This window comes from Melanaphis sacchari, unplaced genomic scaffold, assembly GCF_002803265.2.
Source record: "Melanaphis sacchari strain LSU unplaced genomic scaffold, SCAv2.0 Contig0_pilon_pilon, whole genome shotgun sequence".
NCBI lineage: Eukaryota > Metazoa > Arthropoda > Insecta > Hemiptera > Aphididae > Melanaphis > Melanaphis sacchari.
In genome coordinates, this window is record NW_020270366.1 from 11122801 (window position 1) to 11357098 (window position 234298).

The 234298-nt window shown below is 24.7% G+C and overlaps 5 protein-coding genes across 7 annotated transcripts; 2 read left to right on the forward strand and 3 right to left on the reverse strand.

Moving 5' to 3' along the window:
- Window positions 1-980: 980 nt before the first annotated feature.
- LOC112594236 lies at window positions 981-18676 on the reverse strand. Its single transcript, XM_025338927.1, has 12 exons — window positions 18521-18676; window positions 7310-7514; window positions 6391-6502; window positions 6231-6332; window positions 6043-6159; window positions 5831-5975; window positions 3582-3701; window positions 3357-3512; window positions 3073-3278; window positions 2905-2994; window positions 2609-2828; window positions 981-1474 (listed from the first exon to the last, which is right to left on the reverse strand). The coding sequence occupies exons 1-12, from the start codon at window positions 18555-18557 to the stop codon at window positions 1296-1298; spliced, it is 1689 nt and encodes a 562-aa protein (XP_025194712.1). The 5' UTR covers window positions 18558-18676; the 3' UTR covers window positions 981-1295.
- Window positions 18677-28706: 10030 nt separating this feature from the next.
- Window positions 28707-39997, forward strand: LOC112596503 (PDF receptor). 2 transcript variants are annotated; one of them, XM_025342221.1, is made up of 10 exons: window positions 28707-28759; window positions 33348-33446; window positions 33909-34016; window positions 34511-34650; window positions 34709-34812; window positions 36973-37183; window positions 37258-37554; window positions 37649-37740; window positions 38605-38791; window positions 39785-39997. In XM_025342221.1, exons 2-10 carry the CDS (start codon window positions 33374-33376, stop codon window positions 39854-39856), a joined length of 1284 nt encoding a protein of 427 aa, XP_025198006.1. In that variant the 5' UTR covers window positions 28707-28759; window positions 33348-33373; the 3' UTR covers window positions 39857-39997. The 2 variants fall into 2 exon arrangements, with proteins under 2 accessions (XP_025198006.1, XP_025198013.1); XM_025342228.1 differs by lacking the exon at window positions 39785-39997 and having other exon boundaries at window positions 38609-38723.
- Window positions 39998-52532: 12535 nt separating this feature from the next.
- LOC112593506 (ras-related protein Rab-3) lies at window positions 52533-58093 on the reverse strand. The gene is made up of 5 exons (XM_025337916.1): window positions 57403-58093; window positions 57044-57301; window positions 56775-56893; window positions 56318-56489; window positions 52533-52799 (listed from the first exon to the last, which is right to left on the reverse strand). The coding sequence occupies exons 2-5, from the start codon at window positions 57263-57265 to the stop codon at window positions 52656-52658; spliced, it is 657 nt and encodes a 218-aa protein (XP_025193701.1). The 5' UTR covers window positions 57266-57301; window positions 57403-58093; the 3' UTR covers window positions 52533-52655.
- A 1736-nt stretch (window positions 58094-59829) lies between these two features.
- Window positions 59830-190944, reverse strand: LOC112603364 (glutamate receptor ionotropic, NMDA 3A-like). The gene is made up of 18 exons (XM_025351895.1): window positions 190839-190944; window positions 146478-146546; window positions 145959-146244; window positions 132990-133204; window positions 129469-129867; window positions 105922-106064; window positions 66468-66765; window positions 65583-65792; window positions 65271-65504; window positions 64992-65199; window positions 64756-64889; window positions 63632-63779; window positions 63256-63558; window positions 62899-63054; window positions 62767-62828; window positions 62542-62658; window positions 62118-62444; window positions 59830-60348 (listed from the first exon to the last, which is right to left on the reverse strand). The coding sequence occupies exons 2-18, from the start codon at window positions 146540-146542 to the stop codon at window positions 60000-60002; spliced, it is 3654 nt and encodes a 1217-aa protein (XP_025207680.1). The 5' UTR covers window positions 146543-146546; window positions 190839-190944; the 3' UTR covers window positions 59830-59999.
- Window positions 190945-217205: 26261 nt separating this feature from the next.
- Window positions 217206-227536, forward strand: LOC112596359. 2 transcript variants are annotated; one of them, XM_025342011.1, is made up of 12 exons: window positions 217206-217272; window positions 221329-221461; window positions 221547-221689; window positions 221786-222061; window positions 222136-222230; window positions 222305-222482; window positions 222780-223158; window positions 223839-224011; window positions 224085-224314; window positions 224427-224631; window positions 225026-225260; window positions 227517-227536. In XM_025342011.1, exons 1-11 carry the CDS (start codon window positions 217206-217208, stop codon window positions 225220-225222), a joined length of 2076 nt encoding a protein of 691 aa, XP_025197796.1. In that variant the 3' UTR covers window positions 225223-225260; window positions 227517-227536. The 2 variants fall into 2 exon arrangements, with proteins under 2 accessions (XP_025197796.1, XP_025197789.1); XM_025342004.1 differs by lacking the exon at window positions 227517-227536 and having other exon boundaries at window positions 225026-225288.
- Window positions 227537-234298: the final 6762 nt, after the last annotated feature.

Here is a 234298-nt window from a genome sequence, read left to right on the forward strand (position 1 = left end):
TATAATTTATTATTCTACTACGCGTAGGATAATGAACCTAATATCTATATATAGGCATATTATATATTACATACTATACTTTTTAAGGCAAAAGTAAAAATTTATAAACAATAAATTATTTTTAAAAGAAATATTATTTTTATTATTATTTATATCAATAATTATTCGTACTTTACTAATACCCAATCTATTTTTATAGTTTATTCTGTATAGAGTATAATAATAATTCATTAAGAAAATTTATTTTAACGTAGTGATGGTTTTGAAGAGTGGGGCATTTATCAGGGACAGGACCGGATAACATTCAGGTGTGTTCTCCTAGCTTTTTTTTTTAACAATTATTTATACTTCGTATTTTTATATAATTTAATTACAATTATGTATTGTTAGTTCTAACATGTTTATGATAAACAGTTAATGCTACTTTTAATTATATGGTACCGTAATGAACTCTTTATCCATACAACCAGAAATTAATTTAAGATTTAACGTCGTTATTACAGCGAAAAGGTTTTGTAAAAGGTTAGGTACCTATGGGACGACTCACGAATAATATTTGCACTACTACATAAGGCCATTACTATATATTTATTATTTATGGACTATAATTTTATTGATTCAATTTTAAATGCGCCACAGCATACAATAAAATAATACGTATGCTCAGTAAATCCTAATCGCCTATCATACACACGTACGATTTATAACATACATTGATATAGGTAACATACATTTATAATAGGTAACATAAAATATTTTTGGTAACTCAGATTTCTTTTCCGAATGCATTTGTTTATACTTAATAATAGTGTAAAATAAAGTATTTAAACTTTTGAGTAATGATACTCGAATTTCTAAAAATATACCTAAAATGCTAGTGAAATATTATATTTATGTATATATTTATTATATATTTAATATTTATAAAGATATTTGTGTGTATAGGTGGTAGATACCTATATAATATGTGTAAGGTGAGATAAAAGGAAATTAGGTTATTAAAAATAAGATCGATTGCATGTTTTCTTAAGGAATACTACGCAAATAATGTTAAAAACAATCAAGTGAATAATAAAGAAAATAATATCATCTCAAGTAAATGACTCATAAAGGTAATATAAAATTTATATTATATATTAATATAAACTCTGTTTTTTTAAAATCTGTATTGCACGTTTGAAATAATGGTCCCGATCTCATTTGCGTAGTACTCCCGTCAGACTTAAGATTAACTCAGTGATTGCATTATTTTTTAAGTCATAAAATTAACCCTTTAAATTTTTGATTTTCAGGCCCTAAATGAAAAATGACCCTCGAAGTTTCGCTCTCAATGGATGCGTGTATTGAGTGTGGTGTATAACGTTCACTGGTTGTTTTGTTAGGTTTGCTAACATGCAGGCTAATGACAATTCCAAAATTCGTACTACACTTTGCAATAAAAGCCAGCACCATGGTTTATCATGCGAGTAAATTCCTTAAAAATAATAAAATAATTATATATTATTGTCAAACAAATTATTTTTTGATACTAAATCTAAAGTGTAAAATTTACTACCTAATGATAATTTATGTTTTATCTGATAAGATAATAAAATATAATTTTGGTACTTACCTAAATTTATTTATCAATTTAAAAAAAAATAACTTAACAGTATTTTATGAATTTATATAAATTGAAACAAAAAATTGGTAATTGTCGGTTTAAAGAGATGTGTAGGTTAGGTTATGTCTATATCATTTTTTATTGTGATATTAAATCTGATTAATGAAACAAAAAAAAAACTTAATGTTCAAAGTGAAAGTATTAAGTAGGGGAGATTATATATTATAACTGAAAAACTTGACGTCCCTTGAATTGATTAAACTTACTTTCTCTAGGCTTCCCCCCTAAAAATACCTTAAAATTTTTAACTTCCAACCAATGATTATCCAACAAATAATTAAAATATAAAAATATCTCAGAAATGGTAACTTATGCACAATTAAACTATATTATAATTTTGAATAAAAGTATTTTTTTATTTTTTTTTTTTTGTAGTTAATTAAATGTACATTAAATTAATTTTTAAAATCGTAATTTAATTAAATTTTATAGCTTTTATGTAGTAGTATTAATAATAAGAAGTATAATCCTCAAATTTAATTCGACTTCTTGTTCAATAGAATTTAGCGAATTGAAAATTGGTAAAATAAAGTAGATACCCCCACTTATGATAAAAATATTTTATAGCAAAAATTATATATCATTTCCTGGTTTTAATGTACCTAAATAATTACTAGAGATATATTTTCAAAATATAAACAATAGTAGAAACCCCCTTTTCCTAATCTATATTTAATACATAATTTATAATACATATTTTTAATTAATTTGGTGAATTATCAAAATAGAAAAAATAAGGCTAATTTACTATACTCAATTTTTAGTTTATTTTTTATCTATGGTAGCTATGTTTAAAATTCTATTATTATGACTTATTTTAAAAATTGTATTTATTTATCTTTTAAAATAAAAAAAATAATTAGCTACTTTAAGTAGGTGTTGTAAATAATTTTAAATATACAGGTTAGTTTAGTATGTTATTTATTAATATAATCTAATACTCACCAATCAAATTAATATCTGTAGCAAAGTTAAAAAAACATAATAACATTGCCAGTCCTGCACAGACATGTACGGTTTTTATCACTAAAACGATTTCTGATTTAGTTACAGCAACTTTAGAAGTACGTCTTCGAACGTTATCCATCTTAGCATCTCCTGTTACATTTCCTCGATTTACAAATGCTATATGATTTAATATCGTACTCAAGGTCATTTCAGAACTCTAAAATAAAGTAAGCAATGTTACATTTCAATGTTAGTGTAAGATTTACATTTTACGCGTATAATTGAATACTAACTAAATCTGAAAAACTGCTCGAATGTCTGGTTGTAGGCCTGGTTTCCTGATCAGCTTGGCCGGTAGACTTGAGTCTGAAACTTCTTTGTGGCTGAAAATAATGATTATATTGTAATCATAAGCAAGTTATATAGTATACTTATAATATTGTGTTGCGTGTTAATTTTACTTGTAATGGCGTGAGTAATGACGATGAAGTTGTTGGTGAAGTATCATTTGTGGTGCCAGATTCTCCAGTTTTTGGGAATTGCCATGATATTGATTTGGCGAAACTCTTACGCCATGAACTTTCTTCTGGTTCTGTACTGTCGTTAGTATTGTTATTGGGGCTTAATACTAGAAATTGCTTACTTCCTTCCACACAACTCAGCCGTTCTATGATGAATATATATTGTGTTTGCAAAATAGATTGTAGTTTTTAAATAAAAAATAATATATTAAGTAGTTATTTACTTTGAATGATACTTTGAACTTCACTCGATCTTCTCGAAGGAGTAGTTGGGCTTAACAATGATCCAGATCTTTTTTGTCTTTGCACAAAACTACTCGCTCTTCGATTCATTCTATTAAAACTATTAGCAACTTCTGATGGTGCCGTTATCTTGACAGCTTAATTTCATAAGTTTATATTAATATAAGATTATTAATTAAGACTAATTTTATTTTTATCAAACTTACTTGGTTTATCTTTGGAATCTGTTTTTGATTGATGTGGAACTAGTAGTGCCGGTACCAATGCGGCTGCCATTGAGGTAGCCAAGTTATTATATGGAGCTAATATTCCTAATTGCATTATACCTATTTGAAATAATACCACACAATTAATATTCGATGTAATGTAATATGATAAATTCAACTAATTATTGTGTTAATTAATTATTATAATTGATATCCTATTTTTTTATATATATATATTTTATTGTGTATTACAATTATTTTTAAGCTTATTCAAGTCAATTTTATGTTCTATTTATTTAAAAAAAAAATAAATATCATTTTATTAAATATTTTTATTATTTTTTAAAATTAATTTTATACTCTTCTTTTATTTATTGAAACATTAAATTTTAAATTTTAAAGACTATAGGAAAATTAAATACAAGTATCTACTTATGATTAATTTCATGACTCACAAAATCCAAAATACTGGAAAATTGTAATTCAAGAAATAAAGACAATTTGATACAAATATTACTTGGTTCATTTCCATGAATGTATTGTGGTAACAGAGAGGTTTTAATTTTGATACCATTATTTTTGTGTAAACCTCAGAGATTTTTAGATTTTGTGTGACAAAGTGAATATTGTAATTAAGTATTATAAATATTATTTGTAGGAGTTAAGTGAGTTGTTTTGAATTAATAAATATGTCATTTTTAATTTTCTATAAGTCAGTTTAAAGTACTCTTAAATATTTAGGAAAATATACTATTATCTATAAACAATGAAGTTTTAAGAGTTCCGTTGTCAGCATCAAGTTTTATAATATGTAAATAATATGATCTTTTTTTTTTTTTACAAGTTTTTAAGTATACATTACGAAGACCTTTTTTAATTTTATAACGATATTTTTTGATTGTTGACACTTATACGTAGGCTGTCCGATAAATAAGGTACAAAAATATACCGAATAATGAAAAATGAATTTATTACTTTAAAACTTCTACACAATAAATTAGACATATTTTGCTATTTTTCGATATAGTCACCATTTAAATTGATGCATTTTTCCCAACGATGGAATAATTTGAAAATGCTATCTCGGAATTATGCAGCACATTTTTCATCGAAGTACTCTGTAACTGAGTTCATTACCTCCTCTTCATTTTGAAAATGAGTTCCTCCTAAGTGTTTTTTTTTAACGGACCGAACAAAAAAAAATCTGAAGGTGCCAGATCAGGATTATATGGTGGATGTTGCAATAATTCCCACTTGTACTTTTCCAGCCAAGCTTTAGTCTTTTCCGCTGAATGTGGGGTCTGGTGTAAGCATTTTCGGAACCCAACGTGAACAAACCTTACGAAAATTTAATTTCTCATGGACAATTTCATGTACAGTGGTCTTTGGTAGATCAAGTTGTGTAGCCATTTCCCTAATTTTAAGTCGTCTATCCGATCGTAACAATTTTTCGACCGCCTCAATGGTTTCGGCAGTGGACGTGCTTATTGGTCAACCATTTCTTGTTTCATCTTCAACACTTTCTCGACCTGAATTAAATTTTGTACACCAAACCGATACACTTTTTCGAGACATTACGTGCGGGCCATAAACTTCGGTTAATTTTCTATGAATTTCAGTCGGAGAAACATTTTGAAAATTAAAAAACTGAATGACGGCACGAACTTCTTCTTTTGTGAAACTTAAATATTGGTTTTCCATGTTTAAACTTACGTATTCGACGGAACACTAAAGTAAAATAGTCATGATGCATAGAATACGTTGTTTGTTACATATATTATCAATGCTGGGAATTTCAAGCCGATATCGTCTATTGTTTACGCCAAAAAAACTTTGTACCTTATTTATCGGACAGCCTACGTAATAACAAATAAAATTTGTAACTTTTTCAGGTATTATGATTTGATATTTCTATATGAGGTAAATTATTATAGATTCATATTGTAATGACACTTAAAGATATATTTTAATTTTTTTAGTTTGCATGAAGAGGGTAGAATAATTAAAGTTTCATCAAAATTTTGAAAGAAATATTGTAATAATTTAAAAAAAACTTAAGAAGTAAAATTTATTTGAATAATAATAATAATTACCTACATAATTATACAATATTCTAATAATTATTATAGTACTACAGAGTCCAATAATAGTCGATTTAAGTAGTTTTATATTTATCTTATAACTAATAAGTTTATAAGAGTATATGTAATATATTTTATATTATAGCACACAGCGTGACTCACACTTACCCTTGTGTCTTGAATCGAAGTTTTGTAAGACCGACTTCGGCATGCGCTTAACAAGTGTCATTACTTGAACACCTAAGTAAAGAAAGAAACAGCAAAGCCAAATTCCCCAAATATGCAAAAGAATACGCACAGCATTACCTAAGACCTGTTATTACAGTAATTTTTGATGTTATAGATTATTCATAATTATTTTTTTATAGATATTAAAATACCCATAATTTATAATCGATGGATGCAACTATATCTGCTGGAACAAGAACTCCAACGATTAATACAGTTGCTGTCACTACGACTGATTTACGTCTCATATTTGAAGGTCCTGCTTGCAACTATTTATAAAAACATAATTTGAAAATCTGATTTGATTTGTAAAATTATATATTATTTAAATTTAACGTACTTGAGTTAGTTGTAAGTAGGCTAATTGTAATAAGGACAGGGCTGTCACTAAGCTGCATAAACCAAGATCCCATGTCAAATGAGTGACAACGGATGAAATGTTCTAAAACATAGATAATGAATTAAGTATATTTTCATACAGTTAATTGACATCGACTTACTCGTCTTGTATTATATGGGTCGACGAATAACACAAACGCCCTACAAATACCTGTAGCCAGTAATAACGCATTAATTGCTGCCATGTATGGTTTTTTGTTAGATGTTTGTGATCTTAAATTAAAACGAATATAACATATTAACATATAATAATATAGTTAAAAATATGTTTTTTACAATTTTATGCAAATAGATGATAAATATATGAACATATTATATTCATATAATATACAACTATACTTTCATGATGTACCTAATATCTACCTATCTATATTGTAAATAAATGTATTGTGATTAAGATTTAAAAAATTTTAAATTTAGTAATATATTATTGATACTTATTTACTAACTTAATAAAGTTAACTAACGCTTAAACGGTCTATGTAGTATAGGGCAAGTCACTTTTTATACATTGTACAGAAGAGCAAAAACAATATTTATTTTTAGTGCTTTCAAGTGGATCGAGGTAGCTATTATAGTTTATTTACATATGACGTTTTTCATTTTTTTGTTTTATGAAGAAAAGTTTTTGAGATAGTAAACGACAAACGTGCTCTAATAGTTAAATATATAGGTAGCTCCTCTACACATTTTTAAATTGATACAAGTGGAAGGTATTTTAAAGAAATAATTATCATAATTTTTTATTATTTATTAAACAAGAGTTTCAAAACAAGTATTAATATAATATTTAATTACATTAGTTAACTCCTTAATCAAAGATTTTTTTTTGTATTGATAGAAGGAATTTAAGATTTATTGTTAAAAATTTTAGTTTTAATTTCTTAGTTTTCTATATAAAATGATGTTTACGTGTTAAATATGATGACTAGATGAATAACTAAGCTTAAAGTTAAGTTTTTAAGTATAACATTGTGGTATATAAAATGTAAAAGACAAATATATCTAGAATAGACTTACCTGATGTTTAAGATTGAAAAAACGGCATAAAACGATAAAATGAAAAAAAGGCATGCAAAGCCGTATGCATGTATATTAAATGTCCATATAAGTTGTTCAACACACACATTATCCCACGAAGGGTGTGGTGAATGGTCTGCTGAACTGGTATAATTACATTTTTTCCATATTTTATCTTTGCAGTCTTCCAGATTCTTATTACAGTCTAAAATTAGAATAAAAAACATTTTAATGACGTACGTACTTGTTGGTATTAATTGTAAATTAAGACACTAAAAAACTACTTATTTAGTTAGGATACTTTCTCTACTTAATTTATTCATTTGTAATTTTAAAACAGACGTGTATATACTATATAGTTATAATTATTAGTAAAAATGAAAACAATTTTTTATTAGATTGAATATCAACTTGAAGTAAAAATTCGTGTGACATATTTTTGCTCATTTTGATAAAGATAAAAATTACATTGGAATATTAAATTATCATTTTATATGAACTTAAAAATAATGATAAATGGTTATTGGATTTGATTGAAAGAACGTTGCTCAGAGGGAAATTCGTCCCGGTTTTAACGGAATGAACTGGTGTTTCGGCCGGTCATTAAGATTGTTACGGTTAATAAAAGCTGGCAGAAAAACTTTGATATTGTATTATTTAATAAGAAAATCTAAAATAATATTGTATACAGTGTCATTATATGATTATCTTTTTATCTAAATTTGTTATTATAAATATTAACTAATTTATAGGCTAAACCTAATCGGCATGGTTTTAGGTTGTCTGTCTTTATTTCTCTATAAGATTAAGTATATAGAATATAAATACAACTATTGTCACTTGTCAGTATTGATTAATACATATTTAAATAATAAAATATAAATATAATCAGTTCCAAATTATATAAGCAAAAAAAGGTTATTCAATATGATGTCCCGGTTTGGTAATTTTAAAATCTGGCAACCCTAATTATATAACTTATAATACCTATGTTATGTTTAAAAATTTTAATAATTTTTAAAAAGCTGTGAGTGAAGGTTTTAATAATATATTAAAATATTTTTATGGATGATGTTTAATATTACAATCTCGTGTCAAAATAATTTATAAATTATGTTATACAAGTAGCTATAATGTAAAGGCTATGATTAATAGTTTTTAATAATTTTCTTTAAATATTATTTGGTAATAGATAATGTTAAAATGTTAAATTCTTATACATTTAATTGAATTGTTAAAAATTAAAATGTACCTAGTTATTAAAAATTCATACACAATGTCTATCAATGAGTATTAATCTTAGAATGTAATAAATAAAATTAATAAACAGTGGTACAACATCATAACTTATACTAAACCGCATAGTAATATAAAACGTTTATTGAGAAACCATATGAAAATGCATAAATTAATTGTATATACTGATTACATAAAGGAATTTATTTTGTCACGTGTATTTAGTATTTGCATTGTTCTTTTTTTGATTGACGTGGGATAATTATTTGGGTTTACCGGGTTTGAAAATGAAAATATAGAACACAGTTACGTAATCGATTCTGTGTAAGTATTTGACATTTATAATGGAAAACATTTTCTTCAAACTTATTTTTGTAGGGAAGCTGTACTTAAACTAATGGGTACATAATACATGCAAATATATATTTTTTATAGTATATATTATATAATATATACCTTTACCATTTATAGTTAATATAAGTTTACAAGAAATCCTATTTACAAACTTTCTAAATATGACAATAAAATGCATGGAACGTTATTAGGTACAGGTCTGAAACAATATGAAACCAACCATTTAATAGTGTACGCTATAGTTATTTTATTGAATAAAGACTGTAAAATGTACGCTAGATTGGCTTATTATTATGTAATTTGTGACTGAATTATATATATATATATATAAAATATTATATACTCTAAGGATAATATTACAAGTTTTTTTAAAGTTTCAATGTAGAGATATATTTCTGTATTATTTTTTTTTATTTGTAAATGATACCGAGGATTGAAAGTTTTATAAATCTATTACATGAAAATGTATTTATATACTTAAAAGTTCTAAGAATACAACAAAATAGTACTATGATTCAAAACTCAGTTGAGCTCATTTTTAGAATGAATTAGTTATTTTTCAGAAAATGTAGAAATCTTAAAAAAGTTGATTTCTTTATTGAAAAACATGAAAGAGAAAAAAATATTAAAATTATCAATTATTAATTATTGTTTGTAACTTTTATGTAATTAAAATTTTTTTTGAGCCATAGAAAATAGTTTAGATTATTAGACCTAGGATTCTTCTAAAATTTATTTTTTTCGATTTTCTGAGTTGATTAAAAGAAAAAAAAATAGAAAATAGTTGTTTAAAAATTAAACAAAAACAAACACTTTACTTATTCATTTGGATGTATGTTACTTTTTCGTTAATTAACACAAAAAGTTCAATATATTAAAAACTTGATTTCAAAACATCTTAGGCAGCGTTAGTTTAAGTATTTTAAAAGTTTTAAAATTATAAAATACGAATAATATAAACGTAAAATAAATCATTATTTAAATATTAAAATCTGATATTAAACAAAAAATGTATTCATTGTTTCTCATTTTAATATATTAAATTATCAAGTATTTCAATTTATAATGGTTTTCATTAAAATATAATTAATTAAAAGTTACAGTTGTGGTAAAAATTATATTTTTTTTTTAATACCTAAGCAATTATATTTGTTTTATTCTAATTATTTTATTTTTTATTTTTTAAAGTACTATAAAAATATTAAAATCTATCCAAAACTATTAAATAATATAGACTTTAATTATAGCTACCTATTGGTTGTAAATATGTAATCAATCCAATTACACTTTTTTTTATTAAACAATCATTTATTTTTATTGGTGTTGAGTTAACAGACAGAGAGAAAACACTTGTTTAAACTAATGTTTTGTCAATAGCTATTAGGGCTCAATTTTATTATTATTTATATCTATCTAATTTTTTTTTAGTTTTCTATCATGTTCTAAATAGAAAGATCTTAGAATTTTCGATTATGAGGAAAATCGTTATTTTTTTCTAGAATTGATCCAATTAAATATCTGGTATATATTTTGGCATTTTGATTTATGTATATTGTTTATATGAATAACGCGTTTTATAAAATACATTTTATGTAAGACCTTAATGAACTCAAGATTATTATAATTTTTAACACTAGGTATTTTTTATTTATTAATATTAATTGATTAAAAAGACAACACGTTTTTTTTTAAATTTATGAATTCATAATTATTATTTTAAATTGTATGTACATTTTTGAGATAAATAAAGTGTTTATTTAAAAATTTATGTATATTTGGGATTTTGAGGTATAAAATATAAATATTTTTGTACCATAAATTATAATACGTAAGTGGGGTATAAAGTATAAGGAATATACTAGGTACTTAAAAAGTTTGGATGTTCTTAATTACTATATGCATATTTCTTTACCTCTATAGACTAATAAAACTGCTGTATATTATATAAAATATTTAATAATATCATTAATTATATCATAATATCATACAATTGTTTATCAGTTCCAATTAGTTTAATGATTGTTTTCAAACTTTTTATATGCCCTTTATATGAATTCAAGAATGAACAACTTTAAAAATATCTCTTATTTTGGGAGGATATAAAAAAATAAAAAAATAAAGTTTAAAATATCATTTAAATCTTTATTTATGTTTAAAAATAAAATTATCTTAATACGTGATAGTCATTTTATGTTTATAAAGAGACAACGCTTTTCACACGGGCATGCATCCCTAATGAATTATTCAACATGAAATTTAAAATAAATCTTATTAATTAAGATTATAAATTATAGAGAATAATTGATCTCACTGAACTCGCTAAGAAAATTGATTTATTTAATTTTAATTTTAATTTTTATATATTATATTATTATTTATTTTAAAGAGAAATATTTGATAGCTATGTTTTGGATTTTATGATGTTAGAGTTTAATTTTGTACATTATTTTAAAAATTCATTGTTTTAAACTTTGATTAGGTTTTATGTATTTTAATAAAATAAATATGTATTCAATTCTTCTATTTATAGGTGAGCAGTTAGATTTTCAGGCTCTAATTGAAATCAAACTTTTGTAATGTTCACAATAGGTAATATTTAAAATTCATAATTATTATTAAATTGGACATGATTTTTTGTAACTTGTCATTAGTTTAATTATGAATATCATTGAATAATTAGTTATTGAATATAGTATATATAAAATATATATTTATGTGTTTATTATACTATCAACTAACATGGATACTATAGGTTGGTAGTTAATTTATTTATTGAATAAGATAAATAAAAATAGTATATTTATAACTTATGAAGTATAATTTTAAGTCGAAAGGTCATGAATTCATGAGTAAAAATAATTTTGGATTTAGTGATGATGAAATTTTTCAGCTTTCTTTGTAGAATATTAAAAAAACAAAGACACAAAGAATATATTTTTAATGAAAAATTATGCATAGATATTGTATGCGCGCAATTTACATTGTATTAGTTTCAAAACTTGAAATTGAAATGTTTAAAAGAAAATAACGACTTGTATACTTGACCTACCTATATAATTCTAATTCAATTACTTTTAGTGTGATAAAATAAAATAATATAATTATAGTTGAAATTGAAAGTCAATCTTTACATTATAAAATATTGCATTATTGAAAAATAAATATTTCATTTTAATTTTTAAATATTGAGTATTAATTTTTAATTTACCTAATATAAATATGTGAACTGTGTATGAATAATAAATATTCAAGTTTTTATTGAATTAAATAATAATATACATTTTTAATTTCATATTCTGAATTTTTTTTTTTTGTTATTTTGATATATAAATTGTTATTTTATTATGTTTATTTTGAAGTTTTTATAATAAGTATTTAATGTCTAGATGAGTAGAGCTTAACAGAGACATCACGTAAAATGTTGGTCCAACACTCCATTTATTTAAACTTTAAATAATCAGAATATAAAATAGTTAAATAACGCATCATTAAAAAATAAAAGTAAAATGGTTATGATTAAATTTGTAAGAAGTATAATTTTTTTTTTAAATATTGTTTTGGAATGACAAAAAACTAAATAAAAAAAATTTCAAAACAGCGGAAACTTTTATAATTAATGCATACAATTAAATGGATTATCATGTATATAGATTATAGAATATATATATATGTATGTATATATTAATAGAATAAAAAATAGAGGGATTGTTTATTATATCATTAGGTACTTAAGTAGTTAGTGCTAATATAAATTATAAGTTATGTATTCCATTTATTTTTAATGTATATTTTATTGGATTATGTCATATATATTATAAATATATTAAAGTGGTCAAAATAACAAGTTATAATACGTTAGCATATTACGCAGGATATTAAATTTAAAATACCGATTGTGGTAAATGTATAATTTGTAAACAATTTAGTTTCAGTACAGAACAATTTTTTTTGAATAAAGAGTTATTATATTAATATAACAGTTGATGTATTTTTTTAACAAGAAAATTATTTAAATTGTTTTATTTATTAATTTCATACCATATTTTTACGTTTTAACTTCTTTTCTTTTTTAGAAAAAAGTAATGGTCCAAATATTAATGAAGGTTCAAAAATGTATCTCCAGTCAAAATATGTTTTATGGTATATTTGTAAAATATTTTTCATTTTATTAAAAATATTTACTTCAATAATAATAATGATGTTAATGATTGCATGTAAAATATATTTTTAAATTTTTTTTCATCATTAATATGACTACCTTTATATTTTATTATTATTTATTAGTACATGTTACGTATAATTAAATTACTCATTAAGAGACTAATATTATATAAACTATATATTTAGACTAATTGCCGAATGAAACTTTGAGTTCTTCGGTGTTCAGAAAACAATACAAACTATTATAAATTACGTAAATTATTACACTATTCACGATTTAGCCAGACTTAGTTGTATATTTAAATTGTTTTTACTGTGCTTATAATGGGTTTGAATTATAATCAGTAGTGAAATTATAGATTTTTTGATATGATTTCAGAAAGTAATTGATTTATACTTACTTAGTCTAAAAAAGAAAAGAAAATAATTTAAATTATAAAATGAGTGTCCTTAAAAAAAAATCTGTTACATCTTTTATTCAAAGAAAATTATAACTGAAGTCATTAGGTATTCATACATTTGTATTATTTTATCTATTGTTAGTTGCCTAATTAAAAAGTAAGTAGATAGCAACATTATATATTTATCAGTATTTTAATTTTGTTAAATAATTATTGTTTTAAAGATAGATCCTTTTTAATGGATTATCTATTTAATATTTTAACAGGATATTTTATCATGAAAAATTTTGAATTACAGAATTCCATGTAGGTATGTATGACGGAATTCACACAATAATATTATGATATTTAAATTTAATTATTTTATTTCAATTATATTATGACTTAGTTATTTAAACTATATGCATTTGAATTTAATTGAATTTATTTTAATTGAAAATAAGAAACTGTGCTAGACACTTTATTAGTGTACATATAGTGCTTAATATAATAGTTAAAAATTGGCATACATTATGTAAACTGTCACTTCAGTTTTTATATAACACCATTAATTATGGATGATACAATATAGACTAAATTTATAGTTATAGTAATTATAAATAATGATAATACGCACGCTAGTTTATAAACTCATTGTTGTAATTATTTAAAGTGATACAATATTTTTAAATTACATAGTTATCTTTAAATTTTAATCTAATGGTTATTCCACTCATTTAAAATATAATATATATTGTTATTCTAAGAATGAGCAATAAAGCTATTAGTGGCAAGACACTCGAAGTATTTTTTGACGTAGTGTATTATGTACGAGTATACAATATACTATTGTACGTCAACAAATATTAAAACGGAAGTAACAAATAGTTTTTGATACATTTTTTTTATGATTCAAGAAATGTAATGTATTTCTATTGATCCCTATTTCAGAAAATTCAATTTTTCAATATTATACAGAAGAGTTGATTAAACATGAATAATAACATGTATACGTTTAAGTCGTTTAACGTTTATGCAAAAATCATGCGTATTCATAATAATTAATAACTATTAAACGCAGTGTTATTAATAAATAATATAACGCAAGAAAAATGCTATTTTAAATTACTATGTTATGTTAGTATGTTACTTAAATATGCGTCGTTATAGGCGTTTTATATGTCGGACATGAATTTAATATCCCATTACACATAGGTACTTGCAGGATAGGGGTAATTAATTAAATGAGTATAATAGTTTATAGGTAACTAACTAGTAATCATTACATTTGAAACATGTAATATATTCCGCTGCAATATTTATATTTTTATTCATCAACATTGATTTTTAGATTCTTAGAATACAAAAAATACTGTTCTTAAATTAAGTATTTTTTGTTTAATATGACGTTGTTTTGATAACAAATTTATGAAATGATTGTATTTAATGTATTCACTTAGAAAATATATTGGTATAATTTTTAAATTAAATTTTAAGCTATAATTATGGTTGTAATTGAAGATCCAATGGCTGAATGGCTATAGATTAAAGGAATATAATGTATTGTTTATTATAGTTTTTGAAACATATTATGTATAAAAAAATGTTTAAAATATTTAGATTCAAATAAATTTGTTTATTAAAATAATAGAAAAATATTTTCTATTTAGTTTATAAATATATATATATATAAATTGATAACTTATTCAAATGAGTTTTAATAAGTTAATCATTTTTACATCATTGTTTTATTTAGATATGACAAAAAATATGTGTAATAACGGTAATAATGTGTAAGTAAAGAAATTTATAGTTAAACTTTCAAAAAATCCAATTAAATGATTCCGCTTTGTATTGTTTACTAAAATAGTAAAATAAAATACTAATATAATAAATAAAAAAGTTATAAAGAAAATCTAGTTAAACCACAATATCACTCGTATGTTGTATCTAATTTAAAAGTTAGCTTATAATTGTTTAAATAAATTTATGCTTCGAATGATTTTATTAAATTGATTGATAAATTAATCATATTAGTGTATATATAGTTTGAAAGTGGAAGTTTGAACAAAGGCATTTAAAAGCGCTTTTTAACCGATAAGTATTATCTAATTAATAGTTTTTAAGTGATACAAGTGTTTAAAAATTTGTATAATTAATTTATTAAATGGTATATAAATTATTATGTTTATGAATACACATATATTAAATAAAAAAATACTTTGAAATTAAGTATATTAATATAATATATTCAGCAATATATTTGTTGATATTCTAATACCTGCAGTGTCCAGTACATCATTATTAGATAAATTATTTAAGTTAAATATTCCAATAACTAGGATAAACAAAATACGAGTTTTTTTTTTATTATTTTATGAGTTTTATGATAATTTTTAAAAGTTTTTTATAGTTAGTTAAAATAGATAACCAAACTTTAAAATTTTCTGAGTTCAAAATAGATTGCCGTGTTAGATTTTACATCTTGTTTTTTAACACAATATTTTTGTAAAATGTATATTGGTTCCACAACAATCTTGTTTTTTTATTGTTAGTTTTGTTTGTTTTAGTATTTTCGAATGAATGGTGTATAATATTTTGCAGGTAGTCCAACTTTAGTATTTAAAATTTAATTTTTTTATAAAGTATTTTATCAGTAGGTATTTTAAAAATTTCGAAACAAATAAAAACGTAATAGTAATTTAGAAAGTTTTAACCTTTTATAGAGATTTAAAATGTTTATTATTTTTTTTATGTAGATACGATTTAAAAACTTGTTGTTTTATTTATTTTTTATAATACTTTAATTTTTTTATTTTGAAAACATGTATACCTAAATAATAAAAAAAAATAAGGATAGTTATATCGTATTCAAAAATTTTATTGGTACAGAAAATTTTAAATACATCACTCTTAAATTATCTAAGCAGTATAAATGTTTATTATTTTTTGCTGAAGAGGATTAAGCGAAAAGAGTATAAAATATTTGGTCTCATGCTTTAGTTGTAGTATTATTTCCAGTAATTTTATTTAGTTAACGAATAAAATGAAATAATGAAATATATAGTTCTAAATACATTTTTAAATCGTGGATATGGATAGCATTTTTCATAGTTATATTTAATTAAAAGTAATTTATATACATAATTGTGTGAGAATTTTAAATTTTAGCTAGTTAAATATTTTAGATTTATTCAATTTTTTATGAAGTTAAGTTATATTTGAAAATTAATTTGTATATTTTATGGCTTATAGTTTAAAATAAAATTAAAAGAAACTTTTCCGATTTTTATTGAATATTACAGTTTAAAATTTTAAAATTTTGCATAGCCATTTTAAAATAAAATATTTATCAAGATTCAAAGTTTTTCTGATTCTATTTAGTAAGATACATTTTTTTATTGAATTACGTTAGAGGTCAATATTACAATGTTTATTAAATTAATACGATTTTCATTAATTTATTTTTATTTCTAAACTATCATAACTGTTTATTATAAATAAAGTAATATAATAATAAAAAAAAAAATTAAATTGTGATTAATTGTAACTGGATAATGTTAATTTTATAACCTTTTTGTGGAAATATACAATTATACAAGTAATTAAAATGATTTATGATAATCTAAACATGCGTTGATTCAGGGGAGTTTAATAACATTTAACTGTTCAACAAGCTTAAATTGATGTGAGGATAAGCTTTTATAAATGAGGGGATTTGTAAGAATTACCATTATACATTTTTTAGCTATCTAGGTGTTTAATTTCAACGAATTATTAATATACATTTTTATGCTTAATTAAAAACTACGATATTTATAATTATATATATTATGCATTAGTATACATCATACATAGTTATATATAGATAAATATATAAAACATTTTTTTAATTTAAATTTTAAATTTGTGTTATTTAAATATATATTTATATAATATTATTAACTTTGGAGCTTATATTATTTATTTGCTAGAAAAAGTGTGCATACTTACATACTAAATATTTATCTATTCTAAATATGTAAAAGAAATGTTAGTAGGTTTTTGTGTTGCTATTTTTGTTTTTTTTTTTTTTAAGTACTTTATGCTGTGTAATGCACTTAAAAATGTCTTAAATCATAATCATACCTTCAATAAGTTGTACTTAGTCAACAGTTTGTATTATATAAGGAGTAATTGGTTAGACTAAAACGTACATAATATATATTATTTGTGTCAACTGGACGTGGTGTAAGCATAGTTACATGAGATTATTCATAGTTAAATGTAATGATTGTAATGTAAATAATAATGATAAAAAAATTTCTTCGATTTCTTCTATAAATGTACTGTTTGGTTGTATTACGTCTCAAGACGTGGTGCATAGATCAAGGCGTCTATAAAACAATAATTATTTTAATAGTTGATTCGTATTGCAGATAACATTAATAATTATCATGATTGTAGGCCATAAAATGATCCGTAAAAGTTAAAATGAAAAAAAAGGATAATTATATAACATATTATATTACATAGATGTTTACGTTTAATTCGGTTTACCTACGTTATACGTAATTATATCATGGATTGAATTATGGACATTCAAACGGTTTGTTTTAAAAGATGTTTCTCTCTCTCTCTCTATCTTTCTATATATATATATAAATATTAAAATATTGATGTATTTTACATTTTCACCACGTAAAGATATGAGTGAGATGAAGCAAATTCCTAGTTAGTTCATCGGTGACCTGGATTCATGTATCAGTTCCTAACGCTGGGTAATGAGAGGGATGTATTGTAAAAAAAAAAAAAAATTAAAAATTAAAAACTAATATATTTTTTAGTGTTGGATAACATTATAGACGACAGAGCAAATATCGGCGGCGGTAATTCAATGTGATGACAATATACTCTATATAATATACCTACGTTATGTGCGAACGTATATATGTATAGAGTATACATTTATATAATAAAGGGTAAATATTATTGTAACGTTATGATTTATATTGTATAATATACAAAGTTATTATTCCAACGAACCCTTGTTCATTTTGGTTAAGAGGGGGGTGGGGATTCGACGACTATTTTGGCTTACCTTGGTCGTGCTGTGTACTGTTGTAAGACCGATGCATAATGACGACGACGGCGGTGATGACGACGACGACGACGACAATGACGGGACACCGGCGATTACATAAGTGCTACTATAAATAGGCAGTAATAGTGTGCTCCGATACAGTCTACATCAATGTTTTGCAGCGGCTTTGGTCATGGTATATACCCCGAGCTCTGCCCGCGTGCAACAGATGGCCCCGCCGGGGCTCCTGGTCGCCGTGGCAACGGCTATTACAGGTGAGATGTTGCCCAGCAACCGGTGCCCAAAAATCCGGGCAAAACCAATGGCCCACATTCGTTAATCAATTGTCTCACCTTATCCGCCGACTTTTCTTCTCGCCGTTGCGCGCACCGCGCGCGCTAGCCGTTAGCCACTGTTGCTGCTGCATAAAAATATCTAATGTACGCGCGTATATTAAACATCACCTCAATAATATAAATATAGTATAATAATAAGTAGGTAGGTATTACGTATAAAATACGAACGAAATATTATAATATAATAGGTAGTTCTGTAGTGATGTGTATGCCAACAACAGCGTGAGTTATGACCTGCACACTGTTTTGATCGATTTTTAATACATATATAGGTGGGTACATCAAGTGTAAATGTGTATATATCGATTAAACATGGCGCTTGTATTTCTCGTTTGAGGGTTAAGATTATTTTCATTCCGCTTTTTCAGCATCGACGGAAGTCGCCGTAAAAACGACACTGTTGCTGCGTATAATATAATTATAAATACAAATAAATATTTATAAATAATTATGTATATATTAGTAATTAAATTAAAAATTTATTTTGTTGTTGTGTAGCTATGTAATATAATTCATAGTAAATAGGTTATAGAATAACCTTTTACAAAGTTCCTTCGGTTAATACAGGATACTCGTTTTGAATTTTGATCCAAAATTGATTTATGTTTTTGTTACTGTTAAAAATTTGTACTGTCGTCCTTTGTCTAAAAATATTTTGATTATTTTTTCTTCATTTGATGAAGATAATGTGATAATATATTTTTGTCTAATATAATAAATTGATTAATACCTCATAAATTGTTTGAACATTTGTTTTTCGTGGGATCAAAATATTTGAGAATTTTTTCATTTAGTTTTACTAATTAATTTTAATGACATGTTGAATATAAGTTATTATTATTGTTTTGTGTCACATTAAAAAATATGGAAGACATTATATCAAACGTATACTTTCTTACTCCATTTTTCTAAAATTTAACTTTGTTAAGAAATGCTTCTATTTTATTGTTTCATGTAAAAAGATTTGTATAATATGGTGCAAGAAAATTAAAATTTAGATAATAAAGAATAAAAAATATATTAGATAGATTTTTTAGGTTTACTTACCGTAAATAATTCTCAAAATAATCACCCTAGGGTGATTTTTTAAATTTACACTCAGATTTTAAGGTCAAATAAATGAGTTAGGATTTTCTGCGTGATAACTATCTGATACGTGTGTGCAGAAGTTAACTTGTGTAATCTGAATCCATTTCATCATAGATCACTTTAAAAATACGAATATTCACTGCACGTATTAACTTCTCTGAATATTTTACGTAATCGGTTATCTTATCTGTATTTGGAAGTATATCTTACGAATTTTATGTAAAAATTGTCCGTTTTAATCATCCGTTAAAAAAAACATTTATTAGCTATATCATATTACGTATTGATGACCTTCTGGTTGAAAATAACTAGGTTATACAGCATATATAAGGTGTTATGCTTTACGCTTTATCGGACAGATCTATTTAAATTATATTGTCTATATAATTATTTTGATAATTACCGTTTAATACGCTGTGGTAGTATAGATATAACACTAGTCATTACCTATTGACTTTATTGGAATATCGTAAGGAGTTGAGAAAATTAATAAGCACTTTTTTTTTAAATATTATTTTTACACAATTTGAAGTAATTTAAAATTGAATCAATAGTTAATTAATTATAACCTATAATTAAAGTATCTTAAGTTCAGATGAATATAAGTAGGGAGGAGTGGAAGCAACATTTCGGGTTTACTACACCGCTCATTACTTAAACTTTAAATACTTATAAATAAAATTTACATTAACTATTGGTTCGATATTCAATTTGTATTTACTTACAGAAATTCCGAGAAAACTAGTTTGCTTTAAATATTTTTTAATTAATAATGTATTCTTTATTAAAAAAAATAAAAAGCTTGTAAAAATGTTATCAATGAAAAATGGAAAAAATGTAGTATTACAATGACTAATAATTATATAAAATAAGTATTTTAAAAACACACGAATTTACCGATAAAATATAAACAAAATATTATAATATGATATATGATAGGTAGTCCTTTTTTTTTAGTGATAAAATATCACTATACTTTTCGTGTATATATTACAGACTCCATATTATTCAATAAAACTTTGTAATAAAGACGTATTATAAAATATTTTAAACTGTCTATGTTTACTTCATTATTAATTAATTATAATTACTATTATGTACAAATTACGAGTGTTTATCATATACTGACAAGTTGTCAAATAGATTAATTAAACGCAGTCTATTAAGTCAAAAAATTATTTCTTAAAAAATGTTTGTGAATTATGTATTCTTGACTTTATAAAATGTTGCGATTAACACAACTTAGTAATAAATCACATTAATTGCCTAACTGTATGATAGTTAATATAAAAAAAAACAAAAGGTGCCTTTAATTTCCAATTATCATTTAAGTTATAAAGTAGTGTTGGTAGATTAAGATCTTCAGAGCTTGAGTTATTTGTTTAAAGGGCATAGGCTTACAACATAAAATAAGTCAGTAAATTTTTAGTCTTGTTTTGTGACAAATTTTTGCTTCACTATAATGTCAAGACTTAAAACTGTTACAGTATTATACTAAATACTAATATTATACTAACATTACCATTTTAAATTTAGGTTTCAATATACATTATCTACTTATAATATTTAATATCGATAAATTGTTAAAAAAAAAAAAAAATAAAACTAATCAATTACGTATAAAACAATATAAACAGTATAACTGTTCTGATATTATTCGAAAATCGTAAAATTGTATTCCATTTATATAATAATTAATTAATCACGTGATATAATTTATATCAGATTAATTTTAAACTCATCGTGTCAATACAGATGTCAAAATGTTAGGACTTGCAGAAGAGGTCGGGGCCTGAGATACAATCCTGCATTTATTGTCAGTTCATCAATATTTGTAGAATATGAATAATAATTAATTTCACATGAAAAAAATTTGTTTAATATGACATAATATGTATCAATAAACTATTGATCAAATTATTTATTTTTATACGAATAAGTAAATGAAATAAATATTATTTTAAGTATTGTTTAAACTTTATAATAGTTTAAATTTTAATTAAGTAATAAATATTATTATTAATTTATTTACTTGTTAATTACTTTTTATATATTGTATGAGTATGATGCTAAGTTATAAATAAAAAATATAACTACCTCAAAGTATTCAATCGCTTTTGCTCTTAATTAAATAGCTAACAAATTCTAATAATTTTCTGATTAAATTATGTTATCATAGTTGTACTCACTTAGTGATTACAACAATTTTTTTCTTAAATATTTTCGTGAACTACTTCTATGTAGACCAATTTATTCTATTTATATTCACTATTGGTTTCATTTTTTTTTTAAATTTGTGGGGTATTTAAAAAAAAGATTAAATATATTAATTTTTATTCTATACATATAGTATTTTTAAGGTTATAATTTGCTGATAAACCATAACTTTGTTTGAAATTTTCTGATGTTAAGTTTAATTTACATATTTGATAATATAAAAATTAAAGAATTATTAATATTAAAAAAAAAATAATATATATATATATAAAAATAAATATTTTTACAAAATATATACATATAAGTACATACAAATACGTATAAGATATATATAGCACATATTATATAGCAGGGATGGGCAGTTTAAAATTATTAGAGGGTCTATCTAGCGGGCAGAACATAGAAAAGGCCATTCAAAACATGAATTTTAATTAGAATTTATTTTGTTTATATTGTAAATTTTTAACTTTAAAATTATATGATGTAATTTAAAAATGTTACGCGGGCTAGATAAAAAAGGCTTGCGGGCCGCCCATCCCTGTTATATAGCATTAATAAAGTATGCATAAGCAGTTGGGTATATACTATATCTATTATATTACACTACTCATAACAAAAAAGTACATTGTTGATTGTTTTTATACTTTGAAAGAAATACCCATTAACTATCACGTTCAAAAAAATATTTCAATCTCGGTTTACTATAGAGGATGGTAAAAATGTTGAATATTGTGTGATATTAGAATCGTAGTTGATTGATAATTTTTAACGCTTATAATATACAGGATAATATTTTTTAAATTAAAAAATCATTTCCTCAAAAAGTTTTAACATTTCTAGGATTTTTTTGTTATCAATAATTTTATATTAGTTTTTATTTCAAATTAAAATTTATAATACTTAATTGGACGTAAATTTATAATTTTATACTGTGAAATAAAATATTATTCTAAGAATTTCAATAAGCATGAAAAATTCGAATTTTAAACGAATAATATAATTAATTTATTATTACTTGTAAGTTTTAACTCAGTTAAAAGTTATAGTAAAGGGTTATTGAAAATTAATCATTCGATGCTTTATAACCTGGCTTCCTGGCTTATTTGATCGTACGCCATGCGACTATGTATTATGGAGATATGTTAAGGATACTATATACGTATACGTATCACCATTATCATCGAGCTAAAAGGAGTTAAAAATTAGCACAGTTAATTACGATGGATATATTATATAGAATAAATTAAGGTTTCTACTAGGTTTTGTTTGTGTAACTAAAGGAAGCCACGTAGAATTATACCGTTACATACATTTTAAATATTATTTTTTTTATTTAACGTATAATATGTTACTTTAAATCTTATAACTAAAAATATATAAGCATTTGAAATTGGATGAATCATTTTGAATATCTCTGTACATAAAGTTTATATAGAAAAAGTACAGTGGTAAAAGGGAACTCTAAAGAAAGCTGATTAATATGGTATAAATTAGTTATACCGCTCATCTAAACATTGAATGTTTTTAATTAATTAACTTTTTAATTATTTAATTAATCATTCAAAATTAGATTTCATACATTGAAATTTTCAGACAAATATTCTGCTTCTGATTATGAAATTAAAAAACTAAAAAATGTTCCAAAATTTAATTTTTTTATAGATATTTGAAGTTTAAATTTTAACGAAATTATTTATTTAAACAATTTAAAAAAATGTTACTTGTATTATTATACTTAATTATATGGAATGACATTTTAAAAATATTTAAATTAATTTTAAGCTTATCTAAATCGAATAACGTCTACTATATAATAGTAAAATTAATTACTATTATAGTAATTTAATATTTCATAAAATATACTTAGTAATATAGACTGACAAGCTATAGCCTCGGTCTAGAATATTTTTCATACGCAAAGAATATACAAGAGTATACACATTAAACTATGCTACAGAAGATTGAACAGTTGCCCCTTTTTGTTTTAAATTTTAAAACACCATTTATTTTTTTGTCAGGTTTTTTATAGATTTATTTGAACAGTTTATTTTGTAGTTATGAATAATAAAATTGTAATGATAATGATTGAATCATTTTGTCATGACTTTTTTTTTTTTAATTTTTTTTAGTAGTTTTTAGGTACCTTGTTAAATTTTAGTTCATAAGAAATATGAATTTGTGTCGTTGAGAACACAAATTAATAAATGAAATAACATAATTTACATTTTATAGTTGAATGAATAATTTATTTTGGAAATAATGTAAAATTGTAATCATAAATATTTATTCGACCTAAAGAGAACTTAATCAGGCGATAAGAGTATTGTACTGCAAAATTCAAATTATAAAATAAATCATACTACAAGTTAGCAATTGGTAGTTACTACTACTGATATTGTATAATCAGAAATTTAAATCTATTTAATTTTTTTTATATATATTTCATATGCTTTTATTTTTTTGTACCTATTAATGTATAACGAGTTATAGATTTACTATACAATTAATAATGAATTGTATAGAAAAGACGGCAAAGTTGTCCAAGCCCCTCACCTGTATTTCTCTAAAGACTGAAATTATTTTTTTACACAAACCGTTCACTATTTTTTGTCACGCCGTTGAAATTTCATAGGTATTATATCGGTAATTATAATGATTAAATATTAATTAGCAATATAAAAATCATTACAATAAAATGTTTTGCTTCGATAGTACATGTGTGTAATATAATATAAAATATTTTATACATTTTCATTGAGTAGTATGTGAGTATATTATATGTTCATATGCATGTTGTGTATGGACCACAATAGTTTTCCATGATATTTTAAATAATAGAAATATAAAATGTTTCATGAGATTGTCAGGTAGAATGGGCAATTTTTTATAATTTGTTTTAGTAGATCCAGATTAACTAGTTTAGCAAATACGAACGATTTTATTTTGTATTTTAATTTTAGTGTAATTATAGTGGCTTAAGTATATTTTAAGTAGCATATCTCTATACAGGTTTATTGATTTATATAAACTACAAAGATTACACAGATAATGTGTAAAAAAGAATTACACAGTTTAAAATACATCGTGATATTTGAAATATGTCAATTCTATCTTATATTATACTCAAATAATAAACCTAAATATTTTTTTTTTAGATATTCTAATTATAGAATGGTTTGGACTTTTAGTATCATTATTCACTATAGATATAAATTCTGAAATGGAAATTGTGTATAATCATACAAAGAAAAAGCTATAAAGATTGTTTTATCATAATTTATTGTTATTTTTTAGGTTTAGTTTTTGTAAAAACCAATTTAATTTAAAATATGCTTTGATTTATACTTATTTCCGTATTTTTACGAAAACCATAAACATGTATTAGCTATATAAAGTAACTATTGAACCATCTATTTCAAAATCACATAAATTAAAACTATTTAATAAACAAAATTGGCCCAAGTACGCGTTCAAGTATGTCATCATTTATTTAATATTTATTACTTATAGTCTTATTTAAAATTATCTTTAGAATTCACTAATTTAAATAAACATTTTAAACATTCATTTAAAATTCCAAAACTAAGCAGTATTTTAACTTTTTATGGTCTACATCAGTGATTGTCAACTTTTTAACAATACGGAACATCAATTCATATAATATATACTATTTTCAATCTACTCTATTAGAAGGTTAATTATTGCGAAATAAATTATTAATGTAGTGATAAAAAGATGTGCCAACAGAAATATTTATTTCATTTATATTATTGTTGTACAATGAAATAAAAATACATAGATCAATGAGATATAAGTGCTTGACATGTAGTCTACAAGTATTTAATTCGAGGACGAACTGTTGAAAAGTTTACTCTCAATTCTTCTTTTACGGATTGAAGCCGTTCTCTTTTTTTCTTTTTATTGTTGTGACTGCTGAAAATCTTTGTTCGTACAGATACGATGTGGAGAATGGTAATAAAATTGTTATTGCTTTTATAGATATTTCAGGAAATTCTACTTGAGCGCATATCGCGGCACACTTAAAGAAAGCTCACGGCACTACAGTTGAAAACTACTGAACTACACCCTACAAATGGTTTATTAAATAGATGATAATGATACTTCAATTTTAAACTTTAGTGTTAATAAATATTTTATAAATACAATTCATTATCGAACTAATTTATACAGCACGTTTCCGTTATATTAATTTTTATACTTTAAGAAATATAAATATATTTTTAAACTCATTTGAAAGTGCGTATTTTTAGATTTTTTAGTCATTTTAAATTTTTTCAATGCACTTTTTAGTTTTTGTGATTATTCTTTTTTTGTTATTTGAAACATTAAAACTTCAACCTTAATTAAACCTTAAGAACATAGTTTTATTATTTTAATAATACATTAGAAAATCATCAATAACTTTATCATCGTATTTTAATTTGATGTTTAACTATTAAATCTTTAGCAATTTACGTTATTCCCCATCAACATTTTCAAATTGTTATATGCAATTGTTTATTAATAATAGACGACTTATCCTAATGATAGATTAATATTTACTTCAATAGTATAAACTGGGTGTTTGTTCATTGTCCATCAGTAAAACCGTGTAATGTTGTGCTAAGGTGATAGTATACATGGTTATGTGATTTTATAATTCTATACAACAGCAGTTAACATTTTTTACCATCTATTAAAATGTTTTCAAATTGAAAATATCTATTTTATCAAGGATTGGTTTAAATAATTGTGTCCATCGATATATCGATGTTTTACTTCAAAATAATATATGAAATATAAGGGGACAAAAAATATAATTTACAGTATAAATATCGTGTATAAAATATAAATTTATATTTGATTTATTATCTTACTTATTGATAAGTTGCAATAACTGCAGAAAGTAGTAATAAAAATAATATGTATTGTAGTTATGGTAGACTCATAACTATGTTATAGTAAATATGAAATTTCATTTTGATTTATATTTCGTATTAACACAACATATTTTACTTTAAAAATCATAATATCTCGAATTGAAATCTTTATCGAGATAATTTATGTAACCGATAATATTATTCAATCATTGTGATTTGAAATGATGTTTGTTACTGTATTTAACATTTTAAATGTTTATTAAATAGTTTCAATATGACAAGAATATATTTTTCAAATTTTATATAACGTATGTAAGACACTTAAATAAACTAATTTCGCTAAAAATTGTGTAATTTCTGCAGGTATTTATTTTTTCTTATTTATGAAAAAAAAAAATAAAAAATTGAAAAAATTGAATCTAAAATATTTTTTTATACATATTAATAGGTGTTATTTCACATTTTATTTGTAGTTATATACCTACTAAATTAGCAGTCATAGATATATTCAACAATAATTTTTCGACAACTATTGGATAGTTTTTATAACTACACGATCTTTATTTATTGTACAACAAATTTTTCGATTTTTTTTTTTTTGTTGAATGTGATTAAAAAGTTTTATGAAATGCATCTATTATGTATGTTAGATAGTTCACATTTTTATGTATAACATTATCATATATAAATTAAAACAGATATATTTTTTTAATAATAGTTTATGATAGTATTTTTTATAATATTTTTAATACAATTAATCTATTTAATTTTTATAATGATATTACATTATACTATCGAGCGCTGAGATGGACAACGATAGGAAAATAACTAACTTTTCAGCTCAGGTGTATTCTGTCCGGCTTTTTTAATAATGAGTTCTTAATAGTTTTCATTATGATTGTTTTCTTTATTGAATTATTATTACATAAATCATCCGTATTTCTATGTTGTATATAAAATAAAAATATGTCAAAAATTAAATTTATTCTTTACTCTAAATAATTGATAAGTTTTATTAAAATTTTAAAACACATTTTGATATAAAATAATAACGTACATAACTGTAATGAAATTATATTTTGTTCTACATGACAACTATTATAATTTATTTTATAAATTATAGCTAGTTCTTACTTTCACATAGTTAAAAACCAAATAGTCATATTGATATATATATATATTTATATATAAACTGTTTTTATTGTTTTAGTAATCTTCAGTAAATTTAAATGCCAATAGTCGCGTTTTAATAGAACATTTCAAATATAATTGAAACATTTTATAATTTATTTTAAACAACAAAGTATTAAATTTAAACCTATAACTAAGAATTCAATAATAATAACAAACAAGGATTTTCCAATAATAGTTTTTACCAATTATGATTTACACCAATACGCCCTAAAAATTATATTTATTATGATATTGTCAAAGAAATTATTAATGTATATGTGTTACTGATGTACTAATAATAGTCATGGTACTAATACACAAGCAAACTTGGTTAAGAATTTCAATAGGTACTGTTTATTTCTACCCTTTTAGATAGCAAAAATAGAATTCAAATTAAATAGGTATATACACAGTTATGTAAAAAGTTTCAACCAATGAAACAACTGAAAGATGAATATGCGCATTTTAGTATTTTACTCACTATCACGCGGGACATTCAACTGTTATTGTGGAATAGTCATTCACGAACTCCGTAGTCTCAGGTAAGCACATTTTAACATATATATTTTTTACAACTTAAATTCTGATGTATAATTATTTTCGCCTACCTATTCATAATTGTTTTTATAAATTTTATTTGAGCGATAAATTTGTTTGATTTATTTAAATGTTAAATATTGTTTTGAATAATTGCGTGATTGCATTATATAATTATATATTTAAATTTTTTAGGGGAAATTTTCACGTTCATCTACATTATTTACAAATTAGATTTTTAATTAAATAAATAATATTAATGTAAATTTTTCTTTTAAACTGTTTCAATATCACTTTTAGTGTATAGCCAGGTAATAAAAAGTTATATTATTATTCGATTAAGATAATTTTGAGGTACAGAATACAATGCAACATTCTGATTCAACGTTTTTATTGTAATTAAAAATCAAAATAATTATTTTTTTAATAAAAGATAAATATAATTTAAACATATCACATTTAAACTACTCTTTTATTTTTTAATTTGTTTTTCCAAAAATAATATAGTTATTAAATTTATATTATTCATTAATTGACATATTTATTATAAATTCATTATAAAATTAAGATTTATAATTAAAGAACATATTAATTTTTTTGTTTTTTACTTTTTATAAATACGTATCAGTTTGAAAAATTAAGAATTTAAAAAAAATTATGATTTAAACCAATTTTGATTATTCTATAATTATGTAATTAATTGATTATCATTGTTTTTAGAAACACAATTATTAAATTACTATAATACGATATTAAGTATTTAAAAAAATATTGTTTGGCATATCAGTATTTGTTTAACAATAATTTTTAATTACACAATTTTGAAGTTTTATCGATTTAAAATTATATTACGTATACTGTTCTTTATTTAAATTTTCTATTTAAAATAATAGTTATTTTATGATTATTTTGATTTTTTCATTTATAAATTAAATTTAATCTTTAAAGTTTTGATTCTTAGTATTAATATATACATATTGAGTGATCCTTCTATCGAACGACACTCATTATTTCAAAATCTATAAATGTTTTTGAAAAAAAGATTGTCAACATAATTTCTTGTTGAAGAAAAAAAATATTTTTATCGTTATAATTTTTAGTTTTTTACTTTTTGAATGATAACATACATTTTAAATTTCATATTTTGGATTAATTATTTTTTTTAGTAATGCGGTACATAAAAATTTATATTCGGACGGGTAGTTTATAAGTTACAACTTATAAGTATTTAAAATTTTTGTAAGCGAAATAATAGACCAACATTTTGAAGAGTATACCTCTCCATATCGTTCACCCTAAAATTTATATACTCATAGTTCATAAACTACTTGTTTGAATTTCGAAATTATGTATCGAAATATTCCGAAAAATATTCTGCATCAAAATGTGGAATTAAAAATCTATGTCGTAATTCAAACAGTATAAGACTTAAAAAACATAACGATAGAAATTATTAAAAAAGTATTGTTTTATTTTCACTAGAAATTATGTAAAACAGTTATTTTCAGAAAACATTAATACCTACATCTTCATATATTTAATGTTGTTCGATAAAAGAATCACACAGTTTATATATTTATAATAAGAATCAAACTATCAAAATTTATATCAGTGAAGTTGAAATGTTAGTCATTAAAACCAATAGTTGATCATACAACTACCTACTTAATTCAAACAAAAGTTACGAAAAATATATGGTGTACACGTTTCTTAAAGATTTGCTAACTCATCATTAAGTACAAAAAATAACATGAGTAGACAAAGATCGTATAAAATCAACAAAGGTATATAAATCCACTACAAGAGCACTCGAAAAAGTTCAATAGGAGAAAAGAAAGTCAGGTACTCCTTGCTCCTTCCTTACCCCTCGAGTAGATTGGTATCGTGAATTTTGATTAAAAAAAGTTACCAAATTACAATATACAAGTTTATGTACAGATTATGGTCATGGATTCGCTATAAATTTAACATTTATTTGAATTGAACTGCATGTATAATATAACAATATATTCATACAATTTAATATAGTATACGAGATGATATATATGTGTATAAATTCTTAAAACTTGTTGAAGATTTAATAATGTTATAGTATAACATAGTATACCTATATTATTTGTTACCTATGTGTATTATAGGTATTATAATTAAATATTATTATGAGTCAAATTGTATGTATCAATTTGATTAAAGTTATTTAATTTTTACCATGGAGGGTAAAAATACACATACTTATTGGCTATTAGATTATTTTAATTTTATATTTGTGATACTTATGGTTTCTTGTTAATGTGTTCAAGTTTGTAGTTACAATGTTTTTGTAAACTAAATCTTAAGTAGACATAGCTATATTTATATTTAGTAGTCAGTCGACACTCAACACTATTGCTGTCTTAACAATAGTAGTTTGTGATCGTAGGAAAGTTCATATAGAGTAGAGTGATATTACATAAATTAATTTATGTTTTTTTTTTCTACTTTAAATAAAAAGTTACCAGTAAGGTACTTGCCCTATAGGTCAATTAAAAAAAGATTTTTTAGTACAGCGGTATTATTTGGGAAAGTTTAATTTACTCTGACCGTGTGTTAAATCATAAAATATTTATGACCAAACATAATATTATATTCCATGTAGGGAGTGGATTTTATTGTAAATACATAGTTTTATTGAAATGAGATATTTTATATCTGATAAAAAATGTATACGATTTAGATGATTCTAATTAAAATAAACTCAAATTTATTTTACATATTTTTACATATTATAGTAATTTTTGTTTTTTTATTAATTTTCGAAGATCATAAGCATTATCTGCTTAGTCGTCTAAATTAATAAGATTAGTAATTTTTGACGACCACCAAATATTATACATTATCTAAATGGTATTTTGATACTGAATCGGCCGCAACTATTGAAACAACAAATTCACTAATACAAAACAACTTGACATACATTCTGCAAGTTTTTGTTTTTTGATTCAGACAATTAAGCGACTGGAAACTAAAAACATGTCTTTGATAAAAAATATTAGCATTGTAAAAAAGTCTGCAGATAAATTAGAAAAAGCTCAAGGGCACACGGGAGAAATAGTCAAAAATAAATTTGCCAATATAATTGAAAAACTTCTGGATTTCAAACTATTAAAATCATCACAGATATTTTAATCAGTAAAAATCAAAAAGGATCTCTGAACATTGAATTTCACTCCTTCTGATATAGTAAAAATGAATTACGACCCAATCACATCTGTTGACGTAGAACGGTCATTTAGTGAATACAAGAGTATTCTTCGATCAAACCATCACAATTTTTAATTTTCAAACCTTCAACAATATGTTATTTATCATTGCTTTGTTCTGGAATAATACTTATAGTTTTATATATCTACATAGTTTATATTACTTTTATTTATACAATATTTTTATTTTTTTTTTGTAATTTTCAATACTAATACGTTTTTTCAATATTTACATATTTTTAATTTTTTTAACATATTTTTATAAAAATAATTACATATTTTGATTTTTTTATTACAATAATCTCCGTTCCCTAATTCCATGTCATAAATCAACTAGGTATTTATGTATAAGGTATATTAGGTAAGTAAAGAATTTAGGGTTAAAAAAAAAATATGAAAATATTATTCATACATTTTATTTGTAAGTTCTAACAGTTATGTAATAAAATTTTAGTAACTTTTATACGTCTTAAATAGTCATTCTTTAAAAATAAAAATACAAACGGTATTAACTGCGAGTATTTATGTTCACTATTATTCAAAATATTTACAGTTAATGCATAAAACAGAAATAATAATATTCAATAAAAACGCAAACCGCAGTCGTACATGTTAATAAAACGTCTATACAATATATCGTTTAAATTAAAAACAAAAATTTAATACACCTAGCTAATAATAATTTTTTTTTATTTTGTCTAACTTTTATCTTTGAATGGAATTTCTTAATTATACATCAGTTATAAATTAATTTCCAGTAAGCATTTAAACTGTTTTTTTTTTGTTTTTGGTTGATATATTATCAATGTTGAGGATAGATAATTAATAATTTATCTAGATAAAGATAAAAATGAATACATTTTTATCTAGATAAATATTAGATATCAATCTTTGAGTTAATATAACAAAAAAAAAAAAAAAAAATACTTATCAAAACAATAATATTTTTAATTTTAATTTTTTTTTTTATACCATAAAAATAAATCATCTAGATAGGTACTCATAGATAACTAGAATTTTATCTAGATGAAGATAAAGATAAATTAGTCGAGAATTATCTAGATAAGATAAATAATAAATCAATTCTATCTAGATAATTCATCTAGATATTTGCCAAAACTGATTTTATAAAATCACTTATTTTATTTTTATTACAATTTGGATAATTGGTTTAGAATGTTTAGTCAATATTATTTTAAAAGTGTTAAGTTTGAATTTCATTAAATTATTAAAAGAAATATTTTTGAAATAAATAACTCACAAGTTATTTTATCTATTAAATTATACACATACTTAAGCATTAAAAGGTATTAACAAAATATTTCTAAGCTAAATACATTATTTTTTATTACAGATTTAAATTAAAGTGATTATTCAGATATGAATAGGATGACTACCAATATTCTAAATTCATGCGATTCTAATTCATCGTATAACTTAATTACTTCCAATGGTAAGTATTATAAAATTTAATATTGTACTTTAAAACATAACACAAATAATAAAACTATACGTTAAAAAAATGTGTTTTTAAATAAATATTAAAACATTTCATAACTATATTTCATTGCTTAATTTATAAATATTTATAAACATGAATTATAAGGTACTAATAAGTTATATTTAAATTTTGGAGTAGATTTACCAGTCACTGATTCAGTGCTTATTAGTAGTTATCTTTACATGAATGTATATGTTACATTAATTAATAATTATTTTTCTGATGATTTAATTATATATAATTTAATAATTGGTATTTATTAGTATATTAATTTAAAATTTTAATATTACGTATTTAAAAACTATTAGTTATTTATTATTTACTATATTATTTAATTAATTTTTAATAGCTATTTTTTAAGCAATATTATATTTGATTAGTATTGAGTATTTAGCATCTTAAATTTTGTTTCAGATAAATTTTGTAATTGGTTCTATGATGAAAAAACATGTTGGCCAATTGCAAAAGCCAATACCAATGTATCACAACCATGTCCAAAAGAACAAGGATTTGACAAAATGAGTAACTTATTATTATTATACTAATTTTTTAATTTTAAGTTTATAAAATATCGGCTTTATAATATGTCAGAATTAATAATCAGTTCGAGTTTTTAAATTTATATTCTGATTTTAATCGTAATAAAACTATTAAAATTATTAAATAAGATACCTATATATTGAATTATGTTAGGATATGCTATGCGATTTGATTAAAATATTATTAAAATTAATCAAATCCAAATTATATTCTAAAAAATTGTCAGATAATAGCAGTAAAAATTACTAATTAATAATAAAGTATTTTTAGTAAAAAAACAGTAATACATTTATGAATAAGTAATAAACATATATACTACAACATTAGAAATAAAAAACGAGACATTTTTTTCTGTCAACTTATTTATACAAATATAAATTTTTTATAATTATTAATTTACCATTGCTTTTGTTTAGTATAAGTCATTAAAATTAAAATTATATAATTGTGTTAATTACCATTTTATATTATTTTAGAGATGGCCTATAAATATTGTACAGAAGATGGAAGTTGGGAAAATGTAACAAATTTGTTTGGATCAACTGATTATAGTAGTTGTTATACTCCAGAACTAACGGAAATGCTAGAAAAACTTGGATCAGACTACGATACAAAAGTAGAGTCAGATAATTTATAGTTGATAACAGTTATTTCAAGTTTTTTTTTTTTTTAAGCGAAAACTTAATATTGCTATTAATACTGGAGTAATTGAAGTAGTCGGATGCCTAGTATCTATTGTTTCACTGATTATATCATTATGTATTTTTATCAGGCACAAGTAAGTATATATAAGTTGCTTTTAAAATATACGCATATTTATTGTAGTGTACATTGAAATTATATTGTAATATAATTAGCTAATCCTGCATAACATTGCCCGTCATAAATTGAACGCTCGTGAATTTAACCCTTTTTAAATTTCGTTAATTAAAAAAAAAAAATAAAACGTAAGTTATAAAAAGTAGTCGATGAAACTACGGATTTTGCTGAATGTATTGATGAAAATTCCATGAAAATCGGTCGAAAAATTTTACATAAGGGTCATTCATTTAAGACATTTGATTGTATATTATGCATGATAGATCCTACGCGGTATTGCCTGCGATAAATCAAATAATACAAGTGGATTTATCTTCCTTAATCTAGTAATAGCATATAGCATAAATATAAAGTAAATAATAGGTTCATTTAATGTTGTCTTTTGAAATTACTTAAAAATGTAATTTAATAATACACATGTATACTTATACATATTGCAAATGAAAGAGTGGTATACATATAGGTAGATTATACGATTAAAATGTTATTGGAAAATATGTATTAAAAATTCTATGCCTATTTGTTTTAAAGTTTAAATCGCCATTCTAAGGAATGTAATAAATATACGAGTTTCTGTCATAACGAGGGATTAGGAAGCTTAGGTCTTAGAAATCTTAGAGTACCTTTCACATAATACAATAGCAAATCATTAAAAATAATACCTATATAATCCAAAGTTGATTACAAATTGCAATAACGTAGAAATTTGACATTATTTACTTTGCAACAAGTTTCATGTTTTCAATTCGTTAAAAACACGGTCAAGTTACTGTGAAATAATATGAAAGTGTACAAAATATGTATATATACAATACATTTGTCACATGTATATTTACTCAGATTTTAAGAACATTTTAACTGGTTAAATTTGAAGAAAGGTTATAAGACACGTAATAATCACAGTGTTTAATTATCTATTGGTATACTACTAAGATTTACCTTCAAACGTTGTTGCTTGATTTCTATTCACACAATTAAAACGGTAGATTTAATAATATTAAGGTCCATAGTATTTATTTACTAATCTATCAATGTAGTACTCAAACTTTTCGAACTATTCAGCTGTTCTAATACGTGTTAACCTAAAAAATGCATTAAAAAAAAAAAAAAAAATTATAAAACTAATAATAAGGTTTTTACTTGCACTTTAATTTCAATGTTGTAAACTTTGAATTATTCACAACATAAAGTGAATAATATGGTGTAATGGTGTAAGGTTTTAACATTTGTATTAAATTTTGAAAATTGTTAAATATTTTTAAATAATATTAGATATGGTTATTGATTAGAAGTTGTATACCAATGTAGGTAGTATTGAGTTTAATAGGTATTTTTAATTATGTTTATAATTAAATATTAAGCATAATTTTATCATTATTATTTTAAACATATTTGGTAGTCAATTGTTTGTATTAATAAAATTATTTATATCTTCATATTTTAATACTTGTGTATTATAGTGATGCATCTTTAGGAATATTTCTCAGGAAATGTTTCCGAGAATAAGAAATATTCTCCTAATTTTTGGAAAGTTTCTTTAGAAAAAAAAAAATAAAAAATTTTACGTGTATAAGTATAATAACAAGTATTAGAGCAAAAATAACTGATTAATATATTTTATTATGCATCAATTTGCTAAATTGCTTTACTAACTAACATATTAATCAGCAATATATTAGATCATAATTGATTATAGAATTATAAAACTATTGTTATTTGTTATTTTATTTTTTATAATTAAAATATGTATGTTTGTTGTTCATATTTCACGGACTTATAAACATTTCTAACAAAATTTGCTACATAAATGACTGGTAATAAAAAAAATAAATAACGTGTTGATTAAATTATTTAGTAAAAAATATAAATAGAAAGAAAAATTTGAGCCTTTATTTTTCAAATTATAATATTTTTTTTTTTAAATGACCGTAGATTTAAATAAAAATTGAAAATGCAAACAAATGAAAAATATTTATAAAAAATTAAAATATTCTTGATAAATTACCGGTTTAGGAAATATTTCCGGAAATTTCTCTGAGGATTTTTTTCTGGAAATTGACATATCATTAATTACATATAAATTAAAAATACAAAAATATTTATTTTTATCTTATTACAGGGGTTTATTGGAACAGAGGTTCAAGATACACATGAATTTATTTGTTGCTTTATCACTACAAATGTTTATCAAATTAATTTTAAATATTGATAAACTGGATTTATTTAAAACAAAAAAATACCGTTCAAATGTAACTTGTCTTGTGGATTGTAATAACCAGATCCGTTTAGTGAAAGATGACGATAATTGGTTTTTTGGAATTATGTATACAGTAAGTATAAACATATTGATTTTTGATTTTTATTAATCAATCAAAATTATTTTATTAGTGTCTTTTTTTTTTAGCCAATTATTTGTGAAGGTAGTCAAGTCATATTGGAATGGTCGAAAACTGCTAGTTTTATGTGGATGTACAACGAAGGAGTATATCTGTATAGAATTATCAAATCTAGAGTCTTAAGAATAAATTCAATAAATTTCCGTATGTATTTATTTGGTTGGGGTTTACCAGCTTTAATGACGTCTGTATGGTTGTTGGTAACAATGGTTTATTACAAAAAATCGTCTAGTGTCTGTTGGTGGGGCTACAGTTTGTTACCCTTTTTTTGGATCCTTGAAGGACCCCGTATGATAATTATTATAGTAAGTTTAGGTTAATTAGTCATCAGTGGCTCATCTCTCAATATTTATTATTAATTCGATTAAAATTTATTTTATTTTATATTTTTAATCCTAGGTAAATTTCATAATATTAATCATTGTACTGAGAGAGTTGCTAAAGAAAATTAAATCAAAATTATCACCATCAAATGAGTTGGATATCATAAGGTACTAATATATTTTTACGCGTCACATTAAATATGAAGTAATCAAACAAACAACCAATTTTTAAATGTTCAAAGTATTTAGCATATGTTTTTATAACTATACAATTATGTAATTAAATTATTGTTTTAATGAGTTACATAGAATACACTTATTCAATAAAATGAGAAAACTTTTTACTTAAGTTTATATTATTATTATTTTTTTTTTAGTTGGCTATATAATTAATTGAAAATTATTTAATAACCATTTTATGCTTCAAATTATATTATTAAATTCAACAGTTCTACTTACTGATAAATGGATGGATTTTAAATAAAGAAATTTCGAGTTTTATGATACCTCGTTTAAAAATGTAACATTTAATGAAATTTAGAATCATATTATTTTGGCAATATATTTAATATATGTATAAGTAATTAAGTTTTGCAAGAAATAACAAAAGGGATTCTTAATTTGTACTTATTGAATTAAATTAATTATTAAATAACTTAAATTTTTTTTAAAAAAAATACCTAGTTTTTCAAGAAATAATGTTCTCTCAAAAATAATCATAATTTATAATTATAACTTATAAATGGGTAGCGTTACTATTAAATACGTTTTAATTTACCTAATTACCTTATAATTTATACTTTACAATTATATTATTATTAATATTTTTAATGATTCAAGTTAATAGTAAATAATCATCATGTAAATAGAATATTTAATGTTTACTTATTACTTAAATAATAGATTAATAAAGCCATATTAAGTATACGAGTAATTTTAAAGACAAAATTATGAGGACATTTAAAAAAAAAAATCATGTCGTAAGATTTTTTTATTATTGTGTACTAATATTGATTTTATTTTTTATCCTAGAAAGGTATCCAAAGCAGCTATAGCTCTTGTTCCTTTACTTGGGATTACAAACTTTATATTAGTTATATTACCTGAACCACATTCGAAAAGTCCTGAATTATTTGCTTTTTGGTCATATTCTGCACATATATTACACTCATTCCAGGGCTTAATGGTGTCAATATTATATTGTTTTATGAATAAAGAAGTAAGTATTCTAAAATGCAAAAAAAATAATAGCTATCTAAATAGTTTGAATGTAAGTTATATTTTGATAATATTTTTTTTTATATCTCAATTACAATAGTCGAGATTCATGAATAAAATATTTTTTAAACATATTTAAGTGTAAATAAACAATTTATCGATTTGACTGTTCAATTTATTTTAAAAAATATGTGAAGTTGTGTTGTAATTTATAATGTAGAAAATAATTTAAAATAATTTTTGTTTAATGTAAACTGTATCGTTGTACAGAGAGGATAAATAAAAAAAAGGTATAATATTTATAAACCTTAAATTATAATCTTATGACTGTCATGTTATATATTATGAATTTCAGAACAAGTAATTTATTCAGGGGGAAATTGAGATAATCTTTAGTTGTGTCTTGTGGTGGTCATATGAAAAAAAAAAATAACTTAAACTATTTAAAAGATTAATAATAAAATAATTAAAATAGTCTAATTCTTATAATATTTAATTTAATTTAAAGAAGAAAAACTTTATTTAGGTTATATTGGTTTTTGATCTTTGAAATAACTTTAAATAATATCAGATAAATAAATTTCAAAATCTTAAAAAAATAGGAGCGTGTGCCGAGCATTAAAACTATTGAAATTTGGGTAATAGATAATGCTATATAATAAATTTAATATTATTCGTAAATCATTATCTATTGGTCCTATAGTATTTATTATACCTACAAAGAATTACAAGTATATTATAAAAAAATTTGGAAAAAAGTGATAGGCCAGGGATTATTCGGGCTACGTTACTTTAATATATAATTAAGGTAATGATAATAATATAAATCCTGATCGAAACAGATTTTTATCATGATTATAAGTTATATCGTGTTTAATTAATATGTTCATAACAATATCTTTGTTATTATCGTTTATGAATTTATTTATTATTATGAATATAATATTATTTACTATTTATTAATTAATTATCTAAATAATGATCATTGTTACAGATTAAAAAGTCGTTTGATAAACGAATGATGCTCCAAAAATCACGACGAAATTTTGAAATGGAAATGACATAATATATTTAAAACTTAGAAGATAATATAATCTTTTTTTATAAATATAATTTTTTTTTTATGAACAACAATATAATATACTTGGTTTCTGGTATTTAATTAACCGTTATTTAATATTTTGCACTGTACAAACTTACTATTAATTTAATGTAATAAAAATATGGTTTATGATAAATAGAGTATAGGCAATGAAAAGTAAAATAATTGCTTTAAGTATATAGATTGTACATAATATATGGGTTTTAAATTATTTCGATAATAAAAGTATTTTATTTATAATCTTAAATATTTTTTTTAAAGAACATAATCAATAAATTGTAATATTGTACTAAAATCAAGTATAATTAAAAAAATATATATAATGAATAAAATGTAATTTAAATTTCATTATGAAATAAAATCAAATTGATGGAGTTATCAGCTATTGCAAATATGTGAGTATAATACATTCAATAGATTTTTAATGAGTAATTATAACATTTATATTAAATTCTGAGTGAAGCCGTGGATGTTTTAATTTAATAATGAAGTGTATTTTTTTATGTATATCATGAAACATTTTGATGTATAAATAGGTGCTAGAATTTTTAATTAAGGTAAAACTTATTTATATTTTATATGATTATCTAAAAATGATATTGACAAAGAAACTGATTTAGTTATTTATTTCTTAACTAGTTCATACCATTAAGTATTAATTAGAACTATTACATTTACTCAACACTTTGATAAATAAATATATGTATATTGTTTAATTAGCATAATATTTTTTTAATACTGTATTGTATATGATATTAAAAAAAACAATAACCACACCAGTGTAAATTTCAATATAATTTTCATATGATATTTAATAAATAAATCCAATCATTTTTCTCCCACATTGTATTTTTTAACTTGCTAATTTTGAGAAAACTAATTCTGGAAATGAACTTGATACAAGTAAAGTTCAAACTACTACATTACAGTATTACACAGTATATCCCGCTATATGTAGCTGGAAAAAATTAATTTATTTCGTGATATGTTTTATACAATATGTTAATTGTTTCACAAATTTAAATGTCTGGCTTTTCAAATTGAAATTTATCCTACCACAGAATTATTATTTCAAATTTAAATATTACTAAAAAATTACTTTATCTTGGTATGTTGCGGCTTATCCACTACTTCACTAAAAATTAATTAATGCACGCAGGTGTCCTTCAAGGTGTAGTTTTTTATTTAAAATTTTTATAACTGATTAATTTATGTTTTACACTAGTATTATTGATGACTTAACTCATAAAAAAGCTCTTAAAGACAAAAGTAGCCCTATTATTATTGCTTCCTTATACGTCAAAATGAATCTTTCCTTCCTTAAAAACTGGTACAAAGAGTGAGGAGCGAAAATAAACAAATCTAAATTTATACACTGTATCTTTTTATTTTTTTTTAGGAAAGAAAAATGCCCACTTATTATCAACAACAAACACATTTTGCTAACTGTGCAATACATTAATCATTTAGGCATTATAATTGATCAAAGTTATCTCCACATCTATAAACAAACGTTAATCTTTAAATTATCGTTTTCGTCTTTTCTTCTCTCCTAACCCGCAGTCACATAAAATTACCAACTAAACTATTAATTTATAAATTCTTTCTTGAACCTTTATGCATAAAATCAAATTATGGGATTCTAAACAAAATGTCAAGCATAAACTGTACGTAGCGCTCCCAATTTAAAACCCTTAGAATTATAATTAAAGCACCTTTTTACATTTCCAATCAGTCCTTACATAATGATCTTGGTATTTCTCTAGCTTATGATGAAGTTTTTACAAACGATTCAACTTAAATGTTTAAAACCATACAAATTATTTAATTAAAAAACTTGTGTTATTTAATAAATATATTTGATAATCCCAGAAAAAGATTATAAAAGCAATGGTGTTGAGACCTACTAACTTTGCTAACATTAATATTTTACTAATGATATTATAAATGTATATATGTTACGGGAAATGTAGGAAGTTGGAAATTATACTTAGTGCCTGATTTTCGAGCGCAGTTAGAATAAGTTTAGATTGTTCTGGAATTGTATACAATGCCCAATTAGATTTAGTTGAATATTAAAAATTAGATAAAACATCTTATTGGGTACTTTTTTAAACATAATAAAACCTTCAATTGAGAGCTCAAATATTAGTTGCCTGTTAATAGTCTTTAAAACTATTATCTATTGAATCATTTTTAGGTATTTATTATGAAGAAGTAACATTGTCATCTAAAGATGGTTTGACTGGTAAACAATAAGTTATGATTGAATCTACTGATAATATTTGGTTAGAATTCCTAAAAAAATTAAAGTAAATATGAAAACACAAAATTCAAAATTAATTTTAATATAATGTCAATCCTTGTGTGTATTCATAAATACCTAACTATGAAAAATAACAAAACATTGAAACATACCTATTTACATTATTACACTCAAACACCTTATTCATAGCTATATAATTATTAATATTTCAATAATATATTGGTACTTACCTAAAGTTGAGTTTTTTTTTATATAGATTTGAATCAATACGTGAAATTGTGTAAATTTAAAGTCCAAAACTGCAATGAATAAAAAAATACAATACGCAAATAATTTCATTACTTCATTAGCGTCTAGCAACACATTATGCATATTACAGAAGCAAATAAATGTAATTTTGACGAGTTCTTAAACTTATTTTAGTCTATTTATATAATTATATATATATAGGTTTGAGGTTTACACTGCAGGTGAGTGGCTGAAATCTGTTATGTTCTATGGTCAATAGTGTACAAAAAAAAATTCAGACCAAGGAAATAATGCTCATGTGGCTATGTACAAGTTATTTAAGTACTTAAATAATTGATACAACTATTGAAACTATTTAGTGTATTTATTATTAAGTTGATTCAACTTTTAGTTAATAACTAAAACTACGTTGTATTTTTTTATTAAATAGAAATAGTTATGGATTTATAACCAATAAATTCTGGTAATAAAATCAAAACAATTTTAAGCAAGATAAATGCATTATAAATTGTAATATCTAACGTACTAATAACTTATATTTTGTTAGCAGAGAAATAATAATTAAAACATGTGTGCGGCGAATAGAGAAGTTCCGAGTGACGGAGTGAGCCGAGTTATTTTTACGCATATTTTTTATTAAACATACCTAATAACATTGATTATAAATATGTAGTACTGTACTAGTAGTTATTTCAAATCGATGCAAATAGAGGCAAAGGTTAGTTATATTAATAAATAATAATACTAATAAACACGAGGTCATTGATGTACTCACATTGGAAAATATTTTGTAAACGGTGTGTTTGACTCGTTTGTAGCCTTTGTAATTTACAACGGATGGGCGTCATCATCAGTGTGGAATGGTGAGTTACGATAATGCTGTTTTAAATGAACTACAGCGTGTGCAGTAAACTTCGAAAAGTCCAATGTCATGATTCGTATCTCAGTCCTACTTCTACCTCGCGAGTACTTATCTGACGCGTCGTTGTGCAGAATCGCTGCAGATGGAAGATTATGCGTATGTTGTACTAGTGGAGAACTTACTAAAAAGAAAAAAAAATACAGATATTGATAGAAAAACTGCAGTGTTTACTTATAATATTTAATGCTAATATTTTGGACGTGTCTGAAGGATTTGACGATTTCAAACTAAAATGATTCGTAAACACGAAGGTACGTCACTTCTTCCAGATTGTTCTTTCTGTATGTCATTTATGTATAACTGATCGCTTACCAGTTAGCAGATACAGAGAAGAACTGATCGATTGGTTTTTGTTACGCTCGACGCACCGAGTACCGATTCGTACAGTGCAATCTGGAATGTGGATTATATAGGATACTTAGACATTTTTTTGTGCCAGTGATACGTTTTTTTACTCCGTCTTAAGAGGCCGCCACCGGATGTAAAAGTGAGACGTATAAAATGCTCCAGAGGTGATGCTGTGCGCCATAGAATCTACGTGACAGCGACGGGGTCCGCGCACCGTAGTCGTCGGAAAGATACATTATTATTTCACAGACCGTTCTTTAGAACATTTAGTGTTAATGCAGTTGACCGTTGCGTAAATTGTAGCCCATGTATTTCTTTTACAGTAGCATGCGCGTGCTCTCTTCTAGCCTATAACCTATTCATTTATTGAAGCTCTTATTTTCTTAAATATTTTTATCAATACATTAAGTACATTAACTATTTTACATCATAGCTTGATTTATATATTTATAATCTAATAACTTTTTAAACAAAAATAAATAATAGAATCATTACGATTAAATTTAATTTTTTAATAAATGTGTTGCGTTTTTACTTTATAACTTTTTGGTGACCTAAAATACTTTTTGTGCAATAGTTTTTTATTCTTTTATACACGTATGAATAATATTTTTTATATAGTTTTGATTAGAAAAAATTAATTATATTTACTTTTTTTATTTTAAATATCATAGAAGTTGTTAATTGTTGCATATATAATATATGTTAACTTTATTAAATAAAGACTAGGGAGTAATAACAATGTATTCAAATCAATTTCTTTTTTAATTATGATTATGTACCTACCTAAAACGAAAATATTATTATTAAAAAAAAAAAATAATAATAATAATAATAAGAAGAAATACACTAAAATAAAAAGACGTTAAAATCAATAGCTTTTGAAAATTATTGAATGTATTTTATACTGAGAAGTATTAATAAATGTATAAAAATACTAATATACTCGTATGTATTAATATATAAATATATATATATGGTTTTAAAAATAATAATAGCTTATAAGTTCCTATGTATTTTATTACTGTCATTTTCTCTTTTGTATTGAAAATTGTTTTCAAAGAATCTTGATAAATTTTTGATTTTATTTGGATGTCTTTAGCTATTATTAGTGTGAAATGCTTAAAAAAATACCTACCAAAAATTTGGTATTAAAGTGTGTTGTATAGAATAGTTTTATTAATTTCATTAATCACTATTTTAATATACCTATTAATTCGGAAACAAATGAATCAATAGTTGTAATATTGTGAATTATCTTCAAAGTTTTTGTAATTAATCTTTGATCGTTTTACTTGTTGTCTTAATTAATCAGATATTTAAATTTCAGACTTTAGTTAATCGTACCATAAATTATTAGTTGTCCAATTAAATTGTTAATAGTGGTATTCACCTCTTGTGTGAAGAATATATGCTGTTGAAAAGCTTTCATCGTGTTTTGTATGTATACATATAAATATATACCAGCATTCATAAAAAATTCTTAACTTTTGTACAACTATCTTCAGAATGTGACTGATTTAATGGCTAGGTTTTTACGGTTTTTTTTTTTATTTTCTATTTATTTAATACTATTTCAAACAAATAACTGTCCATATTTTAACAATATAAAAATATTTTATTGTTTATTTAACCTGATAAAAAGTTGTAAAATCAGGTTTTCCATTCATAAAATTTGCCAAGTCCGAAATACTGGAAGAAGTAAGAGTAGAATTTTATTGTAATATTTTTTGCTTTAGATCATATTGTTTTATAACTATATCATCTTATAATGATGTTTATTATAGATTTAAAAAAAATTCTCAGACAAAAACATTTTGTGTTGACATTATAGCCATAAAAATAAATCAGTATTTTGTAAAAAAAAATGGTTTTTTATTTTGTTAATCAATTTAAACGTGGGCTTTTTTTTAAAAGACGAGTAAATGGATGTATTTGGTTTGAACTAGAAGTGTTTTACATATATATTTTTTTTTTTTTTAATTTGTTTAAGAGAAAATACTATTTTATCATTCTTTATGTGTAGGGTATTTTTGTTACATTTCATTTCTACAGAACCCATGTAATAAAATATATTTTATAGATTATACTATTATCACAATTTACTTCATTAACAAATGTGTAAGTATAGAGAGTGCTAGAATATCAAAAATAAGACTGCGTTTACACTGTTATTTTATTTGTATTGTATTTTAATATATTTTATTTTATAAAAAATACAAATATGAGAATTTCTATCGAACGAGAATGATGTCGTGACGTTCTTTCAAGAAAAGAGTGTTTTATCGTAAAAGTGAGTGTGTGGGTTGGGTTACAAATAGCCATAAACTTTAATAGGTATTAATTTATTATTTTTTAAGCATAACTTTGTTGTATTTGCTATTTGGCTTATTATAGACGCAAGTGAAAATATATAGAAGATATTTTTGATTAACTTAAATTGTGAAATGTTTAGATTTTAATATTTTTTTCATTTTTGATAAAAAAAAATTGTATACAAACATATTTAATCGTTGGTATGAATAGGCTTTACTATAAAGAATTTTTTCAACTGTACACATATTATAACTGATGTAATAATGACTTTAAGGGACTTATTATCCCAATTTTACTTCCAAATATTTACTTTATTTTAAATACAAAAAAAAAAAATTGTATACAAAAATATATTTTTAAATAAATTATTTAAATTGCATACTATTCTAAATAGTAAACGATACACTATTTTCATTTTCAAGTTATGACTTATGAATATAGATTTTAAATAAACAGGCTAATGAGTTATACTTACTTTTATTAGAATAGTTTAGATTTGATATAATATTAAATAAAAATAAAAAATTGATTTTGGTTTTTAAATTTGATTTGATTTATATTGAATTGTCAATAATAATAGGTATATTCCAGTGGTGTGTGATAATATTTAATAATGGGTAAGCAAACAACAAAATACTGGAATTACGTTTCTAAAAGTATAGATAAACACTTGGCACAGTGCTATCAACCGTTATTATATAAAATAAATACATGGATATTCTCTAATACCGTAGTCCATAAGTCATAAAACTCATAACCTACTATTCATATTATAACAATATGTGTCAGACAATCTAAAATACGATCGCTTTTGTAAAGAAATTGCCAATACAAAAAGAATTTATTTAATTTATTTTTGAAAGAAATTGTTTTAAATATAATGCTTATACAAGAATTAATAAATAATAGTAATTTTAATGTGTAAATCTCACAGTCGTTTAAAGTAAGAAAAATATTAAACTTTTTATTTATTTATTTTTTTTTTTTGACCAAGCATGCCCTATATAAAATTGTAACACGATTTCGCACTTTCCACCTTTTCACTTACAATAGGCAACACGATTGTCGGCCATGTAATATAGGTGTTGTACTTTTAATTCCAGTGTATTAGGTTAGGTGTATTAACACATAGAAAATTAAACATTTGTACTCATATTTTTCATTTGTATAGATAAAATAAAGACCTAGGATATACTTATATAGGCTAACTTATCATTTTTGGTTAGAATCAATTTTTATATGCAATAATTAATCATTGAATTTAAATTTATCACATACATTAAAGTGATTTACTCAATGATTAGGTCCATTCAACAACTACTTTATAGTAGAACAGTTACCAATGTTCCCCTTCTTAATATCACTCACGAGTCACGACGTCCTGATATGAAATCAGGCTACAACCGTGGGCTCACTGACCCTGGTAAAGTTAATATCGGGGATTGCCAACTTTCGTTATTTCAACCAAATTTTAACAATCCTTTGTTAAACATACAGATGAATGTAATAATGCGATTATAAATTTTAAAACTGATTTGAATTTGTTAATGTTTGCTTAAGATCTATCAGACCATTGTTTTAAATGTCAATCTCTAACTCTTTAAAATTGAGTTAGATTATTTAAAACATTTATGAAAATTTAAATGTTATTTATTCTTTATTGGAATTCAAAATCTAAAAATACAGATTGATCGATCTCAAGTGTACATATTAAGAAATTCAAATCAGTTTTCAGGAGATTTGTCACATACTCACATCATTAGGTCCATCGGCAAGGTTGACAAAAAGTATATACAAATCAGCATATACTCTTAACTAATGGCGGATTCAAGGGGGGAGGGTAATAAGGTAAATACCCACCTTGAGCTTATTATTTACAAATGTTTTACATCGTGACTTGTGAGAAATACTAGTTATATTCAGCGTTACGTATCATTATAATACGAAAATAACGATAATAACGTACCCACTACCCAAAAGAATTACGATTAACTGTCAATCGGAGCTTGGCATGACGATTTATTACCCCCCCCCCCCCCTCCCCTTGATAAATTTCTAGATCCGCCCCTGTTCTTAACTATTCACACGCGTGTGCAGCATTCGGAAGCGTTTTTCTATTAAACCTTCATTACAAAACTTTGTTCTAATAATATACAGATATACATTGAAATGTCTATACAATTTTTTTCTATGAATAATATCATTAACAATATTTTATATTGTGTTGTCTAGTTTATGAACGATAAATAAATTGATTGGTACGTGAATCATACTTTTTTTTATGAAAAGGTAATTGTTTTTCTTTATTTTATACTTTGAATTTTGAAAAATTCTAATCATGAATTTTAGATATTTTGTGTAGATACATAATTTTATTTAATTTTATAATAGTTGAATAATTTTTATTAGCTACGTTATAAAACAATGAAAGTGTTATTATATCATTATATCACCCATATTAAAATATGTTCTCAGAACCTCCATCATCGCCGTTTCCCTTCTATGTCACAACTCTAATAATCATTTATTACGCATAAACCAACACAAACCGCATTTGGATTTTAGATCATTGACTATATTAAACTTCTTAAAAACTGTCCATTTATAATCCCCTTTAAGTAGTTATGGTATAATACAATAAGTAATTAAAATATTTAACGCCAATTCTGCATATAAAATAATATATTTTCCGTTGTTGATTTTAGCTATTTTTATATTTATTGTATTTTTATTGAGTATATTAAGTAAAAGAAAATATTAGTATAAATAAGTTAGGTAATAAATAAATATTCTAATATTCTAGTATTATGATTTATAATACACCATAATTATTATGAAAATATAGATTTTACTATTTTAGTCTTTACAAGTTAACGATCAATCATACAATTTTTTCTACTAAATAAAATAAAGGTATTTATAACAGAACTAAGCATAAATATTATTTAAATTTGTTAATATTGTTGTTTTTATGTGTTTAACATCTACCTGCACAATCTGGAGTAATGTCCATTTTGAATATACTATAATATGCTATAATACCGGCTGTCTAGAACTGGAATTAAGCCCCGTGTGTTTTAAACATATTATGCACGTATAGAAATGTTTTCTCTCGATTGTAAATTAGGTCATGGACGATGTAAAAAAAAAAAAACAGTCATTGTCTACAAAAACTCAAGGTAGTTTGCCTAATGGGTATATATTAAATTTGGAATCCCTTATCTGTCAATTTTCGTGATAACGTGGTAAAGAAAAGTGTGCCGTGATATCTGTCCAGTATACACTATAATATGAATTTTAAATAAATTAACAGTTTTCGTTTTAGTTGAAAAATATTTGTTGTTATCGATGTGCCTGCATGAATAGAATGATAATGATAATAATAATATCATTCTTAAATTATTATCATGTAGTTTATTAAAAACAAGATATAGGACAGGAGTGTGGCGTACTCGTATTATGTATTGGGTATTTTACTTTACTAACCACGAAGCAGTTTAGTCGTTTATTAATTATTATTATTCTTAGTTTTCATCATAAGGTATTAAAAATAAATGATCAACAATTATGCTATAGTCAGTAAACGAATTTGTCAGTTACATCACTCGGTGAAATTTAAAGTAAAAAAAATGTACACATTATCGATTATTGTTTTCATTCAGTTTGAAAAAAACCCATCTTTATAGAATTAGATATTTATTTTTAGTGTAGTTCTAAGATACAGGTATATTTTATTAGAATATTTTTAACACTTTTTAATTGTGATTAAAAAAAAAAAAAGTTAAGTTCACTATGTAATGTGTTATTATATTACATGAATACATTGAATATTTGTTGTGGTATTTTGAAATGTTTAACTATACGTTAAACTAATCAGTATTCAGTGCACGCAATATGTTTGTTCATTTTAATTTACAAAAGACTTGAATCTTGGTGTCATTAATTTTTTTAAGTACATTCAACAATAAAATAAAATTGTATGACCTGCAGTGACATAAATGCTTAGATAGGGTTTTATAGAACTTAAATGATATGTGATATGTACATATAAAATATCGTATAAAACTGAATTTATAAGTTAACATATTTTATTAATATTGCCGAGATATCATTTAAAATTACACTGAAGATGTCACACCCACATGTATAGTCTCCGTCTTACAATCGTTAACATAAAAAATTTTGCGCTTACAATAATTAATTTTACTTTGTTGTTTTTAAATAAATTGACTTATCATAAAATTTAAAGGCACGTAGGAGACTTATTTATATTTCAATTACAAAGCAAGTATAAACAAATACATTAAAACTATATAAATTGTGAAATTTTAAAAATTATTATAACTTGCTTCAAAATTAAAATATCAATTAAAATTTCCGAAATGTTTTTGATAATAATCTAACCTTTATATTTTATCATTAGTTAATTCATTTTAGTTTTTGTGGACGTAACATTTATTTTATTTTGTAAGATTTAAGATGAAGACAACATGCGTATGCGAATGTCTTCTGGTGCACTCTTAAAAAATAAATATTTTATTTAATAACAAAACAAAAATGTTATTGTTATTGCAATATTTTTTTAATTTATGTCGATCAAAAACAATATTACGCTTGTTAAGTTTTTTTTTAGTTTTTGATCAAACTATTTATTATAGGCACATTGTATATTTATAATTATTAAAAACGTATTGAGTAGTTGGCACAGTTTTTAATTTTTATGTCAAATAAGCATTTTTCTTATGATAGTTTATTTAGTATTATTTATATCAACAAATTTTATATGATAATAAAATGAATGTTGACCAAAAGGCAAAAATATAATAAAATGTAATTTGGTACGAGTATATTATTAACATTTAACACAGTATGACGAAATCCGCTTAAAAACGCGCTTGTGTTTGTGCTTTTAACGTGGAAAAACAAGACTAAATAAGTGTACAATGTACATTTAACTTAATTGTACATAAATACTAAATAGTAAAATTATTAATACGATTTTGGTTTGATAGTTTTTATTTCAATTTATCTATACACGAAATAATAATTACCTATATATTAATAAATTTGTAATAGTAATAATAATAATAATAATAATAATAATAATAATAATAATAATTAATAATATAATTAATAATAATGAACTGTATTTAAAAATCAAATACAATTATATAATAAAGATATTAAATATGTATATTTATAATACACATTAACGTCGTTGTTTAGCGTGTAATGCAAAATGGCATATTATAGTATATTTTTTCGTTTTCAAAAACGGTTTTCTTTTTTACGGGATAGATTTCAAACATCAAAACCAAACGATCAATCAATTGCTATGTTTAATATTATTATAGTTAATTTTGTTTATGTATAATAATAAACTACCTCCACTATATATATATGCATCACTAAAGTGTGCGTATCAACATCATTCGACTAGAAAATATTTTTAACACAAGTACCTCTATATCTTTTTAATCATTATTATTATTAGAAGTAATTACTAGTTATAGTATTTAAACTATATTATATATAATATGTATATAATTACACGCTGAGTGGTGCGGAATAAGAATAACAGTCTGCGACAATATATACTGTAATTATTATTTATGAATTCATTCGGACGCACGTAAATCCAAAATATAGTATAGAAATATAAAATATTTTATTGACAGCGATGATTGTTGACGATTTATCAATAATATTATTATTGTTGTGCAAGTGAAAAATATATATATTTACGATGAAATAACACGTAGTTGAGTTGTATCGTCAAAAGGACCCTTAAAGGATATAGCATGGCTAGGCCATAAATATTGTAAAATAATATTATATGGCGCACAATTTTTATTATCATCGAAGAATAAATCTAGATTGAGGATCACCGCTCAATTAAAACAAAAGAAAAATGTGTCAACTCGCTGTCAAGTACGTATACGATAATATCGTCGCGAACGTGATCGAAAGTCATCGTTGAACGTTAATAATTTGATTTTTTTTCATTTCTACAGCGTCATCAATTGTTACAGAAGCACTCCTTTGGTATTACGTTTTTTTTCCTATCTTTATTCCACTATTTAATTTGAACAAATTTTAATACATCTGAAAAGAAAAACACTGCAGACTTCAAGAGTTAATACACTGGTATTAATTTTTTTAATTTTATTTTATGAAAATTTGATTAAGTCCAAAGAAAACAAAGAAAATTTTATTGTCGGGCGTACAATAATAATATTATTTTATTGTGTACCAATACACTGTATTGTTATTTTTAAATTTAAATAATATGTGACGATATTTTGTGTAAATTATATACGAAGCCTGCATTGCACAACAAAATATAAAGAAAACGGACACAAATCTCTAAAACAATATCTGCAAATGAGGTAGTGGCTCTATCATAATATTATATCGTTTAAAAAACACGTATATGTGTGTTGTATGTTAGTACTCATTGCTTGGCAGCCTACGATATACGGACGACCCGCTGCTCACGGTTATTGATTTTATTAGTTTGTTTGAAAATTTTGTTTTTATTTGTTTTTTTTAAATTTTTGTTAAAATAAATGTCTTTTTGTGTTTCGGTACTGCTGTAACGGGTTTTGTTGTTTGAAGTATCTCGTTGGGCCGTGGGGTATCCGAAACCGGGTATAAGACTTTTAACAGTTGCAATTCGGATTGTTCGGACCTTGCGGCTGTTCAGTGAGCCTGGTACCTTTGGTACCGGCTACCAATGTTGGGTCCGAGTCCAAGCTTTCAGACATCTTGTCGCATATGATGTCCACGAGTCGTTCGAACACGGCCTGTAAACAAAACAGATACAATTACTATAACGTCATATCCCATGTGCCCGTCCAATACAATTAAAAATAATATTGTGTTATTATTAATAATAAACGTTTTGAATATTAAATATTATCCTTATTATTTATATTATTTTAATATATATTATGTTTTACGCTAATTGATCTACAATACACGCATTAGGTCATGTAGCCGTTTTGTGTTCAAAATAATTAACTAATGCTTTTATTCTGAATTTAAAATATCTATTGATTTTTATTATATGAATCACATTTTTATTTTTAAAACTTTGCTCGGAGACATCACAGCTTCAATATAGTTAAATTTTAACCACGTGATATTCGACTTGCAATTACGACTGCTTTCACTTACCTACTATTCGAAATTTTTTAAATTGTATTACTTTAGTCTACCATATAAATGATTAAAAAAATAATCTACTCGACTATTTAATAGTTTTGTATTCTCTATTAATGGCAAAGAGTTATTAAAAGATTGTGAAAAATGTTGATACTTAAATCATAACCACATAATAGTAACAAAAATATAAAATATTATATCCAATTGAAGTTTTTAGTAAGAAATTAAATTCGAATAAATAAAAATTCTTTTTGCCAAGTAGACTAGAATTTGTCTTTTTTCAATCATATTATAATATACTATGTACAGGAAGTATAAATATATTTTAGTATTTTACAGTTATAAAAGTTGAATATTATAATCTTGCAATTACAACTTATTATCTCAAGTGAATTAGAAAATAAATTAAGATGAATTAATAGATCAGGTTTTAGGTCATGATTATACTTATATTATGTAGGCTTAAACCTGTAGAGAAGCCAGAATTCGCAATGAGAAAAGTTTTAAGTCATACCTAGTTAACAAAACTCGTTAAATAATTCTAAACATATCTGAGTAAAGATACATATAAACGAAGTTTTTGTTGAGTAAAACAAGTAAATTTTTACAAAAATTGCGATGAACCGCAACGACCTCACTGGTCTGGATGAAAAACATTGTAATTCCAAAACATTAAATCGATAGGTGCAAAAATAAGCTTCTACGTTCATTATCGTGATCAAATTTAAAAAGTTTAAAGCTCTCCTATAGAAACAGTATTTGCAGCGATTAAAATCTTTTTGCTGTCTAACCGTAGTCTATGTATTAATATATTTTCTGCCTTTAAGATGTTTAAAAGAGCAATATTCTGAAGTGCGTCGGCAATGGATCAGTAGATATATTATAATATTAAAGTCTTTATTCTGGAAGCTTATAGCTTGTATATACAGACTCAGAGATACGAGTTCGTCATTTTTATAGGATATTAACTTCGATGTAAACAGCTCACGTAAAATTGGTTAACATTTGTTAGACTTTTATGATATTCCGTATAATACACCTTTATAATGTTTGGAAATTAAAAAAAAAATATCATACCCACCATTTACTGTAAACCACAGTCTATGTAGAATAACACATAACAGATATAGATACCTAGGTACTAATATACTATGGAGATAATAAAACTCGTAGATGATGTAATACTGGTCCTAAAAATGACGTCGTTGCGGCATTGCTGTAGAGTATTATACAAAATGTTTCCAAAATAACTCATAGGATTTAAAAAAAATAATTTCTTGTAAAATTTGTGTAAATACAATTTAAGATAAATTTTATAGGTTAGCATTTACGTTATTAAGTCTTGTCACAATGATCATAAAATAACACGTTCAATTGTTACTCTCATTACTTGCACAAAATTCATCTAAACTCTATTCAAATTTCTCATAAACCCGTTGAAGTATACCGACCTTAATCAAGTTGATGTAGTCAGTAATGTATCTTTTAAATTCATCAAAATTTCTCAGAAGGAAAGGTAAATATTTTACGAGTGCATAACCCCAAGACCAAATGGCAGAATATTTAAGTTCCGGAGAACAAGGTCGCAAAGGTAATTAAAAATAAATAAATAATATTAAGTTTAGATGTATGCCACGCAAAAAACTTTATTATTTTTAAACGTTTTAAAAAAACTTAATTTAATTGTTAACCTTTAAAACTTGTCCTAACTAATGCAATTACTTAAATTTTCCAATAAATTTAATTGGATGAATCATTTTAGAACATACTCTATTTGTAATAATGAAGGCTGTTCGTTCGGGCGCACACCCGCGACGTAATTACACCATTTACTCGGCAAGTGAAAATAATTGTATAAACACGCTGCGGGGGTCACCGGTTGATTTTCGGCGGCCTTCTCTTTTTGCTTGAGTGCTACGCGCATTGATATGCTGTACGATGTGCTCGCGTTTCTCACCGTCAGAGGCGCCATTTTATTCTTATCGTCCCAGTGATACTCACGTGAATTATTTGCTCCTTTTCTGGTTAATATACAGAAATAACGCATTTACATTTATATAAATTAATCGCGCAATGATTTTGTTTTACGATCTCTGCTTGGTAACTAATTTAGCAACATATCGAAATATTACTGACGGGTGCGCGTTGACAACGTAATTTGATCGTTATTACGATGACGATGTTGTATAATATTATTATGTTATTTCATCGACCCAGTGGCTCAGTTGACCTACAAGGAAACTAATACCCGAAAAATAGGGTTGAGTACGTGTCACACACGGACCCGTAGCATAGTCTAACTCGATTGATTACTGTGTCACACTAAGCGACAACGTCTCTTAAGCTCATATTCAAGTATGGTTTGCCAAGAAATAGTATTTTCAAATACATACATGCACATATATATATATTAATAGGTGTATATTTATTATATACTGTGGACCAAATTTATTAATGTAGAGAACCAATTAAATAGAAGAGATAGTCAACAAAAGTCAATATCATATACAGGATGATTATTTAATCACAAACCAATAGATGTTCTTTAACAAAAATTAACCATATACGATTAAACTGAGAATTTCGAGAGTTGTGTGATAGTAAAATGATTATCTTGTAATAGATATTCTATAATAAACACCGTACAATATAGTTCTTCGGCAACGGTTTACTGCCATAAAGCAAATACACACTGTATGTAACGTATTTTGATAGTAGTGGAGGCAGCTTTTGGTATGACAATTAATCATTTTCAACGATATAACTCTAAGTATACACGTATACATTCAGACACTCTGCGCTTTATACCTACGTCTATATAATCTTAGTGTAGCAAAATCGCATTAAACATGACCATGACAACCCGGGTTTCTCGGTACGAATGACTGAACTAGCGTACAATGTAAAAATAATAATATTATCCTCGCAGGATTACGCACATAATACTAAAATATATACATGGTGTTATAAATTATGTACGAATGATGTGGGTTTTGGAAAACGGATGTATAGATAGAAGGTAGTAGATACCCATATAATATAAGCATTCGCTTCAAACTGTAAATGCCACTCGTTTTATTCGATATGGCGCGCATGCACCTATTTTATAATAATATAGGTATAGTATCATTATATTATAAAAGTATATTGCACCGACCTTGACATTGTGGTTGTCTTTGGCGGAAGTTTCGAAGAATTCGATGTTTAGTTCGTCGGCCAGCGTTTTGCCTCGTTCGTACGATATCACACGTTCGTGTTCCATATCGCACTTGTTGCCCACCAGTATCACCTGCGCATTGTCCCAAGAGTACGTCTTGATCTGTGTTACCCTGCAAAAGACGCAACCAAACACGGGAGATAAGCATGGACCCATATTATAATTATTATATTTAGCACGAATTATTAACATTATATATAATATAAGTAGGTCATATGTATACGTGATAAGAATGCACGTACAAATAAGTATCTGAATGTCGTGTAACGAAATCTGAACTCAACGCCGTAGCCTCTCACTTCCCTCTACTCAGCGATTACCCTTATAATAAAATTAGACTTACCCTGCGTGGTATATTGTATATAATGTATATAGAGAAAAAATCTATAAGACTCACCAGTCTTGCACGCTGTTGAAGGATTCCTCGTTTGTGATGTCGTACATGAGTATGAACCCCATGGCGCCTCTGTAATAAGCTGTCGTGATGGTTCTGTAACGTTCCTGGCCTGCCGTGTCCTGTGGGAGGAGAAAATGTCAATATGTATTATCATGGTATTTATATATTTTAAGACGGGATACAGGGTCATTGGACCTTTGGACAACTCTGTATTACTCGTATATCAAAATATTTTTTAAGTTTGTAATTCTAATAATTATTAGACTCACCCATATCTGAAGTTTGACTCGTTTATCGTGCCTAAACACGGTTTTTACTTTGAAATCGATGCCGACAGTAGATACGAAAGCCGATGTGAAACTGTCATCGGCATAACGAAACAGAAACGAAGTCTTCCCAACGCTACTGTTGCCGATGATGAGCAACTTAAACATGTAATCAAAGTTCTGGTCAGATCCTTCCTTTTGCCATTTACCGTCTTGACCGGCCATTTTTGCTGTACACCCGATAAAAAAACGGTTATCGCGCTGTAATACAAACAGATTTAATGTACAGGTGGAAAAAATCACTTGGTAGGTATATAAAAATTACACACCACCCGAGGTAGATGTTATGCAGTGTGACTTACCTTGAGCGAAACTCAACGATGACTATACTATTGGACGAAGGGTGGAAGAGTGTTCGTAACGCCTCCCACACTATACGGCACGAAAACTTCGAAAGTCCGTTCTTCCACAAGTTCAGGCGTTTGTCATCGGCGGTAGCAGTAGCACCAGCAGCGGTGGCGGCTGTGTACGTGTAGGAAGTACGTTCCGGAAATACGCACACTCACATGAACAATACACACATACACACACACGGTATACGTATACACTCGCGCGCGGGCGAAGGTATACACACGGGCACGGCGAGCGAAAGGATCAAAAGCCCAATCGATAAACGCGACGGCAGCGACGACAAAAACGACGGGGCGCCACCTGGTGTCACGGATTCACCAGATCTGAGCGATACGAGCGCGGTGTTATGTATTTTAATTTTTCGCGCGCGTATTTGAAAACTTACCTACACGAAATCAGAAGACTTGGCGGACGTGGACCGTTTTTCTTCAAGCGACAATGTGTGGTTGTCCAGGTATAACGGCCGGTGACGACACAGTGGCGGGATTATTGATAATAATAAAGATTTAGCACGGTGTAGCGCAAATCCGTCAATGCGCGAGAACGTCGCGAGCGAAAAAAATAAACTGAAAACGAGGAGGGAAAAAGCCCGTAAGAAAAATGACAGTAGAGCCTATATTGATTTTCGGTTCATCGAGGACTCGCGCGCGCACACGCGACACCGCCCGACGACTAGCGCTACTGCTGCCGCCGCGGTCGCTGTCGCCGCCACCACCAGGCGGTGCCCTCTTCGAGCGGAAACGCGGACGCGTGTCCCGGACTTTATTATCATCATTTCCGCTAACGCACTAACCTGTTGGTCGCCGGCATATCACTATCTTGGGCCACTGATTCTGTTATTATTATCTTCGTAATAGTGTACTTTATTATTATTATTACCATTGTCATTTCCATAAGGTTATGACGTCTTTGTGAACGTTGCGTCCTCTTCTTCGCATCGCTGCTAGTCGCTAGACCCCGATGGACGATAATTAATAATAAAAATAATAACACTAAAATTATCACATTGACAGATACACTATTTCCGGAGAATAGAAACGATAAGAGTTTTTTTCCCGTTAAATGGATTACGTACGATGATATTGTTGCCTAGACGCAAAGAGGACGTTAGTGGGAACGCTGGTTTCCAAAAGCTGTGTAAATATTATGTTGTAAGTAAATACGCGAGTCCATCTACCACACACGTAGACAATTTTTTTTTTCGTTTTCATTTTTTTTTTTATTATTTATTCTGCATCGCAGCTGTTCCACTCAAGGTCATCGTCATCATAGTGACACACTTAATATTTATAAAATATACCAAACTTTGATATTATTATCGTTCGTCGTGTTGTGCACGGCGTAAAATTATTCGGTTACACGGATCACAAACAGAGGAAATTAATATAATAATTTAAGCACATTTGAAGAAAAAATAACTAATTTTTAATTTTTTAAGTGTTTTTTAATTGACTTTAAATGTTAAATAAATCAACCAAATGACAATATAATATATGATGTGCACATACAAAATTATATAAACATATACATAAATATACAACATACAATATGATTTACTGTATTCGATATTCTAACAGTATAATATTTTGATAAAAGATAATACGTATATTATTTTTTATCATTTAGTATCGTTTCGACGGAATGCATCGGCCGTGTGCTAATAAACAATGAACCTTAATCTCATCACCAACGTCTAGAACAACACTATGAACTTGCATACATACTTGTATATAATGTATATGTATATATATAGAATGTTATATGAAAATTTGATTATGAGTAACGAAAAAACGTAGAAAACAGATGAAATATTTTTTTTTAAACCAACAAGAAACCGCTATACATAGTAACGACCCTATTTCTATTAATAATATTATTTCTTATACATGAATTTATAAATTTATTATTTACATGAACAGATAATATAATATAATTTTATGATAACATTACAGTATAATATAGTATTTATATCTGAGCATAAAATATATAGTAATAGTATAAACATGATTTAAAACAATATAATAATATAATAGTATATACGACTACATTTTATGGAATAACGGTTTCGATGTAAACTTACAACAATATTATTTTAATAACGTTATTACTGAAATAGAGACGTCCCTTTATCTTGCTCGTCGTTCTGAACTAGGGCAACAGCATCAGCAGTACTTAACCTACGCACTTGAGCATCGATTTACTTAATAATCCTATAACAACAACGAGCTTGTCGTATATCTGGCCGGACAGTCTTCTTTACCACATTAATATTAAATATTTAAACGTATAATAATATAATACTATACAATCAAATATTATTCTAGGAAATAAATAAACGTAGAGGAAAACATGTAACAACAAAAACAATGAGCGTTTTTTTTTTTTTACGTTCATAATATAATAATTTAAAATAATATATTTTATGCAATCAATAATAATCATTAGACGCTGCAGTTCACGTAAACTACACTGGGATGGCATCTTCGGCGTCGTAGTCATCGTCGTCGACGTCTTCGCAGCCCCCACCATCGACACAGTCGACTTGTAATCAAGTTGGGTCCTTGTCCTTTAGTGCTTGGATTATGCATTGCTTGACCTCGTCGTCGGACATCTTGCTCAACGCTTCCAGTTCCGTTTTAGGCGCTTGCCTAAGCCATCGGAATACCTCCACAGTCTTGCGGTTCTTAGTCGGCCGGTGTCCGTCGCTAGACCGGCGAGCTCTCTTTACTTCCACGATCCTCGGCAATGTGGCTGGTGGCTCGTCATCCGATTTGCGACGGGTCGACTGCTGTTCACCGTTGATCACCACGCGGGGCGGTCCCTGAGAGTAGCTTGACTTCCGCGATTGTATACCCAAGTCAGGTCGCGATGACGAGGTGTCCGAGGAAAAACTTGACCTGAAATGTTGTGATAGAATTAGACCGTGTACTAATACATACAATTGAGCTGTCAATTCTTAACTGGTTATAGTAATTTTATAAGTCAATTATTTTATATAAAAAAGCATAACTCTTGATATTTATATAAAACTTTATCTTATTTACAACAATTAAATATAGATAATCTATTATTTATTGCAACAACCTGCGTGACTTTTTAGAAATTTTAATTCAGTTTTTCAACTACCAGAGGTTATTTAAGTCTATAAATTACTTTATATTATTATCTATACTACTATATAAAATTGTAAGTGATTTTCTACGACTGCGTTTATCGAGAAAACTACTGAACCGATTTAGCTGAAATATTTTACTGTTATACCTAATAGTTTGTTGAAGGTTTTAATATCACTTTTGTTAATAAAAAAAATAAAATAAATTAAGTAAAATGGGAATTTTTATGCATATTCAATATTATTATTAAAATTATTGTTTTATAACCATGGTTACTATTAAAACATGTTATAATTATATGTAATGACATTTTAAAAATATCTAAATTAATTTAAAATTATTATCTATCTATTTATATAATGCATTTATTCACTTTGTTTTATGGTAAGATTTAATTAACTCCAAGTTTATAATAAAGTTCTTGAAAATTTAAAAAAACAAAGCTAATTTTTAAGGTCTCTCTGCAAGGTCTGCAAGAACAGGCTTTTTTAAGTTTCCGTTTTACAACAATAATATACAACATTTTTCCATTTTTTTTTTTTTCAAAAGGTTATACCAAACACTTAATACCACATAATTAAACAATAAAATTTGAATTAAAAAATTCTACATAATATCTATATATCATCGTCTTAAGGCAAAATTAACAACCAATCACGGGCGAAGCCGTGAAGGGTCAGTTAGTTTTAAGATATTTTCGTAATATACTTGACAAAATGATATAAATAGATCTGCTTAACAAAACGTATTGTGCATATTATAAATTATTCTTTATCTTCCTTTTAACCAAATAAGTGTGTTATTTATTATTTATTATTCCTTTAAAAAATAATATATTTATATATACTTCAATATTTGTATGTCACTACATTTACTATATATTAATATATATTATTATTGCAATTATAATTTACTCTGTCAATAAAAAATAAACAAAAAATAACACATGCCAATCACAAACTAATTTCTTGAAAGTGCCTGCAACACACATATCAGGGACTTTTTTTTACGGGATTTTATACATTTTCTAATTATCTTTTTAATTGTAAATCGGATTTTTATTTTGTAGATTATAAAATTGCCTTAAAATATTATAAAAATAACACTGTATTATTGCGTGTTCATTGAAATAAAAGAATTGTGTTTATCGGAAAATCTTATAACGTTTTCGTGCTAACCAAAAATACTAACTATTTATTCTATACTTGACTTATTATCAAAGGTAGTCGTTTTATACAGATTTGTATGTTTATATATTAAAAAAAAAAATAAAAACTATGAAAGTACTTATTATTATTAACTAATAGTTCATCTGTTACATATTTGATAAGAAAATAAAATATAGATGATTATTGATAATTAAAAAAATTAGAACACTTAAAATACAACGCGTTGAGATTGCGTTTTTGTTAAAATTTACAATTTTATATTAATTACCAATTTTTACAGTTCAAACTATGTAAAACATTTTTTTTTAAAACCATGAATTATTGCAAGTATGGTCAGTTATATATTGTATTGTTCCATTTAAATATTTTATGAACGAGTTATACCTAAAAAATACACCCGGAGACAGGAGGTTGGGGCTGCGCGGTAGATCGTTTTCCACGTACAAGTTATTGTTGCTAAGTTTTGCCCCTATCAATTCAGATGCAGAAAATATGCTCATTCTGCTGGAATCCGCTGGGCTGGGATTTCCTGACGACCGTCTGATTAGTTGTTTTCGTGTGTTGAAGTCCGGTGGACTGTTGGACGCTCCTTGGCTCAGTCGTCTTCCTACGGTCTCCGAATAACTAGCTACGTCCGTGCTGTATCTTCGGATACTCAAGTTCCCAGAGCTCCGTGACCTCTGCTTGCTATAACGTCTACCAAGGCTCAATCTGGAAATGGTTTTGATCATTAGCAGTCGTTTAAATGTTTAATATTTAATACTGAAATAATAACAATAATGGTCACTATATGCAGTGTTAACTCTACCTGGCCGGTGACAAAAATTTTGTTGTCGTTCGTTTCGGAGACTGTCCGGCGGTTGGAGAGTTTGATAATGTTAACCTGACGTTTTGTTTTTTGTTGTCTCTCTCTTCCCTTTGTATTCTAAAAGTACATAAATACAAACGGGCAAATAACATATATTTAATAACAATAATAATAATAATAATAATAATAATAAAACAGACAATAGATTTATTAAAACATACAAACCTTCGGATCTCTTCGATGACTTCGAAGAATTGACCTTTTCGTTTTCTACGCTCGAATTCTTTCTGTAACAATAGAACGGGAAAAAGATAAAATTTTCAGTCAAAGATTATTATTTATAAATATATTTCTAACCTGTGCGTGTTGAGGATGCATAAAAGGCAAACTAACTCGTCGTACGCTTTTTTGAAACAGAGATGCGATTTGTCCTTGTCTTAAAGTGTGCACTAGTTCTTTAGCCGTGTGTTGGGGTGATATTAGTTCTACGCTATTTATAAACTTGTAGAGTTTCTGAAAAAAAGAAGATATTTATATATTTATTACTGTAGACTACGATTATTTTCCAGTATTGAAATTTATAGTAGTCATTTGTTAGTTGTAACATTGTAATGATTATAATATAATACAAATAGTAGTAATGTTATTATACAAATAAATAAATAAATAAATATGATGATATATTGACGTGTTTAGTAATGTTTTTCTTCGTACTTGACTAACGAACATCATATTTTGGTTTCTCCATATTGAATCTGGTGGCTTTTGTCGAAGTTTGGGTAATGCGTAGTGATAAAAAGCGTGTTCTAGACAGAGGATAACAGCGCCTGCTAGTATTCCACAACCCAACATGAGGAAAACACCTAAAAATGCATCGACGCCCAACGGTGTCGGTTGTCCAAGGTCTGACGTTTCTAGTTCGCGGTTGATACAAGGTAAATCACTGAACCATTTGTTTTGTAGGATATCCATGAAACCGTTGTTTATATACGTTGAAACTGCTGCAGACACCTTTTCCTGTTGCACAAAAAATTGATTATTAAAAGTTATTTTAATAATTATAATAAAAATACATAATACATGGACAGACCTTTAAAACAAAGTTTTTAGTCATGCCTACTCCGTAAACGTCGTCATAAAGTGGATCTCCGTGTGTTTGGAGTTTACAATCATGATCAGTTCCACTATAATAGTCCAAAATGGGTTTGTCACCGATGAATATGTCCAAACTGCCATTTCTAAGATTTAAAACAAAATTAAATAAGCAACGAAGATTTTTAATTATATTTTTAAATATTTTACACTACGTGAAAATCAAAATTACATCATTTTTTAAATTTTTAATTACCAAGTAAAATCATATCAGTATACTAAGATAGAATCTCCTGGAGATTAAAAGTGTTAATAATTATTCATTAACTTAAAAAATTTAGTCTATTAATTTGAATAATGTTCTTTTTTAATCTTAAAACCATTTTGTATCTTTTCCTGTCAGATCAATTAACCTTTTTGACTAAAAGCTTATTCTTGTTGTTAAAAAAAAAAAAAATAATAATAATAAATAAACTATCTTGCTTCTAAGATTTTTTAATATAAACACGAAATATTTTATTAATGATTTTAAAAAAAATATAAAATATGTCAACGAGTAATAATGGACTATACTCTTGCATACAAAGCATTTACGAAATAATAAATATGTATCTAACCTACAAATCCTTATTTAGACCTATATATATATATATATATTATATGTGTACGACTATATATCTTATTCAGACATATGGAACATATTTAAACCATCTAAAACAAGAAATCATCCAAGCATTTCAGTATAATATTTGTCTTAGTCAAATAACGACATCCTTTTGAAACACGTATATCTTACGAAAACCATTATAAAGACATCAAAGTTGTCACTTAACTATAACTCAAAATAATATTCCTAACTTGATCCTTGTTATAATCTGCTATAATAAATAACCCATGTTTATTAATTCTTTCCAACAGTTAGACATGTAAATTAAGTTGTATATAACCAAGATCTTATTGCAATTAATCAATAACATTTTTTAATTAGGTATGATTCATCACTGTGACTCATTCTACTAAATTATTGTTGTTGAGCAAATGGTAAATCAAGCTATACTAAAAATATTTACAAATAATATTACTTCTGGATATTATTAGTTTTTTCATTGTAAATTACTTTACCTTAACATTTGCATGCCCGACGCTGTGTCAGGAACAGAATATTTTTGAACGTGTTGCCATAGAGCGGGATTTTTGTCTTTTAAATAAACCTCTGCAGACGATGATTTAGCCGATCCAACTTTCATCAAGAACATCTAAAAATTAAATATCACGTACAAGTCGTACACGTACATTTTACTAACTGATAGTATTATAATACAATAGTATGACGGTGTTCGATACAATCGTGTATTTACATTTCGATCGTTGTAATCCACTTCAGCATTTTGAAATAGAAGTGAAGCAATTAGAGCTGCGATATTGGCAGTGTAACTGGCCACGAATATAACGCAAAATCCGCCCCAGACGTTAATTAAAAATTTGTTTGGCCACGATTTTGGTGCTTTAAAATTGACGAGAGCGCCGCAGAGCAGTCCCCACATTGCCCACAATGCTGAAGGCATACTGTGAATACGAATAATAGTTATTGACTATTGTTCAACACCATAAAACTGTCTAAAAACAAATATATTTACCCAAAATTCTTGGATCTCTGTCTGCCAGAAGGATTTAAGCCAAATGGACTGAACCATTCATACAACGCCACTGCCACTGTGGTTACGTGAAGTGACACGAATATAGCGATCCATAGGCTTGGACTAAGTGGTAACAGAAATGCGAGAAGCGGAACGTTGGTTTTTCTCTTCGGGGCAACCATCATTGAGACGCCGCTGTAGAAATAAGGGGTAGAAAAGTCCACCCACTTCGATCTAAAACATAAAATAAAAATAAAATATATCTTATAAGTTGTAATAACTGTTTTATGGCGTTGTGTATTTGACAAGAACCTTGAAGACGTGACGCTTAGCGGACAGAAAGCCATGTGTGCGGTACCGGACACGAGTTCACCGACCACTCCATTCCAATGGATCTTCTGGGATCCAAATGTACCGTCAGCCACTAAGTATAGGTGAAAATCAAATTCCAAGTCTTTTGACATTTTTTCCAGCAGGTCTATGGACAACCCAAAACAGCAATATGTCTCCGGTAGTGACGTGCTATATATAATAACGAACAATAATTATGAAATATACCATATAATTATTATAACTAAACATGTGTAGTACTAATACAGAATGTTCAATAGGTTTGTAATTGCTCATTAGACCAGCGGTTTTCAACCTTTTTTTCGTTCTGTACCCCTAAGTTTAATATTTTGCTAGGTTGTATCCCTCATTATAATTTTTAAACCTTTTTACATAACTACTTTTAAAATATTTAAATAAAAAAATAATAAAAAATTCTATGTTACATTTTGAAACTCCATATATATATTAGATAAGTTGATGGTTAAGTTTTAATTTGTGACACAAATTTTCATTTTTAATAACATATGAATATTTTTAAATAATTGTTTTAGGTAAATAAACAAATTCAACATTTTCTGCCATTAACCAATTTTTTTCACGTACCCCTTGGGGGTACGCGTACCCTAAGCTGAGAATCGCTGCATTAGACTAATTAGGACTGATAAACTATAATATGATATAATTAATGAGGTTATTAAATATTTTATGTTATACACAGTGATATTATTTGTTATTACTCCATGTAGGTATTAAAATATACATACAGTAATTGAGATTTTTCCAAATTTATTGAATACCTGGTATAGGTATAATACTACAAGTGTTTCAACCGCGTTTGCTATTGTATTGCTTCTTGTCACTCACTTTTTGTGTAAGTTCAACTCGACATCCTTGAATATCATCGTTATGTTGTCCTTGTTAGTTGTCGTCATTTGATAACATTGTATACCGCGTAAACACTGGCGATCCTGTTGCAATGGTGCGTGCATGACGAATGGTGGCCCAATGGCGGTTACCACCCTGTACACAGCCCGTCTACCTAGATTAGCAGCCGGCACCATTTTCCCGCCTGCCCACACCACCGAGTCTAAATTGACCAATTGTCTGCCAGTACTAGAAGGACTGACGGTGCCGACTTTTTTCCAAGCCCTCGTATATCCATCTAAAACAGAGAAGGAGAAATACAAGTAAGAAAAAAAACCACACACTTAGTGAAGTACACAATATTATATATATTTAGGTCTATAGTAGATGAGGCAAATAAGGGGCAAAGAAAAAACTTTTTTACTTCGTCTTTAAACTAATTTATCTCTAGTGGAAAAAGAAAAAAAAATTCAACAAAAGACGTTTAGTGTTTTTTTATCGTCAACGAAAAAAAATAGTTACACCGTTAAAATAAAAAATACACTTTATATCTGTTAGCCTGGAAGTGTTTAAATATATATATATATATATATATAGGTATATATACAAGGGTATGGCGATCTTTTCCCAAAGTTTTAATTGTATTCAGGGTCGAACGAAAATATTACGCGTAGACGTATACGCTGTTGTATGCGCAATGCATATTTTATTACATTATTTTCGGTCCGAGGAAACCCGTTTTGCACCTGACCATCCGTACCGTTTTCACGTCATACAATACGTGACCGTCAACATTTTAATAAAAAGTTTTGAATCATCTATTCAAAAGCGGTATTCCTCGGGGAACGTGAACCAATATTTAACTTCGAACGTCCCAACTTCGCGGACTGTATTGCACACGGTTTATCGATTTGGACGACTAAATACGATATATTCTGTATTGTAGAAGTAAATGACTGCAGTGGAAAATTTAAAAAATATGTCGTCATTGTCTGCGTCTTGCTGTAATAATTTTTCAGACCATCTGTTTCGTGAAAACTAAAACGGATTAAAACACCGGTGGTCCACAGCTACAATATCCTATATACTTTGTTCCATTTTCGTTTCATCATCATCAATCACGCACACGCACACTCATGATACACAATGTTACATATAATACCATGCTAGTAACACTACATGATGTAATAACATCTTAAGAACTTTCAAATAAAATGAAAACGATATATTTTATTTCATTATTATACGTTTTGTTTCATCGTAAAAGACAGCTCTGAGGTAATAATGTTACATTTTATTCTTATATATTTTGATGTGTCGACAATATTTAATATTTAACATTTAACATATTTTTTTTAAAACTTCATTGCTGAATCTAAAAAATACACCAGTGATTGATTTAAAACTGTTCTATCAACATAAATATACCGTTTTATAATGAATATAAATTTAAATTTTGTATTTAAATGATATCAGTTTATATTATACAAATGAATGTTTTTTTTGCATATTACGATAATAATTTTCATAATAATAATGTTATTATATTATGATTATGTACCTAAACATGACGCGCTGTGTGTATTTTTTAAAATTTATTTTTGAAGACTCGAAAATATTTAAAGGTATTGGGTAAAATAATTATATAGGAATAACACTCGTCGCCCAATAAAATAAATCACCAGCGCCGATGATTTTTTATACTCGATATTTCAAATTGTATGTATTGTTGTTTGAGTTTAATGACTCGTTCATCCGGTAAATCATTCGTTTAATGGACTCTGTAGGGTATCAAAATATATTATTATATTGGACACCCTAAATAAACGAATAAAGACACCGAGTGTGTTGTGAACGAATTTTTACCACAATTTTATTATTTGTAAAATGTATGACATAATTAATTTCAAAAACTGCTATCGATATTTATAGTAATAATATAGGATATTTTTATATAAAAATTAAGACGTCCTAATTGTAAAATATATTCTTTTATATACCGTGATCACGTGGTTTAACACCATGTTTCATTTTTTTGTACTTCTGTTTCAATTATTGAGTGTAAAATTAAATTGTTTTTTATCGGCTAATTATTTCCGAAATGCGATCTTCTATCTGTTTATAAGTTTTCCATCGAAAAATAGCATAAACTATGTATATATCGTGTACATCTACTGCTGCATGCGTCATAATTTTAACCAGTAGTATCTTATTTGTATACTTGTATATAAGCCAATTTTTTACCGAATTGGAAACCGTAGGATATATGACCATTTTGATTATTGCCCTTAAAGTAGAAAACACGTCAGTTAGAATATTAAGACGCGTATTTCTATTAAATTTTGCTCAGTGTCGTAATAGTGTGTCTTCAAATACACGGTACGTTCTATACGCAAATACATATATTTATGTTTGTATAATGTGCACAATTTTTTTTTTACAAATAACGCGATAAATAAACGTATTTGAGGGTTTCCATACTTGCACTCTCTTTCACATGCCAGTGGTTACTTCATATTCTATTAGTGTTGTGGGTTTAACGAAATAAACGTGGTAATAAAATTTTGTTCGGATTCTATATGATATACATGTAACTACAACAGTTTTATTTATTATTTTTGACACACCTGAAATTGAATATGTGTATTGATTTTTTCATTTAGCTATATAGTGTAAAAATATTTAAAAGATTTACATTTCTCGGTAGAATGGAAAGTTTTTGAGCAAAGTATAATAGTTTCAAAGATTGCTAAGGAATTCACTAAACAAGAATTAAGTTAACTAAAATATTTGTATTTACTCTCTTCACACCTAGAATAATTTGAATCATTAATTGGGGTTTTGTATAAAAAACTAAAATGTAATTTTTTATCGAGTCCTTTCAGTTTTGAGTTTATTATTTATAAATTATTCTACAGTATAACGACTTATTATAAACAAAAGTTATAGATTTTTTAAGAATATATTTTTTTAGTGAAAAATTATTTTAATGTTTTCATTAAAATTATAAATAAAGAAGAATACATAAGTTGTTTGTATAAAATAATATGCGCTTATAAAAACTGAATAATTTATTATTATTATTTTAAATTAAAAACAACATACATAGTTAAATACTCTTTTGACGCATATTCAATAAACAATATCAATTGCATTGATAATCTATAATACAGTTAATCAAATACAATATTTGAATTTTTTATTATTGGCTTAATATTTTTATCATTATTTAATGATGTTTTAAAACAAATAATAGATATATTAAATTTAGATAAAAAACTAACTCGCGAAATGCGTTTTAGATTTCATACAAACACTGAATTGTAAATGATTTTACATATTTAAAAACGAATAATTTTAGGATCAAGAAAATATTATTTTTAAAGTTTTAAAAAGAAACATCGGTCCATAAAAATTAGTATAATATATTTTTTTTTATTTTTATTTACAATTTATACATTCGTAATGCAAGTCCGAGATTTTAGCATAATAGAATGATAATATTTTTTCCAAAAAATGTATTGAGTAACATTTTTAAAACTAGTTATATTGTTGTAATTTGTATTGTTCTTAGTTTTGTTATTGGTATCATTATTTTATAAGTACCCGTATATGTGTGTGTGTGTGTGTGTGTGTGTATGTATGTCTGGGATTTAGAGAAGTGATATAGAACGTACAATGATTAACGATTGCACATATACATGGTGGAAGCAAATTGTTTCACACATAGTCACGCCCCTATAAAAGAATAATATATTATATTTAACGTGTGAAATGCAACTGAAAATTTTCTGTGTATATGTTTTAAACTTAAACTCGAATTCTATACTCGATAGTCTCTGGACGATTCTCTTGGCGGGAAGTTTATAGACAGTTCATGTAAGTATATAAAACACACACACGCCACGCGTCATCGATTTACAATAAATATTTTGGCGAAAATGCTTCGATGAAACATCTAAAAGTCCGACAAATATCCAGTTACTTGATCTAATTTAAAGTTTAGGAAAAAAGTTGTGCAATCGGGGATGTGTTTTTTTGTGTGTACGAGTTGGATTACTTTTTTTTAATTCAAAAAATATAAAAAAAAAAAAAAAAATGGATAAATATAATGCCCAATAATAAGTATAAATATCGAAAGTACGAGTAATTAATTAAAACTAAACAGAAACCAAATTTTTTTTTATTGAATTGGGTTAGTTACAAAATGAATAGTTGGTGGTCGGGTGTAAAATAAAAAAAATATATCTATACACCACATGACATGCGCATACAAACTGATATAATATTCATATTGAAATACTATCCAGCAGAAGTACTGTAATGTTTTATCGATATCATTTCAACCGAGGAAATTATTGAATTGCACTTTATTGTGTCTATGCATATTATTATATTATATTACGAGTATGTACGCTGTCAGCGTCTTTTAACACGTCAATTTTGTTTCAGAGTACAAGTCATTTAAAGGCGAAGAAGTAAGTTATTTATCAAAAGATAGAAATGCTGGTGATTTCTAGTAACGGCGAAAATACAACTGGCTGTAAGAAAAGAATAAAATCAAACCATTTCGATGGCCAAAACGAGCAAAAATATTTTACATGAAAAACCATCATGCTTCGTAGAATAGTTGAATATTGATTATTTTATTAATATTTGAAAGAGGAAAGTTTTATTCAAGTTTTATTGACTTTTATTATTGAATTGACTTAAAATAATACTGGAAAAATATATTTTAAAGATATGATATAGGTACTCAAAAATTTGCGATAATTTTTATTTTTATTACATCATTTGAAAATAGGTTTTATTTTTAAATTAAATTTAAATTTATTATACGATCTGCCTGCTTAAAGTAATTAAATAAATAAAAAATGGTTGAAATCTGACTAGTTTGCCATTGCAAGAAGCGTAAGTTTTTTTTTGTAAATTTTTATATTGAAAATACGTCAGTTCTGACACTCTTAAGGTAATTTCATACAGCTAACATCAAAGTTTCTAAAAAAAAAAAAAATAAACCCGTCAAGTTTATTTAGACAAATAAATTAAAATCTCGCTTTGTAGGAGTTATTCTCTTCAATGAATCATTTAGTGTTTTTAAACGATTAAATTAATGATAGGGTTTAAGGTGTTATATAACGAAGTCCGATAGAAGTTTAAAAATACAACGAGCAAAGTGGTATTAGTGTAAATATTTTAGTAATTTTTTTACTATCTTTGAAGTCTCTCGCTCACCACCACTTGGGGCGAGAAACACCACGTCTCAATTAAAGCACTTGAATTTATTTTATTTTATTTTTTTGAAAAGCGTACTAATTTGCGATAAACTAATAAATTAGAGAACATGGGGGCTCGATTTCATTTTCTGAGTAAAATGTTAAGCTCAATAGGACTGTTGTATTATGCTTCTAATATATTACCTACTTAGATACCTACCCAAGTTAAATATTTTAAGTCGGCAGCAATGTATATTATAATAGCTATAAATAAGCTATTTAGATGCGAGCGCACCACATTCCACACAAGAAAATAATAAGGCGATACATCTATAAAGGCTACACGAAAATTCTGTTTCAGGAGTGAGAAAGTTTAATAAACCGTATTAAAGTCGATGCAAAGAGCTGTTCATGTGTACACTGTTTGCTTTTGTGACTGTGTGTATTGAAACTTGAAAGCGGTACCTATACAGCGTTATATTATGAGAATTATAATAAACAACGCATGTACATTTAATAGTTTTATTTTTAAAAAATTTTCTTTTTGCTTTTATACATCCAATAAGACTTTTTCGAATAGTTTTTTATCTATAAATATTTAATAACGGGGATACATTAAGTAAGATATAACAGCTATTAGCTATGAAAATTGATTTGAGTAATCTCTGCACTTAAATTAACGTATCTGTTTACATCATTTTGGTAGTAATCATATTATTACTTAATGTAACTAATAATAAGTTTAGTGCTGTGCATTTGGAAAACAACTTTTAGGACGTATGAGGAATGCAATTAATTTGTTAATTCGGCTTTTGAAAAATCATAAGAAGGTTTTGTAAAGTTTTAATACATTTTTGTTCCTTTGATTACACGCATATACTTATAATAGGTAGATACGTATATTACGAGTATAATTTATTAGTAAAAAAAAATACATAAAAGTTGTGCATATTTTCATAAAAATATTAATTATACGTAAACCGCACTTTCGACGTACACATATTACTCTACACCCGTCAACTACCGCACGCTATGCCATTGTTATAAATAATAACATATATACTTCTAACTCGTCACTTAAAACTTTTATTAAAACAGGGTCATCCGGTGTCATAAGTGTTTCAGACTAGTTATGTTATTAATTTGCTGAAAGTGTCAAAGTTTGTGAATGGTTTAAAAGTAATTAGGTTATTTTTGAAATATAAGGAAGCAACGTGGCACATTGTTTATATAGTACCTAACATAGTAACAGGCGTAGAGTAAACAACAATGTTATATGTTTTTAGTATAATATCAGTTTCATTAAATTAAAATGGGAACACGCCATTGCACTAACGTCATCCGGTGTGAAATGTTGTCACAAAGGAAACGCAAACGAACAAAAAAAAAAAAAATTGCACGAACAATTGTGAAAAGATGAAAAGGAAATACACATTTTAACTATATAAAGTTCATAAGTATCATAAATCAGAACTAAAATGCGGGTGGTTGGGTTTTGGAGCGAGTGGTGGTGATATCTAAATTGGAACCCTTGGATTTTGTCCGAAGTATATATATTTATCAGGATAATATGTAAAGCACAAAATATAAATACGCTCAAAAAATCACATTTTTGGGCAATAATATAAATGCATATATCATAGTACCGAACATTTTACTTTTTATTGTGGAAAAAACGTTGTTATTCACGATAGTAGTAAATGTTTTATCAGTTAAACGTATGTACTACGTGAGTACGATTTGTGAGCGATTATCTAAATAAGAGCGTGAGATGGAAAGGACAGGATGGGAACAAACGATGGAGTTCCCGACGGGCGACTACTACACGTTTGATGTTAACTTGTATATGATAACAATAATTGTTATATTTTCCCCATTCGTTTTGTTTTTTTTCGATACGATAGTTTTCCAGAAAACGTTACCGCTTTTACTGCATAGTTACATTTCATATCGCGCAGCACAAGAATCGTCTCGTTTTAAAGTTAGCGTGGATAAATGAATATAATAATAATATATAGGTGTATAATATTATGTGGAGTAACGCACAAATACAATTTTAAAAGTATTTATAACGATGAATGGTGTAATAATTTCTGTTGAGACGATATTATTAAAACTTGAGTTAACGAACCGCGAAACGCGTCACAAGGCGATAACATCAACTATCATATAATATAATATATATGTACTGTATACATGAAAATGTGGTCAGAAAACTCTCGAGACAGATAAGAAAACTTGTCGCGCGTTGGACAAAAAGAAGATACTATACATAACACTATTCAATGCCGCTTAAAAACTTATTCGAATAGAATCGTTGGACGTAAAATGCGTACATTTAACATTAATAATATTTCATTAATTAATGTTTATCGTCCTTAAACATTGGGCCTACTGTACACTTACGCATACGTTCACACTACACACATGATATTATTAACATCGTTTATCATTGTGTATACAACAGTGGTGGCTTGAAAATAAGGGCAATGGGGAAATTGCTTCCCCTTTTAAAATTATCACTTATTACTACTTTATAAGTTTAATATTAAATTTTAAATTTATATTGTAGTATAATATTGTTAGAAATAAAAATTGTATTTCTTATATTCACACTAATAAATATTATGAAAACATTATCAGATAATGGGAGTTTAAAAATTAATCATTCAATACTGTAGCTACTGAGAATCGATAACCAATAGGTAATAACAATTTGCCGGGACCCGCGAGCAGCGCATGCAATGCTTGGGCGATGTTAAAAGTCACTCGTCATAACTAAGAAGGGGGAACACAATAATAATACTGCCACTGGGGCGATGATTTTAATCACCCGATGTGCACGGATTCCAAACCTGCGTGTGTTTATTTTTTACTTTTCTATAAAAAAAGTGTTAAAAATTTAAAATATATATAATAATTTATATATATTAAATGGATTTGATTAAATAACTATTATTAATATTATTTGCGTTCGATACTTTCCATATATAAACAATTTTATATTGCTTTCCCATTTTCAAAGTACACGAACCGCCACTGGTATACAAGATGTAACATGTCGTTTTTGATATGTACTTATAAATTATAGTCTTTGAACAAAATGCAAACAATTGGTATGATATAACTACAGAGTGTTTCACAACGCATGATCAGTTGCGTCTTTTAATAACGCATTTATTCAAATTCTGATTTTTAAAATTTTTAAATATACTTGATATCATCTTTTTGAATTCTCGAGAGGTTTTTCGTACTACCACAGGAGTGTCATATGACAATTATGGATTTATATAAATTATTTACATTTTAAAATTATCATAGCCTTACCTATTATTCTTAAATCATAAAATATTTATATTTATATTTTGATTTTGGTACATCAAGATTTTTAGAAAATTATCTACCAAAGAACTTATAGTAGAAAAGGGGATTGTAATTTTTGATAAACAGAATCTAGTATCTCCACTAAACAATTCTTAGTAATACAAACAATCTTAAGAATTTTTTTAGATCGTCTTTAAGTATACTTAAATACTTACTTTCTTTAATCCAAAAATTAGATTTTTTAACTGTACTATTAAATAAGAAATTAAAAGTGAGTATATTTGGTGAATCACACTGTATACCTACAGCTGTTTGGGTAGGACTCTCTCTTTGTATTCATTGTATCGTTTTCTCGGAAGCTACATACGTCACAGTAAGTCATTTCAAAATAAATTCGACTTGTTACATCATTATTTACGTCAGCTCTTATATACTTTTAGTTATTATTGTCAGGTACTACATCACAATCTTCTGTACTCAATGACGGATGCTCAAAAAATTCTTATAACATAAATAAAAATAATATCAAATAAGTTTGAAATCTACTTTTACGCTACTGTAAGTTCTATACTAGAATAATATTACAACATAAAATTAGAGGTGAACTTTCGATAAGTCACAAGACTTAGATTTACTCTCTGTTTACTACTGTCGTATAATATTATGTATACGTTTTCAAGAAAACATAATTGTTACCTACACGTCGGAAAAGAGTTTATTTTTGTCGAATTTAAACAATGCATTAATAATATTATAGCTGTATTTGATTTTAAAATTATATTAAATCAGAAATATTATTTTATTGTAGCAGGCGGGATATACCTACATTTTTAATAAATCTGTTGACTAATGACGTAACACGCCAAAGTACATTATTAAAATACGTTTTTCAGTTAGGGTTGCCAAGAGCTAACATTACTTCAACGTTAACTTTAAAGAATAATACTTTGAGTTTATAAATGTCATATTATAAAAGACAGACAGATGAATAGATGAATTGTAAATCGAGTCTTAACGATTTAAACAACTTAAGACGTATAATACAGAAATGGACAATAACGTTGAAAAATAATAGGATTTGTAAAAACAAAAATAAAACAGATTTATATATTTATATATATAATTATTATGCTTATAAGAATAAAAGGTACATTAGAACCAAAATGAGTGGACTAGAACAAAAAAGAAAATACTCGTTGGAAATACTACAAAATCAAAATAAGATTATATAGGTACTCATGATAATTAGTTCCCAATCCAAATTATATGTACTTAATTTAAAATGTCTGAGTACGATATATTATAACCGTATAAAAATAAAAATAATGAAACTAGTGAACAGAATTTGAATACTTCAATTATAATAGGTACCGTTTTAAGTGGATCGTTAATAATAATATTATTGAATCTGAAAACGAAGAATCTTAATTTTCTTGAATGCTACCGTGCGCACATTGTATTTACGGACTTACTAAATTTCAGTGTATTTTTATTTATGTATAATAATATTTACCTATACCTACAATATTGGAGTAATATCGTTTACAATCCGTTAGATAATGGAAATTTCAAGTGCATATATATTGTTCAACCGTGGGCTATGCTGTCTTATACTTAACTTAACATCGAAATGCTCAGAATACCTACTAAAATGTAATAATTTTATTTCAAATTTAATAAACGAGAAATATTGTGTATACACTATACATATATATATTATATTTATTATACGAGTATATAGCCATCTAAAGTACAATTGATTTTTTGTCAGTAAGATAAACTCATGATGCATACTTTCTACTGGTGTATTTTGAAAAAAAATATAAATAAACGTCGAAGACTGATTCTGTTCCATATAGAATAATATTTCAAAGAAAACATGAAAAAAATAGTATAGAGATAACATTTCTCTCTTAAAAATAATAATAACGAGAAGAAAAACTATAATGCTCGTATGGCTATTATTTTATAATATGATATATGACACCAAGCGTTATCAAACATATCAAACATTAAAATTGTTATTTTAATAGAAGAAAAATCTTTGTAATTAATGTTTTTTTTTCTTCTGTAATTTATTATGAAAAAGTTACAAAGAGCCAACAAAGTGTGATACTTTATAGTTAGATAGACAGCTGCTTTAAATATCAAAGTAATACTATAAATAATTGTGTTTGAAAAACGGATTTCCGCAAAACTCGGTTAACTCATAAATGATCAAGGTTTGTTTTAAACTAATGCCAGTTTATAATTCATCAAAATTTTTCTCAATTTTCTTAGTAACTATTCAGAAATTTGAAATGTGACAAATTCTAAAGTAATTCACCTGTGTTGAATTAAAATTTGATATTATATTTTAATGTAGTGTTGTAACACACTTTCCTATGTAAAATAAGAGTTAAAAAAAAAAAAACGCATATAATTGTAAAATAAATTGCTTGCTACAATCAGAATTTAAAATTGAATGAGAAGATAATTATTTCATTATTTCATTACCTACCACTATTTTATACATGATATAATTTTTTTATTATACTTATTATACAACATTATAATATTATAACGTAATACAATTAATAAATGTATAATACATCATCGTCCATCACGTCTAAAAGAAATCTTGTCAGTCTTTGACTATATATTGTAATATTATAATATACGTGTGTTGTATTTAATCATAAACGGGAAATTGACCAGTCGATGCAACATGTAAGTCAAATTCTGCCGAATCATGATCTTTATTTCTATAAATATTGGTCAACGTTAGGATTTAAAGGTAGTATTTTCGATACGAGTATGTCAAATGCATCTTAGATACAATTGAATTTGTACCCCGATAGAATTATGGAAAGTATTAAATATTTTGTGTTGCGGTAAATTTTTAGTTCACGAATCAAGAATTTTATAAAATTTTTACTGCGAAAGATACTCGTATACATTAAAAATATACTTAGCAAAATTCTATTTTTTTCTTAAAATTAATAGTTGTTATCAATGATAATAGAAGTATTTAACTTAGATATATTTTTTATCTTCCTTGTTGTTATTAAGATTTAGAGTTAATATTTTAAGTCGGTTTTACACGATTCGTATGCTATCGGAGTACTAATATTCGCCAATCCTCGTAATCTATGTTAAAATATCTTTTACACTTCATATAGTGTGATATCAGTATGTAAATAGTAAAATAAAGCAAACGATTATTTCCATTTATTGAATCATTCGTGGTTTTGCATGTAATTAAGCAATTAATTTATTATTTGGTTCATATTTAAATTAAATGAGTATACACATTCATACCCAAACACCAGTTCGGGACTTACGTACCTATAAAAAATTTCATTTTGGACGAAACATGTTTTAAAATCTTAAAACCACTGACAACTGTTAAAATAATTAAATATTAATAAAATATTGTTTATAATTTTTTTTTATTATGTTATTTGTATGTTTCACTCGTGGGATACTTATATTGGTACTTATAACATAATATAATATTTTAAATATAAATAGTTTATTATTTTATATTGTAGTTATAAGATTAACGGTTATCATCAGATGAGCTGAGTTTTCCATGAGATTATTATACGTTATACTGGTACCACCAATAAATTTAGTATGGTGGACGTACAACCATCAGTTAATATAGGACTGTAATGTGTAATAATTATTGAGCAGTGTTGTAGGTATTTAAACTTCTTTTTTTTTTGGGCGGTTTACTATATTTTTCTCTTGTATATAATGATTTACGCCTTTTCATAGAAAATATAAATAAATCATAAAATAATGATAACGAAAAAAGAGCACTTATATTAAAAATATTTAAAGGGTTAATAATCACTCATATAATTGAATAAAAAAATTCTGGAAGAGGAAATTTCTCTCTCACTCATTATTACTACAAAACTTGATTCCAATAAGATTATCAATTAAAAAGTATTTTGATAGAGATTTTATAGTTTTCTTTTTTAGTTTTCATATTTGTTACAGTTACAATGATTCGAGTGTTACAAAAATTGAAAAAAAATAAATGAAATTATATGATAATGTTATATTTTTCTTAAAAAAATTTCTAAATTTATTTTATATATTTATGAGCACTTACCAAATATATTTTTTATAAACAGCATTATTATTACATTTTTTTTTAAAAATTAATTTGTACCTGTTGTTTTGTTTTATATCTAAAGATATTTTCCAATATTTTTCGTTTTAAGAATTGAAGGTTAAATATTTTCGTTTATTTAAAAAAAATATTGTTTACAAAAGAACAAGTTGGTTCAATTTATAAAATGGGTAATTCCAGATATTGGTTGTAACATATACATATGTTAATATAACGAGTAAATATTCTAACATTTTATTTTTACCAATACTTAACGAAATTAATTTTACTTATTTATTTTACAATATATACAATTTAACATAGTTTAATTTGACGTACAATATGTATGACATTATAAAAAATTAATTTTTGAGAATAAACTTTTATTTATGTATTGCATATGTATGTTGGAATACATTTACATTATATATACTTTTTTTTTACGTAGTTGTATATAAATAAAATATAATAAATAAATATATTTATAAAACATATATATATAAAATTCAAATAGCCTATATATATATATATATAGGCTATTTGAATTTTAATTGATGAAAAGTGCCACATATTATAATACTTATATTATATCATTGTTTTATTTTGGTAAACTAAACAAATTAAAATAATATTTTTTAGTAATGGAATAAAAAAAACAAAAACACATATACATAAATAATATTTGAACCTAAATCACCACGTTGGTCCCTGACAGTACATTTCTGACGTCAAACCAAAATATCGAAAATGAACTTGCAATTACTATAGAATTTTTTTCTATTCAGCCAGATATAAGTCTGCATAGAAGTACAGAGATACTGATGACTGATGGAGTGATTGTGTGTGATTTTTTTGATTACAAACAATGTAATCTACGAGTAGAAACGAAAAATATTTTAAATACCTTTCATGTACGTAAGTTTAAGAAACTAAACCATAAAATTGAAACACCTTTTTTTTTATTTAATTTTATTTAATATGTTGAATACAATTTTAAAATAGAAAGTTTTTTTATAGAAAATTCATGGTTGAAAATAAAATGTTTGCTAAGAAAGTAATATCTATGAAACATTTTCAATCGGATAACATTGAATTGAATCTCACAAATACTTTTGGGTTATCGCAGTTAAGTCCGACCAATATTGTTAGGTTATTCAAGTTAAGTTTTTTTTTTAATTGTAATAATAATAAGTATAAAGAATCAATTAACTAAAAAATATTAAAAATTATAATAAATAAAGGTACATTTACCTAGAGAATATTTTTTTTATCGACAGTTATAGAAAAAATTAAATTAAAAATATGTCTTACCTATAAATATTTTAAAAAGAGTTAAGATTTGTTGAAAATTTTATTTTAATATAGGTATTGAAAATAATTATTTAGAAATTTCAACTACATACGTATCTTATTATTTTTTAGAATATAACAAAATATTAAAATTTGTTTGAGGAGAAATAATTATTTTACGGGTGAATATATATATATTATATATAAACATACACTCCATTTTTCACTTGTAATAATTATCAAATTAAGTATTAACCAATTGTGCGTTTATAAAGTGTTGGGTACGACTGGTTGATTTGAACAAGTATATATTATACCACCGAGCCGCTGACGATCCGTTATCGTTGCGTATCCGGTATAATATTATGATGGACAAGGTTCTAAGATGTCGTCGGCTTTATAGGTAGTTATGACATTTTATCTATACGAAATCAATTCAAAGATATTAAGATAATAAGCAATCCAAACACATAAAAGTAGCATGGACTCAATTCAATATCACCGTTTCAATCAATGATAATAAGTATTTATTTTATGTTATATTATATTCAAAAAATAAAATACGATTAATTGATAACGAATACTCAACTTAAAACAATGCACTATACCAGTGTTTCTCAATCTTTTTGTAATGGCTACTAATAAATTTATTGCTTGTTGGTTAAGTGACCCATTCCCATCAGACTAAAAAAAAAATATTTGTATTTTACTGAACTGCTTGGTGAAACTAGTTAACTGGTACCATCGGATGTGGTTTTACAAACAATACATTTATCTATTAAAAAAATTTAGACCTAATATAAATTATGCTAAATTGAGTGTTTAAAAGTAAATTAAAATGTTTTGTTTGTACCTACTCTCGTGGTCTTTATGTACAGCCTATTGCTCAACTGTATGGAAAATTGACCGATACTACATCGACAGTTATTAGCATATATAACGATAAGATAAAAATATAATTATATAATACAATCTTTATTAAAGATATATTGATATACAAACTGAAGAATCTAAAATATTAGCTAGACCTAAAATTATTATATGTAGAGGTATCAAGTAAAACATAACTTAGGAATTTAGAAATTTTCTGTTAAAACTATTTTAATGTATATTTTAATTATAGGTCATGATTGACAACCCATAAAAAATATTTCGTGACCCAATCTTGGGTCATAACCCATAAATTAGTAAACACTACATTGTAAAGTATCAATGTGTATGAAATATAAATTTAAGCAAAAATTTCTATCTATACTTATGTTATATGTATTATTAAATATACATTGCATGTATAGCTTTGATTTTTAATTATAAATGTATTGATACATACAAGTTAATATTATTGCACATAAAAATAATATTGAAATATTAATAACTGTATTTAAGTCTTAATTTTCATTAGGTATAAAATACTGATTATTATTATTATTATTTGTAATAAATATAATATACATTAAACTAAATTATTAATTTAAATAATATGTTTATACATATATATTAAAAAAAAATAGAAGCAAACAAAACAAAAGTACAGCAGTGAACCTATATTTCGTATAGCACTCGCTATATCCTCTTAGCTTTGATCACTGACTATGTATTTGCATATTTAAGAAAACCATAATTAAAATAACACTTAACAGACAACGAGTGAAAAAGTATGTTATAATATAGAAGTCAAACTTTTTTAGGTAGTGCCAAATTTTTCCAATCAAAATTTTTTTAAATTTTTCTCATGTCCAAAGGAAATTATATTTTCTAAGAATAAAAATAAAGTTACAGATTTATTTTATTATTTTATTAAATAGGTATACATTCTTTTTTAATTTCATGAACATCTTTAATGTGATTTTTGTTGCTAGTTCTTAAAAGATAAAGTTTTGATGTCAAGAGTGTATTTTGTAATTTTTAGTGAAACACAAACAGTACTTGTTTAATCGATCAAATAATATGTTTCTTTTGATTTATCCAAACTCACTATGGAGAATTAATTTTCACAAGCAAAATTTAATGAAAAAATCAAAAGTACGGAATAAGCTACTGTTTTTAAAGTAAAAAATGTGCTAGAAGCGAATTTTAGACTTTCAATATTTTGTTTTTGCTACGTTTCCCTCGAGACGATTAAATTCTGTTTGTTCTAATAGTTATCTTTTATCCATTTTTATAAAATAATCATACAATGTTATTAATTAATGAACTTAATTCATGAAACTTAACTAAATTTGTTGCAATACAAGTAAACAACTATATAAATAAACAACTTTTCTGAAAACCTATCTTTTGAAGTATGATATCATTTTCACTTTACAATGTTTTATTCGCACACTTTCTAGTAATACTATTAACGAATGAAGTTTATGATTAAAAATAAATGTTAAATAGATCCTAGAAAACAGAATTTTATTTTTATTTTAGTAAAATTGTAAATAGGTTCATTGAAGAATTAAAATTGAAAATTCTTTTGATGTTTTTTACCAGTTTTAAAATATTAGAATAATTGTAAATAAAACATAAAAATAAATTATAAAATCGTGTTTCAATTGATTGAATAATATTTGAGAAAGATCAAAGAATGTTTGAGATCGGATTCAATAAAACAAATTTTGATAAGAATAAATTTTATAATAAAATTACTTTTCTCCAACATACTGATATTTGTGTACATATTAACATATATTATATAAGAAATATTGTAAGTATTTATTAAATTTGTTAAAATGATCTCAAGTTTTATATATAATTATGTTATATTATAATAATTACATATTAAACATTATTCTTATGCATTGATTTGTCTCAATCTAGTATACAATAGGTCGCTCTTTAAACCACTATTTTTTAAATAAACAAAAAGAAAAGAAATTGTTATATATTCACTTATTATATAAGTTGGCCTTATAAGGAATTTATAAGCGATGATTAGTCAACAAATCCCAAATACGGTTCTGAGCGGATCTTTCGTTACCAAAGAAGTGATATCATATTGAAATTATAAATGTTATAAAATTAAAAATAAATAATCGTGAATAATTTCTATTAAAGTATGTGTTATGAATGAATAATTTTGAAATCAAATTTTATGTTTTATAGTTACCTAAAATCATAATAGTTTGATAGTAAAATAAATTAGAAAATGAATAAAAACATTATCGTTAAATTCACTATTTATGGATAAAATTGTAATGCTTTATAGTTTGAACGGTAAGATTGAAAATGTTTACTTACGGTTATACAAATGATAGTTTTAATTTTCGTACCATACCGCTTCATCTCGTTATGTCATCCAAGCAAGTAAAAGTATCAATTTTAAATTATTAGTGTATAATTGATGTTACAATATGCCATTATTGCGTGTTTAATAAATTGAAGTATAATTTATTATTAATTCTTGCTTATCTCGGTTCATTTGCGCACTTATCAATTAATCGCATCAGCTATAAATTTTGCTCTAATTTCCGAAATTTCTTATGTTTTACATAACTTGGGTGGTTCAGTCAATCGAATTTAGAGTTGTTGTTGTAATTACAAAAAATAATATCCTGTTGGCCTACTACAATACAATATTATATCTTCTTTTCGGCCGTTGTTCTACTAACTCACATATATATCTAATTAAAGACTTATTTCTGAACCGTCATTGAAGTTGTAGACTCGCGTGAAATCAATCACGGACCACCGACTACCACAATTACTATCGTTGTAACTTGTAATCGTGCTAACGCATGAGAGCCGTCTATCTGTTCGCACTGTCTTGACGCTTTGTAAAACGCGGTCAAAGAACCACCATCACATAGCTGGCAAACGAACAAATAATCAACGTGATCTCACCAAATATGTCCCAATACTATGGTGCGTGAAAGTTTTGAACAATTTTGCGGAGTGTCCAATTTACGAATTTCCGCTTAAGTGAAGGTTTTACGACTGGCCACAAGATGTGTAACCTTTCTCGACGTGTGGTCGCTCACTCAACCGAATCTGTTTCTTGTGTGCCTATCACGTTTGACGATCTCAGTATGCACAAATAGTGTGTGTAGAGCCCTCTCAAAAGAAATACCAAACCTTAGTTAGATTTTTGAATAATTTTAAATTTTAAACGTCATTCTGAAATCGGTTGTCGTATTTATATCCACGTAAACATAAAGAATATTGTCATTGATGAATGCTTTGATATTTTTTATTCCAGATTGTATCATTGCAGTTAATAAGTGTAATTTTTAATAGTATAATAGTTATTTAATAATATTATTTATTATACGGATATAAACAAATATAAAGCGCATAGACTATATTATTAGTATACACATATTTAGAATTCTCGACATATAAATTAACGAATTTATAGGCATTTTCATATTTGTGTTTTATTGTCGTTATTAATTAATTTGTATAGATTCCTGACGTTTTCAGATAGGTATTTAAAAAAAGTAAAATAACATTAATCATCAACTACACTTTTATTATATCAGACAACTAATAATGATTTGTGCCTTTCTAATTATGCCATGGTTCAATTTAATATCTGCAGAGATATATTATTACTATTTTAAGCCATTGCAAAGCTGGGTTTCAGTCAAATGAGTCTAGAAAGAAACAGGGAAAAAATATAATTATTAAAAACAAATTTCTTATTTTATAATATTTGGAACTAATTGATATTTTTCAAATCAATATCCTAAATGTATTCGTAGTTTAGAGGAAAATATATAAAACCATGTTAAAATACAAATGCAGAAATATAATTCAATTCACCGCTTAATTTTTCAATCCCATAAATAATGAGTGTAATTCAAATACAAACTTAGGAAGCATATACGGAGGGTTTGGGAAATTAAAAGTAATTACCTTTTTTACTTATTAAACCTTGATCTTAGTGTTGAATTTTTAATGTAAAATAGAAGTAAATACATGTTATAATTGTTTGTTCTATTAGATGCATTTGATTTAGACGTACTGTTTGATTATTTGACTTTTTTAAAAAAAAAAACCAATTCAGAGAACCCGTTTTTTCTTTTCATTTTATTTTAAAATTTTAAATACCTTTTGATTTGCCACATGTCTTCCTCATATCCACTACTAACATTGTTACTTTGGTGGTATTGTTAAAATATTAGGTAATCAATAGAATGATAATCATAAATTACAGGTATGTAAAGTAAAAACATTTTTCATTTAAATTATTAAAGTTGTTAAATATATAATTATAAATGTGATACAAGGAAGTTGACTTTAAATTTAAAAGTGTATAATAAAATACTAAGTTGCTAATATGATTTATAGAACCAATAATGTAATACTCATTTTAAATGTTTGAAATAAATCATGGGTCATTTATCAATTCGTAAAATTGTTTTGATACTCCCAAATGTATTTTATTGTAAAATTTAATAATATGTGACGTATTCATTTAGTATATTGTAAAGTACAATATTTTTGAATTCAGATTTTATTCTGTCGGTTAATGCTTTCGTTGTATCAATCGTCAAGAGACAATAAATAATTCGTTACGCTCTGGTTGTTTGATATAAAGTCTGACTGAAAGTTGTGTGGTTATAGTATTTGATTACAATGATGATATATTACGCTTAATAATTTTTAAACTTTACGAAAAGCACGGCATGATTCCTTTAAAATTTGTTTACTAACACATTTCAATTTGTGCATATAATTGATTAAATAGTTATTGAAACATATTATAATATTCTCAAAACATACATATGTCACAATAAAATACTCCCAACCTGTTTTGGATTTCATATAAGTATCTTTCATTTTTGATTTAGTAATGAATAACTTTAGTAAATTGTAAAATAGACAAATGTACAACTCTTTAAAAACATGTCTGTATATAGCTACGTTTTTATAGAAAAATAGTTAGGTAATATCATTTATCATGATGGAAAATATTATTTTTTGATATGATCTATTTTTCTGTTTCAATTTTTTTGATAAAAGCAATATCGATTAATTAAAAAAAAAAATGAAGTTTAAAATAGGTCGGTGTGACAGACGCCTTTCTATACTAAACGCAAGTATATAGACTTTTGTATTATATTTCAATGCTATTATACTAGATAAAGAGACGTGTTTACTTAATACAATGGAACTTCGATAAATCGAAATTCAAGTGAAATACAATGTTTTCGACTTATCGAGGTTTTCGAGTTATCTAGGGTTGGGGAAAAAAAAATCAATTTAAAGAATTTATTAAATTTATTATTGTATCTTATTTTTTGTTATAATTTTACAAAAAATAATCTAAGATATTACTTTGAGTTAGGTTCTTGCACGTAATATTGTCAAAAGTATTTTCTAACACATCTAAAGTAGAATATAGTTTATTATCCACATCACTAAAATGTTCAAAAAATGTCCTAAGTAATGTGAGAATATAGCTTTTACTTGTTTTACTGAAACATAAGATACTGATTCAAATAATTTTTCGAGCTGTTTTTTTTTTAAATTTTTAAGTCAACCGTTACTAACTTTAAATTTTTCGTGGCCTAATGATTTAGTGAATTTTTCTGCTTTTTTTTAGAATAAAAATGATAAATAAATACTTGGTGATATAATGATACTAACAAATAAAATTAAAATGTAATTGTAAAAAACCAACAATAATTAATCGTCTAAATTCGAAACGCGAAATATTCGAGTTATCTAAAGTTTCTTTTTCGAGTAATCGTGGTTTTCGTAAGAGAACGAAATTTACTATGACTTATCGAGGTTTTCAACTTATTAAGGTTCGGCTTATCGAGGTTCTACTGTACTAATATTACGTGTATCAGGTATTTAAAAATTATGGGGATGATACAAATTTGTTTAAGGTTCTAAGTGAAGCGATGAATCTATTGATTTTATAAGGATGTTTTTTATTTTTTTTTTTGTAGTTAAATACACGATGGGCTGTTAATAAAGTGCTTTGATTTTTAAAAATGGGGTTGTTTATAAATTGGATTTTGTTTATACTTTGTAGAGATAAAATTTAAAAAATCCTAGTATTTATTTTTATAACCGGAAAAAATAAACAAGAAATTAAGAAAAATGGAAATTTTTACACAAATCCAATTTTTGACAAAATCGATTTTGTTCTTTTGATATAACTTGAACAAAAATAACCGTAGATACTTTAAATTTTCATCAAACGTTTATATTATTGTTTTTTATTTACAGTTATATTATTTATTCATTTTACAACAAATTTATTTTAACTTTTTTACAGTATTTACAGAAAGATGTTATTCAATTTTGGGTTGTATAAGTTGATATAATGGGGTATAAATATATATTATTTTACTAATTAAATACTAGTAATATAATAAATGCAATATTTTCAAAAATATTATAATAACATACTATAATACTAAAAGTAAAACAAATGACTTTAATAGCTATATCAAAAAAAACATATCGCTTGGTTGATAGACCATTTCCGATCACAATCGTATTTCGTACACAATGATATATTATTGAATTAAAATTTTTAAAACACCTATTAAAGTGATTCCCTCAACACCTAATGTACAACAGAGGGATACCCACTTACCTACCTTTTTTAAAGGTTAGTTTGTTTGATTTAGAAGGTGATATTTTTATTACAATTAAATGTTTAGTGAATACGACTAATATGGATCTAACCCAAATACGTCTAAAATAATTATACACACCAATTTATACGAATAATACACCAAAGTGTAAATAAATGTGTATCGATTTATCATTACATAAATCGTATGACACGATGAATATTCAATGTATTTCAATGTTGACTCAGATGGTTATGTTTTTTATTTTTCATTTTGATCACATTATTTTGAAACAAAATTTCTAGTACAGCAAAATGTAGCCATAACGCGGATGTACGTATATGTACCAATAATGTTTATAATAGTACCTATATCGTGTACGATACATACCTACAATATAGTATTATAAAATAAATAATCATATAATCATTATTTTGTATTGTTTAGAGTATTTACACATGTAGTTTCGTAATTGAATCAAAGAACATAATAATTATTATAATATTTGGGATTTTTTTTCAATAAGTAATATTTGAATGTACCTGTATTATTATAATATATGTTAAGAAATTATGAACAAAAATAAATTTAAACAATAAAATAAAATTACTATTCATTTTTCGATAAAGTGAACATAATAATTTTTTTGTGTGTACTTTATTTACACAATATTATTATCGTATACAATGCTTTAAAAGTTGTACACGATACTAATGCATCATGATGGAAATTTAATGGTACTTTAAATTATATGAACGACGTGAACTTAGAATAATATTAAAATATCGAATTTGACGAATCCAGTAGGTACTTACACTTAATTGTCCATATTTTAGAAATGTATTTAAAAATCGAAAGTTCATATAATATAATTTTCATAAATAACTAAGGATATGATAAAGAGTGTGGAAATATAATAAATGGGGTGATAGGTGCAAAAAAGAAGATAATAATATGAAATGGAATACGTATAGAGTGAGAAAAATTCTTGATCAGTATCTGAAAAAGATTATTTTTTAAAGGAAAATGTTCATTATAGATAAATCAAACGAACAATAGTAACTATTACAAAACAAGTATAACGTGCCATATTTATATGTAAGAAGATATATTCGAAACGTAATTTACTGCAGTAAGGCCACAATAGTCAGCACGCAAAATAAAATATTATTTTTGCTCTCGTGTAAAAGAAAAAGTGACTTAGTGGAGTGATCGTACACAATGTATATAGTCATATAAACGATATCAAGAATACAACATAAGGAGAAGACTTCACAGATATATGAGAAATGCATTCGCTTAACTTAGTGTCTATTGCGTGGATGTGAAATATACTTTGGAGTACACCACCGCGAGTATGCGCATTAGTCGCACTTGGTGGGCAGTGATTGGGACTACGTCATTCTAAGACTTTTTTTTCATAAACGAATTTTTCATCCATCAAGATAATTTTCTTTGACAATGTCATCTCCACTTCCTCAAAAAACGTTCGTAATCGATTATATATTATGTTATATGTACCATAGTCCAAAGCTTGTAGATTATTACTAAGTTACAAAATTGAGTATCTATTTGTTACTTTAAATTATATATATATGTTTTTCTTTCGATATTTGTATAGTATGTATTGTTTAAAATACAAAAATCAATAATCTTGTCGCATTTAGTGCGTTGGTTAACTGTTTCACAGGAAATGTAAAAATCCTATTATCATAAATTATTTGATAATCACGTTAAATTTTCTTTAATATTTTGTCAATGTCCGAGTAAAGTAGATTTGCGTCCCACGATCGAGGTTTAACTTTGACCATGTATTGCTGAGTGACAATGACAATAATAAAAATGGCAAATAGTTTTCAGGGAAATTATAAGATTAACGTATTGTGTCGACGATCAAGCACTGAGTGTACGCGCTCTTTTATATAATCTGGACAGGAAAATTCGTTGATGCAAAATAGTCTCTTAGCAGTATAAATGTCGAGTATTCGGTTCTAAGAAAACCACCAAATAATTATAAAATGATCGATAAAATAAAAAAAAATCTATGAACACTGAGCATAAAATATTTGAAAATTATGTATAAATTATAATATTTTTCCAAACTTACATCATGAAAAAAATCATATTATTTACACATTAGCTATTTAAAAATGTAATATTATAATGTTTATCTTTAAATTGTTTTTGTTCGAAGTTGACGTATTTTATGTAGTCTGTATAAGTTTATTTATTTTCCGAGAAAACCCGATCTGACGACTGACGATAAATGTTTATTATTTTAATGTTGAAGTATGCTGTACGAATATACGTTACCATATTTTGTATTGTTTATTTGCTCTTATCGAGTAGTCAGTTTTATTTAAACACGACGATTTTGTTATGTAACATTCATAACAATGATTTAAATGAAAATATTTTCAATATAAAAATACATTTTTTGTTTTGTATTTTAACATTTTGTCTTATGTTGATATCCGGAACACTGCATAGTTCCAACCATGTAAGGGCGTAGAATTTTTATTAGCCCCGGATGTCAAACTTCTAGATCTGGTACTGTAGCTAAGGTATAAATGTTTAAAAATGTCTTTGAATTATAATAATAATATTTTGATATTGACACTCAAAACAATGTTATTCTTTCACTGTGGACTGTAGAAGAACACTAATTCAGTAAGGTAAAGTCACGTTTTATACAATAACCAACATGACAAGCATATGTAGTGTACACCTATTTCATATCGAACGATTCGGAGAATAATTGATAAATCGTCCCGAAAATTCAATGCCGACTTCAAACACTTAGTGAGACAAAAGGTAGAGGTATAAAAAAAAAATAATAAGTGCATGTACACACAGCGATAAACCCGAATCCATTTACTACCTCACGTCAATGTACTAAAGCTTTGATAAATAAAATTATTTACGAAGTTTTAGTCACTTTAAATTTTGTTAATCTAAAAGAAAAACTACTTTCATGCGTTTATAAAGTCATACTTAAATTGAAAATTATTTGCTACGCAGACTTCTTTCGATGAATTTTTATGTTAACTAGTGTTAAAGTTCAGAAAATTAATCCTACGTTTTAAGTTTACTCTGTGCGTACATTTTTATTTGGATAAACGCAGAATTTTTGCTGTAGTTGACGACTGCATTTAATAATTATAATTCACATTATGCACCATTTATATTATAGTATGATATCGTGTAAATGATAGTAATTTCCGTGTTCCACAGCAATTATAATATAATAGGTATGAAAACAGCTTTTTTTTTTCTTGACAGTTTTTTCCTCTATATTATTGCCTTTTAGACGTTACTACATTCTAAAATGACTACCGTGTGCGTTTAGAATCCCATAGTTAGGGTACAGTTCAAATTGTAATTCTAGAACGTTACTCAAGTATAATAATTTATGTATTAGTTTCTCGTCGACCGCGTCTCGACCTCACGCGCTAGCGAAATATAAATGGTCTAGACAGCATATATCCCCGGCGGACACATCCGTCTAAATTTAAACACCCATTATAATATTGTGTACATCACAGCAATAATAATATACAGTATTATCACACCGATAAATGTATATTTGTTCAATTGTGTTCAACCTTTGTTAGGATGGGGACGGGTAGGACGATATTGGATTATAATATTTAGGGTATTATTGTACGTCGTTGGGCTATGACGTTCAATCGCAGATATTATTTTTAGTTACCGCACTGTAGTACGAGGCCCGTGAGAATTTCTTAATTTGTAATCATGAAAATTGTATTATTATGCCCCGCAACCACTTAAAATGAGTAAATATTTGCGGGACATTTTGTATACATCATTATAATAATATGTATCTATACGTAAAGCATTTGTGTGCGCCACAAATGGTTTATAGAAAATCAGTTATACAAATTATGCATCATGAATGATACGATATTGGTAGCGACCAAGTTTAGGTGTGTGGTGTTAATATATTAGATATGGACAAATAAGTGATTACAACCGCTTGTTGGAAATTTTGCATTTTTATTTTTAAATTGGAAAAAATGTTAAAACTATATTAAAGTATTTAATACTTAACCAAATAATACATTAGGTACATAATACGAAATTAATAACAACTAAATAAACAATAATAATAATGATTCGTGTGCTGACTGACCGTTATATCACGTCACGTCAGATATTCATCTTAAAAGTTAAAATGTATAGGTAAAAAATCATTTATTAACCGAATATTTTTGTCTATCTAAAAAATATTAATGAATAAAATAATTTTGATATAACGATACCGTGTATATTTTAAAAACATTTAAAATTATACAATGTTATGGTAAGTCTTAATATTATTTTTATTAAAGATTAAATTAATGGTAATAATTAAAAGATATTATTTTCCAATAAACGTATATCTTGAAAATAAATCATACGAATATTAATTATTAATATATACTTATAATGTAATATAATATTTTGATAAAAAATATTATGTTTTTGGTATGGAGATTTTTAAAATTCAGTAAGTCGATAATGTTTAAACATAACATCTTCCTAAATGCCACTAAATTATTGTTTAATTATTTAAATACTTCAAAATAATTTTTTACCGGCTTGATAGCTTGACTGAAACATGTTTTTGATGAGTAGACCGAAATATTTCACCTACAAGCATTAAGTCATGTTTTTCAAAAATACACGTGTAATCAAGTATCCATTTATATTTAGAATTATTAATACTAGACAGTAGACACTTTATTTTTTATTAATTTATTTAAAGCATATTTTTTTGATGACATGCTAGTACAACAAATAATTATTTTTTGTTCATTTGGAATAACATCAAAAAAATATCTGGTAACTTTCGTATTTTATTGAATTGTTCGATTAATAGAACGATCCGTTTGGATGTCAATTAATTTTTATACAACTAAAATTTAATTTAATTTAATAATTTTTAAAATTACATTTATTTAAATTATTTATTAAAATTGCTTTATAAAATTCGCAATACTAATTAGTAATTATTGATTTAACAATTTATTAATGTACTTAAAATTAACTTGATATATAAACTGTAGAATAATGCCAATATGCAGTATATAATATATAAGGTTCATCAACATTTATTACAATACAGATGTGGTTTTTGAAAGTAAATCAAAATCATACGTTATGTAAATTACGTAATATTATTATAATTTATCAAATTTATTTATTTTAATATAAATATGGGCAAATAATTATTAATACAAAACATATTAAAACATATAAAACTGTCAAAGACAACACGTTCCTTATAAATATTAGCTAAAAAAGAAAAGATGGATCCCGCATTGGCGCATTAATCATCTATCAGTATAACTCCGGTAGATGGGTTTTTGTTTGTGTAAATATGGTAGAACTGTTTTAATGTTAGAATTATCAAATAATAAATATAGATATATAGATATATACTTAAATAAAAGCTGAAAATAATTATTTATTCAATAAAATGTATTTGAAGCATTCCATTTAAATAATAAATAAATTAATATTATCGCTTTTAGTGCAGTTAGAATACGCGTTAAATTCTGTACAAACGTAAATCGTAACGAAAACAAGTCAAAATAACTTGAGGATGGACGGAAGATCAAAACTAAAGAAAGAATAGCTAAGAATGGTGTTCACAAAGACGTATAATAACAAATGATAATAAAACGCTTAAACAGTTGAGACTTAAAAATAGGTAGTATACAATTAGGAATACATAATAATATAATTGTCTTTCAAAAAGCAAAATCTGAATATTAAAAATCCTCGAATTTTGTACATTGAAATATTATATACATAAAAACTACAGAATGTAACAGATGTAACTGACCAATTATGTAATGATTTATAAATGATTCCATGCATTTTTAAAATTTAATTATTTAAATAATTATTGATCACATTATATGTTTAATAAAGATAGGTAAACAAAAGTTATTACAATTTTAGTAAATTACATTTGGTAGTTATTTTCGTTACTTCTTGTATATTATACTCTTACCCCGCGGGTAGTATTATTAGAATTGTATTGATCATGTAAATCGTCATTCAAATTTATATTATTAGAATAGATTATGTATTGATTTTTTCAAAGAAATAGATAAGCAGATTTTATGGAAAATAATAAGATGTTTGTTTGAAAATATAAACCTAATTTAAATGCCCTAACTTTTTCCGACATTTGTTTTTGTTTTAACAGTCCAACTCAATTTCATTTTTACTGGTTTATATATTATTAAACATTATACGACCTACACAAGCATTATTACCAAGCGAGCTTGAAATCTAAGAACTTTATATAACGTGAATCAAATCTATATGTATGGCACGCTATTGCTAATGTTTCTTCATAAACAAACACCCTTAGTAGTTAATTACTTTTAACTATAGTGTCTAACAAAATAAATAATTTAATTTTGGAATCCCATTTAATGTCCTCGAGTTGCATTATTTTATTACTTCTAATCAAATGATATAAAGTTTATATTTTGTTTCCACATGGATTTACTTGTGTACTCACGTTAGACAATTTATATTATTTAAAAATAAATTTAACGAAATTCCACCTCAATCTGTAATAATTACACTTGTGTCTATATCAATACAAAATTAATTCGTAATCTCAGATCTCCGTTCACTGTCCTTTTAATTTGTAAAGCACGACCATAGTCCACTGAGTAAATACAATGTTTAAGTACAACAAATATAGTTGCAAAGCTGTAGAATTATAGTTAGCAAACGCATTAAGAATATTATTGTAATATTTATGTATCTAAGTCTGTAAGTGATTAGTCGATTTAAGCTCAATTTTGCGGTGACTAAAATAGTATTGTTTGATCCAATTAAAGTATCAAACATACAAATTTATAGATTTTGATAAAAAATATTCCATTTTAATTCTACTAAAGCTTTGCTCTTTCTGAAATAACCTGTATCCTTAACATCCGTAAATAAGTTTAAAAATTTTAAACTCAAAAATTCGCAGTATGTATTCCAAATTATTTCGCTAAGCAATCATTTTAGTCGAATTAACAATAAATGACGCATATATTGATGAATATTCGATAAATCAGATTTGAAAATTTCTATTACACATTATTATTACCTTTTTAAAGTGATCAAATTAGTATTATTTCGCAATATATTGAGATAATTCCATTTCCACTTTATATTTATAATTCATAAACATAGATACGTATTACTTTTGAACATGGTGAATATTATAATAGTTTCTAGTTTTTGCGTCAATGATTTATAAGTCCATAAAATTAAGTTTGGACAATACGACTATATATTATCTTATAGGACCTAATACAGATCAAATTCAATCTACTATATAGTTACTAGTTAGTTATACAATAATTTTGTATAGCATTATAACTGTTATTAAATTGAATATTGTAAATTTCAACTTATAGTGAGACAATAAATCAAATTTGTAACTATAAATTAATGCAAATTTAAATGGTTTAAAAAAGTTTAAGAATAAGAACTGATAAATTTAGTTTGATAAAAAGTTTTTTTTTTTAGAAAAAAACGTTTGGAATTTTATTTTCTAGAGCGCGTGAAACGACGTGTAACTAATTTAGGCTATATGTGTGATATTTTCAACTTTTTACATATTTTCTATTACTTTTGAAATATTATCATCACACACATATATAGTATGAAATGAAATCGTTCAGTTAAAAACTTAAAAGCTTGTCGTCGATATAGTTAACACGATTTTGAAGTTCCAAAAAAGTGTTTATACTGTGTATTTTATAAACATTTGTCAAGGTTGTAACTTTTTTAAATTTAACACTTCGAATTTCGATTAATATACCACGCATTGGGACGGACTACACGTACATTTAGATGATTCCGTCGTAATTTACTCGATTGAAGTCGAAGTACATGGAAAATCCTAAAATGATTTAATAATCTAACACGCGTTATCGTTTTAACGAAAATGGTATTTACTAGTACATAGTGTACATGACGAAAAAATAAATTGCCTCTCATAACTAATCACAATAAGATAAGTTAAGAGTATGTTGTGAATTTTTCAACACTCCAATTACAAGATTTTTTCGGAAAATATAATTTCACGCATTTGAGATTATTAAACGTCCGAGGTTGTATAATACACTATATGTATACAGCTTTTTATTGATGTGAATAATTTTTTAATATAAAATTTTCTAGGAATAGATACATTGCGAACACGGGAAAAGATAAGATGCATTTCTAGGAGACATTTTTTACTACACAATCCACATTATGTAATACGTAACGCGTACGGATCTTACTTGATCATAATTTTTTGTTGATTAAAATATTATTTTTAGAAAACCATAATAAGAAATCTGATATCTGCTTTCATCAGCTCGAGATTGAAAACCATACCACGCACAACAATGGTCTCATTACACTTCGTATTATGCATTTTTTGAACGAGCCCAGTAAACTAATAATCTTGTCGTGTCCCAGAACAATATTATAATTGAGCTTTTACTTAATAATGAATAACGATAATTATATATTATCATGCGTTATACTTAGGTTGTAAATATCTAATCAATATTAAATTACATGGCGTACAACTAAATAGGAATTAAAAACAATATTTGCTGTTGTTGACTTTCCATCATTAGATTTAGTCGTGTGTCTCTATAGGATTTTGACTACATAAAATAAAAATTACCTGTTATACACAATCAAAAAACACATTATGTATGTATTATAAAATCTGATAAGGTTACGTTTATTTTACGTCGGTACGTACTACGTATATATATCATGCATGTAAATATTACCGTATGTGCACATTCCATGATCATAATATTGACCATACCGTGTGCATAAAGTGTTCATAAGTCGATGAGTAATCAATTTTCAATAGGATAGACCACGAAATTGTTTATGATCGGTTTCATTTTACATGATTATCATACGATATCGAATTGGTTCGGAGACAGCGATTTTGGTACCACATGACATAGACGTATCTCTCAAACCTATTAATCAGTTTTAGACAAGCTCATCACGTGTAGAAGGGAATCCATTTGACCGTAAATCATTTGGTCATTATGCCGTATGTCAGTGTACAGCTTAGCTATATCTCTAACCTAAATCAATTAATTTAAAAGGTATACAAAAAAAAAAGTTTCAGGGTAAATTTTAACTGAAAAATCTCTATACGTTTTTAAAGACAATAAATAATCCGGATCATCGTGGATATTTTTTTTCAAAAAAAGCCAATACATGATTTTTGAATATTTGTTGAAAAATCATAAATAATAATCGATTTGCATATGTGATCTTCAGATAAGTGAAAAGTTTATGTCGTACACAGTTGTACTTATTGACGGGAAAGTTCATACCTACATTTTTCTATTTATAAATTATTTATTTGTTTACGTATGTATTATTATAAAGTTATTAATTTTTATATTTTTATCTTCAAATAAGATTCAAGTAATTAATAGTAATCAGTATGCTTGATTTGGTTTAAATATATCCACTGCTTTTTCTTATATAAATATAAATATAAATCAATGATACATTTGATTTAAAATTGTAATAGTAAATAATGTATTTATCCGTGGATAAGACAGCGACAATATTGATGTGGGTATAAAAAGAGAACAGCTATTAAGTAGACACATGATACAAATAGGTAGAATAAACATATTAAACGCTTAAAAATGCAAATATATTGTATTATAATATGATGTCTAACAACTAATTTTTTATATTGGCGATTTTAATAATTTAAACTTATAAGCTGATTCAATATATTATGCATATAATGGATCGAAATAAAAAAAAGTTAATAATGAATTTTAAAAATAAACCTCTAAATAACATATTATTGTTGATATATCATTTTAAGCTAATGTTTAATATTCTCTACAAATTGAACAATAATTTCTTCAAATGTTTGTTTAATATTAATTTAATGCTGGAAAATTTAATGATTCGAGTAAAAGTTTTAGGTTTTGTACCTATCGAATAATTTTAATGGTTAGTATCGTAGAATATATAATTGATTGATACATTATTATGATATGAATAAATGACTTCAAAATAATTTGCAAATAGTGTAAGAATTTTCGACTGCTTTTCTAATGTAAATGTAGACATTCCCTGGTTATTGACGACAATCCCCAGTTTAGTTAGAGAATTATGTTTAATACAGTTATGGCTATATTAAAAACAAAATATTGTAATGTGACAACGGGGGCAGTTATGGCATATTTAGGCTTATGCAGTAATTGTCTAAAACAAACAATCAAATTCAAAAAGAGGACTTGTGACAAAACTAATTCTGCATTTTGTATTTAATTCAAGGGCGTAAATTAATTTAATTGACATGCAATCGCAAAATTGTAATAATTATCGCTATATAATGAACTACCTACTAAGATCATTTAACTAAATTTGTAATTTTAAAACCTCTAAAGACAAAAAAGGCCAAAGAGATCGCTTTAAATATAATCAATATTTATACAATATTTGTCACACCCGCTAACGGATAACGGTAGTGAGTTTGTAAATTTTATAATAATAAATGTAAATTAAATGTTGGGAGACATCAAAATAATTGTGCTTGGCAAGCCACATCATGGCCAGAGTCAAGAATCAATTGAACGGGTGAATAGGGATGTTGAAGAAATGTTGGCATATTGTATACTGATAATAGATCAAAATATTGACCAATGGTATTAAAATTTGCGCGATTTCAAAAAAATCGGGCTTTGAATTCAAGTAGACTATTAATTAATAAAAAATTTAATTTTTTTAAGATTATTTTAATTTTTATTTATTAATGTTTTTAAATTTAAATATGCTTATTATGTGTATTGAAAAATCACCATATGGAGCGATGTTTGGTTGTACAGTATGGACAGGACTGGTTTCAACAGGAATCCCTTACGGTAAAATAGAAAAAAACTTAAGTCAGAAAAAGATATAAAAGCACCATTTATAATAACATCAACCATTCAGATCATGTTAATGCAGTAGAAAATAATTTAGTCTATGTTGGAAATATTGACAATGAAGTAAACTCTGAGTTTAAAAATGATTTAGTTAATGTTGGAAATCTTGAGAATGAATTAAACTTGGAGACTGAAAATTAATTAAGAAATTCTAAGAATATAGGTTATTATTAAATATTTATATTATGTTATTTACAAATTAGTAAGCAATAAAATGTAGGGAAATAACTACGTGAAATCGCAGGACAAGGAATAGCTGGTTATCAATGCTTCATTCAATACAATTACAAAACTGGTTGTAGCACTAAAAATGTGCTTGCATAGGCAGCAAAAAATGCAGTTTAAAATTTCATGGTAACCAAAACTGTGAAATAAATAATTTATAATATGCATCTATTTTATTTATTTAAATTAAGTATTTAAAATAAAAAATGAATCACTTATCAACAATAAATAATAATTAAATAGTACCTATAATAAGCAATCAATGTATTATTTGACATTTATTGATCATTTACCACAAAATTTTGTAAATAACGTCAATGACCATAGTGAAAGATGTACTTTTAAGTTTAAAATGTGTTTTTTACAATATTTATCTACATAATCGAATCATTTAGCAAATGATGTCATTTACCGGTGAATTGACGCCATTCACTAATTTTCGTCTTTCACCGTAACATAATATAATATAACATTTACATATTATGCACGCGTATGTATCATAATATTATCGAATATTTATAACCACTGGTACAACGTTGAAAATTTGATTGGATATACTAATTTAGAGAAATAGATAAACAAATAAAAAATAAGTAAAAAAAATGAAATTTAATTATTATTAATATTTTTTTTTTTTTTTTGTAACTATTTAGAATTTTGTTTTTAAAATATAGTCATAAAATGTTTTGAATTATTGATCAATTTATAAAAATATGCATATAATTCATACTTTTTAAAGGAAATATTGATAAATTAAACTTACACATAGGACGTAATAAAAGTGGTTTTATTATTGAGAATAATTCAAATACATGCATAACATGTTAAATATATTATGATATTGAATAATATGTATAAAAAGATATTTTAAAAGTATTAACTTAAAGTTTTTTATTGTTGAAATAAATTTATACTACCACGATAACATAATACCTTTGTCGGAAGATTCAATCAATTAAGACTCGTAAAAATAAATGTTCAAGAATTAGAATAAATACATTTAATATGAGTGATGGTAAAAATAAAATGTTTAATAATTAAAATCAGTGCTGTTTTTTAATACTGTGTAGTATTGCAATTTTATTTTTGTGTCCTATTATCAAATTTAAACTTCAAACTTTTTAATACAGCTTGTTATTTTATTAAATATGTTGATATTGTACGAATTCCGATAAATCATTTTAATTTCCGTTTTAAAGAGCATTTAAAAATTAAAATTAATTTTGAAAATTCTATTGTATTAGAAATGTAGTTTGGACAAATTATAATTATTAAAACCAAATGCTATTATTGGAAAGTCACAATGAATCTTATTCTTAAGAAAAATTTAGTTCAAATAAAAAGTTATGATATAGATACAACTTTTTTTAAGCTAGAATTTTTTTTTTAGTTAATGATCATGCATTTTAATTTTGATAAAATTCACTTTATTTAGTTAACAATTTCTATGAAGAATTTTATATTTGTATGAAGGCACTAAAGCTTTGTTATCTAGATACAGGCCACAGGCATACTGTGATGAATTTATAATTTATGATTTCAAATATGGAAGTGACAATATATATTATTCATATTATTCAGAGCTCCATTTGCCCAGATGTGGTCAAGACTTGTGATCAAAACTGACGTTCTTACCACAATATTTATTTGACGTATTTTTGCTTTTTTTGCTCAAATATCATTGTAGAAAATGACCTTTCTGAAGTACTATCTGTGCAAAATGTTTTGTAATCTGTATAAAAGGCAACATGGAACTTTTGGAACATTATTCTTTCACACAAAGGTGTGTTTACGTATTAAAAACATACACATACAATCATACTAATCTAGCTTCCTCGGTTTACTCTGATTATAAAATGTATCATTCACCTACACATTACATATAATATATTTTATAGTAAGTAGAAATATAATTTCGAAATTAAATAATATATTATTTCAACCATTATAGATTTATAAAAAAAAACATGAGTTAATTATATTAAGTAAACATTAGTTGTAACTTGTGAATTAATTTAATTATATTATAAAATACAATGATAATAATTAAACTTAATCAAAATATTGATTTTTATTCAGACTTGATCAATTTTCAAATTTTCATATCATACAACGAATATTATATTTTCTTATGTACGATTTGTAATTTTTTTTAATTAAGTTTTTATTATTTTGAATACAGCTAATATGCATTTAAAATATAATGCATATAAAATAAGAAGCGTATACTTATATAAAATCATTAATGAAATTATATTTAAAAAAAAATCATATGGGTTAATAGTTTAAATTCATTTTAGAAAATCTATTTATAAAAATTGGACCATTGCAGTATTATCAAGGTCTATTTAGTGTATGGTTGGTGCATTTGTTGATCGTAATTAAATTAAAAATATCAAATTTTATTATATTTTGGAGTGTTTTATGTGTTTTAGATTAGTTTCAAACAAACAAATTATGTTTTGTTTATTGTAATTGGTTTAATTAATATCTATCTCAATATTATTATTATTTATTTTTTTTTTATTACAAAAAAATTAATATTTTACAAGAATCCGCACTAGAATCAAACATTGGTATTATTTTTATCAAATAATAACGTAAACAATCTAATGAACGCGTCAGTATCATTATTGTTATATGTCAATATCAGATTTTATATTTTTGGTTATAAAAACCAACTGGTGACGCTCGTCAGATCACAGTAAATTGATGTGTATAACTTAGTCATTTGTTTTCACACATCGATGGCGTCTGCCGATTTGAAAGGGAAAAAATAAAAACGTAAAAACGATTAATCATCTTCGGACCTAATCGTGCGAAAGTAACTTTTTTACACTAATTTAAGTTCGGATTTTTTTTTTTATCAATACAATTGTGTCTTGAATTCAATTATTTGCATCTTTTTTTAGAAATATTGGTTTAGAAGTTGAAATCATCAAATAAATTGCAGGATAGATAATGCTGTCGCTATTTTAAACTTAATTAAGAGCAAGGGCTTACATTATTTTTGTGGTAAATATTATCATTAATTCAAACTTTTTATTGCATTTATCAAATTATTATAATTTTATAAGTTCATAAAATAACTTTTAGTTGATATATATACATGTATATAAGTATGTATTTTGTTTTAATGTAGTCATGTGTATACTTTGTTATATGATATATTTTTTTATAAACAGCTAACAGATCGTATTAAATCTGAACGAGTTATTTTGTTTATTTTTATTTTTTGGTAGATAAAGATCAAAAATTTGTTAATTATTATTATTATATTCACAGATGGTAATTATATTTTATGAATATATTTAATATAATATACAAGCATTATGAATAAATTAAAGCATTTCATTACGTACTAAAAATATGATATAATAATATGCGCTTAAACAAATGGTCAAAATTATTCATGAAACAAAGACATTAAAGTAAGAAATGCCAATCTTGTTTTCCAAATTATATAGTTTAGCGTATACAAATATCCAGAGCATATTGTTAGATAATATAGAGTATAGACCATGTTATTAAAATACGAAATGTGCACGATAAAATTACAATAATTATTTTTGCTGAAGCTAATTTTTAGTAATAGTTTTTATTACAAAAATACACTTAAAAAAAAAAAACTAATTTCTAAAGAGATATTATTCAAATTAAATGGAAATAATAATTATAATAATAAATATTATCGACTTTAATTATATTGTTTATTCCTAATGTATATTTATTTAAAAAAATAAATGAACGTGTTTTAAATACACATAATCGAATATATATATATATATATAGTAAGAATCTGTACTACTTTTGTCACACACATTATTTACTTTTACAACCACAAAAGTAACTTTTTATTTAAAATTTAAAATTGTGTTTTTATCTTAAAAATTAATTTACCAGCAAAAAAAAATTTAAATGTTCAAACCCAGCTGAAGTAAGAAAACGAAAAAGATTTGTGTTAATATTATTTGATAGATCAAAGTTTTAAATTTGAAAATTCTGTGTCTGATTGATTGCTATCTTCCATAATATAAATCGCTTCTACGAATAACATTTGCCATAACCACAGTTATTATGAATTATAAGTGACACTGCAACTTTCTAGTATGACAGCATATGATTAATATATTTTCAAACTTTTTATACGAAAAGATAGGTTGGGATAGTTGCTATATAACTGGCCATTTTTAAAAATAATCAGCCTTAAACGTAATAAATCATGCATGTAATACTAATATATAATAGACATTATCTATACTATAATAATACTCATCGCGGTAATAATGTAATTTAAAAGGATATCAAAATTCTACGTCTGTCAATTAGTTTTAATGTTTAATAATAGACACGAATTATTAAATTATTAGTGTTTATAATACTTCTGCCAAACTTAATGTTTTAGTATTCGTTTTACACGTAAAATAATTATATACGCATTGTTACTCAATGTTTAACATACTGTTTTAATAACACAATTTATTACATTGTTATTTATAAATTATTATTTATATTTTAATATTTTCATACCGTATTTAACCTTTATGGTGTTAATTTTAACGCTGAAAAACCCTAATATTTCATCATAACTTTACCCACGTACTCATTATTTTTCATAAAAGTCATTTTGGACTCGACAAAATTATATTTCATGTAATATGTTATATCCAAATAAATGTGTCAATCTTAATATCATGGATTCTGATTTCAAATACTCAAAGAATATTATGCACATTTTACTATATTGTACTATAAATACTAAATCTTGGGAAGTGGATACATATTTATTAGGGTTTAATATGCAGCTACAATCTAAGATATAATAATGTGGGTTACTATAATCAAGTCTAGTGAATATAATATAAAACCCGAACAAAGTATAAGTAATCATTATTATACCTCGACATGAGCTCTATCAGACATAATTTAAATAGGGGTGCTTGGGTTGTTTAAAACGGTGTTAACAGGGTATGCGCATCTGATGATTCTGCTTTTGAGACACTTCGCATAATATTAAAACCTGTAGAACGCAATAATAATAAAATTATCATCACAACAATGTATATTTAACTAGGAACAACTATTATCATTAAAGAAGGCACATAAAACTGATTTGTCATAACATTACGGCAAACAATAACGTAGCGTCACTGTGTACTACGTACCTGTAGGCTGTGTACTTATATAACATAACTCAATCGCTATAATTGTTATACATATGTTATGAGAGGTGTAACCAAAACATTCTCATTAAACAGCCATTAGTACGATTAATAATAATTATTATGAGCAGTAGTAGTTTATTGAGATAAGTTAAGTACTTGGCTACACGTATTATGCGTATGTGAACAATTATTATATAATTGTTAATTATTTAAGACACTATCCCAAAAACATTTTCTCAAATAAAATTGATTGAAACCGTATGAAACTGCGCGTATTTACTACAGATATCTAGTAAATTATTCATTTGATAAAAAAAAAAAAAAACACCTACTAAGACAGAGTATAGTCAAATATAATGAAATAAATGACACAGAGTATACATTTTTTTTTAAATATATTTTTTTTTTTATAATCTTTTTAACTTGAAACTATAATTGTAGAAAAAAAAATAAGAGAAATTACAGATACATTATTTTATTGTACAATTTAACTAACGAAACTAAGAAAAACTAAATTATGTTTTTTGGGCGTGATATAAAATAATTGTAAATGCCTAGGATTGACCGACAGAGCCCTAAAGCGTATATAATTTAAATATGACCTTTTATGGATTAGTTCAATAATTTAAGTATAAAATAAAAATTTGAATAGAACATTTTTCAAATTACTTTAAAGAGATAATTTATGTATTAAATCAATATCAGCAATGGCTAGTTTTTATATATTTAATTTAAAGGTCTCTATCTTTATAAGTTAATTTTAAAATTCTGTCAATCAAGCCTGATTTTTAATAATTCCAAGCCAAAGAATCAACTATAATTTAGAATGTACTAAAGCAAAAGTAAAGAATTCTAAGACACATTGGCTCATACAGTGCAATTACGTTTTAAGCATCTAAAAGCTTTTCCAACAATAGTTTCTATATTATTCTATATTATATTTTGGTACTATTGGTACTTAAAGTATATGCCAGATGATAAAATTGTACCAATATTTCTAACCTCATTAAAAATTTCTTCTGTTTGAATCGAATAGTTTATAATGGTATAAAATAAGTACATTTTTACGAAGGAAACGTTTAGCTGCATTGCAGTGGAATTAAATTTAAATTCATTTGTCTGTAAAAAAAAATGTAATCCAGTATCTATGTGCATCATGATGAAAATCTGTACAAGTGTTGTTGTAATTAAAGCTGCATAAGTACATATTATATAGATAGAATATATACACTGAAATTGATGAATGATTGACAACGTATTATAAGTCAAGTTAATACAGCCACTTCAGCTATAGATTTCTTGGAATATATTATTTAAAGGGGAGAAAAACCAGCAGAAATTTGACGAAGAGTGATGGAGTGGAGTTATTGAGTTTTCAGTCGGATTTTGTGTCATATTCAGCCATACTAAAATTATTACGAATGCATTTAATATTACGCATAACACTGCAATATATAAAAATATATATTGCAATACAAAATTGTGCGAATACGTTATATAGGTTAGGTTACGAAAAAATCAATTAGGGAGATGGTAGGTAGGCATATCGTATTGGCAAACGTCCGGCGAACGGATTACTTGGGTAAAAACGTGTCCGACTTACTTGGTGCATGTCGATTGTTGGCAATCGAATTCATAATATCAAATCGGACGGCAAGGCTGAGGTCCGGTTTCTCGACATTGGCTTTGGCTCGGCGGCCAATCGATCGACCGGACAGCACGTCATGTACCGCACTTCTGAGTTGCCTGCATAAAAAAAATACTCATGACATACATGAAAAAATAAATAAACGAAAATCCTATCGCCTTCATCGCACTGTCGTTTTTTGTGTATACTACTAATAATAATAAAACAATTTTTTTTTCGAGAGAGAAATAAAAATATATATATCGCAAGACACGAATATAATAACGTGGCATAATAATATAAATCTATAGTAAAAAGTTTTATTTTTTTTTTTTTTTCGAGCAGCAATAAAGAAGGAGGTATAAGATTGTATACACATACACTATATAATATGCACAGAAAAATCTATTTTAAATTGTTCAAAGGGAGAAAGTATAACAAAACAGTTATTTAAATATTTAAATAAACAACAGTTTATTTAAAAACTTCGCTCCAAATATGAGTTATTTGTATGAATATTAGTTATAAGTTATTATTACGAGTTCATAAAATGTTATATATTATTATGTATTTTTTATAGCTAATTTATCTATTTTTATAAATACGTTAATCATCGACAAAAATAATTGTATATATTGTTTAAAATATATCCGCTGAGTTTTAATGTCCTCAACAAATTAGAATTTCGAAGCATATAGCAGGTAGTACAAAACCTCTGAAATTGAAAAAAAAGAGCGCAAGAAGGTTAATTTTTCTCTCATATTTTGTCGTAAATACGCTGACATCTACAAGAAACTCTGCTGTTACGTCAACGGAAGGCCGTTGAAATAATAATATTAATAACTAATATGATAACAAAAACATGTAAGTTAACGCGTGTGGCGTGCAAAACGTGCAGCATATATTTAATATAAGTACGCATAGTTTATAAATTCGCTCTCGGCTCTTTACGCACACACATACAACTATATTATATTGTATTGCGACAGTGCGATCGCCAAAGGGTGTTGTTTTACGTTAACTGTGGTTAACGACTTCGACGCGTTTGTAATTGTAAAAATATCAGTACGAAGCGGAAAAGAAAAAAAAGTTAGGAAACATCAAAAAGTTTACTGATTACCACGGGACAACGGGTGAACGGGTGTTTCGATTATGACCGATAACGCAGGACGTTGCGCAAAAGCTAGAAATAAAAATAAAATTCTAAATAGTATGACCCTGTAAAGATGCTTAATCGTTTTGCGGTTCAGCCATATTATAATGTTATCGTTATAAATATTATAAATTAACAAAAATTACGCGCTGCGAACGATTATTTTATAATTATAATGTATACAACATTAACGATACGATAGTTTTAGGCGATTAATTAAAACTTTCCACAAATATCAAGCCCGCAGGTAATAAAATATTGATTTATTTAAAATTACATTGAATTACAATATAATATTAAATACAAAGTACAAGGTAGGCACAATGAACACTATTTAAATACTAAGCTTTTTTGTTAAATTATATAAATTGTATTTTAATAAGTAGTTATGAGCTTAACTTTTTTAATTTTCACAGGAGACCTCCATTATTTGAATTCAGACATTTGTCAATAAAGTTTCCTCTTTCTGGAACTATTAGGCGGCATATGCGAATTCTTATGAAAAACGAACTTTTATTTTAGCTTTTTTATCGTATACACTAAGTACCGGTGTCGTTATTAATAACTGTATTGTATAACAACCTCAACAGACATTGTATAACTCAAATAACCACTAAAAATTTAAAAAAAATTATACCTTTAAAATTCTCTTTATATTTTTATTTTTAACTTAAACAAAAATATATTTTTTATTAAATTTAAAAACAATTCTGAGAAATTTTTCACAATTTCAAATTTTTTGTGTATTTTTTGTTTAAAAAAATATATGTATCTCAATTTTCATTTAATTGCTATCGCCAACAGTATTTTGATGATTTTTACGTTATATAGATCTGTTTTTAAAATTACAGTTAAAAATAATTATATTAGATCAGGTAAAAACCTTGTTAGCATGTTACAAAGCTTTTAATTAACTTATAAAAATCTTAATATATAATTTTAAAATAGATTTGGATTTCAGTATTATATGATCAAAAAACCAAAAATGCTCTAAAATTTTTTAAAAATAACTCTAAAATGAAAATTGTCAAAAAATGCAAAATCAAAACTTCTTATTTTTATTCTAATTCTAAAATATAAAAAAAATGTATATGTTATGAAATGACCATCGTATAGCTAGCTCCAAAAAAATAATATAATGTATTGAAATATAAGCTTTTTAATGATCATCGTACGATTTGTGTACTTACAGTGTAACTACTAACTATGAAAGTTACCTACTATACTTTTTATGTGATGTGGCATTACGAAAATATTTCATTATAAAGTGTACGTCATAAAAAATTAAATAATACCAATATATATATATTTATATGTATACTATATAATATAAAAAGGGTATGTTGTCAGAAAGTCTTCAGTTTTTTCATACCGAAAGAATTTCGAACCAAAAATATTATTTTCTGTGTACAGTTTTAGCGTGACAGAATAATAAATAAAATATCATTGTCAACAATATAAAAAAATTTAATATCGAATATTTATATAAGTAGTTCTTTGAAAATAATCTGCACTGCGTTAAACAGTGGTATAATGTATGAAATTGTAAATAATATCAATTGCTATACCATACACGCGATACGCCACGCGTAGTGTATGGTATAATACGAGTACGTACATTTTTCGACTTTTTTTCATCGAATATAATAACTTACATATAATTATTATTATTCTACAACTGAAATATTAATTAAAATAAATTTGATTTAAAAAAGGGAGGGATATTATAATTATTTTTTGAACAGTGTATTAGCGTTAAACACTAGCACCATCATGTATTCAAAATATGCAAACGAATTTCATTAAATCTCAAATAATGCATACCTACCTGTAATACGTTTATCAAAATCATGCGTCGTAGATGTCGCCCCGTTGACATATCGACAACCATGTTCGGATTGTCGTTCCGATTCACATTATGTATTACATCAATAATATGTTTCACGGTGTTTATGAGCAGGTTACCCATCGAAACAATTATTACGGTTATAAATAATATATTTTCGTTTGGTCCGGTACGGTGGATCACGTTCGTTATTGTAGACGAGTTTAATTTCATTATATAAACATTATATTATATTTTTAATCGGCCATTAGATACAAGTTCTACATGACGAACAACCAAATCGCAAGAGTCGAAAAATCAACAAAAGTATCCCGAGGTATGCGGTACATTAGCTTCTTGATATATTATGTTTAGTATTCTATTGCTGTATTATGTATTTTACAGTTCAAAATATAGTTTCTTATTATATTTGTTGTATGAAAATGGTGAAAAATCAAATATCGAAGTACTCTATCTATAGAATATGGTGTACGAAATCTTAAATTTTTCCGATTTCTAACAATAAAAGAGAATTCGAAACGAAGGATTTATGATTTCTGGCGTGAACACGAATAGTACCCATTAGGTTTAGAGTTATTTTTTTATTTATCTATTTATCGAGTCGATGAACATTATTTTGGCTAGTAGTGCTCAATTTGTTTCTTATGGGTTGTCTTATCGATTGAAAATTCTACACAGATGATCCCACGTTGGAAATGTTAAGAGTTCACAATAGATAAATTCATAATTATATTTTTCCAGTTCTAACGAAAAATTCCACCGATTATAATTTAATTTACGGTGAAATAATTTAAAAAAAAAAAACATACATTAATTTTTTTTCTCTCAATTAGTTATTGTAACGATTGCAGTGTATCCTATGATAAATTTATATCAGAACACATTATTTATTTTATTTTAAAAACTAAAATAAGTTTAATAAATTAATATCCACAAAGATTTTAAAATATTCAAGTAAGTAAGTTTAAGATAAGTTAAAAAAAGAACTTAAACATTTATTGAAAAAATATAAATATATTTTTTAATATCGACGTAAAAAATATTGTTAGTATGAAAAAATGTTATGTTGAAGAAATACTATTAGTAAATACAGTTTTACCTGAGCTTCAGTTTATCATTGCTTTCAAAGGTGAACAATAATAACGTATCATTATACTGTGATGAGGTGATATCAAAGCAAGATGAATCTTCAAAATCCGGTCTTTGTATCGTATATAGATTTTTGTATATTTGATGAGTATTATTATTAGAACCTTATGAAAAATCGATTTTACTATATGTAAAACTATACTTGAAAATTATTTAATAAAACAAAAATCTTTCATTTTAAGAATTAAATATTATAATTTTAAATATATTAACAAGTTTAATAAATTTACTGCTTTAAAACATAGCTATAATAAATTTTAAATTGAATTTAGAGTAACTAACTCTACCAACAAACTAGTAACTAAATAAAATGAATTATATGTTTTCATTGTTATTCAAAGGATTGTTTTCTACCTTAATACAGTAAAAAGCAAAAACATTGAATATGTAAAAGAAATAAAATAACGAATAGTTGTAACAAAAAAGAGATAAATTGTACATCACTGAGTTTGCTCTTTGAAATTCAATGTAGTTACTTGACTACCAACGTACTTATTATAAACAATATTAAAACCAAGTTCATAAGTGTTTTTGTAAACATTTGCAGAAATTTCCTAGAAGAAACATGTCCATTAAAATTATTAACATATTTACAAGTCATTTGAATACTAAACTGTTAATAAAAATAATATAAAAATTGTTATTTAAAAATAAATGTGTTCTGTTAAACTATTTACTTTGTACATTTTTGAGATAATGTTGTACTCAATAAAATATGTGTTATAGTATCATTACTACATACCAATTGTGTCTCTAAATAATTTGTATTTCACATTTCAATCGAATTTTAAGCATACATTTCTCATAAATATTTACACACATGTAAATAAGGTTCTTAACATTTTATGCGTACGGTAATTGTTTAAACTATCAAATAACAAATTATTGAGTTAAAATGGAAATTTATATCTCTTGTTATCCAATTATCCGTTTGTAGACTGCATTTTTATTCGTCGTTTTAAGGTTAAAACAGTAAAACTATACCATGTTTGTTATGCTGATTTTTTTAATGTTTGAATGTGTTATTTAAAAGTTAAAAGATACCTATTGCTGTTCTATGTTAATGATGGGATGAAAAAAATATAAGAATATTTTACATTATATAGTGAAGTTTAAAAAGACCGTTCTGTATTTAAAATTCATAAACAAAAACAATTATTAAAGACTAGCAAAGTATATTTATAACTATAAAGTATATATTGTACTATGTATAATTATATAATATATATAGTTCTAGTATTTTATTAACATTTTTGTATTAATTTTTGAGTTGGTAATGTTTTTGGATTATTAAAAACCTCCATAGGGAGGTTAAATTATTTTAACACTTTTAAATACTTAAATGATGTTCTCAAAAATATAAAATATAATTTATATAGTAATACGTACATTTCACAATACTATTAACATTATAAAACACAATTTTTAATTATATTTTTCATTTGTATTTATAATATTAACATAAAAATGTATATTTTAGTATAATATTTATTAATTACTAAGTATTTCACTTAGTTTATAAATTAAATTTTACTAATCTAAGAATATAAGTTTTAAAGTTGAGAATATTTATATCAAATTCTGAAGAGTAAACATACATTTCATATCAATATATCAAAATAACTTTTCTATACTTGTACATTTTATATGATACTCAATTATTTGTAATCCTCCAATCTCGTTAAAAATATTTTAATGTATTATTACTTTCAGAGGAAATTTATAGAACATTTTTATAATTTAGGAACGAAATTGATTCATGATAATACATTGATAGGAAATAGTTTGAAAATATATATATCGTATAGAAAAATATTTGTACGAGTTTGATTAAATCCATTCAAATTAATTTAAATTGCAAATAATTTTTTTTTTGTTTAACTCTGAAATATTCTATACGCTATAATAATTGAGTTCAAACAAAGCAATCAATATGAGTTTCGATTTACCTACTTGTTTGAAATTATAATTAATAAAACGTTTGCATAACGCTACACCATTTTATTTTTATTTTTTATTTTAGTGTCTGAAACCTCAAAACATTTTTGTGGTATCAAAAATAAAACATATAATAAAATCAAATTGTTTTTTCGGTCGATAATTGTTTTTATTTGGTAGTATTTCTAAAATTAATTCTGTTGCAGATAATTGATTTGTTGATAATAATCATAATGTATTAAAGTTAAGAAATCATCTATAAATACATATTTAAATCTGTATAAATATTATATTACAATAAAAAATAAAAAATAATAACAAATGGAGAACATGGTGCGTTGTAATATTGAATTTGAAAACTACATAATAAAACATCGCATTTGAAAAATATTTGGGCTAGAGCTATAAAATAATTAGGTTAGCCTTGGCGTTCTTTGAACATTTTCACATGATCATACTTCTTAGAAATACCTACCAATCAATAAATAAAAATAGTTAGAATTCAAACACTTTTTTCAACCAATACAGCGTTTATGAAAAAAAAAAAAAAAAAAGATAATAAAATAATAATAATAAAATTTAATGATGCTTGTAATCATGTTGTGACGTATGGTAAATTAGATTTTATGTTTGACCTAATGTATTTGCGGTTAAATATATTAACATAAATATTACATTTTATATTATTTTTATATATATACATATTACACATATATTTTAATTTATAAGGTACTCTACTCACTACATTCAACTCCAATGCATTTCTTTCTAACAATAACGTTTGTTCACAATATTATTTGTTTTAAACCTGCCTCATTTTATAATAGCAATGTGTAGTGAGTTAAATATCTATTGCCTATTCCTTATCAACTTTTACTTTTTATAAATTTACCCTATGATTTCTATGGATGGTTGTATTTAGTATTTGACTACACAATGTCATAAAAAATATACATGATAATAAACTATTGGTGCACATTACTCATGGCATGTATATTTCATATAAATATTATGATTATTATACTCAAATATATGTCGAGTTCTAGATATGATTTATATATTTTTACGAACCAGATTTGGGTCAAACAATAATAATTCAAGTGTACCTATATTAATCCATGGTAAATTTTTCATCCTCATGATATCATTATTCTGTGGGTAGTATTACCATTAGAATAACCCTCGGGAGTTTAGAATACGTTTTGAAGTGTTAAATACTATTTACAGTCGCGGACTGCTCTTTGCTCGTCGCACACGTATTAATTACGCTCCGCTTAACTGTCGCGATCCCGTCTACTGTCGTATCCGAATGTGTCGTACTTAGTACGAAAAAAATCGCAATCGTCTTCATTATTTATTTATACATATTATAAAAACTGGAAGTGCGCCTAAGTGCGTCTTTTCCTTCTAAATGTAATCAAATTACGCTTACGTTTAAATCAAGTTTCGTCCGTCTACTCTATAACCGTTGCGCTATCGCTGCTCCGTGCATCGGTACGCGACCTTTGCCCACCTGATAACATGCCGCGGCCTAACAACGCTCCCACTACGCCGACAAGGAAAGATATTAATCATGAAAATAAAAATAAAAACATCAACAATATACAGGCAGCTCGCCTAATCAAAAATACTTCAAACAATTCTATGATGAACCCTACGGATGATAACTCAGATACCAATTGGACACAAAATATCAACAAAAGAAACCACTCAGATTCATCCGAACCGAAATCCCCCGATCCTACTTCAAATAATAAAAATTATAAAAAATTATTTGTAACGGCAAATCGCTATGAAGTGCTTACGCCAATCGAACCCGCTAATCCGAGCATACCGGTCTCTGTCGAAGCACCTTGCTCTTCTCCAGAATCAAATACCTTCAACCAAATTAAACCACCGCCGCCGATTTTTGTAAAAGGCATAATTAACTTTTCAGAACTGTGCGAAGCGCTAATCGAGATCATCGGAGTTGACAATTTTTATTGCAAATCCTCCTCAGATCGTTTAAAAATTCAAACAGCCAACCCTGAAGCATATAGATCTCTGGTACATTTCTTAAAAGAAACGAATGCCCAATTTCATACCTACCAGCTAAAAGAGGATAAACCTACTCGAGTCGTCATCCGCAATATACACCCTTCCACATCCACTGAACTAATTAAATCTGAGCTCGAACATCGCCTTTTTGAGGTCAGGCAGATCACTAACGTACTTCATAAAACCACCAAACGTCCGCTTCCCCTCTTCTTCGTCGATCTTGAACCCACTGAACAGTCGAACGATATATTTCAACTCTCCAGCATTCTGCATACAAAAATAAAAGTCGAAGAACCATACAAACCTAAGGTAATTAGCCAATGCCTCAATTGCCAAGAATATGGCCACACGAGAGCGTACTGTGGATATTCAGCACGCTGTGTTCGTTGCAGCTCTAACCATCCATCTTCCGAATGCACCAAATCACGCGACACTCCTGCCAAATGTGTATTATGCTCCGGCGATCACCCAGCCAATTACCGAGGATGCAGTGTCTATAAGGAACTACAACGTCGTAAAACACCCGCCGCAAAAAGTAATTTCTTACAGGATAATATTAAGCTTAACGTAAACAATTTTAATGTAAAAGCGAACCACCCATTACCAAACTTGTCAGAAAAAAACATAACAGACCCCCCTAAAACATATGCTAAGGCCACTTCTAGCCACCCATCACAATCGTCTCCTTCTGCTCCCTCTACAGATCTAACAACAACCATATCCTCTTTTGTAGACGAACTCAAGTCACTCATCAATCCGCTAATCGCTCTTCTAACCCAAGTAATTACTTCACTTCTTAACAAAAAAAATGAATAACTCATTCACTAGCAGCTCATTATCAATCATATTATTCAATGCCAACGGTCTAAAAAATCACGTCAATCAATTGCAAAGTGTGTTATTTGATAAACGCATTGACATCGCCTTAATTTCCGAAACACACTTTACCAAGTATTCTTACATATCTATTCCTGGCTACAGCTTACTCAAATCCAACCATCCAGATGGCACCGCACACGGTGGAGCAGCCATACTCATAAAATCAAATCTTAAATTTCACCCTCTCATCAATTACTCTCAAAATCATATCCAATCGTGTGCTATCTCCATTAAAATAAATAAAATCCCAGTTATCATCGCCGCAATCTATAGTCCTCCTAGGCACAATTTAACTATTAACAACCTCGCTGACTTTTTTGACTCAACGGTCAATAATTTCATTATTGGTGGTGATTATAATGCAAAGCACCAAAGCTGGGGCTGCCGAGTCACCAACCCTAGAGGTAACCTACTTTACAATTTCACCAATTTAAAAAAATACAAAATACTCGCGCCACCTAGGCCAACGTACTGGCCAACATCTATTAGGAAAAAACCTGACATTCTCGACATCTTTGTCACAAAAATTCCCAGCAACTTATACTGTTCTATCAACAATACTCTGGATTTAAACTCTGACCACTCATCCGTTATTCTCAATATAGATGCCACTCCACAAACACGAACTGACAGACCTAAGCTTTTTACGGCATCAACTAATCGCCTCAAATTTCATAATATTATAGCCGAAAAAATTAACCTAAAAATTAGTCTGAAATCTGATCATGAAATTGACGACGCAATCAACAACTTAACAACGCTCATCCAATCAGCGGCTTCTATATCAAACACCTCTAACACCACCAAAAATGCGTTACATAATTACCCTTTTATCTCTGAACAGGTACGCTCACTAATAGTTGAAAAACGTAGAGCAAGGGCTCGTTACCAAATCTCACGACTACCCACGCATAAAAGCGCCTATAACAAATTAGCAAATGCACTAAAAAAATGCTTGGCTAAAAACAAATCCGACATGTACGAACAAAAACTAACCACACTCTCCTCTACAGACGGAAGCTTATGGAGAGAAACCAAAAAATTACTTCTGTATAAACCTCCCTCAATCCCTCTAAAGAAACCCGATGCTTCATTTGCCTTCTCTGACATTGATAAGGCTGAAGTCTTTAAAGATCATCTTCATAACACGTTTCAACCGCATCTTGACATACTCTCACCCAATCATATAGCTGAGGTAAACACCTATTTAGACCTTCCATCTCCAATCAGTCGGCCAGAAAAACACTTTACCCCAAAAGAAGTTAAACAAACCATCCAAAAATATTCACTTAAAAAATCACCCGGCTTCGATCTGATTACAGCTGAAGTAGCTAGGTGCCTCCCCAAAAAAGCTATAGTTCTCATAACATATATATTTAATGCTATACTCAGACTATCATATTTTCCGATTTTATGGAAATTCTCAAAAATTATTCTTTTCCCTAAGTCCGACAAGCCACTTGATACTCCATCATCTTACAGACCAATAAGCCTCTTGCCCTTCCTATCAAAAATTTTAGAAAGGCTTATCTTAAAACGCTTATTACCGCATATTATTAGTAACAACATACTGCCAAACACGCAATTTGGATTCCGCAACGCACATAGTACGATACATCAAGTTCATCGTGTTGTCGATGTTATTTCTGCGTCCCTGGAAAAAAAACTCTACTGCTCTTGTGCTTTTCTTGACGTTGCCCAAGCCTTCGATCGGGTTTGGCACGAAGGCTTGCAATTCAAACTCAAAAAATTTCTCCCCCCGTCATTATTTCTACTAATTAAATCCTACCTAACTGATAGACACTTTCAAGTCCAATATAACTCATCGACGTCCGGAATCGCACCAATTAAAGCTGGTGTACCACAAGGTGGAATACTCTCCCCCTTTCTCTTTAACATTTACGTAGCCGACCAACCCACCATGCGACAAACTATAGTAGCTGATTACGCCGACGATAAAGTAATTTTATCTATCAATGAAGATCCTGTAATTGCATCATCAAACTTACAAATGCATCTCAATCTCTTGTCTGAGTGGTATGAAAAATGGCGTCTCCAAATTAACCCAAATAAATCGGTACACACAACGTTCACGCTCAAACAAGGCATATGCCCAAACATTACCCTTAACAACATACCAATTCCCACATCCGACACGGTCAGATACTTAGGGCTAATACTTGACAAAAGACTGACGTGGAAAAACCACCTTCAATCCAAAAGATTATCCTTAAACAATCGCATGCGTATTCTCAGACCCCTGTTAATTAGAAATAAGCATTCCCCCCTTAACATCAAACTTCTAATCTACAAATCCCTTCTCAAGCCAATGTGGACTTATGGACTACAACTATGGGGTGCGGCAAAAAAATCAAATATTAACAGAATCCAAACATTCCAAAACATTTCGCTCCGACGTTTATCCAATGCTCCCCCCTATATCTCTAATCTAGCCCTTCATAACGATCTCTGTATGAGAACAATAGAAGCGGAAGCACGCATTTTCTATACACGTTTCCATAAACGACTTCAAACCCATACAAATCCTCTTATAAAAGACCTTTCTATCCTCACACTCCCAGGAAACCCTAACCGTAGGTTAAAAAGGAAGTGGTGCCGTGACCTCTTACAAAACTACAATGTCTAACTCTCTGAAAATATAACTAAACATTTAAAAAAAAAATTATCATTAGCCAAGAACCACTAATGGGTGGTTGCTTATTCAAAACTATCATGTTCTATTACTCTTATCATATAAACTTATTGTGCTTAAATAGTATAGATTGTTTATACCAAATAAAAAAAAAAAATAAAAAAAATAAAAAATACTATTTTATGCTATAATACTGTCCAACGTACAAATCTGCTTATTATTTTATTTTGAACTAAACAAATAATACATTTAGGTCAGAGTCATAACAACTTCCCCATCCACTATTATGAAATTCGTGGCATTATTATTTTTAATATCCCTCTAAAATTATTGAAAAAAAAAAAGTAATTAAATAAATATATGTACGTATATAATTTAAAAATAGTTATTAAATAATAAAATTAGAATTGTTAATTTGTATGCAAACTTTGTATTGTAAAGACATAAATTAATTAACATAATTGAATAAAAAGACATATAGGTATTACCTACATATATTTTAATTTATTAAAATAAAATTATAGAATAAATTGTAAACAAAAAAATAAAAATAACATATTAAATAAATTGTAATTTATATGTAATCAATCTGCGATATTTGGCGCAATTAACGTATACTCTTTGAAAATACTTCAATATTATCTATCGAAATTTATATATCTGTGAATTAAGGCATTAAAAAATAAGTACAACTCAATTTATATGAAATCCTTAAAATATTAAAAAGAAAATAGAAAACTATACATAAAATACGTGAGCTACAAAACTTATTTACGTTTAATACGAATATTTTGTTTTAACTATTGAAGATGACGATTAATTTGACACAATAACAGTAATAATGTTAAACATTAATTCGTAACATCAATCAATTTTTTGAAAAGTCTACAATTATTTGTATAATTAAATGCTAAATCGGATAGATCTAGTTAGATAACGTGGCTATAGTTTAATGGTACTAAAGAATATTTACGGGTTACACTGTATACCAATCTGAATCTATGAACTTTATCAGCATCGAGTTTATAAATGCCTATCTCATCCATTAAGTTCTTACTAAGAAATTTAAAGGTTATCTCTGAAATCATCACTCACTTGGTAACACAATAAAATTTTAACTAATCGATATTAAAACCGTTGATAATTTCTGCTCTGGATATGCTGAGAGATAAAGATTTTTTTTTTATTAAACATAGAATACACCAAGACTTAGCAAGAAATACACACACAATTTGCTGTCATGCATAACAAATATAAAAAATGATTAATTAATAAATATATTTCATTAAAACTATTAACTTTTGTGCAAAAATCACGAATAATGACTTGTCTTTCGAAGTATTTCAATTATTTTAGAGTGATATAGATTTTTATCTATGCATTTTTTTTAGCGTAGGATTGTTTTTTGCCCTATCACCGGTTTGTTTAAATATATGATTATGCAAATATGTTAACTTAAAAATAAGCTAATATTTTAGGTGTGAACTATTGGAGAGAGCGTATAGAAATATTATCGTTTTACGTTCGAAAGTGATTAATCGAAACATTCTAAAACGCGATTCTCAGCGTAGCTCATTTTCCTAACCAATGAATAAATCACATTTAATGTTAAAAATATTATGTTAAAACTAACTGAATACTGAAAAACAAAACCTTGCGCACATATATTGATAATTAAAAAATTTATTGAAAATACATAAGATAGTAATAACAATTATTATTATTATTATTATTATTATTATTATATGTTATGTACCTATTAATTGTTAAATAAAAAAAAAGTAAATCTCAATAAAATTAAATATTTATTTATTTTTTATATTGTGTTAATACGGAAGCAAAATTGCTGTGAATAAATTTAATTCATATCCTTATAATATTTTTAATACTTAAAATAAACTAATGATTAATTTTTACACTCTTTACAAAGTTACAACTTTTTTATATATTCTATTCCTATCATGTATTTAATTTTTATACTTAATGTCTGTTTTTTGTTTTGTTTCGTGTATACATATTTAATTTATTTTTATTTTTGATGAAAATGAAAAATTTAGCAAAAAAGAAAAATTGTTCATTTTGGTGGAAACAAGGTTGTAATATTATGCAGAATACTACTATAATAATACAAAATATAAATAATAATATTGTTGGAAATTTTTTGGACAAGGTTAAATGTTATTATTTATTGAAATATTCAAGTATTTGAGTTAGGTTAGGTTAGTTGTAAACAAATATGTAAAAAATGTAGTGTAAAAATTGTAATTTTTTACAAAGTATCAAACAAATGTTAAAAATGGTTAACTTATTTTTGTACATAAAAACTATAACTAGTTTATTATTTAAAAAGCTATTAATTTTTTTATTTTATATTACTTTTAAGTTTTAACACATTTTTACATATCATTGTGAATGTTTAAAAAAAGATTTCAAGAAAGTAAATTTTTTACTAGTAATAAGGAACATACAAACATAGTAATATTTGATGTTATAATTTTGAGTAAATATTTAACTATTATAACTTTTGATTAAACTAATAAAAAAGTATATTCGAAAGTTACAAACGTTAGTGGAAATATTATAATCTATGTTTAGGTCTTTTAAAAAGAACAATAAAACATTTTTCATTTTATAATACTTAAAGTACAATATAAAATTCATTTTTCAGTAGACTGCATCTATATAAAATGAAATCATGTGTTTAAAACGCTTGATTAAATGCGCAGTATCCTAAAATTCAATAAAAATAGATTTGAATATTATCATCAATATAATCTATATAATTTAACGTATTTCTCATTTATTATATTTATATAAGTTGTGACTATAGTGTTTATATTATATTATTATTCTGTTTTAAAATTAAATTGTATATTAAATTTAAATTATTTTTCATGCTTGGCCCATTTATAGACCATTAACTTTAATAATTATTCAAAATTTTTTAATAGTTAATTTAATATGTGTTTAAAATATTGATGATATTACGATCTAGATCGTAATTAAAATCGTGATATTAATTTTTTCTCAGTTTGACTACATAGATATTCTAATCAACTTATAAATATTAAAACCAACAGATAGATCAGTTTGCATTAGCTTGAAAACGCGCGCCACAGTAATCAGTAATTCTAATGTTAATTTGTCAAGTTCATACTATTATATCAATTACGACATTTAATAGGAATACTAATACTTTTTCTCTATCACACTTGATTGCTATTAATACATACATGTTATATAAATAAATGTATCATGTATATTTTATATATAGATAACACATGTATCTGCAAATATTATAAAAATCTTATAAAATATTATAGTTATGATTCTTATAAAAATATAAATTTATTATAAATGTTTAATATGCTTATATATTTTTTTAGCACTATAACTGATATTTTTTAAAATATATTTAATCAAAAATTGATTAAAATTTCTATCGTTTATATAACTTTAAATGCCTGTATTTTTAATATACCTACTTATTGCTTTAATTTATTGAATAACGTAAAAAGATACTCTAAAAGTAAAATAATATTTTAAGCTAAAAGATGGAAAGTTATTTTATAATCATATTTTTATTCTAGCTAACGTTTGGTTAATTGTACCTGAATATATCTAATTATGATTTTAAAGTTTAAATGATCCCTATTTCTAAAATATCAAAATATTTATTACTAAATTAAAATCCATCTTGAATTATTATTGTTATTATTATAAAAATAAGTCCATAAGATATATCGATTATGCAAAAAAAAAAAAAATTATAGATTTAGACAATCTATAATTTTATTTTTTTTTTTTTAATGATTTTAAATATCAATTGTATAGCTATATAAATATTTTTTCATGTTAAATTGTAGAATTTATTTAGTAAAACTATTTATATTTATTGTACATAAAATAAAAAATTTCTTAAAACTCTTTGTGTATTTAAAAAAAATATTAAAAGTTACCCAAAAAACAATATATAGTGTTTCACAATATTTTTTCAACTGATTTAGATGGTAATATTCTATACATGTTTAATATTATAAGAAAATATTTATTTTACTACAGTTGAGTATAAAAAATGAATGTTATGTATCTCACAAAGTTATAATATAGGTTAGCTCAGTTATATTCTTATTTATTCAGTAGCAATTTTTTTTTTTTTATATAAAATCTGCTTGAAATGTATCAAACTTCTTAAAAATGAAATAATTAGAGTTAATTTTCGTAAAATATATTTTTAATTTTATTTATGATTAAATATTTTAAAATTCACTTATATAATCAGCTGTAAGAAACAACGTTGTTACATTTATATATATATATTATATATCGAACAATAAGGTAGATTTAATGGGGTTTTTATAATTATTTAACATTAAAAAAAAAAAAAAAAAACATGTTAATCGATTACGCAAAGAAGATATTCAAATTCACGAGGCGTCAAACACGGTTCAGTGACGAACTTTCTAGTCATATAGTTTAGGTAAATTATCTAAATCCTAATATGTGGTCATATGAAATTTTTAACATTATACTACATGTTTTAACTTCTTATTTCTAGTAATGTTTGTCGAAGTACACAGATTATGCATAATATATCTCATACATTTTATAAAGAAAAATTACACTCAAATCCTACTAGAGTTTCATAATTTAACTATAATCTTTAAGCTATACTATAATAATAACAAATTACAAAGGTAGAGCATTTTCGCAGTTCACAAGAAAATAAATTAAATAAATAAACAATGGATAGTATTTACAATGCAAAAAAAAACTATTATTGTTTTAAAACAGAAAATAGATTCTTCTATTATTTGTAAATTAAATAAATCCTTATTAAAAAATAAAACAATCTGTCTTATTATTATGTTTTTTCTTATTTTCCTAGCGTATTATGCATACTTCTACCATATTTTAGTTTATAAATATAGCTCAATCAAAGTAATCTTGTTTAATGTAAGAAAATAAAAATTTCAACGTTAGCCTGATGGTATTGACTTTATTTTTTTCGATAGAAATAAAAACAGACAGAGGAAAAGTAAACATCCCCTCTTCTCAATTTGACATACCGGAAATTTTGTCTCAGAAGTTTTCTCGGCGTAGCTATTATTTATTGGTCTAAGTTCGATTTCTTTTTTTTTTTTATCGTTTCGTCATGTCACTATTGCACCGCCACTGCCATCTCTTCCACAACCATTACTACCTAAAATCCTACTATGAACACTACCACCACAACCACCACTGATATCACCCAAACTGCGGCACTGGCAGTGCATCGCCTTTCCCGCAAAACAGATAATGTCGATTCTGTCGCGGGTGAGTTGTCCCGTTTCCGGAACCATTCATTATGCGAAAACCACGCCGATTAATCATTTGGATGTTACACACGTGGTTATAGCCAGAGCTTAAAGAACAATAATATAATAACGACAGCTGTGATAAAATACTTTGAAACGCGTGAATGTACTATTGGCCGAGAAAAGGACAGCAAAAACCAGTTATGAAAGCATCGTGACAACTTCAAACATTAATCATGGGAACATCATTGATATATATATATATATATATTTCTATGTGTATATAAATGCATAAATGTGATATACACCATTAACGCCGGCAACCACATCTTCAGAATCAAGTTCGAATAGAATGCTTTTAAACACGAGCACATAGTGAGTTACTGAATAGTGGCATACCGCACCGTTTTATTTGAGTCCGATGTCCTTATAAACTCGTAAATTATTTTATGAATTCTACACAATTCATAAATCTGAAATGATTATAAAATTTTGTGAATATGATTTTTTTAAGTCATTTAAAAATTAAATTATTTATTTCCATTAAGTACTTATTATTTTACAAAAATTAATAATTCAACTTTAAAAATATCTAATAAATGAAACAATTTCGAATTTTATATAGGTACATATAAATAGAAAAATCTAAAAATACACTTTTGAGTTTATATACCTTTATCAAAATATATATAATAATGTTTAAAAGTAGCTGATCAATAATTCTACATTTAAAAATACAAAGAGCTGAGATTAAATCATAGATAAGTAATATGCATGATGCACCACTCATCTTGTTAAAAAAGGACAGAGGTATGATATTTTGTTTTGTATATATTTTAATTAATTTGACTGTTAATACATTTTGCTTGAATAAAACATTCACATTCATTTAGATTAAAACATTTTTATAGTAACTATATTATATTATGTACCATTTAAATATAATGTGTATTAAATTATACAACATTTCGTTTTTGTTCGTAATACATAAGCATATTATAACGGAAAATAAACATAATATATTTATTATTTATGTTATTATATAAAATTGCACGCAAAACATTATTTCTGTAGAAAAATGAAAAAAAAACTTAAATACTATCATCTAAAAAATTATTCACAAATTGGTTTTAGTTAGAATAAACTGAAACATAATACTTTGAAATAGCCACGTTACTATTAAACTTAAAAATGAAAAAAGATATTTTTATTTAAACAAAATGTTTTTTTTTTTTTTTTTTTTAACAGTTTTGCAATTTTAATAAAATAAATAAAAAACCCGTTAACTATATGGGGTTTAATTTACGTATACTTATTTGTATCACCAATAAAAATGAACAAAAAGTAAGTATAATAGTAGTTTGTTTTTATATACTATAGTGTTATAATATACTCAGTATTTAGAACACTTATTACCTACTACCTACTATCCTAAATTGATTATCTTAGTTTCGATTAGTTATTAATAGTCACTAATTAAATTCTCTTAAGGATATTCAAGACTAGAATAATACAGGAACGTGAGAAAGCTTTGTAACTTACTATGGTTAAGCTTCTTTTGATGTTGAAAATCATAGAAAACATATAAACGACGTATGTGTTATAATCACTGCAATAAACATTCACTAATTACTAGAAATTTAACTATAATGAATATTATATAGTTCATTTAAAAAATTCATCAATAAGTTGTTGAAGATAAATCTCCATGATAAATAAAATAAAATAAATAACAATGTATTAACCACAAAATCAATGAGTTTTTGGAAAGTCCAATTGAGTTTGCTATTCATTTTATACCACCTGTTCGAAATTATCAAAAAAAAGCAGTATACAACGAAAATTAAAATGATAAAAATATTTTAATTATTGATATTAACTTTACGTTGAATTTATAACATTTAAAAAATTATCGATATTCATATGATTTTTACTATAAATTAGATTTAAAACAATCAAGTATTTATATAGGTTTCATATTATAGTATGATTAATTTGATCTAGACAATTTAAATGTTGACTGATGAATAATATTATTTTATTATAAAATACTATTTATTTATTGTTATTGACAGATAATAATATGCTCTCATAATTTTTATTTATGATTGAATTATTATCATTAATAAATATTAATAAAATAGATTTCAAACAAAGATAAGTTTAAAATATTAAATTCTGTAATAACATTAGTATGATTGGAATGTATTATATGCAAATATATTCAAATAAAACACAAATAAATAAAAAATAAAAATGATCACACAATGCAAGTCTATAGGACAATCGAATTGTTTCCCATTATGATAAACGGTACACTAAATTAGATTATGGAATGTATATCCGAATCAGTCGGTACACATGATTGTCAACACGAGCTTATGAATGTTTAGTCGTTCGTGTACGTAATTTCGTGGAAGTAATGTACATTTTCCAGTTTTAATTTATAAAAGATTAAGTCAGTAAGAAAAATATTTTACACGCAGAGTTACCATAAAGCTAATGAATAATATTATACTAATGTAAGTGACATATTTATATATATATACAGTGAATTCCGCTTAATGTGGCCACCGGTTAATATGGGCATCTGCTTATTGTGGGCAAACATGTCTGGTCCCAATACAAATGTATATTAACAATGTTAAATAAAACCGCGTAATATGGACACTCGATTCGATTTATGTGGGCAATTTTTTTTTATCGTAGCGTTAGAATATACACATAAGTATTTAAAAACGACTAATTTAATCGGGTTTCGTCGTATCTATGAGATTTTGTTTATCGAAAGTAATAAAAATTATTACCATTCAAACAAACAAATTTCGCCAAAGAGAGGCGAAAAAGTGCATTGAAGTTCTTCATGCAAGAGAGAAACGAAAATAATCCGTCTGATAAACTTGAAGCGTGTGCCCATTTTGCCAATCAGATCCATACTAAACAGCTTAGACAACGAAAAATTACAACGTTTTGTATACCTTCTACATCCAAAGATTAATTTTATTTAATATATTATATGTATTTAGTTTTATTTATATACCTAGTAGTTATTTAAAATTGTTTTCAATTATATGATAATACAAATATATTTTTTTATCATAATTTTTTTTTTTTATTACTAATTTTGGTTTTTATAAGCAACCGCTTAATGTGGGCAAACAGGGTTGGTCCCAACTTGCCCACATTAAGCGGAATCCACTGTATATTACATTTTAATCTATGTAGTTTATGATATTGTTCTATCAATATTGTTTTTAAGTATTAAACATGTATAAGGTACAAATTTATAAACAAAATAAATGTATATTTTCACAAATTTCTAATTGTAACTAATTGCATTAAGTCGAATTACAATAATATTATGTGTATAATTTAAAAATATTCTTTCTTAAAAATATTATGAATTGAGAAAAGTACAAACTTAATTTATTTTCACGAGTAATGTATATATTAATGTTTATACAAGTATCTCTTACATTCTTTGATATTATATATTTATAGAAGGAGGATGAGATTGTTTTTGTAGAAGTAAAACTCTCTAAAAGATTAGAGTAATCTATATATCGATTGAAAAGTGGTCACAGATGAGCTCTTTTACATTGATATATTTTTTAGGATTTCAATAGCTTTGGAAAAACGAAAAATTGATTTTTTATAAATTAGGTTATTATAGCGGGTCGTGAATAATGTACTAGTATATAAATATATTATTTTATCTGAATAAAAATAAAAGATAAATAATAGGCATAGATTGTCTTGGGCTTTGAGCATCATATTTTATAAAATAAAAATACATTCATACATAGTTCTATACATAGTTATACTGAGATTATAAGTTATCTAATGAATCATACTAGTAAGTATTGTATACGAATCATTTTTAATTTGATATTTGTATGTATGTGCAAATGAAGACCACTCATAAATTATTCATGGTAAACTTAATCAATTAAAAGTGATATTTTGCAAAATATATTTAAAAATATAATGTAATCATAAAATATAATCACATTATTTTATCTCTTAATATTATTAAATGATAATTTTTTCATCATATTAAAGTATTTATAAAATAAACGACTAACAAAAATATTTTAGTGTTTTAAATTAATCGGATAATCTTTGAACCTATTAATTGATATTATTTTTATTTTAAGTTATACAAAAATAATTTATAAATTAAAAGTTAATGTTTATACGGCTTAAAGATAATTATTAAATAGGACTGTTAAGACAAAGACAAGAAATGTCTACATTTTACGTTAAAGACATTTTTAGTTTTTTTAATATATTCAACTTACTTTTCAGTAAAACGACATGATATCGCAAATACAACAATAATAAAACTAATTCAAAATTAACTACCAAATATATATAATGTATAGTATTTATAATGTAATCATGCACCTGATACCTATGCCACGATATAATATTATATTTCAATGAGCTTGTACTGGTTATCGTTCAGTTCCTCAAATTAATAAAAACGATCTTGGTTAAGTCAATATAACAAAAGGATCGGAAGTAATTTTCGCTGTATTTTGTGCGATCAACAAACGGAAAAATGTTTTCAGCGTAGTTAATACATTGTACAAATTGTTCAAGACAATTTTAGTGATATACTCACACGTACATAGGAATGGAATATAAATGTAAGATGACGTTATGTTTCTTAAAATATTTTTAATTTTTTTTTTAACTACTTAAATCTAATATATAAATGTATATTTATATACATATTAAATCATCAGATTCAAAGATAAATTGTTCACACGAGTTTTTCAAAAGAATATCCAAAATACCAGAACAATTAAGTATAATCGCAAATGTCGACATACCTCGGTCAAATTACCTAAAGTTTAATGTTATGTCAGGATAAAAATTCTTAATTATGTTATGTTAGTTACTGGTAGTTTATTAGCCTATAGCAACCAAAAAATACTAATTCTTTAGCAGTTCTTTATGTTCTGAACTTAAAAATAAAATTCATTATAAACAAAATATTTTCATTTTAAAACATACCTAAATATATGAAGGTCTATGATTTATGCGTAATATACACGAACTCTTATAAAATGGAATACCGAAAAATATCATAGTTACACATCCAGACACATCTCAGTTTTATCTTATTCAGTCTGGTCTGTTTTCATGAGTATATTATGATAATTTGTGATATGGGATTATGAACAGTTGTTAACAAAATAAAGTTTAAGTACGTATTTTAGTAATAAATGATGGTAACACGGCGCTTTGGTTAGGCATTATAGGTACACCATGGACGTGTAGTCTGTTATGTTGGTATCTTATGAAAACAATTTGTTGAAAAACGTAAAATTGTTTCACAATCGGGTAAACTAATATTAAAGTATATGTTATCATATTATAATTATGTTTGCGTTAACTAAATACAGTAAAAGAGATTTATAACAGAAAATTAAACATAATTTAACTAACGATAGTTTTATATTTGTATTTGAGTGAAAAAATTGAGATTAAAACTTATAAAATATAATTAACATTAACTTACAAAATTAATCAATTTTATCAAACAGACATATTTAAATATTATAACTAGCAAACACACACCAAACTATTCATCGTATTGTGAACGTCATCGTAAATCAATAAAAAAAAAAAAAAGAAAAAAAAAGTGATGTGTTATAATATGATTCTGTAGTTGATTTTTAGAAATGCATCAATATAATTTATAATATACGTTATTATAGTAATAAATGATAATATTTCTGAATGAAGTAGTAATAATACAACGATGACTAAAAAAAAAAAAAGTCGTTCAGATTTGTGTGGTTCGTTGGACATCATGGTTTAGTAACTTTTAAAAAAATGGCCTTTTCCTATGAAAAGGTTCCTGATCCCTGGTCTATACAAACTATACTATAATTCTAATACTTAAACGACTAAACAGAATTTAAAAATAATACATTTAACTATACACATAAAAAAATATTTTTTTTTAATATTTATATAATGTATATATGCATAGGTTAGGTTAGGTTTGAAAACTTGATAATAGTATTTTTGAAAGATTCTGAATTCTATAAAAAAATAAAAATATATTCTGAATTTTCCTTTAATAAATACAATATAAAAAGACTTTGATTAATTTAAATGTTTTCAAATATCTATAGCATACCCTGAAATACGACGAAAATAATATAAACAACACATAATTAAGATTTATTATGTTTGATTTTTTTTTTTTTTTTTACTTTTAAATGTATACAGTATATTTGAATACAATATTCAATAAGCCTATAAAAATTACTATTCATTATAAATCATTCTAAAAACTACACCAAGTATATGTTATTAAGATTAAGTGTCCCACAAAAACGACGACTTGACTGTTTGCACACTTCCCGAATAACGATTTCGTGAGCTGAACACCATACGATTATAAGCTTTACAATAATGACACGTCTTATCGAATTTCAATGATAACGTTGCATTGTAATATGATAGTCTATCACTTTTGGCCAGCTTTGTTAAAAATATATATCGTAACGCGTGATTGGAGGAAAAAATATTATAAACCTAGTCGGCTCACCTGTGTAAATCACTCGGAAACTCGGAGCTCCGCAAAATATTCACGCACGCGTCCCCGACCCGGGACACCTTGGGTGTCCAGCCCTCACATCTGGCCGCCATCACGTCCTTGATACACTCGGCGAACACACGCACTGCCGCCCTGATGGTGTGCTTGTCTTCCTGCGGTGGTGCGACAGGACGCAGCGATAGCATTCCAACCGGCACATTGCCTTTTCTCTTTCCGGTCGCGTTGACGCCGCCGCCACCGGTGTTGCCGATGTCCAGCCACAACCACGCCACGTTGCCGGTGGGTAAAAGTCCGAGCGCGGCTGCCTGGCGCCAGACGGTTTGCGCTGAGTCCCGGTCACCGACTACCACTACAACAGAAGCTTCGGAAGTCGAAAGTTCTACCATGGATCTATACACAAATATAATATAACGTTAAATGAGTATAGAGTGTGATTTGATTCATAGATCGTGCTCGTCCACATAATATTCATTTAATAATTAGTTTATTGAAATTATGTTTTTCAGAATTCTTTAAATATATTTAAAGATTGTGTTTTTAAATTATTTAAGTTGTTTGTATGTACTACTTAAGAAATTTTTGATTGTGGTAATATTTTGTTTTCCAATATTAACAGCTATTTTTCTATTATTCATTATAGGTAAATAACTTATTCAAAATTCAACGAGTAGTTTTTCAATTATTAAACTATTTATACTAAATAAAATGGCCTTTCAAACAAGTTTTACAAAAATATAAAAAGTATGTTATATTGGATATAATATAAATATTCGAACCAATATTACACATTATGCTGATAAGTGAAACTATAACTATTATCAATGTCTGTATAACTATAATCTCCAAATCTTTCAAACTCATTATTTCCAACATATTTTCTATTACATTTAATATTCAAATTTAAATAAATGAAAAACTGCTCGTTCAAATTTTGATTTTGATATATCAACATTTTTCAAAAATGTATCTGCTCAATAATTTTCATTAAAAAAAAAAAAAATGATTTTCATTTGAAAAAATAAGTTTATCTCTTAGCAGAATACTCTTTAAGTAGTATATAAAACTTAAAAATTAGAAAATATCGTCTTTAAGCATATTATTAAAAAAATTCTAAAATCAAATTTTGGATAACAAATATATTAAAGAAAGAAAGGGGTGAGCATGTCTAAAATCCTCCAGTATATTATAAGTATATGTTTTTAAGTGAAATCATTTTGAATGTTTAATATTATTTCATACGTTCTCATCTAATGTTAAATTATGTACTCTCTAAAATATTCATAAAATATATGTACTGTATACATACAAGATTATACCTAATCATTGCTATTATTGTTATTATATCATAGGCAATAAAGTATAGCGTAGTTATATTATTGTTACAACCGACTATATAGCTAATGGTGGTATTACAGAATTTCCGTATACGGAGTTAAAGTTAACCTCAAGTTCTACTCTTAATTATTTTCTCAATAAACAGGGTTTTATTTTCATTTTAATTTATAATTATTATAAAGTATAAACCAGTAGTGAAACTTCCGGTCCTTTTAACATAATATTTTGTTAGTGAAAAATTAAAATTAAAATTTATTTTATCAACATCAAGTAATAAAAAACAATTAAACATGTTTTTTTTCAAAGCTTTATGCTGTGAACATTTTTTATGATAGGTTACAAAATAGAAAATAAACATTAAGTTACTATGTAAAAATGCAATGAAAGTTTTTAAAAAGTACACAAATTAACATAAATCATACTTTATTTAAAAATATAAAAAAAATAATTACATTTAAACTTTTTGACCAATTTATTAAATTTGACATAATTTGCCTAATATTTTTTCATTAATAAATCCATTACATTTAGCTTTTTGAATACCTAACAAAAATCAAAAATTCTTACTTTAGAGTTTTTGACGAGAGAGAACACGGAACAAATTTGTAACCATTTTAGTCAATTCATGAAGTTGTTACTAACATAAAAATAGATATATTGTAAACATTTGTCATGATATTTAAATAAAAATATATATGATTTTGATCAAATTTTTATATTAAATGCAAAACAACAAACATAGATTAAGACAAAAATATTGTGATTTCATCTTAAATTGTTTATTATTTAGAAAGAAAAAGTTGTATTTAACTGTAGTTAAAAATCTATTATTATTCTTAAATTTGTTCAAAAAATTCATTTCTCGTATTTTTCTTTACGGAAAAAACTAGTTTTTAGATTAAATTAAATTATGTTCTTAATGCTAAATAGTTTAAAAAAAAAGTTGTTTAAAAAATGATTGGATCACCCTAGAATTAATTAACACTGAGCCTATGATAAACGTCGCTTACAAGTAGCAGTGTGAATACCAAATACCACATCATGGAACAAATAATTTTACGACCAATTTATCGAACATAATAAATTGTTATAATGTACCTATACTATTATTATAAATTGTGTGTGCGTGTACTTTGGTAAGTACATTCTTTCATTGTTATACCTTTCGTACACGTGTATACGCTATAATTTTTTATAATAATATACAATATATTATGTAATATTAGGAATTATTTTTCGATTAAATGATTTAAGGTAATCGGGTGTTCATATGTGAATAAAACTAAAATGTTACGAGTCTATCACGATGAGGTAATTCAACCTTACAATATTCTGAGAATTTTTATTATTACAATAATAGTATTACATACGTAGCCAATTTTAATTAGAACTCGATGACATATATTCGCATCACGTCACAATCATAAAAAAAAATAAAAAAATAAAATATAAAAAGGACTGGCAAATTTTAATAATACTGTAGTACTGTTAAAATAGTTTTTTTTTTTTATTAATTCACATATATTAAATAAAATAAAAAACATGAATAATTTTACATAATTTATAATAATAATTATTAGATAGGTAATTCTAATGATTATCACAAAAATCAAATTAATGAAAAAAATTTCAATTTTTAAAATATTGTTTTAGTAACAAGCTACAGGCTTATAGTGCAGCAATATAATGCTCAAAAACCATAGTTTATAAATAAAATAATGATTTAAGTTATCATTTTTTGAATGAAAAAATATCATATAAAATGCATTTTAAGTTTAATTAATAGTTTAAAAAATATATTAAAATGTTTTATTATTAAGATATCAATAGAAAAATTACCTACTTTGAAATTAGAACGATAAAAAAAAAGTAGGTAATAATAAATATGTTCATAATAAAATAGGTATTTAAGTTATATTTCAGCATTTCACAATATAGAATATTCGTATAATACGGAAGTTAAACGAACCGAATTAGGGTGTGTAATATTTTTATATGGCTTACATGTTTTAATTAATTTTTAATAGATATTATATTCTTGTACTGCTAAATTTTAAGCAGTTAATTTGAACTAATGAAGTTAACAACAGCGTTCAATAAAAGATCAAAATATAAAATCATGATTGCATTATGATTATTAAAGTAACAATTTTATAAAATATTATGAATTCATATACCTGAATAATATAAGGTCTGACGAGTCTGAAGATATGGGCACCGACGTGTAGCTCAACGGAGTTGTGCTTAGCATTGTCTTGACTCTCTCGTCTATCGTAATTGAGTGTAACACGTAAAATTTATGCCATCCAGTGTGCAACAGAAACGATCTGAGGGCAGAAAACAATTCCCACGGTGTGATGGATACCCTGACTACCATATCATTCCAGCGATCCTGTAACAACAATACAAACCGTTATATGAGAAATCAGACGAGATCGACCAATATCTATGATATTATAACACGTTTAAATCATAATAATATAGTGCAACCACTATTTTTAGATTTGGATTAGAACATTCTTTCTGACAGGGATGTTCAATTGTTTGGTTAATAAAACAAATCGGTCAAACGTTGTTTTATAAAATTCCATTGATATTTATCTTTGAGATTATAATGCATATAATGTAGACACGGTTTTATTTTACAACTGTATTATTAAAAAAATTAAGTTTAAAATAAACAGTTTGTTTCAAAGTTCAAAATAAATATAATCTAAAGCTTGAGTATCATAATTTAATTCCATAATATTATGAATAAGAATATTTTTGTAGAAAAAGTTGTTTATTATTTACAAAAACTTAAATATATAATTGCTAACACATAGATGATATAAAAATTAACACATATTCAAATAATTATCTATAAATTTAAATCTAAATGGCTATAATGTAGAATTATATTAAAATACTATTGCAAGTTTGAAATGCTTTGATACTTACATTTCAATATGGTTATAGATAAAATATTCAGTGTTGGTAGTATGATATATGTTAAAACATATATATAAGGTATTAATTTTGGTAAAAAAATAATTTATAAATATTTTAATAAGTACAAAAACAAATTTTACCAACAAAATATTTGTTGCCGGTTGAAAAAATCTGAATTTATAATAACCATTGTACGCATCATGTGCATAGTATTAAATTATAATGATATTTTCCAAGCGTAATTGCTCTCTGGCCCTGCTGAATGTATTCCTGCAGAATACAGTAGATTTGTATTATTATACAAGCACGACAATGTAATATTTACATTTCGATGAAAGTACCACGATATCTCAAACTCCCATAACAAATATCTCAATAAAGGAACAATATAATACCAATCATCGTAATATAATACACTGAAACATAATAATGCGTGTACGCCTATAATATTCAAACATTGATTATCACATCACCAATCCATCGGGACTATCAATATTGTCATCAGATTTATAAAAAAAATTGATACGATTTTTTTTTAAGGATTAAATTCTATTTTATTTTCAAACTAAAAAATATAATCCGATTTTATATAACTTCTTATTTAAGTTTAAATGTAATTAATAATGTTTTTGCTTTTCAAAAGTTCTCATTTATACAACCTTAACATATTATAATAAATACTAAACCCACTAATTAATTCTGTTTAAACTTATTAAATAACAAATCATTTTTGATGAGTATAAACAAGAAATGATCGATATTTTTTTTAACATAAATAATAACAGAATCTAGTATAATCGATAATAATAATTTAATATTTAGACATTTTCATAATGAAATACTATAATATTTTTATTGATTAATACCCATGAAATATAGTAATCAATATTCAATAATGATGACCGTATATTATTTAAATTTACTGTAATTTAATACAAATATTATGAATAGATGTATTAGCAAGTATAGCAGGTATATTTTAATTCAAATTTATTATAAATATTATAAAGTTGTTATATTTACTTATAAATTATACTTATAAGCCTAACATTAACCTAGCCAAGTCAAGACTAATATACATTATTTATTCTTTATATATTTTCAAATAAATTAATTCCTGATAATAAAATTTTATCTTGAAAAAAATTAAATTGAGTTAGTTTGAAAATTAACCAAGATATTTTTTTAAACTTAATTTATGATGGAATTTTTCAGACTTATAAAAAGAAAAAATTTAAATTTAAATGAAATATTTATAATTTAATTTTTTAAGTACCTAACTTATTTATTATGAGATAAATGAACACATCAAATTATATTTTAATACATTTTATTGTTCATTAAAATCCGTTAATTAATTTTAACTAATAAAAAAATAAATATTTTTAACTTAAAACTCTATTATTTTGTTTATGCATATTTAAACATTTATAGATATATTATATTGAATTTTTTAGAGGAAGTTACGCTTTTAAATTAAATTAAACAAGCTACCCAATAGATCTGTAATTAGAAATAATTTTTAACTGTTCAATTTAAACAAAATTATAGAATTTGGGATTTTTTCTATTCTTCTTCGAAAATTATTTTGATAATAAAAATTTTAGCGATTATAATAAATCAAATGTCCACATTCAGGATTAATATTCATGAAATGCGTATTATGCATATTATTCTATATTTTCCAAATCATTTATTCGGTAAAGTCTTTAATAACTATTGATTAATTTTAAAATGTAAATTTAAATTAAATGAGGATTATAAATCATCATTACATAATATTATTGGTAATAATAAAATAATTATAATTATAAAATCAATGAGCATTGAGTACATAGAAATAAATAGTTTTAGATTTTAGATTAAATTAAATTAATCTAGTCTTTTTAGAAATCCTATGTTTCAGTAAATGAATAGAATCATTTCATTGCTTTATTTTTTATATTAACAGATTTTCAATACATTTGTATAAAATTGTATATTTTCTTGTATAATTTATCATTTAAATATATTTCATAATTTGTTTTTGATTTAACAGACAACCTATTTTTTTGTTAAATAATTTTTTTTGTAAATTATAATAATAACATATTATAGTAAAATTATCAAATATCATAATAATATTACAATATTTTTCAAATTGTTAGGTAAAGACTTAAGACCCAAACAAATGTAGGTGTTCGTACACACGAGCGCGTTCGTGCGATCGTGCATGTGTAATATTATTTACTTTAATATTTTAGGTAAACATGTACATTAATCTATGAATGCGTGAAAACAAAATACACAATAAGTTTATATAGACACACAGTATACGTATTTTTAGTTTAATAAAAATAACACAATGTAACATTAAAATGTTGTGTGCTTCTATTCGTATGTTTTAGTTAAGTGTATAATAATTTATTGAAACATTTTCAGTTTCATTGAATATTTTACTTTGACAACTAATTTACAAAATAGATATAATAATTTACGCATATAATCGTGGAGACTAGAGTCACATTAAAATTATAACGGTAATTCGGAATTACAGAACAATTTATTTTATGAAGCATTATCATTTCATTTACTATTACAGATACCATGAATTCTAAATTATTCTGGTTAAATATTACTAATCTTCATTATTTTTGTTTTAACAAATTTTGTAATGGAAATGCTATATTAAAATTAATATTTCAGTTATATTACATAGAAATTATTTCGAGTGCCGAAACATAATTTATATACGCCTACGTCCTAGTCAACACATATCTCTTAATGTTTCGCTCAGTCAGTTAAATATATTTTTATATATTTCTTACTTTAACTCTCTTGAAATTGGAACAATTTTTCTATGTCTTATTTGACATACAGTTTGCTAAATAATATTATATGTGATCGAAATGTTTCAAAATGAAATGACAATTTTAAAATGTGACGGCATACTATCACCTCAGTGACCAATTAAGTTATATATTTCTTGGGTGGATTTTCCATTTAAAAATCTAATCATAATATTATTATTACCACAACATTTCTAGATCTCACGGATTCCATTTTTATATTTAATGATTTTCCGATTTTAAATTAATTATTATTTAGTTTACGCTGGTCAGCAATTAATTTCTATACCATTTAGAAAAATCAAATTCCTTTTAAATACAATCCTACCGGTATTTTCATTATTTTAATATATATAATATAGATTCTCCACGTGCTACTCTTAAATACGAATCATACCCGCTAAATTAACAAGTTTATGTGAATATCACGCACGTACATGTATTTCTACGCTGTCTCTATCGACCTGAAATTATATAACATATATCAAATAATGGCTGAGATGAAATGTTGTTAAATTTTAGCAACCAAAAATGTATGAAAAAAATAAAAAAAAAAAAATATATATATACACACACACACACACACAAATGCTAACTCTATTATACGCAGTCAGCCTCTTTATCATACATGTAACGTATACGGTAAATTATTTATTTTTGCATACACGTAGTATTACATTATAATAATATACATAGTACATACTATTATACTATACACAACGTTCCTATTACATTTTGCATTGAATAAAAATTAATGTCACACGTGAAATAATTTTTCACTAGTTATACTTATATGTGATACCTCACTATTTATGAGTCGGAGTCGATAAATCACATTGTTATTTATTTAAACGAAAATGAGTGACAAGCGTTACCCACACACCATCGTTGGTGGTAGATATAATGCTTCTTCGTTAAATTAGATTCAAGCGAGCTGGAAACAATTATTATTCGTGATCACGGTGGAGGCGGTTTGTGTTCAATTTTTCATATAGTGAGGTGTCAGCATTTAAAAAAAATAAAAAAAATACCTACATGTCTCTTCGCGTGACGCACACGGTTGTATTATTAACAATTACATTTTTATCTTTATATATTTCAACAGTTAAACCTCGATATGCTATTTTTATTCACTGAATTTTACATTTTTTTGCCACCAAAACTTAGTGGTTCGTTACAATTGTGTGTGAAATTTGAACTAAATTATTATAACGTTAAAATATTGAATTCTGCAAGGTTTTATTGAAAAAAAACCATTGTTATATTGATATATGTGCATAAATACCGACCGTCCTTATCGGAATCGCACATCGACTGACCAATGACGGTCAACAATTTAAAACACTTTTTTAGGATACTATACGATAATCGATAACACTTAGCTACCTATTCAAATGCTTCGGTTATTAACGGACGTACGTACATACGTATATTATATATATATATAGGAATAGTGAGTGAGAGGGAGCTAATTGATTGGCGATTTGAGTGCATAATATACGCAGCAGACTTAGTGAAACAATATTGCTGTCCGGAGGACCTCTTTCTCTCTACCTTCAACTCCACACGTACATTTCCCATCACCCCCTCCCCACAATACATCCTCATAATATGTTCGTGTATATATATATGTATATATATTCAAACAGAACAAGCGGGTCCATTAATTTCCTGGTGAATTCAATTTCGGACCCTCGATACATACATATATTACATTTATCCACGAGCTCGGGCCCGGCTGCACACAAATAACAATAATACACCGCACTCGCGTGGTTCTAAACCGCACTTCACCGACGCACGGTCGACGGTCGTTTCTCGTTTAACTTTGTGCCACCGTAGTAGTAGTTGTAGTAATATTATTATGCGCTCCCGGACTAACGTGGCCAGGAAATTGGTCGCGGTAGCAGAGGAGGATAGACGTAGATAGCGTCCGCGATACGCGTACCTCGGGGACGTTTTAAGATTATGCGGCTTATCGATGCGCGACGTGCATTAAGCCTCAGCATAGCAGTGCGTGTGTATGCGTATATGTGCGCATGTGCGCGCATGTATGTGCAGTGTGCGTATCAAATGCTCTTCCCAGGATTTATGGTCATGACTCTCACAGTTATCGTCGCATTTCACCGTCTGCCAAGTACTACGTTATGCTTTTATATCTTTGCCTTCTTCTTGTGTTCATTAAAAAACATTATCGCATCAATAACATTCGTTTGCAATATCTATCCCAATCGTTATGAGATTTTTTTTTTTTGTACCTCACCAAAGTTTTCTCAATCGTTTTGAATCTGGTTTCCATATTTCTATGTTCTCCGCAGTAATTCCTCAGATACACGTCCGACACATATTATCTTACTATTCTTCGTGACTATTAAAGCACAGCTTTTCCACATAAACTTCTCAGTTCCTCATTTGTTTTAATTTCAAATATGTCTTCCACATTTTTTTATTCAAAAAATTGTTCACGGTATTTTTCTTTTAAAAAACATCCGATTTTTTTTTTTTTTTTATCTGTTCCAGTAGTTTCCCAATAGTATAGTTGCACGCGAATAGCCTAACTTACCACCCAACTGTGTATGTGTATGGATACGGAAACGCGCGCATGCGTATAAGTATGTTATCTAGTTCTAGTAAATATATTTTCGCGCCCTAGTGCAATAAATGAAAAAAAGCTTGATGCAATAGGTGGGAAGGATGCGGGTAGTCGTGCGCATAATAAGTTATGCTATTTGAAACCAGCAAAGAAGTTTTTTCTCGTCTATTTGTCAATGTCCCGGCGGCGGTGGAACTGGAGCAGTTGACAAAAATAGTGTTTATATCTCAAGAGCGACGACGTGTTTACGGTTATATTATTTCGGACGATGATATACTATACGCATATTATATTCATACACGAACGCAAATGCCGAAAAGTCAAGCCAAATAAAACGCTCCGCTTGCTGAATGAATATGGGTAGTATACCGTCTATAAGTACGTTTTTAGTTTATATCATGTATATATCGTTCGTGCGTTATACCTCTATACGGGTACTCGAATATGTATACATAAACAGGGTAATTTACATAGCATGCTCACCTCTATTTTCAGTTTTTAATAATTCGGTTATTCATTTAGTTTATTCTTAATTAAAGGAGATTTTTTTAACTGTAAATAATTTAACAGATAATTTTCTTGAAACATTTAACGCATCAAAATTTAAATTTAGACAAGAATTCTTAAAGGTTTTTAACTTGGCTTACTAAGGATAATACGTTTGGAAGATAATATGGGGGCTATTATAATTTGGAAATTTTATTAAGTATTTATTATTTATCAATTAATATATTGTAAATTTTCAAAAATTGCCTAGTTTAATAAATATTATTTCCAATCTTAGATATATATTATATTTTATTTCTTGTAAAATCATTTTTAAGGACTATTATTGTGAATATAAGATTTAATAAATAAAAAAATCATACATTTTATACGTATTATTTTAATTTTAGAATTGAGTATATCAAAATCTTTAAAAAAAAAAAAAAAAAATTATTTGCTATATAATTTAAAGTAAATATGTAAGTTTCTGTTTAAAAAAAAAAAACACAGAATTTTGTAAAGCAACAGGGCATTACTTAAATATTAATAAAAACCATAACAATTTAAAAATAAGTATAGTATTTAAGTATATTTAAAAATTCAAAAATCAGAATTTAAATAAATTTGTTATTCAATGAAAAAAAATTGTGGCGAGCATGCTTCTTGTTGATCACTCTGTAGACGCATATAATATAAATAAACAGTTTTTTCACAAAACTAACGCGTCACATTAATATCACCTATACGTTTATTCGCCGACAAAGAAAAAATTCACGTTCGGCATAAAAAAAAAAAAAACCATGTAAACAACTAGAGACGACAAATAGGAAAAGGTCTTCTGCTTTTGAGACTTTTTTCATCAAATATTATCAGATTATCTAAAATGTTAAATAATATGATATTACGATATTAGTTGCAAACCTTGATTTTATTAATTAATATGTGATATGATTACTCTTCTGGCCGTGATTTTATTTATATGACCAACTCAGTCATACTTTTTTAAAAAAAAAAATTTTATTCAGCTCTTACCATTCGAATAATTAGCAATATTTTAACCTTTTGATACGTAAAGTCTTCCAACATTTTCAGCCGGCAGTCGGTAACTATGTTTGATCATTATTTCACAATGTTAGTAATAATCATGCTTCTATCAGTGTGATTCGGTTAACCAAACTATTACGACTTCTTCACCGCAGACGTGTTTTTTATCATTTTACTGATTTGGATGTGCGTGCTATCATGCTCCTTGAGCTGCTTCGTCGTTGTTTTTCGGTAGACATTATTCCTATTTGTTGTGACGCTTTTGTTCAAGTTCATTATCAAGTTCACGAAAGAATTTTAACTAAAGTTAAACTTAACTTAACCGATTTCGTGGTATTATACGTAACAGTTATGTACAAGTAATCAGATTGGTCAGTACAGTGTTGTAGAGCTCGTATATGCGAGTGCTCGTCATCACCCATGCAATCTCGTATTCCAATTCTGGAAGTTAGCAGCTCAGTCTAGGAATCGTCCAATCATTACGATTTTTCACCAACGCAGTGTTTTCCATTTCCGCTTTTAATTGTTATATACATATATAAACATACATTTATATGTATATAGTTGTTCATCTATATACATACATTTTTTACTTGTTTTTTCAATGCTCTATATGTAACATAAATTGAAGTCAAATTTTATTGATAACTTTATTTTGTTAGTCCGACTCATGAAGATCCCAAGAATTATTTGTTTGGCAGAAACCATTTTTATAGGTCTGTTGGAGAAATAAACAAATTTAATAATCAATCTCAAAGATTAGACTTGTTAAATACATAACAGGTAGGTTCTAAACTTACATCCAAGTTCTTAAAATTGGTGTATCAAAATGTTTCGCAAAACTACGAATAAAACGATCATCACTAACTTTATTTTCGTTATATTTACAATTGCTTCGTTCAATTAAATTCGACTTTAAATGTTTTCCGGTTTTATAAGGTGTGTTCTCATAATAATCATAAAAAGAAACTTTTTTTATGCAGTTCTCGAAAAATGGAAATAGTATACAAAAACCTAACCAAGTATCTTCGCCAAATTGTATTGTCAGATTTGAGGAAATTACTAATGGTTTTATTGTGATCTTAACTTGTTAAAAACTCAACAATATAATTAGAATAAGTAAATTATTGAAATAATTCATGAAACACAAATTTATTTACTTTATTTAAAAATATAGAAATATGAAATATATAGATATTCGTGTAATTACATACGGTTTTTGAAATAAAGTGTACACGTATTCCCTGATGTAGTAACAGTCAATTTATATACAATGATATGTTTTGAATTTCCGCGTACATTTATAATCGATGTCCAAAATAACCTTCATCACATTATACAACGTGTCTAATGATTGTTTTATCACTGTATTTATATCGAAACAATTACACGAACATGTGCATAACTATAAACTAACAAATTATACAATAATTGTCAACACCATATTGAGCAAATTATTCAGTCTAAGTATATTAAACTGACATAAATCTTGATTTACTAACAAGTTGTAACTTTAACTTTAATATATAGGTACATTTGTACAGATAATTTAAGATAACAAATGTTTTTATACTTAATTTAAAATTAAAAATGATAATTTACTAGACAATATAAACTATAAAATACATTTTAGGTAACTGTCATTCAAAATTTAAATTACTATTATACATTATCAAATTACTAAATAAGTGATATATTTTTTATTTTCATAATTTTTCTTATTTAGTAAACAACAATTTTTTCCTCGGATTCATAACTATGATATTTAATTATATAATATACGAACAGCAAATTATTTAATTTAATACAAAGCTTTTATCGCTTATTAAATTTGTAAAACTACATTTTTATTTTCACTCAAGCCCGAGGTTAATACTGTAACTGGTATTATTTTATTTTACTTTTTTACAAAACTCGTTAATAACGTTAAACAAATTATTCTGCAGCTGTTGTTGCAATTAAAATTTATCAAAACATGTATTATTTTGTTAGTAAAATTATAAGATAAACAACTGTTATGTTAAATTATTACTCATACTAAATAAGCTACTACTAAATACTATTTAAGTACAACAAGTATTTAATTTAAATTGCATCGATATTAAAATGCATGAGAAATGAAATTACATCTCAAATTAGAAGTTAGAATAAAATGTCTTAAGTTTTTATGGTTTTATAAAGATGACGTCGAAAATTAATAAGTTCGTATATTATTCAAATTACTCACACTTATATCATGTTTACCCATACTTATAAGTATACAAAGTATTTCCATATAAATAGCAGTTTGGGTAGTACTCCTGAGTGATAGTTATAAATTATCATTGTTTGCAGTATTATACAAGTACCTATACATGTGTCATGTTTGCATACTAAATAACTTGACTAAAGTACCTTTTAGAAATTGCAAAACAGTTAATAGAATTTAAATATCTTGTGATAAATGTAAATGTGATATTAAAGTGTAATACATTTTAAATTTAAATTTATAACTGAATTGAGAATATAAAGGATCTCGAAAAAAAATAAAATAAATAAATAAATAAATATCATAGAAGAGGAGTGGTTTGAACAAATACACAATGGGTGGTTTACACTAAAACTCCATGACGCCGAAATATTAACCAACAATGAAGAACAATATTTATTATATGCATAAAGATAATTTCTCTGAGTTACATTCTAATATCGATTTGAATGTTCTTATCGTGTACTCCAATGTATAGATATTAAAGGCATTTCATTAAAAATAAAAACTGTAATTATTCTTATTGCTAAACGTCGATATAAAATATAAAAGTATATTTATATATACATAAATATGTTTGAAGGCTTTATATAAATATTATTTTGAGATAATAGTATTTTGTGAAATATATCAACAGTTGAGATATGTAAGAATTTTATAATGGTATTAAAAAAAAAAAAATATTTAAATAAATTGGATCATATTATCTACAATTTTTAATCAGAACGCAGTTTTTGTACTGAACAATACCTATATAATATTGTATATTGTTAATTCTTACTTTCTAAAGTAAAACTTTTTTTAGAAGTAATAAGTTATTCAAAAGTTTTAAGAAAAATACCTTTAATCCATTGAAAAAATATATTGATTGTGTTTTTCAAGGTTTCAAATTTAATAATTTAAAAAAAATTAATACAACATGCAATTTTATTTTTATTTTTGTTCAATAGATTCTTACATTGTCTTTATTTATAGTATTGTTTTTAATTTTAACAATATTCATTTTTCTTTAACTTAAATGTTTTGTTTGAATTGTTTTTACTCTATATATCTTTTCAATTGTTATGTATAGATTATAGAATTAAGTTTGAATGTAGGGAGACTATTTATAATAATTATGATGTATTTTTTTTAATTTAAAAGATTTTTTATTTTGTTAAACTTTTAATTCTAAGATTGCCATTTAATTAAAATTTAAATTATTTCAATATTTATTATTTTATATGTGAAATGAATGCTACTGAGTAGGTAGTTTAAATTTTCAATATCATTATTGTCACTACATTTAATCACACAAATACATTAATCAGTAACATTGTATCTGATCTCTTTACAATCAACCAATAATCAAAAATTTTAGTTGTATATGTATTTAAACTCCAAACGTATAGTGTTAAGTACAAAGTTTTGAAGTGATGTTGTTTTTTTTAAAGTCACAATATCAAAAATTTATAATGAAATAACTTTTAATTAATGTATTATTTCTTTATGTACTTATACAGGTTTTATACGGTACATTATTTCTTTTACAAAAAAATGTATAATATAATTTTAGGTAAATACTAATTATTTATTTAATAAATGCAGTACATATTACATAGATAATAAACACAGATACTTAGGTGGTATTTAATAAAAAATATGAATAATTATCGTAGATATAATATTATATTATAAATTATAGTATATACTAAAGAATACTAATTAAGACAATTTAATAGAAAGACCAAACACAGAAATAAAGATTAAATAATTAACGGGTAAAAAAATAATTTTGTAACTATAGCACAAAATTCACTAAGATAGATACTTAAATACCAAATGTTATACAATAGTGTGAGCAAATTAACTACATCTCAACGAAATAAAACATATAGGTCAAGTTAATTTGCCAAATGAATACATTTACAACTACAGTTTAACAAAATATGTAGTACGATAAAGAAAAAAAAAATCTACAAAATAAAAGAAGGACAAAAGAAACGTTTGCTAAGCAAATTTAGCACATGTTCGCAGAAAATAAATTAAATTTGGCTTATATAATAGTGTAAAATGTATTTGGCTTTTTAAATGAGTTCTTAAACGATAAGTAAAAAAACTGTCTCATATATTATATTTCGCCTTTACAAAGCTTCTAGTCAACATAAATAAATCATAATTAATCAAATCAGATCAATCAAAATTCTTCAAAAAAAGTATTTACTATATTTTCCGGAAAAATAATAATTAAACAACGCCTTGGATAACCAAAATTATAAACTTACTTCAGTTTTTAAATCAACTACAGATATCATTCATAATATTCGATGCGTGTACACTATTGAATTGTTGTTTATTACTATTTTTAATTTAAATTTTATTTCAAAAATGTGGTGGTGGTAAAAAATAGCATGCGTTTAATAAACTTAAACGACTCTCAATAAAATTTTTGATTTTTATTGAATTATTATATTAATAGATAAAATAAGTAGAAGTACACATCTATTATTTAATAAATGATCCAATGATAAACTAGAATGGCAGACATATTAAAAATATTATGTTATGGGTTATTACGATTAGAACAATTATAAAATAGCTAATATGAAAATGTTCTTAAATGCTTAATAGCTGTAAATATTTTTTTGAAAATCTCATTCTGTTATCTAATCTAACCACAAATATATAAATTACTTGACACGTGGTTTTTATTTTAAAAACTAAGATTTAAAACTTGGAGCACGTAACCCAGTAAAGGTTTGCAACCCATTGTATCTATATACAATTATTAATAATATTTAAACGAGCATCTTCCATAATGATATATTGCTTATCTGCATTACTTACCGTGTTACGATAACAGGAAAAAAAGCATATGTATTAATCGTAATAAGTATCTATATAGATCAGATTCTTGAAACAAACACCACAACATAGCCATACCGGACAGCATATCGAGTACACACAATTTATGATAGTCGATTCTAGATTTTAAACGTGATCTCGGTCAATAGACAGTAAATAAATAAAAACTCACCTGGTCCACTCGTTGCACTGAAGGAAGCCAGAGAACGGGGATCCTGTATTTAGTGGCAGTTAGCGCGGGGATCGATCCCACCGGTTCAGGTATAAGCAGCAGACACGCAACGATCGTCTTGTTCGCCCACAGATCAAGCACAGCTTCCAAAGCACCTGTGCTGAATTTGTTGGCCGGCATCTCGGCGTATAGTACCCGCACTGACGGCGGCATCGCTCTGTCCATAGTCCTGGGTAGCAGCGAACCCTGGTCATGGCCATGGATCACCGAAACGTATACGTGATTGCTATGCACGCAACGAATTTTAAGAAACAAAAAAAAAAATCCAAAAAGTCGATTAATTGAAATGCCACTCACGATTTTCATATGATGATTATATTATCATAAAAAATACGGACGATGTAATTTCATTATCAAAAATGTTAAGAAAATTAATTTCCGACGAAATGTACAAAATGCGTCTAAATAACTAGGAACAAAATAGGTTGCAGAATATTCTAAATTGTGTATAATATTTACCTGTGTGATAAGACGAGCGGCAAAAGCGTAAGCGCTATCAGCAATGTCACGAACCTTAACTTCATTTTCCTGTCAACACGAAAAAAGTCTTGATTAATTATAAATTCTAAATTTTTTTAAAAGATACTATAATAATTATATACAACGGTCAAAGAGGAAATTGGATTATCAAAACAGGAAAAAAACATAAACATGATATATCAACTGATCCGGACATTATGTTATACTTTTGGATCACTATAGAGTAAAACAGATTATTATTACAGCGTTTGCATAAAATATTATCAAATTCTTTATATTTTATCGTACAAAATATTTTCCTTCGGCTATTTTAAACATCAGTGATTATGCTTTAGTATGAATATGAGATACGTTAAAAACATTGAAAAAATAATTAAAAAATCTTAATGTGCGACATAATTTGTATTAACAAGAAATCACATAGAGTTTGATATTAATTATATTTTTATGAATGAGTTTAACTCAATTATATTATATTTTTGTGAAACTAAATATTCAATTTATTTTTAGTTAACATTAATTTCAGTCTATATTGTAAGCAATATTATATCATTTTGATAGTTCAGAAAATATATGATTTTTTATAACATTACTTTAAATGTTCACATGTTATAAAATCGATTTACAAACTTTAATATACCCTTAGGAAATTCTAGAAGAAAAGATAATAAACATGATATCCAGTTCTGAGCATACACGAATGATATGTCAGTGCAGTACGTATGACTCATAATAGTCATAACCAGATTATAACTGTAGAGCTGTGGCTGTACACTAATACATACGAACAATCGATCGTGGTATAACGGTGATTTATGTTTTATTTATTCATATACATTCCACATATATCGGGAAAAATATAAATAATAATATATATATATATCTAATTCGTGTAACATTGATATGTCATACTTGTTAGTTTGCCAGAGAAAGAAAATAATATAAATGAAATAAAGCTGTAATAAAATCCGTCACATATCTGGTGTCCCTTGAGTCTATAATACGGTGCCTGTCTGTCTTTGATTGATATTGCACCGAACACCAAAGAATAGAACAGGTACCTAGTTATTCAAACATTCAGTTTTATATAGGTTGTGTATATTACCAAAATTCTAGAAATAACGGTGAACATTCGAATAACGTAGTTGTATTTTTTTTTTTTCTATTGAATGATCCATCTATTTTGAAATGCTTAAAATACTCCTCTGCGAGTTCAGTAACTTTAATACAATGTTTTGGAAAAAAATGAATCCTCTAGCGTACAATAATATTATTTTATCTATTTTTTTGATAACACAATATCTCAATGAAAGATAAAAAATGCATGATCAAATTAAATAAAATGTAAATAATTAAAAAAGGTGCACATCAATACATTTTTAAACAAACTCGATGTATTTCATTTAACTTTTATTTAAATAAATTAGTTTTTTATTATATTGTTATTATTTTATAAAAACAAATAGGATATTAAACCTTAAAAATCTATAGGTTTGATAATAATATTTAAAAAAATTAATACTATAAGACCTTAAACCTAGATAAAATACAAAAAAAGAATATTGATTAATGAGTGTTAGGTTAACTAAGTACGAACTAAGTCTAAATGTTTTCAAAATTCATTAAAACCATGGAAATTTTCAAATTAAATTGTACTTAAATATTCATGATATTTTAACTTTGATATCTAAGACTTAAAAACGTAATACAAGATTATTTGTAAGTTTTTTATCAGAATTAAAAATAAAGGTTTTATGTAAAGCCACATACATTTTTTAAGTTAAAATGTTGTCAAAACACTCAAAACCAGATATTTAAAAGTATAATAACGATTCATCCACTAACGATTTGAGCTATTATATTGTAATAAAAACATAAGTCACGTGAACTTGAAACGTTTCACCATTATGTATATTATTATTACTTATACGCAATGAAATGTCCAAATAATTTAGACTAATTTTAACTTATGTATACTACAATTCTATATGGTTATTGGCTTTATAAAGCTAATAATAAAAATACAACCATACGGTTTTATAATAATATAATGTATAGTGTATACTATATTTTTTTCAAAAATTAGCTTAATATACCGTATTACTAGTAGGACAAAAAATATAAAATATACTTAAAAATTTAGACATACATGCAAGAAACACCCATAATCAATCATTTTTTGTGTAACATGATTAATCATTGAAATTACATTTTACGTATCAATCACAGTGATTAACTAAATGAAAAGGTAAACTTAAAACCATATCGGTATACAGAAGAGCAATTTTCACGGTTTTTCACTTTTATTTTAACTGTATTAGTTAAAAATTAAAAAAAAACTATTTTAAAAGAGCAATCACAAAATTTTTGTTTTCTTATTATGACTACAATTTTTTTAATAAAAAATTTGCATAAAGCCAATTCGTTAAGTGTTTTAACGATTGTATTTACTTATAGCAAAAACATATTACCGTATAACCTAAATCGTAAAATAATGTACAACTTTTGCTTTAAAACTTTACTTAATTTTCAACTTTACTGACAAAACCTATCACGAACCCTTTCAAGAAAAATCCCCAAAAGGTGTCTTACATCATTTAAAAAATTCAAAAATCAACAAATTTGAAACCAATTATAGTTTGAAAATGCCTCTGTGTTGTTTACAATATTAAACATACTATAAAATAACAAACTAATTATCAAATCTAATTTATTCTATGATAATAAACACTAACGAACAATACTTAAATTTACTTATAATCACAAATAAAAACTTCTGATTCTTAGAAATTAAGAAAAAAAATAAAAACCACAAGAGGTACATTGTATTTTTATTTTTTTTTTGTTTAAATTTTAGACCCTTTATTATTTCAAAAATAATACTAAAGTTTAAATCAATTTTAAACTTTTTAAAGTTTCATCACAATATATGAGTTATCTATAGGAAGTTATTTATAATATTTGTAATCGAGTTATAAAATTGGAAACAACAGTTCCGAGAAATAATTTTTTTTTATCAAGATTTATAATTTTTAAAGTTGTTGATTAAAATGAATTAGTTCAATTAAATGTAGTAAATATTAATTTTGTTATATTCAAAAATATTGAATTGTTTTAAAAGTATATCGGTTTATCCAAACATATAAATACCTAATTTATTAATTATGATTAAAAAATGTACAGTATATTCAAAACAATACAATATATTTTGTTTAAAATTCATTAGTTTTTATTATTATTTTCTTCTTTTTTTTTAAGCCATAAGCTAATGATAACTAATTATATTACAAACGCAAAATATAATTTTACTAGTAAATTTATTTTTATTAAAAAAAAAATGGTATCACAGTGGTTTACCCTTTAAAGTAGGTCATCTAAATATAATAACGACTTACTTCACATATAAAATATGTATCTAATGTACGTAAGTTTATTTTATTTTCAAATTTACCACACCATACAAAAAACTAGGTACTTTAAATTCAGCATTTTATTTTTTTTATTGTTGAAGTGTATACAATAAACACGAATTTATATTTATATTTTATTTATATAATATTCAAATTTCATATTTAGTTATTATATTCGTTTAAATATACACTTAATCATAATTTGATTAAAATTTTTATATTGGTAAAAATAAAATGTATCATATAATTCTTTGAATACAATATCTACCCAACATAAATGTTATTAAAATATAGATGGTTAAAATAAAAACAAGCTATATTCGTATAATATATAACTGTATTATAATTATGTATATGAGGAGAACTCTTTTTAAAATAAACTTTCTATTTATAAAATGGTAGAACTATAAATGCGTTATACAACAACAAAGGTATAAAGAAATGTTTTGAAAAAAAACCATACAATATTCCATAGTAGAGTAATAATTATGATAGATTTTAAGATTTACAGTACGTTATTCACAATTTCAAATTTTTATCTCATAACTCTTTAGTACTTTGATTACTAAGATTTATGGTATATTTAGTTAAACACAAGTTGTCATTAAACTCAAAAATATTTAAATAAATTGAATAAAAAGCCATTTTCAAATCTTCAAAGAAAATTTTCATTTTCCCACGTATTGGTATTGTGTTTTGTTTACTTCTATAGAATGTATAATGGTAAAAATATCAGAAACTTTAAGTTCACAACTTTTTAGAGGTTTTTGAACGAACTGAAATAATATCACTTAAAAACATACATACACCAACCACGAAATTCAAAATCGATAAAACATAATATCATATCTGTACTTTGAGAGAATATTCTTATTTTATATGCATATTTCTTTATTTTTTTTAAAGTTGTCTCTAAACTCTTTTATGTTATTATTATTTATGTTGCGTTAAGGTTGAGCAAAACGATATCGTCGTATCCATACAGTTAATTTTGACGTGGTTACCTTTGTCCACCAATCGCATTTATCCAGCACAACTACTATAAATACATATAAAGCTTACACGATAACTTAGTAACACATAATATATATACTTATTTATAAATACTGAAATAGGATAAAACCATAAGGATTATAGTTGAAGGATCCGAATTCGGCACGAATCAGGGCTTAAATCGACTTTACCAATCCTCTAAAGAATTTTTCTTTTTGTAACCTTTATGTTTATTCTTGTTGGAACATAATGTATATTTTAAAAAACATGTAAAAATTATTATTAAAAACAGCTTTAAGTTATAATTCTGATGGTATGATAGCAGGGTTAACAAAGCGATTTATGTTGTTGATGAGCGATAGCTGTTACTATTACAGTATTACATTTTTAAGATATTTTCTCGAAGGAAAATGACATGGGATTAACCCATGTAGTAGTTCTAGGTGTAGCCAAAAAAAAAAATTGTTTTACCCTGTGACCTAACTTAAGGTGATTTTCCATAATATATACCATATAGAGACCAGAGGAATAACTTCGATTTAAGTCATCTGAACAAAAATAGCTAGAGAGTGGTCTCTGGGTATTTGCTTGTTCCATCTTTTTTAAAACATGAAAATATCCAGATTAAAGAAAGAAAATACCAATTTTAGTAATAAGATGTCACTATATCGGCAAAGTAGATTTGTTGCCTCTGTACTCGTGTAATATATTGCATGAATTGGTACTACCTATAATAATATATCTTTTTACTTTCGGTCTGTGATGACTTCAATAATATCCCATACACGAATTTCGCTCATTTATTTTTCAAAGTGCACAAGTACGTCTATATGAGCGTGAAATAATAATTACATATTGTTGTATTACAATATACATGATGGTTGTATGATATTATATACCAAATAAGTATATAATAGGTACCTTCGCTGCCACAATCGATCACTCAGTGAACGTTTGGATTCGGGTGCAAGCGCGTGTCCATTGGCGAATTCAGTCCCTGACACCACCTTGCACTTTCTCCTCTCACACATTTTAGACGACAGCGCATTTTTCGATATTATGTTTTACCGATTGATTTAATAGTGCGCCTCGTATAACACTACGGGGCCTCTGCTAGTTATTGTTTTTGTTTCTAAAGACATAATTTACGATACAAAACTAATATAATGATATTATGTTGTATTACTTATACGAGACAATAGTTATTAATATTATTATTATATCAACAAAAACTATTTCACCCGAAAACAAAGTTTGATGGATCCTATAATGTACACAGTGTATAAGATTATAATAATGAACATAGCATCAGGGTAGTCCCATCTGTCGCGAACTTGTAGCAATCATTGCGGGTCCGATATCTACATTATTTTATACACCACACGAAGATGTCTAAACTTTAAACTCTGTTGTTATTTTAAACAAAATACCTTTACACTGAATAAACTATCTCGGTAAATAACTGGTTAGAGATATAATATATATATTTATATTATTTATATAATAATGTATCAATAAATTTAGTATAATAGTTAATCTGTATTAACTTTTATTTGAAATTTAATTTTTGTAAATTATCACTAATTTTTACGGTTCATTTTTATTTGTGTTACTTTAAAATATGTATTAGATAATTTAGACAATGTTTTAAATGTAAAACCAAATAATATCAATTCAGAGTATTCAATGTGTGTTTAAATCAGTGTTTTTATCAGAAAACGTTTCGATATAACTAATTGTGTCTACAGTTTTATAATCAATAAAGCAACTATATATTATAATATAACCATAAATTAGAATATTGGTTGTTTAAATTTTAAATTGTCAAGAAATTATGTGCTTTTAATTGTCTGATTCTTTTTCTTCCTTTTTTTTTTTTTTTGTTATTACATGAAAGTTAAAAAAATATATACATTAAAGATGCTATTCATTATAATAATAATATACATAAACATCGAATTTAAATAAAATATTAAGGAAAAAAATGTTGATATATTCTATATAAATATTAGATGTATATTATTATATAATTTATTAAGTACACAGCATATTTATTTGATGATTATACTTATTTTATACATATGATAATAATAAATATTTAAGTTTTGTCACCTTACGATCGATAATTTAAATAATTGTTTTTAGGTGTACCTATAGCATATTAAATAAAATAGAACTTAATTAGTTTTTTCTAACTATAAAATAATTATTAATTAATTGTATTACTGTTTAAAAATCTTTACACAGCACTGAATATATAATTGACATTAACGAAAATACGAAACCCTTTGTGACAAATCCTTAATTATCAGCAACATTGAACCTTGCACATATAACTACAATACATTTTAATTAAAAACAAATACTGAAATACTATTAAATTTATATTAAAAATAAATTTTTGTTTTACAACGTTTTTTAATTCATAAATGTATATATTAAACATGCTTGCTCGATCATATTTCGCAAATGTATGTTAGTCGTTTACTATAATTATCTAATAATAGGTACACTAGATAATATTTCGATATTAGTACATATTAAATTTAGTTTTGTTCACTATACTTAGTAAATTATTCAATTTGTATGTAAAACATATTGTTTGAACATAAGTAAATAATAACTTGATATATAGATATGAAATGTTTGAAATATAAACTATTTCCTACTCAAAATAGTCAATTAATTTAAATTTTGATTTTTTGTCAATCTAACTTAATCAAACTAAATATACTCTTATTAAAATGCAAGTTAAAATATATTTTAGTTAATACTTTTCTGTATAATTTATTTCATTAACAAGCTACAGATCTTACCAAAACGAATACAACTCTTAAATTCTTTTCCTAACCTTGCAATAAAATTAATACATTATAGTTATATTAAAATTAAAAAGATTTAACACGGTTAAATTATTATTTATTTAGTTGACTATACATAACTAATTACAAAACAATAATATAATTTTAAGAAAATTATTTTATACTTTTTTAAGTCCATACCTAAAAAAAGTTAGGTTTATGATATTCTAAATAATATAAAATAATTTATAAATTATAACTTAATCATAAATATCTATATAGTTGCATCTTAAAAGAACATTTTTTAAAGCAAATATCCAACATTATTTATAATCCATATAATCTTTAAGTTGAAAAATACCTAAAAAAGACCTCAATCGTATTGCAAAGTCCAATTTTATCAACTAATATGTTTATTGCAAATACTTCCTATAGATTCTACTATACTAATACTTTAATCTATAGAACATCGTGTAGAAATCTCGGAAACTTGAATGTTTAAATGTTACTAATTATGCGTCGGATTAAGAGTTTCATAATTTAAATTATTCATGGACTTTCAAAATGACATTTCTTCTTGTTTAAGTTACGGTTCGTGGAGAAATGATAACCCTAAGTTTTCTGTCTTAAAATATAAAATATACTAAAATTGAATATTTAAATGTTGAATTACGTTCTTATTAATTATAATTTTAAACATTTAAACAATAAACTAAGTTTTGAAAGTAAAACTGTGGATTTAAAATTTGTATCAAAGTTGAATTTGATTTTATATGCATCAATGCATATACATCAATGTTATTGTATGCTAAATAATATATTAATATTGAAAATATTATTCTTTAACCTAATTAAAAATGCATATTTTTGAAAAAGATTTGTTTAATAACCTATAATGCGTATTTATTTCACAATTAAATAGCACTGGATGCTTTATATTTTATATTCAAACGATTAATTTTAAAATTATAAACTATGCAGATTTCTGACGGTTAGTTTTTCAATGCAAATAGTCAAAAAAATTAACTTTGATTTTTAAGTAAAAATATTAAAATTAGTATATTTATTTTTATATTTTGTGAATAAAAGTTATATAGTTATATTCAGTAAATTCATAAATAAAACACGTACTCTTTTAGTATGTATTTAGTAATTACTAATATTTAACAGCGATAAATTATTATACTGGTTAAAATAAGCTACTACTAAAAACAAAATATTTAACTATTTCGCACGTATATTTAAACTTTATAGCAACATTTAGAACGTGACATATACATCAAAAACGTTAAATTACGTTTATTTTCTGAAATTAAGATAAATATGAAATATAGTAGTTTACCGAATAATTCCTTAAATGGCTAGTTCTACATTTTAATAGCAGGTATAAATTTATGGATATTCGTTAAAATGTCCATACTATATGTAACATAATATAAAATATTCTATCCTCAACGATTGATTAGGTAAGTCATAAACGAACATTTACGTGTCACATTCCAAAAACATTGAATAATTTTAGTTTTAATAAAATGCCATGTGACAAAGATATTTTCATATTTATAAATAGTTTTTTTTAATATCTAGACTAATTTTAAACTATTTAATTCTTTATAATCTTTTGAATTTTTTAAATAATTTTTGTAAATATTCATTATAAATGTTATATGTTATTTTTCGTAAATATATTAAAAATATTATATAAGATTCTTCACAAAATGTTCTTATAGCCATCTAAATGTATTGAAAACATGTTTTTTTACAAGCCTTCGAAGTTCAAATTTTGTCAAACTCGTTAAAATCACAAAAATATATAAATTATTTTGTAGTTAAAAAATTATACATTCTCTTTTAATTATTATTGATTGAAAATATATTAATTGGTTTAAGGTTTCTCCCAAGTATTTTATACAAATACCTAATAAACATAAAATTTGCACATTTTTTTTATCGACATTTTTAAATAAAATTCTAACGTAACCCCTAAATAAGTCAAACTCGAAATTAAACTAAAATTATTTTTATTAAAAACTCATCATTAGAACGCGGATCTTATGATATTCAAACATAGGGGCCAGTTAAACTCTCAAACATTTATTACATTCAAGTATTTTAAAATATAACTATTAGTATCACTGCTGATGTCTGTAATCTATACATATATAATTAATCAAACCCCACACAACGTCTTAAAAATAAAAACTGTAAATTAATTTATAAATCACCATTATAAGTGTTTTCACATTCGGCTTACATTGAATATCAACCTTTTAATTCAAGCCATGTCTTCAAATTATATCCCTAATAAGTTCACTCACAGATTTGAGTTGAAAAGAAACTTGGATCTTTACATTAACAAAATAAACGTACAAAATTGTATTACTTCCTCTAAAAGCAGTTTGTTACCAGTGAGTGACTTATCCTATTAAGACATTTACGTTATATACTATAACTCAAAAACTTTAATCACAGGAGCTTGAAACTTTTTACCATTACGTGTATTCTTATTTTCTATTTACATTTAAATCATTAAAGTATTTATATTAATATCAAATTATTTATACGACAAATCTATTTAAATATTGTTCTATAATATACCGGTATTGACTTATTACTAATGAGTTAATAAGTAGTACTGGTAATATTATATTATTATATGATAATCATTATTTTATAATAAACTAATGCAATTTGATTTTGATAAAAAATGTCTACAATCGACTATAGTACGATTAAAATACATTCATAATATAATATAATTCAATTATCATATTAACTCATTTTATATTCAAAATTTTCTAATTAGACTTTTTTTTTTAAAAATTAAATAAACCATTTTAATTAATTAATTCTGATTTGATTTAAATATTTAGAAAAATGTATTATTCAAATTTACATTAGCATAATATTATAGGGACTATAATTATTTGGATATTATATGAAAACCATTTAAGTATGAATCAATATAAAAAATATTGAATTTAATACAAGTTATTTATACATCATCAAAATGTAACTAGACTGTTACTATTTTAAATTTAATTATATTTATCCTGCATTAATTCGTACAATCATAATTTTAGAATATTCTTATGCAGTATTTCAATATCACACTGTTACAATCAAAAATTACAATAATATGATTAATGCACCAGTATAAATATGTTATATATTTTCAGTAATAAATTATAACATTAGAAATATGTATCAATTTTTTATCTGTTTTGACATATTAAAGTCCATAACCTTCCAAATAAATTTGACTCAATAAATAATCTTTATAGGTATAGACGTATAGTATACTTGATTAATCCATTATGTACACGATTGGATATAAATAAATAAATGACAATGAAGACAAAATGTTTCAGTGCAGCATTAATTAATAGGTAAGGAAAAATACTATGTCACATTTTTAGTTTTTTATTAAACCCTGCATTTTAATGCTGGGTTTACAACAAAAAGTTTTTTAAATAAACATTTTCTTAAATTGATTTTACAAGTCAGTATAAGTCTCTGCGGTATGGTAACAATAACAACGATAGAATCCGTCTTAAACATCATTATTATATACCTACTATTTAATATAATTCTAGTTTACTTAAATGGGATATTACTAACGGTTTTAAAAAAGTATCGTTTAAATTTAAAAAAAAGTAAAATTAAAATTTTTTTAAATTAACATAACCGAACATCTCTTTTTTGTATAAATTTCAACTGCTATATAATTTATGACTATTTTTTATGACCAAAAGAATTTAGTTATTCTAATACTATAAATAATAATAAGACAGATTTTTTTTTTTTAAGATCTTATTTAATTTATATATATATACATACATGTATTATGTAACATTACTTATACATAATATTATTAGATGAAAAAAAAATAAAAATTACCTACTATACTCAAAAATACCTAGATAAAATTGCATTTCTAATTTTTTTATTTAATGACGAATACATTTAGTTAGTATTACGAGTTAGTTTAATACATTTATATACTTTGACAAAATTTTAATAATTTTCGTGTATCGTCATTAGATCAAGTACCTAAAAATAAAAGTTATGTAACTACTATATATCAAACTGAATTGTATTTCATAATATAACATGTTGCATAAAAAACAATTAATTTAAAAAACGGTACTAAAAATATTTAACAAGTAAAAAATAATGTAAATAAAAACATAAACTTATCATATATAATAAAATAATAATGTGATATTAAGTATTAAGAATATTAATTGTTTTAAAAATATGTGTAACATTATATTGAGAAATAAAAATAATTTATCAATAACACTATGTGTAATAATATTTTCAAAAATTGATTGTTAAACAGTTAAAATATACGTTTTGCACTTTTTACTATTAAAACATTTAAGATTTAGCTCTATTTAAATTAAATAATAATATGTAACACCATATCGTAATATAAATAATTAACAATAAAAACACTATATTAATTAATTTAATTGATATATCCAATGTTTTCATCCTCGTCATTAAACATTCAATCAAACAATATCCAACACGAATTATGCATAAATTACATCCTCATGAAACAAAATTGATTATTGTTATAGTTTTGACAGTATGGAATTAGTTTAATAGTGTATAATGGCATTTATCAAACTCATAAATGTCTTGTGCACAATTTCTAATAAACATTAAAAAATAGGTAAGTAATATATTTTTGTTTACAAATTCAGCTATCTATTATAAATTATAATTTTTAAATTAAAACTTTATTACGTGTAATATAATTCTATGATTATTTTCTAAAATCACACAACTCAAGCATTCATCCTTAATATTTTAAAATACAATTTTTCCAGTATTTTAATATTGAATTCGAAACTAAATATTTGATTTAAACGATTGATTTAGAGTTACATAAAAGATCATTATTTTTTAATTACATACAAAAATAAATGTCAAATACACAAAATGCATACTTATTAATTTGTATTTTTTTTTTTTAAACCATCACCAGTTAAATACTAGAATATAAATTTTTATGTTTTCATAAAAAGGTATACCAAGTAAAAATACATATAAATTAAAATTACACAAAACTATAATTATTCTCTAATTAATTTAATCGATATAAAAATAGAATAGATTGTTAATAAATAAGAAATGCTAAATCATTCAAATTTATGTACTGATATAAATTTAAAAGATAATTATAATTGTACATATTTTGTATGATAACCTTAAATTTAAATTTTTAAAACTGTAGATCAATTTTTTTTTTTTTTTTTTAAATGTTGAACATTGTCTACCAATTTACTTTATGCTTTATTTATTTAATTTATTTTTAATTTAATATTAATTGGTCGCTTAATGTCACAATCTAAGACATAAATATATTAATTTAAAAGATACAAATAATCTTCTAAATTCACTTTTATTGTATCCAATATTAAAATTAAATGAAGTTTATGCAGGTTCATTTATATAGTGTATACATAATACACTTAATAAATTAATTTACTTAAATCTGTTTCTAAAAAATAAACATGACGTATTTAATGAGAATGATAATAATAACTATAGAATGAAATTTTACTGTAGTACCTTAAACATATTAATTATTTTAGTTATTATTCGACACTAACTCTTTTACAACTATTTTTAATATTGTTTTGACAAAACAATCATTAATTTTATATGAATACAAAAAATGACATTTTGTAATTATTGGTTTCATACTGTAAATTACTGTTCTTTGCACTTAAATTTAAGTTTTTAGTTATAAAATTGAATGCCACAATATTTTTAAGTAATAATAACCAATAAATTAATTTCAAAAAATATAAACAGAAAGAAGATATATTTTAGTGGTTTAAAAATAACTAGGTCTATAGTTTATAATTGATCTAACATAAAATGTGTATTATAACAAAATGTTCTATTGTTCTATATGTTATATTAACTCCAGTACTAGTATTATTATATTTAAAAATGTTTTAATACATAAATGTTTGCAGAATATTTCAAATCCGAATAAACTGTTGTACCTAATACTATTATGATCCAAACTCATGCAGATATATGATCCATATAGGTAACTATAAATATTGTTGTAAATTTATCAAATACGCATGTGTATCTAAAATATTGTAATTTAATGTTTTTAAACATATTAGTTTGAATTACCTTATTATAGCATATACGTATATTATAGTGTACTAATCAATAGAAAAATAATAATACTTATACTTTAAATAAAATAAAAGTAGAAACCTCTTAAACTGTAAAACTAACAACATATTAAATGCAAAAACAAGACGGACAAGACTTTGAAGTAGGTAACGAAATATTTTACATTCATCTTCCATATATATGTGTACGTAGAGTAGTATACAAACTATAATCAGAATATATTTTTCGTTTTGTAGAATTATTTAAACTTCAAAAGTTTATGTCTTACCAAATTATTAGTATTTACCTTAATATTATATGACATTACATAAACAACGTGTATACCTTAAGTGAATTACCAATTTAGATCCATTGAATTCTTGAAGTTTATTACATACGTTTAATAGAGTATTCATATCTCTGTGAATATTTCTCTATGCATAAAAAATAAGCATAAAAACTAAATATAAAAAAGTAACGAGAATAATAACTTTGAAGTGTATTTTGAGGGGTATTATGTAATATGCGCTCAGAAATTAATATGTATATATATCACATATTTTACATATTTTAGATCCATAAATCATTTCAAAATGTATTGTATACCTAATATATTATTATATTAATAATATGGAAAATTTAAGCTCTATAAACCGATATAAACAACAACAAAAAGACAATCTGAGCGAAGGAAACAGTTTTATTTTATAATATATATTATTTAGTAGGTTAATATGATTTTTGGCAAAAAAGTTATAGATAAATCATATCTTATTACTCAATAATGATATATCATAGAATGGCGTGTAAATAAGTTTAAAGTATAAATAAGTAAAACTGATTTACACATTTTAAAAATTTCATTCTATTCAGAAGTTTATGATAAAAGAGTAATAGTCAAATGTTTTAAGTCTTGAAAAAAATTTAAATTGCTCTAAGAAAAAAAACGTTACTTTAATTTGAATGTAACATTTCGTCAAAGTTATGGTAGTTTATTTTCATTACTTTTTATTTGAAAATATTAAGTTTACAATATTTTTTATCTAAATTAAAACAAAACAAAAAATTCGATTTTGTCAAAAACTAGTTTTACATAAATTTACGCTTTTTCAGTATTTTTTGTCAACTTTTTCACAATTATTAAAAAAAAATACTATTGAATTAAGGGATTTATATTATAAACCACATAAAATGCAAAATATATTAGCAATTTCACCAAAAACTACTCTCAGTAATGGAGATCAAAACAAATTTTCCTTAAACCTGATAAAAGACTCATAAAAAACACAAACATCGTTATAAAGTCAATACACCCAAAACCCGTTCAAAATGATTTAAAATTAACAAAATAAAATTTTATTTGAAATTAAATTAAAATAAATTTTCGTAAGAAAAAACGTTAATACATATTATGTAATACAACAATAATTATACGTATAATATAATATTAAATTGTGACGGCTGTGTGTTGAGCTATTATATTTAGTATATTGACTAATTTAAATCTTTTTAAGTAAAAAAATTAAAAATTACTTAAAACTGCCTGTCTTCTAATTTGTATACATAACATTTAGTAAATTGAATAATTAACTATATGTATTTCTGAATATAGTCATCCAAAAATATATATATATTTTTTTTTATAGGTACGAATATTTCAGAAACATTTTTTTAAGAAAAATTATTCTTATTTTAAGCAAATCTTATATGATTAAATTTTATAAAATTAAAAATTAAATTATTCAAAATAAGCGTTTTATTAAAAAAATAATCTATTGGAATTAATCATTTTGATAACAATTATAGTCACTTAAACAATTATTGAAAAATAAGATAGAAAAAGGTCAAGGCAATTGAAGAACCATAAGATTAATGGTACATGAAATCTAAAGACGTCAATAACCGTTAAACAGCTGAATGATTTCTGACAATTGTGCAAACACAGAATAACCAAGATAATTAATAACCAGCAAAAGCTCCTTTTTTTTTTAAAATAATGACATAAACAGAACAATTAAAAGTTATGAATATAATAACGCATAAAAATTTTAAACTACGACAAATCGATGATTGAATAAAGTCGAAATCAGAATAGCAACTAAACTCACTTGTATCGTGTCCATTAACAAGATACTACATGAGTACACACTACACGACTCATCTGTAATACATTAAACATTGACAACCAGGTTACTCTAACTACAACATTTATTATTGTTCAACATTGAAAAAAGCCTGTTAAAATAATTTTAAATAGTCCATTGAATTATCAGTTAATTATACAAAATGCATACATAACATGTATAATAGTTAAAATTGAGTTAGACCTAAAGTAAATTTCATATTTACAATCGCGTATATATATATATACAAACTACGTAGTCAATGTAACCACGTTAGTACTTATAATTTATATAAATGAATATTAAATTTAAAACACTCTTCAAATACATTTGTATGACATTTAAGTACTTATTATTATTTGAGAAATAAATTATTTATGTACAAAATGTTAATAAAATATTATGCAACATAAAACAATGTTTAACAATTCTGTTAATACATTTCAATAAACAATATATTTAATGATATGAAAATAAATGTAGGTAAAGGGTTTTTCACATATTTTATAATAAATATAAGGTACGTATTAAAATACATTCCTTGATCAATTAAACTTTAAAAATCTACAAAAAAAGAGATGATTGCGGTTTTCATTTGATAATTTTACTACAACGCAATTATTTAAAGTTGTATTAAATAATAAATTTAAAACTAGTGATTAAATATTACCTTAAAATTATTTGCTGCGTTGATCAAAGATAAATGTTTTTATAATTGTACAACCATAAAACATAAATGTTTATCAATAAGACGGGAATATTATTTATAAAACCATGAATCTACTGTGCTTTTGCACTTTTATATAATCGTAACAAAATATAATAGAATGAAGTAATTAAAAATAACCTGGAAGTAAACTTAATTTTTACCAATGTTTTAATACTTAATGAAATTTTATAAAAATTCAAAAATTTAAAGAAAAATTAAAAAAATGTGAATAATATTGCTTGAACATAATAATAATATCTTTAAAATCCTAGTATGTTGTAAATTTATTTAATGTAATGCTATTTAAATCACTTATTTTATGTAAAAAGTGTAAAAAATTTCTTTAATAGCTACCTATCACAGTAAGAATATCTACAACGTGTAGGTTACATATTAAATTTGGTTTAACGACTTTTTTTACAACTTGTAAAAGTTATATTGTATTTGCAAAATAAGCTATTAAGTCATAAAAATGAGAAATTAAATCGTTGTTTGTATTAACAATTTAGTTTTAATTGAACTGAGATATATTAATTCAGGTAATTTATAAACAATGTATTATAATATTATGTATAAACATTTAAATTAATTAAAAATAGCTAAGACTGACTAAAAAAATTTAAATAATATTACGCAAAATGTCTCTAGATATAATCTCTAACAAATATTATAATACTTTGAACCAATGGTGAGTGATAAAATATCTTATTCCTTATGCATATAATATACTATTTTTGACACTTTTTTATTAGGATATTTAGAGTAATAATAAGTCATATTTCATAATTTATGATAAGTTAATACTACTTAATTAGTATTATATTATAATTTATATGTATATAATATAGGCTAGTGAGTAATGTGCAATAGCAAAAATTAAATAATACCAAATATTTGATTTAATATTTTATAATTAATCAATTTCCTTGAGTTATGTTATTTTGATGGACACTAGTATAACAATCATAGACAAACTACCAAACATCCTTTAATGTGTTTATTAGAATACCAATAATATTTGGATATTAAAAATCTAATTACCATATTACTTCATATTTATAAATAAAGAAGATTGGAAAAAACTAATATAGTAAAAATTGAACTTAAGTAACCTTTTATTCTTGAAAAGAATTTGTGAATTACATAACATACATTTACGAACTGCCAAATGCGTATTTCAGATCGTTGGGTCATATCATCACTGAACAAGTGTACTACATTATAATGCATTACTTATATTACTTTAGACACTATATATGAGTATTATCTATATAATACAAAATCGCGAACGATCACAAAAAAATAGTATAGGTTATAACAATTGAAGATTCGCAGCCAGAATTACATGGAACTGCTTACGTATGTATACTTAGGGAATTTCCTCTCCAAAACTACGATTTTGACAATTTTCTAGAAACATTTTATTCCCTTAGCAACGTTTTTTGTTTTCAGCTCCAAACATGGCAGTTTTATATTTAGTTCTCGGGGTATTGATGTAATATCCCCAAATACCCTTAAAATTCAAAATTTCGATTTAAAATCTTTAAACAACTCATCACTTTTTTGTTAAAAAAATGTTTTTGAAAAATATTTTTCTAGACATATAATATAAAAGTACTTAATTTGAAATCAAAATTTTAAAGTTTGAATGCTAAATTGATGGATCTACCTTGGATGGAACGTACAAAAATAAAACAGTGCAATCAACTGCAATTTAACTTTGAAGATAGGTGCATATAAAACGGCTGCGACAACCATTTCATTTTATACGTACACGTGAATGAGTTTAATGGAAATCCACTTTAATTGCAGAAAACTATAATGACTACCTACTATTGCCACAAGTACCGTAAACAGTATGGTCAATTTTCTCTAAGTAAATTTTACTTTCGTCCAGTTCATGATGGTTCATACAACACTGTCTGCAAGTGTGTATATACTTATTAAGTTATAAAAAATCACTAATTAAGATTTTGAATGGAAGATTTAATATACTAATTATTGGTTTTAGTATAGTTTCTAGTCTTAGAAATAATAGAAGAAAACTAAAAACCAACAGGAAAATTGAAATATTTTTAAAAAAATTTAAATAACGAACGAAAGCTATTTAATATGATATTACTAACTTAAATATGTTTCATAATCATTCTAATTGATTATTTATTTGAAATATTACAAAAAAAAAAAAAAACTAATTATAATTATACATATTTATATATTTTAAATAAAATGTATTTCCTTATATTGAAAATTTAAATCAAGTAAGGTTAAAATTGATTTCATATAAATTGAATAAAATATAGTAATGTTTTTATGAGATCTAACTATGTATTTAGAAACATTTTTTATAAACTTGTGGCTATAGATTTTGAAAAAATAAAAAAAAACAGTAGAAAAATTTAAAGTTTCATATTATAATTTCAGTATTTAAAAAAACTCTTTAGATCAAACCTTTTTTTAAAAGCCCATCAGTTTTGAAACTAAAACATGTTGTATTAATCAATCATTTTAGCTTCATAATAATATTTGAAACAATAATTTTGATTATAATTGAATAACAATATATTATACTGTAGATTTTTATAACTTATTATTGAATTAAATAAATAACATTTTATTCTCTAATTTATAGTTAAAAATATTGATTTACTTTATTACATGTGATAATTGATGCACCCAAATTGACTAGGTACCAAAAAAGCAAACTTTACGTTTTGTTAATTATATACATTATAATTCATTAAATCAATAGCTTTTTCGCTACACTACTGAAAATTTAAAATTTAACCTAAAACAATTGCAATAAATCACGTTAAACTTTCAGTTTACTTGTAAATGAACTAACAGTCATGGTTTTCACTGTAAACTATATCAGATAAAATGTATTGTAAATTCAGGTGTATTGCACATTTGGCAATGGAACAAAAAAAGCTGGCTAAATATCAACCATACAAATATTATATTATATATTTTGGACAAAATTTATTGCATGTATATATATATATGATTTAATATTTAAAACACGATTAATAAAGTTAATCTATGTCAAAGCTTCGTGATTATTTAATTGATTATTTAGGTTTTAGTTTGGTATTATTGAAAACTGAATTTGAAAGAAATTAAATACAATAAGTGACTACTACAATTTAAGTTATTCGAGAATAAATATGATTAATTAATTGCACCTTATCGAATTTAATATAACGAAATATTTAAATTGTATCGTTTATTCCATAGACAATAATGTATTTTAAACGTAATAACAATGATTTAAACGAATAATTTCATAATAATGACTGAGAAAAATAAATCATCTAAAGACTCTAAGACGTATGACTAAAATTAATATAGTTATGGATTAACATTATCAATAATTAATAATAAAACTTGAAGTTAAAGAGTGATCTTGGATATTCCACACATTTTCGTGAACTTATATAAATTCTATTGTTAAAACACACTTGGACTTAAAGGGTGCGATACACATATTCAGTATGGTACTTTAACGGCTGCCAAGTATCCCAAATTTTATCGATTTTCATTCCAATCGACCATATTCATATACAAGTTACATAATACTGCACAAAGGTCAATAATGACATTTAGGTAATAATAATTATCACTACAACGTTTATGTTCAATGGAATCCACTTAAATACCAACTTTGGTCACATTAAATAATTTAATAAATAGTAAACCACCATCACACCGGATAGTCAACTCATAATTAATTGTTTATATAATACGTATATATATATATATATATTGAAAAAATCAACCTTTTATATAATTTAATAAAATAACAAGCAAGAAAATAATATTGATCATAAAAATAAAATTATAAAATTGTTGATAATGTGTTATAGTTTTCTCTTACCGTAAACCAAAATATCTTGATAAATATATACAGTATACACCACTATGATAAAAAAAATAATTTCTAATAGAGTATCATTCTATACTTTGTATATTTTCTTAGTTTAATTATTCTGGAATATTTTAGAATTCTTGTTTATTCTTGTGTGTTCCGAGAATTAAGATCCTTCGACTTAAACGTCCTACGCTGCGACCAAGATTCTTGAGTGACAAATATATGTCTTCAATTTTAAATCTTTGTTTTAATATTAAATATAAACCTAAAAGAGTTTTTACTGTTTTAAGAAAATATACTGACTGAAGTGAATTAAATAATTCAAAGTTTTCCAAAAAAACTATGTGATATTTTTTAATATTAATTTAAAAAATAAGTAATAATATAATTAATTAATTATTTATTAAAAACGTTTATTTATTAAATTATTCTCATTTTAAATTAACGATTTTTTTTTATTATACCCTTAACTTAAGAAATATTATTTAAATGACTAAAATATGATTTTTATTGAGTTTATCACTAATGTGTGGTGGATTTATTTAAAAGGTAATAAAAATCTGTAAAATTAATTATTCACATACTAGTTCCTATCTATAATGTGCTAACGATCGAACGTATGTAATACTGAATCTATCATATTATATGAATAAAATAAAAAGATAATTAATGATCTTTCTATATGCATTATAAATATATATATAACTATATATAAATTTAATACTTTATTTTGTAAATAAATTCTTTGTAGTATCAACAGTATATCGTCTTCAATGGAAATTAGCTTAAACGAGAACTTTTTAAAAATAATTTTTCGTATACAATAATTTTTATTGCTTTAAAATGCGTTTAATAATAATATAACACAGTCTGTATTGTATTAAAACTAGGTAAAAAAGTATGCACTCCTTCAATCTCAATACTGTTTTAAATAATTATAATTATTTAAACTTAATATCATAACATAATATTATACAATACCTACGGTAAAAATTTCTTTGTTAATTTTTCTTTTGCGTACAACAAAATCGAAGACGTTTTATTCATGTAATTTACAATATATATTTTTATACATATTATATTATGTCGCCATGATTTAGATAATTAAGTAAAATTTAATTGATTTTTTTTCAATTACTTAAAGTACAATGATTTTAATAAAATAAATAAATAAAAAACTCAGGATTGATGTATGTGTAAAATCTGAATATTGGTTTCTTATTAAAAAAAAAAATATTGATTTCTTAACTAAACTTTCAGAATTACTATATTATATAAAAGTATTAAATAATATACAGAAGCACTATGATGTAGTTCTCATGTATTAATATTTTATCAAGAAAAAACTAAAGAAAAAATGTATTCACATATTATATGTACGGTTATATTATTTCCATACGTCATTAATGATTCACAAAAAATATAGCAAAATAAGTAATAGGTAACCAATTATTTAATAAAAGATAATAAATCTAAATCAGTTATATGTTGAACCAAACCCTCTTCGTTTTATATTAACTTCAATTAATATTAATAAACTTTTCTCTATATAAGTACATATACAGTTAACAACATAGTTTAATACATTATAATATAGGACTTATCAATTATATTTCATATGAATAACTATTTTCAATTTTTTATCTGATACCATTTTATTTGTTATTAGATAATTGAGGTAATTGCATTATTAATTTAAATTCCCATATTCTATCAAATAAAATATGATAATAAATCCAAACCTACTTCTTCAAAACTATAAAATAAAACTTTTATTTTACGTTAAAATGAATTGGTAAAACGTGAAAGTTTTCATTTTTGAATGAAATAGAAAAATTAAAGGAAAAAATTATAGTCATTAGCCCTTATGTAACAGAGCTTATAATTTATTGTAATTTTAGACTAAATCATAGATAAATATTTTTCTATATCATGTTTGACTACATTTTATCCGAAAATTCTAAAAATAATTATTTAGTTTGATGTTAATAAGGCTTATTAATAATAAAAAAAAAAATAAAAAATAAAAAAATAAATAATTTTCCTATTATTATATTTTATCTAATACATTATATTGCATTTATTTCGTATTTTTAATTTTTAATTCAATAAGTCATTTATAGACTCATATTTTGTATAAGAATTAGAAAACTAAACAAAAACCAGTCATAATTTAATCTTGATATTTAAAAAATACTAATTTTAGAAAATATATTTCAAAAGGGAATTATTCTGTGTAAAAATTTAAAATAACTTTAAATGTAATCCCAAAATATAGTAAGTACTAAAAATTGAATGTCATATTATGTAAAACCGTTTGTATAATAATGATTAATTGCATTTATTAAAAATACTAATGAAAAATGCAAAAATATAAACGACAAATTTTAATATTAAAGAAATTAAATATTTATAATTGTACCTTTGATAGTTATCTGATTAATATTCGTTTAATACAGCATATAAATTGTATAGTATTTAGCTCATTAAAAATTAGTATTTTAAAAATACAACACTTACAAATAATCATTCAAACAATCCCACACACAAAATATAATATTAGTAAAAAATAATATTATATTGTTCCGTTTAATAATGAATATATAATTTCTAAAGAAATTGTACTATTAATAATATTATGAAAATAAAAGTCATACATTTTTAACAAGATACTTATATTTAAATAAATTGTATAGTAAATAAATACCAAGTGTCTGTGGCTTAAAATCAAAAAAAAAAAAAAAAAAAACTACATTCAAACCAGTAAATATAAATTTTATTATTAACATAACAACTGCAAATGAACATAAATTTATGAGTTATAAAATATAATAGACAATGATTAAAAAAATATTGTCATTGAGCCTGCATTTTTTTAGTGAAATTTAGTCTATATTAAATTTAAAATATCCTTATACAGACTTTTATAAAACTATATTAAATTATTTATTTATTTAAATGCAAAATAGTTTGAATTAATTTATATTTCTTTGTTGTTTAATTTTAGCAGTTTTTCAAAAATGTTTAACTATTAAAAAAATATATAAAAAATTGTAAACTAACTAGTTTCTAAATTCATTTCAGTCAACATTTCTTACAAAATCTAAACAATGCTTTTTTTAAATTAATTGCATGTTTTCATCAATGATAATAAATTTTACAAATTTTTGTAATTGACTCCATTCTGGTTTCTTATAGCAAGTATAATTATATAATTGAATATATTAATTTAACATAATTGTTTAAAAATATTTTGTGAAAAGATACGCGTGTATTTGTAAAAATGAAAAACAACAATTTTTGACTAATTTTCAATGAAATATATATTTTTTTTTTTAAATCTAGATTCTTGGATAAAAAATACATTTTTTTAAAGTATTTTTTAAGTTATTGAAATATAGTATTTATACATAAATTTATATATTAATAAGTACCATTAAAACTTAACTGAATATAAATTATAGATCACCTATCTTTAAAAATGTTTATTTTTCTATTATTAAAATCTTAATTAAAGCTTATTTTGTAATTCTTAATTATAAAAAATATTTATATATTATTTCAATAGATAAAATTAAAAACTTAAGAGGGAAATACGTTATTATATTATTCTACTTATATTAATACAGTTACCAATACATAAAAGGTATATGGAAATATATTTTAGTTAAAAGAATAATTGAAGTGTTCCTCTACACTTTACTCTAAGTTATCTAAAAGATTTTCTTTGAAAGCATAAAGTTAGTTGATTATTTAAAACAATGAAGTTCAAGTTAGCGTAAATTCTGATTCGTATTCTATTGAAACATAATCACTTAAGTAAGCATTTCTAGAACATTACAGTGAGAAAGACTAAAATTCATTAAAGAAATATTATTACAAAAGAAACATCCCCTTACATAAACATCAAAGTGGTTCTTTACTTATTTACAATGTCATAGACAAGAATTTATATAAAATTTGAATTTTTGAAAATTTTTTATTTATGTTTCAACTGAACATGAAATTGTAGTATTTAGAAAACAAATAAATATAACATTTTTATCAATTAGATTATCATTGCAATCCAGTAAGTTTTAGTAAAAATTGACATAAATAAAATCCTTTTAAAAATTACTAAGCTTAGGTGCCATATTTTTTTCTATTTTTTGAGAAATGTATAGTTATTTAAAATTTAGAGTATAATAAATATACCCAATTTATCAACTTAAAACTCTGACTTTTTTACTAACCTTAAATACCAATTGACTAAATTTAAAATAATATGTATAGAATTTACAAAGAGCAATGTACTGTATGTTAAAATTTTAATAAATTTTAACATTAACTTTAAAAGATTTTCATAAATTAATGTTAAAAACATAAATCTTCCGTTATAAGCAATATACATTAACTTTTAGTTACTTAAAATAACATCTTAAATTCAAAAAATAATATTGAATGCATTTTTTTTTTTTTTAATTAAGTAAATACCAATCAAAATTTAAATTTGAAACAAAAACAAACTTAAAATTCGAGATATTACATTTTTAATAAACCAACAATAAAAATATACAGATTGATTTTTTTTTTTTTATGGAGTATCTTATAAGATGAAATTGTTAATAAATTATTGGCCTAAATCAACAAACTTTTTAACTCAATTTTTTTTTTTTTTTTTTAATCATTAATCTCTTTTAGTTTTAACAAGAATAATATAAATCAACAAATTAAATATTGACAATGAGATCAGTAAAACATAGATAGCAAAATATTTACATGTAGATCACTTTTTTATTACATTTTAAAATTTTAGTTCACTTATAATTTTCAAATATTTGTCAAGTAAAATTTTAATTAATTTAATAAACTAAAATTTTAGCAAAAATTTCTCATTGATAATACTAGATTTCATAAATCATTAAAACTTACATATTTAAAATTATATGTTTTATTTTTAAACACTAAATATATTCAAAATATCTTATCCCAAAATTGGATTACTGAAATGTGAAATATCAAAAAATCTAAGTATTACTTTTGGTTTATACCGAATTTTAAAAATATTTAAATATTATTAATATAACAGATATTATACTGAAAATTAGTTTTCTAATAATTTTATAACTGTTTAAAAAAATATACACCTCCTGAAATAATTTTCTCAAATCATGTGTAATAAACTAATAAATGTTTTTTTAATAACTAGTAAAAGTCGAATTGATTAATTTTATTATTATAACTACTTCAAAAAAAATGTCCACATTAATCGATTTAATTGTAATATTTTATGATTGGTATAAAATACAACTAATATTTAATGACTTTAGTAACTAATGTGTTTGAGTTGTTCATCTCACAAACAAAAATAATAACACAAACACAGTTGGAAAAACTTGAAACTCTCTTGAAATTTAGAACATCATTAATCTATCCGTAGTTCTTGATTTTAAAAGGTCCAATTCATCAAAAAACCTTTGGATCATTTTAAGACCCTACGGCAACTCTAAAAAATAATTTACAACACAATGATACTAACGATATGTACACTTAACTATTTTTGAGAATTTATATAATGATCTTATAAAATCATAAAGAAAAGACAGCAATTAAATGAAAAGTCACCTAAAAAGACACTTGCCCATTATTTATTTTTCACTATACTTTAAAGTACTACATAGAAACATTTTATTTTTTTTTTTTTTTTAATAAATTTAAAAATATTTTAACATTTCAAAGTTTGAATAATTAAGTATACTAATAAGGTAATGTAAATATATTATTTATATGTAAATCATACATAATACATAACATTGATCTAATGTAGATATAATATTATGGAATTTTTAAAATTTATTCCTACAGTCAGTTATACCTCATTTATTTTACAAAGAAATGGGTAATCGTTAAATATTATTTTTCTATTTTTCTATGGTTAACCTAATTAACCTAAACCTAATTAAATCAAAAATTCAATTTATTAAGTTATATAATAAAATTTAATTTTAAAAACACAGCAGTTTACACAATAATTAATGATTTGAATGTTATTATTGTTTATATGATGGCCATTTTTTTTAGTTGATTAATAAAATTGCAAATAAATGTCTAATTTTACATAAATGTATATCCTTGAAATATTTAATTAATTTAAATATTACATAAATATAAAGAAAAAAAATTTGCCTATTTTGTTAAGAGTCAACATTCTGTATTTATCTAGTCAATTATCATTAATACATTTATATTGACTTTGGTGTTTGAGTTTCATAAAATTAATATAAAATGTAATATTTATTTATGTTTCGCGAAAAAAAGGTCAAATACTAAATATGTTGTCTCTAGTTTGTCAAAAAAATTTAAACAAAAATAAAAATTAAAAAATTATATTTAAAAATTATATTTCGAACTTAGTAGAATAAGCAAATATTTGAATAATGCCGAACATTATTATTTTTAATTCCTTTTTTAGTTTACGAGTAATAACTAATAATGATAATTTTCATTTTTACTGATTCTATATTTATATATGGTCAACATTTCTAATATAAGTTTAATTATATTTTACTTAATTTGAATTATAAATTAATATTAAACACAATACATTTTTGTTAGTCAGGTTAGTTTTAGACCATTGTGTTACATACAAATTGCGTATCGATAATTATTTATAATGTGCTTAACTGTTATCTATTATATAATTATTCTAAGAAAAAAAAAAGAAAAACCTACTTATAATAATTGTATTGGCTGTTGGTAATTTAATAAAAAAATATGTATAGAATAGTTAAATATATTTGATAAGTGGTATAATAAATAATGATGAAATATTTCATCCTCACTTATTCTATAGGCTTATTAAAAATTTTTATTTTTAAATTCCTTTGATGTATTCAATATTATTTTATGAAAAATTTATCATTGATATACAACGTAAAAATAGATTTTTATATAATTATGTATTTATATTCCACAATTTTTAGAATAAAGAAATATTTTTTTATTGATACACACAGTAAATTATAAAAAAGTATATAATACTTTGTCTTTGGTTTTTTATCACGTAAAATATCATTCACTATCAAATTCAGTAAATTAAAGTAAATTTAAAAAATAATTAAATTTCTCTTTTGTGGCAGTGTGGGCACAATGTAATATATCATTACTTTAAATTTATAAATTTAATTAAAATATGTTAAATTAATAATCAATTTTAACCTTTATAGTTAAAAAATATATTTTAAAATATATAAGTAAGTAATCACTATTAAAAACTTATTTTTAGATCTATTAATTTTTATTGATAAATCATACTTCATTTTTTAACGAGATGCAACCACACATATGTGAATTTGTCTTTTATTTAATAATTTAAAAATATTGCTTAGTTTACTAATACAATATAAAGAGGATTTTTTCCTAATAATTTTGAGTTTGAAGCACCAACAAGATTGTCTTTCAGAAACCATACCCAATATTAACGTTAAATATAAGTTTTCTACTTCAAAACGCGATGACAAACACAAAATAATTGTATATATATATATATATATTAAAATACATACACATATTTTAAGATCAATACATTTCTTACTCTGATAAAAATCTTAAATAAATTTAAGTACAACTCATATTGGAGTATTTTAAAGTATGAATTTCTATAGTAAATGTATTATATTATATTATTATGTATTTACTTTAAAATTATTTTTTTTACCTACTTTCTTATCATTACAGATACGTTAAACAATAAAAATAAAAACTAAAGCCCAATTGGTTGTGCATTAAGTAGTTATAATTAAAAAAAAATGAAAACGAATCAAGTGCCATAATTTTATATGATAAATTAAATTTGCAAATTTTTATCGCTTATTTTATTTAAAAAAATAATTTCCTTCACAAATTACGTATGTCTATACTACAAATAAATATTAAATACTTAAATTAAGTTCTCTCTTTTTAACCAAAACATGAGATAAAATATAAATAATCTAGTGTAAATAAGGATCTAAAATTAAACTTAAAGGAATAATCAAATATTAAAAAATATAAATTTATTATTTATTTTATTTTATAAAATTAATATGATGTCAACATTTTTGGATAAATTGACAAATTTAACTTTTTATACATATCCGTATGTTAAATGTACAACTTGCAACTCGAAATAAATAGATATATTTATTTATATTTATGTCATAAACACATTTTAAATTAGGTAATAAAATAACTATCCAATTTACGATTATATTATATAATTTTGACGAAAATATCGTAAATTTTAAGATTAAATAGTTTTTTTACTAAAAATCAATAAAAATCAATAAAAAAAAAAATAAATAATAATGATAATAATAATCAAATTAATAAAAATTTTAAGAATACATTAATTTTGCAAAATGTGTTTTCTTTAAATATACACAATGTACAATGTTATATTATATGAATTAAGATTAAACTAATTTAAAGGCAATATATTATAATATAAAGATACACATAAATTACTTTTATTTAAGTGGAAATTCTAATAATTAAATAACAATTTTCATATATTTAGGTTAAACTTTTTTTTTAATAAAATACAATGTTTTTAGTGTTGGTACTTTTATAAAATAGATATGTATTATTAATGTTACACTAGATATTTAATGAAACTTCTTAATGAAAAAGGTTTTGAATAATATCTTTTCTAAAAGATTTTGGCATGTTTGTATGAGTCATTGTTTCTATTAAATCAGTTTACTGGCAGATATAATTTATTATCAAGTGTTTTAGCAATCTTATACAAAAAAAATATTGGTCTGGAATATGTCATTTAAAAAATGCTTTATTATAACAATCATCAATTATATGAATGCATGAACGAATATTTATAAAAACGTAATGTTTATATTACATATACTATTTTTTAGGATTAACAATATTATTTATTTCACCTCCAAAAATATAATATAAAATTTATTTTCATCACATGTAAATTATGACTATTTAATTCTTACATTTCTGTAGTTATTCGAGTTGAAGAGTATATAAATTATAAGGTACTTACACAAAATATTTTAAATTAATATTTCTTAAAAGCTACCAATATATAAGCTATATTGAAAAATATATTACTATATAATTCAAAAATATTTTAATAACAATAATTTAATATGTTATAATTAATTTACCATCATTATTAATATATTTAAGGCTTTTAACATTAAATACAGAATAAATATGATCTATTATGAGAACAAAATTAATCAAAATTAACTTTAATATTGTAAAAAAAAATATATTTACTAAAATTAACAATACAATAAGAACCTAATGATATTATGATTTATTCAATTAGGAATAAATATGAAATATTTTAAAATACGAGTATTAGTAATCCCTATTTAAATTAATATAATTAATTATATTACATAGATGTCCACATATTGAAATAATTTCATCATGTTATATAATTTTTATTTATTTATATTAAAACCATTTTCATATTTTCATTCGATTACCAATAATAATTAGAGGACAGATTTTAATGTCCAAAAAAACGAAAATTAAATACCTTTGAAAATTCAACTTAATGCGCAATGGTATTTTTAAACTTAAAAAATTACCTTTAAATTTGTTTTTAATAATGTACAGATTGTAAATTGTCTCTCTCGATAAAAATTAAAAAAAAAAAACTTAATGTTGAATAAATATTATTGAGCAAGGATCTATCTGTATTATTAGCCAAAATAAACCTTTTCCTATTCAACCATCATAATATAGAAATGGTGACTATTTTGATTTTATTGTCAATGAAAAATTCTATTATCATTTTTATCGATAAACTTCTATCACCCACTATAGTTTCAAATATGATTTCCATCTTTTTAAACATTATATTTATTTATAAGTTTTTTACTATCATTTATTGCAAATTAATTTACAGAGTTGTGATTAGCATACATAAGTACTATAAAATATAGTAATCTTAAGTTAAATCATTGGTATTAAAAATAAAAATAAATATAACTATATTGTAAATATCTTATAATTTGTTTATTTTATGTTTAAATTGTACGATGATTACTTAAAAAGTTAACTGGTCAAAAATAGTTATTACAGAATAACAGAAACGTTACACTGACCAAAAAAAGAAAAGTTGTCTGCCACGTGGCCGCCGGCGGGCATTTGATCATCTTTCGCAGCAGGCCACAGCCTTTTAAGAGAGTTATTCATAAAACGTTACTTTCGATATTTCTTTAAGCAATAGAATACTGTTTTACAATAATTTTTAATACCTAAAAATATCAAATCTAGGTAAAAAATATACCGTTCGATGTAAAATTGTCTTCTCTATGCAATGGTAATATTAAATGTATCATTACTTCAGCGCCAGCACAACAAGGTCTATTTGAAAATATATAAGAATGTGACAGCCCGCGGTTACTTGGCGTATAGATAATATGGTAGCGTGGCAGCCGACGGCCACATTTTTAGTGTTATCGCCAAAAGTCAGATGACCGTTGGCGGCCACGTGACTATCAACGTCTTAACAAAATCGGTTTCACCCATAATTTGTGATATAGTACAATGATTCCTTTGTAGTACATTAGTTCGTCTAATCAGGATGGTTTTGATTTAAATATTTAATAAAAAAATATTTTATACAAATACAAGGAAAAAATTATTTACTTAATTATTTTAAAAACTATTAAAAATTAACCATTAAAAGTTTAACTCAGAAATAATAAACGTCGTATTATATTTTTCTGTTAAAATGAATAAATTGTTAGATTATAGGTTAAAATAATATATAGACCACTGCTAAAATAGTTTTAAGCCATCGTAAATAATAATTGTATATATTTGAAGTTTTTAAACCATTCTTTATAGTAATAATCAATGTAAATAAAGTGAAATCTCTTTGCGAGTATAACGAACAGTCAGGAAACTATCAAAATTGTTTCTTATAGAGATTGGTTTTTACTTATTTAATGAAAATATTGTACATATTTTTGAAGACTTTTTATTATATCAACGCAAAAAACACTTTTAATTTTTTTAAATTTTGGCCAATAGTATTTTTCTGATGCCAAATTTTTCAGTAAGTTTACAAATATAAACTAAAAATTTTGTATACTAAAATCTTAACACCAAATAATTATAACTCTTTTTTTGACTCACAACAATTTACGTGTTATAGGTGGTACTATTGCGAAAATACTCTGATTACGACTGATATTGAATAAACACTGTATAAGAATATTTAAAATATTGATTTTTCAATTTTATACGTAAATAATCCAGACATTTTATTTTTGACTATAATATTTTTTTCAATTTCGTATTAACCTTGCAATTTAAAGTGTATCGCTTGTTCCGTTGTTGCTATCGGCGACGCTTTTATACTGTAAAATTAGTTATGTTTTAGTTAGAATTAATATTATTGTTCGCTATCAATAAATCGAAACAAAATAGTAGTGTCCGCGTCTGTAATAGAAAGAGTCTATTATAGATAAGTCAAAACATATTAAAATATCTATCTTTTTGCCGAGACATTATCATATTGTCCGTTTAAGAGTGATATCTGTTAAGTCAAGTTTTACTATAATATTAGGTATCATATTTCTGGTTGTGAACTACTTGCGTAAGTACATATAAATTATATCACTAGTAATTAAGCACATTGTTTATTTTTATTTTATTTAAATATTTTGTTCAGGTAAAAATAAAAATAACGTAACTTAGCTGCAGGCTTGTAAAACAATGGTAATACCTAGCAAATAAGATCATATTTCTATAAAAATCTTGTCGTTTGAGATTTAGATAGTTCATTATGTATTTGATTCAAATATTAATGTGATTAAACTAAATATGTTAAAATGTAAATATTTCTAAATTTATCGTATTCTACTTATTCAAAAGTTTTGCATAGTTTCCATCTGTGTACAATAAAGTTCACTTACACAGGGTATAATATATATTTGTTTTAAATCTATGTTTTATTTATATTGACAGTAAACTTTTGTTCTAATAGAATAATAAATATATATATATATATAATATAATTCTACTTATTACATACATATGCTGTTTACTTAAACATGTAAGATCTAAAAAGCGTACCAAAAGAGTACAGAAGGATCCTAGATATTGGCACTCGTTTCACTAGTGCATTGTCTTAATCCAGTCGTATTATGTTATTTTATTTAAATTTTGAATTCTAGATGATACTGATTTAAAAAAATATAAAATAAACATAAACATAAAATATTATAATAGAATAAATATCACCTATATAATATTTTATAATTTAAAATTCCTGTGGTTAAAATAAAAATAAAAATAAATATTTTCTACATTTATTAAAAATATTCAGAACGTCATAATCAACTTTGAATTAAAATTCCAAGCTTTATAATATTATGAAAACTTGACGAAGATTACATTAAATAGAACTAATAGAGAATTTTAACATCCCAAAGCAAAATTATTTGAAAAAAATAAAACCAATCGGTTATAAAAATAAAATTTAGACACATGAACCCAAAATACAATTTTTATGTACTAGATATTAACTTATGTGGAAATCTCTATTTATTTATGCTATTATAATAATACAACCAATATATTTTAAGCTACTTTTATACTAGGTATAGCTTAATTTATTATAATTTTATTATATTATATAAATGTAATAAAATATATTTATTCCTGAATTTATAAATAACTTACAAGTTAAAATCATGATATAAAAGGCGAACAAGTGGATACCGCTCTGTTATACAGATTTGAATATCTAGTGAGTCACTGTTATTGATATGTTAAATTTGAATTCAACGATATAATACAATTATATACAAAAACGATTCTGAGCCGAGACGACCTGTCAACCAGGCTCGTTGTCAGGGGGGCTGGCCCTATAAAAAATGTCAGTGACTCCAAACAGGCTCCCTTGATTTTATTTTTAAATATTTTAAATATTATAGCGTTTAATCGTCCCAAATCCTGAATATATATTACATTACTCCATATAATTTATGATCTTATAACAAAAATTTAACTCTAAGATTTGATTTTATAAATATTTGTCACTCGATAATTTAAAATAAAAGTAAGACAATAACACATCTAATAGATTGAAAACTAGAAATTCCAAATACAGTTATTCAACGTACACTGATAAACACAATTACAACAGGGGCGTCATTTGGGGGGATCAGGATGTGCGGTTGCACCGTTTAATTTTTAAATAATATACTAATTAGCCTACGCCCTTCATGCTTAAGATTAAATCTTCATAAATTTTATTTTCATTTTCATTTTGACACTTATCAATATTGGTATATTAATGCATTGATTCGGTCCATGAGATATATGGAAATAATTAAAAGCAGGATAATGCATACATATACGTACAAGTCGTACATACATATATCTATTTTATATGGCCTGCTTAAAACCTAGCACACCTAAAAAATAACCTGAAATGACGTCCCTGAATTATGGACAACATTACAATAGTGATCCTATATAACACAATAAACATGCTTAACAAAATAACAATATAATATTATTCTCTATTGAGTTTGAGTATTCATTCATTCAAAACACACAGCGTTGTAGACTGTAGTAGTTAACAAGGCATGATATAATAACTAAGATAACTTTAATAAGTTATTTTAATAATCAAAAAAACTTGAGAACCTAGAGGTAAGTACGATAATTATACATAGATACTTCAGATAAATTTTATCTACCAAAATTGTATTTACCTACATTTTATATTTACTAGTTATTATTTTAATCATTTCCTTATTAGTTAATAATCATTGTTAATAATGCATTCATGTAATTTTGAATATTCTAGCATTAGGTAATAGCACAGAATAATATAATAGGTAGATATTAATCCGTATTAATTAATAGATGCATGTTGGTACCTACTACATATTTTACATTTTTAAGATATTTTATTCTATGTATAATATTGTCAATAAATTTAAGTACCTATTTTATTTATTTTTATTACAAAAATGATTAATATTATTAGTGTCTTATTGCGTTATAATATGCATACTGTTAATCTCAGCACTCAAACTATATGTATAAAGTATAATATTATAAGTTATAACATAGGAGGTTATGTATACCCATTTTTGGACTTTTATTATTTACCATTTGGCGACTACATTATTTTAATAAATTAATGATTTTAAAAATTATAATAAAATAATTAACATCGTTACACATCATAAGTTATGTAATTTCGTTCTAATTTAAACTTTAAATGACTACATTGAATAAATGTGTTAGTTTATTTTTTAGATTTTTTGATTCTAATATTAAATACTTATAATAAACATTTTCAATCGTTACGAATAAAAATTTAAGGTTTTATTAGTTTTTAACCATAATATACTTGAAGTTCTTAAATGTTCGTGATTTTAAAAAATATTAACTTTAAATGTACATACAAAAAAAATATAACTATGTATTTTTAATATGTGTATACAAATATAAAAACAAATAAACAATTTATAAAATTTCTTGTATTATATTAAAAAAAAAATGTATCCGGTAAATATAAAAAAAAAAAAAACCAAAAGATTAGAAAATTTTAATTATCTATGAATAGCTTAAAAAGAGACAAAATATTTTTAAAACGTTACCATACATTGAAAATTATTATGAAAAGTATATTATGAATATAGTAAAAATTGTAAGGATCTATGGTAATTCAAATTATAAAAGAATCTATACTTTTATTCGTTTTAAATAAAAACTTTTTGAGGGTAAATAATTATTTGACAGATAAATTATAATATGTCAGTATTTGAATTTGCTAGACCTTTTTTTTTTTTTGTATAGGTTGTACAATATATTGTTTTCAATTTTCGCATCTTAGGTAAAAATATTAAAAACTCTACACGTATTTAATTACAAAATATTTTGTTAATTTTCATAATTTTGACAAAATTTCTTAAAATTCTAATTTTAACGTTCAATTTTTTTTATTATTATTACTTCTATTAATAAAAATAAATTAAAAACTTTAAGTTAAATTTTTATTGACATTTAAAAAAAAAAATAAAAATTATCAATTATTGGTATATATGTATACATCAACTTTATCTAAAGTAATTTTGAAAACGTATACATAATAAAAATGTCCTTCATATTTTAAAGCTATATTTCTTATCGTGCAAAAAAATATCATAATTTTCCAATGAGCAAACAATATTCTTTTTTTTTTTTCAAACAAATTCATTTCAATTTGAAACAGTTTTTATTTTTGAATTTTCAATACTAATGCTATATTTTCTTTTAAAATTTATGCATTTGATTTATTTCAATAATTATAAAAATATATCAAGTATAATACATTAAATAATAGAAATGTTATTCAATTAAAAGGTAATAGCTTACGATAATCTTAACTTTAAAATATCATTTAATCAATTTTTATTTTATTATTTTAAACATCTTTATATTATCCTACGGTTACATTACATAAGTCGTAAATTATAACACTTATACAAACAACAACGGTTTAGAATTTGAATTATTTGCGGACAAATCATTTTGAATACTTTGGGTAAGTTAGTTAACTAACCTGAATGTTTACGTATAATTTATACTACTAGATAGTTAAATCAAAATTAAATAAACGATATAGTTTTCAGATATCATAAAAATATAATAAAAGTAAGTATATCACACTTTTTATTTTTATTTTTTTAATCTATTTCAACCCGATCTCTAGAACGAAAGATTAAAGCGTTCGTAACAAAAGATCTGGATTTTGAAATTAAAGACGTCTATGGGGATTCCAAGACGAACGATTCAAGGTATTTTGAAAACTTCTCAAAAATTGTTTCCCATTTAATCAAGAGAATTTAAACTCCTGAACGCCATTTGATTTATTGATTAGAAAATATGTATTTACTCATCATAGGTACAATATTAATTATAAATATATACCAACCTAAAAACTAAAATTTAACTGCATTTTATACATTTATTATTAGATAAATAATAATAATTATTAGACTACATGAACTACTATTCTAATGTAATTTTATAATTATATCATAATTGCCACAAATTATTAATAATTCATTACATTTATGACTTATTAACTTAATAATAATAATAAATAATATTGTTGGCATATACTGAGTTGTATAAATCAACTAAACAATACAATAAATTAACATTTTAAGTATAATTCTTAGTTTTAATTTTAATTTTTTAAGAAAAAAATCTTCTAAATAACATCATCATTATCATATTTAAATTTTAAATATTTTTTAATTGTTCTAGAAATATCAAACGTGTTTATTTAAATAAGTAAAGTTATTAAATATAGTATAAGATACGTATTTTGTACACTATACGTCATATACATTAAACTGCATTGTTACTATCAGCTTACAAAAATATTCTTTGACAATAATATTATATCCAACAGGCTACACCATATTATTATTTACCAAGTATATGTATATAACATTATATTATTTAAACTTCTGTAATCATATCATATTCTAAATATCAATTTCTGAAATCTAGTTAGAAATGAAAATTTAAACCATATATACTAATAATAAAACTATAAAAAGCCAAGTACCAAAAAGTTTAATCAAATGTAAAACTGTAAAAGAAATACCTAATATTATTAAAGCGATCCCACAGAATACATTTACAAGTATATTATGATATTAAAAATAAGTGTCAAAAACTTAAAAATATTTCATACTAACCGATCATCCATTCTACGTGTAGAAATTTAAAATTGTATACATTTATTTTAAAATATTTTTTTAATAACATAAGATGTATACTATACGGTGTACGTACAGTAAACGCTGTACAATATTTAGTATATTATATATTATATAAATGTATATAAACTATAGATATTAGCGTTAATAAAATAAATTATATTAGATCCCTATTGTGAATAATGAATGTTAAATCTAAACGTTATACACATGTAAGCTACTTTTTATATACAATTTTGTTGCATAAATAATTTATGCAACATTAAAGTTTCAAAATAAAATAAATATCTATTTATTATTTATATTAATTAATTGCGCTATTAACAGAATTTTAACAATTATTGACAGAAATAAGAATATCAACATCTTTCAAGTTAAAATTTTTATTGATTTATCATAGTCAAAATTTAGAATTATTATAAAATACAAACTTCAAGAACCACAGTATAATTCCACAATGACCATATATAAGTACTTCAGTCAAACTTTGTAACACTACTTAACACAATACATATTTTAACAAGTTTGCGACTTCAATAATTAATTATTAACTAATTGAATATATATTCACAATTTATTTTTATTAAAATAATTAATTCACAAACGAATAACACAAAAAACATGAATTCACATATAAAATTACAGTTGACAATATTTTATATAAACTCAAATATATTTGTCTAAGATAATTTATATAATAATAATAATTGATCCTTGTATACAACTCAATTATGTTATTCGTCTATGTAGATATATGTAAATACGTAGGAATAGCATACATAAATAGTTATGTTTAAAAAGATTGAATAACAATTAGTTTTCTATAAATGTAAATTAATATTGAAATACGAGTACACTTCATAATACGTATAAAATTTTGATAATCCTAACTTTATAATTTAAAAACTTAACTTTAAATTAGTAATGTAAAAAAATATATTATTATACATAATAAAAGCCTACTAAATAAAAAAATAGTTTTAACCATGGATTAACTATTTATTGTAAGTACATTGAATCTTTAATAAAATGTATGTAATAATCTTCAAAAAATATTAAATATGAACTCAAAATTTAAAAAAAAAAATTTAGACAAGTGGATACCACTCTCCTCTACATTAAGTGCATTGAGTAGGTCATTATCATGATATGATAATTATTATGTTGAATTTTAAACCAATGATACTATTTTGTGTACGTAACACGATTCTGAGCGGAGTCAATGTATTTTTTTCCGAAAATATTACATTTATTATATTATATATTAAAACCATATTATATCAACTAAAAAACTCAAAATTTAAAAATATTTTTCAGTAAATACCTAATCAATAAAAATAGAACCATAGTATAAATAGATAATATCTTTAAAATAATCAAAAACGTCATTACATATAGTAAAATCCATGATTTACATCATGTTAATGTTGCAAAAATGAGTTCCAAAAATAATGTTTTTAGATTATAACAAAGTAATTAACATATTTATTTATCTTTAAACAAGTTTATTTTGTCTAAATTTTAACTTAAAAATAATTACCTTTATAAATTTATAAGAATGGTGTCTTCATAAAAGTTCTCACATTGCCTTCCTTAATCTTCAAAACCACCTTGATCTCATGAGTGTTTTAAATTGAGTTGATTTAAAAATCAACCAATCTAAATCACTACACACTACATTTATTTTTTGCATTCCTCCCTATTCTGAGTGTTTCTAGATAATATTCAAATTCTTACATCTCAATCAACTAAATACTTAGATCTAATTATTTACTGCCAGCTCATTTGGTCACACCACATCAAACCTAAAAAGTTTATCTTAAATGTACGTCTTCTATTACTTAAAACTATAATCATCAATATTAAGTACACTTAATTAAATACAAAACTTCTAATATATAAATTCTTATTTAAGTCAATGTAAATTTAGTCTACATTCTACAGCTCTGGGACAATGTTAAAAAATCAAACATTAACAAAATTCAAACATTTCAAAATAATATTCTTTGTGAAATCGCTGATTTATCACTTAACATCTCAAACCTAACATTATATGCCGATCCAAAAATCAAAACCATCCACGAAGAAACAGTAACCTTTTACAAAGGTTCCACTCTAGATTTCCGTCTCATATCAACACCCTAAAGTTTAACCTCGCTAATCTCACATTTCCTAGAAATCCTCCAAAAAAACTCAAAAAGAACTAGTTTAATGACCTACTTAAAGATTTAAATTAATAAAAAAAAATATATGACAAGTTAGGGTAGTGTTACCATTAGCTACTGAGTAATTCCTTTTATCATGTTACTCGTGTAAAAAAAAAATAATTCTTTATCACATATTCTTATTGTTCCTAAGAGAAATAAATAAATTCATTTATATTTTTATTCAATTTTATGGTTTTAGTATAAATTTCTTACAAGGAGTCTTGAATTAAATATTCAAAAATTTTATATAAAACAAAAGTTTTCATGAACCACAAAACAATTTGTATATTTTTTGATATTTTTCAATTAAAGAATTATCGACTTATGAGAATCTTCATTCATATTAAATTTTCAAGCATTTCTATCCAGCAAATTATTTTTAATACCTTAAATATATATTTTAGATTTATTATCAGATCCATATCTTGATGACTTTGATGTAATTCAAATAATATATTATTGTTAAAAGAAGAAGTATTTATGAAATTTTAGTTAACCCACTCTGTGATACTTTTCTTTTTCTATCGATATCCTGTAGCAAACTTGTAGCCTAATCAAGTATTTGAAAGTAGCCTATAGAAATATTTTTAAAAAAATATAATTATTTCTAAGATATTTTAATTTTTTATAACTAAAATACGTAACATAGAAAGCAAAAAAAAAAAAAAAAGGTCATTAATAGCATTTATTTTGTATATAATGAAATAGGACATAAGTTAAAATTCTATACCTATACCTAATGCAATTTGAAAATTTAGTGCGGGCCAGATAAAAAAGGCTCGCGGGCCGCCAGTTGCCCACCTCTGATCTACACGAATGCAACATTTTACTAATGTGATACACTAAAAAATATTTATCGAAGAGTATAATTATGTTAACTTAAAGATAATGAACGTTATCATTTGATAAAGGTTTGAAATCACATCATTGGCAATATTCTAAACATTTCATTAATTTAAGTAACAGAATTTTAACTATTGCAATCTATTTCATGCATAATTAACCTATGTTCTAGAGATATTAAAAGCATAATTTATTAAATTTTATTCATCATTTTCTAAGAAAAAAATCTGAATACAAAACTACTGAAACCAAATTTGAGTATAAAAATGTTTAAACAAAAATTATAAATAGAATATAGGTATTTATAATAAATAGTGATACAGTAATGTATAATATTAATTTTAATATACTATAGTGAAAATTTAAAAATATGTTGTAGTTTTGTGCATGTAACAGCAACAATTAAAAAAAAAAAAAAGTTAATTAATTAATATTGTAATTGAATAAAATATTTAATGTAAGTAAGAAATGTTTTGGAAAAAATGTAAAGTTTTGTATTAAAAATAAATAACTTATATTTTCATAAAACAAGGAACATACTAACATTTGTAAATATAAAACATGATATAATACTGTCATAAATTATAATAAATTATCTGTCAGCAACAAATTTAGGGATACAAAATGAATATTTAAAAGCATACCCAACACTAAAATTTACAATTATTCAAAAATTCAATTCCAACAAACACTATAACTATTAACCATACATATATGTCATTTTAACTAATTTAATTTAAATTAGTGTTTAATGATCTTCATACTAATCAAAGTATAAGATAATCGAATGTAAAATTATAAAATACAATTATAATAGTTTTATAAATTATTAATAATATTATAATAATTATAATAATTCCGGCTACATATAAAAATGTTGAACATAACATGTAATTTTAACAATATCTGTGTACAAATCATTACACCGATAGATTACTATATATATTCCAACAGTTTTAAAAAGCAATAAAATTTTATATAGTCATGGACTCATTATAATATTTAATAGGATTTCCCCTTTTACTTAAAGCCATGAACATACTGAGAGCTTAATAATAATAATGCTTTAAACAAATATTTTTTTTTTTTATGTTTGAAATATAAAATGTATTACAAAAATATTAAACACTTAATAAAAATATCTAATGATTTTGATGAAATTCTCGGGAATGAAAAGTATAAATTTTATAATATATAAGATATTTTATACCAAACTTTTTATATTCAGTTATTCAAATTTACTTGTAATATCATTTAATATTTACTTATTTACCCCAATATTTTTAAATAATTTAAATGTATTGTGTATAAATTAATAAAAATTAACATATTTTAGTTTATTTATAGAACTTTAATACCTGCAGTTACGCATTGAACTGATTAAAATAGGGTTTGGTTTTGTAATATAGTATCTACTAAATTCTGGTTGGTAAACCATACTATTAAAGTAATATTTTATATTCTTTTAACCACCTAGAATATGTTGAGCGACATACTAAAATTAATCTATTGTAATAAAAACAAAATTAAATATCTACTAATATACTTAGACTAAAATATAATAAAATATCATATTATCAAAAAAGTATAAAGTACCTAAAAAGTTTAAATAAATTATTTGTATCTCAAATTCCACTTATTATTTTAGACTAGACACTGGGTATCTTTTTTTCAGCTAATACTTCCTTTGGTAAACTAAAACCAATACAATTTTCTTGCAGCATCTCTATTGATTGGAAATTTAATCAAAATAATTGTTTCAATAAGATTGTTTTTAATTTTTAAAAACTATTTTTTTAAATTAAAGACTACCACAAATTAATAATAAAATGTAATAAAGCAATACTTTACAAAATCTAGATACATTTTTGATGAAGTCAAATCTTATTATTTTTTAATTTAGTAACTTCTGTGATTAAATAATAAAACAAACCATATCGTCAACTGTTGTTGTTAACGTAAGATATGTATAGATGTATACAGTACGTTATAGGTACTTATAACTAATAACTCACCAATTATCAATATTTTCATTTTTTTTTTTTTTTTTTTTGAAACTTTATTAAAATTGTTAAAAAATTAAATGTCTTACGAATTGATTTAATTACTTGTATTTATTTCTCAAAAAATAAAAACTTAATAGACAATAGGCATATCATTTTACTAATATTTACTTGAAATAAAAAAAAAATAAATAACCAAATAATTCTTTATAAAATTTAATGTGAAATATAAAAGTATTAAAATAAAATAATAAATGTTTAGAACATACAAAGTTTGAATATATGTTATAAGCATACAAATATAAGAACCGCTTAAACCAATACATCACAATATTTCTTTATAAATCTAAATTCTCAACGAATGACAACATTTATTTATTTTTCAGTAAAAGTAACTTAATAAGTGTTTTTAATTATTAGACATACATTTACCACATGTCCAATATTTCGTTTTCAACAGACATAAAAACCAAATGGTGTTTGTTTAATGACCCAAATACGGTCAAAGAACTTAGGTTAAGAGTTATTTTGCTATGGACAAAGTACAAGAGTTTTCGAGTGTTATAATTAATTTGAAGCTGATTAAAATTAGAAGTTTTTCTAACATTTTAATTTTGGAACATATTTATGTTTTTTATAACATACATTTTAATAATATCCATTTATGAAAAATATTTATTTTTCTAATAGAATAGCTGTAAATATATATTAGATTCCAATAGAAGCATATTATGTATTGTTTTACACGTATTTCCCCCTCTCGTTCTCTGATTATATTATAATGGAGTGATTTTCAAATTAGGGAGAAGTAAAATATTTATTTTAATATATAGCTAAGAAAAAATAACTAATAATTTTGATTAAAGAGGGTTTGATAGTTTCACATTAAATTTAGGGGGGCCCATGACAAAAAAGTTTGAGAAGCACTGTTATAAAATACTTCAACATTTATTCTTTTAATACCCAAAATACAAACTAGATTCAATTTGCTATGAAAAAAAAAAAAATAAATAAAATATTAATCTTTATACATAATTATATTAAGATAATATTTTCTTTAAGACTTAGAATGTATTTACAAATTATAACAAAACTTAAACAAAATTATTCTTCTAAAAAAACAATCAGATATCTCCAAGTATATTTTATTTTATTTTCTTCTAGTGTTTCTGAACTAAAAGGATTTTGTAAATCAGCCGATTTCAATATGTCTTGATATCATATAATTGACTTTATAATGCTTTTACATGCCAAAACACTAAACATTGATCCTAAAAGTTTTAATATCGTTTATCTAGATATTGTATATATTTCAAACAAGCAAGAATAGTAGTGTGGTGAAGAAGTAATCGAGAGGCGACTATTTAGACTTTCAACGGCAGAGGGTAGGTGAATAATGCCCATTGGTGATATTTATTAACTAGTATTTTTATAATAACTACGTCAAGTATTATATATTATAGTTATAAAAAGATGACAGTGAAAGCCTTTATCGTATTTTAAGTTTTGTAAGGTAGGTGAAATATCAGACTTGCCACTGAAAAATTTCAAGTTCACCCGTTAATGAGCACGGATGAAATTTAAATTCAAAACAACACTCTATAGATGTAAAATTTCAATGAAAGATAGTTTTTTTTTATCAATTTTTTTACTTCCCAATCAAAATGCTTTCAAACATAAACGTTTTACCTTAATAGATATTATATGCAGTTCATAAATAAACTATACGTAAACTTTTATTTTTATTTTTTATAAAATAAAAATTTTAAACAAGATTCTATAATATAACTTACATATGATTTTACATATAATATGAAAAAAAATGATTTTTAACTTCACATAAAAATTATAAAATAATTATATTAAAACATTGATTAAATATAAGTAGATAGATAAGTTAAATTATCTATTTAAACTACATGAAATGATTCGTTATCAATTATCATTAAATATCTATTGTTTAATCTATTGGTTTATATTTTGTTGCAATGTGTAACTATTTACCATTAAATATTAAAGTGTGACCAATAACTACAATTAATTAAATACATATTAAAAATAAATGTATTTAATTGGTATAAAATAAAATTTTATTCAAAATATTTTACCAATAAATAACTGACAAAAATCAAAATGTTTTTATGTAAATATATTTATTTTTTTCATCTTAGAGTATACCTATTATTTAACTTACAGAACCATTAAACTCCAGTATCAAAATATTGTCTACGAGCGAGCACATGTTTAAAATGTCGTTGTCATATCATCGTTAAAAATATATAGAAATGACTATCAATTAAACTTTATATTATAAGCACGTGTATTTTACGTGAAGGTATTATAATGATAATATCTTAAAAGTTCAATGATATAAAAAAAATGTGATTTATTTTTTAACTAATTAGATAAATATTTATAAAAAAAAAAAATAATAACTAAATTTATTTTATTATTATTATTATGCTGAACAAATACATACTTGGCGCCACTCTATGTAAACGAAAATCAACTCGCATCCGGGGAGAGGCGATCGTAACCGGACCAGCGGTGGCGAATGAACATGCGGCCAGATCACACGATAGCCAAGCGGCACATGAATCGGCCAAAAAACAGGAGACGGCGGTGACGTATGAATGCGTCCCCCGGTGGCGGCGGCGACGATTACTTTGGGTCATGACGACCAGAGGGCGTCCAAGGTGGGGAGGAGGATCGATCCTGAATCTGACAAGAGGTTTTGCCAGGAGTAAACCGTTTGCCGCCCTGTCGTCGCCGCCTCTGCCCTTCACTAGCTACTACTACACCGGTGCATCTTGTGTAATTGTGTATCGGACTTTTGTTCGTGTGCGTGTATTATTATAGGAGTGCGAATGTGTGTAGCGTAAGACTATAGTGCATTATTCTCCGAGACAATATGGTATCCGTGACATTAAAATCTAACCCCAGGGAAAAAAAATGATAAAAATGTTTCAAATAAATTCCGTTGTTGTGTGTAAAGGCCGAGGGAAAACGATACTAGTAATGGATAGCAGATGGACGCAAGTATATAGGTAATATATTCTATATAAAACTAAACATACCCGACTCGCTGACTCTCCAGAATAGTCAAATGGAAAGTGCGAGAGGTAAGCGACACGATGGGTGTTTTTCTTTTATACAACACATATATAATAGTTTCAAGTTTGGTCTATCTAAACAAGAATCTATAGATATCATGTACAATTTAACTTTAAAAGTATACTATTAATATAATCTTTGCATAACGTGAATTGAACTTGACAGGAAAAACATGAATAGTGGTACGTGGATGTTTATTTAATATAAATCAGTACCTGCCATAAATTTAAAATTATATATTTTAACCGTAAAAACAAAATTATTTATTTAAGTACCTCAAAAGTTATAAACCAAAACTTTTTGTACGCTATAAAATAAAAATAATTTATATAAAATTAAAACTTGATCACTCAAAAAGTCAAAATATACTTACCTTATTTATTTTTAAAGCTTCAAATTAAAACTATTACAGTATTATATTACACGAATTTTAAATGACGACATTTGCTTTTAATAGTTCTCGATCAAACGTTAAAACAAGTAAATATACCAAAAAATAATACAAATGTTTAATTAAATATTAAATTATTATGTTCAATATTTAAGTATAAAATAGTGTAGATATTCAGTTTTTTAAACACGTTAACGTAAAAAATAGAAAAGTTTTAAATGGCATTTCTCTTTATCTTAAAGAGCAGGTAAAGACAATACAATTTTTAAAAAAAATCCTTTTTACCTTATTTGACACATGCCTTCAACTTTTCAAAAGAATTTTTATTTTTTTTATTTTCATCAATAAGATGAATTAAAATATTCAAATGAAATTCTTATTTTTTTTTTTAACCTTATTTAGAAATTTGTTAGTTTATAATATATCTACATTTAACATATTAGTATTTGTTTTTTCGTTCTCAGTTATTTTAATAATAAATCTAAGAATGTATCATTTGTATTATGTGGTGCATAATGTTTTATAACTATTTAGTTCTTATGATTGAAAATAGCTACTTAATTTACAAAATATCTTGTAATTAATAGTTATAAATTACCTATTTACAGATACAATTTTTATAACTTAATATATCAAAGACAAGTGGCTAAATTATCACAACTAATTGTCATATGAAAATATAATTTATTTAATAATTAATTATATTAATAAGTTAATCAAAAATAAAAAAAAAAATTTAAAAAAATTGTACCACAGAATATTATGAAAAAGTAAATAAAACGGCATCTAGAAGACATATAGGCACTACATTTTATGAAGACTCATGTTGATTATGATTATTCTTGTGTTAACGTAATTGTAAAATATTTATGAAGGAGAATTTGGTTCATAGCACGTGCACAAAATAGCAAACAATTTAAAACTCTTAATGAAATAAGAATATAATATTATACAGTATTAAGATACAAGTACACAACGTGATTTTAAATATTTTAATGTTTAACTAACATTACCCCGTGATTCCTTAAGAGTCAAGTTCCAATTATTAATATATACACTTACCCAATGAATGCAACAATAATGCAAATATCTAATGAACAATGACTATTATTAATAAATGTGATAAAATTGGAATAGATACTATTATAATATTTGAGTTATTCATTTGAAATTTGAATTTATTTTATTTTTTTTTAACTAACACGTTTTTAATAGTCTAATATTATTTATAACTACGCATTTGTCCATGTATAATCACCCCACCTAAAAAAAATGATCATTTAATTAAAAAGCACTATTTTGAACATTAGTGACAATCATAAACATTTAAACTTCATAAAAAATGTAGTTATCTTAAAATATATTAAAATTTAAAATTTAATTACTTAAAACTATTACATTACACACTATAAATATGTATCTAATATTTACAATATTACAATATGTATATAAACAATTAATAAGAAATAAGAAATTTAAAATTAATAATGGTATACATTTGTAAATACGATTTAACCTTGCATTAAGCTAATAGTTCGAATTAAACCTTAAATTAAATCTGATTTAATTATTTTTTTAAGTATAAAACACATAGGTTTATAAATAAAAAAAAAAAATGTGTTGTAGATACTTATTTGGTTCTTATATGAATCACTAAAATTATTTTAAATTATTGTTATTCAATTGAATAATTATTTAAATATTTGATATTAGTATTATAATTTTAACGAATGATAACTATTTATTGTGAAATTATTATTTATAAATTCTAAAAACTTTTAATAGACGATGAGACTAGAGTAATTTATACCTATTTACTATCGAAAAATTGTTACTTTATTATATTGGCATCATATATTATCTAGTACCATGTACAAATATATAGGTAATATAAAAATACCAAATAATAAGTTTATGATACATATTTTAAAATACTTATGATCTGTGATACTATATTATACATTCAATACCTTTTAAGTATTCTTCGACTTATTATTTGTTTCATAACCAGATATTTTTCCAACACATAATCAAAATCTTATAAACACAAGTACACAACATTGTTCTGATAAAACAAACTTTAACATTTATGCATTATAATTTATAAAATATTCTATTATCAGTTTAAACATGATACCAAAGAATACCTATTAAAACAGAATAGTGTACACACAACTAAAACGAATAATAGTGATAAGTTATTAACTTAAGTAGCAAAATCATTTTAAATTGTCTTTTTGAATACACAATATTACGAGTATGTGCAAGGCACACCTAATTATACTATAGAAATCTATGCTAAACATAAAGTATCAGCTAAGATATTATAACTATAGACTCCAAATGAAACTATGTATAATTCATTGCTTTTTAAATATCGTAACATTTTTATTTTATTCATCCGTTGTTTATTTTTAGTGTCAAATAATCACATCATGACATAAGTATATGTACAAACATTAGCATATATATATGAACGTACATAATTAGGTATCAAAGTGTTGATTCAGTATTATGACAAAATAACAAAATAGGGTAAAATAAATGAAATATCATTAAGTTAAATAAAACAAATAAATGAGCAATGAATAAATTACAAGTCAATTGGCTATTTTACGGACTATATATACATAATGATTAAATTTAGTGTTATCTTATGGGCTATTTTATTTCTCCTTCCTAGTCATCTAGTTAGATGAATAGTAATTGATAATGAACGGGTATAGTTCCCATATCTATATTATATCTCATAATTTGTCACTATTGCATCTATTCAATATAAACTATAGCATAACGTTGAAAAAAATGTTAAGGTATATAAAATTAAAAAAATTATACTCGAACAGTGAGTAGATAATATTTACCATCATTCATCACCGGTCATTCAAACACTAGGGTCAACAAAATACAACGTAATTCGTTGGTATTATATTATAAATCCATGATATTAGGTAGGTACTCATTATTTCTATTATATTGGAGATTACAGAGTAAGCAAATAAATATATATATACAGAGTGATTCACCAAGCACGTTCGCCCCTTTTTTCTTCACCAAATCTGTAATTCAAAATCTAATTTTTGGAATTTTTAATAAATATACTTAAAGACCATATTTTCAAATTTTCGAAATTTTTAATTTTACCTAAGAAATATCTTGCAAAGCTACAAACTTTCTTTTTTCAAATTACAATCTTCTTTTATACAACAAACTATTTAGGGTATAATATTTTTGAAAATATTGACATTTTAATACAAATGAATAGTTTTTGAGTTCTTTAATTTTATTTACTAAGAATATTAGGTCCATGATAATAGGTTTGAAAAATATAATGACTATGATGATATAAAATTTTTAATAATTTTAAAAAAAAAATTATCCGCTTAATAACTAACAACAAAAATTGAAGGGATTCTCATTTGAAAAATAGAAGTTTATATCACCACATAAAACTTCATAAGTAGTACAAAAAACCTTAAATATTTGTTTATATGAAGTATAAATTTATTTAAAAACTCAAAAAATCATAATTTGAATAAATTCATTATTAAATGAAAAATAAAAGTGAACATGGTTTGTAAATCACTCAATGTATAATCGGTTAACCTCAATGACCCTTTTGGACTATTTCATGTTCCTCTATTTCTCTATTAAATTTCAAACATCAGTAATCAAAGTTTGTGGTTATTGATTTTTCACTATTAGGCTCATAACATAATTACATGATAGATCATAAGACAATATGTATAAATAATCAGGTCATTAAATACTAATGCAATTGGCCAAATGGAAAAATACTGGATTTCATGTATCCCAAAATTTGTTAGATAATATTTTTTTTTACTTTTAACTTACAAGAACATTATACTAATATCGTTTTCATTGACTACTTTTGCGCGTTGTATTGCTACAATATACGTATTGCGAGTAATACTGCTAGTATAGTAATGTAGTATGTACCTACCTACTAAAATACCACGTTCCATAATAAATTAATTTTTCTTACCAGGGACGTGCTCAGGAATTTCAAATAAGGAGTAAAAATAATATCTTAAATCAAGCCATCGGTAGTTACTATCTGAAGCATTTTAAATATTTTATGAACCAAGAGTATATGTATTTAATTTTTAATTTTTAACCACCTATCACTCAAAAAAATATACCATTAATCGCGTTCTGCAATTCTACAAGTAAAACTCCTTGTCTAAAGGTAATTATTATTTAAAAATAATACATTTAATAACATAAAATATATTTTGTGTGATTTTTCTAGATAACTTTTATAATGTCTTTGTGGTTAAAAAATTAGTCAAGTTTAAAATTATTTTATTTTATTTTTTAATCATGTATAACTTTTTCAAATATAAATATTAAAAACGCGTATGATAAAAAACAACGTTCATCTTTAAAAAACTATAATATAATGACAAGCTATTGATTAATGAGTATTTTTTTTTTTTTATTTTTTTTTATAACCTAACTTTGATATACTTATTCTCTTCCACTAACTGTGGAAATTTAAATGTTTGATAAAAAAGAACGTTTTTAATTTAAATTAAATACTTACCAATTTTTTACGAAATTTTAAATGATTATTTTGATCTTTCATGTTTGTAATTGTATAAAATGTTAAAAACTACAATACAAGTGTGTAATTCATAAATTGCCTAGTCATTATATCAAATGACAAGCATTAAATAGACGACGTGTTAGTTATTCAAATTAGTAATAATTTTGAAGTGACTGTTCATATTATTCATTAGCGAATAGCAGACAATTAATTATTTATCATCTGTTGACTTTTACTTATAAAAAGTACAATATTGTTCTATATCTTGATAACATATAATTAAAATTAGTCATAAATTAATTTTGTTATTAAAAATAGCATTTATGCTATTTTTATAATAAAATATCATGGATAAATTAATTTTACTACTATTAAATCAAATAAAAATAATTTATATACTATGCACACAATTTTATCAAAAACCAAATTTTTTACATTATTTAGTATTTATTACAGTAAATATTTTAATTGTAGATAACTTTTTAGTGATTATATTTTAAAAATCATCTTAAGAATATTTATTTATTTGTGGAGTTGGGATAGTTAATTTTTCAGTGCACTGCCAATTTAAATAGTAAGCATTCGAAAATAACTGTCTTTAAAATATACCTACATAAAATTATTATTAAATTAGTTATACTCACAAATGATACCCAACTACAGAATGTATAAATATTTTATAAATTATAGATACATATAACAATTAAACAAAGTATAATTCAAATATCTTACGATAAAATTATTTCTTTAATTGTATGATATAAATCATTATAGAAAAAATTTATCATTAATTGAAGAACCAATAAACCTGTTCTAAAATAAAATAAAATTATTTAGCTTAATTACATAATATACATATTTTGTTAAATAAACATTATCTAGGTAAAATAAATTAAATATATAGATAGGTTCAAGTTCAAAAATAAATATACATAGAAAGCTATTCTTCATTGGGTGAACACTTTTTTGATGAACTACTGAAGTGTGTAATAATTTGTTACCCTATTAAACTTGTAAAGTGTCTATTACTGTACTTTAAGAGTGATTTTTAAAAGAATTTATAATGTATAAGTATAAAAAAGAAAAAGTTAATAGTTAAAAATAATTATTTATTTAATAATTACACATCTTTTAATAAAATTAATAATATACTAAGTTCAACAAAATTATAGTCATTGTATAAATATTTTTTGTGATTTTAATAAATAACTACCTAGCAGTTTTACAATTATAACACACTCGCAACATCTTCTGTAAAACCAGAGTTCACTGCTTAATCAAAAATAATACAATATAAAACTTTTGTTATATTTTTTTGCCTCCACAATGATAAAATTATAAATTAAATCTGTAAAAGTAAAAGCAATAACATATTATAAAAGATTCCACAATTGTCTAGCCTCTCATTCCAATCCCCTAATTAAAGCTCTCTCAACAAATGTTATTTCTGGTAATCCTCCTAAGCGCTTAAAGTGAAATTGGTGTAGAGATCTTTTAACTTAATTAAGAAAAATAAATTAAAAATAAAAATAAATTAATATAAAATAATCACTTAAAATGTTCATCATTGAGTGGCTTCTTTTATTAAATATTCATGTAATTTATATTATTTTAGCTAATACTCTTATTATGTTATTAAGAAAAGACTGTATATATCATATCAATAAAGGAAAAAAAATTTTTTTTTTGTATCTTATAAAAAAATACAACATTTATAATCAATAACTATAACAAAAAAAAAAGGACTTGATTAAATGTAGTGTATTATTATTTATATTTTATTTAAATAATATTTATAAATATTCCTATGAAGTTGCAATTTATTTATTTATAATACAGTTATACATAATAAGTATAATAGTTCAGCTAACAGTTTCATTATTTAAATAAAAATAAAATAAACAAAATTTTGAACTTAAACGTTAACACATAAATTACAATTAAAGACAATTTTATTTTAGACAAATTATATTATTCAATAGTTGTATTTTATTATTATAGTATTCAATCATGCTTAAAAATGGCGTCATATTATTCGTTTGAACATCGATTTAAATATAATAATTTAGAACCTATAGAAGGAGTCTAATTTATTGGATCTATTGTGCTTTTTTCTCATTACTATGTAGATATGTAATACATATTCTAACTGTATTAGTATTATAATGTTTACATTTTGCGATATACTAAATTATTCATAACTTTACTTTCAAACTAATATCATGCAACAAAAATACAAAATATAGTTTACAATACAAGTATTTAAAAAAAAAAATGACCAAACAAAGAATTTATTTAACAAATTAATACAAAATTAAACTTATAAAATTATATTTAAAAATTGATTATAAAATATTATAATTTTTTATTTTTTATTTATCATAGGTATTAAAGTTTAAAAATAATTAAATGTAAATTTAAAATTACAAAGTATTACAAGACGTCCTCTTCACGTATCATATAACTTTTATTACCTTATAACTTACTTTATTATTTATTATGTATGAATGATTTTTTTTTTTTTATTCTAACAAAAGATAAAAACTGAAAATTTATTTTTGATAAAAAATCAAAAAATCAAAAAAAAGAAAATTAAATTTTTATTCAGATTTTTATTATTTATTAAGGTTGTTTTATTTTATTAAACTATACTTGTTAATATTATTATTTTCTTTATTTTTTACTTTAAATAAATATATCATTATATAATATATAACTATAAATATTAAATGTTTTTGGTAATTTTAATATAATAACTATATACACATAAAAAAAAAAAATAAATAAATAATATTTACAAAAATGTATAACATATACAATAACTAGTAACTACATTACTACAATTTAATTTACTCGACACGTTGATATTTAATCTATAAACATATATAATTTTGAATGAATCAAAAATCATAAATTAAAATTTGATTTGATTTTAAAAATGCTGATGACTAATTTAAACAAAGTCTAACAAACCATCAAATTCACACCTATAAACTGACGCACCTATACAAAGTTTTGTCCTTATGATTTTTCAAGGTTTCTGCACGTATTAATATTCATGTACTAAATTATAAAGTATTGTTAAATAAGTACAATATAAGATCAATACCTCTTCCGGAAGAAAAATATATTTGAATCATATACTAAAATAGGTTCATATCACGACAAAACCACCAACATTTATTAAGTATTACTATTATTTATAAATACTAGTGTTTATAATCAATAGTATTACCTAGCAAGGTAGTTTAATATTTTTTTGCACAATATATTCTTATATTTTTTATAATATAATATAAATATGTGTCCATGCATTTTTTACTTAAATTTTCTATTGATATCTCATATACGAGTAATTTTGTATATTAAATAACATAATTCTGCTTTTAAGATACAGGGATAATTTAACTTTTAAATTAAATTTATTTTACATACAATATTTAATAATATTTCAAAGCGTTATTTCTATTACATTTTTCTAAAAATGTAAAAAAAAAAGTTAATATTAAGTCTAATTCATTTACACTATTCCACTACGACATTCTAAAATTTTAAAACAAAATTGTACATACAAGAAAATAAATCATTTATTATATGCATAATAGGTTTTATTCTAAAAATAATATTTATGTCTCTGACACGTAGTATATTATAGCAATTGTTATTATGATAAACCAAACTAAATTTCGAAAATTAAAAAAAAAAAAACTTTAAACTTGAGAATGAAACTGATATCGTACGATTAAAACTACAAATTAAACGTATATTTGTAACAAGATATTGCAATTCATGTTTGTTATAATTTATTAGTTACCTATAATTTATGGTCAAATGCATGATATAAAAAAAAATTTGTTTATTTTATAAAATTATTCATTTTACTATATAATGGTTCTTTAAGATAAAAAGTATAATTTTCTAATTGAAATATTTTTATCAATAGTAAAAAAAGTATCATGAACTCAACTAGCTTTGTATTAACCAACATATTAGTAAACCACATACTCATTACCCATTAGTTAAAGTTATTCTATTCTATCCAATATGTTCAATCAACATATTTAATCCCACCCCACTTAATTAATTTTATATTTACATCCCTCTGTAATAAATTACATATTTTTCCTTCCTTACTTAGATTTATACTTTAAAAAAGTACTATCTTTTATTCATTTTTATTTTCGTTAACATTTTTATATTATAATGGTATTAACACATAGAGCTTAATTTGTTCATTTTATCGTTTTAAAACACTCTGTTCACTACACTTAGGTACTATGTTTTGAGAAAAATATAAAAAAAAATAATAATAAATATTTTTATAAGCTATATAAATAAAATATTGATTCTATTAATTCTATAATATTATTTCTTAATTTTTTACAGACTTATGTGCAAACGTACAAAATAACATACATTACATAGTCTTATAATATTGAATGTACATAAAAATAAAATATAAAGTGAGCATGATTATTCATGCTCACTTCATTGATCACATGCTCATTCATAGACTACAATGTTGTATTATTATTTATTATAACACTAATCTGTAGGTGATAGTTTGTCTCATTAATAGCAAAATTTGTATTTAATTCTTCTATAGTTGTACAAAAAGGGATGATTATAGAAAATGAAGTAATAAAAATAAATCTCAATTTTTTTTTTTAATTTCTTAGTTATAATTCATCTAGTTCTAATCTTTGTATAGATAATTAACAACCATACAATTAATTGTGAATATATACTGAGTGAGGGTTAATTCAATTCACACATCAAGATTTCATATCACCTCTATCATCAGTGACCCATATATAAACATGATATGCATACAATTACCAAGTATAATAAATATTCATTTATTTTCCTTTTGTTCTAGTTATAGGTAGTGCCGCAATCACCGTAAGTGCAGGTGGTGCGACACACTCAAATTTATATACCCATGCCCATACATTGTACATTTTATCAAGCATTTATTTTTTTCAAATATATTATTATATTATACAAAACCTAAGAATACATTTTAACAACGACAACAAATATTTTAGAATATTGTATATTTTAAAAATATACAGTTCCCGAAAATGTATTATAACATAATTACTAAATATTATGGGTATTATTAAGTTTTTTAATAAAAATAAATGTTTATACAAATTCATAATATGAAAACCACCCTTTCCATCCAACACTGCACGTCTTGGTTAAGAAAAGTAATAACAATTTTTGATACCATTATGTATTTTACAGTGTGTTTTAATTTGCTCAGAAGTCAGAACATACGTTCTGACCACCATACACATAGGTGTATCCTCTGAAATAACATGCAGATGTTGATCAGAATAACTGGTATGAATTTCGCCAACATACGCGCAGTGTCCGATTTATCGAAAATACAGAGAGATGTTATACTTCACAGAGGCTTTAGATTATTGTCCTGGATTTTTTTAATTTCATAAAATAATGAATTACTAAGAAAATTGAACGATGATAAAAATAAAAAGTATTTTAAAAAGTTACCTTCATCCGTTTATTTTAAAATTAAAATTGTTATGGACTTAGTTTTATCCCCACTAATGACTTAATTTAAAAAACACGTAGGTCATACGACGGTCATAAAGTTCTAGCTTAAAGTGGAATGTTTTTTTTTTTTTTTAATCCATTTTCACTTTTATCAAAAACCAAAAAAATATATACAGTGAAACCTCCCTTAACGGACACCTCTAAATAGCGGACGTTTTTTCGTTGACGGGGACATTTTCACTATTTATGTATAAGAAAACCTCTAAATACAGGACACTCTAAAAAAACGGACACTTTTATGACACTGATATTAATAATTTTTATCTTAAATTAAGAATTATTTTGGAATACCTAAATAAAAACCTCAATTATTAAATTATCTTATGTGTACATTATTAAACTGTATATAAAAATCTTATCTTATCCGTTCAGTCATTGAAATATTATCGCGTCAACGAAATATTGTAACTAATGCATTGTCCTATGTGCGTTTAGTTGTAGTGATGCCAATATACAAACGTTCATTGTAGTGCGCTATGGCCAGCAAAAGAAAACGATTAACACTAAAAGAAAAAATAGACATTCTGGAATTTCGAACATCAAATACAAATATGGGCATTCTTGGGCATTTCAATCTGGGCATTTTTTAAGATGTATTTAATTAATGCAAAAATAAAATAATTTAGTTAACTGGTTTTTTTTTATAAATGTTAGTTTTAGCATGTATTTAATTAATGTAAAAATAATATAAAATAAAATTATTGAATTATTTATTTATTGAAAAAAATGTTATCCTCTAAATAGCGGACAAATTTTCGGCGACCGACAGTGTCCGCTATTCAGAGCTTTCACTGTAGTTAATGCATTAAATGACTTACAATTAACATTTTTTTTTTTTTTTTATGGGTCCTTCAATATAAGTAGCTGCACCCTGACCTTTAAAGATTTATACCTGGCATTTTTTACGCTTTACATCCTTGAAAATAGGTAATCGTAATAATTTCTGTCGTCTTCGGCCAGACTAACTGGCTTACACGTAGTAATTGCCAATATTTTTTCCACAGCTATTGTATTTGTTAATAAAACTATTTTTGCGCTATCGTCCACGAATACATATCAAACTATAGTGGGTGCAGTTGAAAGAAATTCGACCACAACACGAGTCTTGTACATATTTTATTAACGAACCTCATAACCTCTAATTCAACAAAACATGTATACTGTTTTCAATTGTACGGTTAAAGGGATGGTTTTATTTCTGCAGCCGACTAAAAGCAGCCACTGCAGCAACATTCACATAAAGCAGCACTGGCTCTATTTTTGCAGTCAACTGCACGCAGTTGAATAAATTTTTGGTATATCACCAATTAACCTATCATGAAATACATTGTAATACCTTAACAAATAATTGAAGAAAATAATTGCGATGAACAAATCTTAAGTTTCTGTTCCTAGAGTCAACAAAAAAAAAAAAAAATTGCATGATGAGTTTATTTTTTATAGCTAGACTTAAAGAAGGGAGTTTCAAAATCTAATTACAAAATATCTTATTGAAATTTACGAAATTATACACGTGTCATCTCTATCACTCGATAGTTTCTCACGGAGAAATAAACAATTTTATTTATATGTTACAGTGACTGTAATGAACATTATTTAGAATTATTGCATTTACATAAATATAATAAAATATGTACATGCAATGTGCAAACATATTTTATAAAAGCCAGCCAAATTAAATTTTAGTTAAATATAGTTATGTTTTTTATATCATGTTTTTAAAGCCCATGTATTATATAAAATATTATTTAATACACATATTATTAAAGGATTGGATTGGGATGAACATATGCTTGAAAAATCAACCTTTATGTGTACATAAAAAATATTGTTAATGAACCATTGATAGTGAACATTCTTAAAATAGACATAACATACATTGTTATCATAATAAACTACATTAATATTAGTAACTAATTACCCAAATTTAATACAATTTAGCTACAATATTCAGTTGCTGTACTATCTATAGTATTTAGCTTAGCTCGTTATACATTAATTATATCATTGAAATAAATATACTATTGCAAATAATTTATACACCTACAGCTCCTAAAAGAATATGTGTAAATATTACAATATAACTTTAATCTTTATAATATTATACTAATAAAAGTAAAAAACCTTAGGAGAATGAGCGCAACTATACAAAATCCTAAAATAATATACATGTAGACCGGTGTTTTATCTATATAAAAAGCTACTCAGATACAATTTTATGTTCAAAAGGTTCACATTATGTTTTACTCGTATTGGCACAAGATAGTAATTTACTTAGTTATGGCTACTAATATATATATTATATATAGTTTAAATTTTAAAATAATGTATAATAATAAATATAATAAATGGTATAAATGTATAAATCCACACATTTAAAAACGATTCTGGGCGGAGATCAATAAATTTTATAGTGCAATATCTACATAAATATATCGTTTTAACATTACGTTTTATATGATTACAATACAAAATAATATCTAACGGAAATAATAAGCTATTTAATTTTTTTTCATTTTGTCAAGTAATATAGTTTTATTATAAGATGCAAGAAAAATCTTAAATAAAAATAATAAATTATATTATTTGAGAATTAAGATAACAAAATATTTATGAAATAATTCCATCATTGTTTAAATTCCAAATAATTATTTTAATTTTAATAAATCGTTCAACAATATCTTAATTTTAACTTAAAATTTAAAGACTCTATACGTGATGATTAAAGAGAGTATTTTATTGTATAATTTCCATACTCCTTGATCATAGTTTAGTTAATACAACAAACAAATGAAAAATAATATGTCTTGATTATAGTTTACAACTGAAGGACATTGCGTGACAAAAATCATGGTTAAAAATGATGTGATCATTATTATGATCATGCACTATAGCAATTTGATCGTTTTAATGATAAACTAAATAATAAAAAAGAATATTTAAATATTAAGTTTAACTTATTTACATATATCTGTAGATTATGTGATGATTTTTTTTAGATACATTAAACAAATATAAAAACTAATAAAGTTCTTATTATTTGTAAAAATTTAGAAACTGTAGAAAATTGTATGCATTTTTTTATGTTCATAATTTAAATTATCAAGCTAATAATTTTAACAATACCTAGTATAGAATTAGAAACTAAACACGTTTTTATTAGTCTATTGTTGTTTTTGAATAATTTATTAAAATGTTTAAATAATATATAGACTTATAAATGTATAATACTTAAACATTAACTCGAATAAACAGTAAACGCACAACAAGAGATAATACATTTTTAAATTAAATTATTCTCATAATTTTGAATACCAATCTTTTTTAATGACTATATATATTATATTCGAAATAAAAATTATAAATCTTACTTAAAAATATTTAATAAATAACTGATAAAATAAATTCATAACTACAAAATAAAAAAAAAATAATATCATTTTCATTAATAATTATTTAAAATATGATAAATAAAATTGTATTCAATAATGTATAAACTTATTGTATACAATAATTTAATATAATCACTATCCTAGGGATTTATGATACATAGACATATTTAAATTGTATCTACTACTGAAAAAATAATAATTCATTATTCCTGAATGCGTAAAAAACAAGAGATAAACGTTTCATTGTTTGTTAGTCGTTAAAAATATTCTCTTTCTGAATAATAAATCATAAAAAATAGTATGGGTAAAGCAAGTTTTGTTAAATAACTATTATAACTAAATTATTAATACTTATAAATAGAGTCCTGAAATCCTAAACATTTAAATGTATGTCAATGACAAAAGTCCACAAAAAAATATGTTTACATGGTTTTCACAATATATAAATAAAAAAATCATTCATCTATATCAAAAATATTTTTTTTAAATTTATTTTATAAATATTACTGTTGAAGATAAGTAGTTTAATATTTTTATAGTAATTGGCCAAAGTAAAAATTAAACGTTCTAAATAAATAGAACATATACTTAAATTTTGTAATTTAAAAATAATAACAATATTATAAATGCCTCTAGGCAAATAGTTTAAAATTGTATTTTTATACGTTTTTACTATTAACCTAAGCATTTAGTTAAACGCTTTATCCTTATCATTCAATGAAATACCTAAGCATTTAACAAAATGCCTAATTTCAAGTCAGAGTAATAATAAAAATGGAAAATGTTTATATTATTTTAAAGTTTAAGCTATATTTTTTTATTAATTATTTATTGTTATTATTCTTGTTCCATAAAAATACTTTTATAATAAAATTCTCATTATCCAATAAAATTAAAATATAACTTCCATTAGTTTGTATCTTTGAAAGTATGTTGTTGTTGTATAAGAATCTTATATTTATTAACACCAAACAAATAACAATTTTATCAATAAATCAAATTTATTATACATGTATAATATGATGTTATAGAAAAAGATACAAATCATATAATTAAGTTATAAAATAATCATTAAGTGTATGCTTAAACGTGTGCTATATACAAATATTATGATATTGTGGCCCTCCAAATGAATATTTTTTTCTCTTAGATGTATTTATTTTTTGTATTATTTAAATATTTATTAGTTTTATTTAAATTTTAAAATATAATATAATGTCATACAATTAATTTTTTATAAAAATTGAGATGAATTTATGACAATCAAGATAAAAAAAAACCCTTAGATTTAGGAAGGCTGCGTTAAATCTCTAAACAAAATCAATGATTCAAAATTAAATCCAGTTAAAACTTTAACTCGAAACTTACATTATTCATGCCATAAATATGACTGAATTGAAATGAAAAATGTTAAACATTTTATTTTAAAGCCAAAAACTAAAGTCAAAAATATTATTTATAGTATACCGTATAAAAATTATTTTGAAAAAAAAATCATAAAACAATTGATCATAGTGAAAGAAATAAATTTAAACAGTATCTAACAATTAAGTATAGTATTTTATAAATTCAATCCAATTATTATTTATTAATTTTTGTACAATTTTTAACTTAAAAAAAATCAGCAAATTTCAAAAGCCATGTTATAAAAATCAATAATACCAGTAGATCTTAATTCTAGGAGTCAAATTAACCTCATTGATTTTCAATCTATACATGATGGAAATTTTAAATGGATCATGAACTATCAGGACCATGCAACCTAATACTTATATCTTCAACCAAACACATAAAAACAGTCATCGTAGATGTAAATAAATTAAATATTTATTAATTTTTTTTTTTTTTTTTTTTTTTTTGAAACAATAAACTTTCTATAAGTACTCCAGTTAGATAATGGTATAGAGAATTTACAGAAAAAAATAATTTAAAAATTAATTAAATTGTGACAATGGTGTAAAATATTACATGGATAATCACAGGACCCTTAGCGTTATTGGTCTATAAAAAGATCAAATCAAGATGTTGAGAACATGTAACGAACTTAAATTGTAGACAATAAAAGTACCAAGTGGTCAATCGAAATTTATTTTATATAATGGCAAAAAAACATTTTACATCAAAAAATTTTAAGTCGTTCACCATATCAAGCCTTATCTACAACTGAATCAAAAGAAGATTTTAGTTCAAAAAGATAATCTGTAAAAAAATTTCAAAAGTAATCAAATTAAGACGATTTAGAATAAATTTTACAAGAAAATAATGTTGACAATATGTCTCTAATGAAGAAAAAATATTCCAACATGAATATATCTGCTGTGTTTACAAAAAATCAGGTAGTGAAAATAATATACTACCTATGTGTAAAAGAACAATTCATTTATATAATTTCAGTTATTCTGTATATAAAGGTGATAATAATGAAAATATTTATCTATTATGTAATAATAAAAAACAAATAAAAGTAAACCACATTAAATTCATGAACAACAAATAATCGCAGCGGAAAAATGGTAGAAAATAGATGAAAACTATTTAAAGAACTTAAGGTTTGTGATAAAATAGTATTAAGTAGTCCTAAAGTAGACTGAGAACCTCTTGGTAATCAAAATATAAATGGGTTGATGATAGATATTCAAAACAACGTTTATCAAGTTAGCACAGCGATTGTCACCTTTAATAAAAAATTGATATTTTAAAGAAGAACTTCAACTAGTTTCAAATAATGATTCGAATATTATAGCATAGTACTCAAAGATAAATTTATACCTAAGCTATAGTGAATTTATCAAATGTCAATAGCCGATGTTTTTTTTAAAGTCACTATCGAACAGAAATGCGGCAATTTCAAACTGGTCAGTATTTGTGTTTAAAAAAAATGTTGTGTTCCAGCAAATATCACCAAACAATAACAATAATAACATATAACAAAAAATAGTTAATAGAAATTATCGAAAATTTTTAGTATAATACAAGCTTTTAATCAATTTTCATTCTAATATATTACAATACTTAATTAATAATTAATAATTACCAATACTTATTTATAGTTAATATTTCAAAATAATAGTACCTTAGAACACAAAATTTTAAATATTGCACATGTGTATTTTTATTTTTATTTTTTTTTGTTCTAATGTTATACATTTTTTTTTTTATAGAATAGCAAGAAATAATTTATAAGAAAATATAGTTTAATACTTTAAAATACTAATAAATTTAATAAAATCTTTTAATCTTATATTTTAAACCTATTGTGATTAAATAATTATATATATTCTATAAGAAAATTTCGAGACTTTTAAATTAATTTTTAACTTTCTGAAATATATTACCTATGCTGTTTTAATGGGTGCTAAGAATAAAATAAATATATTATATTATATAAATATATACCTTTTTTCTTTTATTATAAAAAATATTTAGAAAAATATTGTACACAAATTGTATTTGATTATTTATAAATTTGATACCCGCATTTTAATTTAACACAATAATAAAATTCAGTTTATCATAAACCTAGGTATCATGTACACTTTACATTGCAAAGAACAAAATAATATTGTTAGAAATTAACTATATTAATTAATAAAACATGGATTTTTATGAAAATACATAATTTTATTGAATGCAGTTTTCTTAATTTTGATTAAAAATAAGTACGTTTCATAAAATTCTGAATAAAATAGCACTTTTTTATTTGCATATTTTCATATATACTAATGTAAATATATATTTTCAAATATTTTACCAATGAGAACATATTTTGTATTTATATACGTAGAAAAAAATTAAAGAAATATTGACAATAACTATTATTATGTTGGAAATTTTGATTCAAATACTGCAATTATTGCTAATACAAAAACTATTGATATTATGCAAAATAATGACCTGAAAAATCATTTAGCATATATTTCCGCAAATGTCTGTTCTTGGTTAAAATAATGAAAAATTAGAAACTTCAAATTTAACAATTATTAAAAGTCTTTTGATAGTAAAACTGCAGCAGACAAATTAAATAAACTTCAATAGAATCTGGAGTAATAATCAAAAATAAATTAAATTTCATAATCAATAAATATAATGGCTTAAAAAACAAAAAAACTATTAGAGATATTCTTCTAAATAAAAATTCAAACAAATTAATAAATATTAAATTAACACCATCTAATTTATCAAGTATGAAATATGCCCCATTATCCTCGGTCAACGTTGAACGCTCTTTCAGCCGCTATAAATCAATTTTGAGACCTAACCACTTTACGTTTAAATTTTAAAATCTCCAAATGAATGTTGTATTCAATTGTTTCCAAAAAGACAACAACCATGATGAATTTAATTAATAAAATTCAAAAAAAAATGCATATAATAAATTAATAAAATAAATTTTTTGGTAAATATTTCATATTTAAGCAAAAATAAAAACATAAATATTTACTATTTTAACTTTTTTATTACATAAAAATGCATGCCCTATTGATTAACGTTGAAAGATTAATTAAATAAAAGTTTTTGAAGCAGACGATTCTATAGGTAATGAACTAAATTTCATTGTTTATTGAAATACCTAATAACTTCTACTTATAACAAATTAACGCATTTCTTGACTTAATAGATATTTACGTAGCGCTCAATCGACCGCCCATAAATAATCAATTAACGTCCATTCAGAATGAGAAATAACGTTTTATTCATGATTTCTAAACAAATAAAGAAAGTACTGAAATCAACGCCAATTGAAGTGCATGTATTATAAATTTGACAAATCAAACATGTTATACTTAAATTGTTTACATATTTTAATGAATAGATACAAAAACCTAATTATAGGTCATTTGCCATTGTCCATAATATACGAATAAACACGGACTTAATTTTACATCGAAAATTCAACAGATTTATAAATCTTACACGTAAAACAACAAACACTAAAAAAAAAATATTATTTACATGTGATAAAACATTTTGAAAGTCATCTTGCATAGTGTACACTGTATACTATGCTGACAATAGTCAACATAATGTTTATTTTGATAAAATTAGTCAATAAATTCTCTTAAACGATAATAAATTTAGTTTATATATACTAAACTAAATATATAAATATGTAGTTAAAAATCAAAAACTAAAAAAATTGTTTTATATAGTAAATAATTAAATCCAAAACATTATTTAAGTGTCAAAACTGAAAAATCTACCAGTCTCTTCATAACAGATCTCAGAGCAATCTCTTCATGAAATAAGTATAATTATTAATATTAAAAAACAATATTCTTGATTAATATCAAATAACAATAGTATGTTAGTTGGTGATAATATATTATGATGTGTTACGAGCTTACGACTTACGCTCTACAAGTGCCATTATAACCCACCAAAATAATATTAAAAACGTGTAATGTAACAAAATATATAAAATTATAATATATTTAACTATAAACAATAATTATGAACAATTATGAACACATTGTCGAGTCATGTCCGCGGACAAAATATGAAGGAGAAATAACAGAGCTCCACAAAGGCAGCAGTGAGGCACAAAATTGACTTCGTAACCAAGAAGTACACCTTTAGAAAGTGGGAAAATTCCTATTTATATCATTGTATGCGTTATTACTTTCAGCCACACCCATAATTATATATTACCGCAATCATCTATGTACTTTTTTATTTATTTTATTTTATTTTACTTATTATTTTATTTTGTTTTATTTATATATTTTTTATAGTTTGGAACTCCAATAATTTAATTTATATTATTTCAGCTTATTTAGCTAGTGTAATCGATATTTGTTATTTTTTTGGTTTAATATTAGTTAAGTTATGTATGTTTTCATCAAAAACTACGCCATATGAAAAAAAAAGATCAAGAGATTTATTAGTTTCAGAAAATAAATATTTCAATTTTGTTTAAAATGTTAAAATCATTAAAATACAATAAATAATATTATATAATATTATAATTATATAAATATAACCATATAAACCTATCACATGAAAAATTTATCGTCAAAAAAAATTCTGATATGTTAAATCCGCAGAATACAATTAACAATTAAGCATCTACTAAATAATTGCCTTTAATGCGAAGTACAGAGAAAAGAAAAATTTAGGAAATATACCTACCTACAAATCAAAACAATAAACAAAAACATATTTTTTTTAAAACAAACTGATTTATAAAAACTGATCCGCTAGATTGATTTATAATGTAGTAAATAATTAATTTCTAAATAATTAAATCTATATATTAAGAATAAATGGTGTACAAAAAAAAAAAAAACAAACAATACATTTAAATAATAATTTATCGTAACTAATACATCGCTGTAATTAAAGCTTCTATATCATATAAAAATAAATAGTACATATTTTTTTGCATGTACCATACCATTATTTTGAATAAGCTTCTGGGAAATGTAAACTTTAAAATGTGTTATCAATATTGTTGTAATAATTTCGAACGTGATTCTAAGCTATGTAAGTTTATTTGCAATTTCTTAGAATATGATGAGAATCTATGTTCTTATTTACTGTTTATACATTGTATGATAACACTGTCCAGACATTACAGAATAATATTATAATACTATACTTCAAAATAGATTTTAAATTAAAAATAGAAATATAATTTTTTTTAATTAATTCATGTTTATTATTTGTTTTTGTAACTTAACTTTTAATACTTATAAAAAAAAAATAATATACATTTTATATAAGACACCTTTTTTATACTATTTTTCAAACATTCTATACCGCTTCAAATCTATAATATATTAAACGAATAAAAATATAAAACATAAACTATAAAATAACCTATTTAGCACTTAAATATAAATATTTTAAATAATTTCACAACGTCACATAATTTAAAGTATTATTTTAATACAAAAACTACCTACTTTAAAATATTATGATAATCATTGAAGACAAATGATACAAGTGTTGTTTTTTTTTTTAAACTACTTAAAAATGAAAACTTATTGTTTATTTATATTTGAATATAAAAATTAAACAAAACTAATAATTTATAAAAAAAAAAAAAATGTGATGAAATTTTTATATTACAATCACATTCATCCATCAAATTAACTAAATATTAGTAAAAACTGTTGCATACGACAAATCTTGCGTTTATGGTCAATCCAGTTAATTGGACCATTTTTAATTTTCCTGCAATTATACATGTCAAAAAAAAACTAAAATATATAATTTAACATCTAAATGAAGTCTTAGGTTATACTTTTTTATAAAATATAATGTACGTAGGTATAGCAGCATAGTATTGAATTCCCAGTTGTCAACTAGAAGAAAGTTTCAATGAAAATAGGTAGATAAAAAGGATGCATTTTTTCCAATACTTTTCTTTCAAATAGAAATTGTTTTCATTCCAAACTTTAAAAAAAAAATGAAGGATTTCATTTTCTTGTACCTATATTTACATTAAATTAAATTAGTATTACTTTATGGGTTTTAGACAATTTATTTTAAGTTTTATGTCTTTTTTGATTATTTAGAAATATTTCCACAGAATAAATTAATTTTTAATATATTCTTTAGTTTTTACGCAAACCTTGAGTATTGTTTAAAGCACTTAAATATTTTAAACATATTGAACACTTAAAAAATAAATTATAGTAGATAAGCAATAATTTGAAACTCAAGAACAAATTTTAGATCTATCAATAATAAATTTACTTATTTGAGTAACTATACTTACTAATATTTTGAGTAGTTCCTAATAATTAACAAAACTAAACGTATTGATTAATAATATAAATACTAAATATCAATTTAATTTAATTTGGTAAGTATAACTGTAATAAGTAATATAAATTGTATTTATATTTTATATTATCAGTGTTTAGATTTAATCACAGCAAACCTGCTGATTAGACGATTTTAATTCTACATTAACACTCAATATATTATATTTATTTATTATTAATAAACGGGTAAGTACCCTTTATAACATTAAATAATAGTACAGTAATAATAATAAATTATAATGGAAAATTAAAATTAAGAACACAATTCTGATACTAAAATTACAGAGACTATACAGTTCCGAAAGTTTAATTTATTATTTTTCGATGTTAATAATTTTTTAGTGTAATATTAATAAAATTTTACTCTTAAATTTAATATATATATATATATAAACATATTTGATAGGTCTAATAAAAATTTTGCACTTAAATAATATACAAATTAATAAAACTAAAATTAACTTAACACGCTCACTGTAGGTATTTATAACAATACTAATATTTAAAATTTAAATTGATAAATAGCATAAAAATTCAAACATTTTGTTTTAAAAATATTAAAAAATAAAATAATTAAAAACAAACAATTTTAAATATATGATATATAATGTGAAATTAAAATTCACTAGTTTACTTAAAACTATTGCCCGATTGCATTAAATAAATGTTAAGGAATATCATCTAATGCAAATTTGATACATTTTTGTATCAGTGAATATCACAATATAATACTTATATAATCGCACCAATCACCTTCTTCAAATTAAATGGGTTAAAGTAAATAATATGATAATTAATATACTATAACTATAAAATACCTTATAATTATTAATATATTAGAAGTCTTAGTAGTATCTTAGTGTAGAAAAAGTTTATAGATACATTCGATTTATTTTTTGTACTGTATAATATAATATTGTATAATTATTACTTCCCTGTGTATTTTAATAGTTTTGAAGCGATGTAAATAAAATATTGTGATATTTTCTGCAGTTAAATTTTATGTTTTTAATATTTAAAAAATCTTAGCAAACGAATGTCAGTACTCATAAAAATTTTTTTTTAAACAACCTACCACGTATCATCATTTTGTATACTTGATATAATTTCGAGTATATAATGTAGAAATATATAACATATAGTTTCATAGGTTAGTATAGGTTAGTATAGGATGACTACAAAAAATTTTTTACTATTTATTTATTATTTGTTCAAAATCAAACTTGAAGGTAAAATAAGTTTTGATCCTTCATCACTTTAATGCTTCGAGCCAAGTTATTATGTACATGTAAAATATAAATACTTAATCAAGTATTCTAATAAATGGGTTTGTTGAATAAATTATAACTATACGAAGTATAGTATATTGATAATGTACGTCAATGTCTCAGAATTTAAATTTTAAATTAAGTACCTACAATACTATTTTAACGTTATACTTACTTCATCTAGTAAGCTTAGTAAGTTATTAAATTTACAATTTATAAAAAATAATTTTTTAATTATTAAAAAATACATTCTATAATTGCATTTTTTTTTTTTTTTTTTAAATAGAGTCTATATTGTAGATCATGACATTATAGTCTAATATCTTCCAACGACCGAATAAAATGTAATATAATAATATACTTGTGTGGTCCTACAGTAAGTTGTGGTCCTGCAGAAAATCTTTATCCAATACACCGTAATCGGTTCAATTTTATTAGAGTATCCGTCCTGTTTAACGACGGTGATATGGGCTCAGACTATTTCATTAAAACATTCTAAAACAAGGATCGGTATGTAACCAATAGCTGTAGCCATAAAATAATGGTTATGAGCCGCCTTGAACACGTATATAATATATATTATGTTATAATATATATAGGGCTATCCAAAAGTACGGGTTGATTAGGCAGTCAATTTTCTCTCGTTTGTTAAAAAAAAAAAAAAAAAACAGAAAACAAAAATGACCGAAGGTCTACTTGCGTAACCGGCCATTTAAATGTTTTATCTCCGTAAATACGCGCATAATGCCAGTTTCACTTTCGTATGATATATTTGTAAAGCACACGTATGTCCTCCTTTTTTTCACATTTAACGCGTATAATACATTTTATATGTGTTTGTGTGTATGCGTATTTTTAAAACAAAAAGTATAATATTTGAATAACTACTATTATAATGTATAGTTGCATGCGCATGGACTATGCACTATGTATACAGTATCCCATATACTATGTATATACACATATTATGTCAATATGCATTCACCTGCGTTTATTTTTTATTATGTTTCTAGTTCTACGGGGCCGTTGTATACATTATACACTATACTCGTACATCATACACGCAGTTAAGATTTCGTTGTCTGTGAGGATTTAGAGGGTCATTACACCCGCTCATCCTCTTAACCGTCGCCCAAAATCTGTACACTTTCAGTTTCAATTTTAATATTTTAATTATATCGAATTCTATCTAATAATACTTAACTTATACATTAAAATTTAAAATCAGACTTTTATGTAGAAGTACAATTCTTTTAGCTACACCTCTTCCAAAATCATATATTATATACAAAGCAACTTAGTGACGAACTTAAACTACAAAAATATTAAGAACTTCTTAAGCTATTCACAGTACAACATAATTTAGATACCTACATGAATTGTTTCGTAAAAATATCACGACTTTTCTCTAAAACCTACTTCAATGTAGCGATTTAATGCATGCTAATTTGTTAAAACTTGATTGCAATTTCGTCCCGAACATCGAATATCGCGAGACTGTGGAAAAAAATACTCGATGTTATTTACTCCCACATAATATTATAATATTATTTGAACGTAAGTAAAACAATATATTATTGAATTACTGTCTTGGCCGATTGCGGCGATCTATGATTGACAACTTTGTCTTTGGTTCGGTGACTGACTTGAGACATCCAGAATCATTTTCTGTGAGTAAAATTTTAGAGGTGCGTCCTGCAGAAGATACGCCTCGTTTACGCTGGGAGGGGGGGCATATTTGTTACAACGCAACGTCCGTTTCGTATCGAATTAACGTATTATTTTTGAATCGCGTTAAATGCATTTCATATTGTTGTTATTCCGTCAAGTCATTGTAAATTTGTATAGTCGAGGTAATGAAGCAATACAAAAAAGCGGATATAGGTCCGCATTTTCTATAGATAAATAATAAGACGTATGCAATCAGCCATCGTGAAATAATATTATGATAATATATTATAATATGTTAACTTTAATAATATTGTGAATCTCCTTCGTAATCGCATGAATAGGTAGTATCTAGTGGATGTTATCTGTAGAAGTAGAAATTGATGTACGTTGTACCTGGAGACTTTTTTTGGGGGGGTACATCTCTAATAACACTATGATACCTATGTTAGGGTGATGAAAGGGGGAGGGAGGAGACAAGACCATGCGACTTGCGGATTTATAGACAGATACCTAGGCTTAATGGTTCGTCGTGTTCTCCCGTCAGCCGCCCTCTGCCGCCACCCGTCGACGACAATCGCTGAAAACCGACGGCGGTATGACTTCAATAACGAGAGACATAGCAATATTATAATAACAATCATAATAATAATAATAATATTATAACCATTAGAAGAGACGTGCCCGTCCGCGGTGACGTCAACGTCGCCGTCGACGACAGAGCACGTGACCCGTCGCAAGGCCGTCCGCACGCCCGTCCGCCCGTCGTCGGTCCGCGTAGATTCGCCGTAGCCGCACGCTGTCGTTTAAACGATCGCCAACGTGCGCACCGCAAACACACACGCTCGCGCGCGCGAAAAACCGTCCGCCGACGATATTATCGTTGAAATACCTGTCCGTCCGTCAGCAAGACCGACCGCGCATCAAAGGCGACGCACGTCGGCGGCATTGCCTGCAAATCGTAAAAGCCGTCACCGTACGAATACCGAACGACCATCACCGCAAGAGCACCTAAAACACAATATTATCATCGGAAGAACGCCATCGCAATCGAGACGTGGGTGTTCGGCCGTCAACGCCGCCGCGCCATGGATTCGCGCGGGGCGCTGTTGCTGTTGATCGTGTACGTCGTGGCGTTCCAGCGACAGGCGCACGGTAAGTCTATGACATAGGCGTGTGCAGGGGGTGTGCAGAGTACGCGACTGCATACCCCCCGAACGAACACGGAGCTTCACGCATACCAAAGACCATTTTTCAAATTAAAAGTGTTTTATGTTTTATTTATGATTATTGTTTAGTCTATTGTACAAAATATGTTCGTAATCGTATATAGTAAATGTTTAATAATAATAGAAGAAAGGTTAAATACTTTGATTCTTTTGATAGAACAAGAAATGGTTGTTAATTTAAATCCCGAAAACATCATTGATGATTTCAAAAACTTAACCCGACGCAGAATGGTGTTATGATAAATTATAATTGTTATTATTCCCCTTCATTCCCCCCCCCCCCTGTATCCGCCATGGCACCAGTGGCATCCTTCTGCATACCCTGGAAAAGAAGTCTGCGCACGCCTATAGTCTATGAACATCGTTATCGCCCGGAGACGACGGCATTCTTTTCGTCGCGTCCTCCGCTTTGTTAGGGTTAATAAGCGATGGCTAACGTCCAGTCGAAACGTATAAAGCCGACTTCGCACTTTTTGTCGGTCACGTGTGTCGTGTACGTGGTATCGGGTGTTTGGCGGAGTGCAATGTGCTGGGTCCTCGAGGCTGAGGATGTTTCAGCGGCCTAGATGTGCCCTAGATTTAATGGTCTTAACGACTTTATAAGCAAATCAATTATTAACGACGTTGGACAATGGTCGAGGAAAAAATAATTTTAATAAGTTACCCGCACTCATTAATTATAGACTATCATAAGCACTCGGTTTTGTGACCCTAACTGTGACTCGACTTAATAGAACACGTGTGCCATGAGATATCTAGTTGAAATATTTTCTTCTATAAGACCATCTTCGCTTTTATCAAACGTAGAAAAATATTTAATTAACACATCATATATGACATATAAATAATTATTTATAAATGTTAATTTTTTTTTTTTAATAGACCTCTAATAGTTATAACTTGGCCTCCGAAGACTTAGATCCGGCATTGATGATACAACGTGTAAGAAACTTAATGTTGGTATCAGAAGTTACCTACAGGTTACGAATCGAATATATTCAACTCTACGTTATTTGGTGTACAGTAAAAATTTGACTGTAATATGTTCATTTAAAAAAAAAAATGTTCAATACCATACATAGGTTTAATATTATGTTTTTAAAATCTAAAAATTGAAAACAGCTTTTGTGTTAAGTGCTTCGCCTAGAAGAATTTTAAATTCTAAATTATTAATATCGATATAAACTAGCTATAACATTACGCAGCACACTTGAATAATTAGGTATACCTATGGAATAGACTCACAATCAGGTAATCCAATTAGAAAACGATTCAAACATTTTTTTTAACGGATACTTGCAACTTACTATCGAAACACTATTTATTTTTTATTTTATGAGTACATTTTATTAGTTTCAGAGCCACATACTGTTCGGCAATATAATATTGAAAAAATATCAATTCAAAATTAAAATGTGTTTCCACGGTATTATTATAATATACCTAGTACATTAATCGTATAGTTTTAAAAATTAATTTTTTATCTGGTACGACGGTCGTTCTTACCATAATTTTTATTCTTCGACCAACTGATAAAATTGTGCATTACTATATCGATCCCATCGTTTCGTGTAGGTTTATATTGTAAATACGTGATACGAGTAATAATACATATTGCATACACTTTTCCACATTATACGAGTATCTTCTGCGCTCTTTCGAAATCTGTCGGAACTGATAAATACGTCACTGTGTTACTATATAGTTATTAGTTTATTACGCACCATATTATTAACCACTAATGACCTAAACATGACCAACATATCTAAACACGTAATAAATCGCGTACTCCAATCTAACTATTTACAACTTTCAAGAATAAGAAATTTTAATTCATACAAATTGGCTATTTTAGAAACAAAATTAATTGTGTTTACACTATTAGCCTTTTTATCTCATTAACCTTTTATACCATTTAAAATAGAATTAGAATTTAAAACAGTAAAAAAATAAATATAAAACTGAAATCAGTCCGAAGCTGAGACTGGCTACTTTAAATCTAAATCATGGAAACAAATATAAAAATTTAATAAATTCTAAAATAATGGATAAATTTAAAAGTTTACTGTATTCACATGATATATTATATATTAACTGAATTTTCAAAAAAGTAATTTTGGTTACATTGAATCTAATCATATTATATTATATATATGTTTAAAGATCGTAATTTATTTATACATTTTTACTTTTTATTGATGTTCGTTATCACTACCACTGACATTGATTTGCAAACTAAATAAATTGAATTTATGAGTGATATTTAGTTTTTCGTAAGAATATTTTGAAAAAAACACATTAGAAAATAAGTTTTTGTTCATTTTATGATTGATGTGACATTCGAGCAGTTGGTGTATCTGACAGTAAACATTTTTGACCTTTTTTTTGTTTATTTAATATATTAGGAGATATTTATATATTAATAACTTAGTACATATAGATTTAGTTATTACCATATTAGTAATCAATATTGTATGCTTTCGTTCCTGATAGTTTTCAGGGCATTTAAATCCGGGCACTATAAATAATCTTAAATTAAACATATTTAACAAAATATAAACTACATAATATAGGCTGTACATAATAAATACAGCATATGAATGCAATAGTGTAGTTGTTTAACACAATATATTGTAGTATGACACGAATACGTTTACTAATAAATATAGTGTCAGGCAAATGTCTAGAGGCTGTTGCACTAATAACAATAATTAGTGATAAATATTCACAGACTATGCTTATGTAAAATATTACATCTATATGCATCTATACTTTCGGTTAGTTACTTTAACGAATATTAAATAACTTGAGTAAAAATTGTAACGTTTTTTATTGTTATAACTCCAGTAGGTGATTTTATTTTTAATTTATGTCGTACATACCTATACATGACAAAATATATAATTGAATTTTACTCAAAAACTTTTTTAGTAAACTATAACTGTTATAACAATAGTCGTATTTTTGGCTTATTACATTAGTAGTTCTACAAAGTTTCATTATACTCTTGGTACATAAACTAACTTTATTTATTCTTATTTCTTAATTTTTTTAATGTTTTTTGCATGTTATTTATTTAAATTAAAGAACAAAATGAAATGATCATAATATTAACTTAATAAATGTTACCTATATTAACAAAATAAATTTGCTTACTATCTAATTAAAACATAGTACAAACGAATCATTAAATAATTATCAGCCATTTAATTTCTACGCTAAATATATTAACAGCCATGATCAGCGGGAGCTTACAATTTATATCATAAAATTGATCATGACACTGGTATTTTATAAAATAGGCGTTCATTGTCTTAAGCTGGGACCACCTGTGTTATATAATAATACAACGTGAAAATAATATACAATTAAGTCGACCTTCAAAATTAGCTAGGTATATACCACACGCCTACAAAGTATATTGTTAAGTTGTATATATTATGTATTGTCATATCGGTATACTTTCGCTTTTTGAGTTAAACAAAAAACAACTTTATTAAATTCAATTTCGTAGTTACAGGCTTTTATACGTAAAAGTTATTTCTTTATTTTAATAATTAATCTAGGTATTCAATATTTATTAGTATACTAATCTTTGTTTATTGTTATAATATATGTTACACATATCTAATTATCGCAGTTTAAAATGAATCTTTAAGCATACAATTATTAAGAATTTACACACATTTAAGTAGTTTTTATCTAATGATATAAAATGAAAAAAGTTTTTGAATAGTTGACGAAGAGTAAAAATTATTTTTACCAGAGTGTATTAAACTTTTAAAGATACTTCTTCATTACCGATTATATTCACGTGCAGGTACTATAGTAACTCAACGATTTGAATTGAAAGTCATACTAAAAACATAGACATATAAATATGTCTACGTATAAATCTATCTCAAATTTATAAAAACCATTTCAATCTATCGATAGATAATATTTTAAAAGACATATTCAAATTCTGATTTTATAACTATAGGTCAAGATTGTCCGGATGGCGTTCCAGTAACGTACGTTAAATATAGTAATTCTGCTCCGAGATCTGTAGTACAGCCGATCTTATTATACGCCAGCACTCCCGGAGTTGCCATAACTGCAGAATGTTATAACAGGTAATTAAAACCATACATTTAGATATGTCTAAAAACGTTTTTATACATCTTATATTTGACATTCATAAATGATTATGAATTGTAGATGTAGAAAGTCGGTGGACTGTGCCGGCTTCATAATAGATTACACGTCAACATCATGTTACCGGGTGCCTAACATGGGAAGTTCCACCGACAATATTGTCATGACCCCTAATGTAAACTTTTTTAGGAAAGCCTGTCTCCGCGGTAAGTGATCAATATATTTATACGGCCGGATTAGTCAAATATTTGCTTAATATGTTGAAAAAACCAATTTCGTAACTTTTTTACATTCATTATTAGTTCCCGAATCATGTAACCGAAGAGCATGGCCAATCGAAGTATCTATGGACTATGAAATTAACGGTTTTCAATATTCAGTTATACCCAATATTGGCGACAAGTGGAGATGTGCCCAACTATGTATTGATCAAAACAATTGTAAGTCAGCGAATTACTTTCGATCAACCAAGATGTGTTCTTTGAATTCCGAAACCCGTAAGACCAAGCCTACAGCATTTAATCCAAGTCGGAATCAAGTTGAATATTTAGAAAATGAATGCGCCAATACACTGCCAGGTTTTAAAATAAATATCATCTTATATTTTTATCACAGTAATATAAAGTTATTAAATAGCGGTTTAAAATTTAAGGTCTAAATCAAATGAATTCATGCTGGCATGAACCTGTATATGATAGAACTTTACAACAAGTGGACTTACAAGTAGAAAACATTAATATTGAACAAGTATGAAGTGAAGTTACAAAGAATAATTATTAAAAAATAATAAATAGTAATTACATTAATTGTATTCTTTATAGTGCAAAGAAAGATGTGAAACTGAACAATATTTTAGCTGCAGAGGTTATACTTTTAAATGCCCTACAGATGAATTTGGTGGTACTCTTTGTCTTTTACACGGTGATGACACTAATACAGCTGGCCCACTCATTCCATCGCCATGTTCCACTTATATAGAAAGAATTACTTGCATTGATTGTAAGACATCATTTATTTTTCCAAACTAATTGACTCGAAATGTATTTAAACCTACTAATTAGCCATTAAAAGTAATTTATTGTTAGATTTCCAATTATATTTTAAGCCTCGTACACGTGATTTTTAATTTCATATAATGATATTAAATACCTTATTCCTATACCATATTATTAACTTTTGTTTTTCTTATACGTTTTTTTTTTTTTTTTTGTAAAATCATCATTATTGCCGTATAAATATTACATATTATAAAATAATATGAATAAAAAAACAATGTGTTGGTATGTTGGATTACAGTAAGCGTATCATGTAGTGATGATTCGATGATAGTGACATTAAGATCTCAGGGCTTCAAGGGTAGAATGTTTGTGCTAGGAAGACCTGAAGAATGCGGCGTTAACGGTCGCCATACAGATATGACAACGATTACTCTACCAATAGTTGAAAACCACACTCAACGTAATCTCTGTGACGTTGTGATAGCTAAATCGGCAAACAGCAATAGGAAATTGGCTACAGCTGTTGTCGTAGTACAACACCACCCGATTATACAAACGGTTGGCGATCGAGTGACTAAAGTATCATGTGCTGTTGGTTCAAGCCGCCACCCATCGTTCTTGGCGTCTAGACCACAGAACATTACTTTAGACGCAACGTTTGGTGTAGCAGAACCGAGGTATGCAAAATATTATAGTTAATGAACACATTACAAGTCAATGCTACCTACATGTTTTACAAAAATCATGATTAGCTAAAATGGTTTTTAAATGCTATCACTAATCAAAATAAATGTTCAATCAAACAAAAAAAAGTAGGTACTCTGAGTCTAAAATATTTTGAATAACAGTATTCATTCGATATTTAGATAACTACATAATATTAATACTTATTAATATTATGTAGTTAAGAACTTATATCAAGAATATTTCATTATTTTGAAAACATTTTAATTCACTCAATTTTATAAAAATACATGTTCAGATAACGAATATAAACAGTAGTCATCGATCTTCTGCTGTGTATGTTAACCTGAACTCAATAAGTTGATTTTTTTACTTATATATATAGTAATATAATATTTATTACATAATTTTATCATTTGTATAATTTTCATATACCCTCTATATTATTATTGTTGTTTATAAGAATATTATAAACAATGACCATTATTAGGTACCATTGTATTAAATTAAATATATATATCAAACCATTAAAAATGAATATTACTGAAAATGAAAAATTTTTACTTGTGTATTTACGTAGTTTATACTTAAGTTATATTTTAAATATATTAATCCAAATACTGAAATTGTCATTACCAATATCATGAAAATTATTATTATTTATCTATAATAGCATACACAACACTATATACAACGATGGTGGATACGATCCAAATGGTTTAATTGGCTCTGCAAATCAAGTCGCTAAGATGAGAATTTTAGAAGTAGGACGAAACGTAAAACAAGTATCTGAAGTGAAACTTGGCGATGAATTAGAACTCCGGATTGATGTGAATCAACCATATAGTAAGATATTTGTATTTATTTATTTCATCATTATATTGACACTTAATAATTACTTAAATAATAATTGTTTTAGACGCAACACAATTAAGAGCAGGCCACTTGGTTGCTAGTTCTGGAGATGGTCTGGACTCCTTATTACTTTTAGATTGGAGAGGTTGTCCTCCAGAACCATCGACATTTCCGGTTTTAAATTTAGCACCTCCAAATTCAATGGTCGCTAGATTCAAAGCATTCCGATTTCCTTCGTCACCTGTGCTACGGTTTAGCCTCATGATGATGTTTTGTGATCAGCTTTGTAAGCCAGTGAGTACATTTATAATGTTTATATATATTTTTAAATAATTTATTAAAAAAATGTTTAGATTTATTTCAAAGTAGATTTTATATTATCTAATATTATTTATTTTTTTTGTAGAGTGATTGTGGAAATGGACAAGTGTCCTATGGTCGACGAAAGCGCGATGTACCTATATCTGAAACTAAAACAAAGGAAGTGCCATTACAACTCGCAATTGTAGTTCGTTCTCTTGAAGAACAAGAAGAAATCATAGCCAGTCAAAGTCAAATTAGTAATAGTAACAATAGTAATGAGAGATCATCAAGAAGATTGGAAGCTTCAGGTTTGAATCAATTTATTATTTTAAAATACACTCAAATCAAAATCAAAATGTATTACACGTTAAAAATTGGGTTATTTTATGTACATAGTTAATACGAAATGTTTTTCAATTATTACATTATAGATATATTAAAATATAAACTATATATTTAAATTTTATCAATTTATATTTAATAATTAATTGTAAAATTAATAATTCATTCTTAATGTCATGATTTTCTGTAGACTACTACCTACTTAATATACATTATTTTTTAATTTACCAATATAAGTACTATCACAAAATTATAAATATATTTTATAATAATATGACCAATAATTATAATTATTTTTAAATTTTTATGTAAATAATAATTATAAGATTCTAATATATAATTAATTATATTTTTTTACAGTTATTCGTAACAATGAATGGTGCATTACTTGGCCTATAGGATTAGCAATCACCATAATTCTAGTCACTATGCAAACATTAATTGTATTAGGTTGTTGGTCATTTTTTCGACGATCAAATCAAAAAGTCCTTAATGACCGTGTGACTTTAAATTCTGACTTTCAACCAAGGCATGTTACATGGGCTGACAATCAATAAATACCTACAAAATATACCTAATAAGATTTTGTTTGGATGTAAGTTTACATTTTTTTTTTTTTTTTTTTATAACATATATAATTATATCAAATAAACTTATGTACAAACTATTTTATAATCAAAAATATATTAAGAATCGACGGAAATGTAATGCAACGTTAAATTGTATATTAAGATCTATTATTTTATTAAACGAAGTGATGCACCAAGCATACTCCCCCTATTTATACCTTTAATTAAGCATTTATTCAAATTATGATTTTTGGTACTTTAAAGTAAGTACTTTTCGACTTAATATGTCATTTAAAGAGTGTTATATAGTGATACATACTTTAATTTTCCAAATAAGAACAGACTGCTATTCTTTAAAGTTTAAATTGCTAAAGATACAATTTCCCTACAGCGTCAAACAGTGGAACACCACGACGTCATAAAGTCGCGTATGTGGCAGGATAACTGTACCTTTAAGCAAATATTATTTTTTTTAATTATTACTTTCATGGATAAATCATAGAAAATTTGTTCGAATTAATTTTTTTTTCAATTTTTATTTTCTAAGTTATTAGAACCTTATGTATTAAGAATAATAGCCCTTTACAATAGATCTGTAAGGTCTGTTATGATAATTTAAAAATTTAAATTAAATAAAGGGTATTTATCTATTTTCTTGACATTTTATAATTTATGAAAATTATCTGAATATAATAACTACTATGAATTAAATAACAAATCTATTTTACATTTTATATTGTTATTATAAAAATTAAACAGGATTACATCAGTGGTATAAGCGATATAATTAATTAAACATATAGTATTTATATACGTACAAATTAAAAATAGAATAAATGTATTACTTAAAGATAAAATTTAGTGAGCATACTTGGTGTATATTATGTAATTATCATATTAAGCCTATCAAAAGTGTATTTTTTAATACAATTTCGACGTTATATATTATAATTTATAAGTTATAAATATTAAATAAAATGATATAAGAATATATCAAATATTATTTATCTGAAATAGGTAAAAATGTTTAGCAATAACGCCACTAAGAGTACGCCCGACCATTTATTATTATTGTACATTTATTTATCAAACCTACATCAAAATTAAAATATAATGTTTAAACCTAAAAAAACAATTTGCCTGTAGAATGGATAAAAGTACTTAATAAGTATGTTTCTTGTCGTAAGACCTATACATTTAATAACAAATCCATAATATATTTCTATTTGATTTTTTTATAATAAGTTAATGTGATAGGTGTTGATAATGTATTACAATATAACATATTATACTAAATATTTTTCGTTGGTAGATATATAAAAAAAACATAAGTGTTGCGTACTCTATATAAGTACTAATATTTTATTTATTTTATAAAATATATTCATGATTTGTATAAATTACATAGATATTTGATAATTAATTTAGAATAGGATAAAATTTAATTTGTATGAAAATCAAATACATTTTTTAATTTATTGCCAGAAAATTCTTCTTATTTATTTAAAATCTATCATTATAATAAATATCTAGGTTAACCTGAAATATATATACAATATACCTATGCATAAAGCATATTACACGCATACTCGTATATCGATTTTAAAGATGCAACGTGTATACCTGAACACCTTATTACTATACTCCAGGTAATATTGGAACGAAATTTAATTTATGCACAATTTAAAATTATCGGTTTAATTAAAATTATTTTGAACGAAAAGTAGATATTTCACTAAACTGTCAATACAAATTAAAATACACAATACTATCACAAAACTAATAAGTATAAAATCGTAGTATGTAAATATTTCATTTTTTGTAAATCGATTTCATGTTTTTTTTTTCATATATATATTATATGTATATACCAATTTCCATAAAACTAATGAATAATCATCAGTTATATACACGTTCAAGAAAGTAACAAAAAATATAGCAGAGAAAGCTAAAAATTGGTTTTGTGGATAAAAAGAAGCGAAATTAAAAATATTATAATTTTTTACGATTAGATTTTTTTCATGTTTATATAAATTTTTTTCTAATATTTGTCATAATATATAGTCACATTATCTAATAATACAATAGAAAACTATAATTTTTATGGAATATTAAATATTGACATATTTCCTATCGAGTTATTCCTGTAATTTTTTTAAATTTTTTTTTAAATGTATCACAATTCAGTCATGTTTTTAATTTAATTTTTTACTTATCTTTTTATAGTTTTTTTCTTATAGTCCATCAATATACTTTCAATTCATGAAATTATTTATTTTCAGTATTTTACAACCTACCAACACTGGAACTTAAATGGACACACGTTAGTCAATCATTTTTATTTTTACGATTATATTTTATCATTTTACAATTTTTTTATAATATTTTTATTTCATATGTAATACAACATTTAAGAAAATATTAAAATTCATATTTATGCGTTTTTTAATTCAAATATAATTTTATCTCTATTTCCAACTAATGAGTAATAAATATTTTTAATTATTTCCTAAATTTTTAACTATATAGAGAAAATGCAAAAAAGCCCAAATGGATTAATAATTAATTGGTCACTAGGGTTGAGTTTTCAAAATTAAAAAATCAGATTCTACATTTGATTTATTTAATTTTTATAAATCTAATATTTACCACAAAATCCTTTAAGCAATTAGATTTGATGGAATAATTGACTTATTGGATTTTTTTAGTGCATTTTTCGTCATAGTCAATGAATGTTTCATTATAAAATCTAATCTAAAATATCATCTTCTTTTTTGGAAATGTTTTACTCCTAATAAAAGATAAGAATAGTCTGCGAATTATATTTTCCTATATTTATTTATATTTAAGTCTGAAATCTTACAATGTTCTTAAACTTAATGTACTTTTTATTGGTGACTGCCGCTGCTTCTTTAAATTGAATTCCGGTCTGGCCTATAATTTATGAACAAGCTAATAATAAAATAAATACGCTGAAACTATTTTTCATAAAAATTGTATTATAATAATGAATTTATAGCTTATTTCAAATATAAGTACTTACAGGCTATGTTAATTATATTTTATGTATCTTAAACATAATCAACTGAATCACGTGTTGAAACATATAAACGGCTAGCCCAATATAATCTAACTACTTTGTACCCAGTGTCGTAGAAATTTAATACCCTTTAATGTTTAATATTATATACTACCGACTGTATTTATATCACTATTGTCTAACTAAAAAAGTGTATAAATATTTTTACCTTGGATAACATTTTTTTCCATATAAGACAATACAATACTATAATCAATAGGTTAATTTTTATATAAAATATACGGTTTTTATTTATAAATTATGAACTTTGAGGATGAGGTTTAGTCACAATTCAGTAAAATTATTCTTAAGTATATCTTGAAATCTAACTTCATAACCTATGCATTTTTTGATTCACACTAATTATAAATTTATAAATTCTTGCAATTTGTGTACTTACGAAGTTCTTCGTTTAAAAAAAATTATGGTCAACTTGTCTTTTTCTTCATAACATTTCTAAAATGTGACTTTACATGAATGTATAAAAAAAAAAAATTAAAAATAATATAATTTATAAATATGTACATATTTTATAATGTAGAATTAGTTTTGTGTAGAAATATGATTAACATAGACAAATTTTCAAATACATATAAGTATAACAAACAACACCACGCTTAAGTAAAAAAAAATCCTAAACCGTATAAATATCAATTATGAGATTAAAATTTCCAGGAAACAGTTAATGGAGTATTAAAATAAGTGTAAGTACTTTTGTAATTTATTAAGAAGTTAAAACGATACATCAATACTTGCCCATAGTTTGTTGATCATAAACTTTTCTTCGTAAAATAATTTCCATATTTTTTAATCACTTGGAAAATATGGAAAATAAAATTTATCAAAAGTATCACATAATAATTTTGTTTTTATCATTTTTTCCCTTAGGTATTGGTACATAAAACAATTACGAAAGTTGAAATTAAATTTATTACACATTACATAAATGACAAAGCAAACGTAAATTACGTTATACCATTAAATAATTTCGTATTAAATAAAGTTTAAACATTATAAATTTGTAATATTGACTTTCTGAAGAAGTAAAATTTATTAGTCGTGTCTTTAGGTAGGTTTTAGTTATTTTTGTATTAATGTAAGTAACATTCAAATCCATACATGCATATAAGTGTAAGTAAATTCATTCTAATTTTATAAAATAATATTAATATATACTTTATCTTTTTATAAACTAGATTGGGAATGTAGATAGAATGAAAGCAGCTAGTAGGAACTACTTATATAAGCTAAATATTTTATATCATACTGAGGTTATTAGTTATTGGCTATTTTTATATTTGTAATTATTTTTGAATAAATCTGTTCATCCACATGACGTGTACTCCATTTAACAAGTGGTATTAGTCGTTTACATCAGTTCAACTACACGTGATCGCTTGTTTTCTACAATATATAGATAAATAAAACACAGAATTAATGATTCAAGACAGATTTTTCAAACATATCTTAATACATAAAAAAAAGAAGAAATTTCTAATAACATTTCTACAGAATTTATTTCAAACGAATTTTCAAAGAAAGGCTTAAAAAATACTACTGTAAGTCCTCTTTTTAAAAAAAATAAAATAAACATACATTTAAATGCATTAACTTTGTTGTTTCAATTGCTTAAAAATATGTATTGTGTCATTTATTTTGCTGTGAATGTTTGTGTATGGAAAAAAACTTTAATACCTTTTATTTGGAGAGACTTGTATATTGAACATGATGTTTCAATAAAATAAAGTAAAAATTCGTCGAGAATACAAAAGATGAGCTGAAGGGGGTATGATGGGAAATTTTATTTTAATATAATTTTAGTCTACAAACTATGATCTTAATATTTCTATTAAAGATGTAAACAATAAGTAAATAAATATAAGATTAAAATATTTTTCGAATATAACTGTTAATGTTTTTAATACAAATTTAAATAGATATCTAGCTTACTTTCTTAGATTATCTATAATTTATAACTTTAAATTTTATACTACTTCAATTCCAACTACTAACTGTCTATTTTATTTCACTATTGAAAAATTGTCTGTATAAATAAATAAATAAACAAAAATAATAATTATTTGATCTATTTAGTTTTATTTTATATTTTTGTTTATAATAATTGGTATGAATAACAGCTATATTTAACGATTTAAATATTTCGAACTTATAGTAATTTTAGTATTATTATTTATTTAATTATTATTATTTTTTTTTTTGAAAACCCTATTGAGCAATTTGACAATTATTACTAACATCTTTACACCATAGCTTAGCAATAAAAAATGTAAAAAAAAACTTAATAGCTAAATACGTATGATTTAGACTCTTTTGTTTTTAAATTTATTTTCTATAAACCAAATCCCTTTAGGTAATCTTGAAAGTAAATAAAATAAGAACCACACCGCAATATTTATTTTTATGATTAATTGTCGATTCTACACTTTCATTACCTACTTTAACATTTCTGAAAAAAAAATACAAACAAACAACATTACAAACAATTGAAATTTGTGTTATATAAATCATTAATAAATTTAGTATAGTATATACCTAAGGATACATGTGAATGTGACTAGCAAGTATGTGACAGTAACACATTATATTGGCGTCTTAATAAATAAATACTTTTGTGAACAGATTTAATAACAGGCGTGTTTGCAATTTCAAAACCAATTAAAACAATGCTCAGACTTAATCATACCAAGTTTAAATTGTTTAAAGAGCCTAATTTATAATAGAAATAACAGAACGATAAATAAACTACCTAAGTGAATTAATTAAGAAACCGAGAAACACTGATGGAATAAAGATGGTATAATATATTTACCAGCTACCAACCAATCATCGCTAACACGTCATGAGATAAAGACTTGCCACAGCAAAAAATAAAAAATTCTACAAAAAAAAAATCTTAAGTAAATAAAATAATTTTTTTTTTTTTGTGAAAAAAACAAAGCCTTAAATATAGTGTCATTATCATCTTATTTCTGAAATAAAAGTGTAAGGAAAAACAGTTTTTAAGTTATTTAGTTATTTTAATTTAGTATAATTAAATTTGTAATTAAAGTGTTAAGTAAAAGTTTAAGTGAGTAACGCAATAAGTTCATATTAAGTATATATGAATATGAATATATGAGTGGTATGAATGTGTATAATATAAGTACAATGTACAATGTACATATTAGTACAATCATGTAATAGTCGCCTCTTATAGCAAAATTAAATTATTATATCTCGTAGAGTTGGGTCGTTTTAAATAGTTACTTAAACTTATTTAATTAAACATGATTGTACGTAAAATTAACTATCATAAGTAATTTTTTCTATGATATTATGATTTGTTCACAACCTTTAAATAACATTATGCACTGTGTCTATAGCACAAATGCACAATACATATTATTATTGTATTAATGTAATATATCTTATAAAATAAACGTTTTGAGTATGTATCCAAAAACACCCGCGTCTACTTTAATTAATTATATTACTTAATCGACGTCTTACGGTGCATAAATAACTATATATTATGTTACAAATATTACAAGATATTATTACTAAATTATGCCCATCTGTTTACAGATTTAGGAAGAATTTTTTTAAACAGAATTTATGTATTATCATTTTTATAGCCATCAAATTGTCAAAGTTAATTAAGAGGATGTTAGGGCTTGTTTTCTCTTTCTCTCTCTCTCTCTCTCTCTCTCTCTCTGGCCTGCATGTAACATAGATAAAACGTATTTACGTAGAATCATTTTTTTTTTTTCATGTTTTTGAATAATTTTAGAGTAAAATTACACTCAATGACAAAAATTATAGAGAATAATATTTTTGAGAGTAGATTATGAGTTATGACATATCAATTTCTCTAAATATTGCCTCAAAATAATTTTAAACATCATTTAAATTTATAATTTATTTTTTTTATTTTGAAAGTTGAATACTCTGTCAAATAATAATAAAATATAAAACCGATATTTTAAACCCTCAAAAATAATATATTCTATAATTTTTGTAATATGTGTTTTTACTCTGCGATTACTCAAAAATATCAAAAAACAATGATTCTGCGTAAATGCATTTTGTTCTCTTACTCGTAAACTAGAAAGAGAAAATAAACAATACACTGACATCCTCTTTAGTTGAAATTTTCAAATATTTATTGTATGAATGCTTGATCGATACTTCTTAATTTATGTAGGTAGAAGTCAGAAGAATGTAAATGTGTCACGTTAAAAATATATATTTGCTAATTGCGCCCGCTGAACTCATTTCTGCAAGTTCATCAGTTATTATTGTATTATTTATTTATACCAGATGCGGGCTAGGTCGCTGTACTACTATGCATCTGCACAGCAGATCTGTACAAAATAACTCGATATATATCATATTATTGAAATATAATTTTTACTATAAACAAACTTATAAACATAAGTATTAATTATTATATATTAGTAATTAGTATATTAGGTTCAATTCTACACAAGTTTGATTCCCTGTGTATTACTTAACATATTATATACGTCTGTTTAGGTCATACCTACTCGTTACAAATTAGTAAATTCATATTCTATTACTTTAGGCATATACAATTATTATTTAACACATTAAACATGGTACTATTTTTATGATGATTCTTCGTTGGAACAAACACTATTCCCGTCTAGAATTTCAAACGTCTTATTAACATAATAATAATAATAATAATAATGTGTAGTCTGTCAATAAATTATTTGTTGTTTGGTGAAATTGTGAGATCTGACTAGTCTGCAAATAATCACAAACGGGTAAATGAGTGAAAATATGTCTCGGTGTATAAAGTGATTAGTCACCACAGATGATAATACGTAGAACGTAGATATATTGACAAATAATTAACATAATGATGTAATAACGTAGAAAATAAAAGAATAAGAAAATTAATTTTAAATAGCCAAAGACAGCTAAAACTCAAATAAAAAGTCCAAGGTCTGGGGGATTCTTCCCTACACTTGTACGTGCTGGAGAGTTTAATCATCTACCAGATATAAATGTTAAATTCACGCGCTATTACCTTCCTCTTGATCTACGGAGGGCTCTTGAAGTCTTGTATTCGAGAATTTGATCAAGTAAACCGTACTTATAATACAATTTATATGTATAAAACATAATATTAATATGAAGTATATATAATAATCATGCACCTTATCTGACTCGTAGTTGTAAATATACTATGTTGTAGTATAGTAAGGTAACAGAAATAAAGAACTCCCTAAACACGTGAATCCAAATAAATACCTACAACACTAATTGAGCTCGTTGAAAAGTAAGGTCCGGTTGTCGCTCGCAGGGTCCAATGCTAAAAGATATTGTTAATTTTGTAAAGATGACTATGTTTCCAATAAATTAACTTTATCCTTGGCGGTAGAGATCCTTATTCAATATTTTAAGCCAGACAATAGTTTTTATGTCAAATAATTCAATTAAAAACATTAATCACGTGCATACACACATAGATACATGAGTACGTCATGAGTCATGATCATCTACTGACTACCTATACAGATATAAACTATGATTACCTATTGCTTATTGATAAATTGAATTGTATTGTGTATTTATAGTTTTTATTTGGAAAATATTTTTAAATCAAAAATGAATTTTATCGTATAAGTTTTTAATGATGTATTATTAGGTGTAATTACTTTTTTTAGCATAAACTGTAACCCTATGATTCAGAAAGACAAGTACAAAGACTGCAAGTCTCAACAGTTTTGTGTATTTAGTTTATATTATGTAGCGCTATCTATAGGTAAAGAAATGAAAATTAAACTCTATTGGTATTTTAAAAAGATATTTTGTAACTTAATACTAGTTTTTCATAAAACTAGGACAATTTACCGTACAGTTGTTTTATCAAAAAAATTGATTATTTAATAATAACTCTGAAATGCTTACTTGCCTACAAAGAATAATATGTTACAAACCGTACCTATAAGTTAT

Coding starts and splice junctions, on each gene's coding strand:
- LOC112594236 (XM_025338927.1), bottom strand. CDS start 18,557: ATGCATCGGTCTTACAACAGTACACAGCACGACCAAG. Junction 7,515..18,520: donor CAGTACACAGCACGACCAAG/GTAAGCCAAAAT, acceptor TTCTAATTTTAG/ACTGTAATAAGAATCTGGAA. Junction 6,333..6,390: donor ACCCATATAATACAAGACGA/GTAAGTCGATGT, acceptor TCTATGTTTTAG/AACATTTCATCCGTTGTCAC.
- LOC112596503 (XM_025342221.1), top strand. CDS start 33,374: ATGAATAGGATGACTACCAATATTCTAAATTCATGCGATTCTAATTCA. Junction 37,741..38,604: donor AATGAGTTGGATATCATAAG/GTACTAATATAT, acceptor TTTTTATCCTAG/AAAGGTATCCAAAGCAGCTA. Junction 38,792..39,784: donor ATTGTTTTATGAATAAAGAA/GTAAGTATTCTA, acceptor TCATTGTTACAG/ATTAAAAAGTCGTTTGATAA.
- LOC112593506 (XM_025337916.1), bottom strand. CDS start 57,265: ATGGCCGGTCAAGACGGTAAATGGCAAAAGGAAGGATCTGACCAGAAC. Junction 56,894..57,043: donor GAGTCAAACTTCAGATATGG/GTGAGTCTAATA, acceptor CTCCTCCCACAG/GACACGGCAGGCCAGGAACG. Junction 52,800..56,317: donor AAGACAACCACAATGTCAAG/GTCGGTGCAATA, acceptor TTTTGTTTACAG/GCCGTGTTCGAACGACTCGT.
- LOC112603364 (XM_025351895.1), bottom strand. CDS start 146,542: ATGAAGTTAAGGTTCGTGACATTGCTGATAGCGCTTACGCTTTTGCCG. Junction 63,559..63,631: donor CTAAAAACTTTGTTTTAAAG/GTCTGTCCATGT, acceptor TTTGTGCAACAG/GAAAAGGTGTCTGCAGCAGT. Junction 62,659..62,766: donor GTCATCGAAGAGATCCGAAG/GTTTGTATGTTT, acceptor ATGTACTTTTAG/AATACAAAGGGAAGAGAGAG.
- LOC112596359 (XM_025342011.1), top strand. CDS start 217,206: ATGGATTCGCGCGGGGCGCTGTTGCTGTTGATCGTGTACGTCGTGGCG. Junction 224,315..224,426: donor GTGATCAGCTTTGTAAGCCA/GTGAGTACATTT, acceptor TTTTTTTTGTAG/AGTGATTGTGGAAATGGACA. Junction 224,632..225,025: donor AAGAAGATTGGAAGCTTCAG/GTTTGAATCAAT, acceptor ATTTTTTTACAG/TTATTCGTAACAATGAATGG.